The following is a 235,074-nucleotide window of genomic DNA, read 5'->3' as shown; positions in this document are numbered from 1 at the left end:
ATTTCCACAATTAACATGGTGAACATAAACAATTTGATCTTTCAACCAACTCACCCCACTATCAAATTAAAGGGATCAATGTGTTATCATGTGTTGTCATGTAGAACTTCCTTGCATATAGAATAAGCAGCTGTCAATTATGAAAATCTTTTTATGGCATTTTACAATGAATCTTGTATAAAACCACTTCTTTTATATTTAAAGAATCTACAGCATTTGCCCTAGGTATTTATACACATCTAAATTTCTGGTTTCAGTTTAACTATTTCAGCCTAATTCAACGCCATATTCAGCACAGGAGCTTTTATACATTGATGGAACTGTTTTACTTCACGTTTTCATTCCAATAACTTCCGTCTTGTTTATAGTATTTGTATTTGCAATCATCATCGCCAGAAGATTAAAAGTATGCAACAGGATAGTAAAAAGGAATGAAAAAAAAAAATTAGCGAAGATGTTCTGTTGTTGGACAGAATGAACTTCGTTAAAAAAAATCCCACTTACTTTTTCACTGACCGGGAAGATGATTCCAAAGGGTTCCGAATAAACTATATACCCTACGATAAAATCACTCTTCTGGATCTTGTTGGTGAAGGTGCTTTTGGACAGGTATATAGAGTTTGGTATATTTTACGTGGTACCGATATTTTGACCGGAAGTGAATGTTGTAACATTCTTCCTGTTTTATACTGCCTGGATCATAAATACTACTCAGATCATTTTTATACAGCGAATTCCTAGTATGCTTTGGAAACTTGCTTTTATTGAACTAATCAGTCAAAAGGGTTTTAATCGTTTTTCTTTTAGAAAAGGAGAAGGGACGATAAAGGCTCTCATTAGCCTAAATTACAACTGGAAATTAATCATATTTGTGTTGAAGAAAATTAATTGTGTATTTGGAGACTTGAATCTATTGCAAATCAGAAAACTAAAAGACTTCTGATAGTTCTTTATTCTTGCATTAAAAATGCAAAATGATTGCTTGAAGTTTACCAAAGTTTTGTATTTTTTTAGTCACTTTCCAGTCATATTCTGGAGAAGGAAATGGTGTCCACATCCAAAACACAGCCTCATATTTAGTAATTTAGTCGCCGACTACGAAGTGGCGGATATTTATTACTTTTACCGTGTTTCTTCTTATTATTATAATTTTAATTGTCCTGTCATGAAAATTAATTGTTTGTCCACGTTTTCTCATAAACGGCTCATTTGATTGAGATGAAACTTCACAGGAAGTTAGAACTGCTCTTCAAAAGATGAAGAAATTCAAAATTTTTATTTCAGCTGCCGCCATTTTTTTCAAAATGGCCGCCAGACTGGACGTACCCATGTGTTTACACCGGAAATTGGAACATTATATATCTCGAAAACTACTGATCAGAATTTGACGGAACTTGGTGTATATATTAAGTTCATTACTCTTAACAAAATCATGAAAAAAATTGCGTGCGTCTCGGCTGCAATTTTCAAAATGGCAGACAACACTGTCGAAAATTCAAATTTGTCCGTTTTCGATGAAAATTGATATCTAGGTTTTCTGAGCCGTCCCGATTAATAATTTGCGGCTCAATTTGCAATTGGAGCTACATGTTGGCCGCCATTTTGAAAATGGCCGCCTTCGCGGTCGAAAAGTCAAAGTTGTCCGAATTTGATGAAAATTTATATCTAGGTTTTTTAAGACGCCTCGATAATTTGAAGTACGTAGCAACGGATATGTTCAAAATGACCACCACCGCGATAAAAAATTAAAAGTTGTCCGATTTCGATGAAATTTGATATCTAGGTTCTTTGAGCTCCTAAAGACTCCCCGATTATGAATCTGTAGCTCAGTCGATAATTTCAACTACGTATCAACCGCCATGTTCAAAACGACCGACATCGAGATAAGAAATTAAGTTGTTCGATTTCGATGAAATTTGATATCCAGGTTCTTTACGCTGCCTCAATTAAAAATAAGCAGTTCATCTGACGATATGTTTCTTAAAGCAAAGACAAGGAAACGGGAGGCGACTTCTAAACACTTCGTGGAAACGTAAATTTGAATTATTATTATCATTATTATTATTAGTATTATTATTATATTATTTTAATTCTCCTGTCATAAAAAATGCATTGAATTTCATGCACGTTTTCTCAAAAACGCCTTATCTGATTGAGATGAAACTTCATAGGAAGTTAGAACTACTCTTCGAAAGATGCAAAACTCCAAATTTTTTATTCTAGTTTCCGCCATTTTTTTTTAAAATGGCCGCCGTACTTGATGTACCCACTTTTTTACATCGAAAATTGGAACATCGTATATCTCGAAAACCGCTGTTCAGAATTTGACGAAACTTAATCCATATATTTAGCTCAATAGTCCAAACAAAATTGCAAAACTAAAATTGCGTGCATCTTTGCCGACATTTTCAAAATGTACACCACCGCGATCGAAATTTCAAATTTGTCCGATTTCGATGATAATTGATATCTAGGGTTTTTAAGACGCCACGATTAAGAATCTTCGGCTCAATCGATAATTTGAACGACGTATCGACCGCAATTTTCAAAAGGGCCGTCACCGAGATAAAAAATCAAATGTATTCGATTTCGATGAAATTTGATATCCGGGTTCTTTACGCTGCCTGGATCAATTATAAGCAGTTTCATTCACGATATATTTCTCAAAAGATCAGGAAACGTGAGGCGACTTCTATACGTTTCGTGGAAACGTAAATTTTGATTACATTCGTTTTTTTATAGTTTTTTCTTGTGAAAATATAAAATCGTTTCTTTAGTGTAGACATAGTCATGTCCGCAAAATATAGCCAAGTAACAACATGATACAAACAGAGAAAAACAAACAAAAACAAACAAAAACAAAAAATTACAATTCTCAGAAGTTTTTTGTGTAATGATGTATAAATGTGGCACATTTATGCCTTAATTCCACAAAACATTCTTTCTCCTAATATTTTTTTTGTATTATCCTATGTTACGAACAATTTTTATTTTGTAACAACAAAATTGATATTTTGGGCAATATTTATAGCTTCATTCTCCTTTGTTGAATAAAAAAAACTAGAAACCAAAAATATGAACAATGCAACAAAACAAACAAACAAATGTAAATACAAACAAATATAAACAAAAACAAACAATAAAAACAAAATGAACAAGTCTAACATGCAAACATTGCAGTTTATTACAATGCACAGTTTTTTTTATGATTGAAATGAACAATACGACCCCGTAACTCCAAAATGAGGTCAAAGCATATGACGGAGCCAAAGATTCAGAATACAGTAATAAATTCTTAACTTTTTCTAAAAAGTGGGCTAAAATTGATAAATAATCAAGTTGGCAGAGACCAACTAATACCTCGTAAAATGAATTAATAAATGATTAATATCTTCATTGTACTTGTTACTATGTTTAAAATGGCAATCTGATCGGAAAGTAGCAAGAAAACCGAAAGAATAATTCAAAATTGATATCGGATCTTTGATATAAGCAACGCAATGATTTGTGGATATAAGCGAGGAAAACTAATTGAATTGATTATTAGTGTTAAGTGCTTTGTATAACAATTAATTTGAGGGGCAACTGTTGTTGAAAGACGCGTAATGCCTCGAAGTGACAGTTTGAATTAGAGTCAATTTATATTCATTAGATAGAGACGTGAAATGAATAGACATTGTATCTATTGTATTTTGAAGTCGTAAACAGGCGCGGTTATTGGAACCATGACATTTTTCCAAAAACAAATCACTGCTTAAAAGACGAATGTCCTATGCATAGACCTTTTAAAAATTAATTTCAGGAAATGTACATTCAAAAAATGATTTGACTGCTTGCGCAAACTGTTGACCAAACTTTACGACAAATAAGATGACTTTTCATTCAGAATTGTCAACTTTCCTTTCATCTGTGGCAACATCCCTTCAGCACTTGCGTATGGAACTGGTCTATAAAGAGACTAAGTCCTTGTAATTGTGTGTGAATTATTATCATTATTACGAAAACATGGAATATACAGTACTTATTTACTTTCTGATGCCAGTACTTTTAATAAAATTCTTTATAAAACTCAGGTGATTTATGTGTCAAACCTACAAAATTCACTTTTATTCCCATTTCGAAACAGTGACTTATAACATAACCAGTCTTGTTTTAGCATTCTGTTATATAAATAAATATAAATAAATAATATTGTACAGTGAAACCTCTTTACCAAACCCTCTTTGAAAGAGTAACGAAGGGAACCAAGGTTATAGCGGTAATCAAAAGAATGTAATCCAGGAACTAAGACCAGACATGGAAAACAGACATACACAACAAAGAACATAAAGTAACTAAAATCATACATACACAGTAACAGAAGTAAATGAGCAACTCGGACTCCACTAAAAACTGGGAGCATGGACCAGGTGCACCGGTTGGGTAAGCGTCCTCTGCTTTTCTAGAAACACCCGCCGAGTTGCTCATAAAAAGTCAAGTCCGGGGTAGACAAACGAGGAAAGGAAAACTATGACCCGTTTTCATGGTGCAAATGGATACAGCATAATAATCCACGAGTTCATGATGACGACCATACAACTTCTGTAGTGATGACTTCAATCTTGTAGCAATACAAACCTGTTCCAGAAGCTATTTGTTAGAATTCTAGCGCGATACAAAAAGTCTGCGTAGTTTCGGCAAGATCTGGCATAACGTATGAGTTGTGATATGAACAATCCATACGCAGGTGCTGAAGGGATGTTGCCACAGATGAAAGGAAAGTTGACAATTTTGAATGAAAAGACATCATGTTTGTCGTAAAGTTTGGTCAATAGTTTTCCTTTACTATCGATTTCTAAATGTAGGTCAAGATATGAGGCTGACTTCACAGTGTCTGTAAACTTTTAAATGTGTTCTGTTAAGACAGATGATCAATTTACTAAGGTCCAAACGCATTGACATTGACATAAAAAGAGTTTAAAAAGTCTTTTAGACAGGATTTTGGATTTTTCAGAGTTCGGTTAAGCAAGGTCCAAGCACATAGAAATTGACATAAAATGACTTTTAAAAGTCTTTGGTTTAGACAGGTTTTCGGATTTTTTCGATTTCGGTTAAGCAAAGTCCAAGGACTTTGAAATTGACATAAAAGAACTTTTAAAAACCTCTGGTTCAGACAGGATTTCGGAATTTTTTTTTCAGTGGTTGGTGTTAACCAAGGTCCAAGCGCATTAGATTTGACATAAAAAAAATTGGTTTGGGCAGGTTTTCGGATTTTTCAGTGTTCGGTTGAGCAAAGTCCAAGCACATTGAAATTGACATAAAGGATTTTAAAAAGTCCTTAGTTTAGACCGGTTTTCGGATTTTTCCGTGTTCGGTATTAACAAAGGTCCAAGCGCATTGAAATTGACATAATTTTTTTTTTTTTAATTTCTGGTTTAGACAGGATTTAGGATTTTTCAGTGCTTGGTGTTAACCAAGGTCCAAGCGCATTGGAATTGACAAAAAAGGATTTTTAAAAATGCCTTAGTTTAGATAGGTTTTCGGATTTTTCAGGGTTCTGTTAACATGGGTTCAATCGCATTTAAATTTGACATAAAAGGACAATAAAACGCGTTATGGCGATTTTTCGGATTTTTATGTTTTAGGTTTACACAGATATTATTGAATATGATATTAGCTCTTTGAAACCGGTATCACTGTTCGCTGTCGCTTTGTCCCAATTTTTCGTTCAAAGAATTAACAGGGATTTGTCACTGTGCTGTCTATTTGTACGTTCTTGAATACACCATTACAGTAACTAAGTCATTCGGTTAATCATTGCTAGTTAAATACAAGGTTTATACATGTATTTATAAAGATTATTTCCCATTACAAACAAAAATCTAAAATATCCAAAACAAAGTAATCGACAAAAATACTTGAACATGATACCCTTCTGGGGCATCTGTTGTCACTCGTTGATTTTTTGTGCGATGTTATATTGCAAGTACTTTAGTTTTAGTTATGTGGTCTTGTGTTCCTCTTGTATTTCTATTGATTCTGTAAGAAAGATGGTGAGTGTGGTTCGATTCTGCTTCTTGTTTTTCTTTTGTATTTTTATTTATTCTGTAAGATATACGGTGAGTGTATTATGCCCCTGCTTCTTGTTTTCAGTTTCTGTCAGATGAGTGTAGTTCGCCCCTGCTGCATGTTTTCACGTTTCTGTCAAGTACTTGGATTTTGATGTCTCTTAGCTCTCATACGTTTGACGCTTCGGTACCTTTTGCAAATATTTGGCTGTTATTGTTTAAAAACAGTTGTCGGATGGAATGTAACAGTTGCTCATTTGCTTTTGTTACTTGTATGTATAGTTTAAGTTACTTCATCTTCTTTGCTGTGTATGTCTGTTTTCCATGTCTGGTCTTTTTCCCTGGATTACATTATTTTGATTACCGTTATAACCTTGGTTTCCTTGATTACTCTTTACCTTGACCACTATTTGGTCTATGACAATTTACTAACGTCATTAATAATAGTGAAACCTGTCTAAACGGAACCCCTTTAGTTTGGACTTTTAAATGTGTACGATTTGAAGATGTGTTCGGTTATCCAAGGTCCTTGTCCAATGGAATTAGCATAAACAACTTTAAGAAAGTCTGGTTTAAACAGGTCTTCGGATTATTGATGATCAGGGTTCAGTTTACAAACCTTACATTGTACTGTGTTTATTTGGCTGTTTGGCTGTTATTGCTTGATGTACCTTAAACAACATGTTTACTTTTACTTGATGCACCTAACAATCAGATAAAATCATTTCTGTCAATGTTTGAGTATAATTCACATTCCATCCGAGCAATGACTTTACGAAGAATCACAAAGGAAGCGAAGTATTTATTTAAATCACAAATTTGGACATGCTTGCTTCTGTAATTACTAAGACTGATTGCCAAGAATGAAACAAAACAATGCAATATCGATATCATTGTCAATTTAAGACATATTTGAATAAAAATATTAAAATATGAAAGTGTTAAATCATATATATATAATGAATCGATAACAACTAAAACGAAGATGGAAAGAGTAATCAAGGGGACCAAGGTTATAGCGGTATTCAAAAGAATGTAATCCATGGACAAAAACCAGACATGGAAAACAGACATACACAACAAAGAACATAAAGTGACTAAAATCATACATACATAGTAACAAATAAGCAATCGGACTCCACTTCAACTAACAACTGGGAGCACAGACCAGATGCACCGGTAGGGTAAGTGTCCTCTGCTTTTCTAGAAACACCCGCCGGATTGTTAATAAAAAGTCAAGGCCAGGGTAGACGAGAGAGGGAAGGAACACTATAACACGTTGAACAGATCAGTTTTCATGGCGCAGATGGATACACCGTAGCGATCTACGAGTTCATGTTGACGACTATAAAACTTCTGTAGTGATGACTTCATTCTTGTAGCAACATGACCATGTTCCAGAAACCTATTTGTTAAAAGTCTAACGCGATACAAAACGTCTGCGTAGTTTCGGCAAGGTCTGGCATAACGTACATGAGATGTGATATGAAACCTCCGTACGCAGGTGCTGAAGGGATGTTGCCACAGATAAAAAGAAAATTGACAATTCTGAATAAAACGTCATCACGTTTGTCATAAAGTTTGTTCAATAGTTTTCCTTTACCATAAATTTCTGTGTAAGTCAAGATATGAGGCATCACAGTGTCTGTGGTATACCTTTACCTTAAGTTATTTGGGGTAGATGCGATATTTTAAATCCCCGAAATTATGATTTTTTTAAAGGTAATACGTCATATACATAGCGGAAACTGAGATTAAAGGATCGAGCTAAACGATATTTTTACTGAACTCGTGGATCGTTATGGTGTATCCATTAGCACCATGAAAACTGATTTATTCAACGGGTCATAGTTTTCCTTTCCTCGTTTGTCTACCCCGGACTTGATTTTTTATGAGCAACTCGGCGGGTGTTTCTAGAAAAGCAGAAAATCAGAGGACGCTTAACCTACCGGTGCACCTGGTCTATGCTCCAAGTTTTTAGTGGAGTCCGAGTTGCTCATTTACTTTTGTTACTTTGTATGTATGATTTTAGTTACTTTATGTTCTTTGTTGTGTTTGTCTGTTTTCCATGTCTGGTCTTTGTCCCTGGATTACATTCTTTTAATTTCCGCCACAACTTTGGTTGCATTGATTACTCTTTAATTAAACATTTGAAAGAGTAATCAAGGAAACCAAGGTTATAGCTCGACATTCCTTAGATTATTGAGCCTGAAAAGCAAAATTCTTTGCATTTAAAATAATCGGAAATACAATGCTGTGTTTGTTTTGCATACTATCTAGATTATAAACGGATTTCAGTTTTTAATCTTCGAATTGTTATTGCGTACAAACTACTTTTACGGACTTCTTTATAATCAAGTATGTCAGGTCGGACATTTTATTGTCATGTCAATAATATCTATTTTAATGTACGACATCAAATTAAGTAATGGCAATGTCAAACGTTCAATCTTTTGTATTCATTTCAGTATATGACATCTTACGATGTTGTATCAAATGATGACAATAATGAGTGAATTGACAGCTATTGCAATTTTCATTTAGATAATTAAGCACATTTTAACTTAATGTTTTAGTCATAGACTTTTTAGATTTAACTTCGAACTATTTCAATTCCTAATTATCTAATTCCCCATAGCACGTTGTCCATTTGCCCAAACCATATAGACTATAAATTATCATTTTCCCAATATCTTGTTACCTTTCTATATTCAACATTATACGTTATGAACACAGATTATGTTTGTATCAAAGTTGATGTGTTATCAATTTTACTTTAAAAATAATTCACATAAAAAATAAAATATATTATATTTTTCATTAACGTCTAATTAATGGTCAATTTCTTATTGAGTCATTGGCCCATTCCCCATTGCTCTAAACACATTGCCCCATAGCCTACTTTTATATTTGCCATTTACCTGGAACATGTTTAGGGTTTTAAACAAGACAAAAGGACTTTGGATTTCAAAAAAGTGGACCAGTAAAAGTTATGTTGATTTACGTCTCACAAGATAACTACAATGTTTCTATAGTACTGTGTTATTTTAAAATATATAGTATTCGTCATCTAAATGATAAATCTTATGGGTCTCGTTGCAATGTCTTAAGTCTAGAAAGAGAGGTCGCGTTTTCTGTAAGATACTTTATTAACTGAAATAAAAATACCTATAAAACAAGTACAATCGAAATGATTGAACATATATCATAAAATGTCTTAAAAAAGTCGTCTATTACCACTAATTATAAATGTAACCGAATAATTGTACTGTAATGTTACGTCGTAGGTTACATTTGTAACCAAAATTTTTATAGACCTATCAGATAAAAGTCAATAGCACTCTTACAGTTGCCTTGAATTAATCGGATAATTTAATAAACCGTACATCTGATGTATTCTTTTCATGCTTGTCCTATTTCGTTATGAACAAATTCAAATCAAACACTGCTCTAATCAAACGACATGTTTTGTCCAATTAGTCCAAAATGTGTTCAGGTTAGACAGCATTCCTTGTACAAAGAAACGGTCAAAGCTATTGATCTACTTGTATACAGAATATCCAGACAAAATACCATATAATTAATAATCTTTGTCCATGTGGCTTAATTCGGTTTAGGTGTTAGGTTATCATGTATACTCGGCGTCAAATAGATAACATTCAAATTCAAAATAAAAACAGTCTGCATTTTTTTTGTCGATATATTAAATATGTTAAATAACTTGCTCATTCATATCACAAAACGGCTTCTCAGTTCTCAGTAAAATGCAAATTGTCTAAATCCGATGATATTTTAAACCAGATCACAATATTTACATTGTCTAATCGGCCGTGACTTTCTTACCAAGATGATTTTCGGTTGTTGGTACTTTGTTTGACAAAGATTTACCGCCTTATGTTACGTCAAAGATTATTCTTAAGGTGATCGATCTAAATAATAGATGATTGCTTTTAATTCGTAAGAAGTTATATTTTTGCCAATACAGAAATTAAAAAAAAACTACAATAATCAGAATTTTGTCAACAATCGGCATTTGCAACAAAAATGGTAAATTACAATGAAATATCTCATTAGGAATTATAAAACTCATTTTGATTGTACATATCAATCGTAAGTACTGGTGTTTGTTTTTTTTATAAAATGAAAAAAGCAACAGTGATGTCCATGGATCAAAATTAACACAAGGCTCACTCTCCGGTTGGACAAATGTTTATCGTGTCGTGTAACCTTTCACACAGAAAATGAACAGCCTTAGAAAGTATGATAAGGTTACATGAGACGTCTTCAATACCACAACTTACAACATAAAAATTTATAACCAACAATACGGTAAATGTTTCAATCTATACTTTCTAACTCAGTTATACTAAAGGGAAGTTTTACCTTCTATAAAGGTTTGATTATGGGTACACAGCTCTAAAGAAATTATATGACTAGTAATTTCGTTGGTTACATTAAAAAAAAATTATATATATATATATATATATATATATATATATATATATATATATATATATATATATATATATATATATATATATATATATATATATATATATAATTTAACCACAAGAACTTTAACAGTTAAATACCGTTTTCGTCTGAATTAAACAATATTATGCGGCGTAACAAATAGAAAGAAAAAAACTCTGCCTCGATAAATCAACAGCTAAAAAAATTTGATTAAATCTAAAATGGGATTAACCCGACGTTGAGTACAGTAATGTTCCTCAATAGCTCCACAGGAGTTACTCACAAAAAAGGAAAAATGTAAGACAGTCATCATATGATATTTATGTTTTCAGTAGCATTCACATATAAAAAGTATATGCATTTTTGGTGGGATTTTAGAAAACATGATAGGATGTTTAAAAACACAAAAAACATACTTTTGCCTAACTGGTCTGAAACATATGTTTTTGTGTGTGTAGAGTTCATTTCCACCGTTAAACCAAATATCATTAATCATCATTTTCGATTATCACTTTTCCATCCAGTGTTATTGTTTACTATTTCGAGTACTTCCGTTGTAATTTCACGATTGTTTTTCTGTGTTGATTTGGTGGAAATATTATTAATTTGGTGAGTTTTTTACTTTATCTTTGTATAAATATACTTCCGATGGTTAATTACATACATTTGGATAATTAGATATAATTTTTGTAGGTTTATTGACTTTAATTTTAATGTTAGGCAGATTGATTTTCGAGTGCACCGCAATTTTTCACTGTATGTTGGGTGCCGATCGATAAATTATTTTCTCAGTGAAGCTTAATAGCGATTTAATTAATTAAATCTTAATTAAGTTCTTTTTACATATTGTATTTTCATGCTTTTGTGTCATTTTCTATTGATTTTCTATTGATATTGTATTACTATTGTGTTTGTATTTTTTGTTTTGATTGGTTATTTTCTTGGTTGACGACATAGGTACATTGTATTTCGTTTTTCTATTTTCAGTAAATCGTCAACATCGTCAACATCGTCAACATCATCTATATTTTTTGTTCAGCTAATGAAATGTACTCTCTGGAATCTCTGGACTCTCTGGTTGTTGTCATTAAAGATGTTACGCATTTACTTATATATTTCCACGCCCATTTGCTAGCCAACACATTATTTACAAATTAATAATTTATCAAGTGACAATGGATGACAATACGGAAGACTTAGTAGAAGCTAGTAGAGAAAGAAAGCTTACGGAAAAGGGATTGATGTATTCCATGAATCTTTATAGAAACCAACGTACTCGTCTTATAAAATCATTGACAATCCTAAGTGGTGAACTTGAACGATTGATATCGCAACCAGGAGACGTTGATTTGGTCCGACCAGTGTATTCTAAGTGGATAGGTATATACGAGGAATTACTAGAGACACATGATAAGTACCAAGCAATTTTTACTGACTTGAACGATAAACAAGTAGACAATGCTTCGTTCCAGGATAAAAATCGAGTCTTTCTATCAACAAATCAATCAGCAAAGGACTGGTTTATATTGAATAAAGCGAAAACAATATCGCCGCAACATATAGTTCAAGATGATCAGAGATCACACAGATCCGGGAGCGTAAGATCGCACAGGAGTTCAGGTGCAAGGTCACACAGAAGTGCGAGATCTAGTAATGCAAGTCATATATCCAAAGCCAAGTTAATGGAAGAACAACGTAAGGTAGAATTGCTAGCAAGAGCCGAAGCGTTAAGTGAGAAGAAACAACTCGAGGAAGCTAAATTAAAACTTAAAATTCAGGAAGAAGAATTGGAAATAAAAACGGAGCTTAAAGTTAGTGACGCTAAATCAAAGGTGATAGAGGAACTGGAGAAAAGTATGAAAGACGACGATTTGTTAGAATTTAAACTCAATAGACATGAAAATCTAACTGAAGTATCTTACAATCAGAAACCTAGACAATCAGAGGCAACACGTATGAAAACGTATGTACAGGAAGAAACGTCACGTTTAAATCCGCAAGCATCTGAATGGATTCCAAGTAAGTCTACGCCTAGGGTGAAGAACTACGACTTAGTAAATAGAAACACACCTGTCGTTCCGTCAGAAAGTATTTCAATAGTCCGCGAGCTGAATAAGCCTCAAATCGACATACAGAAATTTGATGGCAATCCTATGTTGTTCAATGGATTTAAGAGACAATTTCAAGCTAGAATTGAATCGAATACGGCTTCCTATGATGAACGTTTAACTTACTTGTTACAGTTTACCCTTGGAGAGCCACATCGTATTGTAAAAGGATTTTCTCACTTGGATGCGGAAACAGGCTATACAGCGTCAATGAATGAACTTCAGGACAGGTACGGTGAGCCGGATGTGATAGCTAATTCGTTCGTTAGAAAGGCTTTAGATTGGCCCGTGGTTAAGCAAGATAACCCCAAAGCGTTAGATGACTTTTCGATATTTCTTACCGAGTGTTTGTATGCTGTTCAGAACGTCGATGAGGTCAGGGTGTTAGAATACTCGGACAATATGAAAACTCTAGTTCGAAAACTTCCGTTCAATTTACAAGACAAGTGGCGTAATATAGTGTATGAAACAAAGTCACAGCGAAGAACTTTGTTATTTAGTCAACTTGTAGATTTCGTTAAGAGAGAAGCAAAAAAGGCTAATGACCCTATTTACGGTAAAGACGTTATGCGTACACCCTCGTCGGTAAAGAAACTTCAAGAATCGAAATCCTCGTCTTATGGTAATCGTAAAACGTTGGCCACGTCAGTTGAATCTAACTCTCAAAATGATCGTAACGATAGTACGGACTCAAAACCTAATGCATTTTCGAAACCATGTGTTTACTGTGGAAACTCAAGTCATTCACTGAAGATGTGCGACAAGATTACAAGTAAGTCTCTTAAAGACAGATACGATTTTCTCAAGTCTAAAGGTTTCTGTTTCGGTTGTCTAAAATACGGTCATCAGAAGGTTGTATGTAGTCAGAAGGCAACGTGTTCCGTGTGTAAAAAGGGTCATCCGTCAATTCTTCACGTCGATTCACGTAAACAGAAAGTAAATGAAACTTGTAATGACAATTCGGTTAGAGATGTTACTAGTTCTGCAACGTCTACAGGGGCTGGAGATGTCGTCCAGCAGGGACTTCCAATATTACCAGTAAGAATTAAATGTGCGAAAAGTGACAAGTTTGTAGAAACGTACGCTTTTCTTGACTGTGGCAGTACCGCAACGTTTTGCTCAGAAACTATCATGCGCGAATTGAATGTCGAAGGAAAGAAAACGAAACTCGGTTTGCTTACAATGACACAGACGGAAACGGATGTGAAAGACTGTTACGTAGTTAGTGGTTTGGAAATCAGTGACTTAAACGGTAATAATGTTATATCCTTACCGACTATTTTTTCACAGGAGAAATTACCAGTTACTAGTAGTGATATCGTTTCAGTAAGTGACATTTCAAATTGGCCACATTTGCGTGATATTCCATTACAAAGGATTAGTAACGATCACGTTGGACTCTTAATCGGAGTTAATGTTCCTCGTGCAATGGAGCCGTGGAGTGTGGTACCGTGTGCTAATGGTGGACCTTTCGCGGTTGAGACTGTGCTTGGCTGGGTAATAAACGGTCCGTTGAATGTTTCTACAGATGAAAATACTTCTTGTAATTTCGTCAGAGCCAATCGCATCAGTGCGTCAGTTGTGTCCGAGAATCGTGTAGACGTTTCGCTGGAAGATCAAATTCGCAATCAGTTTGACTTTGACTTTTGTGAAAGGACTATTGATGATGTCAATTCGCCTTCCGTAGAAGATCGTAAATTTCTAGATAATGTTTCAAGATCGATAACTCTCGAAAATGGACACTATATTATAGACCTTCCGTTTAAGTCGAGCGAAAACGCGATGCCGAATAATCGTAAGCAGGCAGAACAGAGGTTGATGTTACTGGCTAAGCGTTTTGAAAAAGACAAACACTTTCAAGATGAGTATGTAACGTTCATGAAAAAAGTTTTAGGTGAAGGATATGCGTCGGAGGTATCATCAGAAGATTTGTTAAAGGACGATGGTCATGTATGGTATCTACCACATCACGGTGTGTATCACCCACGTAAGAACAAGATCAGAGTGGTTTTCGATTGTGCGGCAAGATTCCAAGGTACGTCATTAAACGAACGCTTACTTCAAGGTCCTAATCTTACGAACAGTCTCGTTGGAACATTGATTAGATTTCGGCAAGATGACATTGCAATAATGGGTGACATTGATTCCATGTTCCATCAAGTGCGCGTGCCTACTGAAGATGGAAATTACTTAAGATTCCTATGGTGGAAAGATGGACACACTTACTCGAAACCGATCGAGTATCAAATGAACGTTCACCTTTTTGGTGCCACGTCGTCACCGAGCTGTGTCAATTATGCGCTCAGACAAACTGCAGAAGAAGGCAGAGGTCATTTCAATGATAAAGTGATAGATACGGTATTGAGAAACTTTTACGTGGACGATTGTCTTAAATCGGTGGAAACAGTTGACGGTGCTATTACGTTAGTTCAGGATTTACAAGCGCTTCTTCGGAGAGGTGGATTCAGGATAGCTAAATGGATTAGCAGTAGTCGAGATGTGATGCGATCGATACCGATATCAGATAGAGCCAAAGAAGTGAAGGACATTGATTTAGATCAAGAGATTTTGCCGATCGACAGAGCGTTAGGCGTTCAATGGTGTGTTGAAACCGATACTTTTCAGTTTAAGATATCTCTTCAAGACAAACCGAAAACCAGACGAGGAATCTTATCAATGGTCAGTAGTGTATACGATCCGTTGGGATTTTTGGCTCCGCTTACTTTGAGACCGAAAATTATTCTTCAGGAACTATGTAAGTTGAGATTGGCATGGGACGATCCGGTACCCGACGTACTATTACAGAACTGGGAGATTTGGTACAACGATTTGTCGAGACTTTCTAGCTTCAGTGTGCCTCGTTGCTTCAAACCACCCGATTTCGGAAACGTGTTATCTGCTCATCTTCACCATTTTGCCGATGCCAGCGAATCGGGTTACGGTGTATTAAGTTATCTCAGACTTGAAAATGTCGACCACGAAATTCACTGTTCATTCGTAATGGGCAAGGCTAGAGTTACGCCATTGAAGCAAGTTACTATTCCCCGGTTGGAACTTACGGCAGCGACGGTCGCTGTTAGGACTAACAAGATGATTATAAGTGAACTCGAAATTCCGATAGACCATTCGTATTTCTGGACTGATAGTATGTCCGTTCTTCGGTATATCAACAACACAACCGCTAGATTTCAAACATTCGTAGCGAATAGACTTTCAGTTATTCACGAGGGATCGAATGTTAGTGATTGGAGATACATTAATACGAAGATGAATCCCGCAGACATATCGTCTCGAGGTGCATCTGCTAACGATTTGCTAGAAAAACATTGGATCGATGCACCGGCGTTCTAGAATCGGCATCCAGATGAATGGCCTAGTCTACCTACAGAAGATCTCGGGAACATCGACACGGAAGATCGAGAAATAAAGCGTGCGAAAGTTGCTACAGTTGTGTTAAGACTAAACAACACAAACATTGACATTATATTAAAACTTTTCGAGCATTATTCCTCATGGTATAAGTTAAAACGTGCCGTAGCTTGGATAATAAAAGTGAAAGAGCAATTACTGAAGCGTGTGCGTAAACTACAGACAAGAGCAGATCACAGGATTAGGCATAAACTGACTTTAAAAGATCTTGAAGAATCCGAAAACACTATTATAAGTATTGTGCAGCAAGAAGCATTCCGAAAGGAAATTGGTGCTTTGAAGTCAGGAAATCCGAAAATTCACAAGGACAGTCGCATAAGAACTCTTGATCCTTTTCTTGATGGAAATTTATTGCGTGTCGGAGGACGCTTACATTCTTCAAGCTTACCAGAAAACAGTAAACATCCAGTTATACTGCCAAAGAACAATCACGTGTCGAATTTGATACTTCATCATTTTCATATTCTTTTGAAACACAGTGGTCGTAATCATATGTTGTCAGCGTTGAGGCAAAGATACTGGATAATTAGTGCTCCTTCCGCCATCAGAAAGATAATTTCCAAGTGCGTAAATTGTCGTCGTGTAAGTGCTGAAGTTGGAGAGCAAAAAATGGCAGAATTGCCAGAAGATCGTGTGTTACCGGACGATCCGCCTTTTACTAGAGTCGGTGTGGATTATTTTGGACCTTTTGAGGTTAAACAACGCAGATCTAGAGTTAAACGTCACGGAGTGATATTTACATGTTTGGCCAGTCGGGCAGTTCATTTGGAAATCGCTTCATCATTGGACACTGATTCGTATATTAACGTTCTAAGACGATTCGTTTCTCGACGAGGACAAGTTTCACTCATAAGATCTGACAACGGAACTAATTTCATTGGTGCGGAACGGGAAATGAAACAAGCTATTGACGAATGGAATTTACATCAGATTGAAAGTTCGATGCTTCAAAACAGTGTTGAATGGAAATTCAACCCTCCTAGTGGTTCCCATTTCGGAGGTATTTGGGAAAGGTTGATTCGTAGTATCAGGAGAGTAATTTCAAGTGTGATCAAGGAACAAGTTCTAGACGATGACGGTCTACATACACTGATGTGTGAAGTGGAAGCTATACTGAATAGCAGACCTATTACTATGAACTCTGACAATCCGAACGATTTAGAAGCATTAACGCCAAACCATTTGCTTCTGATGAAATGCAAGCCGGTTCTTCCTCCTGGATTATTTTCTACGACTGACAATTACTGCAGACGTAGGTGGCGTCAAATTCAGTACATGTCCAATTTATTCTGGAGTCGATGGTTATGTGAATACCTACCAATTCTTCAAGAACGGCAAAAATGGAACAATGTTAAGAGAAATTTACATGTTGGAGATGTAGTTCTAGTAGTTGATTCGAAATCTCCAAGAAATTCTTGGCCTATGGGACTTGTACATGCATTGATTCCTGATCGTAATGGACTAGTTCGTCAAGTCAAAGTTAAGATTGGTTCAACCATACTTACCCGTCCGATTGACAAACTGTGTACAATTTTAGAGTTAGACTAGTTTAGGGTATTATGTATACTTACCTAGTAGGGACATTTTGAGATATGTTTCATTTGTTATTTTGACATTTTCACTTTGATTATTTTGTGAGGGTATTTCTTGTATTTTTTTTATGGTTTATATTTTTTTGTTTTATTGTAATTGCTCGCTATGCTTCACAATTAAGGGGCTGGTATGTAGAGTTCATTTCCACCGTTAAACCAAATATCATTAATCATCATTTTCGATTATCACTTTTCCATCCAGTGTTATTGTTTACTATTTCGAGTACTTCCGTTGTAATTTCACGATTGTTTTTCTGTGTTGATTTGGTGGAAATATTATTAATTTGGTGAGTTTTTTACTTTATCTTTGTATAAATATACTTCCGATGGTTAATTACATACATTTGGATAATTAGATATAATTTTTGTAGGTTTATTGACTTTAATTTTAATGTTAGGCAGATTGATTTTCGAGTGCACCGCAATTTTTCACTGTATGTTGGGTGCCGATCGATAAATTATTTTCTCAGTGAAGCTTAATAGCGATTTAATTAATTAAATCTTAATTAAGTTCTTTTTACATATTGTATTTTCATGCTTTTGTGTCATTTTCTATTGATTTTCTATTGATATTGTATTACTATTGTGTTTGTATTTTTTGTTTTGATTGGTTATTTTCTTGGTTGACGACATAGGTACATTGTATTTCGTTTTTCTATTTTCAGTAAATCGTCAACATCGTCAACATCGTCAACATCATCTATATTTTTTGTTCAGCTAATGAAATGTACTCTCTGGAATCTCTGGACTCTCTGGTTGTTGTCATTAAAGATGTTACGCATTTACTTATATATTTCCACGCCCATTTGCTAGCCAACACAGTGTGTTTCAAAACATATATTAAAACATATGTCGCAATTTTTTCTTGTACATTAAAATAATTATGTGTAATACTTAATTTCAAATGTGACACGATTTCTCTGTCGATAGAAAATTTTACATTTTCAATGTAAGTATTCTAAGAATCAGCAAAAGGCAAAATTGGAAAAATCAGAAACAAACATCAGGCATGTCAAAATCCCACCGAACTGACAATCTTTTCAAAACCCCCCCAATCTGACAAAAAATCAGAAACATGCATGTGAAAATCCCCCCGATCTGACAAAAAATCCGAAACATGCATGTGAAAATCCCACCGATCTGACAAAACAATTTTACTCAAGGATGCTTTCTATACTTGAAAAAGAACATTATTTGATCTCTGTATCACTGGATTTGCTCAGAATATTTTCAATAGAATGTTAGAAAAATGAGGTTTTTGACAGTTAATTTTTTAATGACATCATAACTCAATTCATCAAATTGATGTGGAAATCTGGTCTTTTTTTCCTAGATTCTGGTGGTGTAAATGGGCAAATTAAATTTTCAAAAACGGTGTTTTTTTTTCATACCATTATTAACTCACTGTCTGATTCTTATAAAAACTGACACTTCATAGTTTATCACGATGGTGTTGATATTGAGCCTATGATCTATTAACTAAATTTGTATGTGCGACATACAATTAAACCTGTTACAGAAGTTAATAGAATACTATCTTATAAAATTATCACTTATTTACTTTAAGATTTGAATAATTGATCAAGCATTTCGTTCGTCAAAACATTTGATGTGATGATTCAATCGTATGTTGTATTCACAAATGTACTGTTAATGATTTTTCATTCCAAATTGTCAACTTTCCTTATATCTGTGGCAACATCCTTTCAGCACCTTCGTATGAAGTGTTCATATCACAACTCATACGTTATGCCGGAGATTGTCGAGACTAAATAGACTTTTTGTATCGCGCTAGAATTCTAACAAATAGGCTTCTGGAACAGGGTTATGTTGCTACAAGATTGAAGTCATCACTTCAAAAGTTTTATGGTCGTCATCATGAAGTCGTGGATCGTTACGGTGTACCCTTCTGCGCAATTAAAACGGATTTGTTCAACGTGTCATCGTTTTCCTTTCCTCTTTCTTCTGCCATGGACTTGACTTTCTATTTGCCCTACTTCAACTATTGAACCACAAACATAACATCACAGAATTGTCTTTACTGTTACATCAGTTTGTAACACTTCATTTGGATTATCGCCATTCATTGTTATTCAAGGACCCGTCCAGAGATCAAATTTCGTTTAGATGACAGACTTGAGTGGCTTCAATTTCCCAAAGGTAAAACAAGTATGAATGCGTATGTAACTAATAGAATAGACATATGGAGTCCTCAATTTCCTGAGTTTAGTATCTTGTCTCTATCAGTCTTTGGTATAAATTTGAGTCCATTTCTCTTTCGGTATAATACAACACTAACTGGCTATATTTTCAGGGAATAGTGAGTTTATTTTCCTCTTGTGCAATCGTTATACCTAGGGAAGAATAGATTTACTATTCCCCTTATACCCAGTCAATAATTATAAAATGTTCGTTACTGAATCCAACCAATTCATGTGAAATTAAGTGTTTCTTAAAACAGCCGAAAACGCAAAAAAAAAAAACAAAAACAAAAACACATAAACAAATTAAAAAAATTACAGAGCAGAATGTAACCACAAGAAATACAACCATGAATAGAGAGTTCTTAACTTTGATGATATGTGAGATGGGCTGCTACGTCTTACCTATTTAATAAAAATAAAAATAATACAGAAACTACTTTCGGTTATATTTCCGTACTAAAAATGTGAAAGACTGATACAAATATTTTAATCGATTAATACTAGACGTATTGATATATTGAGCTGAAAAGTATGATTTGTATTTAAATTCTAGTTTGCTAGCCGTCAATTATTGATCATAGTTTACATTGTATACATTAATTGTACTGCATTATTCACCATACAAAACAATTATTAAACAAAAGAAGCAAAATATTCAAACCCGAACATTTTATATGAATAATACAAAAGATTCAGTTAAATTGACTAAGCATAACATGCAGAAAGTAGATCTATAACCGAGGAAGACTTTAAATCTCTAACCCACTTCTCCATTATTCAAAAGGCATTACGTCGTCAAAAGCTATTAGTCTTGTCTCAATATATTATGCTTTGATACGGAATGCAAGATTAAAAATCCCCATTGTATGGTATTTTTCCTGTTCCAAAATGATATTTTAAAAATAGCTTTCGATTACTCAACTTGGATCGTCTTAAAGACTCAACCAGTAAAAATGACAAAGGAAAATAAAGAGAAGGAAACTAAACATATATCATTAAAATCTTTCTCAAATTTTACCTTTACTAAAAATAAATGTTTATAAGTTAAGCGTTTCGTTCATATCTGTATAAAGTACGACCCCGTGCGTGGTCAAAAGGTGTTCAGGGTACTGGAGATATTTCCATGTGTGCGGATATGAAAGTATGAAACAAATGACAACCGATATTATAGTCTTACAATATATATCTCCTACCCAGGGATCAATACTATAGCTAGATAAATTGACATTTTCTTCGGCTTGTTTCTGTATTGTTTTTGATTTGATAAAAATCGAGTTGCTTTTATTTAGATGTAGAGACTTAAATGAAGCCTTACAAGTAACGGATCTTCTTCAATTTTGAAAAACTGGAGAAGTTTGATTTTGGCGCCATAATTTGTAGTCAATGCAGTGGAAAAGGGAAAACAATCCAATTTCCAGATTTAAGAAATTTGATCACGTCTCTAGTGTAGCTATAACATACATGTCATGATGAGACGTAAATCTCTCATTAGTTATATCCAGTAACTGTATACGGACTAGCAACATACTGGTATGTAAGACTGGTAAAGGCCATAGCTAACCAAAGTCAAAAAAATTACTAGTGCGGTTATAATAGCGTTTAGATCAACTTTCTCTGTGTGACAGATTTTTTTAAACATCATATGATGTTTAAATATCATATGATTTCATTACCATTTAAATCCACCATTCTTTGTGTGATTACTGCTTTTTTCTGCACAATAAGAACTTTCATTTTATTTCTGGGTTCTATCTTGCATTATTAGTATGTTTTGTTTTTGCTCTACATGTACTCTTCAATATACCCCTTTACCCAATTATTCAAAACAAGCGGAATCTGTATTTTGGTCTTAAAAATACATCTTCCTCTGTAGTTATTTTTCAAGCCTATTTTATTTCATTTCTAGAATAGTTATAATTCACTGTTGATTTATTTTAAATCATATATTTCAATTCTTTTAAAATCCTTGTTAACGACCAATAATTGAATACTGTTCCCATGGCAACATAAATCCCATGGTTCACTGATTCCGTCCTCCTTGCTCAGAATAATGTCACTGCTGAGCCCATCTAAAGTTATTCTATGTACATTACTTGAGCCGTTTGCTGATACATAAATATTTCCATGACTATCTCCTGCTATCCCAGCAGGTCTTATTAGTTCAGGATGTCTGTCGAAGACTTCTTCCCCGCCCTGAGCTGTCAATTTATATAGGGTATCATCATAAAACATATTACAGTAGAAACTATTGGTAAATGAACCATGGTTTCTTTTCTAGAGTGTGCGAATATTTGATTTTACCACAAACGTCAACTAATAACACTGTTTTAGCCCCTTTACTAACTAGAATTTGTCCTTCACGACAAGACACGGAATTACATCCATTTTCTCCTGGTTTGATACATTTACCTAATGCAAATGTCTTCAGATCTAGTATTTGGTAGCCTTCTTCGCCCTTTAAAGTTACTATTGCCCTCTTATCATCTATCAATTCTACATCCCATGGATCATGTTGCAGCCTTATTGTTTGTGAGTCAGATCCGTTTATTTTACAGACGTATAGTAAAGGCCTATCCCGATCTGATAGTAGAAGTTTTTGATTGGATGAGAAACATCCACGGAATACTTCTGCACCTGGCTTTAAGATTGATGTTTCAAAGGAATGACAGAGAACTGGTTTGTTTCCTTCTCTGTTTTGTTTTGATTTAAGCACTTGATAACTCATAGAAAGGTCCTCTTTTTCTTTTTGACCTTTCATTCGCACTTTTGAATTCTCTAAAGCAAGCTCTCTTGTCCTGCCCACTGAAGCCACTTCAATTGTCACTACAGAACCACATCCCATGTGTGAATTTGTGTAGCATATATTGCAAATGCCCGCTTCATGTTGGCAACAGAACTTTGTTATCTTATTTTGCAAATGATGAGGGCAGTATTTTGTTAATTTCATAGAAGGCAATTTAAGGACATTAGGCTGATCGGGGGGTTCTCTGTTGGCCATACTCAGCCAATTTTAGCTTAATATCCTACAAAAAGATTGAAGGTACTTTAACTGCCGTCCAATCTAAAGTAAAATATATTATCGCTTCCGATATACTAAATTCTTTAATAGCGAGAAAGTCCTTGTAGGTAAAAATCAATACAATGCACAATTATGACATACTGGAAGAGTATTAATTTTCACGGTTTACTAATTTTCGGTATTTAAGCGATTAATATATAAGCTCGAAAAAAAGTTCCCGCTAAATTCAGGCATCGACATTTCCGCTAGTCCAATCGCCCATGTTGACTAAAACTGGCTGGGGACTGGTGAAATTTTGGGTAGAAATAATCCGCGGGACTAGTAAATATCAGTATTGAAAATGACTTTTAATTGCGTCTCATTGTCATGTGAATCGTATTATTGTAGTCGTCAGACAAAAATGAACTTCTGGAACCTGTTTCTTTCACCTACGGTTAAAAAAATAGAATGTTTACATTATTGATTTTTGTGTGACTGTTTTAGGAATCGTGATTGGTCGGTTTGGTTGTTAGTTATGATCAGTACGATGTTGACAGCAATGCGGTATAACGTAACTTTCATGAAAAATGTTCGTGCTTTTAAGGGTAATGTCCTCATAATACATCGGATGTCTTTGAATTTGAGGTTATAAATTAAGTTTCCAAAAGATTTAACCAAAACTGGTCTTTAAATCGATGATTTTAAACAAAATATGTATTTCGCGTCCGTTGCATTATTTTCGGTCAACACACAATAACATGCTATAACTAATTGACAGTATTCTCTGTTTGACAAACACACAGTCTCACTCTGCTGTGTTGACTTATTTATGTCTTCTTGATTTTTAGAGGACTACTAAAAATTGTGTCCTTGGACTACTGCCAGAAAAAACAGGTGTCAATCCCTGAAATTGATTTTAAAAACTATAATACGAATATCTTTTTTTGAAAATGATACACACCAGTATGAAGACTTGACAAAATCCGCGAAAATTGAAGCACGCTAATACATAGACTTGACAGAACCCGCGTATATTATCAACCGTGAATATTAATATGCTTACTGTTGTCTATTTGTATATATTAACGGAAGTATGAATGGCTTGCAATCCTTAAATATAATTTGGTCTTACAACATTTGAATTGGTATAACTTTCCATTCTGTGACTTTAATATCGAAATTAAAACAAGGTATTTAGACATAAACGGAAACAAATATTCAATTCAAAAACATGGAAATATGGCATGTAGAAAGTGACCTTTGGAATACACATGAAGAAGATAGTATGGGGCATAGGGCATGTTGCAGATGGTGTAGAGTTAAATAGCATGGGGAAAGTGGCTAGGGAAATATGGCAGGTGACCTTTAGAATACGGCATGAAGAAGGTAGTACATTACATAATTCTGAGAGAGATATAACTAGAAATACTTTAAGCAATCTCAATAAGAAAATGCCACTTCTTTACATGTACTTGAAAAAACTGTAAGCAATGCACACTTGGTAATATCCCCCTGCCACTTTCCTACCCAGAAACCATATACATGTAGGATACCTCTTAAATGATTAAACCGTTTAGATGCAAAAACAAAATAGGATATGTACAATGGTATCAAGTAATGAATAATCAACAAATTATATTCAGTGGTATCAGAGAAGTTGCAGATTAGAAAAGCCCCCCCCCCCCTCCTCTTTACCACTCATCCACACAAATTTCGCAAATTTCTGACAATTTAGTGTAATTTTTATGAACCCAGTCAATGAAATATGGCAAATTCAGGGGCTTTCACAGCCTTGTCTTAGGATCTATAAAATCACAGATATGTGTTTTATTGGTCTGAATCATTTGTATTTGCTAGTAAATAATATAAATAATGTGAAAAAAACCTAATATATTCGTTCCATTGATATTCATGCATCTAATGTAAGTCACTACATGTATATACCTTGTGATGTCTCAAAAACACCTAATTTTAGAGTTCCGCATACACTATAAGGTTTCAAAAATGAAATTTTTTGTAGAAATTGTAAAAATACAGCTGACTGTCTGCTTATGTACCCGAAAAGCTTAGAACCTTACATTATTTTACATTTGTTTCAGATCTTTCATCATTCAAAACCCAAATAAAGGCTAACTTTTAATATCGGACACAATCGCACTTGAACAAGCTCTGTACAGGTCTTGTTTAAATTGATCTGAAGTGACAGTTTTAGCTTTGAAACCACTTCTTATTGTTTTCAATGTACATTTGATATGTGTAGACCATGTTTGAAGTTGATCAATTTAAGTTATTGTCAGCATCATAAAATGAGTTTTCATATGTGTACCCCTATACATGGTCTAAAAGTGCATTGACCATGGCCACATGTATAAAAACCCCATTTTTGGCCTTAAAGCAGCTGGAACTTAAGTAAACTGAACTTCATTGCATCAAATACACATAATATGATGCAACCAATGTAAAAAATCACAAAAATATTGCATTTTAAAAAAATATGTACATTTTAGAGGGGCCTTATTTCCTTAGATTATTGGACATGCGAGTCATGCAATGTACCACTGATACTAAATTTGCTATCTATAACTTATATATTTTCCAACTAATCATGATGAAACTTTGTACTTGAAGTCAAAAACGGTTCATCTTGACATGAGTGCAGTTTTTATTCAAATTGAGCACATTTATTGATCTAATAGGTACGAGAACACAATTAATTCCCCTTGATTTTTCATTGTATACGAATATAGTTCCAACTTTGGTAGTAGGTACCTTCCACATTTTTTCATATTTTTAATGGAAACTTATTTGCTAAAGTTTCCTCTAATTGGTAGAAAATTGGTTAAAATTACATGGGACTTTTTTTCATTAATCAATTCTGACTAAAAGTTGTGATTTGGTTCAGTGGAAGAAGGTTAAAATTTAGGACTTTTAACTCAGTTCATTTGTCATGTTTACCCCATCTCCAAATTATACGTACTAATTTCAGAAAATGATGGTAAAATTTTCTACAATTTATGTATAAAATCCTGTTTGTACATATCTTTAGGCCAGAGAAGTTTTATTCAGTTTGCGCCGGTAGAATTTTTTTAATCTGCTCAAATGTGTATATTGAAATGCACTTGAAAATTAATTGCAGTCTCGTGCCTGCACCCTAATCCTGAGGAGAGAACCTAATACAGCAGGGGACTGAAACGTTCCGGATACCATTCTTCCTTTAAATTACACCTGTTTACCATAACATATATTACATCTGTCTATGTATAAATGCTTAACTACATTTAAACAATATATCCACCAACTTTCAACTTTTAATTTTAAGTTTTACAAAATTAGACCGGGATAACTTGGTGTGCGAAACAGTGCGCCTTAATGTAACCGTATAGTGCACCCTTTACTCTAAACCATAAAACATATTTACAAGCAGTGTCAAAGCATTCAATACAATCTTCATATTCTGTTATATCCCAACAATATACCACCAGATTTAACTTTCGTCACTTTTTGTCTATTTTTCATGTTAACAATATATCCTAATGGGAGGTGTCAATCAAATGTAAATATATCAAAATATAGCCAATCAAAACCCTCATCATGTGGTCAAAAGTAAACACAATTATGGCCATGTGCACGTGGCTACAATTTTTTTTTAGTTTCATCATTTCAAATGCGACGTCATAGAAGATATTCTTGTATCTTCTTTGATATGTGCTATTCTAACCACTTTTAAGCAAAAAAATTTTACTTCTTTAGCTTATAACAAATAAAATGGACAACCGAACAAACTTTTTCTGTGCAAATAAGTATTGCAATATAGAAAAGAAAGTGAAAACAAGCCTATTAGCACCCAGTATTAAGTTCTGGGAAAACTCCTTGATTTTCTATACTTTCATCCTCATATGGTCTTTTGGGTTTTGAAAACCAATGATTAGATAAAAAAACACCAAATAAATACTTTTTTCAGTGCCCAGATTGTGAGAAAATATCTGCGTCTTTGTGTGTTTTCTCCTTTTTACCATATATATAGCATTTTTCATTATATGAATGCATGTAGTAGAACACAAGGCAGAATTATCTCCAATCTGGGGAAGCAAACCAAGTATTAAATTTGCTCTAAAATCAATATCTTATGTTCAATTTTAAGAAATCTTGTATTGTTTGATGCCATACAAATAAAGCTTTCAAACGATCACAAGATATACACCATTTAAAAGTCCCCTTTTCCTTAATGATTATGGCAAGTTTTTGGAAAACCCTACATTTGAAAAAATAGGATTTTCACCATATTAACCAAAGATTTCTTATTCTTGTGTAGGTTAAGGTTCACTGAGTAAGACAATGTAGTTTGTGTCAAGAAATTTAATTGTATAGTGCAAATAAGTCCTTAACAAACAAATTTTCTTCCAACTTTATTCAGAATTCCAAGCTTTAATTTTGGAATTCCGAATGTATTATTCGAAAATCTGTACTTAATTTCGGAAATAGTTTGGAAAGTGAGGACTTAAGCATTTTTTCACTCAGAAAGTGTTTGGAAAATATGGACTTGTTATTCTTTACACTCGGAAAATGTTCGGAAAGTAGGGACTTGGATTTTTTTTCAATCGGAAAATATTCGGAAAGTAGGAACTTAGAAATGTTTTCACAAGGAAAACAATCGGAAAGTTGGACTTAAGAATCTTTTTTTCCAATTAAAGTATAATAGAAAAGCTGGATTTAGAATGTTTCCTCTAAAATGGTTTAAACAAGACTCCATATATCAAATTGTACAGTATAATTTGTAAAGTTTATTGCAATAGAAACATAGCATGTATAATGGTTTGAAAAAAATTCTACATTTATGCTCAAGGGTCTCAACTAATACAATTTCAAAGGTTCTCAATCATAGCACTATACTACAGTACATGTATCTGCATTTGTGTTTTAGATCACAGTATTAAGCTTAAAACACATTGAGTAGCATCCACATTATACAAGGACATTAATCTGGTTTCAATTCTTCTGACAAAACTGTAAACGACTCATCTGAAATCAAAAATTAGACTAGATATACAATGTACCCTTGTTTAAGTCCTGATTGCCCAGTGATACATGAATGATAATATACATGTACATAGGTAGTATTATAAAAATCATTTTAAGTTTAATATATTGACTGATTACATAAAGAAAGTTATTTTTCATCTTTTTTTTCTACATGTGTATGACAGTGACATCACAAACTTATTAAATGCTAACTTATTGTATTTTGAAGTTATAAGGATGTAATACTCTTTTAGTTTACACAACCTCAAAACCAGTTGTGTGCATCACATAATTGAGGATATTACTGCACAGACAGGCATTCCTGAATTACTACCATTTTATTTAAATTTGAACACTTTACCTTAAGGGTAATTAAAGAAATATTCAGTATTGTATACCCATCACAATCCAGAATTTACATGGAAAAATGCCAACATCTTTCTTTAGAATGCATGAAATATATACCACACATATGTATGTTACCACTTCCATAATTAGTTAACCTGTTTTGATAATGACCAGTATTATTTAAGTAATCTAATTAATTTAGCACACTGGACAATAACAGTCTGCAACTCACCATTGACTATCTTTGTTAGTACAATTATACTCTTAAAACCTCAATGTTTACAAGTAAAAGAATCACCATTTCTGTATACTGCAACCCATACCCTTAAAAAGAATGAATGTATGAAATTAAATTGTTGGTTTTCAGTATGTAATGAAGTACTGAGAAACTACCATTCAGTATTTGATTGTCATGGAGAATTTGTCGAGAAATTTACGTTACTTAAATTACAAATCACCAATTTAATATTTCAGAAGCCAAAATGCATTTGTCCATAATAATCAATTATTAGCGAGCGCCGCGAGCTCTACGGTTATTACATGTACTTTCTAAATTTCCCTTAAGGTTCCCCAATACACTAACGAAAAAAAGTCGTCCCGGAAGTAATAAAAAGTGACTGTCCTTACGGCGAAAATACGTCATTTACTTCAATCAAACAAATTAGAAAATATGGGTTAAGATTACGTTTCAGTAGAAATATATTATCAAAATCGCAGCATAGCTTTTCCAAGATAGGAAAGGCAATAATTTTCTGTTTGGAATTTGCAGCTGTCATCTGAACTTTGTTTATGTCAAATGTAAAATATTCCCACTATCCGTGGAGAACTGTAATATTTCCGGCATCTGTACAGATTGAAACTAAAATTGATGTTGCTAGAGATGCTCTTAAGGGATAAAAAATGTAAAGTATTGCAAAGTGCTGTACAGTTATTGACCATTTTGAGAGTGAGAGGAAAGGGGGGTATGGGGTTTGATTTTTTTTTTGGGGGGGGATGTTCAAGTTATTCATTTATTGAAAAAACAATTCCCTATATATTCACAAGGCAGTTTTTTTTTAACTAGAAATATTGATTTTGCTCGCTGCTTAAATGTTAATAAAAATACTGAACTTGCGCAGCAAAAAATTTCATCCGGGTCGACCCCCCCCCCCACCCCATCATTGTAATGTCCTTTAATATTTTTTTTTTACGAATCTCGCACAGACGGTACATATATGGTAAAGCTCATGGTGCTCGCTGGTTTAGGCAATGCCTACCGAATATTAGAATTTGAATTTGATTTTGTGAAAAACTTCATGAACTTGACGAAGTTCGGGCGTGCTATAAATTAACCTGTGACTGTGTACACAGTACAGTAACCGTGTGTGGTGTTAATTTGTTGACACCTCCGTCAAAACTCCGTTTCATGCATTATGGTAATATTGTATATTTCTCTTCTTGGTATATAACTTCGCTTCTTCTTCGACGGATACCTACCAAGATATCATTGTTTTCTCGTTGCACTTCGATTTCAAGCATTCCGCTGTTGATCGTATTTACATACGGGCATTTTCGAGATACGACGAAAATCGTAAATTTAAAATGAAACTGAATTTAAATAGTTTGAAAAGAGTATTTCTTTGAATGATTTTATTAAGAAATTATTTCTCAAGTGAAGTATAAAATAAAAAAAAATATATATATATTACTTATTACTGCCCTGCAAACAACCTAATAAATAAACACAGGTATCACCACCAAATACTTCTTAATATATAGAGTCGGGCTGCATATTTGATAGTGGGAGCAAGCCCCTGTGATATAATTTCACCAATCATGGCCAAAATAGCAAAATACAGTGGAACTCCCCTAAACCGGCCCCTCTGAAAACCGGAATCCTCCGAAAACCGATCATTTAGTCTTGGTCCGGAATTTTCCCCTATATAATTAAGTAAAAATTTCCTCCCTAAACCGGCCCCTCTGAATTCCGAACATCGGCTGCAAAATTCGGTCCCAAAACCCATTTCTTTGTAAAAATTAACCTCCGAAAACCGGTGAAAAGTTTGCCGACAAGTAAAATCAATGAGCCGTGTAACATGTTGTAAACATGTCAATCACGGTAAGATCAATAAATCAGTACTTCAAAAGGCTAACACCGATCTTGATTGGCATTAACAAGGAGTGACACTCTTTTATTCATTAATCATCACAGATAATGAGGGCAATAACCATGATCCTATATGTAATTAACTTTTTAACAAATGTTAAATTTAAAAATTGTTTTGATAACCACATTTTCAAACGATTCTGTAAAAACAGAAAATGAAAACTTCAAAATATGTTGTGCCGACCGCTTGTATTCTATTAAAAACAGAAAATGAAAACTTCAAAATAGGTTGTGCCGACCGCTTGTGTTCTATTGTAAAATGAGTAAATGAAATTAAAGTTATGGCTTGAAAATGGTTTTCCTTAAATAGCCGGTGTTACAATTTTCAAATCATTCTGAAATTTGCATTGCTTCTGGTTTAATCTAAAATTACTGCTAAAATGTCAAAACCGCCGGCTAAACGTCGTCGTATTGAATTAACGCTAGAAGACAAAATTAATTTAATCAAAGAATCTGAAAGTTTTCCAAAACCATCTCAGAAATCGTTAAGTGAAAAATTCGGTGTAGGAAAAACGACCGTTTCCGATATTTTAAAGAGAAAATCAGAATATCTTGCAAATTATGATAACAATGACAATTTGAAGAAATTTAGATTTGGTAACAAAAGTAAACATTACAATTTGAACGATCTGATGTGGGACTGGTTCCGTCAAGCTCGAGACAAGGCTATTCCGATTTCATGTCATCTGGTTTTTCCGTCACAACCGACGTTAAAGCGTTATATGCTTTGGTGAAATCGAATATGATGTAACCATATCACTGATTTCAAGAGGCGTTCCTTAGCCCAGCTCTACCTCCTTAAGCCACAAATCATTGAAATAAATCATATCCTTAGAAACGTGTTACACTCAACTATCTTCATTTCTCAGTTGATAAGGTTCATAGCTTAAGTGCTACAAGTTGTTTCATAGACACCTATGTGTCATTTGAAAGCGCTTAGTTTCTGGGCACCTAGTCCAGAGACACGTACATTAACATAAACGATAAAGTATTATAATACTATCACAGGGGCTCGGTCCTACTAGCAAATATGCAGTCCGAATAGTATATAACAAGAAAACGGGAATCCCAGATTTTGGGGTAACTCGCTTATACTCAACCACCCCCCACCCCGAATAAAATCAAATATATTTATTACTTATTACGGCCCTGCAAACAACCTAATAAATAAACACAGGTATCACCACCAAATACTTCTTAATATATAGAGTCGGGCTGCATATTTGATAGTGGGAGCAAGCCCCTGTGATATAATTTCACCAATAATGGCCAAAATAACAAAATAGAATTATTAATATTGCAAAAAGCAATAATACTAGACCAAAAATGGCCCAATTCCCAAGAAGTGCATTATCGAAATTCATATGCCATCGTCTATGCAAAGTTTCATTTTTATTTGCCATCTCGTAGCTTCCGTTGTCATGAGGCGGTAACCGTAATAAAAATATATTTATGATACAGTGCATGATACGTCAGGATGGTTTTGGGGGTTATGGTACCTTTTTGTAACAAAAATGGTCAAACGATGAGCGGCAAATAAAAGCATAGCATCCCTTTCTTTATAATGTTTCTTGACTGGAACCACTGCCTCAAGGCCTGCATAAGACAGTTTTCCCAATTAGTACTCGGCATTCCTTTTATTATTTCTTTTCTATGATTGAAGACTATTTACAATCTCGCTGGGTTTTCATTTCTAGTTAAACATCAAATGGTTTATTATGCGTTTAAAAATGAATAGGTAACTTGAATATATTCGTATGTAGTTCCCTTTTTACCTTTAAATGTGGCTATTGTTAACTTATTCATTATTCTTATGTACGTTTAACTGAGCCACTTCACAACGTGTATTATTTTCAAATAGTTTTTCCTTCCAACCCAAAACACAATTAATTGTTTTAACGAAGCGTCAGCGACCTATATACATGTATGTAGAATGTAAGACCAGAACTATGAATGGCTAAAATATTCTGACGGAAGTAGACGATTGCACAAGTGCTCCGTCCATCGTTGGCATAGCCTAAAATCCTATTAATTATAATGATTATTGGGACATGTTTCAGTTTCTATATTAAATTAATGGATCTGGTTTGATTGGTTCTGTTATATTTCATTTTTTCGATTTCGTTCTTCGTTTCGTTTGATGTTATATTGAGTTTGTTTCGGACTTTACAGGTACTTCTGATACTCTGTAATATGATTGAACCAGGAAGCTTTAACACAAACTGCAACAAGTAGCTATCTTACCGTGACTCAATGTCACATTGTTTAGCAAACTATAACAAAATGTTTCTTATAGAAATTTATAGTTAATTAGTGACAATAGGTGTCAATTGGGGACAAGAAAGGTCAAGAATTCGAGAAATTAAAGCGACATTTTTTTTTCATTTAAAGGCAAAATAAAGTAACATAGGACAAAAATGAGATAATTATTGAAAAAAATGAGATAAATATTTTTAGGAAAATTTAGAAAAAAAACGGAAGTCAACTGATACAAATTTAAAATAAAAAAAAAATCTTTTCTCAATTTGACCAATGAACAGTTTGAATAAATTAGATACTACAATTCATAAAGAAACTATATCTATATATATTAGATTTGATTTGATTTGATATTTCCGGTCCTACTTAAATACGACTGCATACGCATGTCAGGTTAAAATACGCCTGTGGGAGAAAAGCATACGTGTGTAGCGTTAATATTGTGTTTTCTGTGGAAATAATATTATATTGCCTTGGTAAGATGTATTTTGTTCAAATAAATTATCTTTCAGCAAATTATTTGTTGATGGGATGTAGAACTAGCCGATGTAAATAACAATCTGACAGGCGTTCGACATTCGTGATTGCTGATGTGTAATTGTGTATTAAAATAAAACATGTGGACATGTGGTTTACAAAGTTGACAAAAACAAGCCGCCATGATACATGTATAATGCACACACTTCGATCATTTGAACTAGGGAAAAAAGTCGAGAAATATATGATGATAAAAGTCGACATGTTTGTTTATAAAACAACATTCTGACCTTTGAAATGTCGACAAGAAAAGTTTTAACCAAGTATTCTGACGTATTTTGAAAAAAAACAACTAGGAATCGGGTGTACCCTATGAGCTTCCATAACTAATCGTGTGTAATATGTGGTTATACCAGGAAGTAAAAAGATAACATTTCGTACTAAACCAACAGGGCGTTTTCCTCTCTGACGTTCAAATAAGTTAACTTCGTGCTAATTGGGAATACTGACCAGTAAAGAGTAAGATTTACTTTTCCATTCAACTTTTACTTCAGTTCATTGTACCATCTTCTTCTATTGTCCATGCTTTATTATTTCATAATGGTTGATAAATATGTCAAGGGTCAAACTTTAAGACTAAGACTAGTCTGTTCTTTTGTTTGTTTGTTTGTTTGTTTGTTTTTTTGTTTGTTTGTTTTTTTTTTTTTTTTGAAATATCAAAACAGAATGAGGTCTGCCTCAATACAATGTACACAAATCCATATATAACAAGTATTAATACATATATATTCAAGTACCAATCCACGTAGAATTCAGACACTGCCAATGGTAGAGGTGATTCATGCTGTAGAATCAAAGTACTCATGTACTGAATCAATTTATATCAATCGTTTTAGCGCCTCAAATATTCGTCGTATTCCAAAAATATGGAATAAAAGGAAAGTACGGGAATCGAATTTAAACGTATCTTAACATAAGCTTATTATAAGCTTATTATTATAAATGGTTAATATTAAACTCATCGTTTTATTTTTCTTAAATTCATCATTCTGATTATGAAGGACATTTAAAAACACACACACCAAAATACATTATAACGCATCATAGTAGCGTGCCAGTTTGCGTAATGTTCGGGTTCGATATATGTTTACATTGAACACTCCGATATAGCCCATAATTGAACTACAAACTACTAGTTGACCATTCCCAGTTTTTAAATTTTCAGGTCGAAATTCAGTTTATCGACCACCAGGTCAAAACTGTCTGTTAAATAATTCCAATTTAAGGAGGTAGACATAGGGTAAAGGACATAACTCTTACAAATCATTATAACGTTTGTATTCAGCATTTGACATCAATCTCATGTAAGCATCAAGTAACTTGGACTGATTTCATTATGTTTCAAATTAAAGCGTTATATGCTTCGGTGAAATCGAATATGATGTAACCATATCACTGATTTCAAGAGGCGTTCCTTAGCCCAGCTCTACCTCCTTAAGCCACAAATCATTGAAATAAATCATATCCTTAGAAACGTGTTACACTCAACTGTCTTCATTTCTCAGTTGATAAGGTTCATAGCTTAAGTGCTACAAGTTGTTTCATAGACACCTATGTGTCATTTGAAAGCGCTTAGTTTCTGGGCACCTAGTCCAGAGACACGTACATTAACATAAACGATAAAGTATTATAATACTATCACAGGGGCTCGGTCCTACTCCCAAATATGCAGTCCGAATAGTATATAACAAGAAAACGGGAATCCCAGATTTTGGGGTAACTCGCTTATACTCAACCACCCCCCACCCCGAATAAAATCAAATATATTTATTACTTATTACGGCCCTGCAAACAACCTAATAAATAAACACAGGTATCACCACCAAATACTTCTTAATATATAGAGTCGGGCTGCATATTTGATAGTGGGAGCAAGCCCCTGTGATATAATTTCACCAATAATGGCCAAAATAACAAAATAGAATTATTAATATTGCAAAAAGCAATAATACTAGACCAAAAATGGCCCAATTCCCAAGAAGTGCATTATCGAAATTCATATGCCATCGTCTATGCAAAGTTTCATTTTTATTTGCCATCTCGTAGCTTCCGTTGTCATGAGGCGGTAACCGTAATAAAAATATATTTATAATACAGTGCATGATACGTCAGGATGGTTTTGGGGGTTATGGTACCTTTTTGTAACAAAAATGGTCAAACGATGAGCGGCAAATAAAAGCATAGCATCCCTTTCTTTATAATGTTTCTTGACTGGAACCACTGCCTCAAGGCCTGCATAAGACAGTTTTCCCAATTAGTACTCGGCATTCCTTTTATTATTTCTTTTCTATGATTGAAGACTATTTACAATCTCGCTGGGTTTTCATTTCTAGTTAAACATCAAATGGTTTATTATGCGTTTAAAAATGAATAGGTAACTTGAATATATTCGTATGTAGTTCCCTTTTTACCTTTAAATGTGGCTATTGTTAACTTATTCATTATTCTTATGTACGTTTAACTGAGCCACTTCACAACGTGTATTATTTTCAAATAGTTTTTCCTTCCAACCCAAAACACAATTAATTGTTTTAACGAAGCGTCAGCGACCTATATACATGTATGTAGAATGTAAGACCAGAACTATGAATGGCTAAAATATTCTGACGGAAGTAGACGATTGCACAAGTGCTCCGTCCATCGTTGGCATAGCCTAAAATCCTATTAATTATAATGATTATTGGGACATGTTTCAGTTTCTATATTAAATTAATGGATCTGGTTTGATTGGTTCTGTTATATTTCATTTTTTCGATTTCGTTCTTCGTTTCGTTTGATGTTATATTGAGTTTGTTTCGGACTTTACAGGTACTTCTGATACTCTGTAATATGATTGAACCAGGAAGCTTTAACACAAACTGCAACAAGTAGCTATCTTACCGTGACTCAATGTCACATTGTTTAGCAAACTATAACAAAATGTTTCTTATAGAAATTTATAGTTAATTAGTGACAATAGGTGTCAATTGGGGACAAGAAAGGTCAAGAATTCGAGAAATTAAAGCGACATTTTTTTTTCATTTAAAGGCAAAATAAAGTAACATAGGACAAAAATGAGATAATTATTGAAAAAAATGAGATAAATATTTTTAGGAAAATTTAGAAAAAAAACGGAAGTCAACTGATACAAATTTAAAATAAAAAAAAAATCTTTTCTCAATTTGACCAATGAACAGTTTGAATAAATTAGATACTACAATTCATAAAGAAACTATATCTATATATATTAGATTTGATTTGATTTGATATTTCCGGTCCTACTTAAATACGACTGCATACGCATGTCAGGTTAAAATACGCCTGTGGGAGAAAAGCATACGTGTGTAGCGTTAATATTGTGTTTTCTGTGGAAATAATATTATATTGCCTTGGTAAGATGTATTTTGTTCAAATAAATTATCTTTCAGCAAATTATTTGTTGATGGGATGTAGAACTAGCCGATGTAAATAACAATCTGACAGGCGTTCGACATTCGTGATTGCTGATGTGTAATTGTGTATTAAAATAAAACATGTGGACATGTGGTTTACAAAGTTGACAAAAACAAGCCGCCATGATACATGTATAATGCACACACTTCGATCATTTGAACTAGGGAAAAAAGTCGAGAAATATATGATGATAAAAGTCGACATGTTTGTTTATAAAACAACATTCTGACCTTTGAAATGTCGACAAGAAAAGTTTTAACCAAGTATTCTGACGTATTTTGAAAAAAAACAACTAGGAATCGGGTGTACCCTATGAGCTTCCATAACTAATCGTGTGTAATATGTGGTTATACCAGGAAGTAAAAAGATAACATTTCGTACTAAACCAACAGGGCGTTTTCCTCTCTGACGTTCAAATAAGTTAACTTCGTGCTAATTGGGAATACTGACCAGTAAAGAGTAAGATTTACTTTTCCATTCAACTTTTACTTCAGTTCATTGTACCATCTTCTTCTATTGTCCATGCTTTATTATTTCATAATGGTTGATAAATATGTCAAGGGTCAAACTTTAAGACTAAGACTAGTCTGTTCTTTTGTTTGTTTGTTTGTTTGTTTGTTTTTTTGTTTGTTTTTTTTTTTTTTTTTTTGAAATATCAAAACAGAATGAGGTCTGCCTCAATACAATGTACACAAATCCATATATAACAAGTATTAATACATATATATTCAAGTACCAATCCACGTAGAATTCAGACACTGCCAATGGTAGAGGTGATTCATGCTGTAGAATCAAAGTACTCATGTACTGAATCAATTTATATCAATCGTTTTAGCGCCTCAAATATTCGTCGTATTCCAAAAATATGGAATAAAAGGAAAGTACGGGAATCGAATTTAAACGTATCTTAACATAAGCTTATTATAAGCTTATTATTATAAATGGTTAATATTAAACTCATCGTTTTATTTTTCTTAAATTCATCATTCTGATTATGAAGGACATTTAAAAACACACACACCAAAATACATTATAACGCATCATAGTAGCGTGCCAGTTTGCGTAATGTTCGGGTTCGATATATGTTTACATTGAACACTCCGATATAGCCCATAATTGAACTACAAACTACTAGTTGACCATTCCCAGTTTTTAAATTTTCAGGTCGAAATTCAGTTTATCGACCACCAGGTCAAAACTGTCTGTTAAATAATTCCAATTTAAGGAGGTAGACATAGGGTAAAGGACATAACTCTTACAAATCATTATAACGTTTGTATTCAGCATTTGACATCAATCTCATGTAAGCATCAAGTAACTTGGACTGATTTCATTATGTTTCAAATTAAAGCGTTATATGCTTCGGTGAAATCGAATATGATGTAACCATATCACTGATTTCAAGAGGCGTTCCTTAGCCCAGCTCTACCTCCTTAAGCCACAAATCATTGAAATAAATCATATCCTTAGAAACGTGTTACACTCAACTGTCTTCATTTCTCAGTTGATAAGGTTCATAGCTTAAGTGCTACAAGTTGTTTCATAGACACCTATGTGTCATTTGAAAGCGCTTAGTTTCTGGGCACCTAGTCCAGAGACACGTACATTAACATAAACGATAAAGTATTATAATACTATCACAGGGGCTCGGTCCTACTCCCAAATATGCAGTCCGAATAGTATATAACAAGAAAACGGGAATCCCAGATTTTGGGGTAACTCGCTTATACTCAACCACCCCCCACCCCGAATAAAATCAAATATATTTATTACTTATTACGGCCCTGCAAACAACCTAATAAATAAACACAGGTATCACCACCAAATACTTCTTAATATATAGAGTCGGGCTGCATATTTGATAGTGGGAGCAAGCCCCTGTGATATAATTTCACCAATAATGGCCAAAATAACAAAATAGAATTATTAATATTGCAAAAAGCAATAATACTAGACCAAAAATGGCCCAATTCCCAAGAAGTGCATTATCGAAATTCATATGCCATCGTCTATGCAAAGTTTCATTTTTATTTGCCATCTCGTAGCTTCCGTTGTCATGAGGCGGTAACCGTAATAAAAATATATTTATGATACAGTGCATGATACGTCAGGATGGTTTTGGGGGTTATGGTACCTTTTTGTAACAAAAATGGTCAAACGATGAGCGGCAAATAAAAGCATAGCATCCCTTTCTTTATAATGTTTCTTGACTGGAACCACTGCCTCAAGGCCTGCATAAGACAGTTTTCCCAATTAGTACTCGGCATTCCTTTTATTATTTCTTTTCTATGATTGAAGACTATTTACAATCTCGCTGGGTTTTCATTTCTAGTTAAACATCAAATGGTTTATTATGCGTTTAAAAATGAATAGGTAACTTGAATATATTCGTATGTAGTTCCCTTTTTACCTTTAAATGTGGCTATTGTTAACTTATTCATTATTCTTATGTACGTTTAACTGAGCCACTTCACAACGTGTATTATTTTCAAATAGTTTTTCCTTCCAACCCAAAACACAATTAATTGTTTTAACGAAGCGTCAGCGACCTATATACATGTATGTAGAATGTAAGACCAGAACTATGAATGGCTAAAATATTCTGACGGAAGTAGACGATTGCACAAGTGCTCCGTCCATCGTTGGCATAGCCTAAAATCCTATTAATTATAATGATTATTGGGACATGTTTCAGTTTCTATATTAAATTAATGGATCTGGTTTGATTGGTTCTGTTATATTTCATTTTTTCGATTTCGTTCTTCGTTTCGTTTGATGTTATATTGAGTTTGTTTCGGACTTTACAGGTACTTCTGATACTCTGTAATATGATTGAACCAGGAAGCTTTAACACAAACTGCAACAAGTAGCTATCTTACCGTGACTCAATGTCACATTGTTTAGCAAACTATAACAAAATGTTTCTTATAGAAATTTATAGTTAATTAGTGACAATAGGTGTCAATTGGGGACAAGAAAGGTCAAGAATTCGAGAAATTAAAGCGACATTTTTTTTTTCATTTAAAGGCAAAATAAAGTAACATAGGACAAAAATGAGATAATTATTGAAAAAAATGAGATAAATATTTTTAGGAAAATTTAGAAAAAAAACGGAAGTCAACTGATACAAATTTAAAATAAAAAAAAAATCTTTTCTCAATTTGACCAATGAACAGTTTGAATAAATTAGATACTACAATTCATAAAGAAACTATATCTATATATATTAGATTTGATTTGATTTGATATTTCCGGTCCTACTTAAATACGACTGCATACGCATGTCAGGTTAAAATACGCCTGTGGGAGAAAAGCATACGTGTGTAGCGTTAATATTGTGTTTTCTGTGGAAATAATATTATATTGCCTTGGTAAGATGTATTTTGTTCAAATAAATTATCTTTCAGCAAATTATTTGTTGATGGGATGTAGAACTAGCCGATGTAAATAACAATCTGACAGGCGTTCGACATTCGTGATTGCTGATGTGTAATTGTGTATTAAAATAAAACATGTGGACATGTGGTTTACAAAGTTGACAAAAACAAGCCGCCATGATACATGTATAATGCACACACTTCGATCATTTGAACTAGGGAAAAAAGTCGAGAAATATATGATGATAAAAGTCGACATGTTTGTTTATAAAACAACATTCTGACCTTTGAAATGTCGACAAGAAAAGTTTTAACCAAGTATTCTGACGTATTTTGAAAAAAAACAACTAGGAATCGGGTGTACCCTATGAGCTTCCATAACTAATCGTGTGTAATATGTGGTTATACCAGGAAGTAAAAAGATAACATTTCGTACTAAACCAACAGGGCGTTTTCCTCTCTGACGTTCAAATAAGTTAACTTCGTGCTAATTGGGAATACTGACCAGTAAAGAGTAAGATTTACTTTTCCATTCAACTTTTACTTCAGTTCATTGTACCATCTTCTTCTATTGTCCATGCTTTATTATTTCATAATGGTTGATAAATATGTCAAGGGTCAAACTTTAAGACTAAGACTAGTCTGTTCTTTTGTTTGTTTGTTTGTTTGTTTTTTTTTTTTTTTTTTTTTTTTTTTTTTTTTTTTTTAAATATCAAAACAGAATGAGGTCTGCCTCAATACAATGTACACAAATCCATATATAACAAGTATTAATACATATATATTCAAGTACCAATCCACGTAGAATTCAGACACTGCCAATGGTAGAGGTGATTCATGCTGTAGAATCAAAGTACTCATGTACTGAATCAATTTATATCAATCGTTTTAGCGCCTCAAATATTCGTCGTATTCCAAAAATATGGAATAAAAGGAAAGTACGGGAATCGAATTTAAACGTATCTTAACATAAGCTTATTATAAGCTTATTATTATAAATGGTTAATATTAAACTCATCGTTTTATTTTTCTTAAATTCATCATTCTGATTATGAAGGACATTTAAAAACACACACACCAAAATACATTATAACGCATCATAGTAGCGTGCCAGTTTGCGTAATGTTCGGGTTCGATATATGTTTACATTGAACACTCCGATATAGCCCATAATTGAACTAAAAACTACTAGTTGACCATTCCCAGTTTTTAAATTTTCAGGTCGAAATTCAGTTTATCGACCACCAGGTCAAAACTGTCTGTTAAATAATTCCAATTTAAGGAGGTAGACATAGGGTAAAGGACATAACTCTTACAAATCATTATAACGTTTGTATTCAGCATTTGACATCAATCTCATGTAAGCATCAAGTAACTTGGACTGATTTCATTATGTTTCAAATGAAAGCGTTATATGCTTTGGTGAAATCGAATATGATGTAACCATATCACTGATTTCAAGAGGCGTTCCTTAGCCCAGCTCTACCTCCTTAAGCCACAAATCATTGAAATAAATCATATCCTTAGAAACGTGTTACACTCAACTGTCTTCATTTCTCAGTTGATAAGGTTCATAGCTTAAGTGCTACAAGTTGTTTCATTGACACCTATGTGTCATTTGAAAGCGCTTAGTTTCTGGGCACCTAGTCCAGAGACACGTACATTAACATAAACGATAAAGTATTATAATACTATCGCAGGGGCTTGGTCCTACTCCCAAATATGCAGTCCGAATAGTATATAACAAGAAAACGGGAATCCCAGATTTTGGGGTAACTCGCTTATACTCAACCACCCCCCACCCCGAATAAAATCAAATATATTTATTACTTATTACTGCCCTGCAAACAACCTAATAAATAAACACAGGTATCACCACCAAATACTTCTTAATATATAGAGTCGGGCTGCATATTTGATAGTGAGAGCAAGCCCCTGTGATATAATTTCACCAATAATGGCCAAAATAGCAAAATAGAATGATTAATATTGCAAAAAGCAATAATACTAGACCAAAAATGGCCCAATTCTCAAGAAGTGCATTATCGAAATTCATATGCCATCGTCTATGCAAATTTTCATTTTTATTTGCCATCTCGTAGCTTCCGTTGTCATGAGGCGGTAACCGTAATAAAAATATATTTATGATACAGTGCATGATACGTCAGGATGGTTTTGGGGGTTATGGTACCTTTTTGTAACAAAAATGGTCAAACGATGAGCGGCAAATAAAAGCATAGCATCCCTTTCTTTATAATGTTTCTTGACTGGAACCACTGCCTCAAGGCCTGCATAAGACAGTTTTCCCAATTAGTACTCGGCATTCCTTTTATTATTTCTTTTCTATGATTGAAGACTATTTACAATCTCGCTGGGTTTTCATTTCTAGTTAAACATCAAATGGTTTATTATGCGTTTAAAAATGAATAGGTAACTTGAATATATTCGTATGTAGTTCCCTTTTTACCTTTAAATGTGGCTATTGTTAACTTATTCATTATTCTTATGTACGTTTAACTGAGCCACTTCACAACGTATATTATTTTCAAATAGTTTTTCCTTCCAACCCAAAACACAATTAATTGTTTTAACGAAGCGTCAGCGACCTATATACATGTATGTAGAATGTAAGACCAGAACTATGAATGGCTAAAATATTCTGACGGAAGTAGACGATTGCACAAGTGCTCCGTCCATCATTGGCATAGCCTAAAATCCTATTAATTATAATGATTATTGGGACATGTTTCAGTTTCTATATTAAATTAATGGATCTGGTTTGATTGGTTCTGTTATATTTCATTTTTTCGATTTCGTTCTTCGTTTCGTTTGATGTTATATTGAGTTTGTTTCGGACTTTACAGGTACTTCTGATACTCTGTATTATGATTGAAACAGGAAGCTTTAACACAAACTGCAACAAGTAGCTATCTTACCGTGACTCAATGTCACATTGTTTAGCAAACTATAACAAAATGTTTCCTATAGAAATTTATAGTTAATTAGTGACAATAGGTGTCAATTGGGGACAAGAAAGGTCAAGAATTCGAGAAATTAAAGCGACATTTTTTTTTCATTTAAAGGCAAAATAAAGTAACATAGGACAAAAATGAGATAATTATTGAAAAAAATGAGTTAAATATTTTTAGGAAAATTTAGAAAAAAACGGAAGTCAACTGATACAAATTTAAAATAAAAAAAAATCTTTTCTCAATTTGACCAATGAACAGTTTGAATAAATTAGATACTACAATTCATAAAGAAACTATATCTATATATATTAGATTTGATTTGATGTATTTTCAAATTGATAAAAGTATGGAAACATGTTTTATGTGAAATAACGAACAGGAAATTATTTGGAAACAATATTCAATGGTATAATTAAAGGAAAAGGTGATTTTTTTTCTTTAATGGAAGAAAAACATAGCAAAATACATTGTCATAAAAGAAATTAGTTCAAAATATATGATAAAATGGGTTATTATCTAGAGAGATATGAAAACTGCAAAAATAATTACAAGTTGAGCAATATGCCTTATTCTAAAAAATGGGAAAATTGAATCTTTATAACATATTTTGAAGTCAGTTTTCCTGTTACTTTATTGATTTAACTCTTTCTTTTTTATTATTTTTCTTTAATGAAAAAAATCTTCCTGATACTACTATCATTTTGGAAATATTTCAAACAACATTTTTATCTTCAAATATATACCTGAAAAATATTCTTTTCCTGGTTTTTAAAAACAAAATTTTCCTATTTTTTTTTTTTTTTTTTTTTTTTTTTTTTTTTGCTTTAAATCAAACACATAAATAAACAATTGTATGTCTCTTTTTAAATAAAAACAAAAATAATTTCTTTGCGCTATTCCACTTGTTGTTTCTTGTCGCTTTTTGTCACTTCTTGTCGCCAATTAGAGAGACCCGCAGACTTACATTATCATTGAAACAGAAACTCCGCGTCAGTCTGAAAGGTGCAGGACCACCGCTAATTTAAATCCCTGACGGTGCTGCATGTCTGTAAGTCATACAAACATATTGTCCCTCAATAACTGTGTTGATTTTCAAACTTGATATATACGGTTGTGCCAAATTAAGACATGACAGTAATTCCTTTTGTGATTCGGTGCAAGAGATATATTTTTTTTTACCACTACCGATCCCGAAAGGGATGACACATGCAAGTACTTAAATTTGAGATTCCAGAGAGGTTTAACCTTACTCCTACAACGTTAGAAGTTGGAATTCCGTTCCCCCATACCTCAACTCTTAGGATGGCACCAAGTCAGAAAATAGCATTGCTGGAGTAGGTTTAACCTTTGTAATCGCAACTTTGGATTTTTTTAACGGAAAACAAGAGCTTAATATACATGTACGCACAGTCGTTTGAATATAAGTGACAAATAGCAAAAAAAAGAGTCAAATATTGCTATTTGTCGTTACAATTCAAACGACTGATGAACATATATGCTAAGTCAGGTCAAGAGGCATAGTATTTAGACCACTGCGGTCCATGAGGGTTAACTCACTGTATGAATAGTAATGAAGGAAACCAAGGTTCTAGCAGAAATCAATAGAAAGTAATCCAGTGAGAAAGATAATACATAGAAAACAGACATAAAAAAAGAACATGAAGTACATGTCACTAAAATAATACATACAAAGTAGGTTAAGTGTCCTCTGCTTTTCTAGAAACACCGACCAAGTTGCTCATAAAAAGGGTAATTGAAAGTTGAAAGGTTTATATAAACTTATTCTAAAGTCAATTATAAAAATGGTAATAAGCTGAATCCATCACTGTTAAAAGAAAAAAATATCCTCAGTGCCAAATCACAAAATAATAGTTCAAGCTACGTTCCGCAGCACAGCTGTATGTGACTGATTTTAACCTGTATGAAAGGTCTAAACTCATTTAAAAGTCAATAAAAATACATTTTGTAACAAGCCTTATCCATTTTTGGATTCGACCCTGGAGAAATTTTTTTGCTTTGACCACCACCGTCAAAACAAAGAAATAGAACCAATGCCAAATCCTAAAAAGATATTATACTAAGCTATATATAATTGATTTTAAGAGAATTGTCTCCTGGACTAAAATTAAAATTCATAGTTTTCTCTTTATATTGCAGAAAAATGGCATCATTCATCGACAAAAAAATTCAACTCGACTGTGAAGAACACAAGCAAAGATATCAATATTATTGTAGATCTCATGACTCTGTTATTTGTCAAAAATGTCGACTGGAGTCCCACAAAAAGTGTAAAGACACTTTAGACATAGAAAATGTCATCCGTAAAGTAAAATCATCTGCAATTTTCGAGGATTTATGGACCAATATAAAAACAAATCATCAAGCTGTCTTGAATGCAATCATTGATAGAGAAGAAAATGTGAAAAAACTACAAAAAAAGAAGGAAAAACTATCAACTGAGGTGAAAGAAAAAACACAAAATCTTATTGATCAAATTAAGAAACTAGAAAACAAAACACTATCAGAGTTACAGTCAGTTGTAAATGAAAATATAAATGAAATCAAAGCCACCACAAAAATCCTGGAATCAAATAAAAGAAAACTTGGTGAATTATTGGAACAGGAGGAACTCATTAAGAACCATGCATCAAATTTCGAAACATTCATTGCAACAAAACAAATGGAGAGAGAAGTCCAAGAATCAGAAGAAATCTTACACAAATTATCTGAAAAAGGAACCATGGATAATACAGACATAGAAATGAATGAAAACATCACAGCAGACGACACAATTTTTGGAATAAAAACTCTGTGTGACATTAAAGTATCAAAAGAAAAAAATACAACATCCATAGACATAAACAAACCAAACATAGGTCAGGCAGAGGTGAAGACAAGATTCCCCAGACAACTGACACTTAAACAACAGTTTACAGCACGTCAAGGTTTGTGTTTTGGTTGTTGTAGGCTGCCTAATAGACTCCTGGTGTTGACTGACTGGTCCAATGGTGTAGTAAACATACTACACAGTAATGGTCAACACAAATCATCAGTCAGATTTAATGGAGGAGAAGGAGCAGCATACGATGTAACAGTCATCAATGAGAACCATGTTGCTGTTTCTAATCCTGACCATAAAACAATCTCCATCATAGATGTAGACAGGAGTAAAATCATTAAAACACTTCAGATAAAGAGTGATGTCAGAGGAATTACACATAGTGATGGACATTTATTCTTCTGTGTACCTAAGGTAGGAATCCGACAAATTAATATAGATACAAAGAAAATAGACAAACTCCATGATGACCAGACTGTTAGTTATAATTCACATATAGACACAGATGGCAACAGAATATGTTATACCTGTCCTAGGAACAACAACAACACAGTTACTGTCTTAGATTCTGACCTCAGATTTATCTTCACATTCATGGATCACAATACAATGTCATGGCCTTTTGGAATATCAATGGATGAACACCAGAATATTTTTGTGTGTGATTATAACAAACATAATTTATTACTAATTTCAAGGGATGGAAATAAACATGAAGTTGTGGTCAGTGGAGATGATGAGTTGTATCACCCTCAGTGTGTACATTATGATAAAGTGACCCATCATCTCACTGTTGTTGATTCTCAGTATGTGGTCAGGATATTTACTGTATATTGATTTTTGATGGAGAACCATCACTGATATAAACAAATTATTGAGATTAATTCAATTTCAACTTCAAGGTAAGAAAACATGTTTTATTTTTTAAATGTATACTCGAATTCACATCAGCCTGTTTGCAGTTTTTTAATTATCTTTTAAATTACTCATAAGTTCCTTTAAAAAAGTTGGCATTTAATTCATGTCGTTCTGTACTACAACTTTCATATTTCAATTATTTCTCGTTCTTACCTCCGAGATCGAAATATTTCCATATTTATTTTTTATGAGAATTTTGCACTGAGCGTATTGTCTATCCGCCATCTTGTTTCTATGGATGTTTTGAAATGTTCCCTATAATCTCACGAAGACCTGAAATACCATGATTTCCCGCCATATTTCTGGTTCCCTGCCAATTGAATACTATATGTGGTGAGTTTCATATTAGGTACCAGTTGTAACATTTTCATTCGGAACTTTGGTTTTTTTTTCATTAAATGTAAATAGCAGAAATATTACTGGAAATCATGGTATTTCAGCTCTTCAATTGTGAGATAATATGGATGGCGGATAAACAATACCTTCAGTGCAAAATTCTCATAAAAAATTAATATTTTTTTACATGTAAGGTTTGTTTTTCTAAAGTAATTTTAATAATATATGACATTTCCACCTTTTTCTTAATTGTCAGACATAAATAAACATATATTTGTTCATATGATAATTAACTTGATAAAAAGAAAAGATACATGATTTAATTTTTGGACTTCATTTTAAAAAATCTTAACAATATTTGACAGAACTTTCTACTTTTATCTTGGCATAAGATTTACAAAAATATGATAATTATTAACTGATTAAAAAATGTTTCAAATAGTACAGAAATTTCATATTGAGTACAGTGTAAAATAAATTTAATTTATATTTTTTATCAATCAGAGTTGCTCTTCATCAAGATTGTCGAATACATGTACATGTTTCTACATGTAGATATGTCATCATTGAAAATAATGTTTGCCTTTTGTTGTATATATTTGTAGCAGCTCTTAGAATGGGCTAATATAGAGTCATCAAGACATCAAAGGTTAAAATTCGTTTTATTCTACTGTATACGACAACACGGGATCAAATACAGGAAATAGGCCCTATAAAACAAATACAGTAATAAATACAAAGTAGCAAACACTCTGCTATTAATATAACTGCATGTAACAATACGTATCTGTATCATAATTATTCTCAATTAAAAATTAAAAATAGAATGCTCTTCTATGTTTTTTTTTTCAAGTTCAGTACGGTCTCATCAGTATATTATACGATGACCTCAAAACTCTTGAAATATGTTAATGACTCGCAAATTTGCGTGTTACCAAATCAGGCATGAAAATTATAACGATTGCCAAGCAATACGAATCTCAATCAAAATATTAACAAAGTGATAAAAACATAATGCTGATTGCAAAGTTATGCGATAGGCCAAAACCATAGCAAATTAACAAAATATAACTAAAACTAACATAATACACTGCCTACCTCACATCAAGGTGCAAAGGCTATCCTGAATCTTAAAAATCTACATCAATATCATCCCATGATTCATCATGAAAAGTACCTGTATAACAAATGACACTTGTAAATAAATTGTATTTATTCATTTACCCGTGAATACTTGATTTGTACTCCTAAGGAAACAATTACATTGACCACAATTAAATAAAGTGTTTTGTCGTAGCGCTAACTTTAAAAGATAGAATATTAACATCACTCATTTATGAGCACTCGAATCGAATCCTCATTCATACGACAATTTATTCAAATATCCTATTTATATTCGCTAATACTCTAGTTAGGAAAAATATGAATAAAAATGAAATAATGCTCATTTAATGTCAACATATTCTTTATCTAGAAATTTATGCATTTTAAACATTCATACAGCGCACATCTCGCATTCGCCATTCTAACATTGAACCGTCTAATGCAAATAACTCATGCCGGCTAAAATACTATTTTCTGGACTATTAACGAAATATTAATAACAGAGAAAGAAACTGACCTTTCAAGAAATAGACTCCTATGTCTCAGATAAACAAGAACACAAGAAATATCACAAATGGTAGATAGTCTCGTCTGGATAGTTTTTTCCAATCCTATATCAATGAAAGTTTTACAGTAAGTGCGTCTCCGAAAAAAGAACAAAAGAATATTACCGCCAAAGAAAAATGACCAATAGAAATAAAGAAAGTATGCGGTCTAATCGACCATGAAGATTTAACTAGAAACCTTAGAGGTTAAATATAGAAGAAATGAAACTTAACAAACCAGTAGAATACGTCGTATGTCCACAAGTCCAGTTAGCGTAAATCATCAAATAAAACAATTAACCAAATAGGTTTAATAATTCAAATATTCATCAAATACTATCTTTATTCATATAAAGAATGCAATAAATGCGAAACATAAATTTACAATACAATACTGTCAAAATATAATAAAACATAATATATACAGTAAAAAAAACAGGCTACCACATACTCCCCCCAGCTGTGAAATGACGTCTCGTCATTACTGGTCTGATGTCGTCCTGAGTATGTCCAGTATGGTTTGTCCTGCCTCTTTTTGAAGATCTTGTAACAACTGATTTCCTGCCAGCGATGTTATACATTGGACTTTATGTAACCATTCACTGTCACGTACTGGTGGAGCTGCCGATATGGCCATATCATACGCTCCTGATCTCATCCAGTCTGGTGGCCTCCGTTCCCTTGCAGATCGTCTTACCGGCTCAGGCGACGAAGATGATACCGAGTCTTCAGGAAAATCCTCTTGATCTCCATCTCCATTATCCTCTGTTGCAACGCTTATGCCGACTGATTCCGTCCCATCCACTACTGTGTCTACAGAGCTCTGGGAAAGGGCGTCCCCATCAGAATCAGTGTCTTCAGCGACTGACCGGGGTTCCTCAAGCTGTGATGTGTTGACAGGAATGGCTGAATCCCTGCTATCCACGGCTTCAGGTTCCACAGTAATCAGTGCCAGTGTTTCCTCATCAGATGATTCGTCATCCACATGACTCACTGGTCTCTTAGCCGACGGTCTATCCGGAGTCGTGACAGTTGGTGGTCGTGTTTTGGTTCTTGTCATTGGAACTGGTCTTACTGAGTCTCTCAAATCAGAAATAGGTAGAAGATGGTTTCTATGTAGGTTCCTCTTTTTCCCTTCACCGTTCTCTCTCTGTACTGTAAAAACAGGAATATCTGTATTCGGCTGCGCCAGTACTAGGTAAGGTTGCAGTTCATATATGTCCGCCAGCTTATGCCTTCCTTCTCCAAAAGCAAGTGTCTTCACAAGAACACGATCCCCTGTCTTAATGGTTGCTCCACGTACTCGGGTGTCATATCCTGCCTTCTGTCTCTGTTTGGACTTCCTGGACACATCGGCTGCCACCTCGAATGCGTGGTCCAAACGCTGTTTCAAGTTCTCGATATACTTGGATCCACCAGTTTCCTTCCTCAAATCAAATGCCACATCCACTGGTAGTCTTGGGTTTCGGCCAAACATCAAGAAAAATGGAGAATATCCTGTGGACTCGTGTGGGGTGCAATTATAGGCATGTACCAACGGTCCTACATACGCCTTCCAATTCTTCTTGCCATCTGGTTCAAGAGTACCAAGCATGTTCATCAAAGTCCGGTTGAACCGTTCACACATACCATTTCCTTGCGGGTGGTAACTTGTCGTACGGGACTTCGTCATTCCAGTCAGATTACACAGTTACTTGATTACGTTTGACTCGAACTGAGCTCCTTGGTCAGAGTGAATCCGGTCTGGAATACCATAGTGTACTATAAAGTTGGAAAAGAAAGCTTCAGCTGTTGTTCTCGCTGTCTGATTTCGCGTTGGGATAGCTTGTGCAAATCTGGTGAAGTGGTCGCATATAATAAGTACGCTGTGTTGTCCTCCCTTGGATGTTTCTAGAGAAAGGTAGTCCATACACACTAGCTGCAGAGGCGCTGTTGTCTCGATGCTAACTAGTGGAGCTCTGTGGTTTGGTAACGCTTTCCTTCGAATACATCGACCGCAGCTGGCAATCCAGTCTGTTGCATCCTTCGTCATTCCAGGCCAGTAGAATCTGTCCCTCAATAACGACAATGTGCGGTCCTTTCCTGGGTGCCCCATGTCATCATGCAAAGCCTGCAGAACAGTGTTGACATACGGTTGTGGAAGTACCAGTTGCTCCATAAGTTCATCTTCCATCTGTACTTGGCGAAATAACACTCCATCCATTACCTTCAGGTGATGAAACTGTCGCCTTAGGATACCGTCACCCTTGGTGGGCTTCTGTTGATTGGAGACCATGTTGTACCAATGCTTAACTGAGTCATCATGTTGCTGTGCTTTCCTCCAATCAATGGTATCTGTTGTTGATGTTCCAGCCTGCAAATCATCATCATCTTTGACCAAGTCTGATGTCACAGCAAGACACTCTGCAAATGGTGTTGAGTTGGTCGACTGGCAGATAGCTCTTACAGATTCGCTGGGAATAGGAAGTCGGCTTACAGCATCAGCATCTCCATTGGACTTTCCAGGACGATACTGTATGTTGAAATCAAACGCAGCTAAAGCAGCTAACCATCGATGCCCTGTTGCATCAAGCTTCGCTGTGGTGAGGACGTATGTCATAGGATTATTATCCGTCAGAACAGTAAAGTTGGTGCCATACAGGTAATCCTTCAGCTTGTCCGTAACTGCCCACTTCAACGCTAAAAACTCCAACTTATGAGGTGGATAGTTCTTCTCCGACTTGTTGAGTCCTCGGCTGGCATAGCATATCACTCGTTTCTGTCCATGCTGTTCCTGGTACAAAACTGCACCTAAACCAAATCCGGAAGCATCTGTATGCAACTCATACGGTAGAGTGCTATCTGCATAAGCAAGGATTGGTGCTGAAGTAAGGTGTTGTTTTAAGGTGTCAAAAGCTTTCTCCTGCTCATCTCCCCAGTGCCATTCTCGCTTCTGTGTGTTCTTCTTTCCCTTAGTTTTCTTCTTTCCAGTTGGTACCGGCATGATGTCTGTAAGTGGACGACTGACCTTGCTGAAATTTGCAATAAAGCGACGGTAATACCCTACAAATCCAAGAAATCTTCGTACATCCTCGGGTGACGTAGGCTTGGTCCATGTGGTGACTTTTTCGGTCTGTGCAGGATCTATCTCTACTCCATACTCAGAAACAATATGCCCAACAAACTTAACCTTCCTCTTAAAGAAAGAGCATTTCTTAGGAGCCAGTTTCAGATGAGCCTGTCTAATTCTCTCCATGACGAGTCGTAGATTCTGGAGGTGCTCCTCATAGGTTTTACCAAACACTATAATGTCATCAATGAAGACGCAGCAGATCTTAAGGTGATAATCAGATAAGCAGTTCTCCATCAAACGCTGATAAGTCGCAGGGGCGTTGATCAACCCAAAAGGCATACGGTGGTACTCGTAGAAACCCAAGGGTCCTACTGTAAAAGCGGTTCTTTCTTTATGAGACTCTAAGATTTCTACCTGGTGATATCCTGACTTCATGTACAGTACGGCCAACATCATCATCAGCTGTTGAGAAAATATCAAAGAAAGATTTGATAAGCTGCTGTCCCTGTTCAAAATGTTCTTCTCATAGATCACTCTTAGTAAATTCTATCTGGTCCATGATGTTAGATGCCTGTTCCTCAGATGGTTGCTGGGCGATAGGTTGATATGACACAGGTTGAAGTTCACAAATGACTGCTTTGGGTTGAATGTTGATGGTGCGGGTTGTGATGTTGGATATACTTACCTTAACCGGTCCATTCTGTTTGTGATGATAATCAATAAGTGTTGGTGCTATATCATAGTCTTTGAAATCTCTGGCTAAAGTTGATGAATGAAACATAGCTGGAGTAGTCTGGTATGGTAATTCTCTGTCTAGGTATCCATTCATAGTGATGTAACTATTCGGTGGTACAATAATGTTGTTGGTCTCTCCACTGCGTATAATTCCGAGACGATAACTGTTTTTCTGTAATTCCCTTTCTTGAAGGGTTAAACATCTTAAAGTAAAATACCAAGGTGTAGTAAGCTTACAAAGTTGTAAAAATCTTTCGCCAAAATCTTCCTTAAGTGTAGATAAAATTTGAAATAAGACGTTGGTTCTTAATAAAATAGGTATGTTGTGGTTATACTTGCTATCCGATGTTATCAATACAATAGAAGGGTGTTTCCTTGACTGTTCTGGTATTGCCAAAATCAACTTCAATATAACCAAGGTAGGGTAACTGCTGCCCATCTGCACATTCTATGTCCAAAAGTGTATCAAGTTTCTGTAGTGGTGATGTCATCATCAAATGTTCTCGGAAGAAGGTGTTGCTCACGGTTGATACAGTTGAGCCAGTGTCTAAAAGTGCAGCTGCTAATTTACCATTTATATTAATCTGAGTCTCTGTTGGTTCACCAAACAAACCTGCTGGGATCTTAGCTATGTTATTTCTGGAAACTTGCGATCTTGCAAAACCTATGGGCGTTCTCTCCGCATAGGTTGCTGTCCGTTTAAATCTCCTCTATAAAGATCTAACCTTACTCTGCAGTCTGCCTTCATATGTCCGTATTGCCTACATCTCCAACACTGTACATCCCTCATATTTCTAGGTGATCTGGTGTTGTTTCGTTGAGGCTGTGGTGGTGGCAATTGACCTCGACCTCTGCCCCTATCTCTTTGTGGTCGCTGGTAATGTTGCAGTGGTTGTTGTTGTTGAGATCCTTGCCATGATGATGGTGGTTGACGCCATGATGGTGGTTGCTGTTGTTGACTCCATGACTGCTGCTGTCTTGTGTCATACGCATCCATCCTACTTACCAACTGGTGGATCATACCTTTTAGTTCCTCCACATCTGTCCGGACGTGAGCTTCCGTAACTGACTTGCTGGTCTGCAGTTTAGATCTGGTTGTCGTGGACTCACGTTGGCTGTGGTCACTCTTAATCTGTCTCAGTGCAACTCGTAAACCATCAAAGTCCTTTATGGTATCATACTTGTGGCCGGAAATGTCTTTTAAAGATGTTCGAAGTCCAGTCCACAACATGGAATGCAGCATTCCATCAACATCAGTGCGTTGCCTCTGTCTATGGCCTTACTCAGGGTACTCTCCAACCTACAGCTCCATGCTGAGACACTTTCATCTTCTTTCTGTCTAGCTCCGTAAAACTCTGCCATCAACTCCTCTTTCTCTCGATACTACCGTAGACACTATCTAGCTTGTGTAAAATAGCCTCCACTGGTGCGTCTAGGTCTAGTCTCATGGCAAAGTATCCCGCCTCACCTCGTAAAGATCTCCTCACGGCGTACAGCATAGCTTCCCTATCATAAGTTTGTCTGAGCAAAACTTAAACCTCATGTCTCCATAAGTCGTATGGTACGTCACCAGGTTTCACATCATTGCCGGAAAACCATCGTATCTTTGGTGGGTGGTTCATCACCATCTTTGTAACTCTATCATCCGGTTTGGATGTAGTAGAAGCAGTACTAGATGATGCTGTTGGTGGTGGTTTCAAATCAAACACTGGGTCTTGTTTAACATCTAACTTCCCTTTCATCTTCAGGAATCCAAGCATCCATTCAGTCAATGCCTCAGGTGAGTCAGCCTTTGGTTTAACTCCCATCTGCGCAAAAGTATCCATCATCCGCTTAATATCTGGGTCAACATCAGTAGGGGTCCTTGGTTGATCAGTAACAACACGATCATCCTTACCTGATGCCATGATATGTACTAAATATCAATAATATACACAAATCAACAAAAAAAATATATATACACAATATATACTCACCAACCCTTATGATATACACACAATTAATCTGCTCACTTTCTGCTTCCTACAAAGTGGGATGGGGTGAGATATGCAACACTTTTACGTTCACAACCTCAGTCAAGTTATGACATCAGATAAATCTGAAAACGTATGTCAAGTTCTATGTCAAATGTCAAAATAAGTCAAACTCACTGCTACCCTATCAAAGAAAAGCCTAAAGAATCAAAGACCTACAATAATCAAAGACCAGGACAAGGCAGGTACAAGGCAATGAATAGGTAAGTGCTCTGGGCTAAGGTATACTAGGTAAATGTGTTATCAATTAATTGTTATAGGTATGATGGTTAAAGCATCATGCAATCATGGAAGCGCGCATCGCTAACACGCGACAATATTAACTGCAATGAAATTTATATACCTATTTAAACTGTCTAGTTTTAAAACAAATTTAGAGTACAAATCTTACACTGGGTTACCACATATATCTTAACAATGCACTATATATCATCATATCATAACGAACATTTCATACCCTGTTTAACGCATATACAACACATACATGTACCACATATGCACTACAGCACTATATCAAAATCACTTTAAAAAAAAATTCATACACAAAACAAAAATTTTTTTTTTTTTTTTTTGAAAGTGTACACAAACAAAAAAATCCTCACTCACTGTAAAGCACTATCTCCTATGCAAAGTGTCTGTTTATCTATATAAGCAGTATGCAAAAATTGACAAAATTAAATAGTAACTCTCAGGTGTGTGTAAAACTACCGAAAAATAGAATGTAAAATTTTCGTGTAAATTTTCAAAGTACAAATTCTGCAAAATTTTCAATTAAATCTATATCTCAGCAGAAAAATACAATTATCCTGATATTAACCATGAATAAACAAGTATAATAACATATAATAATGCATAAAATAACTTACAAAAGCTATGAAAATCAACGTAGTTCGTGATCACATCCTCCAAATCACAATAACACATGTGTTTACATCTTCATGTTGAACCGGAAATCGTCTAAAAGAGTTCAAATGTGCACTTTTACTTTCGATTTGACGTCACACGGAATTTCCGGAAATGAACGAGAATGTCCGAATCACTGTCTGAATCACTTAAGATCGATCTCTCACGTTTTTCGTCGTAGAATGTAGAGTCCCTACGTGGGCGCCAAAATGTAGCAGCTCTTAGAATGGGCTAATATAGAGTCATCAAGACATCAAAGGTTAAGATTCGTTTTATTCTACTGTATACGACAACACGGGATCAAATACAGGAAATAGGCCCTATAAAACAAATACAGTAATAAATACAAAGTAGCAAACACTCTGCTATTAATATAACTGCATGTAACAATACGTATCTGTATCATAATTATCCTTAATTAAAAATTAAAAAATAGAATGCTCTTATATATATATATTTTTTTTTTCAAGTTCAGTACGGTCTCATCAGTATATTATACGATGACATCAAAACTCTTGAAATATGTTAATGACTCGCAAATTTGCGTGTTACCAAATCAGGCATGAAAATTATAACGATTGCCAAGCAATACGAATCTCAATCAAAATATTAACAAAGTGATAAAAACATAATGCTGATTGCAAAGTTATGCGATAGGCCAAAACCATAGCAAATTAACAAAATATAACTAAAACAAACATAATACACTGCCTACCTCATATCAAGGTGCAAAGGCTATCCTGAATCTTAAAAATCTACATCAATATCATCCCATGATTCATCATGAAAAGTACCTGTACAACAAATGACACTTGTAAATAAATTGTATTCATTCATTTACCCGTGAATACTTGATTTGTACTCCTAAGGAAACAATTACATTGACCACAATTAAATAAAGTGTTTTGTCGTAGCGCTAACTTTAAAGGATAGAATATTAACATCACTCATTCAGGAGCACTCGAATCGAATCCTCATTCATACGGCAATTTATTCAAATATCCTATTTATATTCGCTAATACTCTAGTTAGGAAAAATATGAATAAAAATGAAATAATGCTCATGTAATGTCAACATATTCTTTATCTAGAAATTTATGCATTTTAAACATTCATACAGCGCACATCTCGCATTCGCCATTCTAACATTGAACCGTCTCATGCAAATAACTCATGCCGGCTAAAATACTATTTTCTGGACTATTAACGAAATATTAATGACAGAGAAAGAAACTGACCTTTCAAGAAATAGACTCCTATGTCTCAGATAAACAAGAACAAAAGAAATATCACAAATGGTAGATAGTCTCGTCTGGATAGTTTTTTTCCAATCCTATACCAATGAAAGTTTTACAGTAAGTGCGTCTCCGAATAAAGAACAAAAGAATATTACCGCCAAAGAAAAATGACCAATAGAAATAAAGAAAGTATGCGGTCTAATCAACCATGAAGATTTAACTAGAAACCTTAGAAGTTAAATATAGAAGAAATGAAACTTAACAAACCAGTAGAATACGTCGTCTGTCCACAAGTCCAGTTAGCGTAAATCATCAAATAAAACAATTAACCAAATAGGTTTAATAATTCAAATATTCATCAAATACTATCTTTATTAATATAAAGAATGCAATAAATGCGAAACATAAATTTACAATACAATACTGTCAAAATATAATAAAACATAATATATACAGTAAAAAAAAACAGGCTACCACACATTTGCATTTTCATGTTTCTAAATAAATGAAATTTTCTCCTTTGGAAACTGAAAATAATTAAAATCAAAAATTTTAATACTAGTATTATTTTGTGTAAATATCTAACACCATACATGAACCACATCAAGATATGAATGTGGTAAAAGATAAGTACATGTACATGTATTACTGATATATTCATACAGAGTATTTACATGTAGGCCTTTAAAAATAAATTTCTTTAAAACAATAATTAAAAAAAGTACAGTCATGTAATGTACGTGTAGCATTTTTTTAGTCATGATTTGAATTAATTTCATAGAATTTTTTTGGCAACATGTGATATCCTTATAAGTCTTCATTGCTTCAACTAAAATGAACATATTTTTTTTAAAAGGTTGATTTATTTCATAACTTTTATTGTGTTTTTTTCTTGAAATATTAATTACATGTATATTATTGAAAGATACTACTAAGGACATTAAATTAACCACAACAGTGATTACATGTACTTGCAAATGCAATGATAAATAGAAATATCTTCAATTTATAGATTCACATTAGGTACATGTACAGCTTCATGTATAAAATGTTGACTTTTAAGTCAGTTGTTGTAAATATATATGTACATGTATGTGTATTTGATTTTATATATTTAGCACTTACAGGGGTGGATGGAGAAATTATTGAAAAGGGGAGAGGTGCCAGGTTATTATTTGCTCATTAAGGTCCATAGATTGCAAAAATTAAAAATTATTCAAAGGGGGATTACACCCTGAACCCGCCACTGTAATTATGTAAACACCTATACCTGTATTTTATAATTGGTTCAAATCTAATGTATGATTCATGTGAGGAACAATGCCAGTTTGTATTTTTATGATTAACAAGATTATAACATGTACATGTACATGTAGTTTGAATGGTGCATTTATTATGATTTAGTGTTTTTTTTTTTCTCGTGATGGACTAAAACAATATTAATTTATTAAACAAATTCAGATTTAAAGATAAATAAAATATGTTTAATCTATAATGATTTAATTTATCACAAATCTTAATAACAATATCAGAAATTTTTCTCTTTTTTTTCTAAGAAACATGTTTTAATTTACTGACTTAATTATCTTTAATACATTTTTACTTTTTTATTTAATAAAAAATCTTTAAAAGAAAAGATACTAAATTAGTTTATTTAGTAAAATAATTGATTTTTTGGAAATTATTTTATATTTCTTTATTAATAAGTCTTGGTCTTCATCAAGTTTTTTTTTCAAATACATGTACATGTACCTATATGTGTCATCAGTGAAAATCTGTTCACTTCATTGTTTTTGTACATGTATATAGTTGTATTTATCATTTTCATGTTTCTATCTTTGATTTAGTGGTACTCAAATCATTTAAAAAATATTTATTTGTTATTTGTCATGAATATCATATATATATATATACATTGTATATTCTTTTAAAAGACTCTTTAAAACAATGAACATTTTAGGCACTGTAAACAATTATGACTTATTGTAGTTATAAATATTATGAATGCATGTACATGTATGCATACTTTTAATGACTCTTAAAAAACAATACTTTCAAATATTAAAATGAAACTGTAAAAGAAGTAGTATGTAAAAACATGTATTATACTTTATTTTTATTTTTATCCAGGATTTGAATTGTTATACAAGACATTTCACCTTCAACTTTGACAACTTGTGATATCCTTGTACATGTATATTCACATCAAATTTCATTAAAAAAAATTAAATACATTTCTTCATGTACTGTACATTTATAAATCCTTCTGAAGTTACATGTATATTCATTTTTTTTCTTGAAATTTGAAATATTTTTGACCTAAAGTAAATAAACTGGAAATCACATGTATTTTCACTAATTGTAAATGCATGGAGATTTCTTCAATATTTACCATGTGTACAGTACATCATCTATGTTTAAATGTAATTTTTATCAATATATAAATGTACATGGAATGAGTAGAATGCACATTTATTCATTTGCAATATTTGTTTATTTTTTTATTTTGTTTGATTGTTTTTTTTTTTTTTTTGTTTTTTTGTTTTTTGTTTTTTGTATATATATATGTTTCATTTTCGTGTGTATGTACTTACAGAGTTGGATTGAGAAATTTAAAAAAGGGGGGTCCTTAAAGGGCACTCAGATCATTATTTGCTCATTGGATATTTTTAATGAAGATATATGTAACACAAATTTTCCATAACCCCATGAACCCCCTGGATACCCACTGTAAGTATGTTTACATCAATTATTCATAGTTCAATTCCACCAAACCAAAGTCTGACAATTGAATAGGAAATATCAAGTGACTTGTTAAAAAGGTCAGTTGGGATTTTCCCTGATATGAATAAACCCAGTTTTTTATTTTAAAACTAATGAGGCCTAGCTATATGGAATTACATGTACATGTACATTGAACGGTAGAATGATTTAAAATTTATCTTCTGAAACACTAAGAACAATATTCGCGTATCTACATGTAGATGGCCAAGGCATGGTAGAAGTTGGTTTTAAACACTTAGTGAATTTGGATTTTCCGATAATGGGCGAATCCAACATATGTCATGATCAATATGGATATTAATGACAAACCTAATATTTAATGTCCATCAAAGAAGTGACACATTCCAATACATTCTGTGGAATATATATTCATCTTCAGGACGCTGTCAACATGGACTCGTTCAAGAGGCTTTGTCGATTCACGGAGTCTTTAATGATGTGCTCTGCCAATATGGATTATCGCATGAAAGGCAGACTATTTGGATTCTTTTTTTTTAAGATGGAATTATTTTCTCTAGTGAGAACTTTCGTTTATGTAGAACTAAGCTATGAAAGGTTTTTCATGTATTATACATTGTGTCTTGATTATTTGTTTAAACTTGCACTTCAACATGTTGAAGAGTGAAGTTAATAACACTTATAAAATAAGTGTACATGTAGTGTTCATTTGTAATTATTCATTCAGTTGTAGATAATTCCTAATTTAAAAACATTATTGGTAATTGGCTAAATTGGAAAAATTGTTATGAGGCAAAACAAATATATGTCAATATTACTTGTTTTTTTTTATTTTAACACCACACCACAGTGCACTTGAAAAGCAAAGCATTTTGGTAAGGTGATTTATACTCTTAATGAAATGCACACAAAATGAACATTTCAAGGGCAGCTAAAAAAAATGTCGAAAATGTATTGTTTCTTACATTCTCTTAAAAAATTATTCTAAACAAATCTATTGATGTAGAGATCAAAGTACAATCTTTTCAAATAAAGAAAGTATTCTTGAGTAATTTTTTTTTCATATTTGTGGGCTATGGACATGCATTTAACCTGATTTAAAACTTATTTAATTGTTTAGTTTCAATACAGATCCAGTCCAATAATATTAATTCTAAAGTACATTGTAATCCATTTTGCTTCGATGTCAATCCTGTCCATCATTCACCAGTAGTTAAATTTTGTTTCTGAGAACTAACGAGTTTGAACCATCAAGTTTTTTTACATTGTGGGGACTTACGTTGAATGTCAATTTTGATCATGTGTAAATTAAATATGCTTTCAATTCAAAATTACTGTGAAACATTATCAAGCCATTGCAGTCCTCCATAATTAGTCTGATTTTATTCAACTTTAGAAGAGAAGAGTTATTGTTCCTGAATTGTTTCAAGTATCCAGAATTTTACTTCAAATCCAAGCACATTTGAGATTTTTTGTGTAAATTGTCTTGTAATAGTATTCAGACTGCTGGTGTAAAAAAAAATAAACCATATGTTACGAAAATCTCTTTTTTGTTTGCCCTTAAGGGCTAGTTTTAATGTACTGGCCTGTCTCTGGCCATTTTCTGAAGATATTCCCATGATGAGGTTAATTTTGCGCATCTCAAACACAATGGTATGACGCCATGTTATCTCCGCTTGGCTGTAACTCTAGTGTCCATGGAAGGGCTGTTAAAGTGTGGTCTTGTTGATGTTTTGTCAAGATGTGTCCAATTTATCTCTACCATCTGATGATGATATGTTTCACGTCTTCCTGATTGTATCTACTAAAGAGGTCATGCCTTCCAGAAGGTACCTACTAAGGACATCCATGTTGGAGGCCTTATTTAAGAGGGTTCCTTTCAATTTCACTAGTATTAATTAACATTTCTAAACAAGAAAAGTTTGAAACAGATAATTAACTGCAGTGGAATAATGGTATCACGCTATCGTCATTGTCGTCTGCGGTGAAATAATGATATCATGCTATAGTCAGTATCGTCATTGTTGGAATAATGGTATTACGCTGTTGTCAGTTCCTCTGTCGTCAGTGGGGGAATAATGGTATCATGATGTCAGTTTCATCATTGTTGTCTGTGGTGGAATAATGGTTTAAGCTATGGTCAGTTTCGTCATTGTTGTCTGTGGTGGAATAATGGTACTGCGCTCTCATCAGTGTCGTCAATGTCGTCTGCCGTGGAGTAATGGTATCATGCTTGTCATCAGTTCATCCTTGTCGTCTGTAGTGGAATAATAGTATCGTGCTGTCTTCAGTTTCGTCATTGTTTTCTGTAGTGGAATAATGGTACCATGCTATAGTTAGTTTCGTTATGGTTGGCTGTGATGAAATAATTGCAACATGCTGTCGTCAGTTTCATTATTGTTGTCTCCGATGGTATAATTGTATCATGCTTTCGTCAATTCATCATTGTCGTCGATTAATGGGATCATGATGTCTTCAGTTTCGTCATTGTCGTCTACGACAATTTCTTTTTTGATGTACTCTGTCATTTTCGGATTGTGTATTTACTGTACTGGTTTCTTATCTAAAGGTTTTATTTGTTGTTTTATTAATTGATTGATTTTTTATGGTGTAACATCCAATTAATTCACCAATAAACAATCACGGACACCAGCTTTTGTATCAATTACACAAGTACAGCCAGTGAAATAATGGTATCATGCTACAGTCAGTTTCGTCATTGGTGTCTGTGGTGGAATAATGGTTTAAGCTATGGTCAGTTTCGCCATTGTTGTCTGTGGTGGAATAATGGTACTACGCTCTCATCAGTGTCGTCCTTGTCGTCTGCGGTTGAAGTATTGTATCATCTTGTCGTCAGTTCGTCATTGTCGTCTGTAGTGGATTAATGGTATCATGCTGTCTTAGTTTCATCATTGCTGTGGGCAGTGGAATAATGGTATCATGCTGTGGTTAGTTTCGTCATTGTTGTCTGCGATTAAATAATGGTATCATGCTGTGGTTAGTTTCGTCATTGTTGTCTGCGGTTGAATAATGGTATCATGCTATAGTCAGTTTCATCATTGTTGACTGCGGCGGAATAATGGTATCATGCTGTCGTCAGTTTTGTTATTGTTGTCTTTAGATATTTCATGTTAGTACACATTGAGTGTATCGATTTTTATGAAATTAAACCACTAAAGAAAGCATGGGATTGATTTTAGGGGTTTCAACTTGAACTGATTACGAATGAAGGATCAGAAACAAACATGTTCCTGTTTTGCAGACAATAGCTTGAGTAAAGATGAATGGATCTTATAAATGAACCTCAAGGTGACATACCTATCCTGGAAAGAAAGGCTTTGATTGATTGTTTATTGAGTAATAAAAGGCCAAACAGGGACTTTGTGGTCAAGTTCTTTTCCTGTGTAATTGCTATTAAAATTGAGATCTGTATCAAGCTTGGAAAGCGTGTAAAATTTTGGCCCAACTGTTCATGATTAGACCTCTGCATTCTAATCAAGCATTGCCCTGCGAAGCATTTCTTTGGCTTGACATGAAAGTAAGACACAGACCATTTTCTTTTTGAAGGGGGCTCGGATTTAATGTTGAGTTTTTACTCAGACACGAAAAGTATTTCTTTTTTTCAGCAGCAGCCGTAGTTAAAAATTGTATTTGAATATCTGTATTGTAAAGGGATGGTGGAGATATTAAACAGTATTAATATTTTTTTTCAATCAATGACTGAGCAAAATACTTTTGGCTAAAAATTTGGAGTAATCTTATTTTTTTCGTAACAAACCAAGTCTCCCCCTCAATACAAAAATGTTTTGTGCCTAACAATTGGTACAAGGAACAGATTAAAGGGAAATCTATTAGACTAAGAAGACAAAATTATCAAAATTTAAAGAAAGGTGGAGTTCTAACCCTTATACCCTACATGGACCTATAACACGTGAGCTGAGATAACCCCCTTGCATCCCCCACTATTCAACCAACCTATGATTTTCAGGTACCCTTATACCTCCCATTTCCGAATCTTTTTGTCGCCAGGAAATAAACTGAAGCATTTTTTTTATATTTTTTAGCTACTTTTTATACCTCGTTCAGATAAAAATCTTTTTTTTATTCTACGCACTTCTTCTTTCTTCGTTTTATGCTGCATTGGTGATAAACAATAATCACCTGTCATAATGAAGCGTGATTCTGCTATAAACACAGAGACAAGTCAAATGCAGTAACATAATAGAACACACCACATCATTTATCTGCTAGTCTTTTATAATTTTCTGTCCAAAAAAAGAAAAAAATGATAAATAATCCATTACTGGTAAAAAAATGTATGTGATAAACAGAATATGTACAGCCATTTTAATATTGCCCTTGTTGTCAGCCTTTGATTAATATCGTCTTTGACCCACCGATATCAAGATCTCGGGTTGAAAAAGAAGGGCAATTAACAAGGCCATGTTTTAATATTTGTAAATTTTCATTGTAAAGTAATAGGGAAATATTGATTCATAATTTTCTGTCAATGCTTGAGAAAAAAGAAGAGAAAATATGGCTAAAATTTAGAAAATTACTTTTCTCCAAATTATTTGACCCCATCCCCTTTTCCTATAGTATTAAAAAGATTCAGTGCCTAACCTGGATACAGTGTTGGACTTAAATTTTCCTTGGGTTGTAAAAGAAGTCTTCAAATATTGTCATTTTTAATATAAAAAGCGAATTATGAAAGAAGCTAAAAAATGGTCTAAGGGAGGTAATTCAAGGAAGTTTTCACTTCACATCAAATCAAAGTACTCATGTACTACATCAATTTATATCGATCGTTTGAATTTTTACGCCTCAGACAATCGTAAAATTTCAAAAATACGGTATAAAAGAAAAGTTTGGGGAACGAATTCAAACGTTTCTTAACACTGACAAACTTATTATTCTAAATGGTGATTATCATATTGATATCTTTGATTTATTTTTAAATTAATCATTCTGATTAGGAAGGGCATTTAAAAAAACGCACACACCAAAATTCACGATGCATCGTCGCAGTGCACTAGTTTGCGTCATATTCGGGTTTGATGCCGGTTTACATAAAACACCTTGATAAATGAACACAAACTCTTTGAAATATTGCATATTGTAATTGAACTACAAGACGTAATACCACCATTTCATGTCTCCATTACTTTCTATATTAAATTCAGCTATTCATAAGGCTCATAGTAAATTTTACATGAGTACAGATTGTGCTGCAGGGGTTTCATTATGATGGGCACCCTTTATTTTAAATCTTATAAAAATATCAACATACCTTTGAGTTGCTCATAAAAGTAGACATAAGAGGATGAAAAACTATGACGCGTTGAACAAATCTGTTTTCACCACGCAGATCATTCATCATTGAAATAAACATGTCCTAATATGCATGTCCCTCTCAACTAGCTACAATTCTCAGTTGTTACGCTTTATAGCCCTAGTGCTACAAGTTATCGCATAGACACCTATGTGTCATGTAAAAGCGCTTAGTTCCTCGGCACCTAGTTCCAGAGACACATGCATTAGATTGATTATTTATAAAGCAATATCACCCCCACACACACACACACACACACACACACACACTGACATAATTTCCGGGAAATGCATTTCGAAATTCCTATGCCATCGTCTAAGCAAAGTTTTATTTTTATTTTCATATCCGGGCTTCTGGTGTCACGAGGCGGTAACCGTAATAAAAATACCCGATACAATGGGTGAAACATCAGGGTGGTTTTGGGGGGGTTATACGACCCTTTTGTTAAAAGACTGGCAAAATGAGCGGCCCATAATGGCCTGGAACAGAACGTGTATTCCCTGCCTGGAACCTCTTTCTTTATACAAGTTTCTTGTTCGGAACCACTGCCACATTTTTTGTAAATACTTAGTGTGTGGATCCGCCAGGGCCTGCATGAAATCTATGAAAACAGCTCTTCCAATTGGTACTCAGCATACCTCTTTATATTTCATTTCTATGAACGATGCCTATTTATGATCTCGCATGGTTTTCATTTCTAGTTGAAGTTCAAAAGGTTTATTATGCGTCTTCAAGGATTTATATATTTAACACCTTGGCGCCTTTAACTAAAAATAAATAATTTATAGGCAATTTGAATATATCGACAGTGGACGATTGGTTTATTCGGGTAAACGCAAAGAAATAAACAGGTACTGATAAGAGGTTAGATGTCAACTACTTTTAATTGAATCATTGTCAATTCAAACCAAATTAATCAGCATATTTAGTTACTAGAAAAAAAGGGCTAGGCTTGTCTTAAAAAAGAGGGTTAAGCTGGCCTTAAAAAAGAGGGTTAGGCTGGTCTTAAAAAAGGAGGGTAAGGCTGGTGTTAAAAAAAAGGAGGGTTAGGCTGGTCCTGAAATAAAAAGGTTAGGCTGGTCTAAATAAAGAGCGTAAGACTAGTCTAAAAAAAAGGTTTGGCTGGTCTTAAAAAAGAGGGTCTAAATATATTTTAGAATACTCAAGAGGTCAATCTGGTCTTACGTTTGTCTGTAGAAAGGGTGAGTCGAAATCCATTCTGGAAGATTGAAGAGAAGAAATTCTATGGTAGGTCTTAAGTTGCTGAATATACCGATGATGATAAATTGCCATAATCTCAAACAGCCCCATGCACATAGTACTGGAAGATGATATATACACAGTCAAGATGAACATGGAACAATTGAGATGAAAGCAGACTTTGATTCCATGTGACAAATTCTTCAACGCCACTAAAGATACAAATGTCCTGAAAAAGAAGAACAAGAATAAGAACGCTGTACTTCCATGCATAAAACAAGTGAACGAATGACCTTAATATCTAATACTAAACACTGTGATCACTGAACTAGTGACCTTAATATTTAATATAGAACACTAATAAATTACGTTGAAATTTTGAGTTTTACATCTAAAACAGAACACTTAAACCTGTCTTAACTGAACCTGAATAACCTGAATACCTGTCTATAACAGACACTTTTTAATATAAAGAACCTTAGTGAGTGCGCTAATATACCCCACACATCCACAAATATGACTCTCAAATTATAGAGTAATAAAGGGAACTAAGGTTATAGTGGTAATCAAAAGAATGTAATCCAGGGACAAAGACCAGACATGGAAAACAGATATACACAACAAAGAACATAAAGTAACTTAAATCATACACACAAAGTAACAAAAGAAAATGAGCAACTCAGACTCCACTAAAAACTGGGAGCATGGACCAGGTGCACCGGTAGGGTAAGTGTATTCTGCTTTTCTAGAAACACCCGCTGAGTTGCTCATAAAAAGTCAAGTCCGGGGTAGACAAACGAGGAAAGGAAAACTATAACCCTTTGAATAAATCAGTTTTCATGGAGCAGATGGATACACCATAACGATCCACGAGTTCATGATGACGACCATAAAAGTATTTGAAAAGAAAAGAACGTTCAAGGGCCTTAGTTCATAGAAAATCTCAATATAACATGAACTTGATCTGTAATTTATCATGATACATTGTAAACACAAATACCAAACATCAGCCCAATATCTGAGAGTTTTGAGAAAACAAGTCCTGAAAACTGTTGATTTAAAAGAAATTGCTAATTCTAAGGCCTGTAATTTTGGTGAAAGTCAGCGGAGCAGAACAAAATCTACAGATACTCATCATGGTAGACTTACATACCAAATGCCAGCTCAATATCTGTAAGCATTTAGAAAAAAAGTCCCAAAGACTTTTATTTTTAAAAATTTGCTCAGTCCAAGGCAAGTAATTTTGGTAAAAATCAGCAAAACAAAACGTAAACATGATCTATTTATCATGATGGTAGTCTAACATACAAAAAATCAGCTTAATGTCTGCAAGTGTTTAGAAAAAAAGTCTGGAAGACTGACAGGTAAAAATATCATACCCTTCACAACTTCGTTGCATGGGGTATCAATATCATCATATCTGGTTAACTGTACCAAACAACTGTCTATAGGTAACTAATTTTGAAATCTAAATTCTGTTTATACACTAAACTAATTAACAAGAGGTATAAACACTACCTCCAAACTCAACGTAACACAGACAGACAGACTAGCATGAGATGCACATGACTAATTAACAAAATGAATTAAAACTACATTCAAACCTAACGTGTAACAGACAGACAGACAGCCATGAGATCACTGTACACACTTGACCAATTAATTAAATGTATACAAAAACAACCTACAAACAATAAGTGTGACAGACAGACACAGGGCTCAAGCTACCTAAGAAAAACAGGGAGAAGTGGGGATGAACAGGGAGAAGTGAATGTGTACGCGCATCTTTTACTAATGCTTTTTAGAATTACACGTGTTATATGTTACTTACATGCACACAATATTTGCAAGCATTTTCTTATATTCATTTTCTTTTATTGAAATAAATTCCTTTTTAAGCTACATATGTAAGTAACTAAATATTTTGGACAAAATGAAATCAGCCTGAATGATCGACTGTATCGTATTCATCAAATTGAATTTCTAATCTATACCTCTACTCCTTACCTCTAACCTATACCTCTACCCCTTACCAAATTTATTACAGCAAAATTAATAATGATTGAGCAAAGCAAAGCTTCTTGCATTGCAGTACTGTCCTATTTTTTTTTTGTCTTTTTTAGCACCTCTGGAATAGAAAATTTCAGGCAGTGACATTCTGTTGGAATTTTCATTTTGTTGTTTTTTTCATGATCCCACTTAACCCTTAATGATTACTTGTTCAAAATATCTTTTGTAAGGTGATCAAGAGTATTAATAATCATGTAAAAAAAATATTCTTTACGAAACGCTTCGGGTCTGTTTCTACCGAATTATCAATTGAGATGAATTTAACTTTAGTCCAAAAGAACCCGCATGACAAATTTGCATGTATCGTAACGAAATGTGAACGATAAAACATGAATTATCATAGGCTGAAACATAGAATGGTCATTGCGTATCCTGTCTTAAACATCTGAAACATTTGTTTGTTTGTTTGTTTGTTGGGGTTTAACGTTCGAGCAGCAATATTTCAGCAATATTCTGACGATGAACATGAAATTGATGATAAAATAAACATGAAATGATGATGAAATGAAAAAGGGATGGGACACAAGGACAATGGGGTCGACAAATTTTGATTGCCACTGGAAATAGGGAGAGATGGGTAGGGTCGGGCAATTTAGCCTCCTGTGGCGGAGCCCTATGGTTCCTACTCCGGGAAAATACCATAGTAAAGTTCTTTAACGTGCAAGGAATGTGGCATCTTTCCCAACACGGTGCACCACTATGGTTTGCAGTCAGATTTTCCGTATTATAGCCTGACAAACCCAGCATATAACACGCCAGGGGTACCCCATTCCACCACCTGAGACACACATCCCAGTTGCTCTGTGGGCAGAGCGCTCTAGCCTCCGGCTAGGATTCTGAGCACTATTTAGTCGCCTTTTACGACAAGCTTAGCGCTGCTGCAGGCCTATTCCTTTAACACCCGGACCTGCACGGGGCAAAACGCTGATTAAAATACTTGCTTGTAACTGAAAATTCGATAGATTTCAAATTTTTTTTGTCTCGAACGGGCGCCATTTTTGTTTGAATTGTTATCTGAAGGGTACTGTCTAAAATGTGTAACAAGTGTAACCCGTATCTGTACCAACTTTTCCCCGTACCCAAATGATGTTTTGCTAAAGTATTCATTCTTACGGTATGTTAAGGACTGAGAATTGCATGAAATGTGGAAAAGTCCGTTTCAATTCATTTCTAATCAAGAAAATGATGAATATTTTTTTCTAATATTTCTTGTTTAAACGGTTTTCTGAAGTCAAAAGGTCTAAAATGTGTACGGTTTTCTAAAATCATTAAGAGTTTAAAACTTTACTTTGAATGATTTGGATAAAGTTTTGAAAGATTTGGTATTGTTTAAAAAAAAGTGATTGAGGTTGAATTCTGTAGCGTATCTAGCGTCAATCCACATACCAGCAATGAATGGATACAATCTTATCTAGAATGAAAAACAGTCTCTTATACAGTCTGGTGCGATTTTATTTTAACACCAATGAAAATTTTGATAATATCATGATGTTCTAATGTAAACTTTGCATTAAAATTGTACAGATAACAAAAATACCGGACTCTGATTTTGGGAATGGGAATTTCCGGCTACCCATTTTAGATCTCTTGAAAAGAGAAAATCGAATAAAAATCTTTTTTGTTTTCGACAAACATTTAAATAAATATTAAATCAGCCTAACCACCATATTTTTTTGTAAATACGTACCAACTTTTAGTTGGAAATATTATGTAATAATGAAGAAATTGACAAAATATTATTTGGGTACGGGGAAAAGTTGGTACGGGTACGGGTTACACATTTTAGATCATACCCATCGAAAAAGAGATAACTCTGGTCAAAATACAACTATACAAATACAAACTGATCATGGTTGATGTCTGAAAATAAGAGGGCGACTCCATTTCGCTTTTGGTGTCGTCTGAGGCGAAGTGAGCGACACCAGGGCGACTATTTTGCCTGAATCACCCAGTAGCATGAGCCCTGAGACAGCCTGACATGATACCACTATTTACATTCAACTATAAACATGAGTCATCAACATACCACCAAACCTAACATGCAACAGACATACAACCAAACTGACATGAAATCACTGACTGACAGACACGAGACCACTATACATACTTGACAAATTAACAAGAGCCATAGAGCTATAATAATATAAAGTGTGACAGACGGACAGACAGACAGACAAGAAATCACTATACATACTTGACAAATTAACAAGAACCATAGAGGAATAATAACCTAACGTGCGACAGAAAGACAGACACGAGATCACTATACATACCTGACAAAATAACGAGAGCCATAGAGGTATAATAACCTAAGGTAAAACAGACAGACAGACAGACAGACACGAGACCACTATATGCACTTGACAAATTAACAACGAGTCATAGCGGTATAATAACCTAAGATACAACAGACAGACAGACAGACAGACAGACAGACAGACATGAGATCACTATATATACTTGACAAATTAACAAGAGCTATAGAGGTATAATAATATAAAGTGTGACAGACAGACAGAAAGACAGACACGAAATCACTATATGCACTTGACAAATTAACAACGAGTCATAGCGGTATAATAACCTAAGATACAACAGACAGACAGACAGACAGACATGAGATCACTATATATACTTGACAAATTAACAAGAGCTATAGAGGTATAATAACATAAAGTGTGACAGACAGACAGAAAGACAGACACGAAATCACTATATATACTTGACAAATTAACAAGAGCAACAGAGGTATAGTAACCTAACGTGCAACAGACAGACAGACAGACACAAGATCACTAAACATACTTGACAAATTAGCAAGAGCCATAGAGGTATAATATCCTAACGTGAAACAGACAGACAGACAGACACGAGATCACTATACATACTTGACAAGTTAACAAGAGCCATAGAGCTATAATAATATAAAGTGTGACAGACGGACAGACAGACAGACAAGATATCACTATACATACTTGACAAATTAACAAGAACCATAGAGGTATAATAACCTAACGTGCGACAGACAGACAGACACGGGATCACTATGCATGCTTGACAAAATAACAAGAGCCATAGAGGTATAGTAACCTAAGATACAACAGACAGACAGACAGACATGAGATCACTATACACACTTGACAAATTAACAAGAGCTATAGAGGTATAAAAACTAAATGGACCTCCAAAAATAACAGATCTCTCTGAAAATTTCTGCACATGCAAAATTTATCATGCTGAACTACACCAACACATTTGACCTAAACCTGATTGACATCAGAATCTTGGTCTCAAAGGAAAAGATTTTAAAAAAAGAGTAACAGATAGCAGAGGAGGAAGACGAATGATGACAAACGGCATGTGATGACATAAGCTCACATGATCAAGGTAAGCTAAAAATATGTCCTTTTCAGGCAAATATCATACCAAATTTTGTTTGGAAACCATACAACAAAAAGATTTCAAGAAGTGAGCAGATGGTAATACCCACCACAACAATGGCATAACTGATCTGACAGGAAGCTGCAATGTTAGAAATGCTGACCGGTTCAAGAAGTCATTTCCATGGTGAAAAGGTACTAGTTTTGTAAGTTCATCAGATGAAGACATAATACCATCACTCTTCTGAAAATAGACAATTTTGAAAAGATAATATTGCTCAAGTTCTCAAGATGATACTTAGTGGAGACACATATAACAGTAAAATAAATGTACCACAAGACACGTTATACAGGTGTCCATTGTTCCTATACATGTGAGAGACTGCTGAAAACTTTTCACCATAGCAAAAACATGGAAGACAGGCTCCATTCTGCATTACAAAAGAACAACAAAAGACCTGGCACGACAACCACGGCAAGACATGAGGTGCTGCAAATAAATGATTCAGAATCTACAAAGTGATCAAGAGGGAGTTCACTTACAACAGGAGATGTGATAGGAACAGTTATATGAAGCAGCAAGAAACATCTAGTTTACAAAAATCATCACAAAAAGAGACCAGACTTCCTATATAGGGACAACTAAATCCTGTACCTGTGTTGCAAATGTAAATCTACTGAAGTGGGGAGTATACTCACAATAGAAGGTATGAGAGGAACAGTAATATCAGGCAGCAAGAAATATCTGGTACACAAAGATCACCACAAAAAGAGACCGGACTACATATTAGGGGACAACTAGATCCTGTACCAACTCTGCTAATGTAAATGTTTGATGAAAGAAATAAAAAATGACAGATATATAAAGTTAACAAATAAATGAACACCTTTGCAAAATGTTTATAAATAAAGGAGGTAGACCTAGGGTAAGGGACATCTCATGAAATCAGTGATATGTTGGTATTATATTCAATTTCACCAAAGCCTCTCAAGCCTTTGTTTGAAGCAGAAAAAAATGAATCCAAGTTAATTAGATGCTTACATAAGATTGAGGTAAAATGCTAAATACAAACGTTCCAAAGATTTTTAAGAGTTGTGTCCCTTACTCTAGGTCTACCTCCTTAAACCAAAGTACTTCTAAAATTTGTAAATCATTACCTGGCATCTTCCTTTCTGCTCTTTTTATAGAGTACAAATTCGTAAGGTAAAACATGTTCATCCTGGGGGGTTAAGTTTCAAGTGTGAAAGGTCCACGACTTTTTTTGCATACTCAATGAGTACTATTGAGTACCATTATAAGGACTTCATCCTCTATGATTTACAGTTTGAAAAGGTATGATTTCCAAAGTCTTAGGTATAATGTAGCACATTATATTCTATATGGTCATGCAATGGTGGGCTACAAAGCATAATATTAAAGCATAGACCCCATTACCATACAAGAGTGGTAGTACTTAGAGAGCAAGGCTCAAATGGGGACCTATGTTTTCAAGGCATATTGAAATTGATAGCTAGCTTTTCATATTCACCTGTCACTTGAACATTTCTATGTAGATTCTGTTGATTGTGATTTATCCATATTTTCAAGCATTTCAGGAAGAGAATATTTGACCAATCAAGTTTACCTTGCCTGGTGCTTGACCTGACAGTAGTAATAGCCTGCAGGTAGGCATTCAGACTCATTATTTTGTTTCCTTGCCAACCATTCATAATTCAACCTCTCATATGAAACAGGCTCGGCAGAGAAACAGTGCATGACTACCAATTTTATATTATAGTCTGTCTCAGCCAGGGATCAAAGCCATGAACTGCCTCACTCATTTAAGGATTAGGAGTTGTTTATTTACATACACAAATGTAGGTCATGATAATTATGTCACTGACACCTTTGTTCTCAATTGCACTTTCACATAATTTCTCGAGTTGTTTTGTATTTCAGAAAGCTACCCTGTACCCAATTAAGGAGACATTAAATGGGTAATACCATATTCCAGGGAATATACCACCTAGATAAGATTAAGTGAGAATTATTTAATGAAATCCTTGCATGTTTTAAATTGGTTTACAGTGGCAGATCCAGGATTTCTTATTAGGAGGGGGCACGAAGATAATTTTTTTAGGTTAATTTTTTGAAATATTCTTCTAGATTGGGTGCAATGTAGATATCTTTTGTGGTAAAATCAGGGAAAAATTAAAGTTTCAACCTAACTCCGCCTAAATCTACCCCTAACAACCAATACTTTGCAAATTCTAGGGGGGGAATGAACGCCTGCCATGCCCCAGCCTAAATCTGCCCCTGATTTAAAATTCCACAATAGTTCAAGATAAGTCGATATCCCCTTGACTTTTTTTACTTTAAGGACATAAACCATAAATTTATATCTTTTTCGGTTCTAATTATACAATATGATTATAATCAGCTGTTATGATAAGCTACACTGCATTAAACTCTACTATAAAATGTCAATATGGGTCTTGGTTGAGTGGTGCAAGAATTCCCACAACAATGTTATACCTTGGACTTGCCCCAAATAGACAAATGCAAGTATACAACAAACTGGGCATTATGCTACACCCCTCTCATGCATGCATATATAAATTGTATCTCAGTGTTAACAATATATGTAGCTAGCAGTTAACCAAATTAAAATCCCTTGAATTTTGAATCTGTCAATAAATTAAGAAGACATTTAAATAAGAGTTAGCATCCTTATTTAAGACATCATACAATGAAGTTGTATTTTACTGAATGTTCACTTAACATACAAGTATTAATAGTAACCATGTATATCAATGTGATGCAGTTAAATTTACAAAACACAGAACAAATGGCCCATATCGTACTGAAAACCCTGGGACTTTGTGTCCAAGACCGCTCATCAGTACCAGATGTATTAAAATAGTATTTTCTATATTATGAACTAAATAGAAGTATTCATTAAAAGAGCAATGTGTTTGCATAGATTATTATTTGGTCTCTACATTTCAGTTTTTAAAAGAACCATGTGAAATGCAGCTACATGTATTAAATGCACATCTCAAGAGAAATGTTTAACTGAAAATGGAAGTTTAGTTGCTCAGAACCTAGCTGTGAAAAGTCATTCACAAAGTAGTTTCCTCTTGAAAACACAGTGATGGTCGAAAACTTTGTTCACCATGGAGAAACTAGCACTACCAATATTGCAATGTACATATGTAGTTGTTGGCAAGTACCTTGTGCAGACTCAATAACCTATAACCAGTCAAATGTATTAGACAATTAGTCTAAGGAGAATAATTACAATTCACAGAAAACAAAAACATAACTGGATTGGGCCCTCATCAGACAAAGATGTTAAACAGTATGTGATATACATGAACATGTATTTGAGGAAAGAGAAACCTCTGGTAGTCAGCAAATTCTGTGAAATTATTTATTACAAATTATCAATGGCTGTGATTAGTGTGGGAGACATACATTTTGCCCAAATGATTGGATTTTTGTGCAGAAAGTGAAGAGTCTCTTAGCTTATTGCCCTTTAAAGATGATGGAGACTTCCAGTAAAGTCCCAAACAAACAGAGTGGAATTGTCTATGAAAACCAAGAAAAATAAAGATCTGAGTGAGATTTATAAACTAGCACACTACACTGTATATAAAGTAACTAAACATATGTTAACTGTGAATTTGTATGAGTGACTTGAAAGAAATTAAAAAAATCAAAATGTAAACAGTTTTAAAAATCGATATTTGTGTATTTATCTACACTTGCAAAACCAGCTTGAAAAATGGAAATTTAGATGTAAATAATACGACCATAACAGGCAGTTTTACAGACAGTGTAGGTCTGTTTTATTATCCCCCCCCCTTTTGAAAAGCATGAGTATACATGTATATTGATTCATTCTGTGTGTCCGTCCATTTGCTACTCCTCAGAAAACTAATAAATGGAATTAATGAGGTTCCCACAAATTCTTCATCATATTTGAATGTTTCATTTCGCATTTTCAAAAATAAGTGAGCTTTTCTCAAAGTATTACTAATCTGTAGTATGATCTGTAATACATGTAATAAAGATGTGATTTTACATCAACTCAAAAAACTAAATAATTTTCATAATAAGGGTTTCTCTACTATAGATGAAAAAAAAACATTATTTCAACCCTGAAAACTTTTTTTCTTGATGCAGACCATATATAATACATGTACAACTTGAACATGAACACGTATGAGGTTATTGAAGTAAAAACACAAGCGTACATACAAAACAATTTCAGTCACATTCATGTAAGTTATTATATTTTACTGTTTGTTGTGTTTTAGGCTGAAAGATTTGCTAATTCCTTGAAATGTAGTTTTAAATTAAGATATACAAAATGTGTGTGAAAACTTATGTTTACAATACATTTGGAACAAGGTATTGTTTGAATTTGGAATTATTTTGGAATTAAGAAAATGACCAAAAATAAAATTTATAAAACTACATGTAACCCTTACTAAGGGGGTAAGTCATGCCTGCATGTCTAAGGGGTAGGGTAAGTAGGATAACAAAAGTCAAGGAAACTTGCTAACCCCACTTAATCATGACGGGATGACTAACCTCCTTAGTAGGAGTAAGTTTTATCAATATTTTGTTTCACTTATTTTATTAAATCCAAAATAATTCCAAATTCAAATAATACCTTGTTTTTATTCAAATTGTCTCCCCTTTGAAAGAGAGAAGACATAATTTCACTGAAGTTTAGAGGAGTTGTCAACAACAAAGAAATAAAATCTTGTGGTGTTATTTTCACAAGATGCTATTTTCAACCCAAATGTTCTTGTTTTGCATTTAGCAGAAATTGAAATTCATCCATGTATATGGGAGTACATGTAACAAACCCTCCCCCTTTTTTCATTTAATTTAAACATTTTAAGTAAGCTAACTTACATTGTATTTGAATTGTTGTATTGAATAAAAATAAATGAAAAAAAACTGTAAATGAGCACCAATATAATAAAAAACTGCATTTTATATAAGATATGCAGCTATGCTTTTCAAGTGAGATAACCCTTTCTTCAGTAATTTTTATTGCTTTTTTTAAATATGCAATTTTAAAATTTATGAAAAAGTACTTAATCCTCAAAATCTGAATAAAACCTTGATATAATGTGAAAAGTAAGTTAAATCTGTTATTTAGAAACTATTGAGAATGAAAACGAGGCATCCATTCTGTTTTTTTTAATGTTGTTTGAAGATTGGCACTATTTGGTAGTTTTTCAATTTGGAAAATTCATCCTACATCAAGAGTTATTTCCTTAAAAGTTTAATTTAAAATTTGTTATATTTTTGTTCAGGCATAAAGATATTTGACACTTTTATATAGTTATAACATTTTATTGCCTTGTTTTTCATCAGGAGCACTTCAACATGGTGTTGAAATTAGGTGATTTTTAAGTATTTTCATGAATTTCAGGGGCCAAAAAGGGGGACGTAGAGATGGTTCTTATTTAACCTTTTATTACTGACAAAAATAAAAATTGAAATGTTACCCAAGCTTTGATTCATTTAGGTACTATTTGGTATAAATTTGGTGAAATTCTGTATACCTTGATGTATTGACCTCTGCCAGGGTCTATCATAGAATGACAGTTAAAAAAAACAAAAAAGGAAACAGGCAACTGTCCATAGTGTGAAACAAATCGTAATAAACTGATCTACTCACACACTAAATACTAAAAGCCCATATCAAAAGAGAAAAAAGTTAATGCTCTGACACAAGGTTGTCACCTAAATATAGGAATTTGACCTTGAGATCAAAGTTCACATCATAGGCCACTATCCATTTCACACAACACATTATATTTAGGTGATCTACCCAAATACCAAATATCAAAAGCCCACATTGGAATACAAAAGTTACAGCCTGGACATGACTTTGTCACCAAACAAAAAGGAATATGACCATGAGGTCAAAGTTCAAGGTCAAATGCCACTATCCATAGTATGCCACAAAATATTTACAACCTGAACACGAGTTTTTACAGACAGATGCAGGCACAGACAGACGGACAGAGTGATCAATACATGTCGACCACCACTTTTCATTGCAGGACCTTAATCAAAGTGATAGCAGTCATGTGCCTTAACAAAACAGAAAACAATCATGTTGAATTGTGCATTTAAGGAGCATAAGATGAAAAGTCACGTTGTGATGGTACATGTATCTTAATGCATGTGGCATTTCCCACAACAGCCCCAAAGAGGCAGGAGTTGAATTTTACTTAGGAAATTGGCTTGAATGGACAATTTTGTAAGCATTTCATATTCCTTGAGTATTCTGCCTATACAAGTCTTGCCATGTATTGTGTTGCGTTTGTCTATATAAAAGCAGACTGAAGGGTGGGAGGAAAAGGAGGCCAGAGGGGAAAAATTAGTTAGAATAAACCTTCCACAAGGCTAGAAAAACCCCGAGACGGCATGCACTGTACAACAGCAGACCTTATTCTGGTGTGGGACTCATACCATTCCAACAAGATAACCAGAACTTCTTCACTATTCTATCAGGCCTAAATGCATTTGTGTAGCTAGCAAGATCTTCTACACATTCTAACAAGCAAGCCAAATTATTTACATCATTAAAACAAGCTATCCAGGTCATTTTTACTGTTCCAACAAGCTAACAATGTCTTCCACACCATTCAAACAAGCTATCCATGTCATTTCTGTTCAAACAAGCCAGCAGGTCATTAACATCATTCCGACAAGCTAGCCAGGTCTTCTACACCATTCAAAAAGATAGCCAAGTCATTGTTATCATCCCAAAAAGCCAGGTCATTTACATAGTTCTAACGAGCTTAAGCAAGGTCATTTATGACATTCTAACAAATAAGACATGTCATTTACACTGTTTTAACAACCCAACTATCGGGTAACTAAACCGTTCAAATAAGCTAGCCAGGTCACTAAAACCGTTCAAAAAAATTAGCCAGGTCACTTAAACCGTTCAAATAAGCTAGCCAGGTCACTAAAACCGTTCAAAAAAATTAGCCAGGTCACTTAAACCGTTCAAATAAGCTAGCCAGGTCACTTAAAGTGTTCAAAAAAATTAGCCAGGTCACTTAAACCGTTCAAATAAGCTAGCCAGGTCACTTAAAGTGTTAAAAAAAATAGCCCGGTCACTTAAACCGTTCAAATAAGCTAGCCAGGTCACTTAAACAGTTGAAATAAGCTAGCCAGCTCACTTAAACCATTCAAATAAGCTAGACAGGTCTCACTTAAACCGTTCAAATAAGCTAGCCAGTCTCATTAATCCGTTCAAATCAGCTAGCCAGGTCACTAAAACCGTTCAAATAAGCAAGTCAGGTTACTTCTACTCCCTCTGGCAATGTTACTTAAAATATAATATAGTTGATATGGTTAACTAAGATGAGCTATGTTCAGAAAATTATACACTATATGTTACACTCCTTGAAACGTTCACATTTCACATTTTAACGTTCAATCATTGTTTTTCACTTTCTGTACTGTATGTTGTTTTCAATATAGATTATAAATAGTTTCTTTTTCTATTGTTGCAAGGATAAAATATACATGTACATGTAAATGTTGTCTTTTACAGTTTGGGATTTTAAAACAAAAATAGATCAAGACAGAAATTTCCAAATTTCTGTCAACAGGAAGTGGGTGTCCCACAGGTTAAACAGAAGTGGATGTCCCACAGGCCTGAAATCAGATCCTATCAAGTGTTAGCGTTACAAAAATCATTTCCCCGCCCTTACTACCAACATTCACTATACTGTAACTATTTTCACTATGTAATATTCAGCCAAAAATCAAATAAGTCAGACTTTGCTCGCATATACCTGATAAAGTCATTGCCCTTCATATTAACTTATGGGCCTTTGCCTTTTAGTCCTTCTAAATAATGGACCGTCAAGCCAAAACTTATACTCTTGATTTGAACAATGTACTACCCACACTACTTCGGCTGTGAGGTACATGAAGGTAAAATAATTATGCCGTCTATTTTGTTGTTGTTGTAGAAAACATGGCTTCTGAATGATTACAAATATGTAGCAGTCTTTGTAAGAATCCTACAAATTCTGTAAAATATGATTTACCCCACAAAGTCTACATATTTTTATTTTTGTTATTCTTGTATAATTTTGAATCTTGGGAGCAGCGATTATCGGCGCCACCTACTGGTTTCTTTATATATAAAGAATAAACTCGAACAATAGAAGACCCCATCTATATGTACTTTGTATGTACTATCTAGGGGAGATCACAACTGTGGTCTTATGAAAGTGATAAATACAGGAGTTATTCTTCTTTGTACACTCTTACTGAACCATAGCGCCTATCAATTTTTACTTGTTCTGTCACCCTAATTCTAAGAAGTTTTTGGGTTGTTATCATTAGTCACCCTTTTTAATGTGTAAAGGACTAAAACCCTGTATAATTGCTTTTAGTGTTATAATTAGTCACCCTCATAAAGCTTCATATCTATATGGTACCGTGAATGACATTTTAATCGTTGTTTTAATGTATATATACGGCTAAACTTAAATACTCTTTAATATACAAGGAAGGGCGATGGGGACGCCGAAGTACGATGGTCGCGCTGATCTGCGATGGTTAACGCTGAAGTACGTTGGATGAATGCGCAAAAGAGCGTTGGTATACCCCATTCAACGTCGCCACAAAATTTTACGTGTATAAGTGCGTACTATGTTCTAGAGATTCTAACAAAATGAAAGGAAAGCCATAAAAGTAGCTGATATATTGTTGCCTGTATAAAAAAAATGTAGCATGCATAATTTTGAGTGTTAACATTACATGTATTTAATGCAGTATCAAAACTTAAAAAATACGGTACGTTACTCGAGGTAATTCGAGAAACAAAAACTGTAGCAACGGGTTTCAAATGTTAGCGGATACTGAAAGTCGTATTTCATGCATCTTGAAAACTATAATAGATATATATGTAATTAAAAGATTGAACAGGACACTTTTGTTATCGTTGCATGAAAAATGTAGCTTTTTCATCAATTTGATTTCATGGATTTTTACCTTTAGAACAATTAAGATATGGTTTCACAACGAATCATGGAGCATATTCTATAGTTGAAAGGCGAAATAGAAACTGCAATATACGAGTTGAAAGAGAGTATTAGAATGTCGAAGACACAACTTAAATTCCGGTGGACCAGACTATTCATATTACGTACAATCCGTTAATCCATCAAATCTAGACCTCTGTAGCATCAAGCATTCTTTGATAACCTTAGCCATAGTGTATAGGATGACACACACGCAGAGAAAAAAAAACGCCGTCTTTTACTGCATTACATTTGTATTTGCAAATTCTATAGGTGCTATCGATCAGATGTGATTTACGGTTTCAACGGGAAAAAATCTAAATGATAGTCAAAACATTTCAGCGAAGCAAAAAAAAAAAAAAAACGCACTTCATCGTAGTGGCCAACGCATTTCCGCGTTGTTATTGGCTATCTTGTCTCTCCATCGCAGTTCAGCGTGATCATAAACGCACTTTGGCGTACAACCATCTCACTTCGGCGCGACCATCGTACCTCCGCGTCCCATCGCTGTTCCGAGTCTTACACATTTAAGGGTGTTATTATTAATCACCCTTGGTGCAAATGTAAACAAAAGATGGAAAACCTCATTTGTGCCGTGTTTGAAATATAAGAACACAGCACTGAAAATATTATATATAATTTAAGTAACATCGAAATAAACACTTTTAAAACCCAATCTGAATACGTATTAACCATAATGGAGGTACACAACAATACAAGCCAAACCAAGTTATTTTCACATGTAATCCCAGAAAACACACAACTTTGTGCCAACGTTGGGGATTGTTCGTGACAACGTAATATCGTGAAAATACGTCGTCACAACGTACACAACACAAGCCAAACCAAGTTATTTTCACATGTAATCCCAGCAAACCCACAACGTTGTGCCGACGTTGGGGATTGGTCATGGCAACATAATATCGTGAAAATACGTCGTCACAACGTTCACAACACAAGCCAAACCAAGTTATTTTCACATGTAATCCCAGAAAACACACAACGTTGTGCCGACGTTGGGGATTGGTCATGGCAACATAATATCGTGAAAATACGTCGTCACAACGTTCACAACACAAGCCAAACCAAGTTATTTTCACATGTAATCTCAGCAAACACACAACGTCTTGCCGACGTTTGGTCATGACAACGTAATGTCGAAAAAATACGTCGCACAACGTACACAACAACACAAACCAAACCAGGTTATTTTCATATGTAATCCCAGCAAACACAGAACGTTTTGCCGACGTTTGCGATTGGTCGTGACAACGTCATATCGTGAAAATACGTTGTCACAACGTACACAACATCACAAGCCAAACCAAGTTATTTTCACATGTAATAGCCCGAAGAAGTTTACCGAATTAAGTTTGATAACAACAGAAGGATTTTCCATGTTTCCACAGTTTTATGTACTCATTCGTGACATTGTATGCATAAGTATCTTTGCATTCATTTAATTAGTAAGAGGGAAAATAAAGATAGTCTACTCTCCCAAATACATGCTTTGATATCAGTCAATACAATTAAAATATAATGCATGTACTTGTTACTATTTACGTCATTTGTAAGTGTTCATACTATTGTAAGTGTGATTTTAAAGTCATCCATATTGTTTACTGTACACTGTGAAGATGAAAAACAACGACTGCCAATCTACAAAAGGCAACTAAGTACATCACCATCTGTCCACATCAGACCTGGTCAAACCTAACGATAGGTGGCAAGCCCCTCTCTACCGAACAGTTAATACCTCTGCATTGTGTACTTAAATAAGCGTAAAATATCCAAGTTTTTACCTTTAAAAACTAAAATATTCCTAACTTTAAAAATACACAAAAGTTCAAAAAATTAATATTTATAGTTTTGAAAAGACCTCAAGAAGCCAAAATATACCAGTTCGTCATAATTTATCATGTTTCCAATATCAGGTGTGACATTAATATATATGTTATGTAATAAATCTTTCAGTTAATCATGTACTGATTTTAATTTCGTAAAAAAAAACAGGTGTGCTAAATCCTCAGTACAATACCAACACGCTTTACATGTATTCGTATCTACTTGACTAAATTTTGACTTAGCAAGTGTGAAAATTGCTCTATTAACCAGCCTATAAATCTGAACAAAGTCCCACCTGATTGGCTACTGAGTACACGTGTCTAAAACTGATTGACGGTAATTTCTCCGCCCACTTAACTTCAGAGGTCGTGTTTCGAAGAAGGTAGACATGACGAATTAGTAAATTTGTTTTGTTAACGCCGACAATATTCTGCCTACTGGAATTTCTGCATTATTTCCAAAGTAAAGTATTATTTGTGGAACGCAATTAGCATTGACCAGATGTTTATCTCGGAACTATGTTTTCCATTCATCAGGAATACAACGCAATATCTTGTTAAAAGCGGAGTCTATTGTGAGTGCTTTTTTCGTCTGGAAATCTACGTTGAATAATTTCTACTATCGCAGAAGTGAAAAATCCTGGAATGAATTCATAACACATATCCTTAATTTGAATTAAACCAGCTTGTGAAAAGACGTCAAAAACGAGCATCTTACCGTCGTGTGTTATATTTGGATTACAAAAAAATCGGGTTACTGTAGGCATGTTGAACTTTAATTTGAATTTACCGGGTAATGTAAGATCTCGTTTCAACCAGAAAAATAAAGTAGTTTTTTATTTTCTTAAACTTATCTCTCCAGTTAGGTCGTCACACGCATTTCGGTTTTTTATGGAAGCGGAAATCCGCCATAATTATGTTAACGCGCTTCTTTTAACTTTGTTACTAGCTCATTTGTTCTCTGTATTTTCTTTCTTTGTTAATCGAAGATTGTTTAAATGTTAATTCGTGAACTGCAGTTTTAGCACTGTAACTTGCAGTTTGTACATATCTTTCTTTGCTTAATGTCGTTTCTTTTTTCTGTTACGTTTTTCTTTTATATTTCAACAATTATTAATTTTTAAAATACTTCTTCTAACCCTGAAAGTCGTAGTTTTTCACTATCTTTTTTTGTTGAAAGTCTTAAAAACATTGGAGGTATTTTTCTATATAGAATTTTAATCAGTGTCACAACAGTAGTTTTATGAGCAGAAATCTTGTCAGGTCGAACTACATATAAATGTTTTTTTGTAATCTGCCTGAATTGGATTAACGATCTATAATCACCATTATTTGGCTCGTAAAACTTTCACACCTTATTAATCTAATTCATCATTAATCATGCAGGTAAATGGATTTTGGACCGCTTTGATGGACTCTATGATCCACACTTTGGTATAACAAAAATATATGAGAGCTATAATTTTATTTTGAAACAAGAGAATGAATGGCAGGAACTTGCCCGTTAACATGATTGTTCTCGGTTACCACTTTTTACAAAACTTTGAAAACTATGAGATTCTAAAAGGCTTGTCTAGGTAACAACATGTATCACCTAAAACGAGTTTTCTAGAGCAGCTCTTTCGAGTGACGATCAGTTATTCCTAAAAGAATCATTGCACCTTCGACATAATAGAATACATAAAAAAGAACCTCAAATCTATGAATGGTCTTCCTTAAATCAAGCGAAGCATGAGTTAGGGGATGAACAATGTGATGCAAGGCTGAGGAAAATTTATCAGAGACACCTCACGTACAGGAAAAAGTTGTCTCTCCTCCCAGAATCATCAATTCCCTCCAGCAGTAAGTAGCCATCATGCGCATGCACAGTAACCTAATCACTCCTGTACACATTCAGGGTGATTTTATTCTTCAAGGTAGAAGTGGTAAGTATTGTGTCACAACAGTTCCCAATGAATCATGTCATCTACAACAACATGCTTCCATATCCTAACAGCAAATCTCCGCAGAGGGTATGAACCTGTTGAAAAAAATAACCTTTGTCAGTCTTCACCTACTAGCAAATACAGCAGAAAGAAAACAAGTAAAAAGCTACTCCGGTATCAGGAAAAAAGTTACAATTTAATTTAGAGACAATCCAGGAAGATGACACTCTGAATGAAACACGTACATGTTTAGATGTCAGTCCAGATTTACCACATTCTTAACTTAACCTACATATGAAAGAAGGAAACTCGATTACAACGAAAAATATATCCAGGCAGACATTTTAACACAAAGCATAGCTTGAGTAAAAACTTTAAGACATGCATTCAATTTTAACAAAACAGTTTCCACAGAAATCTGGTTTTTAAGATACTTGCCTGGCACTACTTGGCTTCTCGTCAAAATCCCAGAAATTCATTAACGATCTAATTCAGTTGATTGTGGTTTATATGCGATTACAAACACGGTTGAATTCTGTATAAGTGGTTTTACTGGGGTCTTCATATTCAGTAAGAAGAAAAATATATGAAAGACCATTTGATTTCATGTTTGGAAAAGGGAGAATTATGGATGTGTCCTGAATCAATAATGGGTCAAGTAGATATGGTTCTAAATGTACAAAGATAAATAATATTTTTGTCATCTAAAATTCTGAAATAATGGTAAAATAAAAAAAAAACTGCAACTGTAGAAATGAATTGTAATTGTGGTAAGGCCCATGGTATTTAGTACATGGCAGGTTGTGACTATAAAAATGGAGTCAAGAGCTGTAGTGTTTGGAGACACAAATCTTGTGCAGATCTATGCTACGTATATTACATTAGTCAAATACCATAATGCTATGGTACAGAGGACAAATTCAATATAATTTGCATATATACATAATATGCATAAGAAATTAGTGTGCATGTATTGGAAGAAATAGTATTAAGTCAAATTCATGATGAATTTCTATATACATAAATTTAGAGAACTACCATTGAGACAACATCTTTATAATTTGTAGCATAAGTTTACATAAATTGCTGAGAACAGAAGGTGATGAGCTATTCATCAAAGCTTTAGATTTAATTATATTGGGTCTTTTAACAAATTCGTCTGCGAGAGGGATTATTTTCGGTCACTATCAAACGATGTGCACTTAAACAAATGATGGAAGTGATCCCCAAATATCTCCTGAATTACATAAATGATATTTTCTATTTTCTCTACTAATATTTTGCCGACGCCTACTTTCAATGGGAAAGTTCTAAATCTACAAAGAGTAATAATATTTTTGTCATCTAAAATTCTGAGATAATTTTCAATTCCAAAATCTTTTATGTGCAATCTATAATTCAGAGATTCAGGTGTGTTTTTCACTTTTGGGACCCAGGACTTTTGAAATTAGTCTGCATTATGTTCGTGTTGTTCGTTCCAAACAAAAGCCAACCACAATAATCCAGTATTGATTAATCTTTTTTATCCGGAATATTCTGTTGCCATATTTTTAAGAGCAAACTTAAATAAAACTGCAGGTAGCTTTTCAGATTTTCCAGTAACTAGTTTAAGCCAAACGTTAATGACCCTTGATTTGATTTTTATTTCCAATGGATATCTGCCTAGTATATGATTCGATTTGACTTTTCTACGTTTGCCTTTTTCGCTTTTGAAAAGCTAACTCTTCTTGACAACAATATTTTTAAATAATTAAAACTATCAACCGTATTAAGAGATGCATTATTGAACATTCAAACTTTAGACATCCTGCCTTTTGAAAAAAACAACAACTTTATTTTGCTAACATTAACTTTGTTTCCACAATGTGCAGTAGTCATAAGGTGCATCAAGTTGTTTTTATAGATCGGATTCTGATTCTGATAGTAACACTATGTCGTTGGAAAATAATACGATTTTAAAAATGAGAGAGTTCCATTTCAATTTCTTCTTTTAAAAGATTCAGTCCATGAATGTTACGATTCTTCAAAAAAGTCTTCTAAATCATTGACATATATTGAAAAGAGTATAGGTGACAAGTATTCTCCTTGTCTGGTATAGCACTTAAGACAGCCTTACTTAAGTAGCAGTTCGCCTAAAAATCATGCAGTGGGTGATTTATCGATGTCAGATGTTTTATCCAAATTGATTTTAAATCAGTTCGATATATTGGAAAAACAATAAATAAAATGAAGAAATGAAAAAAAATATTTTAACCGTTACAATAACAACGACCACTCCTTAGCAACCACCAATTAAGGGCCTAATAATCACAAAAAACAACACAATTTTAGTGTTATTTTATGTTTCTGATGGTAGAATTTTGTCAAACTACATAATTATATTAATGAAGTGTGTCTTAAAGAAAAGAATTTTCAATAAAGTACAAAGCAAACTTATTGGTGTAGATCTGGTTACCATAGCAACCAAAATTCTTAATTTTTGACATTTTGAAATATACGAAAAAAGACTTTGTTCAGACCCGTTTGTCAGCACTAGAAAGGAAATATTATCCAAATGTATGCATGGGTGTGTAGCAAGTACTCTCCATTGAAACTTATGAAAAATAAAAATATGTAGCTTATCTTTGTTTTTTCCTCATCTGTACCCGAATCACTACCCATAAAGTCTTTTCTTCATCTTAACGCTTTTCATACCAACACTGTCCAGACCATAACTTTTTTTTGTCTTTTGACCTAGACTTCTAATATTTGGTCTGTTGGTATATCCTTTGAGGGCAGAGTCAAATCACATACAAATTTTGGCATAATACGATACATAATTTTCTCTGTGGCAATACTTTTTGGTCTTTTTACTTTGATATCTGATCTTTGGCACTTAATTATATCACACCAAGGCAGAGAGTAATGTTTTAGGTAGATGACCTTTGACCTTGACATCTGACCCAAAGGTCAAATAACAAATAATAAAAATTATGGCATACAAAAGTTTGTCTTGGCCATAACGTTTTTTTTTTGTCTTTTTACCCAGATATATATTTAGTATGTACGTAAATCACATTAAGGTAGAGTGTAATGTTCTAGATAGGAAGACTTTTGACCTTGACCTCTGACTTTACGGTTAAATGACATACAAAAGTTTGGCAAAATACCATACAAAATGTTGCCTGGGCCATAATTATTTTGTCTTATCACTTAGATATCTGATATTTGGTATGGGGCTATATTTCATTAAGGCGAGGTGTCACTAGAGTGGTTGACATTTGAACTTGACCTTTGATCTCATGGACAAATAACATACCAAATTTTGACTTAGTGTTAATGAGGACGAATGTCGCAGGACTAATACTATTTTTTTTAAATTAATTTCTGTATGTTGAGAGAATTTAATTAGACCCCAGAATTATACTTCTTGTTTTTGTTGATCTTCCCTTAATATGATATCCCATTTCCATTTTTTGAACTCATGTTTAACTGAAATGCACATCTCCTTATCAAAATATCCCAGAATTACATTCTTTTGATTTCCGCTGGAATTTTGGTTCCCTTGATTCTTGTTAAAAAAAATGAACATGTAGATTCTTTTTTATAGAACATTTCAAAATGCTTTATAATTGTGATGTTTAAACATATTGTCACAATACTGTGACTTACTCAACATGGCATTTGGTGGCAGAAATTTAGATAGAACAATTTGAAATTCAATATTTATAACTATATTATAGAAATATTATAAATGGATAACTAGAGCTCAAAGAGAGACTGAATCGCTCACTTGGTTTCCATTTGCTTATTAGAAAATATTGACAATGAGACAGGCTGTAAAAATTAACTGAATAGTCAAATGCAAGAAATGCTTTTAGTAGCATTTTATGACTTGAACCAGAATTTTGCAAAGGCAACAGTTTTTGAATTATTTTTTTAAAAACTGTCTTCCGACCCCTATGTTCCGTTTTTTTTAAGTATAAGCAGCCATAAATATTTAAGTCATTTCGATCACAAATACACGAAAGAACTAATATGCTTTAATTCCATTAAATGATCTTAGATGGTATTAGAGAAGCTTTTCGAAGTTGTATATATATGTACATGTGAACAAAAATTGTTTCAGGAACAATACTCTTATATTAGTATACAAATCATTTCGAAAATTTTGGAATTGGTCTGTCGTATGATGTTTAGTTTTGATTTTTTTTTCAAATACAAGTATCAATTCTACATTCCTGTTTTGTGTTTATAGAAACAAACCATTTGTGTACACGGTTATCATTTTTTCACTATGATTTCCTTATCCTGCTTAAGCCCTTATATTAAATGGGCCCGTAATTGTCTAAAGCCAGAATAACCCCTGTGACTAGTTTGAAACACACATATGTGACGAGAAAATTTTTTTAAAAATGGCCTTCATCTGTGGCAACATCCCTTCGGCTCCTGCGTATGGAGTGTTCATATCACAACTCATGCGTCATGTCAGAGCTTGCCGAAAGTACGCAGACTTTTTGTATCGTGTTAGAACTCTAACAAATAGGCTTCTGGAACAGAGTTATGTTGCTACAAGATTGAAGTCATCACTACAGAAGTTTTATGGCCGTTATCATGAACTCGTGGATCGTTATGGTGTATCCATCAGCACCATGAAAACTGATTTATTCAACGGGTCATAGTTTTCCTTCCCTCGTTTGTCTACCCCGGACTTGACTTTTTATGAGCAACTCGGCGGGTGTTTCTAGAAAAGCAGAGGACGCTTACCCTACCGGTGCACCTGGTCCATGCTCCCAGTTTTTAGTGGAGTCCGAGTTGCTCATTTACTTTTGTTACTTTGTATGTATGATTTTAGTTACTTTATGTTCTTTGTTGTGTATGTCTGTTTTCCATGTCTGGTCTTTGTCCCTGGATTACATTCTTTTGATTACCGCTATAACCTTGGTTCCCTTGATTACTTCTTCCAGGAGGCTAAGGTTTTTCAAGTAATTAGGGGTAAGTTTGAAGTATTTATGCTGAAGATATTGGTTTAGAATTTAACTTTTGAAGACAGTTAATTAATTATGCATATCACTATTGGAATACTAAATAAAGATTGGCTTTTGCAGTCACTAGATTTTTTATATAAGTTATTACCTAAAAAGGCTGGTTAAAAAATTCAAGGTCAAGTTTTACAAACCATATATATATATTAAGTTATTTGTATTAGCCAAAAATAAAACAAGGTGACTACAGAATGAGGCACATTGTTTTACTGGTCTTCTATTACACATCCAGATGGCGCTGTTTAATCTAATAAAGTATGTTCTTCAAAAAGAACATTTTCAATTCATTTGTCAAAGCATTTTTTAACTTTTCTACTGCAGAACCTTTTCTAAAGGACGGAAACACTCTAGGAGACAATTTGGGAATTTTATCTAAAAATCGAAAATATTCATATTGAGCTAAATGTTATCTTTAAGTAAGATATTTGAAAAACTATTTGAATATTTAGGTACAGAACTAAGTCATTTGAATATTTATTATGCATATCAATAGACCATTACAAAGCACTTTCTGGCATAAATAAATTGAAGTGACACAGCGATGTTATGTAGCCCGACAACATGTATTTTTGTTTATTTTACATCAAATATATAAGTAGCTATTACAATATTCAATCGGACGAATTAAATTTAAATAGTTATTGAATTTGCAATTTAAAACCTGATTGCAGCTTATTTAAAAATTAATTTGAGATAAAATTCTGAAAATATGTATTAGAGTTAGTATGCTTTTTTTTAACTTCAAATGTGTTATTTGTTGAAAAAATATGAACTAATCTAAAAAATTGCAGATGCTGTACTGGCTTCCCATGGTACTTCGGAAACAGCTACATTGGATGAATGATCTAAGGTCCTAAAATATGCCCCCAAAAGGAGTGGTGGTTTAAAGAATAATTGACTTGTGCATTGTGATTTTTTTAATCTTAGCTGTTTAAATCATAAAGTAAAATATTAATAAAATAATACTTAATCGCTGTGATATTTTTATGTCAACCTCAACATCAGTGAAATCTAAATTCTGGATGTACAGTTGTTGGTGGGATAAGTTGTACTGTTTTTGTCGTGTTATCAAGAAGAATACAAGAAACTATTAGCGCGTGTTGGCCATATTACAAGCAAAATATACATGTAGGTTTCTATCTCAGGTACACCAAATTTGACAACAAATATAGACCATTTTATTTCTATAAGATAATGCTAAATCAATCAGACTATATCATATATAACTGGCATATTGAGAATTTGTGGTCGAAATTGCTTTGAAACTTTCAACATTACAAGAAACATTTAAATGGTGTTTTTCTTGCTACCATAGTATACTTTAACAATGGTCAAAATACATTCAACATGAAAAAATTCAAGGTTGAGTCAACGTGGATATTGAATCTATAACTATCGTAGATTCCATGTTAAAGTTCAACTTTAATTCCACGTCAAGTTTCCACGTCATTTGAATTTTCAAATCAATACCATTTTTCAACGTTGAATCAACGTGGTGAACTGACGTGATTTCAACTTTGAATCCACGTGTAGTCCGAATTTCCTCTGACCCTGGGGTCAGAATGATGTGCCATACACACAGTTGGAGATTCAGCCCTTCACGCGCTTCTTACGACTTTCATGTTGAAATTGTGTAGGTGGTGCATACCTAGTTCGTTTCGGGATTCATTTTGCTTAATGCTTATGTACGTTTTATTGGCTATTTGTCATCAAATCTCGGTAAAAAGAAGTTTGAAAGCCTTAACCCAGGGTCAGCAGCCATTTACTTTCGATTTCCAACTTTGCGTGACGCAAGCGAGATTTGGTCGTATGCAAATAAGATTCCGTCATACACAGATGGTCACGTGAGTTCAAAAAACACTGCCTTTTTTGTGTGTCTAAACAAGCGTATGTGCTGGAACAACATGGAGTCGATAAGTCTGGGGCACTGGTAGATTTGGAATCAAGGTGGTACATGTAAATGAAAGAGATCATCTTATATTTGATGGACGCAAATTTTATATTCTGAAAAAAATATGATGAGGCACATTGCATATCAGAATGATATGTTGTATATAGTGACAAGAAGAAATGTATGCAGTACAGTTAGATATCTACATGAATGTCTTGTAGATGTACATAAAATGGCAATTACAACATGTAGCATTACTAACAAATTAGTATATATTTTAATAAAAGCAAACCCACGGTGTACTGGTATCTGAACTTAGATTTTAGAGAGGACCATAGAAAAGTTGGAATTATTCAAAGTATAATAGATTCCAGAATCCTCACACTAACTGCAACTTCAACCAAAGACATAAAAAAGGACATACCTGTTGTATTGGAGCTAAGTGAGGCATTGATGTGTGGTTTTTATCAAACAATTAAAAGTTATATATACATGTACATGTACATTTGTATATCTGCAAATTGAAACAGCTAATATTTGTGTTGGCTCTCAAATCCTAAAATCACATTTTTGTTGGTACAGAATGATGTTTTTTGGCATTGATGCACAAAAATGATTTGTAAAATGGACCTTGTCTTATGTTTTATTATTCTGTCTTTGTTCAATCTCTGAAGCATCAACCATTTTATTAGCAAGGGAAGAGTGATCTTTTAAAAATGTTCCAAATTCCTAAAAGGAATATTTTACTCCTCCATTGAAAAGTAGAATAATAATGATTCTATGTTTCCCTAATTACTAAACAAGGCATTTTTTTTCAACATGAAATATTGATTTCAGATGCTACTGAATTAAAACTAAATATTTGTGCTTGTCCAACATAAATTTCTGATCTTACATCAAATCCCTGCCCCCTAAATCCTACAAGAATATTGCCACTGGAAGATGTAACTAAGTTTACTAGTGTATAAACATGTTTTATTTATGATGCATGCACATAGTAAAAGAGAAAAGTGCAACATTTTGTCTAAACATGCAGGTACTCAAGATAATTCCAAATAAAATTTAAATAAACTAATGTGAATGTTACAACTTTCACCATAACATACATAGGTGAAGAAAACTCCTCAGTAATTAAACAAATTGAAAGAAAATGTGAATCCCTCCAATACAAGAATGTGTCCAAGTCAAAATAAAAAGCTTTGCCAAATGCAACATGATACAACCACAGACAATTAAACTCTGCAAGTGTGGACACAATATTAGTTATTGACACACTTAACATAGAGACTTACAGTTCATTATGGACACCACAAATCTTTTGGACACAATATTGCACATTTTGAAATTCAATATAAGTATAAAGGTCTGCTTTAAAGTGCATTCATGGATCACTCTGTACTTCATTATCTCAAAAAATAGGGTAAATTTGGTAGGAATACTTCTTAAAGCTCTTGCATTTAGGCTTTAATTTCAAATGGCATCCATTGGAAAAAAAGTTCCAAAATTGCACCTATTAACTCAAAAACCGTATGAAATATCTGAAATCTGATTGAAACATGTAGGCATGAACTTTCATAAGGAATGTTATAAAAAAAAAAACTTGAAAATGCACCAAAAATTTAAAAAAAAATATTTATTAGGGCATGGTTTCTTTTATAATTTGTAAACTGTAAAAGATATTTGAAATCTAATTGAAAAATGCAGGCAAGGATTTTGATGTAACATCTACAAATTGTTTTCAAAACCAAACCAGAAACAAACAAGTATTTTTCCCTTCTATTTCTTTAATCAAGGGGAAAAATACTTTTTTTAGGGCCCCTTATTCTTACTTGGCTTGAGTCACAACTCCAACAATCAAAGCAAGTCTGTTTATTGTGGTATAGAATATTGTGAAGCAATATCATAGGCATTGCTACACTTTTATTAGAGTTGTATTGTTAAATCCAATGCACTTATTGTTTTAGGACCAATTCATTTCCCATATTCTAACACCAAAAAATCTATACCAACCTCCCTGTTGTAGTTTTCAACCTTGTTTCAAACTTTATAAAGATCAACCAACTAATACTAAAATTTTCACAAAAACCAAGTGTCTCCAGATGACCACAACAAATCCAAACCAATATAGGAGTGAACAATTTTTGGGGGTTGTATAAATATTTGAGATAATTTGACTCAGACCTGTGAATCATGTAGATATCTTTTATTGTGACCAAAGAGTATAATTTGGAATTTATGTCCTCATCTATGGTAACTTATTAGGACATGTATTCAACAGAACCGCACTGGTATTCAGTTGTAATAATCAACCATACATTCATATGATGTAGTACATAAATGTATTACTGATAGATATGGCTGGACATAATGAAACAAAAAAGTTTAAATATTCTATATATAAATCCATGCAGAGATGTTTGGCAGTGAAAGAAAAAAAATTCACAAGTATAATATAATTGGGTTCCTTAAGCCCTCTCTTCCCCATAGAATCTGAACCAAAACAAACAACAAAACAAACAAACAAAAAACAAAAACAAAAAACAAAAAACGAAAACACAAAAAAAAACACAAAAAACAAGAAACAGGTATACAGACATCCAATTCATCACAAGTTACACTGCCAGTTAAAATCTCACATTGAAATAATATTATGATAAACTTCAATATATTAAGAATCTATGTGATTGAAGATAAAAAATAAGTGCAAAACATATTTATACTCTGCTATTTAAAAATATGAAGCAATTTAAAATCTCGCAGAAAATATATATGATTGCCCTCTGCCCACCAACCCCACAAACACACACCTCCCAATGCATTTCCAATAAATATTTTAATAACCTGCTCGAAAATTGAGTTTAGACAATTAAATTAGGGTATTCTAAGGATGGGGTGCCACATTTAATATTTTACACATCTAAAAAATTCACAGTTCAACCGAACGTATTGCAGCAGGATCACGAAGCTATTGTAAATTGGATCCAACCAGGTGTTTTCATAATATTTTGTTCCAGTACACACGCTTGTTTAGACACACAAAGAAGGCGGTGTTTGTTGATTTCACGTGACCATCTGTGTATGACGGAATCTCATTTGCATACGACCAAATCTCGCTGGCGTCACGCAAGTAAATGGCTGCTGACCCTGGGTTAAGGCTTTCAAACTTCTTTTTACCGATGACAAATAGCCGATAAAACTTACATCAGCATAAAGAAAAATGAATCCCAAATCGAACTAGATATGCACCACCTACACGATTTCAAAATGTAAGTCGTAAGAAAGGCGTGAAGGGTGATACTCCGCGGTACCGCTGAATCTCAAACTGTTTGTATTGCACATCATTCTGACCCCAACTCGACATATCAATATCCAAATAAAAAAGAGGAGAGTTGCAGGGTCAGAGGAAATTCGGACTAATCCACGTGGTGTGCCCGCTGGGTGTATATTAATTTTATAGGTCTAATTATGTCGATAAATAAATATGTTTCACTTTAAATGCCCCGTTGTTATCTTTTTACTTCCTGGTACATGCTACACACGATTAGTTGACCTTTATAAGTGGTATTATTTACATATAGTTAAACTATGGGTTATAGGCACTTGAAAAGGTGAAACTTTTCGAACTGAAGCGATCTATCAACAACAAAGCAATGGCATTCATGGAGTTCCTCCTAAAGACCTGCTTTTCACAGTTACTGTTAACCTTATAGCCTAGGTCAGAGTAACAGTCAAGAGAGTAGTCCGAGATTGCCCTGACGTTACAGTCAAGAGGGTAGTCCGAGATTTTTCTGACGTTACAGTCTAGAGGGTAGTCCGAGATTGCTCTGACGTTACAGTGAAGAGGGATGTCCGAGATTGCAGGACCTCTTACAGTCAAGAGGGTAGTCCGATATTACTCTGACGTTACAGTCAAGAGTGTAGTCCGAGATTACTCTGACGTTATAATCAAGATGGTAGTCCGAACTCTGACGTTACAATCAAGAGGGTAGTCCGAGATTGCTTTGACGTTACAGTCAAGAGGGTAGTCCGAGATTACTCTGACGTTACCGTTGAGAGGGTAGTCCGCTCTGACGTTAAATTTATGTTCATTGTTGTTTTCATTGAAGCTGCCGAAAAAAAAATCACTCAAAACAGAATTGAATTCTAAAAATCGTTTCCTAAGGTCTTGTCTTGTTACAGTTAATTAAATTATAGATCATGTGTGTGTATTAAACATTCACGGATCATATACGCGAACATATTTTCAATACAATTAATATGAAATCAAACTTGATTTTCCGTTTTTGATGTAAATGATTTTCCATCATATTCTGTATTATGTTTAAGCATTACTTAATATCTTTTTTTCGTTGCCAGTGGTTGATCCAGATATCTTGAAAAGGGGGGTTCCAGAATATCATTTGTTTCTTTGTTTAACCGCAAAAAAGTAATGCAGTTCTATGTGTACATTTTTGGTATATGGCTATAAACTGTACATATCTTGTTGGTTTGACCTGCCTTTCTGAATCCTTTATCGAAAAAAGGAGTGCACTGTACAATATGTACGATACAAAACAGGTACATGTATTAGAGACTGATCATTAATCGTGTGACCTCGACTGTCCCAAGTTACATGTAGCTATGGTAACAGTGCTTCCAATTTTACATTGTATGGTTCACCTTCTTGGTCATTTTAATCATTTTACATCAGAATTTCATGGTTTCTCTCAAAAAACGGCTTAAGCTTTACATGTATACACATGATTTCTATAATTTCATTACGCATTGGAATTCAGTCATTGACAAATCTAATTTGTAGATTAGTAAAATGTGACGATTGACGATGCATAGTGAAAACCGATATAGATCATTTGTTTATTTAGTATACGTAAGTATGAATTCGTGCCCATTCTATTTGTTTTGGGTACTACCGTGTCCCACAGCAGTCGATATTTGCTTTAAACATTTCTGTATAGGCCCTATTTGTGAATCCAGGCAATTGGTATGAAATATATTCGACAAGACGTTCAGAAGATATAGATCGCACCTTTTGAGAAAATTGTACGCATGCGTGTATCGCGTATATAATTTATAGTGGGGTTATCCCCGTTGGTTATATATGTACGTAGTGCATGAAACTAGACCAGAACATTAGGGACTATTTTCAAATGAAAGTACATGTAAAAGGAAACATGATTTAATACATATAATTGATATAGTTTGTACAATTAAGTACTGTAGAAATATTTCATATCGTGCGTGAAATGTATGGGTAGACTTTGATAATATTTTATATTGAGTTCGCCTGTTCAATATGGCAAGATAATATTTTATATTGAGTTCGCCTGTTCAATATAGCAAGATAATGTTTTATATTGAGTTTTAAATAATAAAAATAATTTTAGAAAAACGTAAAATTGGGATAGGTTAGTGAGAAATAGTCAATAAATAATTGGGTACGGTAACTTCCAGTTACACATTTTAGACTTAACAAAACCGATCGAACAAGAGATATCAGAAAAATATACATCAAGTTCTTGATTAGAAATGAATTAAAACGGACATTTCCACATTTCATGCAATTTTCAGTTCTTAAACGTGGCGTAAGAAGGAATATTTTAGCAAAACAATATTCGGGTACGGGGAAAAGTTGGTACGGATGCGGGTATGGGTTACACATTTTAGACCCTAACCATAAGAGTTATCAAGATTAGGAGAAAATAAACAATCCTAATCATGATGCATGAAAGATATTTTTTTTATTTTCATCGGTGACAGGATGAATCGGACCAAAACGAAAATGGACCATTACAAAATCGGACCATCCGAAAATCAGACTAGAAATAAAAAAATGAACTTTTTAAAATAAAAAAAAAGTCATTAATAAGAAAATATAAAATATTTCTTTTATACAACTTAAAGAAGTTAATTACTTATTCGAAGAAAAAACAATACTACTATCATGAAGACAAGGTATGAGGACAGAAAATCAAACACAGGTTACCACGCGCCAATCATTATTAATTATCGTTATTAAATGAGCTTGCACAGGTTAAGATAATCTTGTTAATTAATCTATTTACCTAATTTAGTTGAATTAACGAGCCCCATAAACAATATGATCAGCCGCAAATTGTTTTAAAATACTAAAAATTTCGATAGATGTTAATTAGAAAAAAACACTTTTCTCGTGCTAGTCAATTAATTATCATGCGCAAAATATAGGGAAAAAAATGAGAAAATTAGATGAAAAGAATAGAAAATCCTTGATCTTGGTCTTTTCCTATAAAAAAGGCAATGTACATAATCCTCATATTATTTGTCAATATGGGTACGGACGACTGTGTCGTGTGTTCCAGGAAAGTGAGACAACATGCATTAGAATGCGATGATTGTGGTTTATGGTAAAACAGAGTTTGTGGTACAGGTAAGTCTCTTTCTATTATAAATGTAGTTGTTTATGAGAAATATTGTGAGTAGTGTAGATAAGTAAATAATTCATTAGTTTAATATACGTTTGTCATTGGCATGATGTAAAACTAACTTTGGAAAAAAGTTTTCAAGTCTAGACAATAGATTTGTAATGTATCAAATGCAAAAGTTATGTACAGAATCATGCCAAATATGTATTTATTATTTTTGAATTTACTATTTGCATATTGAAGTTTCAATTACAATGTTTTATTTCTTATTCTATCTTTATAGGCGTCACATTGACCGAATATCGCTTAATGGTAACACAGGGCACCCAGATAAGCTTGAGCTGTCAGAAGTGCAAAGCAAGACAAGATGAAACAACAAGGTATGTGTTGAATACATTAAATGAATAATAAAAGAACTTGTGTCAACAAGAATATATATGATTGCTTTAATTGAGTATTGTAGTGAATGTAGTATGTCAAGATTAAAAAAATAATAAAAGACTTTGTTCCTGTTAATAATTACGTTAATAATAATTATAATTAATTGTATATGTTCATACTATTCTGCATTGAGAGAGAAAAAAATGCAATTAGCAATTAAATTATTTTTATTTTTTCTTTGTAGTGGTCCATCTGATTTGACCCACATAACCGAGGAGCCAACTCCAGACTATGGTTTATTTGACCTGGCAGTAATCCAGACAACCAGGGTCAGTACAGACCTGAATGCCATATACACAATTAGCAACACCTCAGCATTAACACGTGCAGATAGTATCACTGCAGACACAACAACAAATAGTCAACCTGACCTGACTGCATCATTTGACATAACACGCCAACCATCGGATGATCCATCAGAAGTTTTAAAAAAGTATTACTTTAATAGCATGAGTAACCGGTATATACAATACCATAAAAAGCTGGTTAAAGATTTAATTTAAATGCATATTACTACATTGTAAAAGCAAGATATTAAATGCACGAACTATGATAATGATATTTACTCCATATAAAATGTATTTTATTTGCATCTGCGTTAGTTAGAGAAAAATATTGTTAGCATTAAAGGTATAGACAAATAAGTTACAAATTTTCAACGACCTTTAATTCCTCAAGTTTTCTTTATGCTTATTATTTAACCATAATTCTTTATTAATTCCTTAATTGCTTTTTTCACTTACGGCTCTCTTCAAGAGCCAAACTTACCAGACACAATACTTCCAGACACCCCATAGTCCAGCAGGTGTCCAGTCGTTATTCAAACTAATAAATTATGAGTGCACATAAAAAATTGATCCGATTTTGTGTAGTCCCATTTTGTCATGGTCCATTTATGTTATGGCCCGTTTTTGTTTTGGTCCGATTCATCATGCATTCTTTTCATCTATGTCGATAACAAATGCGCTTTAAAGAACAGCGTCCCCTTCTTATGTATTTGGCTCCTCCATTTTATAGGAGCACCACAGCATGGATTTTAACTACTACAAAAATAAATTCTACATAAAATCGTCAATAAAATTATTTGGGTCGCGACGGTTTTTTCGGGTCGGTCGGTATTGGGAAAACAAAGAATATTTTATATTTGGCCTTCTATAAAATAGATATTCTGAATACAGAAAACACATGCAGTCCGGGTTAAAACAAAATCATTGAAACATTGTGATTTAACTCTTTGGACAGTAAATCATAGTTCAGACTATTTAAAACAGAACGATACCCTTTGATACTGTTTCTTTTATTAATTACCATGGACAATTTACACGTTTTGTGTCTTTTTAACATAATTTACTACTACGATTATAGAGCTGACCGAAGACCGAGTCACTGAATGTTACACATGGGACTTGTTAAATTTACATCGACTGTGCCAAATACTTACAAAAGTTTGTGTTTTGTATCCACAAATTGATTACGATATGAACATATCAGACTTTATTAATTAATACATAAGCAATCGAAGAAATTTCAGTTTTGTTACGGTTAGCAATTACATAGTGACATGTCGGTTAATTATCTTTTCTCTTATAAATTCAGGTAACCTCTGTTTATCCAAAACAAAACGATATCGTGGTCTGCAATTAGTACTAACGAAATAAATTGCACAAATTTATTATTTACCTTAATTTCTTACGACACATGTACATTATCGGAAGATATTGTACGAGGTTTCGGAACAGTACTACCAGATCCCGACCGATTCTGACTATTCACTAAAAACACCATGTTCTCCTAAGATAAAATGTTGTTTTCATTACATTACACTTCGTCCCCTCATGCAAGGAATTACGTCGTTCTCTAAAGATACAATAGGTCGACATATCATATCGTTTCTTTAATATACCATCCTGTCCTCTTAACATACCACATTGCTCCCGTAAGCTTAAGATACAGAGCCTTTTCCCAAAGATACAATACTGTGCCCTAAAAAGCCATGTTGTTCCCCAAAAAACCATGCCGTTCTCTCAATGTGCCATAACGTTCTCTGAGGACACCATGTTGTTCTATCAAGACACCATGCCGTTCCCTGAAGATACCCGCTTTTCCATCAAGAAACCGGCTAAATTATCAATACATCATGTTGTATCCTCAAGATACTATACAGTTCCCCTAAGATAGCTGCTGTTCCATAAATATACCATGCCGTTCCTTCAGGACACCATGCCATCCCTCAAGATACTATGCCGTTCCCTAAATATACATGTTGTTCCTTCAAAACATCATGCCGCGTTCCCTTAAAATACCTGCTGAAACAATGTGAAGTTATCTTGTTGTTCCCTTAACCTACCACGTTGTTTCCTTGCGCTTAAGAGATCATATTGTGCACCTATATATCAAGTCGATGTCTAAAAATACCACGAAGTTCGCTCAAGATACTGTTCATTCATTGGAAACAAGCTGTTTCCTCAGCATTTATGTTGTTCCCTCAAGGTACCATGTCGGTCCTTCACAATACCATGTAGTTGCCTCAGGATCCCATGTCGTACTGGCAAGATACCATTTTTATCTCTCAAGATACAAAATAAACATGTGGTTCCCTTAAATACCATGTTGATCACTCAGAATACCATATCATACTCTCAAGACATCATATTGTTCTCTCCAGATACCTCGTCGTTTCCTCAAGATACCATGCCGTTCACTCAAATTAAAAAAAAAAATATGTGCTAGTATATTTCAAATGCTTAACCACTGGACAACTTGCAAAGCATTCAGATGATCCTTGATCCTAATATCTTGAGCCAGTGGATAATTTTTTGAACACGCAAGCTATACAGTTTCCGTAATAGGGTATGTAAGTCTCGTCATGTGACCCTGTGATTCCACGAGATTAGGTCCTAGTCTACCATTCAAAAGCATGGAGATTTGTCATTCATTTAGAGAGCTTTGAGTTCACTGTTAAGGGCAGAAATCTTTCTGTGTAAAAAATCCCGATAAAAATGACAAATAAATATTTCTACATAATAAATGTAGTAAGAAAAAAACATGAACTAGAACATTTTGCATTGTTATACAGAGTTTCGAGTACCCGGAAGTAAACAATATGTTTTACATCGGAAATTCCGGTAAAGAAAATGAAACTAGGACGAGATTTACATACCCTATTGTTTCCGATGGTCAGGATCGACATACGAGATCTTTGTGGGAACGACAAACATTATCTTATATATCTTGATGGTATGCGTACAAGTGCCAGCGGGGCCATAACATCCTGGTGTTGTCGAACTTAAATGCAAAGTCTCATTTTTGCTCGTTTTCCAGCTACATTATTGCAATCGTGTGAGTTATCTATCCGATGAACGTTAAGTTTTTTTTATATATATATTTTGCTTTACATGTTCTCTCTTTGCAATTTACCAAGTAATCATTTCGGAATATTCTATCGGTACATGTATGTATATTCTTTATATAGTTTCATTTCAGTTTTTTTGCAAGACTATCACCGAATACCACGCCAAAACAACATTTCTTCAGATGCTACATGTATATAGTCAGCGTTCTGTAAAACCTTGTTGATGCATATTATTTTGCATATTGAAATGTTTGACATACAAAACAAACTATTGTCTTATACAAGATACTAGTGCAAGTATTTTTAAGTTATCTTACACTAGTAAGCACCCCCCTCTCTCTCTCTTTCTAAGGGCAGTAAGGGCTAATCAAAAGAGGGACATAATTGAATCACCCTATTTTCTCAACAAAGATATTTTCCGTTGGACAACGATTTTGAAATATGAAATGCGAAATGGAGTCATTGTTTTAGAGAAAAGGGGGGTGGATATATCCATGTGAACGTGTATGTGGAATGTCCACTTTTTATTATGATCATATATAGTTAGTGTAAGTTTTCGACAGTTCGAACATTTGAGAACAATAAATGCAGTAATGTTTGTAATTAATAGCCCGGAACCCAATTTAAACACACACTTAAAACATTTTCAAATGGGCACGGATACCAAATTTAACTATCCTAATATATTCGTGATTTTTAACTTAATACTAATCTTGAACTTTGTGAATTAAATACAGTTTTGCAAGTTTACCGCATAGACACGCATGTTTCCGAGTGTATGTTTATGTACAATGTTGTGTATTGGAAAGTATTTTTGTTTATTTTTACTGGATAATCTTTTTTTTCGTTTTTGAGTTACGGAAACTTATTTTTATAAAAGAGTTTCACACAAAACGCTTCGCAGGGCACAGCCTGGTACGACTGCATAAATGGAAACCTTCACATTGGAACAAGTATGGACACATAATTCAAATTCGATATACAGCTTTGAATTTTGAATATGATTAGGTATTTGACACAGGGAAAGAATTCGACCAGAACTAGTGGTCGCTTTTTAGCCCATTATTTCTAAATGGTTCGGGTATATATATTTTCATATCACACCCAGAACAAATTCCAGTCTTCCCGGTATAGTGTGGCACATTGTTGAACAAATAGTATATGAGATCCATTCACATGAACTAAAGTTATTGTTTGAACACAAGGATAATTCTTTCTTAAGGCTTCTTTCAAGCCCCTAATTCTTAACCTCAAAAATCAATCACAGACCACCTTAACTACAATTTCAAAGAGATCCATTCGCTAATAGTGAATTTATTGTCGAGGAATGTGCATAAGGACCCCAGTTTCTAAAACTAAACCAGTCCCCCCCCCTAAAAAAAAATCGACAAAATAAAACAAAACAAAACAAAGCAAAACAAAACAATCCCAGTCTGACAATTGTCGTATAGTAAATTGTGGAGTAATATCAATGATAGTCCTTTTCTTTACATGGAACTGAAGTTATTAGTCATAGTCTATGAAATATTGTTTTGGACCCTAATTTGTCCCTAGTTTTAAACGGTTTGGACCATAACCCTCAAAATCAATACTCACTTCCGTTTTTGGTTTGAAACACTGTTACCACATATTTTAAAGATCAACCAACTAACAGTCATTTTTTTGCACAAAACAGTGGCGGATTCAGGAGGGCGAGGGGGGGTTAGAAAATTGCTATTTTTAAAAATTGTTGAAAAATTGGGCATGCCCGAACCCCCCCACCTTTTCCAGCATATTCGGATCACTTCGTAATCCTCACCGGTGATCCTGCCATGAAATTTTTGGGGCCCCCTTACCTAAAACTCTGGATCCGCCCGTGAATGGGTTTCATGTTTTTGCACAAAACTAAAAATTCTAGTACCTACTATCAAATTGAAAAGTAAGGAAAGTGTAAGCCTTTAAAAATAACGTATGTGTTCTTCGCACATATGTATGCATATATTTATTGGTGATTGTTAGAAAATCTATATTTGCTAAATGAAAAGTTAATTTTTCTATATGTCGCGCCCAAGTGCCGATGGACAAATGTGGAGCCGTCTCTCCGTGACAAAAAAATATTACATGTGCCTGCGTAGTCTTACTTTGAATATTTTGGCTCACCAGTTGTGTCCATTGCTTGTTTCTGACTGGCATTTTTTTTCAGGTCAGACAATTTATTTCCAGCCTGGTGAAAGTCAAATTACTTATGTTTATTATAACCTTGACTAGATTATTTATTTTCTATGTTCATAGTCTAATTTTCTTTTAATTTGAACCAGAATATGCTTTTTATGTACCTTTACGCCTCTCATTTACACCCAAAAAAATAAACTGGAGAATTTTTCAATCTTTTTGGCTACTTTTCATATCTCATTGAGGCAAAAATACCAAATAAGCCATTTTTTTACGTAGGCATAAATACTCTAGGAGTTTTGACATGGAAAAATATGTCAATTAGAGTGATTTTTCGGTGGGGTATGGGTACATTTTTTTCGTTTTACCCCAAAATCCTAAGTGTTACGGCAACTTTCCTGGTACCATTGTAAAGTTGAGACATTATGCTATATTATTGATTTAGTTTGTTTACAAGAAGACTTAGGGACCGGTCAAAATTTATCGCCACGTAGGACCAGAGCAAATAGCAGTAGAACAGATACTTTTTTGATGTAATGCTTTTGTAGGACACCACTTTTTATACTGATAATATCCATAGGACACATTTACAAACAATTAATTAATTTTTTTTATTAACTTTAAAAAAACCGAACTATTATAAAAAAAAATAGTCTACAACATATAAATGCAGTAAAAATACAACTATTTAACATAACTCATTGTAACTGGAATAACTAAATCAGTGGCAGTTCCAGAGTTTTAGGTAAGGGGGAATGTTTTTTGACAGGATCAGCGATGAGGATCACGAAGTGTTCCAAATTTGCTAGGGAGGGTTGGCCCCAAGACATTTTTGAAATATTTAACCTCAAATCCTGCATTTTTGAACAATTTCTCAACAATTTTTTAAAAATTGCAATTTTCCAAGGGTGGCCCGGGCCCCTCGCCCCCTCTCCTTGGATCCGCCACTGTTTTTGTATTAAAATAGAAATAGCTTTATATCAATATCTTATTTGTAAGATTTTTAATACAGTGTATACATTAATATAATATTTTCAAATACAAACTTTATAAGAAAACATCATAGGACATCAACTTTTTTTTCTTACCAAGTTAACATAGGACATCATTTTTTTTTTCAAGTCTGGGGGTAACAACTTTTTTTAGGCTCTTATTTTTTTATTATTATCTCTTTTTTTTTGCACTGGTCCTATGTGGCGATAAATTTTGACCGGTCCATTAGGCGCTCAAACAATTGAGTCACAACAATCTTGGCTGTTTGACCCAGTTGGGTATAAATATAAGGTTATACTGAAAAAGAATGCAATAATATTCTTTGGCGACAAATTGATTCGGTAATGGGAGGTATAAAGGTATGTAAAAATCACCATGAAGTTGATGAATGGGAGTACACGGTGGACCCTCCCATCTCATGGACTACTACACATTACCCTAATAAAGTCATTTATGTACATGTATTCAATATTACCCACTGGAGACTATAAAGGTGTTGTATAAAATTTGTGGAGTATTTAAACATGTATACTTTTCTAATTATGAAACGACGGCGAGCGTAGCGAGCCAAATGTTTTTTTAAATGGTTTGCGGAGGTCAGAATATTTATTTTCAATTTACTAGCCAAGATGAGAAAATTTATTTTCGATTAACCAGTCAAGGTCAGAAATTTTTTCTAGCAATTTGCAAAGTCAGACTATTTAAGTTTTTTTCATGATGAGGCCAGATTATTTATTTCCTAAATAATCAGAGACAGATTTTTTATTTTCAAAATCTGCCGGGCCCCCTAATAATCTAATGGTCGTCCCCTTATTACTTTTGAACTTTTGAAATAAATAGCTCGTGGTCTTTGACTTCATTACTGCTGCATAGACTACAGTATTTCTGTTTTTACAGAAACATGCATGTGTGTATATATACATATGGTCAATTTATCGTTCATTCTAATATTGTTCTTTTATACATATAGTCAATGTGTCGTTCATTCTAACATTGTCCTTTTTGCATATTGGAATTGCAGGAGTGGATCCAGGATTTTGTGTTAGTGGGCTGTTCATAGCATTAAGTGCTGAGCGTAGCAAGGAAATACAACTTCTGTATCAAGATTCTGAAAATCAAGATTATCTAAAAGGGGCTAGTCGGGTCCGCTTCCCAATAAATTCCCGTCTGTTTTGGGATCACATATTCTTGCTTTGTACTAGATTATATCGTTTAAAGTCTGTCATGCTGACCCAAATCAAACACAAGTGCAACACAGTTTAAAACTAGTTTGAATTTTAGTGTTTTCATTATCATAGACTTAACCGACGATGTGGGTTACAGAGGACAGCGTAAGAAAACGAAGAACGAAGATACAATTACAATTATATTAAGCGATTAACCCACGTTGTGGGTTTATATTTTTTATTATAAATTTTGATGATTGTTTTGCATTGTCAACCAAAATAGTATTAAATGTGTTGACTGCCGTAGGGCACTGGTATATTTTCTAATCGCAGTATCTATCGCATGATATGTCAATATTTACATTGTACATTTGATCAATGAAGTCCGATAATTGAAAAATTTAGGACCCGGTAGGATGGACACATTCCCTTATGGTTTTAGCTCTTTCATAAATATGCATAGTTACATCAATGCAGATCCAGGAATATTGGAAATGGGGTGGTTTTGACAGGTTTTAGTTCATTAACATCAGTTTTTTTTTTTGTATTTAGAGTTTTCTTAAAAGGAATTATCGGTAAATATGATTAAAACAATGTGCATACTTATTGACAATACTTCTAGATCTACATGTACCATCATCAAGTCCAAATGTCCCTACTTGGTCTCTCTTGATTCATGAAATTTAACTTCTGAAAATTGCTAATGAAATTGAATTGAATCTGTGACAAAATTACAATGCAACAGTCCCAGGCCTGTTTATGCACCAAACGTGTCTTCTTTGAATTTATCAAACGGTCTTACATAATATCACACATTTTTTTTAAATGAAAAGTAACTGTCAATAGTTTTTAATACATTTTTGAAGAAGTTTAATTTAAATGTATATTACTGTTTTCCTGGTCCATGTACATGTACAACTACATTCAAATCACAAAAGAGCTCAAAGTAATTGCTGTCTTTAGTTTCTATGTTCAGGGGCGGATCAAGGATTTTAGATTTGGGGGGGGGGGGGCAGAGTGAAATGTTATTTTAGGTTAAATTTTTGAAATATTCTTCTAGAGTGGGTAGATATCTTTTATGGTAAAATTAGCGAGAAACCCCATGCTTTGCAAATTTTAGGGGGCGCGCCCGTCCTCCACACCCCCGCCTGAATCCGCCCCTGATGTACATGTATTATTGACAAACTGTTGAAACATGTACATTGTACTCTGTTAGTGCAGGCAAAAAATCTATTGATATCTATTGCAATTGTTTTTCTATTGTGCAAAGGAAGATGAAAAGCTCTAATTAATCAATAACTAGAAAAGTGTCAGAAGAACATGGAAAATAGTCACCAATGATTGGTTGATGTTACAATATACATGTACTATGTGCATGTATTACATTTATATAGTTTTTCATTGTAGTCCACTACCAGCTACCTCTATATTCTAAAACTTTTCCATATACTATTCATTTCAGGAGGTAAGAAAACTGGAAGAAAAAAAGGAGAAATTGAAACAGGCAGCACAAGCACAAAATGTAACGCAGTATGAATAACTAAATACAGTTGAAGCTCTAAGAAAAACCGAAGTAACCATTCATGTACACACATATACAAATGTTCATGTATCAAGGTAAGAGTTAAGTATGTTTGGACATTAACAAAATGCTAGCAATATGTCATATGTGCATATTGTAATTTAAGCTACATTGTACAATGTACATGTATGAGAAGCAGCCACAAAGGAACTGAAATAAATATTGTTGGTGTATATGAGAATTTGTTTATGTCCCCTTGTTGTTCAATACAGCAACTTATCATTATTGGGTCAGGTTGTGGGTTTTAAATGAATATGGATATGTAAACTTAAATTTAAATTGTATCGATTGATTCATATTATCGTACATGTACACGTACATGTAGTTGTGGCTTTGTTGTTGTTTGTTGAGTTTTAGGCCAACAATACATTGCATTTTCTTTCTCTATCTCAAAATACTCACAATTATTATACTTCAATACATTGGTTTTTAAAGTACATTTTTGTTGTACTGGTACTAATTTAAAGCTTTTTTTTTCTTCAGAAAATGCAAAACCACATCAAGGCAAAACAGAATATCCATCAAAGAAGATTAAGGCGCTTGCTCTTGACTTTTTGTACAGTGGAGGGATGATACTCATCTATTTACTAACCGTATGCGATTATAAAACATGGATAAAAAGTAGACAACATTATCAGAATGATCTTAATGTATGGGGGGAAATTAAGGTCAAGAAGAATAGTTAGTAGGTCATCTAGATATGACAGACCATGCCTTTAAAACGACAAATATTGTGTAGATATTTGCTCAGTTGCACATTTGTAAAGTAAAAAACTTAAGCTTATACATGTACAAGTACAATGTAGAGCCATTTGATTTTATTATTGATACGTTTTTTTCTCTATTTTTGTGACATTAATACTTTCTGGTCTATTTTTGTGACATTAATACTTTCTGGTCTATTTTTGTTGAATCAGGTCATTTAGTTCCATTTGACACTGTTATTACATTCCATTTTTGTGAGATTTTTAATAAGTGTAATTGAGGGTCATCAAATATTTTTTTAAGATGCCTGTAGTTTTGGGAATAATTTTTAAATAAAATTGAATTTTTTTTCATAATTAAATGGACAATTAATCATGTTTTTATCTATATATATGACAAAAAATTTAAAAAAAAAAACATGACTGTTTCCACAATGTAGTTGTGCACATGTACTAAGCAAAGGGAGATAACACCAATGACCTGTTTTGAATTTTAATACAATATCATGTAAATTTTGTTAAAAAAAACTGGTAATCTATTATCTGTGAATTTGTACATTTAATTGTGTAAGCAATTGAAATGTTTATTGCTAATAATTACGTTTTTTCCTACAATAATCTTTAAAAAATAAAATCACAACTTGAATGTTTGTTAATACAATTGTGTACTGGTCAAAGGGAGATAACATCAATGACAAATAAGAACTGACCACATCATCAAAACAATTATTGTTTAAGCAATGTCAAGGTGAATTTGTATGTCTAGATGTAACAATCCTCTGTATAAAACAGACCAATTATATGTTAGAGACATTAATATAGTTCTATTCATCATATCTCTGTTTATGTTATAGTGCTATTATGTATGTATTACTAAAATTTGTATCAGCTTTCTTTATTTTTAGTAGTAATCTTTATAAGGCAATTGAAATGAATTTATTTCTTTTCATAAATTATAAAACATCTCAAAATTAAATAAAGCGTTGATATTTGCTTCTTTTCTTTATATTTATTGATTTTTTTTATTGGTGATTGTTTTTATTTCATTTATTTTAATGGATATAAGCATAACTTTTTTTTCAAAAAATTATAAGTAATGCACTGTTTCTCAGACGCTCTAATCTGTAAGCATTTATTCATTTATCAAATTGATGCTTTTATCAATTGAACATGTCCTTTGATTGACACACATAGGAAAAGCAATCATATTCACAAATCAGAATCATTTTGCTTTCTACTATAACAACAACTTTCTTTACAGCTGTAAAATGTGTATATTTTTAAACTCATCTTATTATAACTTCAAGTGGCAGCACTTTTAACACAAGCAGTGTTGATAAGACAGCCTCATCTCTGAAACAAATCAAGCAGAGCATTTAAACTAAAGAAAGAGAGATAAATCATTTCTTTTATTGCTCAGTTATAGGTATTGTTTTATAAAGTACACAGGCGAAATTATTTCACATGATTTTCACACGAATTTCACATGATTTTCACCTGAATTGAGCAAATAAACTAAGTGACAGAGTTCACGTGAAATTCGGGTGAATGGAGCCATCAAGTGAAATTCTCAAGAAATGTGAACTCTGCAGAAAGACAAAGAAGTTTGATCTGCATTTTATTATATTATTTATTGATTTGTGATTTGTAATATAGGAGATAATTTATTTAATGTCATTGAATGTATTATAATCTTTTCAGAAAAATAAAAAAATGGAATCCATTCATATTTGTTGCTTCTGTTCCATACATAAATACTTTACTTTATTGGTTTGTGCATGGAGATTTCACCATTTTTATTCCCTCACAATTTGTCATATTGTTTTTGATCATTCCACCCTTTTCAACATAATTCAGGACAAAACTGGCAGTCTTTAATTGTGTATGGTTTTGACTTGAGTATGTGATGATCTAAAAAAAAATACACATAGTACATGTATGATACATGTAAAGATAGTACTTAAGATACAACAAAACTGCCATAAATCACCTCCTCAAATGTGGCGTTTTTTCTAACATTGTAGGCACATGTATTGATTTGCAATAACACAGAACATTAGAAACATACACATTTCAATTACATATTATTTGCAAATAAATCATTCTTATTTTGGAAATTTACTTTCATTTAAATTTGAAATTTAATTGACAATGAAATTTATAAGAGTATATTTTTTATTTAAATCTGATGTTTATTTAAATTTAATATTATGAAAATTATATTAAATTATAAATTTAGAGCAAATATATATTTCAATAAACTACTTCTTTAAAAGCAATTTAATTTATTTAAATGTTAAGTTTATTCAAATTTAATTTTGCCTTTTAAACTAGGATTAAATCTGGGAAATTAATTGTCAAAATAAATTTGTTTTAAATGAAAAGTAAATTAGAAATTTTCCACTGCATTTTTTGTAATGTATTTTCTGCAATTTGAAATTTAATGTACATAAAATGTTAATTTCAAATTAAATGCATCATTTCATGCAGTGGTACCTGTGTATAACAATGTCTTAGGACCAGCTGCATCCTGCCATGTGGTATGAGGATTTCCTCGTCGTTCATTGAAGACCAATGGGTGGCATTTGGCTGATACCGGTGGGATTGTTGTCTCTTTGACATATCCACCATTTCTCGTTATAGATCGATCACTTCTCAGACGAATTTAATGTGTAACTACAGCCATGCATGCATAGACCTGTTATACAATTTATGATATACCTTCTATTTTTAACAAGATATCTTTATAAATTTCATAAGATGTATCATATAATGTTCATTTAAAACAAAAATCATATTAAATATATGAGTTATTTGCTAAAGTATATCTTGTAAAGTTCATGAGATATCTCAAATAATATATACATGTAAGATATCTCAAATATTTTATGATATATCTTATATAGAAAACTTATAAGATATTTCATATCTATATGATATCTTACAAAGTTCAAGATATAGGTGGACCATGGAATAAGTATAAGTACGGCGTGCCATATGCAGGCAATAATACATGTACCTAGTAGGGTGTAGGTACATGTACATATTTTCTAAAGCTAATGGGATATCTTATATTTAAAACGTTAATAAGATATCTTCTAAAGTTTATCAAATGTCTTATAAAGTTGATGAGATATGTTATATACTATGTACATTTTGGATTCATGTATCTCATATATTTTATGAGATATCTTATAATAAAGAAAACTTATAAGATATTTCATATCATTTATACAATATCTAATAAAGATATAATAAAATATATCACAAACTTCATAAGTTATCTTATAAAGTATAATATATATCTTGAACATGGAATAAATATAAATACGGAGTGCCATATGTGCATGTACATATATATTTATGCATTCAATGATCATACATCCCCAACAGCATTTCTACATTGGGCCAGGGTTGGTTTAACCAAGTCATTTACCTTGATCCAACGTAGGGTACCCAATGCTGGCCCAACGTTGCAAGTGCAAAGTGAGCAAACGTGATGCCAATATTGATCCAACGAATGTTGGCCCACTATACACCAAATGTTAACTTAACCACATGGTCCGATGATTGTATTCCTTAAGATATTAGAACAGAATTTTATAATGTGTGACGTAGCTAGTTACGTCCTAGCTAGGTCCTGATGCTATCAACTCCTCAGAATAAACACACAAATTTCCCCTCAGTTTTTACATTCTTTACAGTAAGAATATATATACCAATGACAAGCTAATTGTAGTTTGCAAGATTCCTCAGTAGATATGTAGGTTTTAGGGTTACTGCCCGTGTGGTTTTTTTTTCATCTTAATCCTGTCTTATGTCTACTGGGCCTAACTACGAAATCGCAGCTACAACCGTTTTCCTTTTATTTTATGCTGAAATCGTTCTATTTGTATAATTTGAGGAACAAAAATGAATATGAAAAAAATGAATTTCCTCTGACCCTGCAACCCTCATCAAAGTCGTTAGACCTGTTGAAAGGTGGTACTCTACGGTACCGCTGAATCTCCAAATTTTTGTATGGTACATCGTTCTAACAAAACTCCCAATATCCGAATAAAAAAAAATTAAGAGTTTAAAAGTTTAACATTAAGGTTTCTTATAGTTCATGTAGACATTTTTATTTAAATTCCAATTTTGGATAAATCCCTCGTATCTCAATGTGATACAATAAAAACAATTAATCCCCAGCTACTCAAATGTTTGCCATTCATAATCAAATGTTAATTTAAAAAGAATTTTCCACTTAAGGTATTTCACATAGTGTGTCAGATATTTCAATTCCTCAGTCCTTTCCTATTTCTTAAAATCATTTACATGTTGTAATTATGTGACCCACTTTGTATACCCTGCCACACTGTGACATGAAGTGGCGACGTATTTTGTGATGGCCTCCAGAAAAGTTTAGTTGAGTGTTCATCCACCTGTCGCCTAGTGCATTTTGTATTGGAAACACGAAAATGATAATTTTGTAATTTCATATTGTTATACAAAATATGAAAGCAACTAAAAAAATATCGAACAGGCGAGCCATACATCTTCATATTATTTAACAAGAAAATCATTATAAACAGACAAACGTATTGATTCTCGGTCAGCTGTATTAGCCCTCGGCCTTACAAGCCTCGATACCTATATAGCCCTCCTCCCTACTGCCTCGAGAACTATATAGCCCTCCTCCCTACAAGCGTGGAGACATATATAGCCCTCCTCTCTACAAGCCTCGAGACCTATATACCCCTAATTGTTTTAGAATGAGGGACCAAAAGGGGGCCTTAAAAGTTTTCCATAGAATTTAACTATGTAACTACAGGTACGCTATCACAATAAGTTCCCATGACTTTTCCCCTCTTTTACTGTTTTGCTGCTGATTTTTCCCTTTACTGTTTTAGACTTTGTTACTTAGTATTTGCTGCCAAAATATAGGGCAAGGATCACATTTTCAAGGTTTTTTTTCATTCAGTAATTTTATTAGAAGTTGTGATTTGGTCCTATGGAAAAAGGTAAAAATATAGGACATTTGGCCTGGGTCTTTGTAGCATAGGTGCTAAATAAATAAATTGGTGGTGAATTTTTTCTGATACTCTTATAAATATCTGCATTTATACATACGGTGAAACTTTTATTGAGTTTGAAGCAATGGTTTTTTATACACGTCTATGTCAAATTGGTCTCTTGAATTGCACTTTGAAAAATTAATTGTGGTCTTGTACCTACAACAAAACATTATGAACGTCTATAATATTATTCCACAATATTCTATATTAATTGCGGTGTCGTACCTACAACAAAACATTATTCTATGATATTATTCCACAATATTCTATATTAATTATGGTGTCGTACCTAGAACACAACAATATGAACGTCTATGATATTATTCCACAATATTCTATGGTTTTACTTGGATTGATTTTGGGGGTAAAGCCTTGAACTTACGAAACTAGAGCAGGTCCAGGCATTCCATTAAAAGACTTGAACTTACGAAACTAGACCAGGTCCAGGCTTTTTATTAAAAGATTTGAACTTACGAAACTAGAGCAGGTCTAGGCCTTTCATTACAAGACTTGAACTTACGAAACTAGAGCAGGTCCAGTCCTTTTATTAAAAGATTTGAGCTTACGAAACTAGAGCAGGTCCAGGCTTTTTATTAAAAGATTTGAACTTACGAAACTAGAGCAGGTACACATAAATTTGTTAGTTAGCCAGGTTATCAATGAAATCATCACACGGCAGAATATGAGATTCCCTTATATTTCCACTGATTTCTTATACTACGTTTTCTGTAATCTTATGACAGTACTGCAATTGAATTAATTCACACTCATTATGTTGATGTGGAAACTCCATGATTGACAAAAATGTCACTGAATAAAATAGTTTCTTAAAAAAAAAAGATTTAACACTTCAAAAATCAAACTGTTACACTGATTTTTCCGGTGTCAAACAATATTTTGTCCCACAAAATATTGTATGATATTATATCCCCAGTGATATTTTGACCCCCCCCCCTCAAACTGAAATAAAAACAAAGGGGTTGAATATCATAACAGGGGGTAATTTATCACTGCAGGGGATGGGAGCGGGGGTAACATATCGCAGCAGAGAGAGTAAGTATTGCAGCAAAGGGTTAAAATATCATAACGGGGGGGGGGGGCAATAATTCCCTTGCCCCTTGGAATCCTAATTAACCGAAGAATCTGTGTACATAAGCATCGACATTTATGTTATAAATAAACCACTGGGAAACTATAGATACTTTCAATTTAAAAAGTAGAAGAAAGATATCACCATTAATACTACATGTATTATATTTTATTTTTACTAGTTTACAGCAATGATCAGATTGACAGAGGACATGTCTTAAGCAAAGCAGATAAAATGAGGAAGATGAATACATTTGTCAATGATCTGGATTTTAGGAAGTGTTAAGATGCGAGTAAGTATTAGAATTTTTAACTTTTGCGTTCCTTTAAACTATTGCTTGAATATTTTGCCATTAGAACTCAAGAACTTGCAGTAATTTTGTTGCATATTACTCTTTATTCATAGATTTCATAAGACCATTAATGTTTTACAATTAGAACATTTTAATCTGTGGTTTCTATGGAAACACCAAACATTGATAGGTATCTTATTGAAGTTTAATAGAAATCTCTTTATAAATTGTCCAGTAGTTTATAAGGCGATAGTCAATTAATATAAAGACCATCTATTTTTTCCTGATGTTAACTGTGTATGTAATTTACGGAAGACAAAGTATTTCCCCTGAAGTAAACAGTGTTTGTAATTTAAGGAAGATGAACTCTTTTTCATGAAGTTAACAGTGTCTGTAATTTATTGAAGACCAACTCTTTTTCTTGAAGTTTCAGTGTCCGTAATTTACATCTGATTGAATGTATCATGAAATTCTTGGTAAACGGAATACCTCTCTAAGCCAAACTGGTTCTAAAGGTTTAGACTGCTTAAAAATTGTAACAATGGAGGTAATTCATCGCAGTAGGGGGTGGGAATATTTATCACATCAGGCGGATTAAAATATCATAACGTGGGTTTAATTCATCGCAGAAGGGGGGAATATCATAACAGGGGGTTAAAGTTTCACAGTAGAGGGGTTAATTTATCGCAGCGGGGGGGGGGTATCGCAGTGCATGGAGGGGAGTAATTTATCGCGTCGGGGGGTTAAAATATTATAACATGATGGTTGAAATATTGCAGCTGGGGAGTTATATATTATTTTCACCCTCTGGTGCGATAAATTATCCCTCTCCCTGTTATGATATTGTAACACCCTGCTGCGGTATATTAGCCCCCTTCTGTGTTAAATTAAACCTGTCTAGAGCTGTTAAAATGTCTTAAGGGGGACTATGTTCAAATAACCCCGGAGGACAGTATCTCATTCAATGTATGTACACATGTATATAATATATATATCTGTACAGGACTGTCAGGAGGGGAAAAAAGCGAGAAAGTATCGCCTATGAATTAATCATCAATCCTTTAATGATTCTTATGGATGTAAGTGTTTATTTTGTGTACCTTTTTCATGTGACATTTTGACCCCAGGGTTCAAATATCATAGCAAAATCGCAAAAGTTTGACCCGACTCCACTTATGATATTCAACCTCCTGTTGTACTTTGATATTTTTACCCCCCCCCCCCCCTTTAAAGCAAGTTGAACTCCGTTAAGTTATTTGACAAATGTATGTTTTTAAACCTTCCTTGAGATGAAAATGTCATGAGGCTGAAAATATCAAAGGACATTGCAGGTGCTTGTTTCAATATTTCAATATTAATAATCACGGAGTCACGTGACGAGACTTACATACCCCATTAATATTATTTATTATATCAAAATTACTGCATATTCTTTAATTCTTTGTGTTTTTTTTTCCAATAAAAGGAAATTCGAAATGGGATCTGAACATTGAGACACACGAATGAAAGATAATTTTGTTTCTAAAAAAATACAGTGATAAACATGATATAAAAAAAACTTTTACAAAAAACATATGAAGTCATGACTTCACGTCATGGTTTTAAAGCCATTGTTATGCTTAGCTATTTTGTTAAAAAATTATCAGCAAGGAAGAAGACTCCATGTTGATTTGACAGATGAACCTACTAGTAGAGGATGGAGTCTTCCTAACCAGGATTTTACACTAACTCGCTAGGCAGCCTACAGGACTTTGTGATAGATAATTAAAGTCTGAATTCAGTCTGACAGGAAGTTACATCCAACAGAACTTTCCAGGATTTATAAATTTCAATAACTTGTTGTTTGTGTTCTAGGTACATGTATGTAATACATTTGGGACAAAAGAGACAATATTGAGAAAAATGATGTGCCATCCATTGTCTTACATAAAATGGTACTTAAAAGTGGGCATATTTTGTAATTTTTTTGTATAAATGGGGATATATATGCTTTGATAGTGCTCATAAAACCACACGCAACTTCATGATTAAACAGGAACATACATAAGGATTGGAATTTGGAACAGTCTTTATTCTCATCCAACCACTGAAAACATATGCCAGATACAATAATAAAACCACAGCGACAACGATACACCAGTCATACAATTTTATATCCTATCAGAAGGGGAGGTTACTATATCTTTACATTTTTGTGGTTGGTGCATAAATTTATTTCTAAAAAAAATGAGATATTATCCGTTGTTTACTGTATTTCATTCATAAAACTATTAATCATATTTTGTATGGATTAAAATTCAATGTTTGAAATAAATTTTATCTAAAGTGATTTTATTCTAAAAAGCTTTATATGTATTTACTAATCAAAGTACAGTTAAACCTTTATCGTTTATGCAAGTTAAATATTACATTTAAACTGGCATGAAATGATTCCATTGAGTGTCTGGTTTGGTGAGGTTTTCTCTTTATCCAGGGATTGGATTAGACATGTTTCACTGTACTGGCATGAAATGACTCCATGGATGTCTGGTTTGGTGAGGTTTTCTCTTTATCCAGGGCTTGGGTTAGACATGTTTCACTGTACTGGTATGAAATGACTCCATGGATAGTCTGGTTTGGAAAGGTTTTCACTGAATTCAGGGTTCAGTTGACATGTTTCACTGTACTCACATGAAATGATTCCATGGAGTGTCTGGTTTGGAGAGGTTTTCACTTTATTCAGGGTTTGGTTTAGACATGTTTCACTGTACTGGCATGAAATGATTCCATTGAGTGTCTGGTTTGGAGAGGTTTTCACTTTATTCAGGGTTTGGTTTAGACATGATTCACTGTTCTGGCATAAAATGACTCCATGGAGTGTCTGGTTTGGAGAGGTTTTTAACTTAATACAGGGTTCAGTTTAGACATGTTTCACGGTACTGATATGAAATGATTCCATTGAGTGTCTGGTTTGGAGAGGTTTTCATTTAATACAGGGTTTAGTTTAGACATATTTCACTGTACTGGTATGAAATGATTCCATAGAGTGTCAGGTTATGAGGGGTTTTCACTGAATTCAGGGTTCAGTTTAGACATGTTTCATTGTACTGGTATGAAATGATTCTATGAAGTGTCTGGTTTGGAGAGGTTTTAACTTTATTCAGGGTTTGGTTGACATGTTTCACCGTACTGGTATTAAATTATTCCAAGGAGTGTCTGCTTTGGAGAGGTTTTCACTTAATACTGGGTTCGGTTGAGACATCTTTCATTGTACTTTGTTTTGTATGTAAGAGAAAATCTTTATTGAAAATTAGATTTGATTTATAAACTTTCACCTTTCTACTTACGTCATGATTGTGTTCACTTATGTCTGTGGCTCGGAAGGTCCCAAATCAATATTTTATACCTCTGTCGGTCATCCCTGGTACTTTTGATTCTTGCTATCTGCATCAAGGTCTACAGAGTTGGTTTCATTTGTTGTCATGTGTCAACCATAAAATTGTTTCTTATACTATAAAATGTATCTACAGAACACGTCTGTAATTGTTGATTGTTGGCCTTTTTAAAATGCATTCATACGTAACGGAAGTCGCCTGCATGTGCAAGTCTCTGAGTGAAAATGGTCAGTTAACACTTTGAAATGTGCAATGATTATACGGTCTTTAGTGCCTGCTAGAGTACTGATCAATGAATATACGGTCTTTAGTGGGTGCTAGAGTACTCATCAATGAATATTCTCTGTATTATATAGCTGTGTTTGCTTTTCCAGATTTATTTTTCAATTACCTATATTCTGACCTAGTAACCTCATACAAGACACCCTGTTGTGTGGTACGTTCGTGCACTGGGCTCTGTAACTGTAACACTGTCTTAATGAAACCTCCATTAGAAACACATAGTTTATTTGACCGAGTACAAAACCTTTGCTATAAAACAATGGTGCATATCGCTTATAGATACATAACGGTTAATAACTTAAAAATTAACCGGTATGACAATACAACTGGAAGTGACTGACTAACACCCTGAACGTTTGTTTACCGCGCCATATTTGTAGCTCGACAGAAAACCAGAAATACAAATAATTTCATGATAATATAGCTTATAAAGAAGCCAAAAGGTCCGAACAAATCTAAACCAAAGCGTTCTCTCTCTTATGAGGAAACGGCATAACCGTTGATAAGTTAAGGTTTGAAGCAAAGAAGGTACAGAGTGTAACAGTCTTAAAGCGTAGAGAGGCTGCGCTACACACCTGAATGGCTATCTAGCTATAGAAGAAGTCATAAACCGCGCTGATAAACTCGCTTTAATACTAAATGCCGACTGATTTGTCCAATCAAAGCGACGATTGTTACTCATATGCAATTAACTCAATCTCGTTCTCAAATACATTCCACATATGTGAAATACAGAGACTCAACAGTTAAATGTAAAACTCCGAGCTCAGTTAATTGCTGTTTATATCCACAACGAAATCATATGATAGCAAAACCAATAGCACAAGTAAACAGATTAAAGTCACTTCCGTTACAGTAGGAACACCCACAACGGTCAAAGGTTATTGCCTTTTTAAGATAGAGGGAATGAAGCCCCTCTTTATCTTCAGACTTGTCCTTGATCAACCAGGTTGGGGACATTACAAGCAGCATATCTCCAGGACATTTCCGACCACCCTCCAACAGAATCTCTATACATTCTACCGGCGACGAAAGCAGAACTATAGAAACTGCAGTACTTGGAGTTGTCTTTCTTGGGCGCGACATCTGGTCAACAGTTTCCGGTAAGTTGTGTTCGTGTAATCTGTACTGGAGTGAATTGTGGTAGTCATCAATGTGATCGTCATCTGATGTGAAGGGGTTGGTGGGATCAGTTGACGTTGATGTCTGTTATCCGGGCTGTGTAGTTTCCTGTCACTGTTATGTATTCCTCTGCTTCTTTTTCAACGACCTCTTGAAGTGAAAAAGAATAATAAAACAAAAATCAGTTTTTGTAAATGAAAGAAAAGATTTCATTAACCTGGACAACGTTTCGACTCAGAAGTCAATTTCACTTGGACTCAATCTCTTAGTAGAAGGTATGTTTTACACCTTAAGCCAGCGGATAGAAAGTTCTGATGATATTTAATTCATGGATTTCAGAAAGTAAAACAAAAGAAAATTTACCAGACTTGCCACGACATGTTATTTTTTTTCTCACGTGCTAATTTTCCCTCATCATTCTGGCTCGCTGTTCAACTTTTGGATTACGGTCAATATAATAAAACATTTGTCAAATGTGCATTCGGAAACAGTAAACATACTACCTTACTTTTTATTCGGCATCGCCTCAGATAAGTGGGTGCTACTAAAAAGCGGAAACAGATATTGGAACGGGAGCGAAAAACGGAAAGAATGTTCTAACCTTAAGTAGTCAGACTTGTCTGACCCCGAATAATATTCTATTTTATCTACCCTATTTATGAAATCTTGCCAAATTCCAAATTTAAAAATACGTAAAACACCGAGGCGTCAATCCTTGCATTGCTTATGATAGAACCTCTCGGTGTTGGATTTGGCATCCTCTTTCGATAGTTTTGGTTATGAGTACTTCTTGTATACAACTTTTATTTTGATTATAATTTTCATACATATTTGATTTTAATGCTGCTGGTGAGAGGTTACTCCTTGAAACACGTGTACAGCATATAGAAATTTACAATATATAAAATGGTATTTTTTTGTATTAAACAAGTCGTTACGTCGGCGAATGTTTAAAGACAATGTTTATGTCTCCAGTTGTCTAATTAAAAATATATTCTGTGACGTGCAGAACTTTTTCGTTATATTTATTGTCTGTTTGCTGATTTGGTTATTCATATTCAGTTAAGAAAAAAAATCACAGACACTCCATTTAATCATTGCTTCATAGAGAACTTGAAATAGATATCCGATTTGATTTCTGTAGCAACCGTCCATATACGATAGCATCGGTCATTTGAATAGATTATCTATATTGTCATGTATATGAATGGTCGTTATTTAGTCAACGGGGAGAATATATATATTGATCATAACTTGAAACGACGCTGTGATATTTACTTCATTTCACGGAAGGAGATCTCTCTTTTTGTGTATTAAGTATTTAACGTTTTAAATGACAATTCCATCTCTATCTTGTAATTGTAGACAAGTCACAGTACAAAAAATAAAATAAAAAATAAAATCTACCCTCCCACCCAACACTCTTTGTAGATCCCTGGATGAAAATCTAGCTATCAAATTCAGTTGGCATAAAGTACAGGATAGGTGATATGAGGACGTTACTTTTCCCATCAAATGTGAAGGCTTTTCAGTTGAAGTTACTTGTAAAAATGTGTTAGTTTAAGTAGAAAAGATTTGACTAAAGACTATGATTTGGACACTTTGTAGTGTTAAATGTCCTGTCAGTAATTCTACTGTAAACTTTTGTACATGTAATAATATTGAAGTTAGTTACTGATGTACCTGTGAAAGATTTCGTTTTCAAATTTATAATAGTAATAATAAACAGAAGAATAGGAGTATTTCTGTGACTAAAAAGTGGGAGGTTACCCCAGGTTTATGTACATTTTAATAGTGATCATGCCGTGTGTCCAACTGTTCCCAGTACCAACTAGCAACTCATCTTATTCAAATCCCAAAGGAATTTGATTTTACTTTCACACATTCTTTATCATATGGTGCATCTTTAATTGTGTTTTTCTATCCGGATAACTAGAGTTTTAAACTTTTTAAAGAAACTATACGGATTTTATACCCGTCATGTAAGTAACATTTATTTACACCTTCTTGTAAAGAGTATTTCCCTTAAATGTTGTCATTCAATCTTCCTCATGTAAATATAAAGCTTAATTAAATTGAATTAATCAATTTTACCATTTCGGTTTTGGGGTCTAAGTATTCGACTTGTAGTAAATCTTTTTATGTATTGCATGAATACACTAATTTTAACTTCTACATCTCTCTTCAAAATGCGAAGACTTACCTTACTTGTATTGGTTTCCCAAACTTCATAAGAACCCATACAAAGAAAGGTATATTGCAGGATCTTTATCTTGCTCCACGAAGGAGATATCAATTCATCTCACAAAGATATTGTACGCAGTGGATGATGAACAGCAAGCTTATTTCAATACAACCTGCATGTATCATATGTGGATACTTACAAATTCTTCAAAACCTAACATCCCGCAGGTTTTTTTCAGAAATTAGTTCTCTCCAAACTTTTGACTCCTCAACTCTTTACACTACCTTACCACGTGATAAATTGAAATGTCGTTTGAAAGGACTTATACGTAAATCTTTAGCTCTTTCAAAATAATTATGCTGTTCTCGGTTACAAATCAACATCTTTTTTTTTTTTTTTTTTTTGGAAAAACATCGCAGAAGGGTAAAGTGTGCAACACAGAAAAGCAGGTTTGCCATAGGCTTGATTTCCTCATCTCAGCACTAAAATTTATGATAATACAATTTTAATATCATAATTTTTTTGCCTATGCAGCAATATCCCTTCCTCTCCAGCATATGGTGTTTTTTTTTTATTATTATCATTACTTCACAATTGATTCGCTACCCTAGAGCAAGTACTAACTACTCTGATGTCGTTGAACGCCGTACATTTCTGCGTAACAAAGTCCTGAATCAAGGATATAAGAAAATGCGTCTTAACATGTATCTTACCAAATTCTTCTTTTGATACCAGTCATTTGTTGAAAAATACTCAATTTCTTCTAAAAAAAAAAAAGTAATGATTCTTTTTTTTTTGTAAAATGTTCTTTGTGCTGATGTGACCACTAATTTTCTTATTATGACAATATCATGCAAATGCTAAATCACCACTGGTATAGTCATGCCGCAATGGAAGAGGGCGCTTTAGCGCGCTGTAAAACCCAGATTTAACACACCATTTCGTTTAAAGTGCCAAGTGAGGACCATTGCGGTACCAGCTGCTCCGGTGGTGGAATATCTATTTTGCCGGATGTATATAGGCCTTGACTTGCTTGATTATGGATCGGATTAGTGTTCGGTAATTTTGTTGTTACCCCTTATTCTACAATATACATCTAGCACACCATCGAAACGTTCGTGATATTCAATCTATGACAAGCAAATTCTGTCATAACGTCCCAAGAATGGAATTAATACGGAATTAAATTTATCGAACTACTGAAAGCATCAGCAAAAATTTGTATTTTTGTGCTCATTTAAAGGAAGTGGTGTTTTTTTTAACTAGCTTTGTCTATTCTGTTTTTTTTTTGTTGGTTTTTTTTTTTAAGAAAAAAGTCCTTAGTCCTTTTGGGAAATTCTTTCTCGGTCTTTGTAGGATATACTGCATGCTCTGAGTTCGTGTTATCCACCATGCGTAAAAATTATGATTTTATTTTTTGATGATACTCGTTTTCCTTAGATATATGTTATTGTTATCGTCGGTATTTTTAAAATATCTTTTTCCGAAACAACAGTAACAATTTGTTTTAAGATACAAAAAAAGGTTTATGCTTCACAACAACAGTAAAGGCGTGCGCCGTTCTTTACTTCTGAATTTTTTCCTTTAGTAAAATTCTTTTTCTATCTACATTATTTTATTATGTTTATAACAATGTACATCTTTACATTACTTTACGTAAACTTAGCAACAGTTGCTTTGGTTTAATTTACAAATTTTCACGGAGCACAGTCCGTCAAATCTGTAATTTGGCCTCTGTATGAGTTCATCACTTCTCAATTAACAGTTGTCTTTATTCGATACATTCTTCGAATATCGAACCATCGTATTTTGAAACTGAATGTTTGTCGCAGTAACGCTATTATCGAGTTACAAAACAAACAACGTTCACAGTTCTAAAGTTAGAGTACTATGTATTCTCCATACAGTTTAAAACGAAGGAAATAGTTAATTTATCCAGCTCTTGTTCAAGTCTGAGACATTGGACGAAGTACTTGCGTACTACACTAGGTCTGTTATAATAAAAATAATCCTAACAAATGGTTAACAGATTAAAATTATGCAAACTACATCTCGTAATGCAACTTTGTAAAATCAAATCAACAAAATGTAAAATCGCTTCATCAAACTACGTACTCTGTCATGCGGGGTTTCTTTTTTTTTTTTTTTTTTTTTTTTTTTTTTTTTTTTTTTTTTTTTTTTTTTTTTTTTTTTTTGAGTTCATATTGCTGGTGCTTTACGGTGTAAGGCCTGTTTTTCTTCAGATTGTATATGTATTTTTTATTTTATTCTGGTCGCTATGTGTTTTCACATTCTAATCATATTTTTGGATTTTGATATATCTAAATTGTCCAATTATTGACGCATCCATATTTGTATCAATAAACTATGTATGGTTGTTGTCTTGCAAACAACAGAAGCTGCTCAACTGGGTTCTTGCCTTGTTTCTATGGGCTTATGCAGTTTGTTTCTGTGTGTATGTCAGTTACTGTTAATGTGATTTTTCATCGGTTTTATATATTCTTTGTCAATGGATTTTCCCTTTTTAGTACCTGCACCGTATTACAACAAATTGCAAATCCTCATCTTAAAATGGGCATCGTCTTCTTGCATTGGGGTGGCAAAATTAATTTAATATTTCTGTAATTGTTTTTCGCCGACGAGAATTTTTAATGATTGTTTTGTTTGCCAATCTGGCTTTGTTCTTCGTCTTTTCGCCTGCTCATTTTGCTCTGGACTATTCAATCTCGCATCATCCACGCGTTAACGTGATTTAAATTACATTAACAAAAATACTCAATACGTGTCGATACTTTATAATTTACTCGCGTTTCTATTTATTACTATAAAAGGAATCAAGATTCAAGCGAAAAAGAATATATTCAAAGGATAAATAATAGACAGGGAAAATGAACACACAAAACAATAAAATATGAAATAACCAAAATAACACCGAACTTAATTGAATTGAAATGTATTGTGAACATATTTCATTGCATGAAAAGTAAAGGGATTGATCAGAAGATATTTCAACTTATAATCGTCCTCTCCAAAGACCTTCCCATAAATTGTCACGTCTGGGTTAGACGAAAGAGGAAAGAAAAAGTTTGGCATAGTAAACAAACCAATGCTCATGGAACAGAATGATAAGTGTCTGAAGTGTATTTTACCGCAAGTTCTTTACGTAGATGCGATGTATAAAGCCCTCGAGACTGAATGATAAAAGACCGTACGTTATATATATAGCGGAAACTGAGATCAAAGGATCTGGCTAAACGATGGTCCTTTCGAATTAGATCGGCTGTATAGCCAACCTCATAAGAGTGACTGAATAGGTAAGCAAATAGAGTATTAAAGTTTGTTCCCATTTGAATGTCGACGTTCACCACAAAGTTGATCAGCATTTGGACTTCTTATTCAGTATATTTAGAATCTAATATAGAAGTGTTACCTCGTACTACGTACTTGTATCTAGATGTTTCATGTAGTTTATAGTAAAAACATTGTATAATAATTTTTAGTAGTTATTTCAACTGATTATGGGGAACATAGTAATATAAATACTTGAAAATTCATAGGCTTAATGATATACATAATACTCTAAAACAATTGCAATTGGTCGATTTGAAATGAATTCAAAATCAATCTTTTTTAAAGAAAATGTTTTATTATGTTTTATGTTAAATTGTTCTGGATCATCAGATGTTATGCTATTCTCCATCCACTGAAAGATGAACGAAATAATGGTTGGCTTATAATGTTACCGTTACCGGCGCCGTTTTGTGATGTTCGCACAAACACATCATCGCCCTGTTTTAAAGAAAGCACAACGACACCTGTGACGGTCTGTTCATCCGTAATATCCTGACTATTCGTTAAAACATTACCAAATGGTGTTGAATTTACGACAATTTCAGAATAAATCCACCCGTGTTGCACAGCAACAATAGTCCATGTAAAAACGTAGTAACCCGTTTGCGGAATTCTGCAAATACCTGTGTGTCTATCATACGCATTTCCTAAATTTGTTTGGACACTATCGAATATAAGAGTATGATGCGGTCCAGGGTTGGTTTCATCACTGTTCATCCATGCATAAAACGCAACCATTTGTCCATCTGAAATATCTACGAAGAATGTATTTTGTTTAGTTTTAAGCTATTATATAGTTGATATTTACCACAAGTAAATCGGATATCAAGGAAAACTTTGGAAAACACCCATAAAATTTACTTTCTGGTGTTTAGCAGGTTGGGAAATTACTCCAACCAAGATATTTTGCAGAATTCAGAAAAGAAATCATTTGGAATAGCGTAAATTCAATAGAACGCTTGTGTATGAAGACTGGATCAAAAATAAATAGTAAACCTGTACATAAATAATAATATTGACACGATTGATGAGAAGGAATTAATAAATTAATAAACAAACAAGTATTATCTTCAAAAAAAAGATAGCCGACGCGGTAAAATTTTGTTCTTTTCCCTAATTTTCTACTTTTCATTCAGGAAATAAGACATGGCACGCAATTTCGATATAGTTTTTTCGAATGCAACTAAGTTATCAGTATTTGGCCAATCGGGAAACAGAATTGCGATCAGGTGACTTGCGTTTCCATGGGAGAGTGTCTTTAAGGTCAAAGGGTAAATAGCGAAACTATACCGACTGCGTCGGAAAAGCATGTTTTAGATAACATAATAAATTGACGTAATTTGATATCAGAAATGCTTTAAAAGAGAGCAAAAATGATCTCTGTTGAGAATGTTAACTACTGAAAATTCGACAGAGGACTAGTAAATATAAACAAAAACGGTTTGTTGTTGTACTGTTTTATACAGGATATAATCAATTAAACACAATTACAAATTGTTGTATGATTCAGTTTTATCTTAAAAAATAATGAGAATGAAACTACTGTAAACGTTTAGAAGATTATAAACTTTACTTGATGTACGAGAACACACTACACACTTTTGGTTCATGAATGTAATGTTGATTAAAGAATTACGTTTTAGCATTTAGTATTGAGATACAAATGCTTTGATAAAGAGTACTTTTTGTGTAATTTATTTTTTCTTACTATGATACGGTCTTCAATATGTTATTCAAATTATGTATCAGGTTGAAGGGAAACACAGCTAACGCTTTAAAATATCATGAAAAGATTCAATCAAGGAATGAGAGTAAATTTAAATTAAAAGTTGAGAGCCATTAGACAATTTATTAATGTACATTGATGGTATGTGGATACCTTACAAAAAATGTACATTGATGGTATGTGGATACCTTACAAAAAATGTACATTGCTATCTTGCATATACATTTCTTAATTTATTGAGGTGTTTTTTTTGTAGTGTGTGTGTGTGTGTGTGTGTGTGTGTGTTATGTCGTGCTTTACAACTAATTGTTTCCTTGGACAAATAGTGGAAACTGGATATGCATGGAATCCTGGTAACAAGCATTTTTTTCAAATAAATATGATATGATTGTTAAAAAACAATAATCAATTTAACTCGATAAAAAAAAAACATCATCAATATGATTCAACAATATAAAGTTTTTGCACTTTCTAAAATTTCCCTTAAAAACAAGTTATTTGGTAAAAATACTGCAGAATACTTTTATTGGCACAATAGTTGAAATAGATACTACTACATGTAGAAGTAATTACGATTGGTAAACCTGCTAAGATCACAATTGTATTAAAATGTCTTTCGATAAATTCGTATGCATGTGACTTCTGGTGACCTTGGTCCGCGTGATGTAAAGGTCGCTTCTTAAAAAAAAACAAATCTGATTGCAAAGCGAAAGTGGTAAATTTACGACAAAGAAGACAGACGGACTAAAGCCGTGAAAGAAAATTAGTTCGAATATGCATAAAAAGCAAGGATCCTTTTATGCTTTTCGTATTGTGGTATACTGTGGCACAAATATAGTCAGTAATTGTCATTATTTATTTGAAACCTTAATTAAAAAATAGATGAAATGAAATGTAAACAAGACACGTGATACCTGTGTAACGTTACTGTTGTTTGTTTACCAAGGTTAAGTATTTTTAACCCAGGTGAATGTCCTGTCGGCAATCTTTGGAAGGTATGGCAAAAAATAGTTAGATCAGAACTATCGATCTTTTTTATTACAAAAAAAACGTTGCTCTCACAATATTCAGTAGGTATTGTCGACATTTATTGCTTCAATTGCATTACTACAAAGTTATTTCATCGAATCAGCAAACTTCAGTAGAATCAAAATTGAACAATTTGGCAGCTAATGCAGCTTTAAATATTGATCATAAATAAGGTATCTAATTACACTACGCTGAAGACATTTTACAAAACAATTTTACTAAAATCATCATAGTGCAATTATGAACGAGTGTAAGTACATATCTTTCTTTGTAAAACGCCGCATTGTAAAGGCAATGTGAACATAGTCGGGGCAAATACTGCCAATATTTCCTATATGTTTCATTGTAACGCTGTGTTGCAATTTACAAATCGCCCCTTATGTCACAAATGCCTTTGTTTTGATATGGCTATAAATGCATAAAGACGAAGAAGGTGCGTTACTGCAGTTCTTTTTACGTAAATTCTTAAGTTATGACGTCATAAAGGTTCAAAGAATGGTAAAGTCATTACTTGCGACTTGTTTTACAGTTACAGTTAATATTCTGTAATAAATGTATGTTACACTCACTGTTCTGTAAGAGACGTTTCTGACGAACGCCTATTTGGTCAGAGTTTATTCGTATTCGACCGTCTGATTTGGACGCCTCTACTTTTGATGATTGGTTTTGGATACCAGAACCGACATCAGCGTTACCAATATTGTCACTTGACACGTCAGTTGAAAAATTAAAATTGTTTCCATGGTCGCGAAACACACATCTCTCTTTCAAACTTTCAATCGTCTCTTTTAGTTCATGAATTATCCTATCATGTTCAGTTGACTTCGTTTGAAGTTTAAGTTCAAGATCATATATCAAGTTTTTCTGCTGATTTGATTTTTCGGTAATAATTCGCAACTGATCAGACACTTCCTGACGGATGAAATCAGCAATAACATTCTTTTCAAAACTCAACGCCTCAGTAAAAATGAAAACAAGGAATAATACTATCGGAAAGTGCATGACTTACTTTCACCCGCCTAACAGTCCGAACTTCTAGCGGTTAAATGCTAAGGATACATACGTTATGGCCTAATAGATAAACTAGATTGATAAGACTTGACCTATGCCGAGGATCTTTGTAATATGGTTGAGGACAATGTTCAGTAGTCTGTTTTGACAACCTGCTGAATTGTTCTGTTATTATCAATGTAAGACGAAAGAGTAATCAAGGGAAACAAAATTCTATCGGAAATCAAAGGAATGTAATCCAGAGACAAAGACTAGACACTGAAAACAGACACACACACACAACAAAGAACATGAAATAACCAAAATAATGCAAACAAAGTAACAAAAGTAAATGAGCGTTGCAAACATGTGAACAATTTAAAAAACCACCGTGATAAGTGCACTTTGTGTTTAAAATTGATCGGTTCTTCGGTAATAAAACATTAACAATACTCTGGAAGATTTGGTTGGATGTACAAAGTATGAAGTAAAACCTAAAGAAAAAAAGGATAATGTCAATATGGCTAAAAAGGACAACTCGTTTCAATATCCACAAGGTTATTTTCCGTAACATATTAATTCTGTAGAACGGCCTCCTGGTCCCAAGTTCTGTAATGGTCTGGAAAGACTTAGTTTAAGAACGAAGCTACCTAGGAAGAACCCACAGTTTTGTTACTAAGAGTCCGAAAACCACTTGTGAATGACTGTCATAATATGAAATAAGGGTAACAACAAAACAACCGAATTCTATCCGATCCACAATCATGTCACGTCCAAAATAAATCTTGCAAAATAGATATTACACCACCAGAGTAGCTGGTACCGCAATGGTCCTGACTTGGTACAGGCACTTCAGACGAAAAAGTGGATTAAATCTAGGTTTTACAGCGCGCTAAACCTCCCTCTTCCATTGGGGCGTGACTATACAAGTGGTGATTAAAAAAGGATTTGCATACTATTTTCATAATCGGTAAATTAGCGGTCAAATCAGCACCAAGAACATTTTACAAAAAAAAACAATCATTACTCATTGTTTTAGAAGAAACTTTTTCAACCAAGGACTGATATCTAAAGAAATTGTGTAAATGACCGTTTTAAGACGCATTTGCTCATACCCCTGATTCAGGAGTCTGTTACGCATATATTTATGGCGTTCAAGTAAATCAGAGTAGAAAGTACTTACTCTAGAGTAGCGAACCAATTGTGAAATATAAACACTATATACAGGAGATGAAGAGATATTACTGCACAAGCTTGGAAAATTTATGGTATTAAAATTGAATTATCATAAATCTTATTTCTCAGATGACCACTGTTGTCAAATTCGAGATGAAGGTCCAAAACAGATGTCGAACAGGCTGTTTCTATAGTCTCCTTTATCTCGAGCACTGCTGGATATATTGACGGTAACCACTTACCAAATGACACCTAACAATATGTCCATATCTTGAATTTACTACTTTCTTAACTGAATTCATTTTGAGAAATTGACTATTGTCTTTAACAAAATTGTTTAGCTCTTTCAGACATAAATTTTGGTTACTTCATAGTTTGTTATCTGTAAAACATCATGATTTTCTAGGAGGTTAGGATGAGTAATCAAGGGAACCAAGGTTATAGCAGTAATCAAAAGAATGCAATCCAGGGACAAAGACCAGACATGGAAAACAGACATACACAACAAAGGACATAAAGTAACTAAAATCATACATACAAAGTAACAAAAGCAAATGAGCAACTCAGACTCCAATAAAAACTGGGAGCATGGACCAGGTGCACCGGTATGTTAAGTGTCCTCTGCTTTTCTAGAAACACCCGCCGAGTTGCTCATAAAATGTCAAGTCCGGGGATAAACGAGGAAAAGAAAACTATGACCCCTTGAATATAAATCAGTTTCCATGGTGCAGATGGATATACCATAACGTTCCACGAGTTCTTGACGACGACCATAAAACTTTTGTAGTGATGACTTCAATCTTGTAGCAACATAAGCCTGTTTCAGAAGCCTACTTGTTAGAGATCTAGCGCGATACAAAAAGTCTGTGTAGTTTCGGCAAGCTCTGGCACAACGTACAAGTTGTGATATGAACACTCCATACGCAGGTGCTGAAGGGATGTTGCCACAGATGAAAGAAAAGTTGACAATTCTGATTGAAAAGTCATCACGTTTGTCGTAAAGTTTGGTCAATAGTTTTCCTTTACCATTGATTTTTTAGTGTAGGTCAAGATATAAGGCTGACTTCACAGTGTTTGTAGTATCCTTTATACCTTTATTATTGGAATAAAGCCTGTATAGGAACAATAGTTTTATCTATTTTGGAGTGTGAAAAACTCGCTTGCAGTTTTGGATAAATTACATGCTTTGGATTTTAACCCGTAGAAAGTATATATATTTATGATTTCGTAGCATCTGAGTTGCTCATTAAATTTCATAATAATTATTGCTACCTTGATGCTATTTTCTTCGGTGAATATCCTGCAGCAACTGCACGAACAATACTGACCACAATTAAACATGAAACGAACATAGTAACTTGCACAACCAAATTAACAAACAATGGTGTCAATAAATTTATATCTTTTAAATACCCAATTGTAATTTAGAAACAATTTGTAAACATCTACATGCTCTAATATATGTCTAAGACATTGTATAGAGGAAGCATTTCCCGTCAGTATAGTTACAAACAAGCAATTGGTTAAGGTCCTTACTGTAGTGTATTGCACGTGGATGTTTCATGCCATGTTTGTCTGTCAAAAGAACTTTCGAATGTTTCCCTCTTTTATCAATTACAACGACTTTATTGCTATCTTGACATGTTACAAAAACATTTTCCTGACTGTCTATAGCGATTCCACGGGGATATTCATCTTTCTCTAACTTAAAACTCCATTTTAATTTTCCTGCCATATCACAGCAGTAGACGAAATCTATCACATGCGCTGGAAAATAGAGATTGTCAACACCTACACAACAGGAAAGTGTAAAACTAACGTTCTCCATTGTACTCATAATATTTCCATCGAGGTCAAGCACCTTATATTTATTATCTGGCACTATGATGAAAAATTTACTGCCATTAAATTGGAGTCCGTAGCATACTTCTCCTTTATAGAGTGTCCTTATAACCTCACCACTATGAATGTCTACAATTACTACTTTGTTATCACAGTGACTTGAAACTGCCACAGAGTTATTGTCGACTGTAGTGACATCAAAAGGCTCTACAGGAAGATCAATTATATGAACAATCTTCAGATTCCTGTACATGAGGACTAACCTTTGGTTCCCACCGTCAGCAAACACCATAGTCTCTGATTCTAAAATACAACATCCAGTAATGTCTGTTTTATTTACACTCGGAGGAAGCTTAAATGCTTGAATCATTGATACGTTAATATCATTTAACTCGGAGGCAACATTAACAATATTTTGTCCTTGTCGCTCTTTGCGTAAGCAAATCAAACCAAAGTCTTCGTATTCTAATTTCAAACTGCCCAAGAATTCGATATCCTTTATAAAATTATTTAGCAGTTTGATCAATTCATAATCCATGCTACTGAACTTCCTAATTTCGTTTTGAAGAATGGTTATTGCTTCCTCTTGCCGTTTTATTTCATCGTCCCACGTCTTTATACCACAAAACGTGTGCAATTCGGATGCATACTTCTTAGCAAAATTTATATCTTTCAATACTTTGGTAATATTTCTACAAATACATTCCAGCCTAGAAACTGTGGTTCTATTCTTTGCTATTTCTGATGACTCTTCGACAGATATCTCTTTGATTATTCTCACCAGGTGTCTTCTGATTGCAATGCGTTTATTATTGATATTTAATCTGACATTACCAAGTTCATATTTTATATTTTCATTGTTCGCTGAAATATCTCTAATTGTGTTTTCTGCTATAAAAACAATATCACGTGATCTTTCATAGAGATCAAGGAATGATACGGACTGTTTGGTACTCTGTGTAATATCAGAAAGCGGCCTGATGTCGGTGCAAGTATTATGGTGTTCTTGCATGCATTTAAAACATCCAGATGATTCATGATCCACACAGTATGATATTAGTTCATTTTGATGACGGTCACAATTTGGGCTTATGGTGATAACGGAAGAAGGTAGATGCTGATATTTGTCAACAGAAATAAGCTGATGAAATTTAAATGGTTTTGATATTTTATGACCTTGCTTACAGTCCGAACAGAACGTTGCATTACACTGGAAACACCACGATGCATGTTTTTCAATTTGATCCTTATGACAGTATCCGCAATATATTTTGGACGAGGAAGAATCTGCTGAGAGCTAAAACATATGAATGGAAACATTGTCATAAAAGATGATCGTATATTAAGGGTAAAGTACAATGTACCTATACATTTTATCTGACTTCAGAAAAGAAAACATACTATTTATGATACATTAAAACCAAGAATTTTGCATCATAAAGGAAATGACGTTTAATTTGTTTTTCATATGACAAATATTTCTGATATGAAGTTCACCATCATCAGAAGAATCTTAGTCAATCAAACAATGATTCATCAAAGCAATGAACAAAGTAATGGGTCTTATTAAATCAATTTGATTTTTATATCACTTTTTGGGAAATTTTGCGTGAGTGTTTTATTGGGTATCCGTCGTTTATGCTTACTTTCCACGTTATTACTCATATGATCATTTTATTTTTACCTGGTCTAATTCAGAATCCTCTAATATGATGGCATCATCGTTACTAGAATCTTCTGATCTTTCATTGTCAATATCTGAATATCAAGAGAATTTAATTGTACATAATTTCTACACGATTGTTAGAAAATATATGTGATACACCCGTTTTATCTTGTGGATATTAAAAAAAATCGAGAGAATATTAACAACTGTATTTCAGCAACTAAATGGAAATAAAATACGCAATCTTGCAGCATTTACCAGTTGTGTTATAGAATTATATACTTGTATTTATAATATCTATACAATTTGAGAGCTACATATATTACATAATATCTTTGTTATTAAAGTGAGAAAGGTTCAAACTGCGGAGATGCCGCATCGAGAGCGGTGAGCTCTACGGCAACATGCACGTGCAAGTTATCGGCTTGCAAAACTTTTATCGTCCGGAAGTGCTATGTCGCGGAGAGAATGTAAAATACCGATGGGCGTCCACAGCAATTAATTTAAAAACTAAAACGGTCTTTAAGGTCTAAAATTCTTACTTAAATAGAAAAGGAGGACTTTAAGTACTTGAAATATTTACATTATTAGAACATATCATTGCAATAAATGTCGTCTGTTTTACTTTCGCCCCTAAATTAATTTCGAAGGTAAATAATATCAAAATGCCAGAAATTTAGGTAAATTGACACATGTATAACTATGTGGTAAAACACATGTACATATTTATAATAATAATTTACATATTATGATAATTTTATTTTAAATAATTATGAATAGTCTACGGCCTCTGCCGACTATTAACTGCTCATACATGTCATTTACAGTGAATTCTTATAATGGTTAAAAAGTAATGCTATGCTAATTTATAAACCATACCTTCTCCATATTATGGGAGTCAACTGTAACTTATTTTGTTTTTTGGCTTTTCAGAATGTCAAACATTCCTGATATGGACATTTGTGCATATTGTAAGATATTCACCTGAATTGAAAGCACGTTACATTTTACAGATCCACGAAGCATTAGAATTTAAGATGTTTGTGGCATTAAAAAAAGTGAATGCAGTGTCAAAAATGGCAATATCAAAATTCATGTGAAATTCATACCTGATTCAATGTCTGTTTGATCGTCTGTTTTACTCGTTTTCTTCAGATCTTTCTTTAACATTAAAATGTCTTTTTCTGAAATTTAAAGCAGAGCAGGATGTGAAAAACTGCCCATTTCCAATATGTATCATAAAGTAACAGCTAGATTTATTAATGACACAAACAAACTATGCTTCTACCAATCGTATAGATTTTCTGCTTTGTACAAGTCCGACTCGTTGAGCTGGATCTTAATTGTGCTATCTCAAAAAAAGGAAGAGCCAACAGGTAGGCATGTTGCCCCATTCGAGCACATTTTTCTGCAATTCTTGATGAAAAACATTGTGTTGTTCCATCGGGGATCGCATCCACGATCTCTTGCAATTGAGACGAGTACGCTTCCTTGAAACCACCGAGACGATCATTTCGTAGGTTTGTAATTTTTTTATTAAACAAATCTTTTTTAAGAAATCTATGGAAAAGTGTGATCAAAGTTATTTATTTGACTAAGTTAAATCCAATGTAAAACTTCTCAGTTTTTAAATTGATGTCGATATGTTTACCTTCTCCAAACCATAGACAATGCATTTGACAGTTGAACCGTTTCTGTTGTTCTTGTGACATCTCATTGACTATCAACGCACCAAACTTGACCCTTAATATATATTTCAGTACCTCAAAAGAAAACAGGTTACGACAGCGGAACAGAAAATACGTAATCTTGCAGAGCTAGTGATGACAAGGTTATGTGAAGGATTATTTTTTTAATGTTTTAGTTTTGGTGTGCTTTTGTCATCTTCAGTTAAAAAAAAATCCAGTTTTTTTAGTATGAAAATACTCTATGCGTATGCAAAGAGCAAAAATGTATCGTACACATCTTTTAATTATAATATGGGACTGTCTCTGTTAAAGGCCAATGGATTTAGATGATACCTTCAGTATCAACGGTGTAAATGTTCTAACAGGGCACAGTAACTGTTCATCATAAATCTGCGAGAATGTTTTCAGAATATTGTTTAATCTTTAAAAAAAGAAACCAAGAGCTGAGTGTGAGGTGGAATAAGCTTTCACAAATCCTTTTCTGAATGGTTTGTTCCGATTTAATCACCATAAAAAGCTCTGTGTCGATCCAACTTTTTTATACAATTCTGTTCTTTGTCATACTAATAATTTTGTTAAATTGAACATACCATGGAGGATTTTGAAATCCACATTGATGGTGTCAGGTTTGTTTACATCCATTTCACATACATTTACTATAAACTGAATGAAAGATCTGATAGCATGAAGTAATACTTCCAAGTTATCAAAAACAAGACAGGATACAGAAGTAATTATCACAATAGAACCGACATATACAAATTCCACCTGGAACCAGTTTTTTAACATTTGGCTTGCCCCCTGTAATGCATTTGAAATCTGTTCGACTTGCCATGAGTCTGGCGTTTGGAGTCTCCATTCAACACGACATATTTTATTTATAGCTTCGACTGAAAAAAAACAAAAATGATATTGCACATTTGGAAAACCATATACAGAATATGTATACGCTCAGAGTTTAGATCGTCAAATCATGAAAATTAACAGCAAATAGGTTAATATTTGATACTGAAGAGAATTCCATATTCGATGATCTAATGAAGATATTGATTATTAAACAAAGTACTGCTTGTGAAAATGTCAAATGTAAAATAATAATCATTTAAACGATTTCCATTCAAAGTATGTTTGAAGCCCTTTGGTTGAGATTAAAATCACATATGAAATCTAATAACAACTCAAACAAACAAGAAATTACTTTGCTTATCACTTTTTACTTCCGTCTGGTTTTCGACCTGAATGGAACAGACATCCCCATCGTAGTCAGGAACTGGTAGAAAAAAAACGGAAGGATGTATAAACAACATCAATTTAACACTTACAGAAGTAAATACACCGTGATTGAGTTCCTTTCACTACAAAAATGAATGTGAGTTAATTTTGTATTTTACAGGCCAAAGTTAAACATTAAAACATTATACACCTGTTCATACCCGGGATGACAACTAACGAAGACAATAAAGTCAGAAACCTGAACATTGTTTACTTGAAAGAGTAATAAAAATCATGGGAACCAACATTCTAGCGGAAATCAAAAGTTATCCAGGGACAAAGAACAGACATGGAAAACAGTCACACACAGCAAAGAACATAAAATGACCAAAATAATGTATACAAAGTAACAACAGTAAATGAGCAACTCGGACTACACTAAAACATCTAAAGTGTTAGTTTAGTGTTGAAGTTGTTCAAGCATGTTGGAATGGACGTAAGTATGTGCATCTATAAAAAAAGATATTTCAGTAAAACTCTTACTGTGAGATTCGGTTTCAGTATTTTTTCTAAGTGCAAATGGAATCCATAGAATTTGATAAAACCTAAATAAATGTTACTAAACAAAAACTGTTCCGATTGTGACTTGCAATCCCCTGAAAAAACTTGATTAAATTCTAATGAATTTTACATCAGGCCAACTGGTCGTTCAGTTGTATTAGAGATAGGTCAATTGACAACACGTGCAAAAGTACATTGTCTTGCTAATGTTTTGAAATAGAGGCCTGACATTTTTGTAAGTCAGAATAATGCTGATCATCTCGACCTGTTTCTAATACGAAATAGAGTAATCACATTCTTTACTTTACCGTTTGTACGTTCCGTTCATTTCATGCCACATTCGAATGCTATATGTTATTCATATGCTAAGAATTATCATTTTCAAGGTTAAACTTTCATATTGTTCTGTGTTTAGTTGTATTTCTATAGTAAATATAAGGTAAATGCTGCAGTAATCAACCTTCCTGTGTTGTGCAATGTATTTAATTCAATTGCTGTGAAGGACTCACATATATTCCCTTAAAATATAATCATAATAAAGTAAAAGCTTTCTGTATCTTCGACTGGCTCTACACATTTTGTTAAATAGTAGTCAAGGGAACCAAGGTTATAGCGGTAATCAAAAGAATGCAATCCAGGGACAAAGACCAGACATGGAAAACAGGCATACACAACATAGAACATAAAGTAACTAAAATCAAACATACAAAGTAACAAAAGCAAATGAGCAATTCGGACTCCACTAAAACTGGGAGCATGGACCAGGTGCACCGGTAGGGTAAGCGTCCTCTGATTTTCTAGAAACACCCGCCGAGTTGCTCATAAAAAGTCAAGTCCGGGGTAGATAAACGAGGAAAGAAAACTATGAACCGTTGAATAAATCAGTTTTCATAGCGCAGATAGATACACCATAACGATACACGAGTTCATGATGACGACCATAAAATTTCTGTATTGATTACTTCTATCTTGTAGCAACATAACCCTGTTCCAGAAGCCTATTTGTTAGAGTTCTAGTTCTAAATACTTGTCTATAATGCCCTAACATGAGTACGATATTTAAAATATGTTATAAAGCCCTAAGCTTAATTCTATTTGAACCGTCTTACCTTTTCCAGATGTACTTTTTTGTTGTATATACTCATTTACGCCATCCATTACTATTTTGAACACCATTTCCTTTAGATTAACAGTCAATAGAGCTGAAAGAGGCAATCTTAAATATAGATCCGTCAACTTTCATTTTAATTACACTTATTTTAACGGCTTCAATGTGAACTTTTACATATTTTCGAAAGTTTGAAAAACTAAATGGACTGCCCTCTTTTTGTTTATTTACATTTGATGCCCACCATTTTTGACTATCTAATAATGTGCAAGGAATGGTAGAGCCTTACATTTTGATAAGAATTATTGAAATTGTTTATCGCATATTCTGTTTTATACAAACAGACAACAGACTTTAATATAATCAAGAGTGCCGAAAAATGCTTAGATTTAACGCTTGTTTTCGTGGACGAGTTAAATCTTCAAGCGTTCATGGCACGAGCAATTATATGTTTTGGTTATGAATGAAAGCCAATTGATTATTTCATATTGATTTTAATCATAATTTATTGATATTTTTGTCACATGATTTTTAAATGTTGAGATCAGCTGATTGATACTCGAGCATTGAAGTTTTGGCTGGAGAACACCCGCGGTTGAAATACCGAATAAATTTCACAGTGTGAACATTCAATAAAGCACTGTATCTAAAAACACAGTGTAAGTCTGATGCTTAGAATGTGTTATCATATATAACTATAGTTATATTTGTTTATTTTTTTCTGATTGTTTGTTCCTTGTTCTGTTTTGAAAATGTTTGTGGTATAGGACAGCCGTAGGTTTTTTCTTATTTTCTATGACATACAGAACAGATCCGTGCAACAAAAAATGCGATCGGCCATCGACCACCGATGAAAGGTTTCCGTTGTCTTCTTTGTCAAAGTTAAACATATTTACATAATTCAATAGATTTAGACATCAATTTGTACTTTCAGTTTACATCAGTTTTATTTTAACAGATTATTATTTTACTAAACAAAATGCGATTAGATCGATCATTGGTCATCGGTTATCGATCCTTCAGCGATCAATCAATCGGAAGTCATCGATCCGTCAAATCGTTGCGCGGATCGGTTCAAGGAATTTACTTATGATTTTTTAGTTCGCAATCTGTACCTTTGTCTTTATTTAGCAGTTTAATAACCTCATCTTTCACGCTTTCAATTGTGTTTTTTAACATTTCTGTTTGCTCAGCTTGGTTTTTTAATATGATATCTCTAGTCTGTACATGTTCCTCTATAATCATATCTTTAAGCTGGAAAATCAATAATTCAAATTATCAAGATAAATAAAAGAGATAATTCTAAGGAAATGTATCACATATAATAAAGAAAGTTTACATAAACATACCAATACCATTGATATGTAGAGTTTACATGCTTATCCTTTAAATACCAATATTTGGTTAACTCCTTCCATTTTAATTGTTTATTGAGCACTGGAGAACTGGATGTCAGTGTCGGTCATTGAGGAATGGGACTAGGGCTTAAGGGAAATTGGATTGAGACTTACATCTTCTAATTTTGTTGTTTAGTTTTGTTTTTGTAAGTGATCTGATAAGATAAGTTATTCCTCTCTTCTTACCATAATTTGCATAGGAATTTGACACAAATTATTCACTTTATAAAAATTGTCTTGAAGATTTAGTTGTTTTTTTGATAACAATGAAACAATTAAGATGAGAGAAATGATATTAGTTTTTTACTCCTATTCAATTCTCTATCTATTCATGTCATTGTTAACATGGAAATAGTAGATTACTTCGGTTATTGAATAACATTTAGTGCAGTTCAACCTTGTAAGTAAAAATATAAATCGTGAAAATATTTAAATGTTTTAGGGGAAGCGTTGCGGTTTTGAATTTATTTGAACCTGTTCAAAGCATATATAAGCGTTATTGACAACAGTTTAACGTGTTATCTTTAAACAATCCTAATTTCGGGGATTTGATACATCGCATCTACCCAAAAGAACTTGAGATAAAAGATACTACAGACACTGTGAAGTCAGCCTCATATCTTGACCTACACTTAGAAATCGATGGTAAAGGAAAACTATTGACCAAACTTTACGACAAACGTGATGACTTTCATTCAGAATTGTCAACTTTCCTTTCATCTGTGGCAACATCCCTTCGGCTCCTGCGTATGAAGTGTTCATATCACAACTCATACGTTATGCCAGAGCTTGCCGAAACTACGCAGACTTTTTGTATCGCGCTAGAACTCTAACAAATAGGCTTCTGGAACAGGGTTATGTTGCTACAAGATTGAAGTCATCACTACAGATGTTTTATGGTTGTCATCATGAACTCGTGGATCGTTATGATGTATCCATGAAAACTGATTTATTCAACGGGTCATAGTTTTCCTTTCCTCGTTTGTCTACCCCGGACTTGACTTTTTATGAGCAACTCGGCGGGTGTTTCTAGAAAAGCAGAGGACGCTTACCCTACCGGTGCACCTGGTCCATGCTCCCAGTTTTTAGTGGAGTCCGAGTTGCCTATTTACTTTTGTTACTTTGTATGTATGATTTTAGTTACTTTATGTTCTTTGTTGTGTATGTCTGTTTTCCATGTCTGGTCTTTGTCCCTGGATTGCATTCTTTTGATTACCGCTATAACCTTACTCTTTCATTTAAAATATTGCATTTTTGAATTTTTTAGAATTAGAAATATGTTTACCATAAAGGCAATATTTACAAACCTTAGAATTTTCTTCCTTTATCCTATCAAAAATAGTTATTGCTTCGTCTACATCAAAGCCTGACCTCTTCAAAAATTTTATTTCTCTTTCGATGGTTCCCGTATATCCTGGTATGGATGTTGTTTTTGATGCCAAACCAAGTACTGAACCTTCTAACTTGTCCCACCATTTCTGAAGCCTCCCTTCATCAAATACAGATACACTCTCTACATGCGCTAGTTTGTTGCGCACATCACGTATTGTGTTAATCCACAATGCCTCATCTTCAGTAATGTTGCCACAGTTTCGAATAAGGGTATTCAAAAGAGTACTATCCAGCTTGTCTAACGAACAGGAAGAATTTACTGACAGTCCACAGATGCAGTACTTCACGACCTTGGAACATTTGATAAAGAGACCAGGAACAGAAGTGTCACCAAAATTATATAATTTTAGTAACTGATGCTTTTTAAGCATTTTTTCTTCTTTATAAGATTTGATGTTACAATTCAACTGACAACACTTTGCATCATTTCTCCATAGATGATAAATTGTATGTTTATGATGATTCAGAAAATCAACAAGGGAATTTCCGTAATTTGGTAGAATATTGAATTTAGTAAATGCTTTTGTTACAGATAGGGATGTATCATAAGATAGTAGAATAAGCCTTAGAAATTTTGTTGTGTTCTTTGATCGATCTGTATCCATATCCAAAACCTAAAGGTGTAAAAGACAACTTTGGTAAGAATGTTTGGGGGAACAAAAATATATCTAAATTATTTTAAAACTGATTTTAAGATTTATCTTATCTCACCCATGAGTGGCTGAGATTCCATTACCTTAAATGAGAATAACTAGTATTTTCTTCCACTTTTTTTTAATTTTTTTCTATGAAGGTACATCAAGCCTATTGGATGGCGCATTCTTATCTATCATCTTGCAAAATCATTTCTTGTTCTTTCGTATAGGCTAATAGTGTTTGAAATTATGTAAACAATTAACATTGAAGTATTTAGAAATGTTTTTGGCAGCATGCTATGTATTGTAAAAATGGTGACAAAAAACTGTTAATCAATTTGGTAATGTGATGTCCTTTTCGGTGGAATTTTCAGAAGTTACTATGGATTAAAGTATCAATTCACAATAAACAATTTCAACATTTGCTGATTATTTTTCCGTTGATTTGTTTTAAGGACTAAAAAAAGCTCTTAATGCTCCCTTTTCTCCTTTCTACATTCATTCTCTGTGTGCATCCCTCCCAAATTACTACTTTCAAGCTCTACGAGTTCGTTAAGATGACTTTAGCTATCAGTTACACGTAGTATATCATATAAAGATAATTATTATATACGTGAGTCTTGTTAGACTACATTAACATTCAAAAATGTGTCATTCATTTGATTGTAAGAGTTGTGGTTACCCTATAATAGCATTGGCCATTCTTCTTTCGTATCAAGATTTGGTGAATTCTTATATCGCTTCATGCACAAGGGCTTAAGATAAATGACACTTTAGGCGTACAGAGAACTTCATTTCTCGACTTACTCTTTGACAATTTGTATATCAGAGATAATATGATATGTCGATATGCCAGACCCTGTCGCAATTAAGCGGATAACTTATACCTAGCAACCTGTTACATGTAAGCTTTTGGAACAAGGTATGACGCCACCAGTCATCACTTGTTTTACGGTCAATATCATGAACTAAGTGATTCTAAGAGTGTGATCATCTCAATCATGAAATTAATGTATTTAAAATATCGTGCATGTGATAAAGTTCCGTAATTTTATCCTGCATAAAAGCATATCGTTTGGTGCTTATAGAAGTTTCTGTGTGTTATGTTATTGTTGTAGGAATACACAAATTGGTTGTTCAATGTGTTAAGTACAGTACTGCATTATTGTTAGTTCAACTGCTATATCATACTCGAGCAAAAATTAACGAACATACTATTTGCAATAGTCACGTTTTAATTATTTTTTTACTTTTTTACATCAAGTCGTATTATACTTTGTAAATACACACAATTATTTCACATGTAAAATAAGGCAATTCAAAGAGATCAACTTGGCTCATTTTCCAGATGACAAAAAGGGAATTCTTTCTATTATTGGTCTATAAAACCTATATTTTACAAACAAAACTATGATTTAATTTTTTTTACATTCAGTTTAATGTGGGTTAGTATGATTTTAAGCTCTGCCTATGAAGGATGGAATCATTTGTACTCAAACAACTTTTAACTTTGTCGAAAATGCACCGCTATGTTCTTTTATCGCTAACATCTGAAAATGTCACTTCACTTCCGAAAAAAAGCAGTGTTGATCCATTCATTATTCAGAGCATCTACATATATATAGGGCGTTGCTGACCCTCCGTAATTACATAGAGCAAAGTTGCTGGAGACTGACGTCTTTGTTCAAGATGTTGAACCCCTTCCTTACATTTATTCCACCTTTGCATTATTTTGAAGCATTAAACATTATAATGAATGGTAGACTGGATGCTTCTCCATGACCTATGGTATACTTACTGTCTTTCACATATTAAAGATGCACGATGAAAATGAACTGTGAATACAGAAATAACCACGGGCCGTTTGTAGGATAATATCCTCGATTTTAATCTATTTTCAGACATTATGATCGGTGTGAGAAAAATATTTTTCGTCTCTAAAGAGAATCGAGTTTTCAGGAGCTGATTGGCCGAAATAAAAAGGGGCGATTGGTTTATGCGGGAATGTCTATTAAATCTCATTAGTCGAAAGCGACATTGCGACGTTTTTAAATCGAACAACTGTTGACATCATGTACAGACAACATTACTACAAAGTTCTTTAATCTGTATGTTCGTTTAAGCTCGAGCGTAGACATGAAATGACAGAAAATACTTCGGCAAGAATTTATTTGTGAAATTTTCTAAGCCACCAACCTGCCACTGGTCCTCCTCGCTTTGTTTCGATTTTCAATATCCTCTTTCGATGGTTTTCATTGTACGCTCATTTTTTTCTAAACTGCAATAGTAATTGTTAAATCAATATGTTTATATAGTTTTCCAGTTTCACTTCAGTAACCCAGGAAGACAGTCAGGTGATCAAAATACAAATAAGATAGTGTTGCCCACCTGTTAGTTTGTGATTTTGTCACTGTTTATCGAATTTATCATTTTGAACAAATACAGGAATATCTTTATGATGCATTAGTCAACAGTGCGGTAAATAACGAGTCTATGAAGAACACATGTATCATACCATATATCTAATGATTTGTTCAGAAGAATATGCATGAGATGCACAATATATTATTATTGATGATGTGATCAATCAAAAACATTCATATTCCAAAGGCATAAATTAGCAACAAATAGTTAAATTAACTTAAATCACTTACCTTTTTATTTGGCAACTTAAGGGGTCCTGTTAAAAATTCTTAAAATAGTTATGTATACCTAACAACATTCAACATGGCGGAAATCCACGTGAAGCGATTTTGATTTATCATTTTTTTTTAAATCCACTTGAACAGACTTCATAAGTGTAGGACGTAATCAGATCTGCTTTACCCAACAGACGTAATATTAACCAGAGGACACAACAGTACAAATGTCAAGTTCATTAAGACTGTGTTTTAAGTTAGCCACAAAAAATACATTAATGCATAAGACGATTTGAATGAGGAAGTTTATTTTTTGAAATTTCATTTACAAAACGGGAAAAACATACAAAAATAAATCAACTATGAATGTTTATAACAATGAAATAACGATAGTGTGTTTTGTTTTGTATTTTTGTTTTGTTTTTTGTTTTTTGTTTTTTGGTTTTTTTTTTAATTTTTGCCAAGGGAAAGATATAACCAACAGAATAAATAAGATAGGAAAAATGGGTCAAACGACGAACACCAAAAGTGTACAGGATATTAAGGTCAAAACCAAATAAGGGGGTACAGTGACGGTTTGGATACGTAGATCAGTGTATAAATCATCATCCCCAGTCCCCTTTTGTTAGTCTCTAACATGTATTTCGAAAAGGGGTTGAACAACGCATACCAACTCATGCACATGCTGGGACAGATTTAATGTTTATATACAAGAAAAATATTCGAAAATTAAAGTATTTGGTTTATCATAAAGTGAAGTCGAAAGCTGTTCCTCTTTTGTCAATTAAGTCGCTGATGTGGACCTCAGCATATTTTTTTTCAACTTCAAGTAGTTTTGTATAAATGGATACAAATCATCATCAAAACAAATACTTTGTAGTGACAAACATCACCTTCTAGTAAATACCTATAGCCAAACTTTATGGAATTTTTAAATATTCGTTCATTTTGTAGCAACAAATTTTGGATGGTCTTTCTTAAAACAAAGTATAGGAAAAATATCGGCACATATAGGTACACAATCGGTGCCTACTAGGGTTACTTTTTCTTTAGGAAAATAAATTCCATTAACTGAACAAAAGATTATCATAATAATGTTTTCTCATATTAGCCAACAAATACCGAAGCAGTTGAATGATTCAAATACGTCAAATCCCAAAACGGGGTTTATACATGAAAACATTCAACAGGGACGACCCAGATACACAATAATTCGAACCGAATAAAAAAGATAACACATAAAAACTTCAGATAAGGAAACAAAGAATCACACAATTACTTATGAGGGAAGGAGATTATGATATAAAAACCTGAATAAACTAGCTAAACTGTTTATAAACTACATGAAGATTAAAATGAGAAATAAAAGCCATTGTGTGCCGTAAACACAGACTTTAACACTTTGACATGAATATACCTCATATTTTCCAGTGTATTGAAATTACAAAAGAAGCTTTGAAGATAAAGTTTAAGGTGAAAAGAATTTACGAGATGGTCTTATCTTAACGATCTTTTTTTATTCTGTATTAAAAGATTACATCGAAATATCTTTAATACTTCTAAGACACCAGCTAAACTATTCATAAACTACATGTAGATTAAAATGAGAAATAAAAGGCGCCGTATACAAATACTTCAACCATTGGAAATGAATATACATCATATTTACGTCGTTTATGTAGTGTTCATATCACAACTCATACGTTATGCCAGAGCTTGCCGAAACTACGCAGACTTTTTGTATCGCGCTAGAACTCTAACAAATAGGCTTCTGGAACAGGGTTATTTTGCTTTAAGATTGAAATCATCACTACAGAAGTTTTATGGTCGTCATCATGAACTCGTGCATCGTTATGGTGTATCCATCTGCACCATGAAACTGATTTATTCAACGGGTCATAGTTTTTCTTTCCTCGTTTGTCTACCCCGGACTTGACTTTTTATGATCAACTCGACGGGTGTTTCTAGAAAAGCAGAGGACGCTTACCCTACCGGTGCACCTGGTCCATGCTCCCAGTTTTTAGTGGAGTCCGAGTTGCTCATTTGCTTTTGTTACTTTGTATGTATGATTTTGGTTACTTTATGTTCTTTGTTGTGTATGTCTGTTTTCCATGTCTGGTCTTTGTCCCTGGATTACATTCTTTTGATTACCGCTATAACCTTGGTTCCCTTGATTACTCTTTCTAAATGGTGAGGTTTCTGACAATTATCATATTCACAAAATAGTTGTTATACTCATACGAAAGATTAATTTAGTAATGAGATACTTATTGCTGTCAATATCCTCAAAACAATCAATTAATATACATGATGTTTTCAATAGCATACACAATTCAAAGAGAGGCAACTATAAGTATCCAGAGTAAAGGTTTCAATTATCACTTCCAGGTCAAATGGTCATCCCTCTATGTAGTACGTAAAACACACAGAACATGTGCATTGTAAATGTGTAATCTGTATGTGTGTTGATCAAAATTAGTAAAACTGAAGCACAGGACGTGCGCTTTTAAATCATATTTGTAATGTGTTAGAAAAGTGTATGGATATTGGCAAAAATGGCAAAAAATCGTTTCCCTCCACAGTTTTTGACCATTTGAACAAATGACCTTGATCTTTGACCTTTGACTGTGGTATTAAATTTTAAGGAGCAATTATGCTCCTGAACAAGAATGTGTATGATTTGAAGGTACTTTTCTGCAAAACGATAGATTGAAGTTGACCGATCCTTTTGAAACAGCATTAAAAAAGCAGTTTTGGGGCAATTACTCTTACAATTTTGAAAATGTTGAATGAAAAATATATACTATACTTTTCTTATAAAACTTATTATTCTTAACATATTTTTATTAACAGTATACCTCTGTCTGTAATGGCTTGTGACTTATAAGCAAATACTATAGAAACCACTGAAAATACACGTTTTCGTGCTTTAATGTCAAAAACGCTTCATCGATTCCTCGGATTCTACATTCCGAATAAAGATCTTATCAAGATACACATTTTTATGTCATCATTTTCTTCTATCTGTTACTGTCTTCAAGTACATCTTCGAACAAGACTTTGAGCTGTCTTCTGGCAATTAAGAATCACAAACTGAAAAACACTCTTATCTTACAAATTTTATATTTTATTCATCGACTTCGGGAATTCGATATGGAGATTGTTTTTCTCTGGGTACCCAGTCATGTTGGTATTCAGGGGAATTCAATTGTAGACAGGGTTGTCAAGAAGGCATTAAATGAAATAATAAAGGACGTTAGTTTGCCATACACCGATTTTAAACCTTTAATAAGGAAATATATTTTAAAGATGTGGCAGGACCGATGGGACGGTCTTGAACACAACCAACTCAATTCCATAAAACCCGATCTAGGCGTTCATCAATCCGGGTCGGGCAATCGCAAAGAGCAAGTGGTCATGACTAGATGCCGCATTGGACATTCTAGATTTACACATGACCATTTGCTTGTTGGTGATCCTCCACCTGAGTGTATCCCATGTGATTGCCCTTTCTCTATCAAACATGTTCTTCTAGATTGTGTGGATTTTGCCAACATCAGGCAAAATTATTTTGACTGCGCCAATATGTTTGATTTGTTCAAGACCGTTTCGTCTGGAGGCATTATCGATTTCTTGCGGGACTTTGGTTTATTTAATAAAATCTAAATTGGATACCTTCCTTGATTTTTCAATATTTAAAATGTTTTATCAAAGTTATGTTTCTATATGTATTTTATGTCTTAGGTTCACCTTTTATGTACCTTTTTATATGTAAATAGCTGTTTGTTTTAATTTCATTATTTTATGAAGAGACTTCGATCTTGCTTTTAATATTTTCCTTGCATTAAATGTTCTTGCCGTGATATGGCCCTGGTCGCCGAAACGGCAATAAACAACAACAATCAATCAATCAATAGAACAAGACCATTTTTTCCATTTGACCTTTGACCTTGACATTTTCAAACACACAACATATCATCTAAGTTCAACGAAGAATGTTTCAAGTGTGTATGACTTATGGTTATAGATGTAGTGACCAATCTAATCGTTTCGTTATAATTCGTAAAATCGCGTTACCAGGGAAACCTCATATCTTTTCAAAACATAGTCAAATAGTACTGGGGTCTATTTCTGAACAATATACAGCTTTCGGTTTTTCACTACCTATATTGGTTTGAGATATTTTTACGAAATAAATTGTCCGCTATCGGGTAAATAACTCTTTATCAACTGATGATCACGTTTCACATGGTTAATTCAAACGTCTTATTTCAGATTGCAGAAGATGGTCAAAACTTGTCACGATACAATTTAATTAGAAGCGGGGAAATTGGGCGGCAGAAAAAAAAAACAATTGTAATATCAGATGAAATACAAGAAAGTCTTCCTATTGAAACGGGGAAGAAAAAGTAATCAAGGGAACCAAGGTTATACCAGTATTCAAAAGAATGTAAACCAGGGACGAAGATCATACATGGAAAACAGACATACACAAAAAAGGACATAAAGTAACTGAAATCATACATACAAAGTAACAAAAGTAAATGAGCCACTCCGACTTCCCTAAAACGAGGGAGCATGGACCAGGTGCACCGGTAGGGTAAGCGTCCTCTGCTTTTCTAGAAATACCCGTCGAGTTGATCATAAAAAGTCAAGTCCGGAGTAGACAAACGAGAAAAGGAAAACTATGACCCGTTGAATAAATCAGTTTCATGGTACAGATGGATACACCATAACGATGCACGAGTTCATGATTCTGTAGTGATGACTTCAATCTTAAAGCAACATAACCCTGTTCCAGAAGCCTATTTGTTAGAGTTCTAGCGCGATACAAAAAAATCTGCGCAGTTTCGGCAAGCTCAGGCATGACGTATGAGTTGTGATATGAACACTCCATACGCAGGTGCTGAAGGGATGTTGCCACAGATGAAAGGAAATTTGACAATTCTGAATGAAAAGTCATCACGTTTGTCGTAAAGTTTGGTCAATAGTTTTCCTTTACGGTCGATTTTTTAGTGTAGGTCAAGATATGAGGCTGACATCCTTTATACCTTTATTATTGTAATAAAGCCTATATAGAAACAATGGTTTTATCTTTTTTGGAGTGTGAAAAACTCGCTTGAAGTTTTGGATAAATTACATGCTTTGGAGTTTAACCCGTAGAAACTATGGACATATATGATTTTGTGGAATCTGAGTTGCGCATTATATTTCATAATAATTATCGCTACCTTGATGATATTTTTTTCGGTGAATAATCCTGACTTTTCCCATTCCACTACTGACATTTACCCTAAGGAAATTACCTTACACAAATCTCACTAAGGACAGTTTTAATTGTCCATTTCTGGATATGGATGTTTTTCGACAAAAGGGGCGATTTTTCGTTTCCAATTGATATTTTCACTTCCTTGATGGCGACGTTGCGTTTTGCTCCATACAGTGTATATTTTTTCTAAATTTGTTCGAAATGCCCGTGTTTGTAGCTAGGTTTTACTCTTTAATGAACGAAATCTCTGTAAACCGGTAAATTGTTGAGTCAAGGTTTTACCATTTACTGTTAAGGAGTATTAGAGTAAGTATACAATGGACACAACAAATGACAGAGGACGAACTTAAACTGTATTATAATTGTAACCTCAAATCCTCAATGGCTGGGTGATTTGCTCCGATTTGTTGTACTGCAATATGATTGGAACAAGATTCGAAACACAGGGGAAGTATCAATCAAAGTTTCACAGGGAACTTTGTGCAGAAATATATTGCAGAAAAGCACCAGACTTTCATTCTGAAGGTAATGTTAGATAAGTTTGAAAACAATTACAACACTGTATAATTACAAAAAGTATTAATAAAAACATACCTCTGTTTTCAACCACAAATAGGAGCTAAAATTCTGACAAAGAACCAGTTGAATTTCACATGACTATCCATGATAGTCACAGATGTCCTTGCCGATTCACTGTTCAATTTGTTGTTGCTGAACGAACCGCATACCAAGTAATGCGACCAGTATGATATTATATTTCTTTATGGACGACACCGGATACTGAATAAACACAGACCAAGTTCTGGTTAGGGAAAGTATCAAAATGTTGGAGGCATACAGCCAAAGTGCAAAGCCGTTGGGGTTGACATAGAGCGAGTACGATTGGTTAGAAATCGGCTGCAACATTCTTCATCATATGAAATTGAAGACGTAGTTTTTGCTTTCCGGTCACAGTTAAAATGCAACAATAGCTATATGTTGTGACAGAAAGATCATATTGCAATAATACCTTTCATCTTTGTATAAAATCGTTTAATGTCTCACTAACCACTTCTATCGTTTCCATTACTTTCCATGTTAAAAAAGTAATTTTCAAAGTTTCACTGTGAATTCCCAGGACAAACGACATCTTAAAGTTGCACACCCTTGCGAAGCTGGGAAAATAAGGCTTCCACAATCATTATGCTAATGGTACGATGAGTGTAGAAATTCTTCACAAAATGTACTTAAATAATAAATAATACCGAAAATCCACATTTTTACTATTTCTGCTAACTGACAGCATGGAGGCAAATTACTCACACATGTAAACAATATTTATATATTTTATTTTTGTAGTAAATTACACATATGGTTTCAAAGTATACATATTCAGCTTTATTTTAACTACTTTTAATAAGAATACACACACATAATGCATAGGTCTAGGTTCAGTGTGTTTTTTTTTTTGGTACTACATAAGGGGGTGGCCATTTGACTCGGAAGTGGTTAGTGAGACCTAAGTGTGATACCCTGTTTGTGAAAAAGCTACAGAAATAATATATGCTGGATTCATGAAAAAACATGTAAGTACTGATACATGCAAAGTTTTGTATATAAAGATTTTTGCTGAATTTTTTAGGGTCTGTTGTACCAAAAACATTGTCTATTATACATGACAAATATGTTGTCGTACCAGCAGACAAAGCCCAAAACAACATTGTTTTTGTCTGCAGAACGTTTTACATCCAATTTTTATTATCAGGGGTAGACGTAGAAAGTAATAACAGTGATAAAGACCTGTACTGCTACACACACTCTCCAAAGAAGAGATTGTGGAAAACCATAAATCTATGATATCCTCTTTTGGTTTCTCTACCAAGGACGATGATTGCATTGGATTCCTAAACTCCACAAGAATCCATACAAACAAAGTTACATAGCTGGATCTCCAAAATGCACCACAAAACCTCTTTCAAAACTTTTAACTTCTATTCTCAAAACTGGTAAAGATAGTCTGCAGTCCTACTACAACACTTGTTGTTCCCGTAGTGGTATTAATTCAATGTGGATCCTGAAAAGTTTCAATGATTTTTTTGAGACAATCAGTTCAAGACTATTATCTGAATATGATAGCATTAAAACATATGATTTTTCAATACTGTATACTTCTATTCTCCCTACTCAGTTAAAATCCCGACTTAAAAACATTATACAGCGTTGTTTTTTTTTTTTTTGTTTGTTTGTTTTGTTTTTTTTTTTAAAGATGGTACACCTAGATACAAATATATAGTTCTTAGTAGATATTTCTCATACTTTGTAAGAAATAATTCCAAATCATTTTCCAAATATACTGCATAAGATGTTTACAAAAGTTGGAAACAAATTGGGCTCCTCTACTTGCTGATCTATTCCTTCACTCACATGAGCCTGACTTTATAGCCTTTAATCTCAGTTTCCGCTATATAGATGACGTATTATCTTTAAACAATCCTAATTTTGGGGATTTGATACATCGCATCTACCCTAAAGAACTTAAGATAAAGGTAACTACAGACACTGTAAAGTCAGTCATAACTTGACCATACTTTACGACAAACGTGATGACTTTTCATTCAGAATTGTCACCTTTCCTTCCATTTGTGGCAATATCCCTTCCGGACCTGCGTATGCGTTATGCCACAGCTTGCCGATGCTACGCAGACTTTTTGTATCGCGCTAGAATTCTAACAAATAGGTTTCTGGGATAGTGTTATGTTGCTACAAGAATGATGTCATCACTACAGAAGTCTTATGGTCGTCATCATGAACTCGTGCATCGTTACAGTGTATCCATCTGAGCCATGGAAACTGATCTGTTCAGAAAGAGTAATCAAGGGAACCAAGGTTATAGCGGTAATCAAAAGAATGTAATCCAGGGACAAAGACCAGACATGGAAAACAGACATACACAACAAAGAACATAAAGTAACCAAAACCATACATACAAAGCAACAAAAGTAAATGAGCAACTCGGACTCCACTAAAAACTGGGAGCATGGACCAGGTGCACCGGTAGGGTAAGCGTCCTCTGCTTTTCTAGAAACACCCGCCGAGTTGCTCATAAAAAGTCAAGTCCGGGGTAGACAAACGAGGAAAGGAAAACTATGACCCGTTGAATAAATCTGTTTTCATGGTGCTGATGGATACACCATAACAATCCACGAGTTCATGATGACGACCATAAAACATCTGTAGTGATGACTTCAATCTTGTAGCAACATAACCCTGTTCCAGAAGCCTATTTGTTAGAGTTCTAGTGCGATAAGAAAAGTCTGTGTAGTTTCGGCAAGCTCTGGCAACACGTATGAGTCGAAGGGATGTTGCCACAGATGAAAGGAAAGTTGACAATTCTGAATGAAAAGTCATCACGTTTGTCGTAAAGTTTGGTCAATAGTTTTCCTTTACCGTCGATTTTTTAGTGTAGGTCAAGATATGAGGCTGACTTCACAGTGTCTGTAGTATCCTTTATCTCAAGTTCTTTTGGGTAGATGCGATGTATCAAATCCCCGAAATTAGGATTATTTAAAGATAACACGTCATCTATATGGCGGAAACTGAGATTAAAGGATCTAGCCAAACGATATTCTTTCTTTCTGATCAGATCAGCTATAAAGTCAGCCTCATAAGAGTGAAGGAATAGGTCAGCAAGTGAAGGAGCAGAATTTGTTCCCATTTGGAATGCTGAACGTTTGTTGAAAAACACGTCCACCACACTGGACAAATATGTTGTCGATTAAAAATTCCAGCATTTTGTAAACATCTTCCTCTCTATATTTTGAAGATGATTTGGAATTATTTTATACAAAGTATGAGGAATCTCTACCAAGAACTATATATTTGTATCTAGGTGTACCATCGTTTTTGGAAAAACAACGATGTGTAATGTTTTTAAGTCGGGATTTTAACTGAGTATGGGGAATAGAAGTATACAGTGTTGAAAAATCATAGGTTTTAATGCTATCATATTCAGATAATAGTCTTGAACTGATTGTCTCCAAAAGATCTTTCGAATTTTTCAGAATCCACATTGAATTAATACCACTACGTGAGTAACAAGTGTTGTGGTATGACTGCAGACCCTCTTTGACAGTTGTGAGGATAGAAGTTAAAAGTTTTGAAAGAGGTTTGGTGGTACATTTTGCAGATCCAGCTATGAAACGTTGTTTGTATGGATTCTTGTGCAGTTTAGGAATCCAGTACATAGACGGTAAATCACAATCATCGTCCTTGGTAGAGAGACCAAAAGAGGATAGCACAGATTTATGGCTTTCCACAATCTCTTCTTTGGAGAGAGTGGTAGCAGTATAGGTCTTATCACTGCTATTCTTTTCTACGTCTACCTCTGATAATAAACATTGGATATAAAACGTTTTGCAGACAAAAACAATGTTGTTTTGGGCTTTGTCTGCTGGTACGACAACATATTTGTCATGTATAGTAGACAATGTTTTTGCTACATCGGGGTCTTTGAAAACTGATGTAGCCTTGGCACTCATTGACCTACGTAAAACTTTCATTCGTTTCAAAATTAAAGACCTCACGGCCTTTAACCACTATGACAGAGAATCAATGTCTTCTTGTTCTCGTTTTATCCATTTTCTTGCATAGTCCTCGACGGCATCCATAAGAACTTTAAAATTATAATTCCAATTTATGGAGCCTGGTTCACGGTACTTGGGACCTTTAGAGAGGATATTACGCAGAGATTCGTTTTCGATAATGGTGAAATCTCCAGTAACGACGTGACCAGAAGGACCATATTTGAATGGAGAGGTTTTGCAAGAACAGTCAGGTGGTTTAGCCTTGAAGTTCTCAATCTCGAGGTTCTGCAATAGCCTTTTATAATTGAAAATTTTGGATGCGATGGGTGAAGTATAGGAATATGAAATAATTGGTATAGATTTGTCTTTGAAATATGGGGGAATTTTGTTGGTAACGTTTTTTGTGATTGAGGATGTTAGCCAAATTAATTGCATCTATACCTTTGTTGACAAACGGTAGTGGAAGAGAGTCACAGTTTTCCTTTCCTCTATCGTCTACCCCGGACTTGACTTTTTATGAGAAACTCTGGATGTTTGTAGAAAAGCTGAGTACGCCTACCGGTGCACCTGTGTCCGGTCTTTGTCCGTGGATTACATTCTTTTGATTACCACTAGAACCTTGGTTCCCTTGATTACTCTTAGTCATGGTGACCATTTTTTTTTTCAACCGAACAAAAATCACCTCACACAGATATCCTATCAAACATGCATGCCATGTTTGGTTACAGTCCATCCTACTCATATAAAAAGATTTTCAAGTTCGAAATGTAAAATTTGGAAAAAAATCCATTTCAGAATCTGTTATTCATTCATTCGCCAACCAGTCTCGGAAAGAATTCACCAGAGGTTCCAGAGGAGAAGATATTTGCAAAAGTTAACGGACGACGACGGACACATAGTTAAGGCAATAGCTCAAATGGCCTCTTGGCCAAGTGAGCTAATAAGGATTGTTTTCCACTGCTGATTAGATTATTTATTATAAATGACTTCGGGTCGGTTTACACTGCAACATAAACCCCATTTTGGTTTATTCGGCATAAACTGAATCAACTGACATTTATATCTAATAATCTAACCAGCTAATCAGCGATTGAAAACAATTCTTAAATACACTGGAATGTTGGTGAAAAGTTAACTTTCCAGACTTTCCCCCAGGTTAACAATGAATACACTGAAATATTTGGATGAGGTCATCAGACGAGATGTTCATCAAGGATTAAGACACAGAACACGATTTGTTATATATAGTAATGATATTTTATTTTATTTCAACTGGTATTCTTCCTGAAAGAAATGTATTCCTATACAGCCCTTCACCCACCTTGGGATTAATACATTATGTATAAAAATCTAAATCTTTATGTACAATAACATGATTGGTTTCTATAGTAACGTTCTCTGTGACACAAAGTTTTAAATGCAAAAATAACAAAACATTCAAATGTAATCTTAATACATTGTATTAAATACAAAAAACACATTTAGACCTAGTGATTTACAAATACTTCTGATTCACGGTGTTTATAGATATCTGCTCATAGTCTGTATTCACCTCAGTGTATTTTATAACTACATATTTTATTCCACAGCTGTATATCTTACTTAAAAATTGTTGGTCGGGCTAGAAAACCTAGCCAGATTTGACCTTAATTTTGTACTTTTCTTAATCAGATTTATAATATTAAAAATATTATACAGGCAATATTTATTAGCTTTTAGGATTTCCGACAGAAAATTAAAAGGACATGAAGAAGCAAAAACATCAAGGTAAAAACTACTGAATAATCCAGAATTTTTAACAAAAGGCTACATGAGCATAACAGCTGACTAGATTATAGAAAAGAATGTTGATGTAGGAGTGCAAAAAAATCATCATGTTAAAATAACCTAACATGTTTTTTTCCTAATGTGCAAACACAAAGTAGCAAAAAGGATGAATGTTTTTTTTAAGTTAAGAAATTAGAAAATAGGCTCAGCAATGAATCTCCTTGACAGAACTATACTAAAACAAAATTAACCTGCTGATTTCAGGAACAGTAGGGACTTTGACCAGATATCATTTTTCAGAGAAAACTGGCAATAAAATAAGGGAAAGAAATTGGTTTAGTTGACTGAAACTATGTCATACGGTTAAATTTGTCATGTGACTTTAACTGTGTCACATGATAATATTCTAGTGATGTGGCTGAAGCTAAATCACAATTACCGTCATGTGATTCCTTAAATTTACATGAATGATTGGTTTTAACATAACATATTTTTATGTATTAAATTTCATACCAGCAATCAAGGGAGATAAAATTATTATGTTCAGACAAAATTATCGCAATCTTAATTTCATGATAAGTTATATATTTTGACATGTGAAAATAGCTACTCTTGATGACTATAGTTATTCATAACTCTTGAAATTAATTCAAAAACTCAAATTAAAGAGCCTTAACTATAGTTTTAGTTTGAATTATCAATTGATTCAATTATCTATTTAATTATGAACCTATTTTACACTGAATCACAAATCTAATCTAAAATTACTTGAAATTCTAGTGTCCCTATAATGCTATGTAGTATATATAATTATATTTATATTTATAACTCACTTTTGTGGACGTAGCAAAAATAATGATATATTTTATATACATACACACAGAATAAACATTATCTATGTTACTATGGTGAACGATTAAAAGAGACAAAATTCACATAACATAAACAAAACAATAAAAAATTAACAACGGGTATCACGGTTTGTTTTTCCTGCTTTCACTAATATCACACAACTTAAAATTCAACACATCTATTTCAATAACCTCTTATTGGTTGGTCTACCAAGTATTATTTAAAAAATAAAACTGTTGATTAAAAAATTAAAATAAAACTCCAGCCAAAAAACTAAACCTAAAAGAAATTGAATACTTCTGTTTTTCAAATTCAAATAATTTTCATTTGAAAAAATAGTCACAATTTCAATAATTAAAGTTTAATAATTCAAAACTGAAATTCTAAAAATCAATTTTTTTCATAACAATTAAAATTGTTAAAATGTCATGTCACATGACTCTATACTTCTAATAATTACCCTCTAAATCTCAGATGTCAAAGATTTAAAAACAGGCTTTTTATCAGAAAAAACAAAATGTAAATACTTAAATTAAGTTTGACAATTTGAAGTCAGCAATGAAACATTCAATAATTTGTTTTGTTATTTTAATGTACTTTGAACATTAAGCATACACTTTCAAAAAGAGTCAGATGAACACCCTCAGAATACACCCATACTATAGAATGGGTCACAGCATACAAATAAAGGGAGATAACTAGCCTGATTTCTATTTAGGAGTAATGCCCTTCTCTGGTAAAATATGCTACGAAATAAAAAGGGGGAAGGCCACCACTGAAATGATCTAAGAAATGCAGTAAAATCTTGCTAAATTGAACTCACCATTCAGATATTTGTCTACACAGAACTCTTTATGAAACAAAAAACCTGTCTACATAGAACTCTTTATAAACAAGATTACCTGTTAAATCTGAACTCCTGGAAAAACATACCTGTCTTTTTTATCATTTACTAACCAAAAACTTAAAAAATAATCAAGTCTTTCAACCTTTTGTCAAATTTTAATCCTGTATTACAAAAGCCACAAGAACTGAACAAAGTTTTAAAAGTCCAATTCAATTAGAAAGGAAATTTACGTAGAATGAATTTTAAAATGAACTTTAGTTATTAGAGACATTTTTCATCTCATTATGCAAACAAAGCATGAAAAACTAATAACACCGAGACTAAGGAGACACACTGAAAGTGAATAAAAAGTATAGGAAAGTTTGTAAAAATCAGAATTAAAAAGAGAACTTTCAAAATGGCAAATTAATGGGGAAATAATACTAGACATCAATAGACAGGTCTTAACTTCAATTGAAATCATTTGCTTACTTTAGGAAAGTCACTGAATTCACATATATATTGTAACCTTTTTAAGTGGCAAAAAAAAAAAAAAAGACATTTCAAAATATTAACAACTGAAATAAAATATCTGCTCAATTTTATAATTACATTTAGGAAAGGAGCTAACTTTTAACTAAAGAATGTGTTCTTTTTAATATATATCCACTTTACAACAAGTGATTAAAAATTAACAAAGCTACAAAAATTATATTCTACTACTCAGTAAGAAATTCTATCTATGAAAATTAAGTACCACAACATTGACAATGTAATTTACTTGGATATGTAGTCCACAATAATTAAAATTCTCTTTTTAATACAAAGATAAAAAAAAAACTGAACAATGGCTTCTAGTTGTGTAAGCATGATTTTTTAAGCTTTCAAATGAAAACCTGTAGGGCAAAGTAAGGTTCAACTCCTTTTAATAACTGATTTTAATTCAGTAATTGCCATAATTATCAATTCATTTTACTTTCAAGGAATTTATATCTTAATAATATGGAAATTACATTTTACTTATGGAAATTACATCTGACCTAGAGAAATTACATTACATTTTACTGATGGAAGCTGATGCACACATAACTGGAAAACATGACAACAACCTTTATGTCAGGTAAAACTTTCCCATAATGCAACACCAAAAAACAATAATTTCATAGAAAAGCTGTGACAAAATACTATTTTAACAGTCCATTCATAAATTAATCATAGCTTTAAAAAATCCCATTAATTTGAAGAAAGAATTTTCAAATGTTCTTTTTTCCTACTGATTTTAAGACAAATGAACATAAGTGCATTATTTTTCCCTTCTGATTTTGTCAAAAGAACAAACAAGAATGCATCTTTAATGTTGAAGTCTGAGGTATCAGAAGTTGCCATTTCATGATTAACACAAATTCAAAAAACACAAATACGAGAACAAGTGAACAATAATTTCCTAATACTTAAAAGAATACAAAATACACAATATAATATGGTTACAACTTTGGTTTTTCATGAGAAAATGTACAAATGAGTGATTTCAAATGTTCAATAACAACCTTCAGAAAACCGACAAAGATATATCTCGAAACTGTACATATATAGCTACTCTCCTGGGCTATTTCAAAAAAAATTTAAAATGCCATATCTAAAACTTAGGCAGGTTGACTCGTGAAGAAAGAATTACAGCAAACAAAATAGTTCACTCCACAGGAAAGAGTTGGTCTTCTCTTGATTAAATCACCTGATAAACTGCCCACAGTAGTTAACTGGACAAATGAGTGGGAGATTTCAACTGTTATCAGTCACATCAATAGAAAGTTTTAATCTCTTTTTTTTAATTGTCTAGTCAACAAGCTAAGGAACTTTTCAAATGACTGTCATTTTATCAAGGGAATACCAACTGTATCTCCTGAATATCATTATTGTATGTGCTGTAAAAATCTGGATTTTTCTTCCACAGTGAAAGATAAATTATATATTTTACAACTTTCATCTTTGCAATATTGTTGAATCCAAAGTCTATACTTTACAATACAAGAGGATTTTGTTGTTTCAACTTTATTTATTTTTTTACAAACTTCTTATTTATCCACAATTGCGAAAATTCTGTTATTTTGACAAAATAACATGTCACACAATTTTAGTCTCATGCAAAAAGTTTTAAGATATACTAACTTATAGAAAATAATTAAATGCTATCAAGGAATTCAAAATAAGGGAACTTAATAAAATTTATTAAAGAATTAAAACTCATAACTTTGAATGCCAGAACTTGCACATTATCTAAGGTGCAGCTTTTTCAAAATTCTGACTTGAAAAAGATCAAATGGAAACAACAAAATTTTACTGAGATGCAAAAGACAATGATACACGAAAAATACCACCCGAAATTGTTCAATATCTTGGTTAATACAGAAATGTTGAAGTGAATACATTTGAATGATCATGAAAAACAACATAGATATATCATGACAATGGGTTGTTACTGTGAAAGTTCAGGGTTGAAATTATGATTGATTTTTTTCAAATCCTCCATGAATTCAAATTATGCAAAAGAAAATGTTAGAAATTTAAGAAATTTAAGACTGGATTACTCGTTGATGAAACTTCTAAAAAGATAGATGGACTTTTTTTTAATTTATTTTTATACTGTAGGAATCTTTCTCGAAAACAGAAACAAAATATAAAATCAAAATTTTTACTTTTCTTCAAACAAAGGAGTAAAAAAAGAATACATGAACCCTATGGATGATATTACATTCACTTGGAGAAACATTAAGGCACCTTGTCATTATATAAGTGATTAAAATGGATGTTGAGAAATATGTCCACAGAGACAATTAATGTCAACATCCGTATGTTTTTGAGAATATGTACTTTCTATTCAGACAATATAATATTCTATTAACTGTGAGGTGTACATAGAGCAATTTTCAAATTCTATTTACGAAAATAATAATTTACTCAAATATAGGCCATGTTCTTAAAAACAGAGCACTAGGCTTCATTTGAGTATAATTATTGTTTTAGTGATCAGTTTCATGCTCGTTTAAATTTAATCAAATATGAGGGGCAAAAAGGCCTATGTAATTCATAAAATCAAATTTTTTTTTTCAATTTTGCAGTACAAAATTCATCAAAATTAGAAAAAATGACGTCTTTTTTAATGATAAAAGCTGAGTTTCAATCCATTTTCATATGTAAGACAGTGAAATGTTTGAATCATTCTCATAACTCATTTCATTCATAAAAAAAATTTTCCACCAATTCAATTAAAGACAATATTTTTTTTATTAAAAAAAAAGACAAGAATAAAGTAGAGACAGAACATTAGTAAGGCCATCCATAAAAAAAATGTTGGTTTGCTGTGTACAACTTTCGGTGTGGGTAGATAGGTAGGTGAATTATTTTTGCTGAAAATAAAAGCCCTAAAAGGATCAAATTATAAAAAAATAAGGTTAAAATAAAAAAATACATTAACTTTTTTCGAAAAAACTTCTTCCAGAAAGTAGATTTTTCTGTGATTCTGTCAGTAATTAACAAAACCATGAATTTTTCTAAGATGGCCTAATAGCTTAAACTTTGTTGACCTATTTATCACAAAAGAATATTTCTCCAAAAAGATTAAATAGCACAATAAAAAAAATAAAATTTTAAATCCTCATCATTCACTATGCTAGTGGTGTAGAAAAAAAAGACAGTGTTAAAATTCAACACACAGAACTGTTCGATGTTTTCATCGATGTAAAAATGCAAATTTTACATCACATTCTATTTTTGGCACAAATGTAGTACCATTCAAAATCCTGAATACATGTCAACCTTCTGGTCGAATCATCAGCAAAGGAAAACATTAACTGCAGAATAGCTCTGGGCTGCTATTTTTATTCCGGTTGCTATTTATAGTCAATAGAGAGTAGAAAGTTTTCTTTGCATATATTTCATGTTAAAAATCTAAAAAATAGCACTCTGTAAATCACCTTTATAATTAAGGTGCTTCACATTGACCTCATATCATAGTTCAAAGGTCAAACTGATAAAAACCTATGCTAGGAAGAGTCTGTATTTTGTGCATTCCGTAAGAACGTGTAGACATTGTCAACATTAGCTAAAGCCTCAAAGAATGGTATAAGGTCACGTAATTCTGTATCTTCCATATCATCAAACCAAGACTGTACAGGAATCTATAAATAGATCAAAATATAAACATTAAAGAACATTTTTTATAATCAAAATTTCACAATAATATTGTTGAGCATTCATAAAATATTTCAACCCTCCTTCATTTTTATACTTTTTTTCTCAGTGTATTTTTTTACCTTTCCTTCAACAGAACTTAAAGCATTCACTTTAAATATTTGGTATGCCTGATACTGCTGAAAAAATTTGAAAGTCCAAATTTACTTCCTGACAAAATTTAATTAGAACCCAGGTCAATATGGGACCAACCTACAAAATCATGCAAAGGCTTTTTGGTCACATAACCAATATAGGACAATTTGGCACATTTGATTTCAGCTAAATGCAAGAGTAAATATATAATACCCAGGCATTTACAGTGGTGCTTTCCTACTATACAAAATTAAATTCAGGAGTGTTTTTTTAACATTCTGTATAAATTTGATGCATCATACTCTAGACATGTGTCTGCTGATGAAATTATTGACCAAATCTTTGATTTGGTTCAAAATGGATTACATGACCTATTGGTCACATGACATAATACTCACAGCATTGTCTGGATGGAAGATATAGGAAGCTGGTGAATTATCAACTATCACAACTTGACCTAATTCTCTCCCTAATCGACTTAAATCCTGCAATAAAAAAAATTTAAATCTTTGTTCTCAAAATTTTAATTGACTCAACTTCATGCAGTGTTCTAGGATTGCACTTTCTCATCACCCAAAACAAATGCAATTATTTTGTGGGAGAGTGTTTAATATGTTCTACTTTGTCTTTGGCAAGTATCAAACTTGAAATTTCGAAAAAAAATTATTTATTACAGTCCAGAAACTGTTTAATTCAGAGAAAGTTAATCTTCATTTGGAGTTTTCCTGTGGAAACCTTTTTTTTTTAAATAAATACCTTGCACACTGATACTCATCCTTTCTATCGGTTTGAGAAAAACTTGATCCATTACTTAACCCCCGTCCCTTAAAAAAAAACTGTGTTAGCTGAAATTTTATGCTATGTCCAATTGTGCCAATATTTGCATGTAAAAAAAAATTGTAAAAGTACAAGAATACTAATTTAAAAGCATCAATTATAATCTCATTTAGTAAACTAGTTGTTTTACAGCCATTAAGTTCTTAGTATTGATTCGTGTTAAAAAAATATTTTTTTAACAATTATAATTCAATTAGCCATCCTTGAAAACAATTAGCCTCCTATGTTTGGAGTAGCAGTTAAAAGTTTTGAATATGATATAGATAGATTAATGTCAAGTTATTGTGTGTTCCACTTCCTCCTACTTAGTCCATACCAGCCAGTGCTTTAGACAGAATACTCTAATCTTTGTTTTCATTTTTTCGCCATTGCACTACCAGAACCTGCAATTTCTTTACACCCACAGCTTTGAAAGCAGGCGATATATAGTGATCATCATGGCAATACCTCCATTTGTTTCAGAGGTTTGAGCAGGGGATACCATTTCATGAGCTTTGCTTCCAGCTTATTCTAGTTTCATTTTCGGATATTGATGATGAATTATTTTTCTTTAAAAACATTAATGAAATTATTTACAAACACTCATAATGAAGAGATCCTTGCAGTTATCAGAATCATATTTGATACATTATACACTTGTAGAGAAGTATTATTTTCCATTGAGCTGAGTTATCCATCCTATTTCAACCATCTTGAAAGTCAAAATTTATTAATATCACTCATCAGAGGCTTGCCCTTTTGCCCTTGCAAATTTTAAGTTTCAAGTGAAGTAAATTTCTTAACATTCTTATGATCAGCTGACAAAAAAAAAAAAAACAAAAAAATAACTGAAAATCAAAGTGTTGAATACATTATAAAACAATGAGTTGTTACAACAAATCCTGAATGAAAAGTTAAATTCCATTTCCAAATGGATAATAAATCTGTCTGTCTGAATAACAAACCTTTACATAATTCCCACGATGAAAGACACAAGATTCCCTGAATAGACGAGACCTAAATACACCCCATTTGTCAAGCAGGTCTGCAACTGGGTCTGCATACTACAAAAGAAAAAATATATGGTAAATGACTGCAAATTTTCTTTTAAAGGAGAAGGGGCAATAAAGGGTCTTACTGGTCTAAAATTCATCTGAAAGAATTTCGGGACTTGAATCCATCACAAATGAAAAAACATAAGGCTTCTGATAAATCTTGCAATGAAAGAACAGAAAAATTGCTTTCACAAATTTTCACATATTCTATCAAATTTCGTACTTTTCGGCAACTTTCTGGTCAGAATTTTAGCAAGGAAATGGTATCTGCATACCAAAAACAACTTCACAGTGAATACATTCATTATTACATCGTTTATCACATGTGAAAATATGAAGTTATTTCTTGGGCGTGGACATAGCTTTCTGGATGTAAATACATCCAAAAAACAACAAAATTTACAATTTTGAGCAGTTGTTGCTCAATGACATAAATTGTGGCATCGTTGATGTCATTAAAATGAACTAATGCACAAAATATTATTTTTCCCTACATTAACACATAGTTGATATTTTAAGCCATATTCATAGCTTATTGCCTCTACTCTTAAGTCTTCTGAAAACTAATTAAACCTTGTTTTACTAGCAAAAGAGACTGATTGATTATAAGTGCATTTCACATCTAATTTGATTAGAATGTATTAACAATGTTTTGTATTAGACTGGTACATCATCAAATAAACCCAAATAAGTACCCATGACAAAAAAGGCATCAACTCTAATAATCAGAGATGATTTTACCAGGCTGTCAAACTAAGTGGAAATGGGAAAAATTGGAAATAAACTGTATAAAAAAGAATCATAATGGTAAAATCCAGATTTCAAACAGCGGAATTCTGCTAAAAAGCAGAAAAAATCATCCCTGAATATTACAGACTTTGACTTAACCAAGAATCAAATATGAACATGTACATGTAGTAAATAATAAAACTGAATTATTGGGGTAATTATGAAAATCAATTTGTTCAGCATATCACAGTTTATTTTCCCTGTCTAGTCTATATCCTTGGCATATATTCTTTTGATTTCTGCTTGAATATTGGTTCCCTTGATTATTCTTTCCAAGTTTCCCATTTTGTATGAACTCTACTCAGTCTTCAAGACTTGGCAATGCCCTCTTGTCTTTTTCCAAATCAAGCATATATTACTACAGCATTTTTTCCCAAAACATACATGTTTTACTTTAAATTTAGTATCAAGTGGTGTGTAATAAATAGAATGACTGTCTCACATTAACCTGCATCTCAATGTGAATATCTTACTTTTGCTAAACTAGCAGTAAACAGTACACATTCAAACAGCTCTCCCATCTTCTTAAGGTACTCATCTACGTAAGGCCGCTTTAAGACATATACCTAAAAAAAGAAACACACATTGCAGTAAACTACTTTCAAAGGTAGAATTAAAAATTTTGTCTATCCGGTCAAGTGAGCAAGTTTTGCAGAATGTTCACTGTCCCTCAGCGAAAATTACTTGCTCTTCTGATATGTTGCACAGAAAAAAAATAGGAAGTCTAGTGACCAAGCCCTGCTTGGCTTTGACTTGCCATCATGAAATTAACTAGCCGCAGGCCAGTGGGAAAGGGCTTATTTCAATCGCTGCACTTTTATGAAACTGCAGTATTAGGCAATTTATACTGTGATTACAGATAGGTCAACAAGCCTTATCATACATTATTACATAAATTTACCAAAGGAAAACCAATTTTTGTACACTCCTTGAAACATTCATGTCTCTCATCTTTGCACATGTGCATTGTTCATCATGCATTTACACATCGTTTTTTGTTCATTTAGATGCACGATTCAAGTGTTAATTTAAATGAGACAATACAAGCATTCATTTATTTTTGTATATTATTATTTCTATTATTCACATGTAATTTTTTAATTGTTTGCCATTACAGTTTTATTTTTTGTATTTTCATAAATTCTATTTTGTATTTTTCTTTCTTTATTATTTGATAATACTATTTTTCATTGTTTGTCGACCATATGCTTGTGAAAGCACACTAGGAGCGCTTGGTTATCTACTTTTGTAACACACACTGGGAATCCATGTTTATCATGCATTTGGTGAGAATGTAGGGTACATCTGGGTATCTCAGGAGTATAAAAGCCACTGGACTTGAAAAACACATGAAAAATATATGTTGATCATAATTTGTTCATGTGTTTGAGACCGACATGAATAACATACGTTGATCATAATTTGTTCATGTGTTTGGGACCAATATGAGTAACATATGTTGATCATAATTTGTTCATGTGTTTGGGACCAATATGAACAACATATGTTTGAAGCTAACAAATTACTTCACTTAATTGACAGATTAAAAAGTTTTTCCAAATAAAGTCAAAATTCTGGCAAGAAAAAAAACATCCACAGCTAAAAAACAAAAAAAGTATAAATTATGAAAATCACGACACACCTTCTTTATGTTTCAGGAATCAATACACCAGAATGGAAAAGAATCCACCAAAAAAAACTCTTTCAGTTACATGGTTTTACACACGAATATTCTGAGAGTCTTAAGTTTATTTTACATAATTCAACAGCTCATTTTTAAAAGTTTCCGGTAAAAATTTTCAAGTATATTTATTAAGTTTTAAAAGGTCAACAGAAAATGGTTAAGGCCTGAGTGAGAAATAAATGATCCCTATAAGCTGCATACCTAATTTGTTACAGAGAATCAAACGAGGTAACTACACAGCGTGATAAACAATTTACAGAAGGATTTAAATAAATGGAGATCAAGTGATCCTAGATCATACACTTGTTTTATTTGAAGTCTCATTGTATGGCGACTTTTAAATGGACAAATGTACAATTAATTAAGTCCGTTCTAGAAACAATCTGATACACTGAAGCCTAAGGCTCAAACAACTATAAACTGAACTTATTGTACCAAATAGAAAGTAAATAATGTATTTTTAATGAGGAAATTTCAGGGCTGTGACCAGTGCTGTTATAATACTCTTGTCAAACAAATCTGTGGCTTCTAGTTTCCTCTTTTTCTTTATATCTTTATTTTGCTTTTTGAAATTTCAGGCATTTTTTATTTTAGGTATGTATAATATGCTTAATGAAACTATACTGAAAAGGAGCAGATTAAGCAAATTGCAGATAAGTACACATAAATAAGAGAAATGAAACCATGACAACAAAAACTGAGTTTTTCTCTCTTGTTTCTATAACACATTCTCTCACATAGAAAATTCACCCATGAACGCTCTTTTCCCCACCATTTCTTGTATGGAAAGTAGCTTTCTTTTAAATGTAAACAAACTGCTGTTCTGGAATCTCTCGCATTTTTTTCATTATATCATTCATAAAATGTAAAGACCATCTATACTGTACAAAAAGCCATATCCCACTATACATACTATATAAATCAAACATTTAAAGCAAGTACAAATGCACTACTGATCAACAACTCAAAACCATAAAAAAATCCCCATGACTAATCCACCTATAATTACCACCACTAATTGTCAAGAAAATAAATCACAAAAATACCATGGAACAATAAGTCACAATAAAAACAAAGACTAACCATAACCTAATTAATGGACTAGACACCTATTTAATGAGGTCATTGAACTAAGTCATTGTCATAGAATCTAACATTGATTTATTATCATGAGTAAATAGGTCATTTTTATGATGGTGATGCTGAAACATGTGAGAAATCCATGCAGGAAAAGAAGAGTTGGACAAATTTATCTTAACAGATGCTCTACGGCCCACAAACCTGCCAAATCCCAAACCTGTACAAACATAAACATGGGCTATTATGTCAATCTTGATTTTGAATGTCCACAAAAAATGTGCTTCTAAAATATGGTTCTGAAGTCAAGCAACTTTTGTCAACAAACCCTTCTAAATATATGATTTTAAAACAAGTTATTATTTGAATTTGTTATTATTTTTGAATTTAAAAAAATGACTTGAAAATAATTTGTCAAACTTACCTTTATTTAGGGGGCTAGTCTTCCCCTCATGATTAAAAGGGGGGTAGTAGCCTTTCCTTGCCTTTTGCTATTCAGCTAACCTTACCCCTTAGCCATATTGGCTAATAATACCATGTTCTATGGTATCCAGTCTTTAGCCTGTGAACACCATAGAAAACTGACCTACTTAAACATTATAACGTGTAGTTTGTCATACGCTTTATCAGATCAATGAATACTACACTACCATTAACCTAAATTTTAATATCTCCACTTTTTACAGTGGAGTCACTATTTTCCTCCACTGTGACTCCACTGTGTCAACTGAGATAAAATTGCTTCTTTCCAAAAATTATTATCAATGTTTTCTGTATATAAATGAATTGCAATTAAACTTTAAAAATCATTAAATATATTTTGTCATTTAAGCTGAGATGAATCAATAACAAGCATATTCTGAAATGGTGACTCCACTGTGTTGGGAGGAGACATTGCAACTCCACTCACATCATCTCCAATGCTGAGAGTGGAGAAGTTGACAGTAGCGTACCTCTACTTCAAGGACAGTAATTCAGTAATGTACATGTACATGGCTTCATGTAAATTTTGGACATTGTAACTAGGGTGATAGAAGGCTAGGGCTACTAATTTTCTGATGGACATTTTGATATTTAGAGGCCCTTGGACAAACCTTTATCCTCAGTCTAAGATAAAGGATTTAGTTTTACTGATGGACTCCCTTTTTTTAATAAAGAAGCCCTAATGGCTCATGAAAAATACACTTTTCTCAACCATTTTCAATTTCTATTTTCAGAACATTCACTAATTCAATCTTTCTCTGAACTCCCATTTTCAGTCTCTAATAAGGGTTCAACTTAGTGGTGGTCTGAGGTCTCTTACCCACCATTTCTGACCATGAACCATTTAAGTTTCATTTACCTAGGCCCTGGACCTTCAAACAGTAGACTTAATAGTGATATTCTGGTTTCCCTCAAGTGGACCATGGACATGAAACTTGAAAAGCCCAGCACCTTCCACTTTTAAGAGTAAATTGAAACCCTTACTCTCAACATTTGTTTTTTAATGCAGCCTTTTAATGACTACCCATACCTGTATACAATGTTAGTTACATGTATATGTAGGTAAAAAGGTGTGTATAGACTTACACTTGCTTGTACATTCAGACATTTAAATCCAAAGTTTAATCTCAGTATAAACTTTAGATATGAAAAGAGAAGTTCTTGATATCAGATTTAAATACCTTATATAAGTGTGTCATGATCTGACACATAAGTTAACATAATTATAAGTTGTGTGTTATAGCCTACTGTCAAGGGAAATAAATATTTAGGTGGTCATGTAAATCTTGTATACAAGTAATGATGAGTACCAGAATATGCAGAGATAAAAATTAAGGGTTACACAAGTGGTCCATTTGAGCAACTATTTTTTTATTCAAAATTGAAGTTTTTTAACAGGGCAGTCTCACATTTTCAGCGAATATGCAGATGAGAATATGGAACCAGGAAATTTCTATAACAATTTCTACAGACTCTTTGCTCATGTTAAATCATGCATGTCTATATTTAAGAAATTGGTTGCTTTTACCTAATATTCTACTAAGTGGTATTCATAAAATAAAACTGCATCTGATGTCTCATGGTATTCATTGTGTAATGGTCTCAAGTGTGAGAAGTTGTCAATTTCACACCAAACTCTTTAAAATTGGTAGTTACCGCTATTATGCCTAGCACACAGCAAATAAGAGTTGACTGAAGGTCAATATCATATGTCCAAGAGGAGCGAAATGCCTACCGGCTGGCTATTGCTTCTGAAAGCTAGTGGGCCAAAGGATGTAAAACCACAACCAATCAATCAATACATAAAATGGAAATACAAGTATCTATGTCTTCATTGAAGAAAACATACATTTGAAGACTAGCCGAACTTACAACTTCCAACATTGTACATGAAGTTTAAAATTTAAGCTACCAGCTGAAGAGGAGTTGACTAAGGCTTCAGTACTCTTTAGTCAAGTTAGCCTTTTGATCAACAGGCCAAAACCATTATTTTCATTTTTGATTTTTTTTTATATATTGATATAACTGAACTTTCAGTGGAATTTTTACCAGCCTTTGGTTTCAGACTATCCGTTTATTGTGAAGATTGAAACTAAATGTAGTTTTGTCTGTTTATACAAAGATAGGAAATGATACTAAAAATTATGGCTCAAGCAAGTAACTGAAAAATGTATACATCAGGTGATAATGTTTCAGGAAGTTACCGTACTGTTAAGTACAGTTTATCACAATAGCCTTCCCAGGAAAAGTTACTCAAACAATAAAATAAACAGAGAAAATGTTTAAATGATTGTGTCAAAACATTTCATTGAAAAATAAAATATTAGTGTGAAAGCTCACATACTGAATAATACAGTATTACTATACACCAGTCCTCCATATTATGTCACTTAATGTTCCGAATTTTTCATATTGGCTAATGGGAAATGATTTGCAGGATTTGTAGCCATAGTGTAGAATACAGAGTTGATTGTAATAAAGGGAGGAAAGTTCTTGAGTTATTTGTCTCATACATACATGTTCTTTTCCTTCCCCTGTCTATATTTACCTCTTATCTAGTAATTGTGTTCATAACTGTGTAGTGATTAGCTGCCACTTTCTTTTTCTTATTGGCATAGGATCTAATTATCAATTAAGTTCTGGTCTTTTCTTTTCAAAATTAAATTTAACTTATAACAATTTCCAAAATATTGAACAGACACAAGGTTTTTATGAGCATATAGAAAACAGACTGACAAGAAAAACAAACATATTTGAAAACCATAGAAAAGAAATACAAACCAGATTAATCCAATGACAAAACAAAGTTGGGAACACAAAAGGGGCAATAGACCAAGAAAATATCACCTAAGAAGTATACACAGAAAAACAGACAGAATAAATTGCTACACTGTAGCAAAGTGTCCTCTGCTGTCGCAAAAATGTATAAGTGCAAAAATCCCACAACTTCTTTGAATTTTTTCCAAATTAAAATAGCAGCACAATATGATCAACTACATATGGTGAGTAACAATTCTACAAAATTTGAACAAAATCCATTTAACAGTTTTTGACTCCAAAAAGTAAAGTTTGTGGATGGACAAATGAATGCATGCATGCAGACACACACACACACCAGTATTTCTATGTCCCCTTCTGCATCATGGCAGGGAATAAAACAAGAGGCTACCAGGAGCTAGAATTACTCACCTGGTTGAATTTTTTGGCTTAACTATTGGTTTTGGAGATATATGCAAAACATTACTGTCAGACCCCTATGTTCTATTTCTAGTAACAGCAACCATGTTTTTCAAGGGATCAAAAATCTCCACATCAGTTCTATGCAGAACACATCAATAAACATCCATACCAAGTTTCTTTCCAATTGATCAAATAATGTCAGAGGAGAAGATTTTTTAAAGAAATAACATTAAAAATAGCAGAAATTGTTGAAAAAGGGCAATTACTCCAACATGGCTTTACAGATTAAAACCAAAATTTGACCACAAATACATCTCATCATGTTGAACACTTTTACCCGTCAGAATTTAGCTAAACCTAACTGTTTTGGAGATATATGCGAAAAACTACTGTCTGACCATTATGTTATTTTTAGTAACAGCGGCCATGTTTTTCAACAAATCAAAAATCCCAACAACAGTTCTATGCAGGATACCCCAAGAAACATACCAAGTTTGGTTCTAATTGGTCAAGTAGTATCAGAGGAGAAGAGTTTTGTGTGATTGTTAACGACGACAACGGAAGACAACGACAGACGCCAAGTGATGGCAATAGCTCACATGGCCTTTGGCCAGGTGAGCAAAAACACACTCATAAGCCAGTGGAGAACTCTGGAGTTCTGGAAGAGTGAACATTTCCTTCTTCGTAAACTGAGCCTTCCATGCTACTCAATTGTCATTTTTAATAGTAGATTCAGTAGCACTCCAGCTAAGAATCATGCAAAATTTGATTCATGGGTAAAAAGCCTACATATTTTTATTTTTGATATTTTGTTTGAATTGCCATAGTAAACAGAAATTAATATTCAGTTTTTCATATAACCCGTGTTCTTAGGAGATGAAAATTATATAGAATGCACTGTAGATTTCAAAATTAAGAGAGATAACTCTGTAAATGACGCTCAAATACAATAGAATCTACTGGATTTTCAATGTTTAATATCTCCCAAGAGCAGGCAAATTTGAATGAACAATTACATATTTCATAGTATAGACCAATAAAAAAACTTAATTACAAAAATAAAAATATGTAGCCTTTTTTAGGGTGTATCACATTTTTCAGATTTTGCATGATTCTTACAAAGACAGCTACTTAAAATGTTGCTAGTTGATGTCTGGAGTGTGCCTTTGTGTTATCGTACAATATGTGGTCAAACAGATAGAAATACAACAGTTCATCAAAAGGTAGGCATATTAACAATAAACATTAATTGTTCAACCTTTAACTTACTTGATGAACAGTTCCTTCTATTTCAACAGGAACAACAAAATCTGCATTGCTGATTGGCTGGAAAAGATATAAAAATATGATCAGAGAAGGAAGAAAAAAATCTGTTTAGCAGCTGTTTTACTTTGTGCAAAATGTAACGAAGTAAATGGGTCATGTATTGTATAACTGTCGGAAGGTTTCTTTTCCATTAATTGCAGTCTGTTATTTTATCTGTGTACCTAACAATTATGTTCTATAAAATTTTAAAGGTCATTAATTGTACAACTGTACTTATTTTTCCTAATATTTTACAGTCTCCTATTTTTCTGCCACCCTAACAAAGCTGACATAGGATTTCAGTACTTGTTTACGAATCAATATGTTTAAACTAACAATTGTCAGTCAGACAGAAGCATTTGGCTTTCCTTGGAATTCTATTTTATTTTTTTCAGTTGCTCAATTCCTTTAATTTTCAGTTCTTATTTTACTGTTGTTAACACAGATAATAGAACAGCATCAAGCATTTTTGCTGGCATAAAGAAGCGAGGGGCATATGTAAATTTTATATTTCTCACTGAAAACTTTTAAAGTAGACATTAGTGTTTCTGACATCAGTTTTTAAAAAAAATATATTTCAATAAATTCTGTAATTTCACATCCATGTTTTTTTTTCGCCTAAATGTCATTACACAAATACCAACTTGCATATCACAAAATTAGAAATTTACGTTGAAAATAGCAATATATTACAGAGAAAATTAATATTAATACATAGGAATATCAATTGGTTATTATGGATAACAAAAATATCATTAACTTGTGCCAAGAATGTTAATAGATTTCACTTGTTAAATTTTAGCATTTTTCAGCACTGTTGATCATATATTTCATTCTTTGCATTTATTTATCTATCAATCTTCATCTCAAGGGTTCAAGAACCATCTTTCACATATTTCTATATAAAGCCAACTTAAAGCTACAAAAATTTAGGCTATACCGCAGCATTGTGATCTAGTCTAGACTCGTGTGCTAAAAAGTGGATGAGTTTGTAACATTCCAGACAAAGCCAGACTATAGGTTGTCTGCCCTTAATTTCAGTGTTGCCAAAGACTTAATTCTTTGGCAAACATTATAACATAACACTTACAACTGTCATCTTTTTATAGATAATATATTCATAATTACATAATGTGAAGAGAGAAAAAAGTGTCAAACTGCTTCCAATCAAGATTACAGTAAGTAATTACGGTAATATCCACTTCCAACCAGGAAATATTAAGACGTGAAAAAATACAAACATATACAAAATATACAGAGTGATTAGGATTTGAGGGGGCTATGCACCATTTATCACATCCCCAGTGATAAGGATTTGAGGGGCTATGCACCATTTATCACATCCCCAGTGATAAGGATTTGAGGGGCTATGCACCATTTATCCCATCCCTGTCTAAAAGGTTCCATTAAATGCAAAAATTACTACAAAGAAGGTTAAAAAATTCACCATTAAAATTCTTGATTTCTTTAAAAATGGCTCACACTCAAAATTGGAATTCCAATCACTTCGTACATAAATGTACAATAGTAATGATCAAACTTGCACCAGAACTTCCGTTTTGGGTCATATGTCAAAACAAGGACAATGAACACTGGTGCCCTGCTAGCACTTTCCAGTCGATCCAGCCATAACCACTTAGTGACACTTATTTTTACAAGTTCATATGATTTATGCATATATGTCATGAACATCAATTTTCAATGACTATGTCACCAGACTATTATACATATATTGCATTATGGATAAACACTTCAACTAAGAAGTAATGAGCAGACTTCAAGGGATTTTTATCATTTATCTTTTACCAGCTAATGCAGATATTCAACTTGATCATATTGCTGTTACACTGACTTTAATTTTATCTTATAAAGCTTACTTTCTTGTCTAAATGCAGTGATTGGGATTAAAATTTTGCCAATGGACTATGGCCCCTTTTACCCTTCAATTCAATGGGACATTCTAAAAAAAACATGGGACAAAATTTGGAATAGCAGCTAAATACGGCTAGATATAGATATTGAAGACCAAATGTAGCATTAACAAACTTTAATTTACACTGCAGATTAAATGTTCATTAAGAGTTAACAATTAACATTTCAATTAATTGTCACATCAAATCTCTTCTCTTTTCTATTGTTAGAATTTTTATACAAATGTACTGTCTATAGTCCTTTATCATAGTCCACAGATCCCCAATCAGTTAGACCCTAACTTGGCTATTAAAGTAGTTAATCACAAATGATAGGACAGAGCCTATTTTTTTTTGTTTGGCAGCAATCAGATTTTGGATTTTTTTAGGGTAATTGTGGACCAAATAATATGACTCCACTATTATCAATTGGTATTTTCAATAGGGGGTTCATAATTGTGTCTAGCTGCCAAGTTAGGTTCTACAACAAATGCAGTTTGATTCTGGTAATTATCATCATTAATATTTTTTATGCGTTGAAAAAGATTATTTCTTCTGTTTTGGTATTAAATTAGCTCTTTAAAACAATGTTTATTGCTCTTTCAAACGCATAAGCAATCAAGCATATGTAATCTAAAAATCGACAAAGTACCATTTCATTCCCCAGTCTTCAAATCCCCTCGAAAACCAAAAACGTGGTGATCAAAACATCTGCCTGCAGCTAATAAAACCATTGCTAAAAGAAGACACGTTCATGCCTTTTTTACTGTCACAAGTAGTGGACAACATTACACCATCAATGATGGAAACTTAATGCACGCACATGACACGACACATTAGTTACTGAATGGGCCATTCGAAGAGGAAATCCAACTGGCGCATGGTAATCCCAATAACTGTAAATGTCTGAAAACATATGATTGATTGATTGATTGATTGTAGGCTTTAGGTCCTATGGCTGATACTTCATGCATTTCAAAGCATGAAAGTTTGATCAAAAGAACAGACCCTGCTTTGTACAAGTCGGAAATGTTGAGCCAGATTCTTTATGTGCTAGCTCACTGAAACAACAGCCCACAGGTAAGCATGTCACCCAGGATAAGCAGTCCTAAATATGTCAGTCCTAACTTACAGAGATTGTGGACAAACAAAGCTCTACATCAAACTGACATTGAAACTGTTTCTTACCTTAAATGAGCTGTGAACTAGAGTTTCATCTAAATCTATCACAACACATTTTTTATTTAAGTCCTGATTTAGAACAGGAGCCAGTAGGTATTTTTCGGAATTATTCTGAAATGAAAAAAGTATATGATGGTGAATTTTAATATATAATTTATACAACAAGCAGTCTTTCCAAATGTTCATTTTTTTTTTGTTCAGGATATTTGGTCCTGTGATGACATAATAAGTTTTACTGTCCATTTTTACCTCAATGAAGAACGACTAACATCTGCATTCCGGATTTTTTATTGGTCCTGTCACATTTTTACTGGTGATATCCGACGGTCCGACAAACCTTCGGATAGACTGAACAAGGAAATGGAAGTGATAATGTGATGATGTACATAGTACAAAGTCAGTGCCTTCCAATGTCTTATGGACATGAATAATTGAACTACATAACTTGGTATGGTTTAATAATACATGTAAAAAATGTACATGCACATATATATACGTTGAGGATTAGCATACTAAATTTCAAATCATTCCATAAAATACAAATCTCTAATAATATTGCCTTCATTTGCACAGGTCATCTAGAGGGGGGTGTATAACAAGAATATGCTGTATTTTTTGGTTTCTGCGTGTTATTTGTAGTTTCATTTGGATGATGTTAATTGGATTTACCAATCAAAAGGTTGCCCTTAATTTTACTTCAGTTTAATTATTTTTAGAATATTTGTCAGCATTCAAAATAGGTGGCCAAACAATGAGATTGTCCTTCTCTACCTCTCAATTGACCTCTCAATTGAAATTTTGACATCACCTCTTAAATGACTTTATTAAGTCTATGTAATATTTCTTGTATTTTTATTCTTCTTAAAATATTGTGTAAGGAGTTTGCATTTGAGTTTGATTGAACCACAAAACCACTAAAATGGAGTCCCCATGAACCCAATTACTTTCAAAGTACAATGTATGTTAGCTCAATAATTATAGCATTTCAACAACTTCAGCAATTAGCACTTGAGTGCTTGCTATACCTGACAAATTAATAATCTTTGGAACATTGCTATCACTAAGCAACTGAGGGTGAACCTATATACCTCCTCCATAGATAAAACAAACACATAATGTAGATGACAAGATCAAGAAATCTTCATTATAAATAATGTCAAATGAAAAGCAAGGATTTGCTTTAGTACCTCAATAAAATCTTCAACATTTCTTTCATCAGTCAGAAAAAAAATGTCATTAAATAATCAAAACTCTATATGATAGGATTTCAAAGTTTAAAGTTTTAATGAAACTTGAAACATGACTCTTCATGAGTCTGAGAATACTTTTTTCATCAAAAACTTCGTAAAGGAATCTAACAGCATGCATTTCATCTTCTATAGTTTAAAGAAAAGAAGTACACAATGTGCCATACAAATCAGGCACTGATTCAGGCTGGGAGCACACCCAGCACACCAGCTCCCTCCCCAATAAAAAAATGAGAAAATTCTATTTGCATGAGTCTGGATATTTCACTAATTCTAACCCCCCCTTCCCCTGCATATACAATACGATACACTGATAAATTGTTCTTGGAAGATGTGAAAGTAAAAGCAAGGAGACCATGATCATAATGAGGAACCGGATATTGATAATCTGCAGACGAAGGCTCAACAAAGATAACAGACACAACCCAACAAATAACACATATTAACTATAAGAATCAAATACAGAAATTTAAGAATAAATGAGAACCCTAAACTCAATTAAAAACAGGACCAGGTGCACAGGTAGGGAAGGAACCCTCTGCTTTTCTGAAAACACTCGTCATATGATGTTAAATTCAGGTAAAAAAGAACAGGAAACATTGTGAACAAATCGGTTCTCATGATGGAGATAGTCATGCCAAATTCAAATAAATGTTGACCATGATAATTTTTAATATAGTCTACAGGGGATGCAATTGGGGCCAACACTAACCACCATTAAATAGGAACACTTCTGACTACTATCAAGTACATGTTTATAACAAAAAACCAAAAAACTTCTAAAAAATTCAGAGTAACTCGTATAAAATAATTAATTTAATGATTAGCAGCTACTACAGGTAGCTTTTTTAGAATGAGAATGGATATGGTGAATATGTGATAGACAATAATCACATCAGGATGAAAAATGTTAGCTCAAGGCCAGCCATGGGTCTTCAATAAATGATAAGGAAATCCTAGTACCATAGGGCAGGCTGCAGCTGGTCCTAAACAAACATTATACACAGGCATACCGAAATAGGTGCCCCTATATACTCCGACAACATGAAAGTAATCTGAAAATTTAGAATGCATTTGTACTCCATATAAGCAATTTAGCAATTGTCTACTGCTGTATTGTTGTGATTTTCTTAGTAAAAAACATCTCCAACAGCATTTTATGTTTGAATATTTGGCTATCTTTCTGTTTTCCAAGGTAGAAATTCAGCTTTGTTTAAAATTACATAACAGACATGGGTGGTATATAACTTAAATTAGAGTTGAACAAGTACATGTGTCAGATCATTATTTACATACAAGCAAAATTAATATCCCCATACATGTACATAGAGCCACTAATGATACATTCGGCTATACTTAGTATCACTAATGATTTACATGCACATGATTTATGTCAACAAGTAGTTCATTCAAGGTCAACCATTAGAAGCTTGCAACACTACAGTGAAACATAACTAAACCCTGAATCTGAAAACTTGTCTATACAAAACACAGAATAATATAACCTGTCTAAACAAAACACTGAATAATCTGAACACCTGTCTAAACCAAACCCTGAATAATGTGAAAACCTGTCTAAACAAAACTCTGAATAAGATAACCTGTCTAAACCATACCCTGAAAAATCTGAAAACCTGTCTAACCTAAACCCTGATTAATCTGAAAACTTGTCTAAATTGAACCCTGAATATACAGAAAACCTGTCTAAACTGAGCTCTGAATAATCTGAGCACCTGTATAAGCAAAACCCTGGATATTCTGAAGACCTGTCTATACCAAACCCTGAATAATCTGAAAACCTGTCTAAACCAAACCCTAAATAATCTGAAAACCTGTCTACACCAACCCTAAATAATCTAAAAACCTGTCTAACCTAAACCCTTAATAATCGGAACATCTGTTTAAACTGAGCCCTGAATAATCTGAACATGTCTAAACTGAGCCCTGAATAATCTGAAGACCTGTCTAAACCAAATCCTGAATAATCTGAAAACCAGTCTACACGGAACCCTGGATAATTTTCAACTTTAGAAAACTGAACAAATTTTTAAAAGTGCAAAGGGGGTTCGCATTAAACTGTTTTCACTGTACCATTTACATAGTAGATACACTTGCCCATGGTGGACAAGACTTTGAATAAACAGGTCAACATTAGGCATTATTATATTTACATTACAATGCAGTACTACACTTATAAAATCAAGTTATACCCAGAATACCCAATTAATAGACTAAGTAAATTTTACCTAAAGAAGATTTTTCAATTTATCAATTCCTGCGTTGTCTGAATATAGCTGAAATATTGCTGCTCGGACGTTAAACCCCAACAAACAAACAAACAAATCCTGCCATGGATAGTGGAAATAATCATCAACCAAGGTTATAGTATAAGCTTACAATTTATTTACAATGTATAGATATGTGAAAAAAAATCTGGGTCGAGTGCTTTAGATGTTTTACCCATTAATAAAAATATATAGTTTTTATCTGCCGAACTTATTGTTTGTAATTGTTCCATAAACAAAACTACAAAACCTGTTAAAAATAAATACAGTTTAATTTTAGGAGACCTGTCTAAACTGAACACTGAATAAAATTAATTCTTATCTAAAGAACTTTGAGTAAAATGGACAACTCTCTAAACTGAACAATGAGTAATGAGGAGACATGTTTAAACTGAACAATGAGTAAAGCGGGGACCTGTCTAAACTGAACAGTGAGTAAAGAGACATGTTTAAACTGAACAATGAGTCAGGAGGAGACCTGTCTTAACTGAACAGTGAGTAAAGAGACATGTTTAAACTGGACAATGAGTAAAGAGGAGACCTGTTTACACTGGGCAATAAGTAAAGAGGAGACCGGTTTAAACTGAACAATGAGTAAAGAGAACACCTGTTTAAACTAAACAATGAGTAAAGAGACGACCTATTTACACTGGACAATGAGTAAAGAAGAGACCTGTCTAAACTGGACAATGAGTAAAAGGAGACCTGTCTAAACTGAACAATGAGTAAAGAGGAGACCTGTCTGAATAGAAAACTGGATGAAGTGGACAGAGTAAAGATAATTTAAATGGACATCTGTCTGAGGTTGTGAACTAACCGTATTTTGTAACTTTCTAACTTCTTTCATGCCATTTGTTTATTTTTAACACAATGAAATTGAGATTCATAACTATAAATCCAAGATTGACCATTTTGTACAATAAACAAGAGAGGAACAGTTGTCTACATGAATAAAGTAACATATATAAGCTGTGCTGTGCTGTAATTATCCTAAAACACTGTCTCTAGCTAGTTATGGAACCTCCAAACCTGCCATCAACATCATGAAAGGTGTAATGTGAACATTAAACTTACGCGAGGATTCCCATTCTCTTCAACAATGGGTGCCTGGCAGTTTGTGGTTGGGTTATTATTGTTGTTATTGTTCCCAAAACAACATAGTATAGAACTGAATATATTGCGGTTTCTAGGTTTCTTTAGTTGGCTATTAGAATTTGTTGTTGTTGTTGTCGTCGTCGTACCTGGAATTAGAAAAAAAATTAAGTCGTAAGTACAATTTATTTGTTAATAAAATAATACATTTTATCATGAAACCAATAACAAAATGAAGTAGCATCTGTCCATAATAGGTATACCCCATCTTGTTCAATATTGAAAAACGTCCCACGAAACAGGAAGTTGATATTAATAGCAATTACTTAAACATATGTCCAATCCATATAAAGCCACATACCAAACTCAAAATTAATGTATCCATAGGGAGTCAAGCTAACATTCAAACGAATTTAAATGGAAGGAAGGAATGACAGATGGACTGAATGAAGAAGACAAAGTGATTCAAATACACCAAACAGTCCTTCAGAAGGGGTATTAAAAAGTACTATAGCTCCATAATAATATACATTAGATAATACAATGAACTTGCCATATGTAGGAAAAAGACTCCCAAAAATGATTTTAAGTATTCCATTCCAGCATCCAACATCCTTTCGTACCTTTTTCATAGTTTTATAAACAATTTACACCGTTTTCCCCATTTAAAGAATTGACTATAGATTTATTATTAGTCATTTTTCTCCCTTTGACATTTTCAAGCTTTCGTTATATTTTGTCAACATCTGGCTCTAATAGTTATACATGTACACTGATAATTCAGTCAAGAAAGAAGTCAATACCAACACAGTCACAACAAACATTTAAATACATGTACAATGGACAATGTAAGTTTTTACAGTATAATCAAGTACTAGTGTTTGGCTGCTAGTATTTTCTAAGCTGTAAGTTTACTGTTGCTGGTATGTAATTGTATGGATTTCAAGGATTTTTTTTTTATTAAGAAAAAACAGTGTGGGAGTTTTATTGATAATGTTACATATACTTTTTAGGTTTAGATATTAGGTCCTCTGAAGTTATACATGTATTACAAAAAAGGAGATTTGTAGATGTTACCGTCTTGTTTATAACAATTAACTTACCATAAAACCTTCCGAATAACAAATGAGGGGACAAAGTGAAAAAATGTATTCTCATTGAAACCATGAATACATAGGAATTCAAGAGCATATTTACCCATCCTTTATTCTATGTCCAATCTAATACTGGTCATATGATATATGATTTATACATCCTTTTTTATTTACGAGAAAAAATGTACACTGTATGAACCACAAGGGCTTACTCCAACTAGGGGCTGCATATTTGATAGTGGGAGCAAGCACCTGTGTATGAAACTTGAAGAAAACACTGAGTAATGAGGGTTATATTAAATGTGTACGACGAAATTAAGTTTATTGAAAAATAACACCAATAATTTCAACCAATTGAAACACATCAAACCAAGTTCAATGAATACAATATATTCCTAAATCTAAAATTTGTGTTAATTTCAAATAAACGAAACAAAAATTATTATTATTCCTTACAATTTAATTGAAGTATTTTTGTGCTTTAAATTGCCTTCTAAAATTAAAATAATCCATTTGCTGCCATAGAAACATTGAAATTTTGTTTATTGAAAATAACACCAATAATTTCAGCCAATTGAAACACATCTAACAAATCAAGTTAAATAAATACAATATATTCCTAAATTTAAAATTTCTCTTCCAATTCATTGTCTAAGGGTACGAGTCTTCTGGAAAGGACCAAAGAACAATTGCATCAGGAAAACGTCTCAGAATGTGACGACACTATTCGCTACACTGCTCGATCAGATCATATTGATACTGGGAAGATAATGTATGCATATAGAAAGGTCTGAAAAATTCCCAACGATGTTAGAACTGTCAAATTTGCAAAGCAAATTTTTTGTTGTTCCCTCCACGGGACTCGAACTGTGACATCTATGGCAACACCGCCTGCACAAAGTCCAGTGCCCCAGACCACTAGACCCTAGACTGGACTATGTGAAAATTGTAGCATGAACAAAATTTCAAAGGTTACATGATGTAAAATGAAACAGCAATCATACATTTACATCTCCCATATTATTTAGAACTGATTCCTAATATGAAGAAACAGAATGTTAATCATTACTAATGATTTCTGAGGTATAAACTGTCAATATGTAAACAGTATCCAACTTCAGACACATTTACTCATTTTGTTCCTTTTCATCTATTCCCCAAATGTTTAAACCTGCCCAAAAGTTAATTTGCATTTACATTAAAAAACTATCCTGAAGGATCAAAAACCGAAAAAGGGGAGTTTCTGTGTAGCTTGCTAATTTTTGCCTAATTTTCCCACAAAATTAACAAGAAGATACAACCAATGGAACCATTCCCCCATGATCCAACACTGCTGGATCATGCATGACCCAAGATCAATCTGAAAAAGGGTTCATAATAAATTACACAACTGAGTAAACTAGATATGAACTAACCAATCATAGGAAATGTTTGCTGAGATCAAAATTAGCAATCACCCTGAAGCCCATGGCTAGTAGATTTTGAGCTAGGCTACTGAACTTTTAGGTAAAATTTAGTTGAACACAGAGAAAATATTAAACAAAAATATGGTCTGGGCCAATGGCTTGTATTTCCGAATTTTTACCCCTGGTTTTAGTATACAATACATGTAAGTAGTATCAATGTTATTTTTAGCAGGAATTTACCTATAAACATATGCTGTTTTACCTAGTAAAATTGTCACCTATAATAATATATTGTTTCTCATTTCATTTTGTATTACATATACATGTACTACTTTTTATGTTTTCCTCCATATTTTAAAATCTTTAAAGAATCCTGTAAATACCCTTCTTATTCAATGAAGCATTGACGTTTTGTCCTACTTCATTATACATGTATACACAAATAATCTTCTGGTTCTCCACAAGCCATATTAAGAGTGCTATGCTTAGCAGTGCTTAAATTTAAGGCCCTGAGCTATTCAAAATTATTTTTTTAATTTTAAATTCAAAGATATACTTTTGTAATTTGAACCAATGAAATTTAATAAAATAACATGTTTTGGGGTACATTATACTTATAATCTGTAAAGTCCTTAAAAACAATTCAGAAATCCAATCTACAATAAATGTCATCTCTTGCCTAGCACTTACAAGGACTAATTTAAAATACACTGCACCATAAATATTCAGTATGACAAAAAGAATTTAAACTTCTGGTATATAATTAAAGAAACATGATATAAGCTCATTAAAGTCAGGGATATCAATCTACTTTCATTCATCTACTAGGTCAAATACTTTACTCCAGAAGGCTGAAGTAAGATCAGTCCTTAGAATGAGCCACTAGACCGAAAACCAAACATGGCAAATTACATTTAGCTGTTGGGCTGATAAAAATGATTTATACTGCATGCATAACATTTTGGTTAAATAAAATTAATCAACAAAAAAATATTAAAATGCAAGCAAGAAATTTTGGGTACAGACCAGCAAAATAGTTAAGACCACTGTCTTAAATGTCGGATAAAACTTAATTTTCATTGCAAGTACTGAAACATACTACAAAGTGTACACAAGACATGGTTGCCTCCCATTGTAGAGTTTAACATGCCATCTCAGTTACATCCAATCATGCTGAAACTGCATAACAATTTTTTTTCAAATTTAAATGAAGAAGTAGAAGAACTAGTAACAAGTCTGATACCTGATACATGTACCTAAAGGTATTCAACATTAATAAGCCTTTTCTTTGAAAACAGAATCCAATTGATCCATAGAAATGGGATATCTGAAATGCCCCTTCTTTAAGACAGTCTAAGAAAGTGGTCCCATCAAGCAATTTCTGTAAAATCATCGAAGCCCAAGCTTTTATGGTAATCAACACTCCATTGAAGTTTGAAAAATCTCTTGGTGACGCTAACAAGGCATGAACCATAATCTATGATCTTCATCTGTCATTTTTATTGAATTTTACGCACCAGGAAGTACATGTAACTCTTTAGAACAACTGTAATGACAAGGAAATGGGCCAGTCAAAAACAGTACATTGTATACTTAGGCAATTTTGTTGTGTTGGGAATGAAAAATTGAACTTATACCAACACTACTCCTATCATCCACTTCCCCAAATACATGTAGCAGGAGTTCATATTAGCTCTGGTCCAAGATCTAAGACCTTAAATTTCAGACCTAGAACCTTTAAAATTTCATTTTCCCAGGACAGGACCATCAAATTCATTGACACATTATTGAAAACTTCTGAGCTACTCAAGTAGACCATTGATTTGAAACATGAAAAAGTCTAGGACCTCCACTCTTGAAAGTAAAATTGGACCCTGTTACATAAAGGTGCAAATTTGAACACCCAAACATATATTTAAATTTTACTTTCCCCATTTCAAAACTATGAAGCAAACTGAATGTGTTGGTGGTGTTAGGGGCTTGTTCTCAAGACTATTTTGAAACTGCAAATGCAAAATCATACATTTGAATTGAGCATACTTGTTTAGATGCATAGGAAAATATATCATTTTAATCTCAATTTTTACTTGCAAAAAAAAACTCTTCCCAACAGAAAGTAACACTAAAATATGACATTCTTTTTTTTGTGGCCTGAAAATTCACCATATAAATATGAAATACATTATTGGATAAACATATATTGAAAGGGTAATGGCCATACAACTACGACAATGGAATATATACAATCAATTTTCTCCACTAAATAGATGGTAAATAAGAGAAGACACTTGGACTAAATATCCACTGGGACTTCATGTTTATAACGATGACTAAGAATTATTTAGTGATTCCATATAAAGAAGTATTAACATTGAAATTTTCCTCCTGAGAGCTACCATACTTATTACTAGGTTACAAAGTGTTTAATTGTATAATGTGTTTTGGTCAGACAGCAAACTTTTTTTAATTTACACTTTGGTTAAAATTCTCATGGTAAAATAAGTCTTTCTGCATTTTTCTCCTGAGGATGTAATAGGTCAATAAAACTGAATAATGGCTACTGATCAGATTTTAAAGAAATAATGTTTTCATAATTTACAACCTGTTAAAATTCTCATGGTAAAATCTGTCCTTCTTGGCCATACATAAACATTTTAAAGTTTTTCACATGAAATATAAAGATTTCATAGCTTATACATTTACAAAAGGAAAGCACTTAAGCAGGTCAAAACTTTATGGAAAAGCAAATTTGAAAATTGTATACAGTGTATCTCATTTTTTTACCTAAATAAGAAGATAGACCTAGAGTAAGGGACAAAACTCTTACAAAGCATTGGAACGTTTGTATTTAGTTAGTATTTGACATCAATCTCATGTAAGCATCAAAATAACTCATTTTGTTTGAAATAAAAGCTTGATAGGCTGAAGTGAAATTCAATATGATACAAAACATATTACCCATTTCAAGAGTAATGTCCTCACGCTAGGTTTACCTCCTTAAATGAAGTGGAACAGGAGGTTTGCAGAAATTTTTGGTGCAGTTGCCTGCACTCTGGCACTCCTTTCTGGGTTATTACATACATGTACATGTATACATATGCATGTAACTCTTCTTAGATACTGAACTCAACCGATGTTGAAAACTTCATTTAAGAAAAGATCTCACAGTGCCATTAATATCAATTTTCCTATGGATAGACAGACTTATAGCTGGGCCAGACAAACATAACTTTGCCCCACTGACGAGCCCATCCATATTCTTACATAAGGTGTCATTCTTTTCTTTATCTGGTATTCCCAAAGTGCAAATATTGATCTAACTAGTCTTTGCCCCTAACAGGACTTACCCTGTATATTTGAGGACCAATGAGGTCAGATGGTTCATGTTGGACACAATTTTTATGGGGGATAAAATAAGCACTTTTGAAACACAATTTTGCTGCCATTTCTAAAAACCCAACTTTAAACCGCAACCAGAACTATTTTATTGCACAACACAATGGCTTTTAATATAAATTCCTGATAATATACAGTTGCACATTACAATTTGGTAATTTAACATCCCAATAAGTTTCATAACTTGCAAGTTGCAGAGAAAACAGTTCAGACAGACAGACGGATGGACAGACTGACAGATGGGATGAAACCAATATACCCCCAAACTTTGTTTGTGGAGGGTATAATGATTAAAAGATGGACCAATAGGCCAGACAAATATAATTTTCCAAAACTGACCAGCTCATCCAAGTTCTAAAAAAATGTTACATTCTTTTCTTTGTCTGGTATACAAAATGTACTAAGTCACTAAAATACATGTATGCAAGTCATTAACCTCTTAATCACTACATGTACTTCATACCAAGAGGACTTCAAAGAATTTTCTTCCTTGTCAGTACATGAACAAACAAAAGATACAGGACAAGGCAACAATTAATTGGCAATGAACATTGCATTGCGCAATTACTTTCTCACGTCTATGTTTGTAAACAAATACGCTTCATCTCAATCAGTCATAATTATTACACAACAGAAAGCCTGATTATTACAGCTTAATAAACCTTGGCACATTACCACAATCCTAAATGTTAACAAGCTTGCAGCTTGATAGGCTCTGGATTAACTCAGAAAACATAGACCATTATAGTCAGTACTGACTGCTTAATTTTACCGATAAAAATGGAATTACTGGAAGATTGTGTAGTCAGTGAAAACTTGGAGCATCTGTCCGTGTGGGAAAATTAGCATAATACAAATATACATTGTCACAGATTGTACTTGTATTTTAATGATTGACACATGTTGTAGATGTACATTGTAGCAAACATTCAAAGTACACTGTACACACTGACACTGTTAAAAAATTGAACATTATGACATAATGACCAGACCACATGCCACTTAATTGTAAATTGAATTGACCCGTGCAGGTCCAGGTGTCAAAAGAATAGGCCTGCAGCAACGCTAAGCTTGTCATAAAAGGCAACTAAATAGTGCTCAGAACCCTAGCCAGGGGCTAGGGCGCTCTGCCCACAGAGCAACTGGGTTGTGTGCCCCAGGTGGTGAAATGGGGTATCCCTGGCGTGTTACATGCTAGGGTTGTCAGGCTACATGTATAAGAAGGAAAAATTGACCGTAAACCATAGTGGTGCACCGTGCTGGGAAAGATGCCACATTCCTCGCACATTAAAAAACCCTACTGTGGTATTCTCCCGGAGTAGGAACCATATGGCTCCACCACAGGAGGCTAAATTGCCCAGCCCTACCCACCTCTCCCTATTTCCAGTGGCAATCAAAATTTCTCAACCCCATTATCCTTGTGTCCCACCCCATTTTTCATTTCATCATCATTTCATGTTCATTTATCATCCACTTCAAGTTCATCACCTGAATATAGCTGAAATATTGCTGCTCGGGCGTTAAACCCAAACAAACAAATGAACATGTAAATTGAATTTAAATTTGGAGGTAGAGTTATGAGGAATTTGTCTTGTAAATACCTAGTAAATAAATTTCAGGTTATGCTATCTTGGAATATGTCCCCTAAATTCTGATTTAGAAGACCACTTTATGATTGGTCTTGGAGGTGGAGCTTATTACAATTTGACGAAACCTCTTACTAGAATTTGTAAGATTTTGTATGAGTGAAGCTACAATGAAATAGATAGACATGGCATAAGTAAAAATATAACTTCATGTGCAAACATGTATTACATTATACTGAAAGGAGTCAACCAGTTGCCATTAGCAACTGTTGAAACAGTAATATGTTCAATCTCCACCCCACCCCTAGAATTGGGTAAAAAAATACTTTATTGAAATCTTGATTTTTCACAAATTATACCCCCAAAAATTGTCTTGCCTTGATTCATTTGACCTTTAATTCCATTTATGCCCACCCCAACCTGAAATCCACAATCTGCCTCTACTTTTCAATACTTTAGACAATAGAGTGCCATACATTGCACATTGCCATTCATTACACTGAACAAAGTTCATCCCCTAAAGTGACTTTATTTGTCGAGTAACTTCTTGTTAATAACATTTCCAAAGTTTACAAACAAAAACATAATATCTAAAGCAGATTCGGTAACCAAAAGGTGAATGAACTTAAACATGATAAGGTAAATATGTCGTAACACTTATAGATATGTGTACCGGTACATGTATGAGTAAATAAATACCTGAGATATCATTTAATATCTCGGATCTCCATCCAAAATCTTTATCAAAGATTATTCACAGTATTATATACATCCAGTTAATAGTTCATGTTAATTGTTTGAACAGTAATCTATCTCTTTAAAATTTACTGAGATGGCCAATGAGGGACATACTTTTGACCTTTTTTCTTAAATAAGTTTTTTTGGAAAATAGCACTGGAACATGTATTTGCATATTAACCTACAAAAACATTAATAAAGTTACTCAAAAAAGGTTATATTGCCAATCAAAAACAATGAACAGGTACATGTACATTATTCAAAATTTAAAAAAATTAAAAATTGAGGGAAAAATAACCAGGACATACAGCAGGGGTTTCATTAATTTTTTGCAATCCAGGTACCTTTTCTTTTGTAGAAGGTACTTTACATCATTTTCTTCTGTTAATCTGTATGAAATTTTAAACTTCTGCAGGTACAGCTTTCAGTAACTTAAAAGTACCTGCTATCGCCTCTTACTGGAAGGCCTGTACAGGAATGTAGTAGGAAACAAAATTAACCTAACATACATATAAAGCTCCAGGAAATAAAAAATAGATTGAAACAAAAAAAAACCAAAATAATAAGACTGTTTCCCACTACCCTACCTGTCCTAAATATTGAATGGCCATTTTGGGTTCATACACTGTTCATAAATCTGTCTAGATTGTTTCTCTTTTAACTCAATGTAAAATGTTTTTGAAATCAAAATTATATCCCTTCCTACTTCACTATTTTTTTTCTAGCTGGTAGCAGAAACAAAACTTTTTTTCAGGTCTAAGCTTAGCGACCAGGAAAAAGCACCCAAAACATTGCTTTCTGTACTTTAGTATTTTACTTCAATCAATATTGGCTTGAAAATAAATACAAAAACTGTTGAAGTAGAGACAGAAAATAAAATATAGATGTGATACTATGTGGACACATTCAGAACTGATGTTATTCCGTCACAGTCAATTTGACATAACACTGTCATACAATATAGCAGATATTTTTTTAGTATCACAACAATAGAAAATATCAGGCAGCAACAGCAAAGACCAATAAAAAAGATAATTAAAATTAAAACATAGGACCATGACATAAACCAAATACTGAAAATATATTCTTTGACAAAAAAATCATCAATGTGTCAACTTGGGGATAATTTCAGGTCAATGAATCATACTGCAATTCATTCCAAAGAAAAGAACTTTTTGGAGTAGAGGTAACTACATGTAAATGTTTCTTTACAGTAACAGCATGAATATGTGTTATTTAATGTTGTCACATGATTAACACTGTTTATATCAAGACCCATGACTAAACTAGGAAAGAATCTGTTGTGTGCATTCTCCTTTTCAGTGTGACAACTTTAATTTGATCTGTTATACAGAGGAAATCATATTAACTTTAGGCCATTCAAAAAAAAAAAACAAATCAATGAGCTTAGGTGAAAAAATCCTTATTTTTCAAATGTAAATATCTTCAATTCTAATACAACATGTTTTAAAGGTCTTTAGACAAACATAAAAATATGACCAACGTCATTTAGATAAGACAGTGATGTCAACAAGATCCTAGATAAGATTTATGCAATTTTAACAACATACAAATGTATATCATGACAGAATTTTGCTCCATAACAGTTGCAACAGGGGAAAACTTGAATGGTCGCTCACTCACCAATGGCAACCAGAAATGTGCCTGGGTCACCATTTTTTCTATTTTAGTAGCCCAGCTGGCGAATTGCAAAAAAAATATTATAAACAAAAGTTGCAGTCGGAGTTTTAACTGGTTACCGTTTGATCAGAAACGTAGCACCCCTAGTTAAATTTAATCAGTAACCAGTTCGAAAAATATGGAAACCGTTCATAACCGATGTGGGTTTCTTATTTAGAATTGCTTATTAATTTCCGCAACCGGTATTTCGTAAAACAATTATTTTTACATACCAAAATTTTGTCAGAAAAAGTCTGGGCAACCAACTTTTTTTCTGGGCTAATTGATTTTATAGGTTAGTAGCCCAGGTGGCTACTGGCCTCAAAAAGTTAATCTTGACCCCTGCACAATAAGTGCAACCTATAACAGTGGTGTTTCCAGCAGAGGGCTGACACCCTCCTTTTTATTGGAAAAATTTTCATGCGTTAAATTGATAAAAAATGGTAAATATTGTTCTAGCACCCCTTTTTCTGAGGAACCCAAGCTGCCTCCCCCCTCTTTTTCAGTGTATCAATCTGCCCCTACTGTAGGTGGTGTCTTTTAAAAAATATGAAGAAACTATACCAATTATAATAAAAAAACATGTTAATCAAGAAAAATCCCATTTAATCATTGTTTAACCTTTGGCTGGACACTTACGTCAATATTTAACCCATCACTACAAAACAGGCTAAAATCATGTGACATAAATGGCCAGCCATGGTAAAACAATGAAAAAAATGGAATTTCCACAATTTATTTCTTAAATATATAAATGAATATTAAAAAAGCCCAGGGTTACCTCTTTACATGTTTGCCCCTTAGAAGGTAAATAGCTGCAACAGGTTTTGAAATATATTTCAGAACTACATTAGTTAACTACGGGCATTATCAAAGAGTTACATTGCAATGTAAGACATAATGCTATCCGGATGAAATCTTGTCCTGTGGAAATTATTTCACATTATTTTTTTAGAGGATATTATTTCCCAATAAAAAATGTACACACCTATTAATTTGTTTCCATTACTTGAATAATGATATTTACTATAATTTATTATTAAAAAAGCTAGACGTATTCTTAATTGTACACAGGATATAATTTCATAGTACAGTATTAAATAATATCCTGAAAATAGTTCTCATAGAGTGAAGAGAATTCATAAAAGTCCACTGGATATTATTTCATTCTACAGTATAACAATCCTAAATATAGTTTACGTAGAGTGAAAATTCATTCTTTGATAAGATTAATAATATTTATCAATTAAATAATATCCTGGATGAAAAACTATGTGTAATACATCCCATGGAATAACATCCAAGATATATACTTATTAATATGTGAAAACATCATGTATGAAATTATCTTAAACTATCCAAATCATGAACACCTAACACTTTGAACTCTTTTTACCCAACAAAAGTCAAGCCCCACATTTTCAGTGCCCTTAAAGAAAACACTTTCAGATACTTCCATGTTTATTCATCATAAGGTTGAGTATGGAACCAATCTAATAACCATGGAAAACATGTGACTATTATAAAATATCCCTGGATTAAATCTGAAGTTCATTTTTTCCAGAGGAAGGTATTTCACACAGGATACTAATGGATGTTATAGCAACAACTCCTAGATCTTTGCTCTGAATCTGATGTTCAGAAAAAAGATACCTTATACTATAGTGCATCATACTTTTCGTTTGCATTTTTCAAGTTACTTCCCCATTATTTTAAAACTAACAACCGTTAAATTATTAAGTTAAAAAAATTGATTTGACATAAGAATTTGGATATTACTGAAATTGCGTGTCAATATTGTTTGTAGTCAGTGCAATAAACTGGGCAAACAAGATTCTGAACCCACCGGAAGTTGTAAACAAATACCACTGGTTGAAAGATTTAACTCCTAAAAAGGTTGAAAATCTTCTCATTTGGATGCGAAACATTGCAGAAATCAATTCACAAACTCAATACAATACTGGCTTGGCTTGTATTCGATTGTAGACAATGTAATGGCAAAATAAAGTTTTCAATTTTTGTTGGCAGACCAATGTTTATTCGTCCTTGAACTTCCAAAATATGAATTTAAGTCACGTGCTGCATGTTAGCATGTAAATACTCATGAAAGAAATTAGAATGCACCAAATTTATAAAATATTTGTTAACAGTGTGCTTTCAGTCAGATGTTCTACTAGTTTGAAAGTTGGACTACGTTGTATCGCGGATGAACAGGTACTCGAAATTACTACTCGCCATGTTTAGGACACCTCAACGTAAACACTCACCTTTTTCCGATGGAGGAAACGTGTTAAGAAGTTCCTCATCTCTTCCGACTTGAGTTATTATGGACGATGTGTCCATTTAGGAGCTCGGGGGATTTCTTAAGCGACGTCGTGTTTACTGTTTACGTGATAAACTTTGCAAATAAAGTTGTAATTTGTCCACCATGTAAGATCACAGGCATCATGGCTTCTTTTCTGCATACTATGAATATGTATGAGATAGATATAAAAGTAGGTCGACTGTAAACAATGTTGTGTATTGGCAAAATCAGAACACGTCCCACATGTAGGTCAGCAATCTGTTGCATTTTCTTGTGTTTTATTTACGTTAAATTAAAGGGAGATTTTTACGGAGGCTATCTTGTATATTGTTTAAACTGTTCATGATTCTTGACGCGTAGGAGTCCAGGTAATGCTCTCGACGGAGTCATTATATTTTGTTTCAACTTGTGTTTCAGTTTGAAAGGGGTGAAGTCTTGAAGTTCATTATTGTTAAAATATTCAAGAATTTTCATAGAACACTATAAAAATCCATGAGGTATTAAATTATCGCGATCTTAGATAACAGAATCAAAATGTGGTCGTATGATTTGCACTTCAAAATAATTGGAGGACCATTTCATTATGAATGGGAACATTTTAGAAAATAAACATTTTGTTCATAGAGATGCACGAGAAAAAATGTCTTGATCCTCGGAAAAAATCTTAAAATATAACTGTTTACATGCTAAAAATAAATATTATAATCCGAGATAAACTTGACCTCACCTTATTTTTTATAATATATATTTTTTCCCTTTTAAAACAATGAAAAGACTGAGAAAACAACTTAGTTTATTACCCAGGAAGAATCAAACAGTTCTTTCCGCGTGTAAATATAGATCCAATCCTCGAGCTAAAATACCATTAACATTTCATACTGGAAATTATTTAATATTGTCGTTGTCAAATCTTCCTGATAACATGGACTGAGGAATATTACATACATCATAGCCTAGCTGACCGAGTGGTCTAGGGCGCTGGACAATGCAGGCGGTGTTGCCATAGATGTCACAGCGGTATGAGTTCGAATCTCGCGGAGGAAACGAACAAATATTTGCTTCGCAAATTTGACAGTTTTAACATCGTTGGGAATATTTCAGACCCTCCTATAAGCTTACATTATCTTCCCTGTATCAATTTGATCCGATGGAGCAGTGTAGCGAATAGAGTGGTCACATTCTGAGACGTTATGAAGATGATCAAGTAGGGATCAAGCAGCATTTTTTTTCTTCGATAGAGCTAATTATTTGTGTTGCCTAGTGGGGGCATATTGAATAGAAGTGATGCTCGCTCTCAATATTACTTTATATATGTTGAACGTTTTAGGACAGAGTACATACTATTGTTTACAATGAGTAAAATCCGATAAATTGTTTTGACGATTTCTCTGAAAATATGCAGGTATACAATGTAACTATTCTTTAGGGATGAAAAACAAATCGATTGAAACATTTTTTGTTTCAAACTCCTCCCTTGGACAGGTTATACAAATTCAGATATCCCCAATTTTCAGTCTCCCATTATCGACTACAAGGTACAACATTCTACAAAAACAAGAAATAGTGTTATTTGAAAACAAAAACTTGCGATCAACTCTCGTTATGCCTAAATTGACAGCAAAGTATAAAATTGTTTTTAACTGACTTTCTGCAAGCATGCCTATAAAGCTATCAATTCTCTTTTACTTTTCTAAAATGAAAAATATGTTGTTTTAAATCTTTTTTCATAGTCGCTTACGTGGAGTCTATAACCAAGCAGTTCGGTACTGGGTGATATTTTTCATAAAAGACTGAGCACGAGTGCACGCTTGCACTAGTCCTTCTATCTCCGCAATAGTTGTAGACGATACTTGTCGGGGGATTTCCGTTAATATTTTCTGGACCACAAATCGCTGTGACATATTTTATTTCTATGTAAACACAAAATTCGAAATCATATATCAAGACAAATGAAGCGGAGGCAGAAAAAAAAACAACTAGCAATCAGTATACTGACACAACAAATCATGAACAAACTAGATGCACTTTTCCCTTTGGCACTTGCAAACATTCTATGATTTTCAAGAAGAAACATCGGATTTCCCTGAAATACCAGATTAACATGATTTTAAAAAAATCATCTATGGTAGAGAAAAAAAAACCATGAATAATGAAAAATCGATTGATATATTTCCGGCATTCCAAAGGAAACAGACTGCGTTTCTACATCCACATTAATCTGACTTTTGTAGCAAACATTCAAGAGAAATAACGACATTTTGAATTTGTAAAGCCAATCGGAGGTTTGTGATTTCAATCAAGATATGACCAAATTAAAACAGAAAAACGGATGTTGTCCTGTTAATATGGGACACATTCATCGTATGGTATGGTTGTTTTTTATCTGCAACTTGTTATAGCCATGCTTTGACAATCTCAAAAGTGTTACGATAAGCAGATCTAACCATTTTCCCTGTTCAGAAGTCTGTAGTCTGTCCCACATTTTCTATTCGTAAACGAAAATCATTTTTAATAAAAAATTTTCAAGGTTTTGATAAGGGATAAGTTTCATATATTTCATTGGCACACACGAAAATACATGATGTAGTTATAGACAGAGAGGTTACATTGTATGAAATAGAACTATATATGGTTATAAGAAGAAGTAGAAATGTCGAAGGTTCAAACAATTCACCTCCTTAACATCCTTGTCATAATGCTGAAGTTTTTTATCGACTACATATCATTCCAGTGTGGTGGACGTGTTTTTCAACATGCGTTCGGCATTCCAATGGGAACAATTTGTGCTTCGGCCACTACTCGCTTACATATTCCTTTACTATTATGTTGCTGCATGACTTAATACCTTATCTTATTCAAATGAAGGAACACCATTTGTCCTGGTCATTTGATCTTAGTTTTTGCTTTATAGATGACGTTTTGTCTTTAAATAATCGCCGGAATCTTATACATCGCATCTACTCTGCAGAACTTCAGGTAAAGGATACTATGTACAGACACTGTGACGTCAGCCCACCATAGTTATTGTGGTACTTGCTATTTTAAAAGTATCTGTCTTTATAAAAAATAGACATGTGGTGATTCATGCATGTCAAAAATCCACCGAATTCAGTTTCATGTCTTGTTCTGCCCGAGGTCAGTATTTTTGATACCCCTGCATTCAAAGATTATGATGAGAGGAAAGGGTAAAAATGGGTCTATGATGCTAATATACCACTTCTAATAGATTACTGTTGTATTGTATGGGGTGAATTTGAATTTTACTGTATTTGTTTACAGAGATATTTCCCAACTCCAAGCTGTTCAAAAACCATGAACAGCAGGGTTAACTTTACTTATGGTTGATAGATCTAGAACTTTGATGATGGAATATCGAGTATAGAATATTATCGAACTTCAACAGTTTTCAACTGAGACTGATAGGAAACTTGACTTATTAATTGTGAAATTGTGAATAAATTCCCTGGAAAGTAGATGCAGGATTTACTTTTAAATAGAAATTAAAACTACATAAAAGAGCAGCTAGATTAATACTAGATGCTGATCATGTGTCATCCTTTGTCCCATTATTCAGACAACTTGGTACTATGAATGTTTACCATAGGATTAAATATCATAAATATTTGCAAATGTATAAAAAAGTTAAAGATCAAGCTCCAAAATACCTCTTAGTTTATAGTTCTACTATGCTTATACAAATCAAACTTAATGTGAAATAAAACAAAAAGTTCGTAGTCCCAAAACCCAAAATTGAACTTTAACAGAAAATCTCTTGAATATTCTGGTTGAATTTTATGGATTGAATTACCCAATACATTACATAATATTTCGAAGACAAATTGCTTTAAACATAAAATCAAGCAGTATTTGAGTGACAAGTGATTTATGTATTAACAAATACAGCTGTGTTTATGTATTTTGTAACAATATTTGTATTAGTTACTTTTGTTTTGTTTTTTTTTGTTTTTTTCTTCTACTATTTTGTCATGTTTGTAAACAGTTTGAAAACGCAAGTCACCTGATCCAATTTTTTTTCCAGATTGGCCAAATACTGGTAACTAAGTGGCATTAAATTTGTGTATATAATTTCTGTCTCCATTTGTATTGCTTGATGGCCTCAGGGAAGATTAGTTCTTGTAAACTAATTGAGCTACCCTCTCAAAATAAAGTATATTATTATTATTATTATTCATTAGGAAATATTATTTTCTAAAAATTAAAGTGACATCTTCAGATACATTTTCTTAACACATTGCCCATTGTATTACTTTGCTATTAATTTGTCAAATTAATAACAGATGCTTCCAAATTTATTAAAAAAACTATACAGTAGGCACCTAAATATGTATACATGTATAATATATTGACAATATGTATGGTGTATATGTCAAAGAAACAACAACCCCATTAGGATGAAAATGTCTGCCGAAGGCCAATAATTGGTTTTCAATGAACGATGAGGAAACCCTTGAACCACATGGCAGACTGTAGCTGGCCCCAAAATATCATTATACACAGGTACAGTGACATAACTACCCCTATATACTCAAGTAAGATAAAAATAAAAATGAACTAAAGGTGAAAATGAAACAAGGCATACAGAGGCCAGAAATTCCTTGGAACAGGTGCAAAAAAATGCAGGGGAGTTAAAGTACCATACTTTGGCATGACCACAACCCTCTGTATATAAAACAATCTACAAGTATTTTTTTCTGTGTTTTATTATTACTAATTACCATAGACAAAACAAGAAATACAGTAAACAAAAAGTACAAAATCACATGATAGAAAACAATTACAAGCAAAAAACAAAATACTTTACTAAATTTTTGTCTCCTAAAAGCTATGCAAGATTATTATAAATAGCAATAATAGGTCACGAGTAGTGATGATCTCAAGCAGGTGAATAATTTGTTAATTATTACAGAAACTTTGATATGTAGTTACTCTTTTCACTAAGTTAAGAAACACAGTGTACCTGGTACAATATACCTGTTAATTACAGATTTAATTTACTTGCATTACATTTCAGAAAGCAATTATTTATATAGAATATAAACTATACTGTTTTGCCAAACTTAGAAGTTAGAGTGCTTCATTTTATACAAAACTGTCCATATAAAATTAATTTTGTAAAACTAATGAAAAATTTGAAAATCCAAAAAAATCCCATTTTTCTAACTTATTAAAAATCAGCAGTATGTGCTAAGACGATCTGACATGAACCAACTACAAACCAAACATAAATATCAACATGTAAATCACATAAAGAAAATAAAGAACAATTCATTCAAAAGTAACAAATTTGTATAAAAAGGCAAATAAACCAAGAGTATAAAAATGCTCAAAAATGTACAGCACACTGCCAGAGGCTACAATGGTCATTAAGATATGACAAGAAAAAAGTAGGATGTGAAACCAGCATTATGCATCTTCCTACAATAAAAAGACAAACTATCAAAATACATAGTATTCAACTTCTGATCACTTGCTACCAGACGATCATTGAAACTTCTGCCCCTTAACTCATTTAGGACTCGTATATATTTATAGAACATCATAAACTTAAATCCAGGAATGTTAGCCTAATTACAAAAAAAAAAATCTTCATTACAGAAAAAAGAGTTGTATTGGGGAAAATATTGACTTATTACAAATAAAAATCTTTTTTCTCCTGAGAATAGGGTTGCCTTACAAAAATATCTGGCTAACTACAACCTAAATAGGATTTAAAAAAATATAGAACGTGAAGTCATAGGCATAAAGCACTATTGGTTTAAGAAATTCTAAATATAATGCTTTGCAGGGCTCAGCTAGATACAACCACAGAGATTGAACCCTAGACATTTGGGGTAAGTGATAATGGACACACACTTCAAGCTTGATTGATTGTGATAGGACATTTGACACAGATTAGAGTTTAACCAACATACAAGTGCCCCCTTCTTGCCCTTTATTCCTATTTACTTAAGTAATCATTAAGAAACTGTGTAAAAGCTTGCTTTTAGTCCCTTTTTGATCCTTAACACATAACATGGGTCAAGTCACAACCCTAAAAGTAAACACAAGACTTCTTTAGAAGGTAGGACACTTTGTGGTATATATATATATGACATCCATTTACTTATAGTCAAAATAATGTCTGGACTTCAGGAAAATTCTTGTCTTTGGCCCCTAGCTCTCATTTTGCTTGGTGGTTTTGAACCTCATTGTAAACTTCTCTAAAAATCAACCTACTAATAATTCAGTAATAATACAAAAATCAAATGTCTACCGACCCCCACATAACAGAGAAAATGCAGAAAAATAATTTTGTGGCTGTATATAAAGACTTTATATTTTTAATGATTAAACAATGGCAACCAATAGATTTTTTTACCGTTTCACATAGGACTATCAAATTAGTACGTCCATGGAAAGGCATATCACAATTCATATGAATTTTGAACTTTACAACTTCAATTCGGGAAAACCACAAACAGTAGCAAACAATATGTTATTAACTGAAGATATATAGCACTTCTAGTATTGGTTATTCCATAAGTATAAAACATATACAACACAAGTGGTCTAAACTTGAGTACCATGACCAGTGAAATTCCCCCATCAAATGTTAAAGGTAAATAGCAAACAAGTATATTCATCACAATGGCCTTTTTATTCTTTTTCTTATGTTCAATAGTAAACATTAAAAAACATAGTATTCTGATAATATATCATAATAATATTACTTTTAAACAAAGAATGGGGTTACAATTTAGGCTTTTCAAAATTGATTTTTACACTATCTTAAGTAGTGCAAAAGGAATAAGTCTTTTTAAGCAGAAATTAAAAATCTTCCTAATGGAACAACAGAGTAAAGAATAGTTCACTGTATTTACATGTACAATGTTAAATGTTAATTTTGCTTGCATACATTTATGTATTATTTAGTAGTACATGTACTCATTTTGTGACATTGAAATTAACCTTGTATTTTTGTTTTTGTGTGAGGGCCTCGGTGAAGATTAGTTGTAAACGAACTGCGTAACCCTCTTGAAATAAAGTATTATTATTTTCATTATTATTATCTTAAACTTGTAAGTTGTTTTTATTAACTGAAAATTCAAAAACTGCTGTATGTTTTAAATATTGTGACATGTCATTACATAGTGAAGGTAAGTGTACCTACATGTAATTATCTAATCAAAGAAATTCTATCAGATTTAAGTTTGGAATCCAATATATGAGTAAATTTCTATTTTAATATTTATACCAGTGATTTTCTAAGTAATATGAAATGTCAAAATATAGTTCTTTGACACTGAGATATGTTTACTTTTATTGTAAAACATAGCAGCAAGAAATAACACTGTGTACTTACTGAGAAAAATGAAACTTATAGTACGTTTTTTTCTTAAAAAGAGATTATAACTGGATATAAGGTATTCAAGCCATATTGATTTAAATAAATAACAGCCATTCTGTGGTAAAAAATTGAGGCTGAATTTGTTTTTTCTTCAAACTGACAACTTGTGTAAATTTAAAAAGATGCTTTCTAAGTATGTAAAAAATGACAGTATCTAAAGCAGATATCAAATTAAAAAGGCCAAATTTTCATAAAACAAAATGCCTAATTGTAATATTATACATTTTTTATACATAATAATATAAATTAATGGTGTACTTCGTAAATAAATATTAGCACAGAAAAAAAGTTTGTCATTTTAGATATAAATATATATCTTGGCCTGGTTTTCACAAAAAGTCACATATTGAGAATTTCCTAAAATCAGTTTCAACTCAAATTACAACCAATCAGTGGTTAATTTCTGAAAAAAAACTGTACACGTAAAATAAGCCATAAGTTATGATGTCATTATAAAGAATAGCATTGTCATGTCATACCTTATGACTTATCATACATTTACAATGTTTTGCTTGTAACTTGATCACAGATTGCTTGACATTGTGGATTTGACGAAAAATGCAAGGCTTCGAGATAATTCTCATTTTGAGATTTTTTATGCATCCCATGCCTGATATGTGTAAAAAGAGAAACACAAAAGCAAGCACTAATACAATCACTCTAAAACAATATACATCTTATTACAAAATCACATCTATTCATTACTAATTTACAGAATTAGAAATCATCATTGAAATAAAAGCTAAATATAAACTACAGTTTACCCTGTAGAAATATTCTAAAACTACACTTTTATGCTATATATTGCAGTGTATAATCTACTAATAATTTAACAATAATAGATATAAACAGTTGTGTAATTCCCTTCCCTTCTTTTTGCATGTCCAAGTCCAATGCCCCTCCCCCTTTTTGTGTTTCTAAGTCCAATAACTCAGTCAAGAAAATTGGAAAACAAAAAAGAAATGAAAAGGAGCCTCATCAAAAGTTTTTATTGGCTTTTTATAACATTCTATTTTACTTTTCTGTTTCATTTCAATCTACAGGAGTCATTTATAGTGGTGTTATGTTTGGGATGTCTGTCTTTAAAATAATACAAAATTCTACTCCTACCTACCAATTTCCTGAGCTCTAAGTAGGTAAACATCAAAGAAATATATTAGTATGTTTTGCCCTATCTATGGTTCGATAGACATCAAAACAGAAATTTGAAAGAAAAGAAAATGTAAAAAAGGAATAATTGATAACAATCAAAAACAAAGACAAAAAACAAGTCAGTATATACTGTATAACCAGAAAATTTTGTGGCAATCTTAATTTTTGTGTTATTTCACAGAGCCTAAAAGATCACTAATACTGAAATCATAAAAAGTAATTTCCTATTTATTTAGAAAATGTATCTTAATTTTTTAACATTTGCTATAGGGGCAGAAATTAGATTCACCAAAATTTCATACTGCAAAAAATACATTTATACAGAAGTAATTTCATAGAGAATAGTTCTGTTAAGACTATATAATCACTGTGAATACTACAAGCAGAAGATATGTTCCTAAACATTTCATGGACTGTAGTCCTCAAAACACCATTCAGAAAAAAATGTAAAAAGATTGATCACTGATCAAAAAAAACAATCAGTACATTTTCTGATAATGAAACAAAATTTCTATACCTTGGGTATAAAATTGAGGTCTCATACTTTAAAAAATGCTGATCCTTCTAATTGCAATGAAAATTTCATGATTCAAAATGAGATAACATTGCTTTTAAAAAAAACTTCACATTTATTATCAAAGACAGTAATTTTCATGGGAACTTTTTTTGTGGTTCATATACAAATCAGTCTCCATTTTGAATTCATAAATTCAAGGATGACTGGAGTAACAGAGAATAGGAAATTGATAAATATGTAGTCAATATACAGTCAAATTACGAATCTAGATTTGAAAAGCGCAAATTTACTGATAAGAGGGAGAAAATGATTCTTGTAATATTTTTATTGTCAGTTAACTAGGAAAGTTTCCCTCACAGAAATATTTGAACCTAACAACTATCCATTTCTTAACATAAAAATAGGAAATTCAATGACATGAAAACTTCTCAGTTTACAATAATATTTTCAATGAGCGATTAATGTGATAACAGAGAAATAGCTTAAAAAAACAGTCATGTAATGCTAAGTATAAAAAATATATCATCTATTAGGCCATCAACAAAAAAATATTTGATAGCAGGTCGACCTACTCATTAAAAACCTACCTATTCATTATTATTTTAATTTAGAGAAAAACATATTACTTTAAGATCATTTCTTTTCAATTTGGTGCCTGTTTATTTTTACATAAAAAATTCTCCTATATTTGCCTATTGTTTTTAGATTATAATTCTCCTATTTTTGCCTATTGTTTTTAGATTATAAATTCTCCTATTTTTGCCTATTGTTTTTAGATAATAAATTACCATCAAAAGTATGAGGTCAACAGCAAACAAATACTTTGATCACAATGGCCTCTTTATTCCTTTTCTTATGTTCAATGTTAAACCTTAAAAAACACAGTATTCTGATAATATAATATATTATATTATATTATAATATATATTGATAATATATTATAATAATATTACTTCTAAACAAAGAATAGGGTTCCAATTTCGGCTTTTCAAAATTGAAAACTTCTGTTAATAACAGAAACAAAATACTGTGAAAGTACTTTAATTTATGGATACCAATTTTCATGGATTAGAGAAGATAAGCAAGTTGGTGGAGTCTTGAATTCCTGGTTTTGAGGTTTTCAGTATACACATCAATGTGATTCTCCTTTTTGTTGCAAACCAAATTTCATGGTTTGGCCTACCCATGAAAATACAAAAATTGGAACCCCACAAAACAATAGTACTTTCACAGTAACTCATAAACTTGTACAATTTTAAAAATGCTTAGCTACAAACAAGGACATGTTTATGCTTTACTGAAAACTTAAGCTTAAGAGTAAAATGTAATACCTAGCATAAGGCAGTGAAGTTCAGAAAAATTCCTTAGTGTAAAAAATATCTTAAGTCATAATATCTCAAAGTTTGCTTCCACCAATTTTTCACAACTTATGATAAATTGTACACGTATGACATTAAGAAATCTTGGCCACTGTCAATACAGTTATTAAGTAGAGAAATAAGAAATAATTTGATCAGCATTACAAGTCAATATCCACCACAGATCTGTTGTAATTATGACAAATGATGAGCATGGTAGGCAGCACTCCACAACTCTCCAGAATGCTTCAGGCTCCTGAAAATAAACAAAGTCAAGAATTAGGACAGATTATGAGCATGGTAGGCAGCACTCCACAACTCTCCAGAATGTTTCGGGCTCCTGAAAATAAACAGTCAAGAATTAGGACAGATTATGAGCATGGTACGCAGCACTCCACAGCTCTCCAGAATGCTTCAGGCTCCTAAAAATAAACAAAGTCAAGAATTAGGACAAATGATGAGCATGGTATGCGGCACTCCACAACTCTCCAGAATGTTTTAAGTTAAAAAAAAAGAGTAAAGAATTATGACAAATGATGAGCATTGGAGGCAGCACTCAATAACTCTCCAGAATGTTTCAAGTTTAAAAAAAAAACAGTAAAGAATTAGGACAAATGATGAGCATCATAGGCAGCACTCCACAACCCTCCAGAATGTTTCAAACTTCTAAAAATAGAGAGTCAAGAATTAGAACAAATGATGAGCATGGTAGACAGCACTCCACAGCTCTCCAGAATGTTTCAAGCGTCTAAAAAATGGAATAGTTCCAGGGAGTGGCCCTCCCTTCCTATATTTTGGCAAGAGAAAAAGCAAATGATAATATGTTTTAATGTCACCCCCTTCAGAACCCAACATTTATAAATTTCTGGATTCCACCTGTTTCCCATACAAATATAGCCATTTATTCTATCATCAACATACTTCTTAGAGGACTATCTACAATAGTACCTTACCTAATGATATCAGCAAACGAGTTATACAGAGATTTGACATGGAATGGTACACCATGCTTCTTACACAGGGACTTGACTAATGGTTGGATCTTATACAGGTTATGTCGTGGCATCGTTGGGAACAAGCTGAAACAGACACAAGAAAGAAATAAATAAATAAATGTATCAAAAGGCTGAAATGATACATAACATATGTTATATTCATGTTTTTCTTCAGGAAAAAACTGACAAAAGTAAATACATACATATATTATCACTTGTAAACATATTTTACACTCATTGGTCATTCTTTTGTGTGACTGAAACATAATCTTTACATTTAGCTCAAATATTAAGGAATAATTCCTTCAAATTGATGTGAAGAGAAAAATATTTTTTAATTATTTTAAATTGAAGTTATCTGAAATTATTTTGTCTCTTAAATAGTGTTTGTTTTCTTTAATTTAATTCCGAGATAAGAACAGCTGGTCAGTCTATCAATTATGTTTAATTTGTTATGCCTATAGATTCAATGTTAATTTGTTTAAAGATAAGCAGCTGTCTGCAATATCCAAAATTTAGAGATTTGATTACTCTGTCCAGTGTTCAGGGCAATTAATTTTGTTACCATTGAAGCAAGATAATTAGTGAATAGTGATGGTCAGTTCCATGTGAATTGGAATTACTATATCGGCACATGGTATTGTAATTGTATTCAAAAATAGCCATTGAATTATAATGTAAAATGTGGATGTATATTTTATTCAATATAAGTAGAACAGAACTTGTGTGTTTATTACCGTAGGAGTCATACTTACTGGTGCTCTATCTGAAAGTTGAGGTGACCAGTGAACCAGTCATTGAAGAATGACTTTTCAACATCACATGTAGCATTCATCTGCAGTTTTAACCACGGTTTCTGGTCATCATGTTCTATATTCATAGGTATATGGTTAGATTGGGCTACCCATGTAAACCATGTTGATTCCATTACCCTGAAAATATACATCGAAGAATTCTACTTAAAAGCAAATTCAAGATTAATTAGTTCTCTATGTAAATTTTTAAAAAGAGCCTCTAATTTAGTGCAAACATACTGTTTATGTTACGAGCAGAGATGATTTTACAAGGTCTACAATCAAAGCGGAAATTGGCAAAATCAGAAGTAAATATACAGTAAAAAAAGAATTGTAACAGTAAAATCTGGAATTGAAATAGCGGAATTCAGCTAAAAAGCGGGAAAAATCATGTCTGTAAGAGATTGCTCTCCTAGAAAATATATTAATTTTAACCAACAACCTCCCATAAATTTTGTATTTTTATGTGGGAGATTCTGAATTTTTTTGATTTTGTGTAAGTTCCCCCTAATGTGGGAGGTTAACAGGTGGGCCAGTGACCTTAACCAAGGGAATTCAAAGTAAATACATTTAAAGAATATCATAGTTGTCTACCACATCACTTAAAGGGGGCAGAACTAGGGTAAGGGACACAACTCTTACAAATCCTTGGAACGTTTGTATTCAGCATTTTACATCAATCTCATGTAAGCATCAAAGTAATTTGGACTGTTCCATTCTGTTTCAAATGAAACTTGATAGGCTTTGGTGAATTGAATACAATACAAACATATCACTGATTTTAAGAGTTGTGTCCCATACCCTTGGTCTACCTCCTTAAATTGTATTCAAACCAATAATTATAAGGCAGAGTTATGTGCTGTAAGAAAATTAGACAGGAAAGCCAATTTTACTTTTATGTTTTTTAATGATTAATTCCTTGTTTTCAACAAAAGACTTACTGAAACCAATCTAAACCCATAAAGGAAATACAGATGTCTTCAGTTTAGACAGTGGTTTGGTTAACAATGTAGGTTCCAAACATATTTTTTAAAATTAGTATAATGGACTTCAGAAAAATTGTGGTTAAGATAGGTTGCCAATTTTTTCTTGGTTCAGGTTGCACAAGTTCAATGCAGTAGTCACTGTAAACTTTTAGATATACAGTACCAAAACCATAATTAAAAAACATTTAAATAGATATTACTGGTATAATTGTAATTCAACTAAATATTATTGGGGTATTTTTTACAAGCCCACCAGAATTTTTACCAGTCTTGAGCTTTGGACTACTGGTTTGTTGTGAAGACCGCTCATATTTGACCAACATATGGAAAGAAGTTTACTCCATCTTAACCTTTAAAACATTATTAAATCTATTTGTTTTACAATGATATACCTGAAGGCTTCGTAGTAGAAGAAAGCCCAACCCCATCCTACTAATGGCACAAGGAAGTAGAAAAATTTAAAGAAGTACACAGCCATTATAGCTCCATCCTGTAAACAGAATGGAAAACAAAATATCACACAATGTAAATTCAAAAATTGTTTTGCTTTTATCAACTGCAATAGTGCAATAATAATAAAATGCATTGCTAGGCACAGCTTGGTAAAAACACTGTACAGTAGGACACATCATTCAAGCTTGCTACAGCTCTGCATTTTGATTCAGATTAAATATATGGCAAAGGATAGGAATTTTATAAGAGTCAATGTGGCCCCATTTTGGCCCCTTATTCATAAATGGTTAACATTACGACCATACATGTATAATGAACATGCTTTTTTTTTGCTCTTTTTGGCCCTTACTTCCTGAACAGTTCCAGTGAAAACCCCAAAAATCAATACCTGCCTTTGTTTTTTCATACATGTATGGCACCTTGTGGTATAATTTCATAAAAAACCATTCACTTATAGTCAACTTACTGTTCGAACATTATGAAAATGCTTGTTTCTGGCCCCTTTTGGGCCCTAATTCCTACATTGTGCTGGCCACCTTTTTTGCTATAATTCCTTAACAGTCAAAGTCACAAATCCCAAAGTCAATCCAAAGCCGTCCTTTTGTGGCATGACACCTTGTGGTATAATTCCTTAAAGATCACTTCACTTACATGTGTAGTCAAGTTATTGTTGATTATGATGCAGGATGACAACACCATTATATGGCTGCAGTTTTTTAGTGGTTGTAGAAAAACTAGCATTATTGAAATTGTAACATTATTAATGCCCGATTGTTCTTAAAACCACATTTTATAAATCACAAATTTTTACTAAAGTGAAAAAAATGCAACAATTAATGCATACAACAATTGCAGAATTTACATTTATCAACTTTTCAATGGATTTGTACATTTTTAGCAAGTTTACTTGAACTGCTTATTTTTTTTTTCAGAATATTTCAATAGATCCTTCCCAGTAAGATTACAGGAAATATATTTAATTAAGAAATGACATCAACATTTATACCGTCTAAGATGACATAACCTCTGATATGAGACATACTGTATATAATATTCATGACTGATAACTTTCAAGTGTGCATCATACCTGTTGTTACTTTGAACAGTCATAAATTTTCTAGAAAAATATTGTTATTAATATTAAAGGGTTCAAATTTGTTGTGGTTTGAGGTCTGGGATCTTCAACCCTTCTAACCATTCACCTAATTATTGACCTTTTTTGATTTTCATCCAGTGCACAATTTACTTGAAACATGGAAAAATCAAGACCTTCAACTCATGAAACTCAATTTGAACTCCTGATTTTTGTATCAAAATATAATGAGAAAATTTTTTTTAAAAAGATCACCGAAGATGTCATAGTAACAAGGTTTATGGGAGAATCAGAAACCATGTTACTTCTAAAATTTAATTTATTTATTTGTCAGTCTTCAACAAAGCAGGGTGTGTTTGATTGGTTTATAGTTCTTTTCCTGAAATGAATGAAATATCTACCGTAGGACATTAAATCTTAATCAATCAATCAATCAATCAATCAATTCCTGATACATATACTTACCAACCACAACCTCCATTTATATACATGTCTGAACAACATGAACTGAAAGTAGGTGGGAAACAACAGTGGTGGTCCAACTGAAAGAGAAGGTAACACATATCTGACATCTATTTATAGGCTTAATTGTGCAGACATGGTTTTGCAGAGCCAATCAAAAAGCAAAAATTGCCTAAATCGGAAGCAAACATACAGTAAAATAAGAACCGTTACAGTAAATTCTGAATGAAAAGGCTGAATTCTGTGTTATAAGGGAAAAAATCATGTCTGATTATGAAGAGGCTTACGAAACAAATTAAGAGTTAAAATGAGCATAGCTCATAAAAAATAACCCTGCTTCCCTATGAACATACATATTTTCTCAATTTAATTTAATCTTTAATCAATGGAAAATTACAGGTAAAGCTTATGGGAAACCAGAATTCAATCTGCCAAAAAAACCTAAGTATCAGGTATACAATGGTATTATGTGTACAATTATGTGTACAAAAAAAAAGCTCACTGATAACTTAGAGCACTTGTAAGTAGAAATCTACTCTTTGTTTTTTTTTTCTACTGCACATGTATCACAACATAATATTGGCAGTGCATCATGGGGTTAATGTTGAGTTATCTCCCATTTTTGTTAAGAATACAAGTAAAGAATAATAAGGTAAATGGAAATTTGGACAACCAAAATATTATCACGAGTGTTGAAGAATGCCTAGATTTAATGGGAATGCAGAACTTGTTGTGCCCATGAGTTAAATCCTCGAGCATCCTTTGCAGGAGAGATCATATTTTGGTTATTCATAATAACCAGCTTATTATCCTGTTTATTATATATATTTCGTTCATAATTCATTGATATTTTCAACACAAATTTAAATTCTGCGATTGGCCAATCAATATCAAAGTTGTGACCTTTTGGAGGGAGAAAGTCTGAGAGTGATTTTACCAAATTTATTTCACAGCATAAATTATCGAAATTTATTACTCTGGGAACATACAATAAAATACTGCTATCTATATGATAGTATGATACAGTAAAAAATTGCAATTAATCTACAAAATAATGATGTTGTAAAAAGTCTAGGACTAATTAATTGGAGATAAGGAATATTTAAAGGTATTACTGTTAAAGTGACAGTCCCTGTAAGAAACAGGCAGTAGGTGAAACATGGGACGAAAAAACCCATCATTTTGATAGTGTAATTTTACTATTTGCACCATTGGTATCAAGGAAAACAGACAAGGTTTTTCATATCATGTAGAACCATTGAGTTACAATTTCACAGAAATGCACTGAATATGAACATTTCCAGGGCAGATAACTCTGTCAAAAACCTCATTTTCCTAACATTCTATAAAAAAATTTCTGAGCAAAGCCAGTGATGGTCAAATAATGATCTTTTCAAATAGAGAAATTATCCTTGTGTGATATAACATTGTCAGATTGGTGGGATTTTGACATGCATGTTTCTGATTTTTTTCCAATTTTGCCTGATTCTGACAAACAATTACACTTAACGATGGACAAACTTACAGACAAAGAAGTACTTGTGTTGATGGTTGAATGGGACTGATTTTTTATTATTCTTAGCAACCTGAAAAAGAAAAATATGTAAAATGTTATCAAGGAAATCAAAGAGTTAGCATCATAAGGCCATTCAATCTTAATAATCAAGTTAATTTTATTGTTCAGAGGCAATTTTCATGAATACCAATTGAGGAGGGGGGGTATTTTATCTTCCTTTTCCATTGCCTCCAAAAAGTAATGGGGTGCTCTTTACATTGTTAATAGACAGGAAAAAATCATGAGGGAGTATTTTTACATTTTTATTAAACTGATATGGGGATTAGAATGGGAAATGGACACCCTCACAAGACACAACTGAAGTCCAGAGAACCAATAAATTATCTTTAATTGGCCTAAATGAGTGTTATCAGACTATCAACCTATTACTTCAAAAGTCACAACTGAAGCCTTAAGAACCCATAGATTAACTTTAGTTGGCCTAAATGAGTGTTATCAGACTATCAACCCATTACTTCAAAGACACAATTGAAGTCCTATGAACCAATAAATTATCTTTAGTTGGTCTTAATATATGTTATCAGATTTCCTAATTTGAATCTAGTGCAAAAGTAATCAAGGGAACCAAGGTAATCAAAAGAATGTAATCCAGGGACAAAGACCAGACATGGAAAACAGACATACACAACAAAGAACATAATATAATTAAAATCATACATACAAAGTAACAAAAGCAAATGAGAACTCGGACTCCACTAAAAACTGGGAGCATGGACAAGGTGCACCAGTAGGGTAAGCATCCTCCGTTTTTCTAGAAACACCCGCCGAGTTGCTTATAAAAAGTCAAAAAGACTACAGAAGAAAATCATATTTTTTTTTGTAAAAATTGTATGTACATCATATTGTAACATACAACAAATTTCAATTGAGCCACTTCACAACATATTTTATTTCCAATGATAAACCACTAGTACTGTGAAGAAGTTTTATCTATTCAATAGCAGGTACTTTACATGCATGTGGTTTTCATTAATGTGCTTTAAAATGCCAACAGACTTAAGGGTTTTAGCTGGTCGTGTTTAACCATTTTTGTCATATTTTCGGACTTCTCTTTTTTTTTCCATTTTATTGTGTAACAGGAGAGCATGATTTGACTCACAAAATTGTACTCCTCCAACAAGGATCGAACCCTAGACCGCTCAGTGACAAGCCAGCAACAAACCGATTCAGGAAAAGAATTAATCCATTAACCCAGTCAATTAATTGGCTATTTAAATCTCACTACCTACAACAACGCAGGTAGGCCGTCCTGCCACATTTCCCCCACCTTAAGATTCTTCGTCCGACAAATGACTCTAACACTAGCTCATTAGCTATCCAAAGCCCGTGGGTTTTTTAGTTGGGTGCCAAATGTAACGGGAGAGCATGATTTGACTCCCAATATTATACTCTACCACCAAATATTGAATCCTAGACCACATGGTGACAAGCCAGCAACAAACTGATTCAGCTAAAGAATTAATCCTTTAGCCAAGTCAATTAAGTGGCTATTTAAATCTCACTACCTACTACAACACAGGTAGGCCATCCTGCCACAATTGCATGAATATTTTTTGCCAAATGACCCTCACTTTTCATTCCATAATATCATTTAACACACCTTAAAATGTTATTTTGGAAATTTTTTTGATGAAATCCTCGTTATTTCTTCATTGGTTTAACAGAAAAAAACAACTAAGACAAAACCTATGAAAAATCTAGAGAAATCCTTTCCCCACCATAATTTAAAATACTTATTTCTCAAAAAACAAGCATACAGACCCATAAATTTTTTTCTTCTTTTATTGTTCTAGCATGAAAGATCTTGAAAGATTTAATTCTTAAATAGAGCAGTGAACATCCTCAAGATTTATCAATTAAACTAAATAGTTGCTAATATAGAGGGAATTATCATTAAATAGACTGCCCCTGAGAAGTGACATTGTCTGTTGCCAAAGGCATTACCATTATTTCAGACAATATCACTGTCTGTCCCTTGAGCAATCAATTTATCATGTCCTCTACAAGAGCAACATTTTTATAACTTCCAAAACACTGAGAGCCTCCTCGCCAATCTCTTTAAACTTACCTCTACAGGCATAACTTCTCCTACAACAAACAGTTTCTCTACTCGTACATCAGGATCTTTCTCCATCTGTAAAATATAGATTTATTTAGAAACAAGAAGTTAAGAATATAGAATTACAGCCTGAATATTGGGTAATATTGCCTGAGGTAGCATTACATAGCAGACAAGTTTTTACATACTAAGTAAGATAATTTTCCACAGTATTCAAGCTATAACCTTTATACTGCATTACAAAGCTTCAGATTTTATTCAAAATGCCTTTCTACTATTGATGATATCATAATTGATTGATTGATTGATTGATAGATTTATTATAGTTTAATGTCCTATGGCAGCTATTTCAAGTATTTCAGGATGATCAAACAGACACCACTTTGTACTAGTTGGACAGGCTGAGATGTAACTTGATTGTTCAAGGTCAAAGAAGCAATAGCCCACAGGTAGGCATATCACCCCATTTGGATACATTATTCTGATCCTGTGCCAACCATTCCCTTAAATATTCCATAATTAGAAGAGAAGCAGTCCCTACCAATTTTAAGAGTCTTTGTTGTGACTTGGCCAGGGATCGACCAACAACCTCTCACCCTCAATGTCATGAATTTGACGCAAAATCGTCCAAAAAAGGGATACATTATATTTTTCACCTTATCATCTTCCACCATGTTTTCACCTCTATCATTTTCATTTTCACAAGACTGAATATTCGTCAAAATATTTTATTTAGCGGTTTGCTTCAAAATCATCAAATTTAACCCCTGCCAAAATAATACCTTTTTAAATAAAGGTCAATCTGACAGAGTGAGTGTTCTGTTTCTGAAATTCATTAAATATATGCTAATGGACAATTAACTGCAAAAATGTTCAATCAATCTATAACATATCTATGCATCATTTTAGTGATGCCCGATACATGTAGGGGTCTGAAAATCACTCTCTCACAAAAGTACCACTTACTGATAATTTGGAAGTGAATGTTTCAACTTTTAATACAGGCATAGAGGGATTGTTACAGGAAGCCAGGCATATTCCCACACCTACATTACAACATGGCAATGCATTATCAACAACATTAATATCAATGTCATTCATACCAAAGCCTATTATCATAAAATGATTAAAGACTTTGCCCATGAGGGACGGAGCTTTTCTTACTCAAATAACATGTAACATTGCTAATATTGCACAATTATTTTACTATATGCCTGATGTCTCAGCCAACAGGAATATGTATGACTTCCAGTAACGCATGCTGTACGTCTACTTTCAATTCAAATAAACACTTCCTACATATTTCCAATTTATGTCACTTTCGACTGAATGATTTTGATCTTTTCATGTTTCATAAAATCTATATATATATAGAGAGTCCTATTAATACATTATGAAAAATTGCACTGTTTTACAAGCAGTTCTTTACCACTTACCACATTAGGTTTAGCATGGTGTTGGTAATGCATGTGGTTCCACCAGTGTGGAGAGGCACCCTGAAGGGAACAGAAAATTAACTCAAACATAACTTAATAACATACACAGTGAGACCTGTCTAAACTGAACCCTGAATAAACTGATCACCTGTCTAAATCAGATACATCTTAGGAATTCTGGATATCTAGACATCTCAGATCTTGATGACTTGGCCCATGGTTCAGACTATTTGGCTCGTGAATAAATTTTTTATTGAACTAGTTTTAATTTAATAATTGGTGAATTAAATGTATGAATAGTATCTAACAACATTAATAACTTTACCGTCAGTTTTAGTGATAAAATGAGAATCTAGGGATGTCACAGGCGTAACTGTCAATATTGAACCAGCTAATGTCATGAATGCATCAGACAGAATCAAATACATAGAAGTACAAACTCAATACATAAATTTACAGATACACTCTGATGACAACAATTTGTAAACAAAATACTTAAAAATTGCATCAATTTGAACATTCATAAGAACTGAGATTTCTGGACCCCATTCTTCAATCCAATTTTTTTTTTCACACCTGTTTAAACCAAACACCTGTCTAATATGTCCAGTGTGAAATGGGTTCAGTTTAGACAGGTTTCATTATAAATACATGGATTAAGCACTTAATTTATCATTATATAAAATACTTTCACAAATAAACTACTTACTATCATAATAAATGACTTATATCCAATTACCAGTAATTTTTTCAATATTTAAGAACAGTAAATCAAATAGTTGCTTATATCTTGAAATTAACTTGACTTGATAAAATGCCAAAAAAGTCTTCCAATAGTTCCCTTGACAATATATATAATTTCGAACTGCAAAGAATCATACTTTTTTCACATTGTCCAATTAATGACTGATAATTTTATGTTCAAAGATTCAATCTAATGATAAAATTTTTCAATTACATTGTATTCAAATTTTCATTTTATTATCGACAACTTCCTGATATACATTTAATAACTTATCAATACATTTTTACCTTTCTGTGTAAGAATGAGGCAAAGGGAGGTACATATTTTTTCTCAATTTGGATTTTTTTGGCCTCAAATATATTTACTACATCTAGAAAGCAACCAAAAAAGCTATTTAAATATATCCTGAAGCATCTGTGACATAGATTTTTTTTTGACAAGCTAAAAGGCAGTAAAGTTTTCCTGCCATTTTTCAATAGTGCATTACAACTTAATTTGACCTATCAGTATCTTAAAAAGTTTTGAACCTTTCATGTGCAACACCTTATACACATTTTGCCTGATTCTTTGACAGAAAAGTACTTTAAAGGTATTTGTATTTATTACAGGAAAATTATTACCAAACAAAATCAATTCTAAGAAAATTTGTGCCAATCAAAATTAAATAAAACAACAAAATCATGCAAAAAAAAAAAATAATAAAAAAAAAAAAAAAAAAAAAACTCCCATATACCGGCAAGCTCTTTTCTCTTTCCTGAACTCTAACTGCCACAGACAAATTCTTATACTACATCAAAGTCTTACCACAACTTCATTGCGAGATAGTTTTTTCTATTAAAAGCTAGTTATGGGAATCATAGCTTGCTCAAGAATGTGATATGTTTCTTTTTTTAAAAAAGAATGTGAAAGAACATGTGATATTCAGAATGTTACATTTGGGCGCGTTTTTTTTCTGAGAAATTAGGCTCCCATTGATTACTTAATTTAATAAAACTTGCAATATACATTCTTATAAGGCCGAAACTATTAATAGTCTTCTTCCCTGCTAACAGCAATAATACATAGGGTAGATAGGTGGGAGAAATATTTCGTTTTTTTTTTAAATATTTTACATTATGTTAATGTAGAAATAATCTAGACTTTAACAGTGCTTGAGCCAAAATGGCCATAAAATGTTAAGGGTAGGCACCAAAAAACTAGGTTAGCAAAGGTAGTATAAAACAGACATTTATGGTTTTTTTGGCCCTACTGTATTAGAATTGTCTTTAGTGAAGTTGCATGGTAATGAATAAGTTATCATTTAAAGATGAACATAATACCAGTTCTTCAGTTCTACATGTTGCATAAAATACCTTTAAGAATCCAAGAGTAAAATAATGAAAAAAATGGTCCCATTTTCTGTTGTGGAAAACAGATATATGGCCAAAATCATGTTGTAACCACCCAGCCTGAGCCTGAAAAATAATACTTGTTAAATAATAGCATTGTGGTTAGACTTACTGATACTAGATATGACCAGCCATGTGTTAGCTATTTCAATTGTCTTTTCTGGTTTTATTTTCCCTGTGGAATGATTTAGTTTTTCTTCAAATTTTCTTTAAAAGCCACCCCACCCCGAAAATTTGTTTAGACCCAAACAAAGGCACAAGGTAATTTTGGTCTATTCTATTGTGGTACTTGTAAAAATACCGATTACAGTTACCAGGTAATTTCATTTCCACATTTTAAAGCTAGCTTATCAAAGTTACCCCTACCTGACCTTGGTCAGAAAAGCAATACAAGTGTCCACACATTAGCTCCTGTCTTCCACAGAGAAAATTAAGCATCAAAGTCGCAAACTCATTAGGTAAGATGACAACAGAACCCTGTACTAACAGGATTGACTTCAGTTTATTGGGCCTTTTTACATGTGATGAGTTAGTGAAGAGTATTATTTAATTCAGCACTATTTAAGCCATAAGCAGTCAATTCATTCAGTGATAGTCTGTATTGCAACCTACATGCCTGAAGGCTAAGACAACAAAGGAAATTCATCTGGTAATTATGACATCCACCTATTCCGAAGTCACTAAATAGAAGAAGTTCACATTGAACAGTAAATAGCAAATACATGTGTACATGGTTGTGAATTTAACCATTATTTAATTGCCCAAAGCTTTTGTAAAAGATTTGAAAATTTACAAAATGTGGCCAAAATCATGTTGTAACCAAACAGCCTGAATGTTACCCTGGTAGTTCAAAATACTAAGGCCAAAAATCTTTGATAAAGATCAAAATCTAAGAATTCAGAATTGTGACATCACAATTTATTTTCTATTTTTAATTTTTTTGGTCTTATTACTTGCAATAGTTAGTTGAACATAAGGCTTATTATTAATGGTTTCTGTGATCAATCATCTTAAATCTACCTTAAAAGATTTTATTTCACATTTAACAATGGTCCCTTAGCACTAATACAGATATTGAGATTCTTATTATGTAAGGCATAAAGTTTTAATGGTCATATGAAACTGCTAGCAAGGGGAGATTAGACAGGACAATTATATTGTATTTATTCTCTTCTCATTGAAGACACTAAGACAACTTCAGGCAACTTATTCCATAAATTTGTCTTCACAATTTATCACAAATTTATTGTGACAAAAAAAAAAAAAACAGGGTGGCCCAGTCTAAATCAATTGCACTCTTTTTTATACAGCATTTTTTTATCTCCTGGCAATAAAAAAAAAAAACAACATTTTTTTAAAAAAAGTATTCATAAACAGTCTTACTTAGGAAACAAGTTAATTATTGTACAATTATGCACAAATTTGTTAAGTAAATCCTATCGAAATTATATGTGTAGACATTGACATATACAATATGAAGCTGCATGCTAGGTACACCCACCTATATAAAGCAACAAACCAAATCAATCCATCAATTGGTAGCTTAGATTTTTGTGAAAAAAATTTCCTATATCATTCTGTAAAGTGAAAATGACAGTCCCACAAAACAGGAAGTTTATATCACAGAATCCAAAATCGTACTACCATACATCGTGTACTAAGTTACCGCCCTAGATCAATCCTACGACGAGGAATGACCCGGCCAGCGAAAGCTATATTTTTATATAGCCTAGCTGGCCGAGTGGTCTAGGGTGCTGGACTAAGTGCAGGCGGTGTTGCCATAGATGTCACAGTGGTACGAGTTCGAGTCCTGCGGAGGGAACGAGCAAAAATTTTCATCGCAAATTTGACCCTTCTATAAGTTTACGTTATCTTCCCTGTATCAATTTTATCCGATGGAGCAGTGTAGCGAATAGAGTAATTATTAAAATTAGAAAAAGCACAGTGGAAGTATATTTCAACAAAGAAAATCTGACTAGTTTTAAATGAAAATCAAATGAAGATTTTAAATATCTATTTTGTTTTCAGTAGCACACAGTTACTACAAGTAAAGTTTGTGAATTTGTCATCTAAATGTTATAAATGTGATCTTACTACATGTTCATCTAATTCTACAAAAAATACCAAAACATGCCTTACTGAACTTAGTTTTAATTAGTGGCAAAAAAAATACAAAAGATGTGAAAATACAACTAAAGAACTAAACATTTCCCATCATGCAATTCAATCCAAAACCTTTTGGTAAATAACATTTAGCCATGCCTATTACTGGGCTATGTTAGAAAACAACAGCAAGTAAAAAAGGAAAATCAGTCCATATTCACAAAAGTATGTGTAAAAGAAACAATAAACTGAAGTCAAAATTCTATCCAGAGTTATCTCCTCATTCTTTCTATTTATAGAACAATCTACATTTGAACACCACGTGAAGAAAGTGTGGCAGTGGTAAGAGAGATACAAGTGTGTTAAAAGTGCCAAATGTTAGAAATAGATAATTTATCTACTTTAAAAAACATATAAGGTATCAATATTAATTATTTGTTATGAAAAATTTGGTTGAAGTTACAAATACACTTCACATAAACATCCATTCCAATTTGAGTATTTCCTCCAGTAAGACATTTTTTTACAATTCAGTATTTTTGTTATATCTCAATGAATTACAATAAAATAAAAATTTCAATACAGTCTTTTTACTAATCTCAACTTTTACTAATATAGCTAAGAAAAAAATGTAATAAACAAGACATTCAAAGGATAAATTTTTAAATGAATCTTTATTTCAACTGACTTTGAAAATATCTGTAAATTCTTTGAGGAGGAGTGTGAGAAATAAGGAGGAGGTAACTCTTGTTAGACCTACACACGACATCATGTACCTTTAGGAATCCCATAGTAAAATAGTGTAACAAGTGATTCAGTTTGGCACTATTGAAAACGGACAAATGTCCGAAGTCATGTTGTAGCCATGCTGTCTGAGCCTTGAAAATAGGTCAATTGAAGCAAGTAGGTCAAACATCAAATATGAATATATCATTACAAGGCTAAATGTACAAAATGTAACCACAGGGCCTGTTTTGATAAAAAAAATTCTCAAAATGAGTGTCCTTAAATTCTAAAATTCCAAATTTAGCCAATCAGATAACTTGAAATCAAAGAATTGAGGAAACAATCTATCTGAGATTTATATGAAACCAGGCACAAATGGCTACCCTGAATGTCAGGATAACAATTTTAGCCTGAGATTCACAGACACAATGTTTTTTTTCTCTGTATTTTTTTACATATGTATATAATAATAAATGCAGTCAATTACCATATATTTGGTGTCAATATGACTAATTTCAATTTTGAGGTCTTTTGTGTGTATGTGGTGTACATTTTCCGTATCATATCACACAATATCCCTTGGTCCATAAAAAGCCCCTGCTTAAAAACAGTCAAATACATCAGGACAGATACACTCTAATTTTTACTCTAATATGATTTTTTTCTTTTATAGCAAAAAAAACTTGAAATACTGTTTTAACATAACTTTTATTCAACCATAAGTCTAAAACTTGTACCAGACATGAGGCTTACCCTATCGATGCACTCAGTCCACTTTTCTATTTTATTATGCTCAAACCTTGGTTTCCCAAGATTTCACTTCCATAACCTCCTAGCACTGTTTTTTTTTTAACTTTATTATTATTTATCATGATGCATTAGTAATGTCTGCTGCATTTGGCAACTCCAAATATATCTTTTTTAATATTAATTTTATATTGTAGTATGTTTTTTTTCATATTGGTTTCAGTGAAAGAAATTTTTTTATGAAATAAGATATTTAATATCTTACATAACTATGAATTGGAATGAAGAGAGGCAATTATTATGAAAATTTCGATGTATTCCTTTGGTAGCAATGTAATACTAACGATTCAAATATTTCCGTTTTTTTTTCATCTTACCTGAACTGTCCCATATAAAAGGATTGAAACAATAAATGGAATCCATCCTGTACCAAAATATACCAATGTAAGATAGGCTAGAACTTCTAATACCATTACATGTCCAAGATATGCAAAAAAATAGAAGTAACTAGGTTTGAAGAGACCCTGAAAAAAATTAACAACCAAATTTAAGTACATGTGTAAGAGCTTACTTACTCAATTCAGTGCAAATTAGCTCAGTTTTAAAGATTTTGGTGCCATCTACTTATGTTTGCTGTCTGTAATTGTGAAAATTAGCTTGAAATAAATAAGCTTTATTACACAGCCAAATGTGTCAAATACGATAATCATATAAGGCTTGATTCATATGATAGCAATATGTAAATTAATATACATTATGACAGTCATATCACAGTGATATCACACCATGGACAATCAAATACAAACTAGTGATATAAAAAATTCGCTGTTGTCATTGTTTGTTGAGTGGTTGTGTATCATTTTCTATAAAACCTGATTGGGCAAAATTGTGTGATGTTGTGACCTTTCTAATGTTGTTCTTCGAACACCATTGGTGACATCATAAACGAAAGATCAGTAGACTTTCTGCCATGACAGATGCAGAATGCAAAGCAGCCAAAAAATTCCAAAGGAATCATGTAGAAAAAGGTTTTATAAATCATGAAAGTTGAATATTACGAAATATCAACTCGCTACATTTAATTCACCAAGGCTAGTTTGTTATGGTATTGAAATTAAATAACTTCAGTTGGTATCATGTGATATTCAATTTTCACTGATGATGAAACCTATAAATATCATGCTTGATTCAAATGATTACCATATGATATGCAACACTACCAACAATTCTCGTGTGTGGTACTTTGGCAGTATATAACAAAGTTATTTCTTAGAAAACAAGAAAAATTGTCAACATTAATAAATGCATTTTTTTTTAAATTTCATAAAATGTATGTATGAATTCCAAGTTTTATAATTGTACTACAAAATCACAAAAACAACCTACAAAGTAAAGTCTGTGATCTGACACACATACAGAGAATAAACAACAACAACAAATAGAAATTCTATTTGCCTCTAATTTTTCAGCAATATAAATTTGCACAAATACAAGTTCTCAATTATATACTAATTTTACCATTTGTTCAGCTGTAGTTCTAAGTTTTCTGAAGTCTTCCTCTATTGTACTGACTTGTGTGTCTTCAACAGAGCCTATATGTAAGGGTTTTAGATATTTCTTTACACTATCTATGTCTGTATGGAAAGCACTAAAGGCATCCTGTAAAATACAACAATGTCATCTAGATTGATACTATGTAAACCAGCAATAATAAATTAAATAGGGGTTCACCTTATAATTGGAATTCTAGGACAGTTGGTCTTTATTTCTTGTAAGAGAGACTGAGCCCAATAGTCAGCAGCAATCTGAAAATGGGAAAACCTTTACTGTATAAATTATGTATAGGATGATAGAATGTATCAACTTTCCTAAAGTAGTGTTGTAGATGCATCCAGTTTGTCAGGTTATCTATGGTGATCTATATTGAAAAAAAAAAAATTGCAGGAAATATTTTTCTATTGAACCCAACTCAATTGTTTTGACTAATTTCAGTTTTTTTCTCACAGATATTTTTTTAATCATTATGGTGACTTTCTAAACTTTCTAACTTTAGTTTAATTAGTAAGTTGACAAAATATGCCAGTTAATTGTATGCTGCTGAGATTGACCTGTATTGAGAGTTCAAGGAATGAAAGGTTTGTAAGCTCCTGAGGCTAACCTGTATTGAGAGTTCAGGAATCAGATGTTTGTATGCTCCTGATATTAACCTGTATTGAGAGTTCCAGGAATCAGAGGTTTGTATGCTCCTGAGATTGACCTGTATTGAGAGTTCCAGGAATCAAAGGTTGGAAAAAGTAACTCAAACTCTTTGTAGTTTATTATCATATCATTGTTAATTTTGAAAAATGACATGTTTTGCAAAATTTAATATCTAATTCTAATATGACATCTTCATATCATCAAACAGTATATATCGGTACAGCCCCACCTTTAGCACCTGCGCACTGTCTCTTTTCTTTCCCTGTCTCTTCAAGACAAAACACTTATTTAAAAATGTTTACACAATGATTGAATGGCTGAGAGGTTATCTAATGCTATACAAAAACTGATACTAATACTTACTCAATAGATGGATGTGTGGTTTATTTCTTAATTAATCCAACTTCAATATGGGGGAGGTTAAATGGAACAGCCATTATTTTGGCTACCCCTAGGGAGATTTTTGTCAAAAAAATTACTGTATTTGTCATATTAGAAAAGAAACAATTCCTTCCTGTTGGGTTTGGCGTTTATATTCTCATTTAACACCTGGCTGTTGATCAGTGTTAAATAATCGACTATAAATGCTGTACCCATGTTAAAATGGGTACAAATCTACCCCCTCCATGAATTATTTCTTACTTAACATTTTACCTTGTGACATTCTTTACTTTATTTATTAATTCATTTATTTATTTTTTTGATAATGCATAAATATACATAAAATGTCTCTCCCTTTTCTGTTTAAATTTGTAACATCTGACTTGAAAGATTAACACAACATGAAATAAAGACTGCCATCCGAAGAAGACAGTCATAATCATTGTACAAGAAACTACAGTATAAAAATGTGATCAATGCTCACCAACTTGATACCCCCACTCCCTCATTTGAAAATATGCACTTTTTGACCTCCATATTGATTTGGAACAAAATATGAAATAAGAGGTCTACAATGGGAATATGTAACAAAGATTCAATGACAGTTTCATGCAATTCCATTCAGTGGTGAAGCAGAGGTAACAGATAAGAGATAGGTACCCCTCTTCGTCATAGAATTAAGGAAGGATGGACATCCCAATTACTTGAGAGTGGGTATAAATTAGGATAATAATAGTTGTAGAAGGATAGTATGGGAGTACTGATTGCAGAAAATTCACAGATCAATCTTATATGTTTTTTTCTAACTTGAGACTAGTTACAGTACTCAGAAATAATCAACCTTACTTATAATTCCTATAAGTTTAGTTAACACATGTGACAGATGCTAAGTTTGCTTTGCATTAGTACAATAAATACTTTCAATGTTGTCAAGTGCAATTTATTCATACAATAAAGGTCTGGGTATGTATAATGACAGCTGTATATTACATGTAGTTTATTGCACATGAAATATTGCATGTATTCCCAATACAAAAACAAAAACATGTATACATGTTCTCCATTTTTATGAGGGGAGGGAGCCTTTAAAAAATATAGATTTTTTTAACTAAGAAGCAAAAAAATGAACATTTAGATTGTATTATCTAAATTTACTTGACTTTCAAGTAATATCTATCAATTATTTTTATAGTTTATCTAGAATTATGTAAAATATCTTTCAATTAACAATCTAAAAAATGACAACCTTATTTTCGGTTACAGCTATCGATTCATGACAAATGATCCCTATACAGCCTTTCGGTTGGCTTAGACTCAGTGGTTAAATTCATGGACAGTCAATTACTGTAATACTCCTTGGTGCAAGGTACCCTAATGCACAATGTGAAGCATTAAATCATTGAATGTCAGTAGACAGCTTGTTTAAAGTTTTGGTAATATGAAACTTCAAGAACTACACATACAAAACAGTATATTTATTTTTTTTTTCATTGAACAGTATTATATAACAATTAAAGGGTCATAATTCATGCACAACCTTCATGATTTTACTGAAGCATTGTACAAAGACTTAAAAAAATACCATTCACATGAGAAATTTCGATCAATAAATTTAAAAGTCTAATTCAATGACAGATTAAAAATGAAATGTATTGCATATACATGTATCGTAACACAGCATATTTTAAATAAAAAATATCTGGTTGTCAAGAAACAGGGACACATGAACAATGAATAAGCTTGAACAAAGGTCAAGGGCAGGCATTAGTCCATTGTAAATACAAAAAAATGTTTTGAATGACCAATGATGGGCACCAATTATACAAAATACACCCCCAAAAGAAAATTACACTCTGAAACTCAGAAAAAATGTATCTATAATGAAGTCATTTGTACTGATACCTTATGTTACATGTAGGTAACCATATCTAACCACATCTATAAAATGTTAAAAAATCTTTTTTAAAACAACAAAAAACTTCAATATTCTATAGAACTTACATAAACAAAATCTTAACCTGCATATTTCTAATGCCAGTAAATATGTTCCTCCAACGACCTCTGCAAGGAAACATCCTCTTATGCTATGCATAACAATCATTTTTAGTTTTGATTGTATGGTCATTACTTAAAATGATCTGATCTAGCTTCCAGTAACTGCAAGCATTCTTTAATTGGATATTTTATTTTGTCTATATGTCGTACTGTGAAAGTATAATTGTTCGTAGAGTAAGCTCAACCACAAAATTTGGTTCCCAACAAAAAGGAGATTCCCACTGATATGTATATAGAGAACCTCAAAACCATGAATTCAAGAATACACGAACTTGTGTTTCTTCCCTAATCCATGAAAATTTGTACAATGTATCAACAAATTGAAGAACTTTCACAGTATGTTGAGGTATTCCATGGAGAGAATTGGATTTATTACTGAGTGAATTTTATGGTGTATTTATTTGTTGTTCAATTTTGACCTTACATTTAAAGTGGAATGGTTAAGGCCTTATATAACTAGTTTAACCTGACCACAGATATGTACCTGTCCATAGTCAGCAAATGTTGGCCATTAATGAGTCTTAGTATCATCATTTGAATTTTTAGTTTATTTTGAAGGAGTGTCTTTTTTCTGTTACTGTGGATTTTATTACTTTTGTTGTCAGGGCCTTTCACACCTCAAATAAAGGTGTGTTTACAATTATTGAAGACCTTAAGATGATCTCTATACTATATACTATTTTCATAACTGTTGTACGATTATGCATTTGTTGCATTTCACAATATTTTTTTCCTTTTTCAATAGTACAGAAAAAAAATTTAAGTCCTCAATGAATTATGTCTTATCAACCATAATTAATTACTAGCTACCCACTTTTTAAAGCCAACCTTATGCAAACTTATAAAAAAACATGTAACAGGATCAAATTCCTACTTAACAGATTACAGCATTATTTTTAAATCTTGTACATACATTTAAAGTTTTTTAAGGTAATCAAGGTTTAAACTATTTAAATAGCATCAGAAGCATTTTAAGATTAATTACACAATTTAATGAAAATCAATTTGGAGACCTTGTTTCCAGAAATAAAATATATAAATAACCATGAATGTTAAAGAACTATGCATGTAACATAAATTAAGATGGGAGATAACTCCACATTCATACATAAATTATATTGTCTTTGTCCATGTTTAAAAATTAAAATTATAGAAACGAAATTATAACTAAAATATAAATAGCCACTATTAAAAAAAATAAAAGAAGTACAGTGGAACTATGCAAGCACCTGTATTCAGCAATAACTGGTCTTATGAGAATATCAATAAAATATCACTATGTAGTGCATTATATCAATCTATGTAAAATTCACCTACTACGAAAGTACTATTGTTCGTTGGGTACCAATTTTCATGGTTTTCTTGGGTGAGCCAGAACACGAAATTTGGTTGCCAATGTAAAAGATTTCTTTTGATGTGTATACTGAAAACCTCAAAACCATGAATATAAGAATACACAAATTTCATTATCTTCTATAATCCATGAAAATTGGTATCCATGAATAAAAGTATTATTTAGTATATAGTATTTTATTACAGTGATCTGTGTTAACATTTATGATAGTTATGTAACATTAAATAAGTATGTATAAAACACCCAGCCCTTTGGACCTATAAGTCACCTTATATTTAAATCATTTTATACAGAAACAATAAGATAATCACAGATTGTTAATAGAACATCTTTAACAAAACCACCAAAAAAATGGAATTTGGAAATAGAAATATTAAAAATTCATCAGTTCATCAAATATCAATTATTTGTTTAAGTGAGAACATCTTAAATTAACTTCACTAATTTTCCTTACATGTTCAGAAATTGAAAGATTCATCTTAACAATATTGCTATTGTTATATATACATGTATAAAGTCCACCTGTCTAATGTGACCATGATATTGCTGTCCTTTGTAAGGTCACTAAGACAGGTTTGCCCATATATAATCACCCTCATGTGCAAAAAACATTTACTACCACATCATGAACAAGATGAATAAGTATTGGACCATGAATTAAATAATTCAAATCATAAAAAAATAAACCTGTTATGCAAAATGATAAATAAGTTACTGTAATTGGACCATGAATCAATAACAACCAAAACTTTTAATGTACTTTTCTTATAAAGATTTTTGGCAATAGGATGTCACTATACCACATGTAATTTAATTTAAAGTTTTAATATGATGTGCAAAAGTTCAATATTTTAATTTAAAAGTACCAAATATATTTTAGAATCTAACAATGCCATTTATGTTGTAAAATAACAAATTATTTTCATACTTGACAAAGTGCATCCACACAGTTTTTGATTACAACAGTATGAAATTGAGGATACAATAGTATTTAGATCTCCCCATTAATACATGCATAGTTGCCTATTTTTTGTCAGTTTTTTTTTAATAAATTAATAAGGATCTTAGACAAATTTCTCTAACTGCTTTGCGTATACTGTACAAAAAAATTTGGGATATTCCTCATACTTGACAGTTGAACCAAGAAAAGAAAAATGTTCACACACACAACAGAAAAATACAAAAAAAACATGTTCGTCTCATTTTGTGTCTTTTTGTTAATTTCTCGCCAACAACATTCATAGTTCGTAACAATTTCATGAACTTTTGTCATCAAAGTTATTATCAAGGATGGTAGTAAAATTACTTACTGTAGCATCTTGGCCAGCATAATGACCTATAACCTTGCTTCCACCAGGATGGCGTCGGGCCCAGTTTGTGATGTTGTAGACCTGTCCCTCGATAACTAGCCATCTGTCATCACGCTTGTCATGTTTAGCGACCTCATCCCAGGTAAAGACAGCTTTCTGTTGCTCCTGCTTCCCTCCTTTCCCCATGGCTCCCAAGTTTCAAAGCCTGAAAAAAGTGAACAATGTTGAAAGACTGAAATCTGGTCAAATTTGTCCTTATGATGGCCCTGAAACTTTTTTACAAACTGGCAAATATTGCTCATGATCACATGAAATGCACATTATATGAACATGAAATTCATGAGATTCTAAACATGACATTCACTTCACATGATTTTTATGTGTAAAAATTTTTGTGAACTTCTGTGAAATTCACATAAAGGCTCAACATTAATTTCAAGTGAACTGTCAAAAAATTTATTTGTAGCTTGCTCCCTTCAGATAGACTTACATTAAGTACTCACTTGAAATAAATGGCCACTGACATGCACATGAAAATAATTTCCCCACGATATAAAGCTTAAGACAACTGTACAGTGTATATTCCGTTTCTAGTGTAACTTCCTTGTGAACAATGTTGTTGGAAAGTATTTGAAAGATAACAATATGTCACATTTCAATTTTTGTCAGACCTCCTTAGTAGTCTTATAGCACTGTGCACCCCTCAAGTGGGGCCAAGAAGATATAGGAGACAGAGTGACAACTGATTGGCTTTGAGTCGGAATACAGTGTTTGAGTCAGGCCACATGCCTACTTACAGGCTGTTGATTCTGTGAGCTAATACAATAAAATCTGGTTTGGGGGTCTAGACTTTAATACTGTAAACCTACTCAAATTTGCGAATTCTGCCAAGTGAACATAATGTCAGTAATCAATTTTTGCTGTTTCAAAAATGACTAGCATTATTATTAAATTAAAAGTCAACATCAGGGCTGCTATTTTTTATGCTTTTATATTTACTGCAAAAATAAGTACACTTTCAAAATTTTAACTTTTACAATATATAAATCTGGGTGTGCTAAATTGATCTGCATGTTGAAATTTTGTCCTGAAATGCACAAAATATCTGTCAATTTAAACCACAATCAATCAATTTTTGTTCTCAAATCATAGTTTGGTAGTCATTATACATGTACATGTAGTTCTGATACAAATGGTGGATTTTTCACAATAACAATTTGGAAAAATTTCATTTTTATTTTCATTTTTGCCACATAAACGTAACATTTATATCTGTCAAGAATCTTTATCAAGAAGTTAAAAAATGCAGTTGGATTGTTTGGATACACTTATCAGTATGATTTTTAAGCCAGAGCACTTGAGAAGTACAGACGAACTTTAAAAAAAATACTTCACAGAAAATTCCGCCTTCATAGCAGTATGAATGCATGAATCTAATCTCATGTGATAATAGCTCTTGTGTTTATCTTGTATCAATATAATGATCATAATACTCATGTTCACAGCTGATTAGAAAGGATAAAATGACATAACAGCAGTCCTTTTTACAGTACATATTGAACAGTTGTGCAAAACAGGGTTGGAAATTAGAAATTATCTAACTGGTCAATCAGGCAAGTTTGCCAAAACTGAACTGGGCAAAAGTGAAGACTGCTTGTCCTTATGATCCATTTATGATTTTTAATGCATATTCGTTAAGCAGAAAAAACATAAAAAATTTGGTGGACCAGCGGACAAGTTTTGCTTGACTCTGACTTGTCATGAAATTGGTTTGCCTTGGGCCAGTGGGAAAGTCTCAAGAGAGTGCATATTTCATCCCTGCTTAAGAAATACATGTAATTTATCTTTTACCCCTTTTGTCAGTTTTTTAATGCCCTGACAGGAAAAAAGAACAGAACACTTTTACTTCAGCAGACAACCACTGAATTTATATAATTGAAATCCCTTGGAGCAAAAATTTACCCATCATACAATGTGGACAAACAGACAAAAAGAATAGTATACTTTCATAAAACTTCATAAACAGGCTTCTGAACTTAATGGATAAATACACCAATACATGTATATTAAGATCACAGATGAATAAATGGTAACTTAAATGTACAAACATGTTCAAAAAATGTATATCACACAAATCTGTACTCAGTGTTCTCCCTAGAAAATTTAAATAGCATCATGGTAAACTTCAAAATTTCCATGTCATCTTTTCCTTTAGCTCTGACATTGTAGCATCACTTTTATAACATTATCTTCTGGAAAATTAGTTCAGATTGTAATAGCAACTAGAAAACTTAAAAAGTTAGGGAAGACTGCATTGAATGAAATGAACATCGTAACTCTAAAAAAAAAACAAAAGCAATAAAATAAACAACTGTCATATCTTGATTGCATCTGTGTTGACAAAGAATGTTCCTCCATCAGTTTAATTTTTTATCCATGGAGAATCCTACAATTAAATGTATAAAATGTATGTCATTTGTCAGTCACAGCACAAATGTATCTCTTTCTGTACTGTAACCTTTTCAATGTGAAATGTAGAGTGAAGTCAAACTACACTTGCAGGATGAGTTATGGTTCCTTTTTTAACTAAAGGCTTTTAGTAATTTTACAGCAAAATGTTTAATGATATTGACTATAACATTAATGATAAACAGAAAAAAAGTGTCTCAACAGAACACTACATCCAGCATACCTTATTTGACTTGCAGCACTTGATATTTTGTCTGAACTAAAAAAAAAACCTGCTGCTTTGGACATTGAGAGTATATACATGTACATAGTATAATACATACATGTAAAAAAAGTCCCTGCTCTATTGTGCATTGTATATCATGACATTCATGTAGACTGTATGTGAGTTTTATTCTGTGTTAGTAAAATTTAAAAAAAATCATGAAACAAATGCAAAAATGGCTACAAATGAGACATAAAGGTCATAAGATAATATTGTACTTTAATATTTTTTAAGGAAGAGTGAGGTCCACATACATGTATACAATGTCAGAATAAATAGATCATCTGCTGACTGCATGTGTGTTTCCATGGTAATCTGTATACATTGATTAAAAGACAAATAAAGCATTGTCAGTACTTATGGTATTTGTCTATCTCAAGTTTAGACCCATTAGAGTTTCTTACTCCGCAATATTCATGAAATTATCTGTATATCAAGCATGAGATGTGCATGATTTGGTTGTATAAGCATCAGAGACAACAATCTCGACTCCTTTTTACGAAGAAGAAATTCATTGAATAACAGTGACATACCTTTAAAAGGTGAGGGAAAATACACCTTTACTTCAGATAAAACAACAACCAACCAACTTGCCCTCACACTGCCGGGGTTATATAACCCGTTTCTACGGCCTAATTTTTAACCAAGTCGCAAACCGGAAAGGAAGTGAAGTGTGTGGAGGTGAAGGTCTAACCAAGCACCGCGAGAATGTTCTGATGACAACGTGCGATAAATCACGTGTTTAACTCACCAGGTACTCGTGAAAATGATAAAAATATAGTTTTTTTTCGGTAAATGAGTGGGAGGGGTATCAAAATGTAATTTTAGTTTATAGATAAGAACTTTGTATAAACCACCTGATAGATCATAGTGCAAAGTGTGGAATTACATGAATGTATTTAGTTGGGGACAAGTTAGTAATAAAAAAACACTGGAATAGTCAACATTTACAGTGGCGGATTCAGTGTTTCGGGTAAGAGGGCAGGGGGGGGGGCAAAACAATTCCTGACAGGATCACTGGTGAGTATCACGAAGTGATCCGAATTTGCTATGGGGGTTTGGGGGCATGCCCCCAAGAATATGTTGAAATATTAAACCTCAAATCCTGCATTCTGAAGGTATCTTGAACTGTAAAATATAGGGGGACAATTTTTCAACAATTTAAAAAAAAATGCATTTTTCTAAGGGAGACGGGGACTCCCTGGATCCACTACTGATTTATTATTCTCCACATATCTAGTTAGCTAATCTAACAAAATCAATAACAGAGGTCTACACATATTTTTTTATATAAATCACTGAAAATGCCAAAGGCGGAGCTAGAGGTCGGGTGTAACCCTATGATATTTATAATTTTCAATGCATTTTTCATGTCAAAAGTTTGAAAATTCACAGACAGCACTGAATAAAAAATATACAATCATTTTCTAAAAGTGCAAATTACTACACTAAGATAAAATAAAACAAGACCGTGGCTCTATTCGACCGGATCTTATGGGCTATTCAACCGGACCCGGGTGAATAGCCTAATATGGACAGGCTATTCAACCGGACATTAAAGTAAAATTGCATTTGTATTAAGCAATCAAGTGATATGAATATATACAGTAACAAAGATGCATATTATTTGATAATAGATCTGTAGTGTGTCATGTAATTACATTTTAGCTCCTTATAGCAGCTAAAAAGGCTTCCAAAATTTTGACCTCTAACAAGATAAGCAAAACTAGGACTTTGACTTCGGTGTCTTTTTAACCTGATGCACTACAAGTGAACCGATTCTAAACATGACTTACACACGATGATTTTATCGTACATACATGTATCTACTTCTTTTTACAAACATTACACAAGAACAAACGTTTAGCAACTTTCTCATAGTATTTTTTTTTTCGTTTTTCGTCAGGAAACCATATAGAGTCATTCTGGTGGAAAAGCGAAAAATGAGGTGATCAATGGCATGATGTTATATAAAACGTGTTCGTTTAACGAATTTTTTCCTGCGGTCTTGAGGAGTTGTGAATTAGAAGAGCCCCCCCCCACCCCCCGCCCCCCCCCATTTGAACAATGACAAATGCCAGATTTTGCACCAGGTACCAACAAAGTATTCAGATTGAATGCCGAAATAAAGTAGGAAGTGCTCAATGGCACCATGAAAGGTATCAACAAAATTAAGTTCAAGAGGAAATAATAATATGCAAGTACAGAGGATTTGTAGACATGATGAAAATTGACCATCTTAAATCTGTTTTTCAGAAACAGAATACTTTTCAAAGTGATATGGATATCAGAAATAAAACTTTTTTGGCAGCGATGAGATGTATTTTCTTATAAGCTTAAGCCTGTCTCTAAGGCAACGGTGGCGTCTTTTAGAAGTCAGAATATTCGCTACTAGCTCTGACATACCTCAATTACTGAGAAATATAAACACCCTGTACAGTGGAAGTTAATACACACGAAAGGGAAATTTATAATTATAAAGTCAAAATCGTATCGTTGGTCGTATATTTTTGTACTGAGATGACTACTGTCGTCAAATTCTAGCTCAATGTATAAATCAAAAACTGAAGTCTTCAAAGTAGCTGGTCGACAAATATACTATGCCACTGCATGAATTTGGTTTGGTTTCAACATCCGAAATGGCACGAATACGATATGCTCTGAAATTGGGAGACTTCCGCAAGAATCTTGGTTAATTTAATTAATATTTTATTGCTAAATTTACAGGTACTCTTACAACGTAAGAGGTTGGAATTCCGTTCCTCCATACACTGATAGAAAGTCAGAAAATAGCTTGCCAGACATCCTCTAGCACTGCTGGAGTAAATGTACAGGCAATTGGATTAGACGTAAGTTATAGCAACTTACAAAGGTCATTTCTACATAATTATTTACATGTATTTTGTAAACATACGTCAACAACAAAACATACTATATAATGTAATCAACTAACTAATCTTGGATTCCTTGATATGATAACTCTATCGTAATCGTGATGACCCGAATGTTTCTCAATCAAAACAACTGTTTACCATAAGGCCAAATGATAAACCCTATTATAATTCTCGACTAAGATTGGAAAGGAGGAAAAGAGATAAACTGCATAAGCAATATAAGAAAAAATATATCTATTTACGAACGGTTCAAAAGCCAAAGAAATAAAGTAAATATTATGGCGAAACATGCTAAGGAACAGTTTTTTCATAAACGCTAATCAATAAATGAAAATGGTCAAAACTCCAAAAACTATTGGAAACTTGTTAAAGAGTAATGGCTTTCAAGTGAACCAAGATTATAGCGGAAACCAAAAGAATGTAATCCAGGGACAAAGACCAGACATGGAAAACAGACAAATTCTGATTGGGAAGTCTACACTATCGCCCAATTCACACCTTTGATCAATACCCGAAATGGAGAACTCGAGTTTGACGACAAAAATAAGGCTAACATTTTATTTTTTTTTGTTCTGTAACTGATATTCCAACAAAGACTTCTCCTGATATTGGCAGGCGAAAATATTTTACCTTTGATATTGATACTATATCTTGTAGTGAAATTATAAATATTTCACAAACTTCACCAACTGGGAAAGATGTAGGCTGTGATTAAGTCGTCATATTATAAAAAAAATACTGCAAATACAGTCTGTAAGCCATTATACATAATCTTCAAAAATTCATTCAGAAATCAAAGTTATCCGTCTCTATGGAAATCTACTACTGTTTTCCCCTCTTCCAAAAAGGGGATAAATCAAACCCATCAAACTATAGACCTATTTCACTATTGAGTTGCGTAAGTAAGGTCATCGAATGAGTAATTTTCAAACATTTACATAATGTTTGCAAGATTTGCTTTATTTTGAAACGGGTTGGGAAACCCTTCAGAACAGAAAGAAGAGAAGAAATTAACTATGTTCTATAAAATCCACACTCAAGAGGCCCCAATTTACTTAATCGATTGTAAGGAAAATTTTAATCAAATAAACACTAACGATTATAGAATTCCATTAACATGACTTCAGTTATTCTCTAATTTATTCTTTCCATCCATGATTAATTTATGGAATGGTCTGGATAACAGTATCAGAAATTCCACATCCCCAATTCTTTAAAAAGTAAAATCCGAGTAACTTCACCAAGACCGCAAAAAAGATATGATTCTGGCGATCGGTACTATAATACATACAAGACATCGATCGAGCAACTTGAATGCTGATCTTTTTCGTGCTGGATTAAAACAATGTCCTAAATGTGAATGTTGTTATGGGTGATAGAAGACGCAATTCATTATTTTCTGATGTGTCCTCTCTATTATCGAGCTCGTCCAAATACATTTATCTACGAAATAAATGTTGAACATTTTCTTTTTGGCGATGAAATCACTAAATTTTATTTGTAAGGATAAACTTATACAAAGGTTTGGTCAAATATCCAAGAAAAAACTTTCAAAGATGTCAAATTTTGGCAAATACATGTAGCAACTGATTACCGTAAAGAGATATGCCCGCTAAGCCATGACACAAAAATTTACAATGTACAGAATTTGTATTGCATAAAAATATATTCTTACATCGTGTCTGAAAAAAGGAAAAATGTTGTGAATCTTAAAATGAGAATAAAAACTATGTTTTCGTATAACAAATGGCAATATCAAGGTAAAATCTGGATAGTTGAAAACCACCCCAAGGTTCCTGATTTGGTACAGGCAATCATTTCAAAATGAAAGGTGGGTTAAACCTAATTTTAAAGCGCGCTAAACCTCCCGCTTCCATATATTAAAAGACTGTTTGTGATTTCCGATCCGTAAAATATGGTTTCGTATTCAAAATATTGAAAAATGATCCGATACACTTTTGTGGTTAAAAGACAATGAAATTTGTCTTTCAAAATGCCGCAATGAACCAAAAAAACATGATTCAGTTTTCATTTGTCATTATGTACGTTCAATTAACCCGAAGATATTAACTTTTCCAGAATAAAAAAAAATTGTCTAAGAAGTATAGCTTTATGCATGAAAACAATGTTGATTATAAATGAATTGAAGCTAGGGTGTTAAATAAACAATAACGAAATGTGAACAAAATGGAACTTACTAATCCACGGAAAGATTTAATTGTGAAATTAAAGAAAAGAGAAAAACACTCAACGAGGAGGAATCAAGAAGACGACACTGTCGGCGCGGGCGAAGGGATACCCAAACTCCCGCCAAAAAGAAACTATATTATAACGATGGATCGACTTGGAGGTAAACGATCGGAAGACTTAACCATGAAGTATGTTCCGAAATTCCATCGTGTGAATGTTGGAAATAGACCAGAGGTAAGGTATCCAATTACGTCAAGTAATCCAGAGTTCGGTTCGGTCTCCTTTAACCAAACTAGTCCTAGGTTTAAAATGCCATATATGTCAAAACCAGTCAAAAAACCCCCGTTTATCGTAAGTTCTTCAACAAGCAGTAAATATCCTTATGTGCCGAGAAAAACGAAGCCTGGTCCTAGGCATATAGCAGTCGAAGAATTGGGAGAAGTGTGGTACCCTTATTTGACTAGTCACCCGAAATATGGCTCAAAACAGATGGTCCTAGGAGAAAGACAAGTTGCTGATATTTACGGTGCAAAAAGACCCACAGTTAGTGACATACAAGAAGCAGAAAAGTTTGTTCTTGGTAGTTTGGACATGGAAGTACCAAGTAAAAAACCCGAATGGAAACTAGCTTTCAAAGGAGAGGGTATAAACAGACACCCAGACCCGACCTGGTGTGGACGATATGTAGATGATAAAGAGCACGACTTTAGACCGCCAAAACCGAACCATTCAAAGATAGAACATGTCGATCCCGAGAAGATTTCGCACTATGCATCAACTTCAAAAGAAGTGCGTTTTGCTAAAAATTCATTTAATGAAAAAATTGTCTACACACCACAAGCAAGTGGGCAATACATCGAAAGGTCTTTCAATCCGAGAATTCAAAAACGGTCTAAAGGCAAGATAAGATATGTTGAAAACTCATTTGTCCCTCATTATTGGAGCAGAAATCATCAATTCACCAACAAAGACATTAGATACTATATCAGCGATCCACACGGTGACATTGAAGAGTATGACACTATGTATTTCCCGCCAATAAAACGACGAGGCAGATATGACGACATCCACGCTAAAGTAAATTCATTTGCGAATGTTGACTATTCACCCGGTGGCGGTAATATACATTATCCCACCTATAAAATTAACTGGCGAACTGGCGCGAAAGTGTCGTCTTTTCATCCTTTAAAGAGCAAAAGCTACCCCAACACAGACACTGACAGCACGGACTCAAGTGACATTTTTGGCCACTACCCGGAAATTCGGTCAGAATTAGAGATGGAAAGATTCACAGAATCAGTTAGATCTCATAACATTGATATGGAAAGTAATACGTCTATTAGAAACACTCAGCCTAACCGAAACACTGGTACGTCATGGCATACGAACAGGAGTCGATTCTCGTCTGTCGGTAAAGCATCTCCTAGGTCGTAATCATATGTACTTTGATATTCATATTCGGTCGTGTTCATATTTTTGATAAAACAATATGGACCTCCCACAGTACTGGCAGTTACTGGAAGTGATGTATTTAAATTTGGGATATATTCAGTGTCCTAGCCTCCAGTCGGTTTAACGAACTTGACATTGTTGTGAATAGTGATAGTAAAACAATTGAGAGCATACGATACTAGAAGTCGAAACGTCTTATATCAATTTACCGCCATATTAATTACGATAGGGAGCCATGATAAGCCGTATAAAAAAGATAAGTGAAGGTCTTATGATTTCATGTTTCGAAACTAGTCCAGTGCAAATACACGTGTGCAAAGGAAACAAGCAAAAGAGATTTTTCGCAGCAAAATTGAATGTTTTTCCAAATACATATTTGAAAAAGCCAGTAAGGTTCATTCTAAAACTCATGCAGTGCAGAAGGTGTTTCATCAACTATTCGATAGTTGGTTATAACTTGCATGGGTGTATTTTATGGACCCTTTAAACTAACTTTGGAAATGCTGTTATTTTAGCGGAAAATTTTCCGTACTTCAAAGTTAAATGGAAATAATTTAGCAGTAAATATTTGCTATACTCAATTACACAGGGTCGGAACTAGGATTTTAGATTAGTGGGGCTCACAGTTAAAATTTCTTGAGGTTAAATTTTTGAAATATTCTTCTTGAGTGGGTGCAATGTAGATATATTTTGTGGTAAAATGAGCCCGAAATTAAAGTTTCAATCTAAAACCGCCTAAATCTACCCCTGATAACAATTTAGGGGGCGAACGCCCACCACGCCCCGCCTGTATCCGCCCCTTTTACAGTTTTTTTTTCTATGTAGCCATTTGTGCAGCATAGGTTTCGAGCCAAAATATTTCTGTGAAAAGACACGTAC

General features: G+C 33.1%; 10 protein-coding genes and 1 long non-coding RNA gene across 24 annotated transcripts; 4 read left to right on the top strand and 7 right to left on the bottom strand.

Annotated features, from left to right (window-relative positions):
• Nucleotides 1–10,975: 10,975 nt before the first annotated feature.
• LOC148599431 (uncharacterized) lies at nt 10,976–18,430 on the top strand. Of its 2 annotated transcripts, none has more exons than XM_088557744.1 (2): nt 10,976–11,129; nt 11,508–16,001. In XM_088557744.1, the coding sequence occupies exon 2, from the start codon at nt 11,696–11,698 to the stop codon at nt 15,977–15,979; it is 4,284 nt and encodes a 1,427-aa protein (XP_088413870.1). In that variant the 5' UTR covers nt 10,976–11,129; nt 11,508–11,695; the 3' UTR covers nt 15,980–16,001. The 2 variants fall into 2 exon arrangements, 1 of the variants encoding a protein (XP_088413870.1); XR_015917811.1 differs by lacking the exon at nt 10,976–11,129 and adding an exon at nt 18,315–18,430 and having other exon boundaries at nt 11,196–17,936.
• LOC148599432 (uncharacterized) lies at nt 16,667–17,605 on the top strand. Its single transcript, XM_088557299.1, has one exon. It carries the CDS (start codon nt 16,667–16,669, stop codon nt 17,603–17,605), a length of 939 nt encoding a protein of 312 aa, XP_088413425.1.
• A 3,352-nt stretch (nt 18,431–21,782) lies between the features above and the next one.
• On the bottom strand, nt 21,783–22,695 carry LOC148599430 (uncharacterized). Its single transcript, XM_088557297.1, has 2 exons — nt 22,155–22,695; nt 21,783–22,051 (listed from the first exon to the last, which is right to left on the bottom strand). The coding sequence occupies exons 1-2, from the start codon at nt 22,693–22,695 to the stop codon at nt 21,783–21,785; spliced, it is 810 nt and encodes a 269-aa protein (XP_088413423.1).
• A 4,924-nt stretch (nt 22,696–27,619) lies between these two features.
• On the bottom strand, nt 27,620–29,851 carry LOC148599429 (uncharacterized). The gene is made up of 3 exons (XR_015918103.1): nt 29,695–29,851; nt 28,451–28,542; nt 27,620–27,870 (listed from the first exon to the last, which is right to left on the bottom strand). It is a non-coding gene; the product is annotated as an uncharacterized LOC148599429 (long non-coding RNA).
• Nucleotides 29,852–39,896: 10,045 nt separating this feature from the next.
• LOC148599428 (uncharacterized) lies at nt 39,897–47,866 on the top strand. Of its 3 annotated transcripts, none has more exons than XM_088559014.1 (2): nt 39,897–39,963; nt 45,099–47,866. In XM_088559014.1, the coding sequence occupies exon 2, from the start codon at nt 45,103–45,105 to the stop codon at nt 46,615–46,617; it is 1,515 nt and encodes a 504-aa protein (XP_088415140.1). In that variant the 5' UTR covers nt 39,897–39,963; nt 45,099–45,102; the 3' UTR covers nt 46,618–47,866. The 3 variants fall into 3 exon arrangements, with proteins under 3 accessions (XP_088415140.1, XP_088415138.1, XP_088415139.1); XM_088559012.1 differs by lacking the exon at nt 39,897–39,963 and adding an exon at nt 40,333–40,483; XM_088559013.1 differs by lacking the exon at nt 39,897–39,963 and adding an exon at nt 43,894–43,989.
• A 6,136-nt stretch (nt 47,867–54,002) lies between these two features.
• Nucleotides 54,003–55,756, bottom strand: LOC148599427 (uncharacterized). Its single transcript, XM_088557296.1, has 2 exons — nt 55,370–55,756; nt 54,003–54,568 (listed from the first exon to the last, which is right to left on the bottom strand). The coding sequence occupies exon 2, from the start codon at nt 54,375–54,377 to the stop codon at nt 54,003–54,005; it is 375 nt and encodes a 124-aa protein (XP_088413422.1). The 5' UTR covers nt 54,378–54,568; nt 55,370–55,756.
• A 41,694-nt stretch (nt 55,757–97,450) lies between these two features.
• Nucleotides 97,451–109,609, top strand: LOC148599426 (uncharacterized). Of its 2 annotated transcripts, XM_088559140.1 has the most exons (5): nt 97,451–97,521; nt 97,800–97,896; nt 98,142–98,390; nt 107,082–107,236; nt 107,685–109,609. In XM_088559140.1, the coding sequence occupies exons 2-4, from the start codon at nt 97,826–97,828 to the stop codon at nt 107,086–107,088; spliced, it is 327 nt and encodes a 108-aa protein (XP_088415266.1). In that variant the 5' UTR covers nt 97,451–97,521; nt 97,800–97,825; the 3' UTR covers nt 107,089–107,236; nt 107,685–109,609. The 2 variants fall into 2 exon arrangements, 1 of the variants encoding a protein (XP_088415266.1); XR_015918130.1 differs by lacking the exons at nt 97,451–97,521; nt 97,800–97,896; nt 98,142–98,390 and adding an exon at nt 100,894–101,296 and having other exon boundaries at nt 107,685–109,607.
• A 15,213-nt stretch (nt 109,610–124,822) lies between these two features.
• Nucleotides 124,823–128,637, bottom strand: LOC148599425 (uncharacterized). Of its 2 annotated transcripts, none has more exons than XM_088557785.1 (2): nt 127,983–128,637; nt 124,823–125,404 (listed from the first exon to the last, which is right to left on the bottom strand). In XM_088557785.1, the coding sequence occupies exons 1-2, from the start codon at nt 128,413–128,415 to the stop codon at nt 124,992–124,994; spliced, it is 846 nt and encodes a 281-aa protein (XP_088413911.1). In that variant the 5' UTR covers nt 128,416–128,637; the 3' UTR covers nt 124,823–124,991. The 2 variants fall into 2 exon arrangements, with proteins under 2 accessions (XP_088413911.1, XP_088413910.1); XM_088557784.1 differs by having other exon boundaries at nt 124,836–125,413; nt 127,983–128,618.
• A 2,324-nt stretch (nt 128,638–130,961) lies between these two features.
• LOC148599424 (uncharacterized) lies at nt 130,962–144,018 on the bottom strand. Of its 4 annotated transcripts, none has more exons than XM_088557781.1 (10): nt 143,735–144,018; nt 143,277–143,358; nt 140,361–141,059; nt 138,772–138,910; nt 137,658–137,750; nt 136,098–136,130; nt 135,366–135,665; nt 134,197–134,271; nt 133,106–133,179; nt 130,962–132,718 (listed from the first exon to the last, which is right to left on the bottom strand). In XM_088557781.1, exons 3-10 carry the CDS (start codon nt 141,048–141,050, stop codon nt 131,045–131,047), a joined length of 3,078 nt encoding a protein of 1,025 aa, XP_088413907.1. In that variant the 5' UTR covers nt 141,051–141,059; nt 143,277–143,358; nt 143,735–144,018; the 3' UTR covers nt 130,962–131,044. The 4 variants fall into 4 exon arrangements, with proteins under 4 accessions (XP_088413907.1, XP_088413905.1, XP_088413906.1 ...); XM_088557779.1 differs by lacking the exon at nt 136,098–136,130 and adding an exon at nt 135,974–136,045; XM_088557780.1 differs by lacking the exon at nt 136,098–136,130 and adding an exon at nt 135,974–136,045 and having other exon boundaries at nt 143,793–144,018.
• A 10,766-nt stretch (nt 144,019–154,784) lies between these two features.
• LOC148599423 (carboxy-terminal domain RNA polymerase II polypeptide A small phosphatase 1-like) lies at nt 154,785–191,857 on the bottom strand. 3 transcript variants are annotated; one of them, XM_088558314.1, is made up of 8 exons: nt 191,591–191,857; nt 179,406–179,572; nt 174,806–174,910; nt 171,672–171,728; nt 164,452–164,544; nt 163,100–163,198; nt 161,717–161,803; nt 154,785–161,170 (listed from the first exon to the last, which is right to left on the bottom strand). In XM_088558314.1, the coding sequence occupies exons 1-8, from the start codon at nt 191,664–191,666 to the stop codon at nt 161,036–161,038; spliced, it is 819 nt and encodes a 272-aa protein (XP_088414440.1). In that variant the 5' UTR covers nt 191,667–191,857; the 3' UTR covers nt 154,785–161,035. The 3 variants fall into 3 exon arrangements, with proteins under 3 accessions (XP_088414440.1, XP_088414438.1, XP_088414439.1); XM_088558312.1 differs by lacking the exon at nt 191,591–191,857 and adding an exon at nt 191,170–191,348; XM_088558313.1 differs by lacking the exon at nt 191,591–191,857 and adding an exon at nt 179,977–180,133.
• A 4,474-nt stretch (nt 191,858–196,331) lies between these two features.
• Nucleotides 196,332–228,350, bottom strand: LOC148599422 (acyl-CoA 6-desaturase-like). Of its 4 annotated transcripts, XM_088558311.1 has the most exons (14): nt 228,193–228,350; nt 224,926–225,130; nt 219,145–219,285; nt 218,004–218,150; nt 216,930–217,031; nt 214,015–214,116; nt 211,918–211,977; nt 210,491–210,556; nt 208,372–208,432; nt 206,850–206,926; nt 205,231–205,328; nt 203,814–203,990; nt 203,017–203,142; nt 196,332–202,319 (listed from the first exon to the last, which is right to left on the bottom strand). In XM_088558311.1, the coding sequence occupies exons 2-14, from the start codon at nt 225,109–225,111 to the stop codon at nt 202,259–202,261; spliced, it is 1,404 nt and encodes a 467-aa protein (XP_088414437.1). In that variant the 5' UTR covers nt 225,112–225,130; nt 228,193–228,350; the 3' UTR covers nt 196,332–202,258. The 4 variants fall into 4 exon arrangements, with proteins under 4 accessions (XP_088414437.1, XP_088414436.1, XP_088414434.1 ...); XM_088558310.1 differs by lacking the exon at nt 214,015–214,116; XM_088558308.1 differs by lacking the exon at nt 216,930–217,031.
• Between the last annotated feature and the right edge of the window lie 6,724 nt (nt 228,351–235,074).

This window comes from Perna viridis, chromosome 13, assembly GCF_037379345.1.
Source record: "Perna viridis isolate PV_CMFRI_1.1 ecotype Kerala chromosome 13, ASM3737934v1, whole genome shotgun sequence".
In the NCBI taxonomy this organism is placed as follows: Eukaryota; Metazoa; Mollusca; class Bivalvia; order Mytilida; family Mytilidae; genus Perna; species Perna viridis.
This window is presented reverse-complemented; position numbering and strand designations above follow the sequence as displayed.

What these genes read in the sequence shown, in the direction of transcription:
- LOC148599431 (XM_088557744.1), top strand. Translation starts at nt 11,696, where the DNA reads ATGGATGACAATACGGAAGACTTAGTAGAAGCTAGTAGAGAAAGAAAG.
- LOC148599432 (XM_088557299.1), top strand. Translation starts at nt 16,667, where the DNA reads ATGGCAGAATTGCCAGAAGATCGTGTGTTACCGGACGATCCGCCTTTT.
- LOC148599430 (XM_088557297.1), bottom strand. Translation starts at nt 22,695, where the DNA reads ATGGGATGTGGTTCTGTAGTGACAATTGAAGTGGCTTCAGTGGGCAGG. An exon ending in GTTATTAGTTGACGTTTGTG is followed by an intron (nt 22,052 to 22,154) that starts GTAAAATCAAAT and finishes ATAAATTGACAG; the next exon opens with CTCAGGGCGGGGAAGAAGTC.
- LOC148599428 (XM_088559014.1), top strand. Translation starts at nt 45,103, where the DNA reads ATGGCATCATTCATCGACAAAAAAATTCAACTCGACTGTGAAGAACAC.
- LOC148599427 (XM_088557296.1), bottom strand. Translation starts at nt 54,377, where the DNA reads ATGGCATCAGGTAAGGATGATCGTGTTGTTACTGATCAACCAAGGACC.
- LOC148599426 (XM_088559140.1), top strand. Translation starts at nt 97,826, where the DNA reads ATGGTAACACAGGGCACCCAGATAAGCTTGAGCTGTCAGAAGTGCAAA. An exon ending in AGACAAGATGAAACAACAAG is followed by an intron (nt 97,897 to 98,141) that starts GTATGTGTTGAA and finishes TTTTCTTTGTAG; the next exon opens with TGGTCCATCTGATTTGACCC.
- LOC148599425 (XM_088557784.1), bottom strand. Translation starts at nt 128,415, where the DNA reads ATGCACTTTCCGATAGTATTATTCCTTGTTTTCATTTTTACTGAGGCG. An exon ending in GAAACGTCTCTTACAGAACA is followed by an intron (nt 125,414 to 127,982) that starts GTGAGTGTAACA and finishes CATTCTTCGTAG; the next exon opens with ATATTTCAGATGGACAAATG.
- LOC148599424 (XM_088557779.1), bottom strand. Translation starts at nt 141,050, where the DNA reads ATGGATACAGATCGATCAAAGAACACAACAAAATTTCTAAGGCTTATT. An exon ending in TAAAGGAAGAAAATTCTAAG is followed by an intron (nt 138,911 to 140,360) that starts GTTTGTAAATAT and finishes TTGATTTTCCAG; the next exon opens with CTTAAAGATATGATTATAGA. An exon ending in AGTAAAAAGTGATAAGCAAA is followed by an intron (nt 135,666 to 135,973) that starts GTAATTTCTTGT and finishes GTTTTTTTTCAG; the next exon opens with TCGAAGCTATAAATAAAATA.
- LOC148599423 (XM_088558312.1), bottom strand. Translation starts at nt 191,251, where the DNA reads ATGTTTCGCATCCAAATGAGAAGATTTTCAACCTTTTTAGGAGTTAAA. An exon ending in TAGAAGGAACTGTTCATCAA is followed by an intron (nt 164,545 to 171,671) that starts GTAAGTTAAAGG and finishes TTCTTTTTTTAG; the next exon opens with GTATATGTCTTAAAGCGGCC. An exon ending in TTACTGCTAGTTTAGCAAAA is followed by an intron (nt 163,199 to 164,451) that starts GTAAGATATTCA and finishes TTTCTTTTGTAG; the next exon opens with TATGCAGACCCAGTTGCAGA.
- LOC148599422 (XM_088558311.1), bottom strand. Translation starts at nt 225,111, where the DNA reads ATGGGGAAAGGAGGGAAGCAGGAGCAACAGAAAGCTGTCTTTACCTGG. An exon ending in ATGCTGGCCAAGATGCTACA is followed by an intron (nt 219,286 to 224,925) that starts GTAAGTAATTTT and finishes TGTATTTTACAG; the next exon opens with GATGCCTTTAGTGCTTTCCA. An exon ending in GAACTACAGCTGAACAAATG is followed by an intron (nt 218,151 to 219,144) that starts GTAAAATTAGTA and finishes AATTTTTTTCAG; the next exon opens with GGTCTCTTCAAACCTAGTTA.